The sequence below is a fragment of the Podarcis erhardii genome (assembly GCF_964252035.2).
Source record: "Podarcis erhardii genome assembly, chromosome: 1".
Lineage (NCBI taxonomy): Eukaryota > Metazoa > Chordata > Lepidosauria > Squamata > Lacertidae > Podarcis > Podarcis erhardii.
In genome coordinates, this window is record NC_138497.1 from 85,020,100 (window position 1) to 85,293,205 (window position 273,106).

At 45.2% G+C, this 273,106-nt stretch overlaps 13 protein-coding genes and 2 long non-coding RNA genes across 27 annotated transcripts; 11 read left to right on the plus strand and 4 right to left on the minus strand.

Annotated features, from left to right (window-relative positions):
• Positions 1-2,922: 2,922 nt before the first annotated feature.
• SSH3 (slingshot protein phosphatase 3) lies at positions 2,923-24,021 on the plus strand. The gene is made up of 14 exons (XM_081876901.1): positions 2,923-3,246; positions 8,378-8,415; positions 10,729-10,918; positions 13,425-13,543; positions 14,741-14,812; positions 17,639-17,704; positions 17,929-18,123; positions 18,809-18,902; positions 19,176-19,304; positions 20,078-20,124; positions 20,417-20,563; positions 21,327-21,527; positions 22,157-22,592; positions 22,817-24,021. The coding sequence occupies exons 1-14, from the start codon at positions 3,181-3,183 to the stop codon at positions 23,318-23,320; spliced, it is 2,304 nt and encodes a 767-aa protein (XP_081733027.1). The 5' UTR covers positions 2,923-3,180; the 3' UTR covers positions 23,321-24,021.
• Positions 24,022-25,070: 1,049 nt separating this feature from the next.
• On the plus strand, positions 25,071-40,452 carry LOC309349171 (MLX-interacting protein-like). Its single transcript, XM_081874931.1, has 17 exons — positions 25,071-25,920; positions 30,337-30,443; positions 30,855-30,937; positions 31,038-31,127; positions 31,739-31,780; positions 31,955-32,108; positions 32,350-32,442; positions 33,673-33,710; positions 33,955-34,399; positions 37,054-37,097; positions 37,250-37,349; positions 37,508-37,584; positions 37,724-37,840; positions 37,999-38,126; positions 38,233-38,356; positions 38,519-38,648; positions 39,154-40,452. Exons 1-17 carry the CDS (start codon positions 25,535-25,537, stop codon positions 39,273-39,275), a joined length of 2,280 nt encoding a protein of 759 aa, XP_081731057.1. The 5' UTR covers positions 25,071-25,534; the 3' UTR covers positions 39,276-40,452.
• A 1,301-nt stretch (positions 40,453-41,753) lies between these two features.
• Positions 41,754-47,188, minus strand: POLD4 (DNA polymerase delta 4, accessory subunit). Of its 2 annotated transcripts, none has more exons than XM_081874998.1 (5): positions 47,003-47,188; positions 45,428-45,577; positions 43,634-43,732; positions 43,227-43,338; positions 41,754-42,181 (listed from the first exon to the last, which is right to left on the minus strand). In XM_081874998.1, exons 2-5 carry the CDS (start codon positions 45,522-45,524, stop codon positions 42,157-42,159), a joined length of 333 nt encoding a protein of 110 aa, XP_081731124.1. In that variant the 5' UTR covers positions 45,525-45,577; positions 47,003-47,188; the 3' UTR covers positions 41,754-42,156. The 2 variants fall into 2 exon arrangements, with proteins under 2 accessions (XP_081731124.1, XP_081731123.1); XM_081874997.1 differs by lacking the exon at positions 47,003-47,188 and adding an exon at positions 46,377-46,538.
• A 4,849-nt stretch (positions 47,189-52,037) lies between these two features.
• LOC309349243 (glycine N-acyltransferase-like protein 3) lies at positions 52,038-56,570 on the plus strand. The gene is made up of 5 exons (XM_081874988.1): positions 52,038-52,250; positions 52,536-52,673; positions 54,001-54,127; positions 54,745-54,865; positions 55,246-56,570. The coding sequence occupies exons 2-5, from the start codon at positions 52,596-52,598 to the stop codon at positions 55,646-55,648; spliced, it is 729 nt and encodes a 242-aa protein (XP_081731114.1). The 5' UTR covers positions 52,038-52,250; positions 52,536-52,595; the 3' UTR covers positions 55,649-56,570.
• Positions 56,571-58,769: 2,199 nt separating this feature from the next.
• Positions 58,770-104,883, minus strand: LOC309349264. Of its 3 annotated transcripts, XR_014159820.1 has the most exons (7): positions 104,569-104,883; positions 99,867-100,037; positions 93,704-93,874; positions 69,014-69,081; positions 66,409-66,502; positions 61,338-61,518; positions 58,770-58,816 (listed from the first exon to the last, which is right to left on the minus strand). It is a non-coding gene; the product is annotated as an uncharacterized lncRNA (long non-coding RNA). The 3 variants fall into 3 exon arrangements; XR_014159821.1 differs by lacking the exons at positions 58,770-58,816; positions 61,338-61,518; positions 66,409-66,502; positions 69,014-69,081 and adding an exon at positions 86,205-87,735 and having other exon boundaries at positions 104,569-104,879; XR_014159822.1 differs by lacking the exons at positions 58,770-58,816; positions 61,338-61,518; positions 66,409-66,502; positions 69,014-69,081 and adding an exon at positions 92,451-92,588 and having other exon boundaries at positions 104,569-104,879.
• LOC309349199 (glycine N-acyltransferase-like protein 3) lies at positions 58,961-62,695 on the plus strand (the record flags this gene model as incomplete). Its single annotated transcript, XM_081874939.1, has 5 exons — positions 58,961-60,250; positions 60,375-60,482; positions 60,689-60,815; positions 61,372-61,492; positions 62,275-62,695. Exons 1-5 carry the CDS (start codon positions 60,173-60,175, stop codon positions 62,693-62,695), a joined length of 855 nt encoding a protein of 284 aa, XP_081731065.1. The 5' UTR covers positions 58,961-60,172.
• Positions 62,655-76,060, plus strand: LOC309349187 (glycine N-acyltransferase-like protein 3; the record flags this gene model as incomplete). Its single annotated transcript, XM_081874932.1, has 6 exons — positions 62,655-62,735; positions 69,504-69,641; positions 70,227-70,334; positions 71,901-72,027; positions 74,623-74,743; positions 75,133-76,060. 6 exons carry the CDS (start codon positions 62,655-62,657, stop codon positions 75,533-75,535), a joined length of 978 nt encoding a protein of 325 aa, XP_081731058.1. The 3' UTR covers positions 75,536-76,060.
• Positions 76,375-84,824, plus strand: LOC309351758 (glycine N-acyltransferase-like protein 3; the record flags this gene model as incomplete). The annotated part of the gene is made up of 4 exons (XM_081879618.1): positions 76,375-76,403; positions 76,722-76,871; positions 77,561-77,723; positions 84,220-84,824. 4 exons carry the CDS (start codon positions 76,375-76,377, stop codon positions 84,478-84,480), a joined length of 603 nt encoding a protein of 200 aa, XP_081735744.1. The 3' UTR covers positions 84,481-84,824.
• On the plus strand, positions 92,389-96,529 carry LOC309349259 (glycine N-acyltransferase-like protein 3; the record flags this gene model as incomplete). The annotated part of the gene is made up of 5 exons (XM_081875027.1): positions 92,389-92,556; positions 93,386-93,493; positions 93,731-93,857; positions 95,137-95,257; positions 95,886-96,529. The coding sequence occupies 5 exons, from the start codon at positions 92,389-92,391 to the stop codon at positions 96,292-96,294; spliced, it is 933 nt and encodes a 310-aa protein (XP_081731153.1). The 3' UTR covers positions 96,295-96,529.
• LOC309349206 (glycine N-acyltransferase-like protein 3) lies at positions 97,532-102,095 on the plus strand. Of its 5 annotated transcripts, none has more exons than XM_081874951.1 (6): positions 97,532-97,612; positions 98,437-98,572; positions 99,410-99,517; positions 99,894-100,020; positions 100,546-100,666; positions 101,403-102,095. In XM_081874951.1, exons 2-6 carry the CDS (start codon positions 98,495-98,497, stop codon positions 101,809-101,811), a joined length of 843 nt encoding a protein of 280 aa, XP_081731077.1. In that variant the 5' UTR covers positions 97,532-97,612; positions 98,437-98,494; the 3' UTR covers positions 101,812-102,095. The 5 variants fall into 5 exon arrangements, with proteins under 5 accessions (XP_081731077.1, XP_081731078.1, XP_081731080.1 ...); XM_081874952.1 differs by having other exon boundaries at positions 99,410-99,460; XM_081874954.1 differs by lacking the exon at positions 99,410-99,517.
• A 10,784-nt stretch (positions 104,884-115,667) lies between the features above and the next one.
• Positions 115,668-166,566, minus strand: CLCF1 (cardiotrophin like cytokine factor 1). 3 transcript variants are annotated; one of them, XR_014160871.1, is made up of 4 exons: positions 165,234-165,677; positions 122,970-123,139; positions 117,032-117,717; positions 115,668-116,053 (listed from the first exon to the last, which is right to left on the minus strand). XR_014160871.1 is itself a non-coding variant. In XM_081879247.1 (3 exons), exons 1-3 carry the CDS (start codon positions 166,235-166,237, stop codon positions 117,235-117,237), a joined length of 669 nt encoding a protein of 222 aa, XP_081735373.1. In that variant the 5' UTR covers positions 166,238-166,566; the 3' UTR covers positions 115,668-117,234. The 3 variants fall into 3 exon arrangements, 2 of the variants coding, with proteins under 2 accessions (XP_081735373.1, XP_081735372.1); XM_081879247.1 differs by lacking the exon at positions 165,234-165,677 and adding an exon at positions 166,222-166,566 and having other exon boundaries at positions 115,668-117,717; XM_081879246.1 differs by having other exon boundaries at positions 115,668-117,717.
• Positions 151,703-186,676, plus strand: LOC309351525. Of its 2 annotated transcripts, none has more exons than XR_014160890.1 (3): positions 151,703-152,563; positions 155,070-155,239; positions 186,148-186,676. It is a non-coding gene; the product is annotated as an uncharacterized lncRNA (long non-coding RNA). The 2 variants fall into 2 exon arrangements; XR_014160891.1 differs by lacking the exon at positions 186,148-186,676 and adding an exon at positions 174,857-175,719.
• A 733-nt stretch (positions 186,677-187,409) lies between these two features.
• On the plus strand, positions 187,410-200,210 carry RAD9A (RAD9 checkpoint clamp component A). 3 transcript variants are annotated; one of them, XM_081879218.1, is made up of 12 exons: positions 187,410-187,573; positions 189,394-189,565; positions 190,184-190,254; positions 190,762-190,902; positions 194,953-195,067; positions 196,391-196,490; positions 196,807-196,916; positions 197,188-197,294; positions 197,379-197,443; positions 197,864-197,959; positions 198,534-198,732; positions 199,753-200,210. In XM_081879218.1, exons 2-12 carry the CDS (start codon positions 189,532-189,534, stop codon positions 199,855-199,857), a joined length of 1,143 nt encoding a protein of 380 aa, XP_081735344.1. In that variant the 5' UTR covers positions 187,410-187,573; positions 189,394-189,531; the 3' UTR covers positions 199,858-200,210. The 3 variants fall into 3 exon arrangements, with proteins under 3 accessions (XP_081735344.1, XP_081735346.1, XP_081735345.1); XM_081879220.1 differs by having other exon boundaries at positions 197,864-197,953; positions 198,531-198,732; XM_081879219.1 differs by lacking the exon at positions 187,410-187,573 and adding an exon at positions 187,661-188,046.
• Positions 200,211-202,090: 1,880 nt separating this feature from the next.
• Positions 202,091-210,174, minus strand: PPP1CA (protein phosphatase 1 catalytic subunit alpha). The gene is made up of 7 exons (XM_081879245.1): positions 209,897-210,174; positions 207,100-207,231; positions 205,924-206,154; positions 205,561-205,665; positions 203,837-204,060; positions 203,485-203,619; positions 202,091-202,492 (listed from the first exon to the last, which is right to left on the minus strand). The coding sequence occupies exons 1-7, from the start codon at positions 209,949-209,951 to the stop codon at positions 202,382-202,384; spliced, it is 993 nt and encodes a 330-aa protein (XP_081735371.1). The 5' UTR covers positions 209,952-210,174; the 3' UTR covers positions 202,091-202,381.
• Positions 210,175-213,829: 3,655 nt separating this feature from the next.
• On the plus strand, positions 213,830-232,740 carry TBC1D10C (TBC1 domain family member 10C). The gene is made up of 9 exons (XM_081855132.1): positions 213,830-214,264; positions 219,087-219,186; positions 220,123-220,230; positions 221,077-221,183; positions 227,345-227,459; positions 227,838-227,903; positions 228,587-228,776; positions 229,319-229,473; positions 230,631-232,740. The coding sequence occupies exons 1-9, from the start codon at positions 214,074-214,076 to the stop codon at positions 231,051-231,053; spliced, it is 1,455 nt and encodes a 484-aa protein (XP_081711258.1). The 5' UTR covers positions 213,830-214,073; the 3' UTR covers positions 231,054-232,740.
• The last annotated feature ends 40,366 nt before the right edge of the window (positions 232,741-273,106 follow it).

Below are 273,106 nucleotides of genomic sequence, written 5' to 3' on the forward strand. Positions count from 1 at the left end.
TTTTGGAACTCCTTGCAATCCCTTGTTTTGTTTTGACAACCCAGAACAATTTAGTATCATGAGCAAACTTTGCTCCCTCAGTACACTAATGGGACTCCATATGTTGGTGATAGTCTGTGTCCATTTTGGTAAACGATAAGGTTTACAAGCTGCTTTAGGTTCTTCAACAGGCTACGCTGCTATTAATTCCCAATTTGGTGGAAGCAATAGCAGAGAGGGCAGGTGGGGGGTGAGAGAGGGAGGGAGGATAATACGATCTTGAAGTTGTAGAGTAGTACCATCCTTTTTCTTACAACTGTACTCAGAAAGTGTTCAGTTTAAATCATTAAGTGAAATCTAGACACTTCCTTTGCCCTCATTGCCCTGTTAGTCCAATGCCCCAGTGACAGTAAAGCAACAACTAGCTTAGTTCCTTGGCAGAGTCTAGCAATCCTCTACCCTCCACCTTTGCTTCCTCCCTTGCTGCCAATAGTACACAGCCCTTGCACCATCTAGACCATGTGCATCATTTTGCACCAATACTCTTCCCCATTGGTCTTCGTCAACACATCTCTGCCACTCCTTGTCCCTACATGTCCTTTCTTAACTTTAATCAAACCGGCAGCTTCCATCTTGCCTCAAAGAAACCAGTGGATTTGTTCTCTGAACCACTGAAATTATATGTCTGCTCAGCCAACATAGCATCATAGTTTTGGACTGCCCAAGTGCAAATATATACATACGCTGCGCTTTGTATAAATCCCTGTTGGCCTTGCCTGACACAATGCATATCCCCATCTAGTGTGCATACATAGAACTGCAATTTGTCTCTCTCTCTCTCTCCCTCCCCCGCACCCCTTTTGCTCAATCTTCTGCATGGTGCAATTTAGGAAGCCAGGCACGATGATTGTACACTGAAGAACCATGGCTGCCTCGTGATAGCACAGTGACCTTAAACAGAGCACGTGGCAATGGTACTGTTAAAATTGCTTTGGCTGGTTTCAGTTGCCAAGTCTCCCCTGCCAGTTCGGAAGGTGTGCAAGGGGCTCCCGAGAGCTGCTCTGCCTTAACCAGCTGCATTTTGGGGGAAGAGCTGTACCCAGTGGTAGTGCAGCACATGCTCTGCAACCAAAGATCCCGGGTTCAACCCCTGGTGTCTCCAGCTGGGGCTGGGAAACGGCTTCCCAATCTGAAACCCTTAAGGAGGTGCTGCCAGAGAGTGCAAGCCATACAACTGACCTAGACATGCCAATAGCCCGATTTGCTATAAAACAGCTTCATAACGGCCTGCAGTTATTTTGGGTCCAAATTGCAGCACTGTGTCATATAGGCTGTATTGTAACTGTGTGCCTGGGGCTGGCTGGCTGGCTTGAGGGGGTGGGTAGGCTGAGTGTGCCGAGATTAAGGCTGCCTGCAGTGAACCTGGAAATGCTGCCTACTCCTTTCAAAAGCTCCAAAGCAACAAGAGATGCTGCTGCCTTTCACACCGCTGACCCACCTGCCCACGCTCCTTTCCACCTGCTGGGTCTTGGGCAGGTAGGAAAGTGAAGTGGTTGTCCGCCCTTTCATTGGTTCTGTGTGTTTAAAGATCAGATGCAAAGCAAACAATTCCATTATGTTCACGAAGCAGCTTACATTAAGCATCAACAACAAAAAGCCCCAGGAATTAGCTGCAGTTCCTGCTATGTCTTCTACACTTAACAAATCTCTCAGTCGGTAGAGCATGAGACTCTTCATCTCAAGGGTGTGGGCAGAAGATTCCTGCATTGCAGGGGGTTGGACTAGATGACCCTTGTGGCCCCTTCCAATTCTATGGTTCTTGGAGGTTTAACTGTGGAAACTAGTGTGCACTATGCAACTTGCACTTTAATGTTTTAAAATATATGATCATTTCCTTTATTTATTTTTTAAAGCATTCCCCTTACAAATGGTTAGTTGCTTGAAATGCTTTGGATCAAAACTGCTTCCAATGAGAACTGGTTAGCAATTTGAGCTTTTAGGGGGAAGGGCTGGGTGTCTATCTAGGTCGTCTGCTGGCAGCCTTCCGCAATATCCGAAGCGTTTAGAATTTCAGCACTGCTGAGTTCTGAACAATTTTACTTTTACCTTCGATAGCCTGGCCCGGCGGTATCAGCAGCTGGCGATGTTTGCAGGGCTGTGCTTGTGGGTAGCTGTGCTATGGATTAGGAAGGCTGCTTTTTGGATCCCGATATGCAGCGGGGGTGGCAGTGGGCTCCATGCGGCCGTCGTGACTGATGGGGGGGGGGCGCTGTGCTGCTTCTCCAGCCTCTGATGTTCGGCTTTTCGCTCGACCACCTGCTGAGTCATTGTAGCAATATGCGGGGGGGGGGGGCTGGCAGCAGCGGCAAGGCGTTAGGTTTCCATTTTAAGCTCCGACTCTGGTGTTACCTGAGATTTTAACTCTGCATGCATGAAAACAAACGAACAAACACGGTGCCCGCCGCCCTCCCTAATGTTCAGACCACAACGGGAAGAGAGCCTCCTCCGTTTCACACGGCTGCACCAACACTCACAGCAGCTGCAGCAACCTCTGCACATCCTCAGAAGCATAAGAGCCAACTCCTAGGGGCCGCTGTGGTCCCTTCGCCGCCCCCCTTTTATAAAATATTTGAGCGCCCCCTCCCAAAAAAAGAAGTTGATGGGCTTTGCCATTCAAATACTGTGCGTGCCATGTGATCGATTATGTGGGTCGGGGCTTACCCCCCATATTTCTGCTCTGCTCAGAGGCGCTTGTTACCCCGCTTCCCACCATACGCAAGCCTAGCAGCACTCCGAATAGGTGCCGGGGCTGAGCCTTGGCCCCTGTGATGGAAGGGTGCCATTGCGGCTTGGGGAAGCGAGCCCTGAGCAGCCCGACGCTCCTCCCACCTCCGCTCCCGGCTGGGGAAAACCCTCCCGCGTCTTGGGGCTGGTTCCTTTAAGAGCCTCCCGCCAAGGACGTGCGCGATTCCGCCGCGCAGCATCCTTGAGCTTCCTGGTTAAGGCGGCCGGGTGCAGGAGAAGAAAGTTTACGGCCGGCAGGTCCCACCCTGGCGTGACCCAGGGAGTGCGCGGAAGGCTGGGCACGCCCGCCCCCTGGAGGCTGTCTGCAGCGGCGGCGGCAGCGGCGCCGAGTGGCACGATCTTTCCCCGTCGGCTCCCCGCGCGCTGCGAGCGGAGGAAGGGCGCAGCAAGCCGCGCATGGCGCTGGTGACCGTCTGTCGCTCCCCGTCGGGGAGCGGCCACTCGACACCCACCGGCAGCAAGGTGAGCTCGCACGCCGCTTCTAGCCCAGCCTCAAGCCGCCCCAAGAGAACCCCACCCTGATCCCCCGACGGGACCCACACAGCAGCGGCTCTTCTTTCAGGCACGGCTGCGATCCATCATCCCCTTTCTGGGGCTGGCGGGGGGTGCTGTTTCGACGGCTGCGCCATCGTGTGCCCCGTTCTCGCCACCTCTCTCTCCCATTGCAAGCCGTATGCTGAGCTGTGCAAGCGACTGCACCTTGCACCATTTTGGCCCCGAAGGATCTGGCCGTTTGTTCTCGCACCTCCCTGCAGGGGCGCTGTCGGAAGGAGGACTGGCTTGCGCGGGGTGGGGGGGCGGTATTGCGCAGAGAAGGGGGCCCAAGCGCCAAAGATCAGGCAACAGATTTCCCCGTGTCTCTAGTCTCTTCTTCCCAGTAGAGGGAGCTCCCTGGGGTGAAGCAGTAGCAGGAGTGGGATAGGGAAAGAAAACGACGGTCTTCCACTATTATATGTAGGATTTCTTTACCTGCTGCATCAGGGACTCGTGTTTCCCGCCTTTGCCACTCAAGGTGGGCCAGTCTCAACCTGAAACACGAACTCCACTTAGCTGTTCTGTCATATTTGCATTCAGTGTAAGTCACAGAGTGTCAAAAGGATGGGGTTTTTTGGGGTTTTTTAAGCCATCATTTGTAGGGGAAGGCCTGTAGATCCTCATGATGGCTCTGTTCTGCCTCCATCCTTCTGAATACCAGTTGCTGGAAACCTCAGCTGCTCTTGTTGTCCTGCCCCGATTGGAGGCTTTCTGCAGGCATCTGGTTTGGCCACTGAGAACAGGATGCTGGATTAAATGGGCCTTGGACCTGATCCAGCAGGCTCTTCTTATGTTCTAGACTGCATCTGCTCCGCCTGTAGGTTCGATTCCCAGAGTTTCCAGGCAGGACTGGGAATGTCCCCTGCCTGACACCCTGAAGAGGCACTGCCAGACCACGTAGAGATAATATTGAACTAGGTGGGCCAATGGTCTAATTTGGTCTAAGGCAGCTTCCTATGTTAACACCTCTTATGGAGCAGTATTAAAATGTCCAAGCAGAAGCAACTACCTCTGTGCTGGTAGCTGTGGCTACAGAACTAAGGTTACCAGATTTTTTTCAATGAATCCAGGGACACGTTTCAACTTCAGTCAAATTCAGTGGATTTTGTCAAGGGACTGATTTGTAAATCTGAAACGGGGACATCTGGTAACCTTACTGTAAACCGTTCTGGGTTGCCTGTATGCAGGAGAGGCATACAAAGGCATGATCTTGAGTATGTGGCATCCACAGAAAGGTATGCTGGAGGCATTTTACCAGCATCTTCCTTGGGCTGGGTGCTTGCACAACTCGTAGCCTTCCTGGGTGGGTGGGTGGAATGTGGGGTTCATATAGAGTGGAATAATCTGGCTGCGTGAAGCCAGAATGTTGGAGCTTCACAGTCCCTCCTCATTGCGACTGCTGTAGAGAGCAGGGGCCAGCTGGTAAACGCCCCTTCATCTCCTTTGGCCTGAGCCTCTCTGCCCCACACAGGATGCCTTATTGTGGGATTCCTTCCCTCCCTGATCAACTCTCTCAATTCTCCATGTAAGGAAGCCTGTCAAACGCATGCCACAGTGGTCAATTGCCTTTCCTTGCTTGGGTCCCCACAGATCTGCTTTCCCCAGTCCTTACTCCTTCCCCCTTTCTTCCTCTAATCAGCTCTTGACAGCTCAGGATCCTGTGTAGGAGAACTGGGCATTAATAAGTGACTTGTCAGGGAGTTTCGCAACTTGCTACTTCCTGCCGGTTCCTTGCAGATTGCAACGTCAGGGGCCGTGGAAGGCAGCAAAAAATATCCCTTGCATAATAGCCTCAGAAAAGCAAGATTTCCCCACCCCGGAACATCAACCCTGGGATACTTCTGTGTCCCTTTGCACTGGGGTGCCTAGCGCCAGAGTTCTCACACCCCAAGCTTGGCAGTTTGCTGGGCTGATTGCGTTTCAAGCGTAATTAGATATTGTGCAAGGAGCTGGCAATTAGGAAGTGGCAGGGATAAGGTTTGTGTTTTTTTCCATGCTTAAAAATGTCACAGGAAATTGCCAACAGACTGGGAATCACATAGATAAGGTTATGCAAGAGCCTGAATTCAAGGCCGCTCCAGGAAAATATTTGCAACCATTCCAAGGAGACGGGAGTCTAGCAGTGTCCTAAAATGGAACCACACTGTGTATTTCTAAGCTGGATTCCCACCCACCCACCAGCCCTCAGCTGTGAAACTGTGACATTGTGCAGGTCTGCGCAGCTTGTGATCCACCAGGGCAAACACAGACCACCAATCGCAGATTGTAAAACACACAAGGCTTGATTAATCTTCTAGTTTCTTGCTTATATGGGATATGGACCTACAAAAAAACATGGTGGAGAGCACCTCTCAGCCCATAGATGTGGTCCGCAGGGAACACTCAGCTTAGTGGGACATAAGATGTCCAGGCTTGGCGCAGAATGCTAAGAATTAGTGTAGTAGCTAACGGCTTGAGCTGCAAAGTCCTTGGTTTGACCCTTGCCTTAGCAGGGAACTCATTTTGTAGCTTTGGAGAAGCCACTCTCTTTTGGCCTCAGCCCCACCATCTACAGTGCAGGGATAATAATACTGGCGACTAGATGATCCTCAGGGTCCCTTCCGACTCTACAATCCTATGATTGTTATTAATTGGTCACCTTTGTCTTCAGCAAGTGTTCTAGCTTCTTATATAGGCCAAGAACCAGCAGGTTTACAAAAGCATCCCTTTTATGGCAGAATCCCATATTCACTGTAGAGCCAGCCCTGGTTTTCCACCTGAAGTGAAAATCAATATGGTGACCTTCTGTTCAGTTCTGAAGTGTTTTTTGTAATGACACGAAGACAAGAAATTGGAGGTAGGAAAATGGCATTCTTCTGGAATCTGTTGCCCATAGGTCCCAGATCCAGCCCTGACTTGTAGGCAGTGGCGTAGCGTGGGGGGTGCAGGGGGGGCCGGCTGCACCAGGCGCAACATCTGGGGGGGGCGCTCGCCGCCTCCGGAGTCGCCAAAGAGCCTCGGGCGCAGGCTGTAGCAGAGCCCCATGGCAGCAGCCCAGGCAGCAGCAAGAAGAAGCTGGCAGCGGCGGCAGGTTAGGGGTTAGGGGCGCAAATTACTTGCCTTGCCCCAGGTTAGGGGGCGCAAATTACTTGCCTTGCCCCGGATGCTGACAACCCACGCTACGCCGCTGCTTGTAGGCCCATAATGAAAGGCTAGCTACTTCAACATCTCTTTCAAATAAGGTTGAGAACCAAGCCAGCTTCTGTGAAGGGGGATGATTCTCATTCTGTGTCTAATTGTAGCATGCAACCTTAGTATTTGATTAGCTGCATGATGAGACATTTGGGGTTCTTTCTTTTACTCCCCCCCCCATAAAAAGAGAACATCTCTAGCCCTTTTGGTGCTGAGATAAACTGGGAACCTGCTTGTGAAATTGCAGAATTCAGAAGGCTGAGCAAGGCTTCCAAGACCTTAGGCTTCAGTGCTTAGACTCGGTTCTTCTCTCTTCTGAAATAATAAAAAATGATCCAAAACAAACACCAATGCACAAAGTCAGGCTGTCGGTTGGGGCCTGTAAAATACAGAGCCCTGTATGGAAGTCCTGTTGATGTTCGGGATCAGAGGTGGCATGACAGTTCTGTGCTTGTGGCAATTATGTCATGCTGGGTTTTTCCATGGCAGAGCCAACAGCGCAAACACAATTGTGAGGTGGTTTGGTTCTTCTGGTATAAAGGAATCGCTCTGAAGTTACTATGGAAGACGCCAGCCACCTGCCCCAGCCATGGGTGTAGCCCGCCAGAACTTGGGCCTTCTCCACTCTTACCTTTTGCCCCACTCTTTCCAGGCACAAGTCTGTGCTTCAAAGCTCTGTGTCCAAGTGTGTTTCTTTTTTTTCTTTCTTGCTACGGAGCTTTCCCTCTGAAATCAGAGCAAATGTCAATTCTGGTTTTCTGCAGATTGACATGTGCTCTGACTGAATACTAAAGAGCAGGTTTTGCAGGGAAAGCTCTGGAACAAAAAAAAAAAGTTGCTTGGACAGGTATTTTGGAAGCACTGACTGTCCCTGGAAAAGAGCAGGGGGAAGACAAGTGTGGAGAAGCCCTTAAACCTGTGCTCGCCAGCAGTACGTTCTTTGTATGCCTTTTTGTGTTGGCAAGCGTGAGCTTAAAACATTTCAGCTGTGCATGAGGTAGATGATTTTAATAATAAATGGTAGAATATTTTATGGTTTTACAGCCTGCATTTACAATGTTTGTGTATTGCTGTATGTTATGGCTTTGTGGTCTAGACAAATAAACTTATTCATCACTTAAAAGAAAGGCAGCCTGTTATCACTCCCAAGTCCCACCAAGGTAAAAGCCTCAGTGATTTAATTGGGTCAAACTGTTTTATCCCCAGGCCCATGCAGAGCTTGTCTGAGGCCTGGGGTGGGAGTCCCCAGTTGGCTAGAGGCATGACAGTGCAAGTCTGGCAGTTTCCCAGCCAGCTTAGCCCTCTGAGGAGTCAGTGCCATTTTTCTAGAAAAAGAGGTTCTGGAACTCTCCACAAACACCTCCCTCATTCTCTTAGAATGGCAATTGTGCCCACCTGAGAGGTGCCGGGACTGAGTTCCGGAGAGTTCCGGCTGGAAAAAAAGCCCTCTGAGGGCCCCCTTCTTTGCTTACCTCTGGAAGACCTTGGTGGCAGGGCCACCTCTACCGTTAGGCAAAATAAGATGGGCAGCATTTGCTGAGCAGTGCAGAGCAAACAGAGCTGAGTGTGCCATGCGATCTGCCTTGCAGCTCTCAAACTAGCCTGCTGCCCTCAGATCCAAGGGAGGATGCTGTCACGTCTCCACTGTTCAGGTGATATTCAAGGGCCTGCCTGGTTGGCTTCTGCATATGGAATAAGGGGAGCGGCATCTTGCCCCTTTGGCTTAGGAAGCAAAATGCCTTGGGACAGCCCTTGGTAGAAATGACCGTGTCTAGGAGATTGGTGCCACATGTGCGGAAGCTTAGAACATTGTTTAATCTGGAGCAGGAGATTTCTTCTTCTTTGCTCTGGATCAGCAGTGACTGATCTACCTGGAATTCCCTTGCAGGATGAAGATGTTCCTCGGAAGAGACAGCTGCAGCGACGGTAAGGAGCTAGCCTTTGTAATCCTGTCCCTTCACACATACATACAAAGAAAAAGACCAGGGTCCTCCCAAACCAGCTTCTGGGCTTTTTCACACAATTTATTTAAAAAAAAAAAATGGATTTAGTGTGTTACTCCCAGTAGCAGGAACCCAGCACCATAGTATCCCCCCCTTAAAGCATTAGGGTGGGGGGAAGCTGCACTTTGCAACTTATTTTTTAAAAGATGGTTCCAATGCTGGAGCTACATTGTGAAGAAATGCAGAAGGAAGAGAGTATAAATATTCCAAAACAGTGCAGTGGGTAGTGGCGGTGCAGGAAGGTGGAGCATTGCTTCTTCTTCTAACTTTAAAAAAACAACTAGTGCTGCACCAAGAGCCCCTGTACTAGAAAAATATAGTGTAGGAGTTCAAACAGGAAAAAAATAGTTGATTAATTTTTACCCTGTTTTTCATGAAGTATCCAAAGTGGTGTACTACAAAAGATGTCACAACAAACTAAATGTTAAAAAAGCTACAAGTTAAAAAGACAACAGTGACCCAGAATATATTTAAATTGTGATACCATACTCTGGAATCAGAAAGCAGCAAACATTTAGGAGCATATTCTGGTGCCTTTTTAAACTGAAAGAAGAGAGGGTGCCTGCACAGAGAAGAGTCTTCTTGGTTACTGCCAAACACACATAAAAAGTGTGCCATAGCTGATTGTAATGAGCAAGAAGGAGAAGGGGATCCTTCAGGTCCCAAACTGTTAAGGCAGTATAGGTCAAAAGCAAAACCTTAAACCTGGGTCAGTGGCTAATGCAGCTCCTTTAGGAGTGGTATAATATGCATGTGATAAGGCACCCCGGTGAGCTGTCTAATTGCTGCATTTTGCACCAGTTGCAGCTTGCAGGGCAAGCTAAGGGCAGCCCCACATAAAGCACACTGCAGTAATCCAAACTCAAGGTTATCAATGTCTGAGCCACAGCAACCAACTGATGTGGGTGTTTGGCGGTGAGGAGGAGGAGAGACTTGTGTTCCTCATTAATATCCCATGACATTTGCAAAACCAAATTGTATACCGCAGTCCCAGTTGCATTGGAGGGAAGAATTACATTTCCCCAAGAGAAGTGCAATCTTGAGACAAGATTGTGTGCAGCAAAAGCATAACAACTGCATGTTTGTTGCTCTGAAAAGAGGAAAAAACCTTGCAAAGAAGAGTGGGGAACAGGATAAATTATCTTGCAATGGAAAATGTGCACCAAATGAATACATGGGAGGATACTGTGCATTAAATATAAATGTACAGTATACTAGAAAGATCTCTAATTCTGGTGAACTGGAAGGATCCAATTCCATCGTCCTCTGTAATGGAACTTGCCATCTTTTCAAACACCTTTGAACTCTGCACTGAGGTGGGGCAGGGGGGGTGAGGTGAACAGAGAAATAATGGCTGGGGGAACGGCTACTGCCCACTTCCCCTACTGCTCCTCCATTCTAAATCGCTTCCCCTAGATAATCTCTGCTTTTTAAAAAATGATGGGAGCACTGTTAAACACGCTAGTGTGTAGCATGTAGGGAGTGTCATAGCCTTTCTGTCTAATTTGTCAGGGGTTGGTGGTAATTTTTAGAGCACACATCTCTGATTAAAAAGCAGAGATTTGGCAAATAGTTTTAAAAATATATTTTGAAAAGGCTAAGGGCAGTCTTGGGGGGAATGCCTTACACTTTTTTATATATAAAAGTAGGTAATAAATCAATGTTGACATTTTTTAAAAAAAGAGATTGCAATTTCTAAAATGCTTGCTTGTATTCCAGCTGAGTATAGCTAATATTGGTTATCTATTCCTTAGAGTCAACGTTTTTCAACATTTTATTTTAAAATCTGATGTGATTTTTCAATATTCTGCCACCTCTGTATACATTTAATAGGCCTTAAGACTTCTAGCTAGCACAGCCTACTTAGTTTGCCTTGATGGCTAGGCCTGCCTCTCTTGGACTACTTCAGATTTTGTGACTGTTCTGTAATTGCAAATTGCTCCCAAGCGTTCATGGGGAAGGGCCGTAATTCAGTGGTAGAGCACCTCCTTTTATACAGAAGGTCTCGGGTTCAGTCCCAGGCGTCTCCAGGTAGGACTGGGAGAGATTCCCAGCCTGAAACTCTAGAGAGCTGCTGCTGCTGAACAGTGTAGAAAATGCTCAATTCAATGAATCATTGTCAGGGTAAGGCAGCTTCTTACATTCCCCCTTGGAATGAGGAAGGATTTAATGGGGCAAGCTCTCCTTCTGGAGCAAGAGGGTTTCTCTACCTATCTCCATTTCTTTCCCTTTTCAGCCACAGCTTCGTCATGGTCAAAGGAGCTGCTTTGCTCCTGCAGGAAGAAGAAAAGCTGGAGTCTGTGCAGGAAGGCCCAGCCACCCCCCTGGACCACAAGCCTAAGAGTGAGAATGCCGCAGCTGAACAACAGGAGCTGCACTTACAGCAAATGGTGGGGTTGATGCGGCCAGAAGACAGCATCCGGCTGGTGAGACTGTGAGGGCAGGGAGATACGGCAGAGTGTGGATGACAAGAGACAGGAAAGCAATTGGCCTGACCACAAAATGTGCCTCTTCGGATAAAGAGTCTGGAGCAGGCAGTTATGGAGTTCAGTGTTTTTACTGCCTTGTAAAAGAGCATGCTTGGGGCAGGGTCTTTGCCCTTTCCCCTCCTCCTGTTCTGGAATCAGCACGGTCTCCATTTCCACCCACTCAACCCTGCCAAGGCCCAACACTCAGGGCAAATTCCCTTCCCTGCCTGGCTCAGCATTGCTTACTATTGGAACAAAAAATATTCCAGCTTTCTGCTGCCAAGCCAGGCCAGTTTAAGGTTCATTCTGTTCATCAAATGATCTTATCTACCAGAGTTGACCTTCTGTAGTAACACCCACAGATTACAATTAAAGCACATGGCTTCACCCACCCCAAAGAGCCCTGTAGGTTGGTGCTGTTTACTATAGGTCTGTGATTGGTAAACTATTTGTTTATTACTTATTAAATTTCTATACCACCCCCCATCCGAGGATCACAGAGTGATTTACAATATAAAAACACAAAAAATACACAGCACAGTAACAAACAAATACAATAACAACCTCATCACCACAGAGCATTTGTTTTATTTATTGCAGCTTCCATGGGAAGTTGTGACTATTAAGATGGTATAGCTGTGCTTTAAATGTATGTTAGTGGGATTCCTTTCCTTAATGGCATAAGTGCTTTCCTGCCCTCCTATCCAGAATCACCAGCTGTACCCAGTGTGCCTTGCTGCTGTCCTACAGGCCTGGTTAGGCAAGCCGTGCCACAAGAGACAACTGTTCTGAAATGAAAGAGGGCTATTTTCTGCAGACAATATTTCAGAAAAGGGAGGTGTGTGCCCTCAGGCTCCGGCCTAGTTCTAAGAGGCAGTAAACCTGTGTCTAGACAGTATCACTTCAGGCTGTGGGTGGGATTCACACGACTGAATCCTTCCATCGTGGGATCGCACCTGAAGCCTGAAAGGGCACAAGTTTACTGCCTCAGTGAGAACGCCTTAGTGACCCAGATTTCTCCCAGGCTAGTTCAGCTGGTCTGTGGAGTGCACACCCGACTATTAACTCCTTCCTCTTGACCTTGATCTTCACCTTTCTCCTCCTCTTGGTGCGATTCTAGAATCTGTGTTGCCTGTTGCCTGGGAGTCCTGTGATAAACTGATTCCGCTTTGCCTTCCTGCTGCAAAACTCTGTGCTGGAGAGCCCTGGCTTCTGAGGGCCTCATTGTCCACGCTTCTGGAGGCTCAGAGCAGGGCGGCAAGGGATTCCTCTCCTTGAGGAATGTGGTTTTCAGGCAGACATTCAGCCGGGAGCTGCAGCCACTTCCCCATTTATGGCCTGCGGGGCTTTTGCTCTCTTGGGCAGACAGCCAGAGCTGGCGTCTCTGCCGAGTCTGATCCCGGCTTTGGCTTTGGGGACTCTGCTGGGAGATTTCCAAAGTAGCATGTGCTGGGTTTTCTTTCTTTTCTAGAGAGTGAGTCACAACAGCCTCCAAGTACCTGGGCAGCTCCTGAAGGCAGCGGTTCTCATGCTGCTTTCTGGTAGCTGCTGATGTTCTCGGGAGCTTAGCAGACGTGGCTCATTCGGAAGTTCAGTAGCAGCAGACAAGCTGCCCTAAAAGATAGCTTGCTCCCCACTGCGGATCTTCCCTTGCAGTGTGGAAAATGGAGAATTAAATAAATAAACGTGCATCTGTCCAGTATACTCTCAGTTCAAGCAAGTCAATACTGAGGTCTCATATGCTTGTCTAGTGGTCCACAATAACACTCCCTGCTCCCTCTCTGTGTGTGTCTTCCTAGAACATGCCCCAAACCCCTTGGCAAAACTACTATGGCATTTGCCAATGTGGAAAGTGTGCAGAAAAATATGAAAAACACTCCCATAACACTTAGGTCCAGAGGCTCTTCCCTCTGATCCTACCACACGATGCCAAACTGCATTCACTTAATCTAGGGGTGGGGGGCCTTTTTCTGAAACTCCCATTCTATTTTCCTAATGATTTTGTGCTAAAAGCCTTGTATAATATGATTTTCAGTGGATGATTTAATAGCTTTGAGAACCTCAGTGCCAGGGCTCTTGGGCTCAGAGATGAAAATGTGACGCACTTATTTCTGGATAAATGTAAATGGAGTTTCTCCTCAAAACCTTTTTTCTTGTACTGAAAAGTGCACAAATGACTACTGACAAGAAACAAGGGGCACTCCTTAGGCCTACTTGGATTATCCCAAGTTGCTATCTTATGTTATTTCCACGCAAGTAACAATATGACACTTAGCTATGGCACTGGTCTCAGGAATCATGGAATATTTTTTCAGAAGTTGCTGGTGGTGCTAAACAAAGAACTATCCCTGCATCTGCCAAATGCACCACCAACAGTTGTGGTGGAATCTTACTGTCATATGTGTGGAGGTGACACACACAAGGACAGTCTTGCAAGGACTGTATGTTTGTTTCCCTCCTCCAGGCTGTGAGGCTGGAGTCGGCTCGAGCTCACCGGATCCGGTACTTGCTGGTTGTGTCAGCAGCAGAGGTGGAGAGCAAGAATGAGATGGTGCTGCTGGGAGTTGACTTCCCTGAAGAAGGGTGAGAGGACAAGGGAAGGAGCAAGAAGATGCAGAAGGGGTGGGGCCCAGGCACTTCTAAGCTAGAAAGCTTCCAGCAGTCTATACTGTCCTGCCTTGTATCTTCTGTATGATGTCTTTCACCAAGGCTTGGACCAAAATGAGATACCCAATAAGGCTGCTATTCTTGACCCACTTGCCTGAGAATAGGCCCCATTTAATTATATAGGACTTTCGTTCTGAGTAGACATGACTAGGTTTGTGCTGGAAGTCTCTTAGACTACAGGCTGATGCACACTACTTCCTTGAAAGTAAGCCCCATTGAACGCAGTGGATCTTACTTCTGAACAAACATGCATAGGGAACAGGCAACATTCTCTGCTTCAATAACCAAGGTTGTGTTCCAAATTACCATTAGCTGAAGGCAAGTTCCGCTGAAATTAATGGGGCATGCTTCCAAGAAAATGCACTTGGAAGAACACAGCCCCTTTTCTCTCTACATTATGTTTATTCAAAACCCTTATCAAAAGCATCTTTGCTTCAGAGTGCTTTCTTTCTGTCCTTCTCTGTCTGTGTGTATCTAAACTCCTTAATGTATTTTACTCCCTGGTCGAACTGGTTTGGCAACCCTTCACCCAGTCTTTCCTCTCCACCCCATTCCCAATGTCTGTGCTCCAGAAGAACCTTTGTTTATGTATTCAGTAAGGGCACAGGCACTCGAGCATGCCGCAGGAAGATGTCCAAATCAAGGAGCTGAATGGAAGATAGCAGTGCAGTTCGCCAAGCACCTCTGTCACAGCTCTGGAATGCTTGCTTGGCTTTGCTATCAGTGATTTTTACAATGCTGATCAAGCTATTGAAAAAGCAGGTTAAGAGGCGAGTGCAGATGGGGTGAATGGGGAAGGTTTGTAGGACAAGCACAGGGACTATAACAGCGGTCAGCAAACTTCTTCAGCGGGGGGGGGGGGACCAGTCCACTGTCTCACACCTTGTGGGGGGCTGGACTATATTGGGGTGGTGGTGAACGAATTCCTATGCCCCACAAATAACCCAGAGATGCATTTTACTTATGTAAAAACACACTGATTCCAGGACCATCCGCAAGCCGGTTTGAGAAGGCAATTGGGCCAGATCCAGCCCCTGGGCCTTAGTTTGCCTACCCATGGACTATAGTAACCACTTCAGTAGCTACCTGATCTCTTCTCTCTTTGCCTCCCAGCTCGGCTGCCTGCACGCTGGGGATGGTGCTTCCGCTGTGGAGTGACACTCAGGTCTTCCTTGATGGCGATGGGTAAGAGACAGACCTAACCCCACCAGGCACCCACAATGCTCCATGTAATAGTAATCCTCATATAAGCTTTGTGCTTTGCAAACAAACTAGGATACTCAAACAGACTGAGATAGTGAGAGGCCATTTTTTTGGTGTGTGTTTATTTTTCTCCTCACCCAGTTTCACCAACACTGCCTGCTCTCTCATCTGACTTGAAAATGGTCTCCACAGACTACAAAGCACTTACATCCTGAATAGCTACGGGAGGGTTTGGTTTTTTTGCTGTCTCTCCCTCCTGTATTAAGTGGAAACCAACCATTCTTTACTGCATGGTCTCTTTTTCTTAAAAAGGCTCCTTGAGAGCCTGCCCCATGCTGTGTCTCATTTTATGGTTGTTGTTGTTAATAATAGCTATGTAGCACCAGTAATGTGCACAGCTTTATTTCAGTGAGTCATTCTTGTGTTTGGTTCCATGATGGAAGAGGACTAGGGTATGTGTGTTCATGCCAAACTTTTCACAGGAAAGGTATGTTTTGAAGGAAATCCAAGAAGGTCTACTTCACACAGGTTTCCTGGAGAACAGTTCTAGGCATAAGGGGCAAAAGGGGGTAAAGGGCAGAGTCATCTGAGTTAGCAGGAGAGCTTCAGGCAGTTGAAGGTGGTTGAGCTTGAGGCACAAAGGCCTTGAGTGGCCATATTTTGGGATAAAAGAGCAAAGAGATGGACCCCTGGGCCTTAATTAGCCGTGTTTAGGGAAGTTTTTAATGTTTGATGTTTTATTCTGTTTTTAATTTGATGGGAGCCGCCCAGATTGGCTGGGGAAACGCAGCCGGATGGGCGGGGTATAAATAAATTATGATGGTGATGATCATGATGATAACAAAATAAAAAAATTCCTTCCAGTAGTACCAGTAGCACCTTAGAGACCAGTAGCACCTTCAGATACATTGAGTGTATCTGCAGAAGTGTGCATGCACACAAAAGCTCATACCAATAACAAACTTAGTTGGTTTCTAAGGTGCTACTGGAAGAAAAAAATTTTATTTTGTTTCCACTACGGCAGATCAACACGGCTACCTACCTGTAACTAGATGATGATGATGGAGGGCTAACTAGGGTTTATACAATGTATTTTGGGGGTTCAGGCAAAAAAAATACATAAATCCAAATTGTACCTTCCAAAGAAAAAATAGATAAATAAAAAGCAGACTCTTTGCCACCCTTCAGTGCCAATCTAAGTCTGCTGCCTGAGGCAATCCACCGCCCTGGCTAATGGTATGGCCAACTGTTCACAACCCACCGCAAGCTTAAGCCACTTAACTCTTCACTGGAGCATGCCCACAGACTTCATATTCACTGTGTCTGACCAGGATTTATTAAAGTCAGGGTTATGGGATCAAATCTGCCATGAATATTATGCACCGGTCACATTTCTCAGCAGGCAACTCAAAGAGAACTCCTTTGACTAGGGCCAGCCTGGATGTCCAACAGCCAGTCCTACTGACTGTGTTCCATCTTCAGTAGTGGCTGTATTGTAGGTCATTTTCAGGTGAACAAGGTTTTAGAAAGTATTTATCCTCACACCTCCCTTGCAAAATGTGCCTGTCCCACAGTGATGCAGACCTAAGCACTACAATCCAGGGACACAGACCTAGGCTTTAACTGAAAACCTTCAACTTTGTAGTTAAAGCTTTAGCTTAGTGTTTCCCAAACTTGGGTCTCCAGCGGTTTTTAGACTACAGTTCCCATCGTCTCTGACCACTGGTCCTTCTAGGTAGGAATGATGGGAGTTGTAGTCCAAAAACAGTTGGCAACCCAAATTTGGGAAACACTGCTGTAGATTGTCATTCTCACAATTAGGACCTCACTGGAGCAAACAGAATAGCTATCAGTGCCAAGAGCTGTTACCCATGGGTGTAGCCAGGATTTTTTTGGGGCGGCAGAACCAATGTGATTGGTCAGTTAAGTATTTCTATTGTTTTGCTTGATCTAGAGGGGAAGCTGCCCCCCTTGGCTATGCCCATGCTGTTGTTTCAGTCCCCACGCACCCCAGTCATGTTAGACAATGCATTTGCCATTTCAAAAAAACCAGAACTCCTCAAACAGGACACTGGCCAGTCACTAAACCACAACTGCAAGCAATTAGACTTTCAGGTTTCCTTGTCCAGAAGGGAAATCAATAGCTCCCTGAAACTCCACACTAGTTTACACTGCATAGTCAGGAAAGTCACAGGAGCATTCCAACAGCTGAAGGGCAAACCCACAATACAGGCCTCATTGTAATACCGCACATAAAATACAATTGTCTGTTTAACTTCCAGAGTTACACAGATATTGCTTTGCAACTTACTTTTCTGGCTCCCCGCCCCCTCCTGAGGAAAAGTAATCACAGACTAAATCAGTGGGGCCTGACAACTGGCCTGGTTTCAGTAGAGTTGTTAGAATTTTCCATATTTAACTTGTCCCCTGCAGAAAACTTTATGGTTAGAATGAGAGAAGAATAATTTATTTGCTAAGGCTGAGAATTTTTAGAAGGATTAAGCAGTGCAGATGAAGCGTACCTAAAATATTGACTTCAGCTGGCGCCATCCTTTCTAGAATGCGTAGATTAAGGTTGTTGCCATTGCACAAGGCAAGAAGCAACATCATCCTGACTTTTAGATCTCAAGAGCAGAAAAGGATCAGATTCTCTTTTTTGCTTACAAATGGAACCTGGCACCATGGAAGATCTCAAACTAGTTTCACAACCGTGCCAAGTACTGCATTGTTATTTGCCTCTTTCCGTATATCTGCATCTCAGGTGGAGCATTCCCAAGTTACCACTGCTCTCCCCTTCTCTTTCCCCAGGGGCTTCAGTGTGACGTCTGGGGGGCAGACCCGTATCTTTAAGCCCATTTCAGTCCAGACCATGTGGTAAGCAAGGTTGTCAGGTAGGGTGAAAAGTGCAAGGACATGTGTGGGAAAGGATGAATGTGGGGAACAAGGATATAGTTGCCACTCTTGCTTTTGGTAGGCTGGGAGAGGGGCATTATGGAGGCAAATGGGAAGAGAGATGTGCATTTCTCTGATGGCAGGGGTAGCCTTCAGAGGATTTTTTTAGTGCATCTCTGATGTCTGATTGTCATCTCTGCTCTCAGGTCAGCGCTGCAAGTGCTGCACAAGGCATGCAGCGAAGCCATCTGCAACAACCATTTCCCAGGAGGCAGTGCGTTGAGCTGGACCGAGTGGTATCAGAAGGCTGTGAACTCTGAGCAGAGCTGCATTAATGAATGGCTAGCCATGTCCGACTTGGAATCTGTGCGGCCCACTTCTCCTGCAGCCTTCTCTGACCAGTCAGTGATGGCCCTTCCCCTCCTAGGGCTGGTTATAGGCTGTGAATGATGTAGTCAGCAGAGCTGCAGTGGTTCCAAGGTGGAACTCGATACCATGCAGTAGTCCAAAGCACAAACATTTCAGGTGGCCCTGCTAGCCAGTTTTAGGGACTACTGTGCAGAAAGTTCTTCTTCTGTAGGTCATGAAAGGGAAGGGTCCTTGGTTTTGTTTTTTTGTAATAATAAGGGAGGGAGGGAGATGCTGATCAGAGCAGAAGCCCACCCCCAGTTCAGGGTACGTAGCATCACCTTTTGTGGTGCACTGGAGTGGAGTGGTTTGGGTACCAAACTAGTACTTGAGAGAGACCCAGGTTAACATTCTCACCCAGCCATTGAGTTCACAGGGTGATATTGGGTCAGTCAGAGCCTAACCTACCTCACAGCAACTTGTGAGGATAAAATTGAGGTGTGTGGGGGGAGTAATCCTTAAGGCCCCCCAGAGGAAGCTCAGGATATACATGCAATAAATGAACGAGCACATTTACAAATGCGTAAAAGCTATCTAGGGAAATGCAAAGCTTTGGCACGGTGTCAAGATTTGTAACCCTACTGCCAATGGGGGAGGGATGCTCTAGGCATGCCATGGTGTCTGGGGCAGAGTCTGGCGAGCCAAGAGCTTTGCCGACCCTCCGTCTCTGTGCCTCAGGCCGACAGCACAGGAGATGACAGAGCGGATGATCCGGGCCAAGCTGCGTGAGGTGATGGCCACCACTGACCTGGAGAACATCACCTCCAAGGAGGTGGGATGTTGGGCCAAGGGGGTGAGGGAGGAGGGGGCGGGGGAGAGAGAATGTGAGCGAATGGAGACGTGTGTGAGGGTGTGTGTGTGAGAGAGAGAGGGTATGGGAGCAAGGTATGTAAAACAGGGACTGGGAAGGGAATGTGGGAAAGCAGGGGTATGTATAGGGGTTGGAGTGATGGGTGAGGGACAGGGAATGGGCGTGTCATTAAAAAGCAGCCAGGCTCAAAAGCGACCACAGGCACCCACAAGCTCCCTCCCTCTCTTCCTGCAGATCCGTACAGAACTGGAGCGGAGAGCCGGTCGGAGCCTGAACGACTATAAGGAGTTTATTGACAATGAAATGCTTCTCATTATGGCTCAGATGGATCGGCCCTCCAGGATTTTTGATTATCTCTACTTGGTGAGGAAGTACAGGAGAGGGATCCATGATGCCAGCAGACTGGAGCTCCAAGCCCCTAAAAATGGCAGTCCCTCCTCTCAACTTAAGAGTCCTCAAAATTCTTTCCTGGAATGGCAGGAAGATGGAAGCCTTGCTGTTATTTTGAGGCCTCCAGGCTTTGCCTTCCCTTCCACCATAAGAGGAAGCAAAGCCCCCTGTAAAGCCTCTCCCTTATACTACCTACAGGGCCTTCTTGAGAGATAGCATAGGGCAGCAGATTTATATTCTTTACTTCATACAAAGTTGAAGATCACAGCAAGGAGCTAAGGCTGCAATCCTAAACGTATGGTTTGCACTGAAAAGGCTCCATCTTTGGTGGCCATCAGTCTAGCCTCAACAGGTGGTGGAACGTACAGAACAGCCTTGGAAGCTGACCTAAGAAACTGGACAGGTGCTATTAAATTAGTATACCACCCTATACCTGTAGGTCTCAGGGCGGTTCACAGTTGCTCCCTCACATAAAAATCACAACCAAGCACATCAGAAAGATGACTCTCTGCTGTCTTTCTACATGCTGGCAATTTTTCCTGTTGGGTGCATATTCAAAACCTCAGTTCCTTCACCTGCCCAGTCTGCAATGGTATAAGCTAGGAGGGACTCTACCACATGATTTGGATAAACGTATTCGGTTTTGCGTATTTAATGAGCAATTGCAGGATGGCTGAATGTTTGTGAACTATTTGCACTCGCCTGGGACTGAGCTCTGTGCATGGTGTTGTTCCTTTTTGTCCCAGGGATCTGAATGGAATGCAGCCAACTTTGAGGAGCTTCAAAGGAACAGGTATGTCACCAAAAGATGCTGCTCAGAGAGCAAGAGTAGTACCTTCGGGAACTTCATCTGATCTGGATTCCTTGGACACTGAGATGACCATTTGCCACACCTCTCCATGTAAACTTGCCTTCTAGTCAGAAGGGATTTCTACTATGCATTCCAACCCGACTCTGAGATACTGAGCAACTGCAGTGGGGGATGTTTAGGAAATGGGACATGGTTTAGTTAGTTGTGGCCATGCTTAAAACATGGTGAAAAAGAGCTGCTCACATTCTTGATTACTCCTTGCCTTGCCTTACAGGGTCAGCCACATCCTTAATGTCACCCGTGAGATCGACAACTTCTTCCCAGAGCACTTTACGTACATGAATGTCCGGCTCTACGATGAGGAAACCTCACAGCTGCTGCCACACTGGAAGGAAACCTACAACTTCATTTCAGCTGCCTGGTGAGAAGTGGACACCAAGATGGTAGCTGTGATTTCAGCTGCAGCACTCGTGTATTGCAAGCTAGGCTTACCAACATGGTCCCCAGCTAGTCAACGGGATTGCAGGCACAGAAATGGGCTTTTCAGTGGGAATCCAAGGGCTGAGGTAGAAGAGAAGGGCTCTTGCCACAAAAAGCCCCCACCTCCCTGAATGAAATGTCAGCTGTTGTTTGAGAGGGCCTGTGATACCAGGTAGGACTGTCAACCCATTCTCTCCTTTCACCCCAGAATATTTTGTAGGTGAGAATTTGGCACAGCCCTTGGTAATAATAATAATAATAATAATAATAATAATAATAATAATAATAATCCCATCAGACTGGGTTGCCCCAATACACCCCCTACTTCATTAAGAAGTACGATGCCATCAGTTCCTAGCTTTTGATCTCTGTCAGATTTGACACACCCAGTTACTCGTTTGGAAGAGCAAGCAGCTGAATTCATCCATCTCCTCCCAGCACTCTAACCACTACACCACACTGGCTGTTGAACAACCATAATGTTTTCCAAGCAGCAATGATAGTCACTCACTTGGATTCATCATGATCACAGCAGAGTGGCCTCAGCATAATATAGCTAATCTGTGCCTTGGCAAGTGTTGAGTTAGGCCAGGAAGCTGGGGTATCCTACTCTTGGGTGAGGGTACAGCAACTGGATGCTGAATTTCATGACTGTCCTGTGTGATGCTGTAGCCCTGCTTATAGCAAATATTCATTCCCCACAGGGCACAAGGCTCTCGGGTGTTGGTGCACTGCAAGATGGGCGTGAGCCGCTCTGGCTCCACAGTGATTGCATATGCCATGAAGGAGTACGGGTGGTCACTTGAGCAGGCCCTTTCCCATGTACGGGAACGACGCCCAATTGTCCACCCCAATCCAGGATTCATGAGACAGCTGGAGCTTTACCAGGGCATTCTGGACGCAAGGTAAATCCAAGGGGAGGGAGAGCAGGTCTGATCACTGTGTATGTATGTGGGGAGGGCAAGGGAGACTGATGGGAGCTGCAGCTGACCAGCCTGATCAGACCACAGCAGAAGACTTTGTTGTTATTGTCCAAGGGCCAAACTGCATGTTACATGCAACAGCATGATGATCCTCTTAGACTGGAAAATCTACTTTCAGTGGGGCTATTGGGATCAGAGAAGATCTCCCCTTCCTGGGATTCTAAGCACCTGTGTGAAAAGGCAAACAGGAAAGATTCTGTGTGGAAAAAAATGATGGGGGTGCCAAAGAGTGGCAAGGAAAAGATCCGGCATCCATGCAAACTGCTCCATTTCCAACTTCCACTCCAAAGCACTTCTTCCAGTTAAAAAGGGCTGTTTCGTATTGTTAGGCACACAATATTTAATCTTAAACAGGGAGACACTGATAGCAAAATTGTCCCACACTAACAGTGCAGCAAAAATTAAATAGACATTGTGATTATCTTTAATATGTGTAATTAATGCTTCTCACTGTAACTTACTGGATTCAAAGTCCATTCTTTATTTGGCTCTTTATTTAGCATTCCTTGCTGAATAATCTCTTACATTGTTCACCTCATGTTACTACGCAGCCGACACAGCAGCCTATGGGAACAAAAGGCAGGAGATGCCCACTCAGAAGATTCTCCAGATATAAGTGATGCCAGCAGTGATCCTTCAGGAAGCCCATACTACGAGACTTTAAGCTCAGAAGAAGAACCAGAGGAGCCAGTGACAACCCCCCAGTATTGCTTTCGTCCTTTGCGGGAACCTCCTGAAGAACCTCACCATCCTGTGGACCCTCCTGATAGTCCCAGGCTCAGTCTTCAGGCCACAGAAGAACCTGGGGCATCGGATGACTCAGGAGCTGAGGAAGTGCGAAGACACCTGGCTACAATGAGAGTGCCAGAGAAGCCAGCCACGCTCAGACGGGAACGCATCAATCTCTATGCTGTCATGCGCAGCATCAGTGAAATGGACAGCCCAGAACGCCACATCTCTGTACCAGAGTGCGCTGCTGAGGAAGAGGTAAGAGGGTCATGTAAGGGCATGCTTCCAGAGAGAGGCAAGTGGAAAGAGTAAGGGAACTTATAATGGAGCCTCAAGGCATACAAGGGAAACAAAAATGGCAATGCATAAATCAGTGGATCTGAAACCTCAGCTAATGCGAAGATGAATGGTAGAGGCAGGATGAAGAAAAATCCTTTGTAATTGCTGGCCCTCATTCAATCTACCTCTTCTTCCTCCAACAGGTATTTCTTCATGATGAAAAGAAGAAGACTGTGACCTTTGAGCCATTTCCCCAAAATGAAGAGAATTCTGTGTCAGGAACAGACTCTACAGCAAAGGTGCCACTGCCAGAGGAAGAGGAGGCTCAGGGTCGCAGGGCCAGGCGACGCGGGCGGAGGGCTCACCGGGGACGTCGCCATGTCTGCAAGCAGCTTTCGTACTACCCAGCACCAGGCAGGGTGCGCAAAGTTGTCCAGCGCATGGAGGGCCCTGTCCCATTTGGCCGCAGGCCCGCCTTACAACACCGGCTCTCTGTGGCTCAGCTGGCTGATGCTGCCCTGGTGGTGAGCCGGGCCAAGGAGTTTGAGGGACACACAGATCCCGAAGGACCAGACAAGCTCCGGTCCCCTTCTCCTCAGGAATCCAAACCTGAGGAAAGCACTGCCCTCTGTTCTTCCTTGCCCTGCTCCCGGTCCCGGCGGATGGTTCGCCAGGCCAGCGTAGACATGGACCCCAACTCAGGGTGAAACCTTTGCTGTGGCATTTCCTCCTTTCTTCTGTTCATAAGTGGAGTGATAAATGGAGCCCTGAAGGGCAAACAGGTTCACTTCCTATTGTTGGGGGCTTCTTTCCTCTGCCTGAAGCACTATTGGCAGCTGGTGTGGGAAGTGGCAATTTAAAGCTGCCTGGGAGAAGGGCAGGAAAGAGGAGGAAGGGAGACCATCCCTTTAAGAGACTATAGTGCTTCACAGGCTCTCCATCTCTTTCCATAGCTATGGAACTGCACTGGGGGGCAACCAGCGCTCTTATGGGGCTCTGTCCCATCCACTTATTTCAGACCTCTAAATGGCCTTGAAGACTGCACAGCTCCAAGATTTATACTGCAGGGCACTTCTGCTTCTTCTTTCAACTCACTTTTGATGACACTACCCTTTGTTAAAGCCGTGGGGGTCCCTGTGGCCTCCCAAGATGTCGCTGGGCTCTTAACTCTCTCCAGCCCTGCCAGCATGGTGAATGGTCAGAGATGATGAGAGTAGTCCAGCACATGAGGAGGGCTCTGGGCTCCTCACATCCCTGCTTTATGAGGTGGGGCCAGGGAAGTAGTATCTCACTGTGATCCTAACCGGGGAAGAAATGCCCCCTGTTTACTTTTGCACACACATACGCAACCACTGTGCCATTGCCAGCTTCACTCTGCTTGGGAATAAAAGAGTTGGTTAACTTTCCACTTGCTGGAACTCTGGTCTTGTCCTTTTCTTTGAAATGTGTGCCCTAATGCTTGGGACCTAATCTGTGACCACAAACTCGCCTACCTGAGGGAGGGAAATGGGGGACAGTATTTTCCTCTGGCTAGGCTACTCAGTATCCACACAGCTGTGGGGCTCTGTTAAAGACAGTGTGGCTGCGTGGTAATAGCTGGCCATTTGCGTTAGGTGGAACAACGGGTCAGTAAAGAATCCCACAACATCTGGCTGTTTGCAGAATCAGTTTTCTGTGAGCTCCTCAATCATGCCGTGAGCTGAGTTTTACCTATGCAGAATGAGGGCGCAGCTCACCATGTGACCAGTAGAGTGTGCAGACAGCAAAGCACATAGTCACACTCGCCCCAACTTCTCCGAGTGGTGACGAATCCCAGGGAGAATTGGCGAGCCTGGTTTCATTACACGTAAGCATCAGAACCTCTAGCGGAGGGTGGGGAGAAACTACAGTTACCAGCACCCCTTTCGGTCCGCTTCCTGCTTGCGCCATTGCGTTGTTGCGTAATTTTACGTCGCCGCCATCTCATGCCTGCTAAAAAGAACAGAGGTAGGAACGTAATAGAGTAGCTTGTCTCATTGTCAGATATGAGGAAGCTGGATGTACATTTTTTTTGGTCTCCAGCTGAAAGCGAGAGCTGCCCTTGGTAATTGACTGTGAGATTCAAGATTTCAGCGTAGTTATTTACTGAGAAGCAGAACCAGAAAATATTCAGAGAGACAGCAGCTGATTCAGGCCTTACTTCGCGTGGAAATGAGTGCCCTGCCAGTGCTAGTACAGTCCAATATTACAGAGGAGCATGGCTTTCAGCAGCCTTGCAATGTAGAGTCACTGAATGAAGGGTGGAAGCAGGGCTGAGGCTGCCTTAAATTTCCAGGCCAAAGTCCAATCGGGTTCATAGCGGTCAATGTTTCCCTTTTTTTAAGGGATATTCCCTTATTCTGAATAGGATTCCTCGCAAGAAAAGGGAAAAGTTGACGTCTATGATCGGGTTTCAGTATGAGTGGCACGTTAAGTGGATTGTGCCCCTATCAGCTGCACTTCAGAAAAGTTGCGCACAGAAGCCCTGCGTTTACTAACTTGTAGGCAGAAGAGTTGCACTGTTAAATGTTAAAGCAAGTCTAAAATACCGGAATTAGATCCCTGTATGTCACTCTACCTAGTGAAGTCTATGCTACCTAGCGAGTAACTGTCTCGTTCTCGCCGCTAGATGGATGTTGAAACAAAACCACCGTGACCATCATGCCCTGCGGCCACGGCAAAGGGGCGGGGACTAGGACACATGCGCAGAACGCTCTTTCCTTGTTGCTATGGGAGCCTACGGCAGGGCAGCTGCTGGGAAGAGGTAGAATCCGCGTTCTCTTTTGTTCCTCCGCTGCGACGGGGGCATTTTGGCACCTGTCGCGACTCTTTCCCGGCTGGAGTTTGCGCCGGCGGCGGCCCCTCGTTGCCATGGCGGCGGCGTTGCCTCTCGCGTGCTAAAGATGCCCCGGGAGACGGCGAGGGAGGCAGCGAGGCCTCCGCCCGGGAGGATGTCGCGTCCGCAGATCATCCACAGCGGCCACTTCATGGTGTCGGAGCCCCACGCCGACCCGGAGCCGGACCCCGAGGCGGCCCTGAGCCAGCCAGGCCGAGGCGCCCCGCCGAGCGCGGCCGAGCGAGCCAGAAGGGCCGGCTCCGCGCGGAAGACCGCGGCCGGGAAGGCCGGTGACGGGGCCCAGCTGACCGCCGCCGCCGCCGCCGCTTACGACTTCGACACGGTGGACGAGGCCGCGTGCCTGTGCTACCGCTACGGGCCTCGAAGCAGCGGAGCCCTCAGCATCGACCCTTCGCTCACGAAGCTCTTTGAATGCATGACGCTCGCCTACAGGTAAGGGCGGGGCGGGCGGGGCACAGCGGACCGTGTGTGTCTGGGGGGAAATGTGGAGAGACACAGCAGGAAGGGCTAGAGAAGGGCCCGCCCGGTGGCTTCCTTTCTCTCTTCCGGCCCTTGCCTCTCGGGATGCATGCAGGGAACCAGACTATGCCTTGGGGTTACAGAGTGCCTGCTGTGGGAACTGCAGCACGACCAATTAGCCTGCCATTCATACGCAAGATATACTAGTATGCATGCAGATAAACGATACTCATAAGAGAATCCATCTGCAGGTAACTTGGCATCGTTAAGTAAAAGCCTCGGATTCCTTGTAACTACAGACATAAAGGGCATTTTCACAGCTTGCCTTTGTCGCGTCTGCCAGGCCAAGTTAAAATCTAAATGAGTGTATAAATCTAGATTTGTAGCTGCCAGTTAAGAAGTGCTTCCCTACAACCTTTCCTTCCACTTTAAGAACTTTCACTTATGGGAGGCAGGTGTGAGAACAGAGTAGTCAAGGAAGGAAACTGACATTTTAGAGTCAGAAACGCATACATCTGTTGAAACCAACAAATCCAGTTTTGTAGTTAAAAAAAAAAAAAGCAGGGGACCTAGATATGACATAGAGTTGTGCCTGGTTCTCCAGCATTCTACTACCACTTGCTTTCTGGCATAGTATTCTTTATTTATTTATTTATTTATTTACTCACTCACTCTGGTTGCAGTTCTACACACAAGGGATTAGAATCAATGAATAAGTCTCATTGAACTCCATAGGAGTTACTTCTGAGATAAGGTGCAGAGGATTGCACTGCTGCTTATTTTACTGTATTTGCAAGGTACCCAATAGCGTCTCTAGTGGCATATGGGAATATGTTCATATAAGCACAGCATAGTAAGGTAAAGGTAAAGGTACCCCTGCCCGTATGGGCCAGTCGTGTCCAACTCTAGGGTTGCGTGCTCATCTCGCTCTAGAGGCCGTGAGCCGGCGCTGTCCGAAGACACTTCCAGGTCACGTGGCCAGCGTGACAAAGCTGCAGCTGGTGAGCCAGCACCAGCGCAGCACACGGAAACGCCGTTTACCTTCCCGCTATAAAGCGGTCCCTATTTATCTACTTGCACTTAAGAGTGCTTTCGAACTGCTAGGTGGGCAGGAACTGGGACCGAACGACGGGAGCTCACCCCGCCACGGGGATTCGAACCGCCGACCATGCAATCGGCAAGTCCTAGGCGCTGAGGTTTTACCCGCAGTGCCACCCGCGCAGCACAGCATAGAGGAGGGGAAGTCACACTTAACTTTAGTCTTCCCAGAAAATCATATCAGAAAAGCACATCTTGCTGCTTAGACAGTGCTTCTGACCCATACATATTACTTTGGTTTTTATCTACCCCATTTTCAGTGTATCTCATACCCCAGTTGACTTATTCAGCAGTCAAGTCCTTTAATCTTTAATCAGCTCTCAGGTCAGACTCCTTTAATGTGTGGAAGGGAGAGACAGTCTTAAATAATAGAAATTTCTATTTGACAGAGTGTAGTGGATAGATAGTTATCATGAGTATTAAAGTGAGAAATGGACCATGACCCAAGTTGTCCCTACCAGATGCTAGAGACATAATATCAAAAAGCTGTATGGGTTATGTGGGATTAAATATCAGAAAGTATATCTGCTTTGGTAAAGGTCTGTTTTGTCCCCTTTCTGATAGTAGTGTTGCTAAAGCATAAAAACTTGGCAAATTATATAAACAGGAAGTTTTCACAGGACAAGTATTTCTTCCTGTGCTCCCTTTAGCTTCCTAATAGAATTTTAATGTGAACTCTTGTGTACAATTTTAATGATTTATGTTAAGGAACTAATTGGCTCGTTTTGCACAGTCTAGTTTTAATTATTGTTACCTGTGCTGTACTATGTTGAAAATTAATACACGCCCTGAATTTTCTGAATTGGCTGTCCCCCTCCCCACAACATTTCTGAGAAGTAGGAGAGAAACTTGAGCAATGAAACAAGCTGCTTAGAGAGGTAATGAAATTTGCTTCCTTGGAAACTTTCAAAGAAAGGCTGGGTGGGCAACTCTCTGGAATGTTTTACATTACTGTGCTTCAGGGCATAACTTGGACTAGATTAGGGATCAAAAACTTTCAGTCTGCTCGCTGCATATGGCACCCAGAACACTTGATTGCTGGCTGTGTGCCTCTTAAAAGTTTAGAAATTCTAGTGTTTCTTTTTTAAAGTAACATTTGACATGATTGCATAGACCATTTTGGATATGTGATGGTAAAACAACGACTCTCTTTTCTGGTTCTTGATGCCAAACAGCCTATCCTGCACTGATCTTGACCTTTGGGATTTCTCCTAGTTCTAAAAATAATTAAAATAAAAAGTACCACACTGGAACAGACAGCATTTGTTTTAACCAGTATCCTGTTCCCAGGAATGTCTGGCCTTGATGTTAGCATATAGAGTTTTGAATTAAATAGCTGTAGTCCTTTCATATAAAAGTTGTATTCTTACCTGAGTTGCACATTCAGCGGATGCTACAGCAGTATGTTGCAGACTAGCTTCCCAATCAATATACTTGCTGCAAAATTACTGCTTCTGCCATTTTTTATGTAACTGCATGCATTTTTCCTACATTGAGATCATCTCCTTGTAAATATATATCTATGAAGCAGCTTTAAATCAAGAAAAAAAGTGTTCCGGCATTTTCAGCAACCTAGTGAACTGGAATAGATCCTCAGAACTGGGATTTTTGGGTCTGTTCTTTGAATTCCAGCATTACGACATTTCAAACATTGACTCCTTTAGGTATTTTCTAGTTAATCTCCCACAACATTATGAGATGTCATCTTGGACTAAGCAAAAGGACAAAGGTAGTATGAGGAGTTTGAATGCCTGAAGAAATCCCCTCAACAGAGTCCTTTTTGACATTAACTTTGTCAAAAGCTCAATTTACCATATACCTGAGCCCACTGGTTTCAGTGGCAGTGCAAGCCTCTGCCCCCAGCCAGTGAAATAGACATTATATTTTGCTCAATAGTAACATAGAATCATATATTGAATCTTTGCACAGCTATGCATTAGAACTGTGACTGATCTATCTGCCTGGGATTATTCTTATTCATTCTGTCTCAAGCAGGTGCAGTTTTGAATAAGAAGCTGTTGTGGCAGAACAGCAAAGGGGCATGGGTTCTGAACAGTATCTTGTTTGTTCTTTTACACAACTGTTCAGTGAAACAGCTGCCAGGTTTGAAATGTAATGGGGCAGAGTGCAATAGGGTGGCCTGAGAATGTGGTCCAATACACTTAGTGTGAGGATTTTCATGTGGGATGTTTGTGCACCTTCACGTGAACTTCTGAAGGGCAAAATATAAGTGTGTGTTGCTACTGATTAAAAAGGGTGCTTGAGTGGAATGCAAGCTGCCAGTATCTGTCTGTATTCCTAAGGAGATGCTGGCTCATTATAATTTCTTCTCCTTCGTAAGAACATACAGATGAGGCACAGTTTTATTTTAACAGTGGAAGAAATAAACCACTGAATTAACCTTCCAAGATGTTTTTAATCATTTGGATTACTCAAGTCAATACTGTATTTTTCTGTTGTAGACAGATACACGCACTAACAAATTGGTTATTAACAGCAAAACACAAATCATTTAACTGGATGTGTTTTAAATTATGCTGCAGTTCTTCAGAATAATTGAATTACCATAGGTTCTGTCCAGGAAATAGTTGTCCAGCACTCACTGACTCTTCGTAGATGGAGTTCTGCAACAATAATGAATGGGGAAGACCCCTTATAGTAAGGCTGGGAGTGGGGGGTATTTCCGGATCTGCCACCTAAAGCCAGGGCTATTTTTTCTTATGTCATAATTGCCACATGGAATTCCACCCCAAGGCTGGTATCTACAGCATACTTTTTAAAAGCAAGATTTTGTCCTTTGTTGAGGAGCTTCATCAGAAAAGCAGGAAGGCAAGTATACATAGAGAGCCATGTAGTTCTGTGGGCAGAGCTTCTGTAATCAACACAGCTTCTTATCCCTATATATGGTCTATAATTATGTTCTACACTTATCAGCATATGCTACTTCTAACCTGTTCATTTTTCTCCTTCTCCCACAGTTTGCTCTAAAAAGTTGAGGAGGAATCAACATCCAGTGAGAGGTTTAGAATAAAGCAGGCATATTGGGTCAATCTGTGCAAAAGGTGAACATTTGTAGACATCTGAGTAGTTTACAGTTTATAGTTTTGAGTGCAGAATTTAGTTTTTTTGGCACAGATTAGTAATAAAGTGTGGCTATAGAATAATCAAGCTTATTAAAGAGATGTTCCTGTTCAGTGTGTTCTTCTTCTTCGGGTTGTTGTCTGGCCCTGTTTCCCCTTGAAAGCCAGATATACTTGGTATTACAAGAGGTGGTTTTTTTTGGCTTTGTAGTGAGAAACTTGTCTCTCCCAAATGGAAAACCTTCAAAGGGCTGAAACTGCTACAGCGTGACAAGATTCGACTCAATAATGCCATCTGGAGGGCCTGGTATCTGCAGTGTAAGTAGCCTGGAAGAAGGTATTTAAAAACAACAACAACAAAAAAAAAAACCAACCAACCATATAAAAGGTCATCCAATATGGGCAGATTAGGTGGGAACCACCAAATTCTGTGTATAAATCCACAAAAAAATGGGTTCTTCCTCCATCCCTACACGTGTTTTCCATGACTTCCTCAACCAAGGAGACTGTTTTACACAGAATTATGTATTGCAAGTTTGCAAAGCTTTATGCTAGCAAAAGTCACATATTAATTGCTTATGGATTTAAAGCTCTTCAGCTCTACTGCCCTATTTAGTGGATGCTGAAATGGGAACGACTGCCAGCCAGCCAGCATTTTCTCTGTTTGGTCCTGCTTGAAGCTGTACTGCGGATTACAGCCCCTTTTCTTTTATTTCATTCTGGATGCAGATGTGGAGAAGCGGCAGAACCCAGTGTGCAGTTTTGTGACCCCACTAGAGTGCAGTGATGTAGATGTGCACCGCAAGCCTGAGGTGAGCAAAGGTTACTTGGGCCTTTCTTACTTAAGAACATACAAAGAAGACAGATTATGCATTTCTGTAAGTGACCCCTGGCTGCACCTTTATTTGGCAGGCTGTCATCATGGAAGGAAAGTACTGGAAACGTCAAATTGGGGTTGTCATCAGGGAATATCACAAATGGAGGTTGTTTTCCTATACCCAGGTAAGTGTCTTCTCCAGCAAGATGTGTTGTACTTCATATAGCTCCCCTTCATCCCTAGATGACATGTTCCACCCAAGCTCATACGGTCCTTTTTAGTGTCAACCAAGGAAATCAGGTAGCTCCATCCAGAAGCACCTTGGAACTCCATTGTAAGAAGGTGGATTTTCTAGATGCTTCTTGCCAGGCTATCATAGTCTGGATCTGGTGGTTATGAGGTGATCTGGAACTAGACTGGCGAGGCTACATTTCTGTCTTACTCTGATGGGTGCCTTAGCCTATAGACTCCTTTCCACAGCTGCCAAAGGCTCTCATTCTCTTGCCCTCTCTCTTACTTCCACAAAGACGCACACTGGTCACCCAGCTATCCCTGTGTGATTATTGTGGTCTGCAATGGCTTGCTGAGGCCTCAGGTGTTCATTGTTGTTGTAGCAGTAGTAGTAATAATAATAATAATAGTACATTATACCTAGCCCTTCCTCCCAAATGTGTCCAGGGCAGCAATAAGCCAGATAGGATTTTATTTAGCTACCTATGGTTTTCCTCTAGCTAAGTATTGTAATTGTAGTACTTTCAGTGGCCTAATCCTAAACATTCTGTGCATTTTGTTATAGGCTTCAAAGAAGATGGATAAACCCGTCTATGGTTCTTCTCAGGTGCTATTTTAATGCCTTGTTCCTATACTGCACCCTCCAGATTCCCCTTTCCCCATGGCAGAGGGTGGAATTAAAAAAGCTTGGGGGTTCTCTGCAGCCATTCAGTATTCCAGCCCCTCATTTGAGTTTGCCTAAAGTTGGAGTTCACAGCTCTTTCTCTCCCATTCTGGACAGGAAGTAGCTGATGATGTTCCAAGGGCAGAGCTGAAAACGGATGGAACAGATGCAAGCCCCATGGACCTTGACCCCTTGCATGACCTGGATGCACTTCTGGACACCTTCATTTCTAGCCGCAACCCTTATGGTGGCCCCAACCTCCGTGGCCTTGGTGAGAGGCCTTGCTTTGTGCTCATTCCATCTATCCCTGGATCTGTCCCTTTCTACCAAGAAACCCTTTAAGTTTTCTCCACTGTCCCCAGAGGCTAGTACAGATGCCTCTAGAGGGTGGAGAGAGCTTTTGAAGTATCTCCATGTGAGAGCCAGTCCCTTGCTTGTGCACCAGAGAACAGTTCTTTGCTATGGAACAAAGTAGTGAGCGAGTGATATTATTTCTCATTTTGTGTCTTCAGCTCACCAGGGAAATGCAGATATGATCCAGCCCACCCTGACCCAACTGCACCCCATCTTTGGGGAGGAGTTTATGGACTTGGACCCCATTCAAGGTAACAGCAGAGGTTTATATGCCTGTACTTAGTGGTAAGGTGGCGCATCTCAAAGCTGAAAGACATCCTCTGAAGCACTTTGTATGGCTTCTTAAGACCACTTCAGACTGTGTTTAAATTATGTATCCATACTGTACACACTTAAAAGAATTCCGTTTGTTTATAAATGCTACTGGGTACATGCTGCTAGGATCTCCTGATCAGCTGCAATTCTCTGCAGTGCTTATCTGTAAAAGAGCCCTTGGATTCCTCAGAATTGCAGCTTGCATATTTACTAAACTCACTGTTAGGGAAAAAACTGAACAAAATATGAAAAGTGTGTCATTAAAGCCCAAAAATCAAATAGAAACATGTATTATTATTATTATTTTAAGCCCACAAGTTAATCACCAGTTTTGAAATATTAACTTGTGACCTCAAGAGTAAATAACATCTGAGTCTGGGTCACCATAGTGGGCTGAAAGCTATCACTGGTGAGAGGAGACTATTTCCAACCAGGCATTGATGAAATTCTAGTTCACCCAAGGCCAGAGCAGAATGCTGCTGAGCAAACATGATACGTCCTGGTAAGGCTAGACATTATTTAAATCAGTCAGCATGCACATAAAAATCCTCTTTTGGGCGTCCAATGCTCTAATAGACGACTCATTCTCCATATAATCACATGCATACTGTACTTTATATATTGTTTGTCCCCTATCCCATTTTCTGAATCAGCCAGGACAAATTCTTCAGGGCCACTGTATATCCCCTTTTCACAGGAAGAAAAAAGTAGGCAAATTAATCTTGTATGAATTCTTAATTTGAAAATCTTAAAACTTACGCATTTGTCATCTCAAAGTTTCTACTTGCAAGTATAGCATCTACATATTGAGCCTATTTCAGTCTCATTCCTGCCACTCTGTCACATAACTCTGAAATTAGCAGTCCCCACCTGCATATTGCTCGAGTTCTTGACTTGAGTTTCTCTACCAACTGGTTCAGTTGACATATCCTGGATTTTAGGTCTCATTGTTCTTCGAAACCACCAATTGATGTCTTCTTGTATGGTGGATGTGAATGAATGAATGTTTATTATTAAGGCCAAACAGCCAGCATACTACCTGTGTGGTGAAATCCTGATGATTCTTTGCTTAATTGATTCAGACACACAAGCCATTTATCTTCTACCAGTTGCTCTTCATCTCCTCCCAGCCATGTACCTTTTAAATCTTTGCTTTCTTTTCACAGAATTCATCACTTCCTGTCGTTCTCAGCCCATGAGCCAGGTAAGGAGAATAATTTTATCTGATAGCTTACAAACTCCTTGGGCTTCTGCAGCCCCTGATGCTTACTGCAGATACTGGTCTGTGCTTGATTTTGATTTTGGAAAGGCAATAGCCTTTTTCAGCATTGCAAAAAAACAACAACTGAGCAGTGGGAGTTCCCCACTTGTATGATTTTCAGTGCAGCCATCTCCAGCCTGGACTCAGGAGTTGTGTTTGATTTGCACTCTCTTCTCCCCCCTCTTAGGCTCCTGCAGTAACGGATGCTAGTGCTTTGAACCAGTGCAACTCAGATACACCTCTCATTGCCCCTGGGACCAAGGATCTCCCACCGCCTGGAGACTCTCTCAACCCCATTCCCATCTCACTGGATGTGGAGCCGCCTGTACCTTTGAATGGACAGCAGACCTTCCTGCCATTCTTCCCCACCTCCCCACTGAGGATCAGCCCGCCGCCTGTCTCTCCCATCTTGCGCATGCAGCCTCAAACCACTTTGGTCTTCTCTGTCATCACGCACACAGGATCAGAAACAAATTCTCCGTCTGTATTTCGGGACACTTTTGCTGTGCCAGTCTCTGCTCCTCCACCCAAGGATGGGAAATGCAGACACCTGCAACGGATTGCTCCAGCACCCTCCTCTAGCCAGCAGCCAGCCCTTCCCGGTGCTCCGCTCCCCTGCCTGCTTGCAACTGGTATGTCCCTGCAAGGACAGGCTCTCCGTAGGGGAAATTGAGGTATTGCTGACCTAGACTACAATGCTTCTCTAGGTCCATTTGGAGTTTTAAGTCATACTGCAGAATTCTCCTTTCTTTTTGGTTGTTGTTTTCTGAAGCAAATCTCACCAGGATCAACTTTTGGAATCCCTAATTTAAACAACTGCATGCATTATTAGTGTTTATTTTGATATAATTATCTGAAGCTGGAGTTTAGCTTCATACTTGGGAATCACTGGAAGCAAAAGCATTTTTCTGTACTGGAAAAATAAAATATGTGGTCCAGGGAGATAGTTTTTTGTGTTACTGCAGAATTTTAAAATTATATACAGCGGTACCTCGATTTTCGAATGTAATCTGTTCCAGAAGACCATTCGAGTTCTGAAACATTCGAAAACCGAAAACTCAGTATAGAATTTTTTTGATGTGGTTTATTTATTGTTTATGACTTTTGTAATTACCGTATTTTTCGCCCTATAGGACACAATTTTCCCCTTCCAAAAATGAAGGGGAAATGCGTGTGCGTCCTATGGGGCGAATGCAGGCTTTCGCTGAAGCCTGGAGAGCGAGAGGGGTCGGTGCGCACCGACCCCTCTCGCTCTCCAGGCTTCAAGAGAGCCGCAGCGCCAGTCCCACAAGGTCAGGGGACAGCGGGGAGGCAGAACGCCGCCATCCTGCTGTCTCCCGATGTGGTTTGGAGGCTGACGGCGGGGAGATGCGTGCTTCTCCCGGCCGCCAGCCCCGCAAGCTCCGGGGACAGCGGGGAGGCGCAGCGCGTCCTCCCGCTGTCCCCGGACCTGATCTGCAGGCGGGCGGCGGGGAGAAGAGCGCTTCTCCCCGCTGCCGGCCCCACAAGCGCCTGGGGGGGAAATAATTTTTTTTTCTTTATTTCCCCCCCAAAAAACTTGGCGCGTCCTATGGGCCGGTGCGTCCTATGGGGCGAAAAATACGGTATGTAAATCTTGTTATGCTGTAAGCCGCCTTGAGCATTGTTTTTTTAACTGTGGAAAGGCGGCATACAAATAAAAAAAAATGATGATGAAGAACTGAGTATGGAAAACTCAATACGGAAGCCGTGTGGCATGTTCGACTTCTGAGGCATATTTGAAAACCGAAGCATTTATTTTTGGGTTTCTGGCATTCAAAAACTGAAATGTCTGTCAATGGAGATGTTCAAAAACCAAGGTACCACTGTATCTGACTTGAGCTGATAGGCATTACGTAACAGTGCCTGTATCTCCTTCAGTGGATTTAGGGTTTAGCCTTGCAGAAATTGTGTGTCAAAACTATGTACTGACTAGTCTGTAGAATAGTAAAATGGTTAGTCCACAGGTATTGGAGACGGATTTAAGGTGGCAATCTTACTTGCAACTATACATATGTGTAAAGATGTCTGGGAGCTGCTGTTTGGAAAGGGAAAGAAAAAGTCCTCTATGCCCAGATTCCTGCTTTGATCCCCTTCTTGCTTCTCTGGAGTGTAGTTAAGCTTTTCGTTTCGATGCAGCCAGCAGTTTGAGCCAGGTAAATCAAGCAGAACTACAAATGTCAACATTCGTCCAAATGCTTCATAGTTAAACAGAAAACCTTCAACTCATTAGTAGAAGTGAAATGACAGCTCATTAATATAACTATGCATATTTACTAGCTTTTTAAAGTTATATTTTAATTTTTCTTAGATCTACAAGTGAGCACAGATTTTCTTGACCCATTTCAGAACAAGGCTCTTGTGCCTTGTAGCTTTTTTGAATGGGGAAATTTGTCAAGAGCTGTAGAGTCTTCTAATGTGCAAGCATTATGAAGAGAGAATCTGTAACTATGAAACTTTCCTCTCTACTCCATTTAAAACTCACACATAAAGGTCCAGAATTCCTATGTGTGTCTGATGGCAAAGTGGGTACCAAACAGTTGGTGTCAGATTGGCTGGTACATGCAGGAATTTTATGACACTAATGGTTATGGGGAAACCAGGCCTAGGTATGTTTTGGAAGGGATCCCTGAGGCAAGGATGCTCATTGGCCTCTCTGTTGGGTAGGGTGCCATGCATTTAAGTAGAGATTATTGGCCTGAATTGTATTTTCAGTTGTGGTGGGTGGGATTTCATAAAGCAGCAGACTCCTTTTTGTGGGAAAATGATTGCTTGTACATGAGAGCATGAGCAAAGTTCTTATTGTTACAGGGTGATTTCATAGCTAGAAGCATCCTTGGAGCATGAACAGCGCGTGAACAGCTCGTGCTGTCCTATATGATTGGCTAACGTGGCATGGCCTGATGCTCGCATGGTCTAGTGCGAAGGTCCTTATCTGCTTGCTAGAACAAATTGCTTGGCTTGTACTTTGTATCTTTCTGATTTCACACAATAAAAGCTGTGCTGCATGAGCCCTAGAGGCAGCTATATTTCGGAACCTATTATGGTGTGAGACTGATTTTTCCTTGGATGCCGAGCTGCAACTCGACACCTTTTCATTAAATAAATTCTGCCACATTCAAAAACTTGGTCTACTGGTGAGCAGCTAAACTGAAGCTGTGTAGTTACAGGGAGTGAGTGATGCTGCTTCAGCCAGCCAAGTTTTGTACATGCATTGGGGGTTAATACATAGAGGCTGGGAAAATAAGAACATCTCTTTCATCTCTAGGTCCTGCCCCACTGCCCCTCACTCCAGTCATGAACTCTGTGCAGGTAAGGATGCTCTCCTCTGCCACCTTCCTTCTGCGAGGCCTTCTATCTCTGTTCTGCTTTTTGCCTCCTTGGAGTTGACAGGCAGCGTATTTTTCTATCTTTCTTTTTAGCTGCTCTTTCTTTCTCTCAACCCTGCTTTTCCTCTCCCACAGGTGTGTGGGGTCCCAAAGCCCCCTGTGAATATGCTGAACTCATTCTCGGCAACGGTGAAGTCTCCTCCACTTGCCTCTGCTGCTGCTTCCCCTGACACTGGTAAGCTGGCTCAGGAGGGTGCAAAGTCACTCGGCCTCTCTTCTTAGCAATATCTCATCCGCTTTCACTGGATTGGTCTATATGCCGTGCCAAAGTAGAAATTGAATACACACCTTAAGAGGAACTCACCTACCCCAGTATTTTTTGGATTATTTCAGGTGCCAAAACCAAGGAGAGAGCTGAGGACAACGCTCTCTGCAAACCCCAGGAAGTGGACAAATGCTGTACTGCCAAGGTAATAAGAATACCCACACCACTGTACCCCATCTTGTTGGCTTGAGCGTTGTGGGAGAAGACATCTTTTCTCAAAGATGATAGCCAAAGGGGTAGTTGCCTGGCAGTGTCTCAAATCATGGCTTGATTGGCTCTTGCAGGGAAGTCGCAGATCAACACTTACCTCGGCTGACTATGCCCGCCGTAGGGTCATCAGCTCCGGCTTCAATACCCTTGCCACTCTGGTGTTGACAGGACCTGATCAAAGCAGCACTAAGGTACGCATCCCCCACTGTACCAGAGGATGGAAGGGCACATATTCTTTGCTGTTTGTCCAGTCCTCCCAATTTGCTTTGTGTACCTGCTGGAGCCATTCTTGTGGTCTTTGCCCTCCCAATCCATTTTACACCTTTACTCCACCCCCTCACCTCCCCAGTTCAGCAAAGCAATGCTCCTGCAGAAAAGTGCGGCACATGTGGAAAGACTGCAGCAAGAGCGCCGACAAGCTCAGGAGACAGTTGAAAGACTACGTGGGGAAATCAAAGAGCTGAGCACTGCCATTGAGTGAGTTGCGGGGCTGGCTTAAGGGGTTTTCATTGGATCAGGGATACAAGTTAAAAGGTGAGAGGGGAACTCTGTCAACAAGTTGTGGCTTTTCTCTTCCCTCCAGTGACTTTCAGCGCCAGCTTCCACCTACGGGAGCTCCTGTGCTGCCACCACAGTCAGGTCAGGCTTCTCAACTCTATGAAGAGTATGTCCGCAAGCGCACCCTGCAGGACTGGCGCTTCTGGCTTGTATCCACCACTGAGCATGTGGGGTGGGGTGGGATGGGACAGGTTAGGGTGCAAGAAAGCAGCAAGGGGAGGTATTTGGCATGGCATCAGTGGCTTGCTGGGTGCTTAAGGGGAGCAGGGAGACTTGGCTGCATAGGCTCCTTAACCTCTTCCAACCTGCAGTTCAGCATGGTGATTAAACCACTCTTTGAGAGCTACACCAGGACAGTGAGCACAGGCAATGTCAAGGAATTCTGCGACTCAGTGTTGAGCTGGTTGGAGCAGCACTGCACCCTGCCCATCTTGCGCCCTGGTATGGATCAACAAGGAAATCTAGAAATGTCTTTCCCTTCACTGACCCATCTCTTTCCCCCCCTATGGCTTTCAATGATCCTTGCCTACCTTCTAGTACGTGCTTGTGTATCATTCACCTATCTTACTCCTGCTTGAAGTACTCTTACGTTCACACATAACTAAGAGAGTGGAGCAGAACCATGGCTTACCAATTATACTCCACATTCCCGATTCCCTTTTCATGCCTTGCTAAGTTACTAGACACAATTGCCCATCACTATGATCCTTTCCTTGCCCTGAAGCAAGATTATTGGACAGTGCCTTAAAGCAAGGCCCAGATGTGACCTTAGGAGTTACCTGGCTTTGTGGTGTTTAGGAAAAAATCTAGCTGGAGATGCCAGCTGTTCTCACAAGTCTTCTATTCCTGATACTTCCAGAAGACTTGAAAGGATTCTCTTTCTAGGAATTAGGAGAAAGTGTCTGCATTGAGTTCACTGTTACTGTTTTGGTTTTTTGTCCCACAGCTATCTCTGGCTCCCTCCTGCAGCTAAGCAAGATCACATCCATACTGACTCGGCCAACCCAGTTGCGTGAACAAGCCCTGCAAGCAGTAGCTGGCCCTCCACACTACAAGAGCAACAGCTAGGATGAAGACCAGGTCCAGTGCTATATGGACATCCTCACACACTACCAGGAAAGCCAGCAGCAGGGACGTCTATCTCAGGAATTCATTTGCCATGCAACAAAGAAGCTTATGTTAGACAGTATTGGGGTTTAGATTGCCAGAGCAGAGAATCTCTGAGTATTCATTTTGGTGCTGGACACCTCTTAATACTCTCTCTCTCTCTTTTTGCAGAACTTCAGGTAGTAGAGTGGGGGATGTGGGGGATAAGGCAAGACACAGAGCCAGAATGCAGATTTAATTGCCAGATATAGGATGCCAGCCATGGCTTTAGCCTCTTTCAGAACTGGGGTGAAAGATTAGCCACATAAGAATTAGTGTGGCCTCCATTTCCTGTGTTTTCCCACCAGAGGGCAGTGAGAGTGATTCTTGCAGGCCTTCTCAATACGTATGATTCGTGGCTTTGTTCCTCACTAAATTTGAGTGTTTGTGGCTAAGTGTCCCGCCCCCTCATATGCAGTATATGTTGATGGCAGATTTTACCTATTCAACCATACCCATGACTCCTTTCTGGGGTGTAGAGGATCAATTTCTCCCATCTTTCATTTTAGCTCAGAGACCTTTTGTAGGACACTGTATTTTCTGTAGATCTGCTGAATTTTTACAGGGGGTGGAATCTGACTTCAGCTCAGTATTTGATGGTGTGATGATACTCTTTGCTCTGAGGATTGTACCTTCAGTGTACTGCATAGACTATGCCTGCCATTCTCCATCTCCTATGCTCATGTTTCTTTTCTCAAGTTACATATTAGCTTGGCGTGGAATCTGGAGTTTATTTATGCACAACACATCCTGTACTATGTTTGCCAAACTTTGTTCTAGGCTCCCAGCTAATGTACAACTCTTGACATCTGACCACAAGGAGGTTGTGTGATGGGGAAGACACCACCTTACCACTGATAGGCAACCTGTTCTGTCTCGATTGCATAACCTTCTGCAAATGGCAATACCTCATTCCAAACTCCCAAGTTAGTCATAAAGCTAATGTCTACAGGAACAGGAGTCTAGCTGACTAAACTAGGGAAAAGGTTTTTTTTACCTTTTCCAGAGTTTTGAGTAGTATCTGAAGTAGCTCTGGACATTTTGGCACCTGATAAGAGAGAATCCAAATGTCAGACCTCTATCCCCCCACCCCACCCCACCCTCCCCCAGTTAACAGGTACAACCATTGAAACAAGCAGGAACTGTGGCGGTGCATAGATCCTTTTCATTCCTGATGGGTAAACTCTATAGCTTTATCTTTCATTACCAGATGAAAGCCTTTGATGATCGGAAATTGTTCTAACTGCTTGTGTACAAGATATTCTAATACTTATGTGTCCAGAAATACACGAGAGAAAGAGTTGGAAGGGACCACGAGGATCATCTAGTCCAACCCCTTGCAATGCAGGAATCTCTCACCCAACGTGGGGCTCCTTGTTGAGATCTGGCCTAGGTGTGCGTGGTTTTCTTTTCTTTTTACTGATTTATTACTTCTTTATTCTGCTACAGGCCCAAAACTTTCAGCAACAAAACCAAAAAAGCTATTCTATTATCCTATAGGAATATAGTAATAGTATGGCAGTTTTCCATCAGCCACTTTAACCAAGGAATGGGCAACTGATTGATTCCCATGGGAGACTCACCTCAATATACAAAATCTACTTCAAGCCCATGTGTGCTTTCAGTCTGTGGGATGTTATATGTCCCTTTTCTGTATCTCTTTTACTCATGAATGATGGTGGTGCTTTTTAAGAGTCTGCATTAGCTGAAGTTAATGCACAATACAGCTGACCCTTTCACTGTTCAGCATGGGAGGTTTACTGCAGAAAAGACTTCCAGTGCTTGCTCACCTAGATGTAATTACTGATAGCACTTTACTTCCTCCAGTCCTGTAGGATTTCTTCAGTTAACGTGTATTCAAAAACGAATGAGAGCACACATGAACTATGAATTCTATCTTGAAAAATATTCAGTGGACCATTTGAGATTTCTTGTGTTTCTATATCATTTTGTAATTTTAGCACTATTTCTGTATGTTCCACATATGTCACTAAAATACATTTGAGTAATCTTTAAGCGTTGTTTTCCTTTTTCACAATTCAGAAACTCCACTCTTTTCATACATGTAGGCAGCTGCCAGCCTTTGGCCAAACTGCAAAAGCACCTGCTGAGCTTTGCAGTTCCATCTTTCAAAAGCACCCCACATCCAACCTCTGCCCAGCCATCCCCACTTCTAAGGCCTAGGAATAGCCAAACAGCACTTCAGTTGTGGGGGGGGGGGAGGGCACACTATTCAGTTATTCATAGTACTACTCAGCTGGGCAGCAGGCAGGGAAGTATGCAGTAGTGGTGCTTTGTGTGGTGGTGGGGTTGAAGAGTCTGTACATCTTCCTTGAGCAGGGTGGGGAGAATAATGTGTCACAAACTATTCAGATGTGGCCCCATTGACACATGTAGCTGTTAGATGTGCAAGTGTTTTATTTCTCAGTCAATTAACTTGAAAGCCAATTCAACAAACCAAGCAAGTTTGCAAAGGGCACACAACAGTAAAATAAACAGGATGCAGTGCCATACTAAGCTTGGCTTCCAAGAACTAGTCACCTAGTTTTTGGGATTCTTTTCCCCAGCACAGCATATTGATCCAAATCAATCCTCACCTTCATTTGACCTCAGCCATCTAAGTACTCCCTAAGAAGCTTTGATTAGGGCCAGAGCCCATAAGCGGAGACCAGCTGGTAGACCTTGGCATCTTTTTAGGGTTCTTACATCCAAACACAGAATCTCCATGATAGGAATGAAGGAGTTATCCAATAATGTCAAAACTCAGGGACTTCTCAGGCTGAGATACCATCACATTTTCCTCTCAGAGGCAATATCCATGCCACAGGCTGCAAGGGAAGCATATGGAACATGGTTACTGCCTGAAAGAATCCTGACTTGGCATCTTACATGCCTCCTCCACCTACTGTGCCAAACAGCAGGCATGGGCAGCACAACAGCAGCAATGGTGCATGTTTTACAGTCAGTAAAAGCAAATGATCTGTGCGGAGGCCGCAGCTCTCAGCTTTCAATTCTAGGAAGTCATTGGCCAGAGAGAAGGTGGCGAGTAGGAAAAGGAATACATAGGAAGGAAGTGGCGGAAAGGATAAGTGGGAATACCTGCTACTGAATGTGTCCATATTTCTTACATGTAAGCCTTTTTAACCCTTTAAAATTTTCATTGGGCCCTGAGCTGCTTTCAGAGACTCTAGTGAGCATAAGAATGATGGACCAAAGTCATGTCTGGATGTGAGACAATGAGGCCCCATGTAAGCTACTCGGTGCTTCCTAAAGCAAGTAAACTGTAAATACATACTAAGGCTTCAGTGCTCAATGCTTCAAATGGAGTCATAGTAAATGCTGTGGGTTGGAAGTACAGCAAAGGTGAAGCAAAAATCTCATTCTTCGGCAAGGTTCTCACACAACATGCAAGCTGACTGCCAAATGTCAACTTCGTAAGCGCCTCTGCTTCATGAAAATCTTGGCCACTAGGACTTCCTACCATGAAATGGCCAGGACAGTCTACCAAACACCCTGGCGGAAGCTGCAAATAAAGGCGAACTGCTTGTTCTTGGCTATTGATCCCTTTCCTATTCTAATCCCCAATAGGTGAGTTATGGATTTTACTTGACCTTTGCTGAGCTCATACTTCCATTTGCCCAGTTCATTTTGTGTATTACCTCTTGCAATAGAGTTACTCCTCATTCATACAGTTGTGAATAAAAGATGCCCAGAGCTTAGCCAAATTATCATGTGACCTGCTTAACACTGCCATGGCCTTGCATCACCAAGCCCAACCTCAATAGTCTTCCTCTTCCAGATAGATCTCATTACCTTAGAATAGATGCTTCCATCCAGTGCCTAAGAAGGACAGAGCAGCTTTTCCACACTAACCTGTATGTAACGAGAGGGTCCTTGTTGTGCTTCTCTAGCAATTCCCTCACCATAGCAGGGGGGTTGAGACCCAGTAACTCTGCCCTCTCCCAGCGCTGCAAACGGGTGATTCCTGTTAGGGGGGAAAAAAGGTCTCTCAAAGTGGCCTCTTCAACACCAGCGATCTTGAACCATCTTCCTTGCAAGTCTATTTCTGCTGGATGAACTTGAGAATTAACTAGGAGTCCCCTTTTCCTGGTATGCTGCCACTAATTACAATGTAACACTTTAACAGAGCATAGGGAGACTGGTCCCTGCCCCCATCAAAGTATATCTAAAATTGTGCATGGAGGGAGGCAGGGAAAACCTATGCTTTCATTGCAGTGATTCAGCTCAGTTGTAGTAGCAGCATGATTGGAAGTTCTTACCTGTACAGGGGCCGTACTGCCAGCTGAGGTCAAATTGCTTTAGTGTCTCCAGCTGGTCTGGACGTGCAGCATCTTGGACTTCCTGGACTGTCACTGCGTCTGATCAGAGAGAAATGGATGATTATCACCGCATTATGGAGAGCCCTTGTATGAAATGAGTGTGCAGGAAAGGCTTAACATAATTCATTAGCCAACACCATTACATTAGTTATCTCTGGTTTGCTCTACAACCAGTATAACTCTTCCTGTGTTTTCTTTAGCATCTCTTCACCCACACTTCAATCTCATGTAAATATGAACACACACAACATGTGCTGACTGAAGAAAACAACACTAACATAATTAATCCATTGCTCATTGAGAATGCTCCTCTTCTGTGGAGGGTTCCCCACCTTTTGGGAGTATATGTTTCATATAATTTTACTTCCTGCTAAATGATTTTTCAGATACTTTACTTTCACAGCAATCCTGTGAAAGCTAAGCAAGTGGCAAGCCTATTACTGATTAACCCTCACTTGCATAACCGTGGTATTGAGTTATGTGCAGATCCAACAAACAACCTAGGAGACGACCAAAGCAAGACCATGCAGGGAAAGAGTTTGCAAGAACTGATGTCTTGCAAATCTCAAGGCCAACTCCATTGGGCATCCATCTACTCCCCACCTAAAGCTGCTGGATTTTCACACTTTCCCCCAGTTCAGATTATCTACCTATTGGTAGCAGAGGTATCACCTTGCCGTGGTGAGTGGGCTTGCACATGCCTATGACCCATATGAGCAAAGCCGACAGGAGTCTCGTACTCCCAACAGAGTCACCCAAGGTGGCAAGGTCAAAGGGAAGGAGCTAGACAAAGAAAGATCCAAGAAGTCCTCAACAACAGAGCAGGCGGCAGATAACAAGTGACATGTTACATCGGCTGTGAAGGCAGATGAAGGCTGCAGCAGATAAGATAGAGCCTTACTGCGAAGACTGCTTTGGTCAGCGTGCACTGATCTACACACATGAAACAAATTCACACACAAGCATCTTCCAAAAACCCATACCAAACCCAAACCCATAAAACTCCCATGGTGATTGGCAAATGGTAACGGTATCTCCAAAAACTTTTACACATCACTTGGGAAGACAGGTGAACTAATGCTGGTGTACTGGTAGACGCAAAGATCACCAGTGTTGAAGCAATGATTCTTCAGCATCAACTACATTGGACTGGTCATGTGCGGATGCCTGATTATCGTCTTCCAAAGCAACTACCCTATTCCAAACTTAAAAATGGAAAGCGTAATGCTGGTGGTCAACCAAAGAGGTTTAAAGACTCCCTTAAGGCAAATTTTTAAAAACGTAGTATAAAAACTGACAATTGGGAAACACTGGTCTGTGAGCGCTCCAACTGGAGAACAGCCTATACCAAAGGTGTCATGGACTTTGAAGATGCTTGAACTCACATTAAGAAGAAGACACATTTGGCAAACCCTCACCATGATCAAATCCCGCCTAGAAACCTATGTTTCCACTGTGGAAGGATGTGTGGATCCAGAATTGGCCTCACAGTCACTTACAGACTCACTGTTAAGATTGTGTTCATGGAAGACAATCTTACTCGGCTACGAGAGATCACCAAAGAAGAAAAAGGATTTACGGGAGCACGACCAAATCGGTTGCACTGGGCACGGAACCTTGGGGGTGCCGCAGGGAATGCTGAAAGTATGATTTAGAATGAAGTTAGGGGTGCTAAATTTTGGTGTCGCAACAGGTGCTGCTGAAATTCACGCATCCCTTCCTAGCAATACTCACCATGGAGCGGGCTCTGAGCCTTCTTTGTTTCCTTACTGTCTCTTTTCCTCTTCTTCACCACTTGGAAGGAGTCTGTGATTAGCCGTTTCCTGCCCATGGTTCCATGTGGCAACGCTCACAGAGCATTAACAGGTTGCTCTAAACAAGGAGCTGAGGAGAAGCAGAGACTGTTAGACAAGCTGCTGACTAGGACCTTCAATCTCCAAACCTACTGTCCTAACACCAGCTACCAGTCAAAACGACTTTATTTCTGGGAGAAAAAACTCCGCAAAAAGGTGTCTGGACTCTCCTAGCTGATGGCCTTCTCCCATGTGGAAGTTCTTTGCTTCCAAACACATTAAAGAGCCTAAGTTTATGTAAAGGAGAAGGAAGTATATTTTGTGCACGGTCAGAGACCCTACACTCTTTATAAATGCCTTTGCATTTTCCAGGACTGTGTGTCGATACTGAAAAATTCTCAGCCCGATTCCAAGGCAGGGCAAAGTCTTTTCCCTGAGCTCAGGCTATACAGTATAAGCTATTTCTGTCAAGAAGTGCGACAGAATCCCTTGCGGTCCCCATCCTGGACTCTGCTTCCTTCTGAAGCCATCAAAGCAATGCACGACTCGACCCTCTCCTCATCCAGACCTCGAGAACAGACTCCCCGGTTCCTGCTCTAACCACTGGTTACTCTCCCCCACACCCAAGAATCCAAGAGGCCTGGGGATCAAAACGATCCCCTCCCTCTCACCCCCCTGAACAGATAGATCCCTCTTGTTCCTTCTATAGCAGCCGCGTTCCAGTTTTTGGACCCTTCCCTTCCAGACGCCCCCCCCCCGCAGCCTTTTCGAGTCGCCCCCTCGAGTTCCCTCCACTAATGCCCAAACGCGGAAGGGTAGGAGAGTCTCTCTCCTCCTGTCACGCCGGAAAAAAGGCTCCGCGACATCTCTAGAAGCAGCTGAGTCCTTACCAGTAGCTGCGCCGGGGGCTGTCGGTGCTCCCCCCCCCCCAATGTCTCTTGGGGGCGATGCGAGGACTGCGGGGTGGGAGCTGCTGGCACAAACCGCTCCCGATTCTCTCCCCCTCCCCCCCGAGCCGTTCTGGGTCTCCCCGAAGCAGCCGCTTGTTGTTTTTGCACGGATCGGCCAATGGCAGCGCTGCTTTCGCTTTGTGTTCAAGGCGGCTGCAGCGGAGGAAGCGCCCCTGGCGGCCGACCCGGGGAAGGACGGCGGCTTAAGGCGTCGCAGGTGGCGCCTCTTGCTCTTCGGGGCCCCGCTATTCTCCCGGCTGTTTCCTCGCTCCCCGCACTCCATCCCCCAGTCCCGCATCTATGCGCTCTCTTCCTTTTGCTCGAGAGATTTTGCCGCGATCAGAGGAGCAGAAGCCACAGAACCGCCAGAGGTAGCAACGAGACGCCTGCCGATTAATAGTAAGACGCGGGACATGTCCGGGCCAAAACGCTGATCCGGAGACGGACCAAGAAAGGAGCGGAGCGTCCAAACGAGGAAACGCCGCCATAGCAACTTGCCTGCTGCGCTAGCTTAGCCGCTGTTTGGGCAAGGAGTGGGGAACCGGAGCAGAAAATAAATGCTTTACCTGGAGACAGTTTTTCCCAAAATCACTGAACTAGAGAGCAGCTTCCAGCAGCAGTGGTCCTCTCCCTCTCCCTCGATCCCTGCTCCTCCGCGATCTCCTTCAGCACCACCTGGTGGGAGAGGCTTGCAGCCGGCAGAAACTTCCCCTGAAGCAAGCACTCATCTCCCGTTCTATGGAAGCAGACTCGCCTCTTTTTCATTCGGAGAATCGGCCAATTAATCTGGATCATCCAGATCACATCCCACTGGGATGTGTGTATCTGAAGAAGTGTGCATGCACACGAAAGCTCATACCAAGAACTGACTTAGTTGGTCTTTAAGGTGCTACTGGAAGGAATTTGTTTTGTTTTGACTATGGCAGACCAACACGGCTACCTATCTGTAACATCCCACTGGGACAGCTTTCAGAGATAAGGAAGCTTCTCTTGGCTTCTTTCAAAATCAATTGCATTATGAGAAGGATGAGTTCAGGAGTCACAACTGGGAAGCGTCAACTCCCCCCCCCCCACACACACACACGTTAGCTGCAACCTATTGAAATTTTTCTCCATGCTGCTAGGCTTCAAAAAAGTGTCTGTTGGCTGCAGTGGAAGGTGTGAGGATTTTAAGATCCTGTGCCAAGGTTTGGAATTTGTGTTTCAAATGTGAATGCGGGTTCTGGGTCAAATTCTGGTTCATTTAAAAATCTTGGACTAAGGGGTACAGCCTGGAGCAGGAGTTCATTTCTACAGAAAAATATAGTGACTGTTTCACAGAACAACAATTACAAACAGCATACAGGTGTCTTTTATTATTTTTATGTTTCCTTAAATTATTATTATTATTATTATTTCTGAATTTCTTAGTCACTTTATCTTACACAGGGCAACCCAAAGCAACTTAAAAAGAAAAGAACAAGAGTGAGAACTAGTGCTTTAATGAAAAATTATACTGCATTCTTTTTACCATTCTCCATTAATGAAAAAAGAAATTGCATTCAAAAATTGCAAAAAAAGAGAGAAAAAATTCAGAGAAATCCTCATGGGTTGGATGCATTGTTTTTCTCTCCAATTGTTTTTTACATTTCGTTTACTCTCTGTAGACCTTTCCTAATAAATATAAGAATTCTCTCATTATTCTCCTTCTCTGAATGAAAAAGAAACAAACCCATCACTACCCCAATCCTGGAGTTTGCTGTCCCTCTCTTAAACTTATTGGTTTTAAAAAATATTTCACATAAGGCACTTTAAGCCATAAATCAAGAATGGTCAACCAGCCAAGCAATGGTCTAATGATATAATAGTGAAACATTAGCTTTTCCAATACATTGGGGGGGGGGTTGGTTTGTGTGTTTGTGTTTTGTTTGTTTGTTCTTGCTTTTATTATGTATTTTGTGTTTTTATGTTGTTGTTTTTATGTTGTGAGACGCCCTGAGATCTATGGAAGAAGGGTGGGGTATACAAATTTAAGAAATAATACATAAAGCATTTAGTAGCCTGTTCTAGACATATTTAAAATTAAATTGAAATACATAGCAAAGCAGCTATTGCGGCTACTTTTCATATCCGCTAAGAATTAAGGTTAAAGTTAGTCCTGATGGATATTCAGTTAGTCTAAAACACATTTTCCCTTCTGTCTCTTTTACGTCAATCATAAGTGTCTCTTTTTTCAGTCTCTTTGAGACAACACTTTGGACACAAATATATCTTGTTTGGATGCCATCACGATCTAAGCATACCTACAGAGGCACCTGTAGGCAGGGCTCGTCATAGTTATCTCTCCCACACGGTGCCCAGTTTCACCAAACACATACAATGTATTTGAGACAGACATATATCAGTGACGCAAATGCTGGTTGAGTTGCCTGTCGCCCCCTGCCCAATACTGCAGATATTATTATTTACTAAAGCATCACATCCATTTAATCATTCATTCACTTGCCTCACGTAAAGAGGGTAAATACCTTGTAAAGCATTGTAACATTACTAGGGATCTTTCATTCGGAGAATCAGCCGATTATTCTGTATCATCTGAATTACATCCGACTCCGATCAGAGGAATTCCGCCATTGCCGGAGGCGCTAACCCGGAAGTCTGTATCATCTGAATTACATCCCACTGGGCCTGCGGCTGCAACCCAAGAAATAATTCTGTGGAGTGAATGAACCATTTAGTATAACATATACATAGCACTACCATCACTCGTGCCCCAAAGCAAAGCCCCCCTTAGACAGACCAAGCTGGAGAAGAGACACACAGTAGGTGGGTGTTCAGCTTTGGTTTCTTATTCCTAATCTGCTTTTACCAACAGGAAGACCACAACACAGTAGCTGAAAGCATGGTGGAGCATCAGTAGCTCATATAAGACCATGTTTTTGGTCTATCGTGAGCACTGAGCTGTTACACCTTCTTGCACCTGTGTTAAATACAGTAAATCCCTAATTTCAGGCTGTGTACACACACCAACATTTAAAGTATATTCACACATACCAAGAATCCTGGGAACTGTAGTTTACCCATTGTAAATTTTGCTCAATATATTGTTGTGCATAGCATACAACTTTTGAGCAGAATAATAAAATACAAAGCTGATTGGAAAACAGAAGAATGCATAGCTTTGCAAACTGCTGTGCCTAAACAACAGTTTAAATTGCCAAATATGTTTTGTCCGGTTCTTAAACAGTGGCAAATACTGATAAAAACAAAATAAAAAATAAAAAATAAAAAAATTCCTTCCAGTAGCACCTTAAAGACCAACTGAGTTAGTTCTAGGTATGAGCTTTCGTGTGCATGCACACTTCTTCAGATACTGTTATCTGAAGAAGTGTGCATGCACACGAAAGCTCATACCTAGAACTAACTCAGTTGGTCTTTAAGGTGCTACTGGAAGGAATTTTTTTATTTTTTATTTTTTATTTTGTTTTGACCATGGCAGACCAACACGGCTACCTATCTGTAACAAATACTGATAAATTAATGCAGAATACACAGTGAACTGGTTCACACATAACTTTAAACCATAGTTATGGTTCCTACGACTGGAAGCAGACTTGAGTAATAGCTTTCAGAGATGAGGAAGCTTCTATTGGCTTCAGGAGTCACAACTGGGGAGGGTTAACTCCATACAAACATGCACACTAGCTGCAACCTACTGAAAATTTCTTCCATGCTGCTAGGTTTGAAAAAAGTGTTCTATTGGTTGCAGTAGAATGTGTGAGTATTTTAAGATCCTGTGCCAGGGTCTGGAACTGTGTTTCAAACCTGAGTGGGGATTGTGGGTAAAATTCTGGTTCATTTAAAAAGCTTGGACTTAGGGGGACAGCCTGGAGCAGGACTTCATTTCTACAGATAAATGTAGTGACTGTTTCACCGAACAACACTTAAATACAGGGGTCTTTTATTATTTTTATGTTTCCTTAAATTGGAAATTATTATTTACTGAATTTGTTAGTCACTTTATCTTACATAGGGCAACCCAAAGCAACTTACAAAGAAAAGAACAAGAGTGAGAACTGGTGCTTTAATGAAAAATTACAGTGGTGCCCCGCAAGACGGAACGCCTCGCAAGACGGAAAACCCGCTAGACGAAAGGGTTTTCCATTTTTGAGGCGTTTCGCAAAACGAATTTCCCTATGGGCTTGCTTCGCAAGACGAAATGTCTTGCAAGTTCCTGCGGGTTTCCCCCCCTTCCCCCCCCTTTTCCTAAACTGCCAAGCCGCTTATCAGTTGATCCGCTGATAAGCCGCTTATCAGCTGATCCGCTAAAAGCCGCTAAACCGCTAATAGCGCTAATCCGCTAAGCTGTCAATGGGCTTGCTTCGCAAGACGAAAAAACCGCTAGACGAAGAGCCTCATGGAACGGATTAATTTCGTCTTGCGAGGCACCACTGTATACTGCATTTTTTCCCCATTCTCCATTAGTGATAAATCAAATTGCATTCAAATATTGCAAAAAAAGAAAAAAAGTCAGAGAAATCCTCATGGGTTGGATGCATTGTTTTTCTCTCCAATTGGTTTTTTCCGTTTAGTTTACTCTCTGAAGACCTTTCCTAATAAATATAAGAATTCTCTCATTATTCACCTTTACCACATTTTAAAATTTATCCCTCCAGAAATTGGAAGATCAATAAAGATATCTAGTTTAATTATGCTTCACATAGAAACTAGAACAGAAGAGCCCGCTGGATTGGTCAGTCAAGTCCAGCACCCTGTTCTCATCCTGGCCAACCAGATTATTTATATACATTTACCAAACAAAATATCTAAGATAATTCATTCTATGTCAATATGTAAGTACAAGTCCATCCAATTTATCCAAATATATTTCCTCACAAAATATCTTAGATACATCCTACAGACATAAGAATGAATTATTTCTCCAAGACAAAAAGGCAGCCCAACATTGCCATTTGCTGGTCATTTCGCAATTGTTGGGTGTAGCCCCAATATTCTTCAAACCTGGTACAAGTACAGTTTTTCCCCCTGGCTAGCCCGAAGTTGATTTATTTAAAATTTGACATATGCTTAGAGTGTCAGTATCAGATTTGCTTTCCAAAACGTTATGGAAACAATTCTAGCTGCCAATTCTAGCTGATGGAAGAGAAATGTATCTTTATCAGAGATGCAAGTTGCTGGAAGTTTTGTAGCCATGGAGGGAAAACCAGCTTACTTCAGTCCCAACCCCTACCAATACCCTCCCCAATGGTTCACTAATTGTAATTGACAACAGACCTATTTAAATAATCCCTGTACTTCTGTTAGACTTGTTACAGAATGATTAAGCCAATGACTGAACCCTCTTCTGAGTCCAACCTTCATACCCACGCACAAGCACGTTAATACTCAAGATCAGTTTTACGGATCATTTGAACAGCATGACAGGGACTGTCAGTAAATCATATATTGCTCAGGTGATCATTAACTGTTTACAGTGGACCCTCTGGTTATGAATTTAATTTGTTTCGGGGGTCTGTGTGGACCCCAAAAATTCCGCAACCAGAAGCGCTGCTTCTATGGACGCACATGGCACGATAGAGCTGCAGCAAACCCACCTCATTCTTATCCAGGAACACAGCCAATTCCTCTGCATCCGTGGGATCCAATTCCACAAGGCCTGTGGCTACTGTCGCAAGGAACGATTATGTTAATGGTTCACTCACTCTAGTATAAATTTATGTAAATTACCCCTCCTAATTGAAGGAATCCCTAAAGTTACCAAGCTTGAAAGAGGACTCCAACTGCAAAGGTCCGTGTTGCTGTTTTGGACAGCAGGTGAGCAGTATAAGAGAGCTTCTTGCCTGTAGTTCACAAGAGAAGATTTTTGTTTATCAGAATTGAGCTGGAAGGAAGGCGAGGGCTTTCCCGTTAGAAGCTCAGGGGGAGCTGTGCCATCTGACACTGGGGTGTAGACATAGGGGTTAAATAAGTAATAATAAAAATAATTTTATTATTTGTACCCTGCCCATCTGACTGGGTTGCCCCAGCCACTTCAATGGCATAGAAGACTTCTCAGTTTGGGGATTCTGGTGAGCAACAAAGAACTGATCTCTCTCCCAGGTGCTCATCACAGGCATTGTTTCTGCTGGTACCAGCCCATCGGCTTTTACCTCCCAAGCTATGTTGATCCTATCCTGTGCATCCAAGTTGCAGTTGCTGGAGACGCTGCTGAAGAGAAACCTCCCTCAGACAGTTGCGGTAATCTTGAGCTTTGTAATCTGGTTTAAGAGCTAGGAATGGGGCAGGTTCCTGTCAAAATCTCTTGATCTTTCCAAAACTCCACATTTTGAATCTGAGAACATCATTACATGTTACATTTTTGGGTGCATGCCTTAAGTTTTTAAGTTCAACAAGCAGGTGCTTGAAAATGTGTGTATCATGTTGATATGCTCAGCAGAGAGCTAGGATTCGTGAGAAATATGTGTAATATGAGACACGGCCTTGTGGGCTCCTAGATTTTGTTAATCAGCTGGTTAACAGGAAGTCCTCAGTCAAGGTAATACCATTCAAGGGCTAGTAACTAACAGTGGGGATTCATGCAGCAAATCAAAATCTGAATTAGGGGCCACACCACCGATTCTCTCCTCAAACGTTTGTCTTAGGCTGCCTCTTTCAGCTGTAACACCAAAGGAAATCGACAGATTCTCCTGTCCCTTGTGCTCGCTCAGATCAGGACACCCCACTCAAGGCATGCAGCAGATACAAGCCTGACACACCAGACCCCACACATTTCTCCCAGGCTGCCTCCTTCAACTGCAGCACCAACTCTGACATCCTATGACTTTTGACAGGTCTATGGTGCAGTCGTGAATATAAACCGTGGGAACCCAGTGGGCCATGAGGTGATTGTGGATTCTTGGCCAGATTGCAAAGCAGTCCTGACTCATCCACGGACAGAGGTAGTAGCCGTTGGGGATTTTGTGGGAGGTGCTTTGTGGGATGTCAGCAGGAAATGCTGCGTGTTCTGTGCTGGGACTTCCTCTAAGCCAGGCTCAAAATGAAAGTGGATGTTGGCTTTTGTTTAGGAGGCAGAGCTGCCTTTCACCTTAGTGGTGCATTGCGCCAGGGCGCCGGCCTCTAAGGGCCGCCCCAGCAAGTGGGGGAGCTGCGTGGTTTTGCCGGAGGCCTCCCCTTTCCCTGCACGCCAGTCAGCTGTGCCCGCAGAGGCTTGGGATTGAAGCTGTGCCCCGCCAACTATATGGCTGGCGGGTGCGCAGCCTCTGTGGGGATTGCTCTCCCGCAGCAGCATGTGGGAGAGTTAGGCCCCCCCCCCATCCGTGGGAGGATATTTGCACCCTGGTGCTGCATCTGCTAAAGACGACCCTGTTAGGAGGGCATCTTTGGCATTAGAGCAGGTCAAAGTTCACCCATCACTTCATCTCAACATCAGGAAAAGCTTTACCTGTTAAAGTGTCAGGAAGCATAGGAATTTTACCAGAATAAAGTTGGCAGCCTGAGAAGAACTGGTTAGAGAAGGAGATGGCAGGGAGGCTAACCTAATGAGTTCCATCTCTCTCTCTTTTAGGCCGAAACAGACAATACAGATTTGTATAAAAACATATATGCAGCCTTTTACTGGGATCTTGATGTGTACCGGAAACTGTTGCTGGACACAGATGCTGTCAACTGGAAGCAAACATTTCGTCTCTTTGGTAGAAGGCAGTTCTTTCAAAGGGAAAAGTTATGAGATGAGAGAGTCCTGTCCCCCCCTTTTAAATGACATTACTGTTATTAATGTAAATTGTGGTGGCTAGTTCTCATTGGAACTAGTAGGGCAGAAGGCAGGGAGACCAACATAGGTGGATCCAGAACCCATAATAAGCAGCATTTGCCTTCTACAAGAGGAAAAACTGAGACTAAGGAGGAGGAAGCTGATAGAAGTCCCCCCCCCCCACAGATTGGATGAAAATAAAAAGCAGGTGGGAGGAGCTGGCTGTGGGCAGATAGCGCTTGATGAAACAGGCCCCATTCACCCTGAAAGACCAGCCTCCACTGAATATAAAGTGCCGGACCAGCACAGCCATCAGGCGGAGTGAGGCAGTGGATGCTCGAAGGTGGTACCCTCGCTTGGCCCAATAATAATAGTAATAATAATAATATGAATGCTTTTAACATGTCAATATCAGGTGTCAAATTGGAAGATGGGTAGGGGGCTTTAACATTTTGCCCCCTACTGTGGTCCTGATGCACTGAACAACTTCTTGCCCTGTCCTCAAAACATGCACACAATATCTTTCTCTTCATTGTTGAATATTTTACTATTCTACAGGGAACCAGAATGGGATCTATGACGTCTCTAAAGATGCTGCTGCCGCTAAGAAAATTCATCTGACTGCAACTCCCCACTTCACCTACCTGAACCCTAACCCAGACAAAATGCCTCAGCGCCAGTAAGTGTCCACCTTGCTCCCCCCTTTCATCCTTTCTGCTTGAGGCACTGGTTAACCTGTGGTGCTTCTAGTTGGAGAATCTCCATAGCCAAAATACTATGGTCAAACCTTGCATTCACTCTTTCCAAGTCTGCCTTCTCCTGGCTGGCACAGCAAAGCACCAAAGGTGGCACTACAAGTTTCCTAAAGATGTTTTGTCTATTAATGGCTATGTTGATACCATAAAGCAGCCCATGTGTGCAAAAGCAAACTGGTTTCCTGCTTGCGACTTGCTGGCCAGTGTTAACATGTGTTGGGCTAGATGATCTGAGCCAAAAAGGTGGTTCTTGGGCTCTTCCAACATCTCTGTCTATATTGTTCTTGTCTGTCTTTTCTTCTAGGCTAGATCCTGCCTTCACAATTTCCACCTTGAAAAGCTCCCATGTTGACATCCTAAATGAAACATGGCACTACGGGGGCAATGAACAAAGCCGACGGTTCCTGGACAACATAGTGAAATGCTTCCCCAATATCTGCATCCTGGATAGCAATGGTCATCCTATCAGCTGGGGCATCACAGATCCTCTTAGTGCACAAATACATGGCTACACCCTTCCATCCCACCGCCGAAGGGGCTACTTAGCTATAGTGTTGAGGGCACTGTCCATGAAAAGCCATGTGGCAGGGTGCCCTGTATATGGCCATGTTGCCCTGAATAATGTCCAAATGCAGAGGTTGCTGGAATATCTGGGCTTCCAGAGATTATCTGAATTGTGTCATCTCTGCATATATTCTTCAGTTTAGTAAAGGGAGGAGGAGAGTCCCAAAGTATCTCCTCTCTTTGACTTCAGTAGCTCTCTGAATGAAAGAGAAACAAACCCATCACTATCCCAATCCTGGAGTTTGCTGTCCCTCTCTTATACATATTGGTTTTAAAAAATATTTCACATAAGGTACCTTAAGCCATATATCAAGAATGGTCAACCAGCCAAGCAATGGTCTAATGATATAATAGTGAAATATTAGCATTTCCAATACTTTTTTGGGGGGGGGTGGTTGGTTTGTGTGTGTTTTGTTTGTTCTTGCTTTTATTGTGTATTTTCTGTTTTTATGTTGTTGTTTTATGTTGTGAGCCGCCCTGAGATCTATGGATGAAGGGTGGGGTATACAAATTTAATAAATAATACATAAATAAATACCATTAGGCCAGCGGTGTCCTAAATTTTCAAAGAGGGCCAGATTTGATTAAGTGAAGATCCATAAGGGCCAACCAAAGTTGTTGATGGTGGGGACGCAAGGTGGTAAGACAATTTTGGAATGAGATAAATGAGGAGATCCTCAGGAGCTCTATTTCAAAAAAAAAGCAGTCATACTTATTGTGTCTATTAACAAACAACAGCCCCAAGGACAAAAGGAACATATTTTTGTATATAACTACAGCCGCAAGAATACTTACGGCAAAATATAGGAAAACAGAAAAAGTACCACAAATGACAGAATGGCAAATTAAAATTTGTGAGTTTGCCGAGATGGCAAAAATGACTGCATCAATCAGGGGCTGCTCCAATCAAAAATTCTATACAGAATGGGAATGCATAGGGGAATACATGAAGAAATATGGTGTTAAAGCAGCACTCTTCATAGGCAATTGTTAAGCGTGTAAGGACAAAAGAAGTAATTATAATTTTACAGTTTTCATGTTATTCTATCTTATTAAAGCAACTGGGGGGGGAGGAGGGGAGGAGGGGAGGGTTAGATTGAATTCAGGAAGTAAAATAATATATGGGACAGCAAAGGATATAATAGATTCTTATAGAACAGTAATACATGGTAACCAGAATAGAAATTTAAAAGGGGAAGTAAATGAATTTTTAGTATTTTTATTAATGTAATAGTTATTATTATTTCTTATTGGTAGGAGGCAATGTTTATTTAGGCTTCTTCGTTTTGCTGTCTGTATAATTTTCTTAAGACAATAAAAAAAGATATACAAAGTTGTTGACCTTTTCTTAGGATTGACGTTGCTGAGCTTTTTAAAGGGTGGAAGTGTGAAAGTTGCTAAGCTTTTTTGAGGATTTTACCCCAGGAGATAAACTGCCACAGGGGCCGGATTAAACCGACTGGTGGGCCAGATTAGACCATGAAGCAGACTTTGGATATGCCTGCATTAGGCCAACCAAAATATCACAATATATTGTGCATGTTTTTGAGTTCTCCCAAAAGTCACAGGTTGGCAATGGTGGCCAATCTTTTTTGGGACCATGGGCATATTTGCAAACCTGATAAAATGTCATTGACAACCGCTCACATTTGCACTGGAGCCACACACTCACTCTAAACCCTACCCACCCGCAGTCCCACCAGCAATTACACTTGAAAAAGGCATTTTCCGTTTTTTTTAAATGTAACACCAGGGGTGCTCTTTGTGGAGAGCGCACCAGTGGAAGAGTTAACCTTTCATCTTCCTGCAATTTCCAGGAAGATCATCCCACAGCAATTACATTAGAGCCAGGAGTATGCTTTGTTTCCAAATCTAGTTGTAACAGAAGAGGGGTGCTATAAGAATTTTAAGGATATATATATATATATATATAAATTCTCCACAAGGTCAAAGTGGGAAACTTCCCCATTGTCTCTTTCCTTTTTTTTTTCCCAAATACATTTTTATTAAGGTTATGCACATAACAAACATACAACCAAATACAAAAGAAAAAATTGTAACAAAAAAAAAAGTCAAGATATACAAGCCAACTTTTTCCTCTCTCTAACTATACAAAGATAGATTAATCTGGCTATTTCACAAAACAGTAAAAGATTAAAAAAAAAAACAAAAACACCCACAGAAACCGCCTCCTGGACTTCCTTCCATCCTTTTGGTAAGTATCGAATATCTGCTTCCATTACGTATTTGATTTTTAATCTATAGACCTAAATTCACACGCTGGTAGTATTTGTTCTGACCCCGCCAATCACATTAAGCATTTATTCCAATATAGTTCCAGTATTTACTCCAATTTTTCAGAGATTTCTGTTCATCGTGGTCTCTTAGTTTACCTGTTAATTTATCAAGCTCAGCATATTTTATCAGTTTTATTTGCCAATCATTTTAATTTGCCATTGTCTCTTTCCTTACAAATCCTGTCCTCAAAATTCCTGTCTTAAGGGCACATTCAAGATATGAACAGGGTGTGAGCCTGTGACCTAGATTCAGGAATTAAGTAGTTATAATAACAAAAGAGTGGCCAAAACCCAGATAATGCAATCAGGTAACTTGCCAGACAGGAGATAAACAACACACTCAGATTTCTGTTGTAGACCGCCTTTTCTGTGATGTAGATATGATGTACCTGGGGGGTGGTCTTGGGCTACACCCCTTCTGTGATGTATGCATGATGTTTCTGGGATTGGTCCTGGACTCCAGGGCGGGCCATTTAAAATGTCTATATAAGGGCTTGCGCACATGGCTTGGGTTCCTCCTCCTCTCTTCTGCATGTTGGGGAACACCCTGTTGCAACAGTTAATAAAGATCAGGCTTACTAGCTGCTTTACTTCTCAATATTCTCTGGTCTCTGTTATTTTCTCCTACCGATAGAGAACCAACAAAAGGACTCTATATGGGTTCTTGGGTACCCCATAAGGGAAAAGGAGCAGGTTTTTTTGCTTATATCAAGGGGCAATTTTGGAAATCACACCCGGAGAGGGAAGAGATAACCCTTTCTTCCTCAGCTATGCCCCCCATCACCTCTTCCCATACCAGGTCAGCTTAATCACCTACTATAGAAGGCTTTCTCATCTCTAAAAAGGAAGGACTGGTCATTACTCAGGTCTGCTTCCATCCTTTGTTGTTTTTTAGTCGTTTGGTCGTGTCCGACTCCGTGACCCCATGGACCAGAGCGCGCCAGGCAGTCCTGTCTTCCACTCCTCCAATACTTTGGTCACCTCATGAGAAGAGAAGACTCCCTGGAAAAGACCCTGATGTTGGGAAAGATGGAGGGCACAAGGAGAAGGGGACGACAGAAGACGAGATGGTTGGACAGTGTTCTCGAAGTCCTAGGCTCTGTGGTTTAACCCACAGTGCCACCCGCATCCCTTGCTTCCATCCTTAGGTGAACATTAAATCATAGTTGAGTTTTAACTGTGGTTTAAAGTTATGTATGAACCAGAACAATGTGTACTCTGGATCGACTTATCAAAATTTGGCACCAAGACAGAAGATATATATATACCCCTGGTGTATAACTTGGAGTGCATTTTCTTGGATTCTTACTGCAACAGATTGAAAGGGAGCTTCTACCCCACTGAGGCAGTTGGGCATCCTGACTTTTGCATGTTGTCAGAGTTCATCCCATTACCACATTGCAGTGAAATGAGAAAGGGACCCTGGTGAATGAATACCTAGCTGTCCTGCTCTGAACTTGAAACAAAGTAGATCTGTGCAGGGTTGAGAAGACTTGGCCAGGTGTAAGCAGGGGCGTACCTAGGGATTGGTTAGATTGGACCCCGCTCCCAGGGGGGCATAAATATCACGCCCCTCGACTCTGGCTTGGAGGGGTGGAGCGCCCAGCAGGGCGACTTCAGAGTTGATGATACAGCTCCTTGCCAAGGGCGCATGGAAGCCTGGACATAAGTCATAGTATATGCCAAATCTCTCATGTTCTCTGGATTTGTGACCATCTGAGTCAAGCAAAAGCATTTTGCAGCCAAACTTCCTTCTCTGTTGAGACACTGGGAAAAAGGCCAAGGCACCAGCCTGTTAATGGCTTATTGCTTCAGGATTTTTTTTAAAAAAATATGCTTAAGTGGATAAATTGTCTCAGCAAGGATGGCATTCCATATCATGCCAGTGGCCCAGCAATAGGCTGCTACCTTCTTCTCAAAGGCAGACGTGTCCCTTCAGGTAAGCACTGCAGCTGTCATTGTGGACCTCTGAAGGGGGCAACCTAATCCCCCTAAATAAGTGGGACTCAAATCTTCTTGCCTACCAATTCAGCTCTGCCTCAGCGCTAGAAAAATGAGGAAATGGTTTGACTAGCTGCAAAGGGGAGTTGGGGACTGTCTGAATGAGGGGCAGCCAGTGTCGATCTCCTCAGCCAGAATAGGAATCAACTCCATATATCCCTGATCTACAGACATAATTAGTGAAGTAATTTGAGTACTAGAGATTTCATGAGAAATGGCAAGTCATTCTGGTTGTGGATTGTCCGGTAGCCCTGAGTGTAAGGGTCTGATGCATTTCTTTCTGCGTTTCGTCCCCTTCAAGCGCTTCCTTCCCACCCACGTTATCTTGACTGGATCCTGACGTAGCCCCCAGCCCCTCTTTGGCCAGCCATGCAGATCCTGACCTGCCCCTCCAAGTTGAAGCTGCTTGAGACTGTGCTGCAACGGCACCTGCCCCAGGCTCTTCCGGTAATTCTCGCTCCTCTACTGCCGTCCCCTTTCCCCATCAATTTTACAAATGGCATTTCCTACCATTTTCTCATGGAGCAACATGGATTTTTGCTCTAGCTAACTCCCCTCCTTTCCTTGGCAGGCCAACGGAGCTGTGATGCACATCAACCGTAGAAATCCAGCTCAGCACGAAGTGGTGGTGGACTCTTGGCCGGCGTTTAAAGTTGTCCTTACCCGCCCACGTAAGGAGGTGAGAATTCTCCCATAAAAAAAAGCCCAAGAGATGGTAGCTTCTGAGGCTGGGAAGCCATTGGAGATGCACTCCGTGGTGGTGCTGGGCCTGTTCCTGCCTCCTTTGCCTTTCTCTTGCTCCTGCTCTCCGTCCTTAAGAAGACCCACCCAACCCCCACTACCTGCGTCCTGTCAATAGCCAAATGACTGTGCCACGTTCTGCAGGTGGTGAAAGACAAGCAGGATTGCTACTCCAACCTTCATACTGCTTTCTACTGGGATGTAGACGCCTGGCGAACCCTCTTGGAAAATGCAGAAGCCATTGACTGGGGAAAGGCCTTTCAGCTTCAAGGTAAGGCTCCTCATGCTCTACTTATTCCATTCCTGGAATAGCAAAGCTAGTATCCTGGTAAGATGATGAGACTTTGAGAGGTACAACGGAAGTGGCTCTGTGTGAGATGGGAAATGGGTGGGTAGTTAGAAAATGGGTGGGCAAAGGCTGAGTTGAGAGCAGAGAGTTGGAGTGATGTGAGCACATTAGCAAGCTGGAGAGAGAGAGAGAGCGCGCGAGAGAGCGAGAGCGCGTGCAGTGTTTGATTTCTGTTTGAATAGAAGGCTGTGACCATGGGGGAAGCAAGTCCCTTTTGGGGTGTTAATACTGCTCAGTTTGTGTATATGTGTAAATAAACCACATGACACAGAGGCACCACAGTCTCTGCTGTACCTCATTCCAAAGGAAACACCAACCCTGGGTAAGCGCCTGGAACCCCTGGAATCTCACACAGCTCAAATACTGGGCTGGCACACCACACTATAATCATACAATACCAAGAGAGGTGCAGACACAGAGCATTAGAAAAATATAATTCCTCACCCCCAGGTTGACATCTCATTTTCATTGTGTGTAGGGCTCCAAGATGGCTTATATGAAACTGCCAGAGAGATTGCAGAGTCCAGACGTGTCAATCTTAAGCCATACTTCTACCGGATATTCCTGCATCCTGACCCATCTGCCTACTGTCAGAGCCGGTTAGTGAGTGCATATTATTTGTGGACTGAAAATAACAACAGCAAATATTCAGTATTCATTGGACTGTTTTCTGTTCTGGAAAAGGGCTGACTAGGTGAACACCAGCAATTTCTGCTTCTATTTTCATCAGAATTCTCAAACATTCCTCCTCATAATCAGTAAGCAGTGAATTGTAACCCAACACAAAGTTCCACATCTGATTGCTATGTCCTGGGTTAGTCCCGCCCACAAAACAGGAGGAGAAAGTCACAGAGTCACTTCCTGAGCTTTCTCTTGCAACTTCCTGATCCTTTGTTCCAGTTGATGGTGATGAAATACTTTTTAAGCCTACGGGATGCTTTCAGTCTGCTCAACCGCCATCACATAGCAGAGTCTTCTTTATAAACAGAATAAAACTTTACTGAAGAAAATAAACTTATTCAGAAACCGCATAGTTAAAGAGCATACACAGAGTGCTCATAGCAGCTATCTGACTCTTCACAGAGGTCCTGGAGCCACTCTGTCTGCCTTAGCTTTACATGGCAACAACAACAGCACTGTTCCACAGACTACTCCATACAAAATCCATACAGCTCTCTGACTGAGGCCCATAGAGAGGCTGGCTACTTTTACAGAGAGAATGAGTCTTCACCCAAGATGAGTCACGAGTCACAGTGACTTAGCAGTTTGCTGTTAGCAGGCTTAGGCTTGAATGATTGTGTAGGCCTTGTAGGCCTTACTGCTTCTTCTGCTCTCAAGAACCTTTCTCTCATGACAATCACTGCCTCTCTTTGTATTTCAGGTACAGAAGTGGCCACTTCCACTTGGGCAGCCTAAACTCCTCTCATTCAGCTCTGCTCAATGAAAACTGGAGTGTTGGGCGCAATGATCAGAGCCTGCGCTATCTGGACAGCCTGATCCACAACTTCCCTAGTGCTTGCCTCCTGGACAAAGAAGACCAGCTGGTTTCCTGGTGCCTTACTGATCAAATGGGTTGTTTGACGCATGGCTACACCCTCCCTCAGTACCGAGGTCAAGGCTGTGTGGCAGCTGTGACAAGGGCAACAGCTGTGAAGTTGCACGCATGTGGGTTCCCCCTGTATGGTGGGGTTTTGGCAGACAACCAGCCTAGCAAACAGACATTGAAGCGTCAAGGATTCCACATCTTGCCCTTGACGAAGTATGCACTTTTCTTTACACCAAGCCTCCAGCCCACAAGATAGCACACTGCAACCTTTCGCTCCCAGAACTGTGCACTTCAGGGTTAGTTAACATAATGGCCAGATTTAGTAGCCTGCTCTGGACATATTTAAAATTAAATTGAAATACATAGCAAAGCAGATATTGCGGCTACTTTTCATACCCGATAAGAATTAAGGTTAAAAGTGGTTCCAAGGTGGCAATAAAAAGAAGTGGGGAGAGAGGGCACCCCTGTCTTGTCCCCCTTTCGATTCTCAACTCTTTGGTGATCTCGTTATTTATTAGCAATTTTGCTTTTTGGTTATCATATATCGCCCTAATTCCATTAATTATTTTCTCCCCACTGTACAGACCTTTGAAAGTTTCCAATAGGAAATTCCATGATACTCTATCAAAAGCTTTTTCTGCATCAACCAATAACATGGCCATTTTTTTTCTTGGTTTCATTTCCACATATTCCAACAGGTCAATTATTATTCTTGTATTGTCTTTTATATGTCTATCCGGTAAAAAGCCTGCCTGGTCTCTGCTGATTATTTTGTTTAGAGTCTTTTTTAATCTATTAGCCATCACCCCAGCATAGATTTTATAGTCTGTATTCAACAGGGAGATTGGTCTATAATTTTTCATGTCTGTCAACTCCACTCCCTGTTTCGGGATTAGAGTGATCAGTGCTTCTTTCCATGATTGTGGTATATCTTTCCCTCCCAGTATATTATTCATTATTCTTTGTAATATAGGGAGGATTACTTCTTCCAGGTTCTTATAGTACATTAGTGTGATTCCGTCAAGACCTGGCGATTTGCCACTCTTCATTTTTTTATTACTTGTGCTATTTCATCTATTACTTTTAATAGCAATAAGAAAGGATAAAAATATAAGAGGAATTAACCTAGGAACTCGATACTACAAAATCAAAGCCTTTGCTGATGATGTAATCGTAACCACTGAAAACCCAGTGGAAAGTATCCAAAAAACGCTTGCACAACTGGAAGAATTTGGGAACGTCTCTGGGTTCAAACTGAATAAAGGAAAATCCAAATTATTAACGAAAAATTTGCGTAAGTTGGAACAAGAGGAACTGGAAAATGCAACAGGTTTAAAAGTAGCCAATAAGGTAAATTATTTGGGGGTTTGGATCACCAATAATAATAATAATAATAATAATAATAATTTATTATTTGTACCCCGCCCATCTGGCTGGGTTTCCCCAGCCACTCTGGGCGGCTTCCAACAGAGATAAAAAATACACTAAAATGTCACATATTAAAAACTTCCCTGAACAGGGCTGCCTTCAGATGTCTTCTGAATGTCAGGTAGTTGTCCATCGCCTTGACATCTGATGGGAGGGCATTCCACAGGGCGGGCGCCACCACCGAGAAGGCCCTCTGCCTGGTTCCCTGCAACTTGGCCTCTCGCAGTGAGGGAACCGCCAGAAGGCCCTCGGAGCTGGACCTCAGTGTCCGGGCAGAACGATGGGGGAGGAGACGCTCCTTCAGATATACAGATAAGGATATAAACTTATATAAGGACAATTATGAGAAGAAGTGGAAGGAAATAAAAAAAGAATTAGAGACTTGGTGAAAATTGAATTTGTCCCGGTGGGGGAGAATATCCACAGTTAAAATGATGGTATTGCCAAAATGATTTTTATGTTCCAAACAATACCTATAATTAGAGGCGTAAAGCTTTTTAAAGGAATGGCAGTAAGACCTTGCCAAGTTTATTTGGCAAGGGAAAAAACCACGCACAAAATTTAAGCTACTAACAGAGTTGAAGGAAAAAAGAGGCTTTACGGTCCCTGACCTTAAACTGTACTTTGAGGCAGCATGCTGGACATGGATTAAGGACTGGATATTAATTAAAAACACAGAAGTCCTAGATCTGGAGGGATGGGATATTGTGTACGGGTGGCATGGCTACATAGGCTATGACAAGGTTAAATCCCACAAAGGATTTTTAAATCATATTGTGAGAAGGGCATTATATGAAGTATGGGAGAGGAGTAAAAAATCAGTAGTAACCAAAACACCATGGTGGCTGTCACCAATGGAATCTATGTCGGTTCACAGAATAAATATGAACAGCGATTGGCTAACATATAAGGATTTAGTAGAGGAAACAAGTAGTGATCCGAAAATAAAGGACCTAAGCGAATTGAAACAGAAGGGAATAACCTGGCTGGAGTACTATCAATTAAAAGCCGCCCTTGAAAAGGATAAAAGAACCAAAGGATTTGACAAAAAAAATACCCTATCTGGAGAAGGATATTTTATATAATAATCAAAAGATACTTTCTAAAATGTACAAACTACTTTTGAATTGGCAAACAAAAGAGGAAGATATCAAAGAAATTACAGTAAAATGGGAGAGGGACCTGGGACATACTACCAATCCCAATATTTGGAATGAATTATGGACTAAAAATATAAAATTCACGGCTTGTTTCCTTATAAGGGAAAATCTTATGAAAATGTACTATAGGTGGTACCTGCCCCATGTAAAACTTGCAAAAATAAATAAATCAAACAATAACAAGTGTTGGCGATGTAAGGAACAGATAGGAACATACTACCATATGTGGTGGTCCTGTCTAGAGATACAAAGATTTTGGAACATGATTTATGAAGAGATAAAGAGATTGATAAAAACTACATTTAGCAAGAAACCGGAAGAATTTTTACTAGGAATGGTTTCAGATAATATTCCCAAAAACAAAACTAGGCTATTTATGTATGCAATGTCAGCAGCAAGGGTTATAGTGGCAAAACACTGGAAAGATAAAAATACACCCACTAAAGAGGAATGGGTAGTCAAATTGTGCGAGTACTTGGAGCTCGCAAAGCTGACAGATGCAATAAGAGATAAACCTTAAAAATTGGTGAAAGAAGAATGGGAATGTTTAAATAATTTTTTAGGGGACAAGGGCTCAGCAAGAAAGATCTGGCTATGTTTAGAATGATACCGCATAGAGAAATGTTCCCTGATACCAAGATGAGGGATTCCTTTGGAATGCAGATAGAGATAATTGATAAGAATAATGATCTGTTGTGAGCTTGACGGAAGTGTACAATAGATGAGCTTTCCTGCTTTGGCTCATCTTCCTTTTTCTTTTTCTTTTTTCTATTTTTCTATTTTCTTTTCTTTTCTCTTTTCCATAGTTGCTTATGTTCTGTTTCATGTACTTCGATATTTTTTGTAGTTTTTAAAGTCCCCCCCCCCATTACTATTAAGGAATTTTCCTTTTTAATTTTGGTTGTCTATATTTATATGTACCTGTTTAAAGCAAAATAAAAGTTTTTTAAAAAATTAAGGTTAAAGTTAGTCCTGATGGATATTCAGTTAGTCTAATACACATTTTCCCTTCTGTCTCTTTTAAGTCAATCTTAAGTCTCTTTTTAGTCTCCTTCAGACAATCCGACTCATATTCTGTACCATAGAATGTCAGGCAGAGCCCAACACTTTGGACACAAATATATCTTGTTTGGATGCCATCACGATCTAAGCATACCTACAGAGGCACCTTTAGGCAGGGCTCGTCATATTTATCTCTCCCACATGGTGCCCAGTTTCACCAAACACATACAGTGCATTTGAGACAGACATATATCAGTGACGCAAATGCTGGTTGAGTTGCCTGTCGCCCCCTGCCCAATACAGCAGATATTATTATTTACTAAAGCATCACATCCATTTAATCATTCATTCACTTGCCTCACGTAAAGAGGGTAAATACCTTGTAAAGCATTGTAACATTACTAGGGATCTTTCATTCGGAGAATCAGCCGATTATTCTGTATCATCTGAATTACATCCCACTGGGCCTGCGGCTGCAACCCAAGAAATAATTCTGTGGAGTGAATGAACCATTTAGTATAACATATACATAACACTACCATTACTTGTGCCCCAAAGCCAAGCCCCCCTTAGACAGACCAAGCTGGAGAAGAGACACACAGTAGGTGGGTGTTCAGCTTTGGTTTCTCATTCCTAATCTGCTTTTACCAACAGGAAGACCACAACACAGTAGCTGAAAGCATGGTGGAGCATCAGTACCTCATATAAGACCATGTTTTTGGTCTATCGTGAGCACTGAGCTGTTACACCTTCTTGCACCTGTGTTAAATACGGTAAATCCCTAATTTCAGGCTGTGTACACACACCAACATTTAAAGCCTATTCACACGTACCAATAATCCTGGGAACTTTAGTTTACCCATTGCAAATTTTGCTGAATATATTGTTGTGCATAACATACAACTTTTGAGCAGAATAATAAAATACAAAGTTGATTGGAAAACAGAAGAATGCATAGCTTTGCAAACTGCTATGCCTAAACAACAGTTTAAATTGCCAAATATGTTTTGTCCGGTTCTTCATCAGTGGCAAATACTGATAAATCAATGTAGAGTACACATAACTTTAAACCATAGTTATGGTTCCTAAGACTGGAAGCAGACCTGAGTAACAGCTTTCAGAGATAAGGAAGCTTCTCTTGGCTTCTTTCAAAATCAATTGCATTAAGAGAAGGATGAGTTCAGGAGTCACAACTGGGAAGCGTTAACCCCCCCCCCCACGTTAGCTGCAACCTATTGAAAATTTACTCCATGCTGCTACACTTCAAAAAAGTGTCTATTCGTTGCAGTAGAAGGTGTGAGGATTTTACGATCCTGTGCCAGGGTTTGGAAGTTGTGTTTCAAACCTAAGTGCAGGTTGGACTTAGGGGTACAGCCTGGAGCAGGAGTTCATTTCTACAGATAAATGTAGTGAGTGTTTCACCAAACAACACTTACATACAGGAGTCTTTTATTATTTCTATGTTTCATTAAATTGAAAATTATTATTATTACTTACTGAATTTGTTAGTCACTTTCTCGTACGCAGGGCAACCCAAAGCAACTTACAAAGAAAAGAACAAGAGTGAGAACTAGTTCTTTAATGAAAAATTATACTGCATTTTTTCCCCATTCTCCATTAGTGATAAAACAAATTGCATTCAAAAATTGCAAAAAAAGAGAAAAAAGTCAGAGAAATCCTCATGGGTTGGATGCATTGTTTTTCTCTCCAATTGTTTTTTCCATTTAGTTTACTCTCTGAAGACCTTTCGTAATAAATATTAAGAATTCTCTCATTATAAATTTTTAAATGAGGTAAAGGGGAATCCTTCCAATTTCTGGAGGATCAATAAAGATATCTAGTTTAATTATGCTTCACATAGAAACTAGAACATAAGAGCCCGCTGGATTGGTCAGTCAAGTCCAGCACCCTGTTCTCATCAGGGCCAACCAGATTATTTATATACATGTACCAAACAAAATATCTAAGATAATTCATTCTATGTCAATATGTAAGTACAAGTCCATCCAATTTATCCAAATATATTTCCTCACAAAATATCTATCTTAGATATATCCTACAGACATAAGAATGAATTATTTCTCCAAGACAAAAAGGCAGCCCAACATTGCCATTTGCTGGTCATCTCGCAATTGTTGGGTGTAGCCCCAATATTCTTCAAACCTGGTACAAGTACAGTTTTTTCCCCTGGCTAGCCCAAAGTTGCTTTATTTAAAATTTGACATATTCTTAGAGTGTCAGAATCAGATTTGCTTTCCAATACTTTATGGAAACAATTCTAGCTGCCAATTCTAGCTGATGGAAGAGAAATGTATCTTTATTAGAGGTGCAAGTTGCTGGAAGTTTTGTAGCCATGGAGGGAAAACCAGCTTACTTCAATCCCAACCCCTACCAATACCCTCTCCAATGGTTCACTAATTGTAATTGACAACAGACCTATTTAAATAAGCCCTGTAGTTCTGTTAGACTTGTTACAGAATGATTAAACCAATGACTGAACCCTCTTCTGAGTCCAACCTTCATGCCAACGCACAAGCACGCTAATAGTCAAGATCAGTTTTACGGATCATTTGAACAGCATGACAGGGACTGTAAATCAGTAAATCATATATTGCTAAGGTGATCATTAACTGTTTACAGTGGACCCTCTGGTTACGAATTTAATTTGTTGCGGGGGTCCATGCAGACCCTAAAGAATCCGTAACCAGAGGTGCCACTTCCACGAATGCAGAAAGCACGATAGAGCGTATACACTCAGCGTGCAGAGTGCTTCTGCACATGCGCAAGCAGCAAAAACTGGAAGAATACACTTCCGAGTTTGCTGCTTTCGGAACCCAAAGATTACATATTCAGAGTGATATGTAACCGAAGGGTCTACTGTAGTTTAAGTTGCCATTCTTCTTTAGCTGGGACTTTGCTTGCTTTCCAAATCCTCCATTATTTCCTTCAACTCATCCTGGTGAAAGAAGCTGCAGCAAACCCACCTCATTCTTATCCAGGAACACAGCCAATTCCTCTGCATCCGTGGGATCCAATTCCACAAGGCCTGTGGCTACAATCACAAGGAACCATTATGTTAATGGTTCACTCACTTTAGTATAAATTCCCCCTCCTAATCATAGCAGTCCCTAAAGTTACCAAGCTGGAAATCGGACTCCAATTGAAAAGGTCTGTGTTACTGTTTTGGACAGCAGGAGAGCAGTATAAGAGAGCTTCTTGCCTGTAGTTCACAAGAGAAGGTTTTTGTTTATCAGAATTGAGCTGGAAGGAAGGTGAGGGCTTTCCTGTTATAGTTAGAAGCTCAGGGGGAGCTGTGCCATCTGACACTGGGGTGTAGACATAGGGGCTAAATAAGTAATAATAAAAATAATTTTATTATTTGTACCCTGCCCATCTGACTGGGTTGCCCCAGTGACAAAAGACTTCTCAGGTTGGGGATTCTGGTGAGCAACAAAGAACTGATTTCTCTCCCAGGTGCTCATCACAGGCATTGTTTCTGCTGGTACCAGCCCATCGGCTTTTACCTCCCAAGCTATGTTGATCCTATCCTGTGCATCCAAGTTGCAGTTGCTGGAGACGCTGCTGAAGAGAAACCTCCCTCAGACAGTTGCGGTAATCTTGAGCTTTGTAATCTGGTTTAAGAGCTAGGAATGGGGGCAGGTTCCTGTCAACATCTCTTGATCTTTCTAAAACTCCACATTTTGAATCTGAGAACACCATTATATGTTACATTTTTAGGTGCATGCCTTAAGTTCAACAAGCAGGTGCTTGAAAATGTGTGTATCATGTTGATATGCTCAGCAGAGAGCTAGGATTTGTGAGAAATATGTGTAATATGTGACATGGCCTTGTGGGCTCCTAGATTTTGTTAATCACTGGTTAACAGGAAGTCCTCAGTCAAGGTAATACCATTCAAGGGCTAGTAACTAACAGTGGGGATTCATGCAGCAGATCAAAATCTGAATTAGGGGCCACACCACCGATTCTCTCCTCAAACGTTTTTCTTAGGCTGCTTCTTTCAGCTGTAACACCAAAGGAAATCGACAGATCCTCCTGTCCCTTGTGCTCACTCAGATCAGGACACCCCACTCAAGGCATGCAGCAGATACAAGCCTGACACACCAGACCCCACACATTTCTCCCAGGCTGCCTCCTTCAACTGCAGCACCAACTCTGACATCCTATGACTTTTGACAGGTCTATGGTGCAGTCGTGAATATAAACCGGGGGAACCCAGTGGGCCATGAGGTGATTGTGGATTCTTGGCCAGATTGCAAAGCGGTCCTGACTCGTCCACGGACAGAGGTTTGGGGTCTTTGGGGATTTTGTGGGAGGTGCATTGTGGGGTGTCAGCAGGAAATGCTGCATGTTCTGTGCTGGGACTTCCTCTAAGCCAGGCTCAAACCGAAGGGGATGTTGGCTTTTGTTTAGGAGGGCACCTTTGGCAGGGGTCATTCCACATCAAATCCACGCAAAAAACAAGGGTTTCATCACCCACTGTCTTGGATTTTGATGAAACTTGGTGTACACCCTTCCCTTATGGTTGAAAGAAACCCCCTTAAATTTTTCCCCTCTATCTCAAACGGTTTTAATTTTATAGCACTTCAAAGTTTTGTGAAATCTGCGCTGTCTGTCCCTCTTGAGACCCTCGGCACATGTACATGTACATGTTGGCTTTTGTTTAGGAGGGCACCTTTGGCAGGGGTCATTCCACATCAAATCCACGCAAAAAACAAGGGTTTCATCACCCACTGTCTTGGATTTTGATGAAACTTGGTGTACACCCTTCCCTTATGGTTGAAAGAAACCCCCTTAAATTTTTCCCCTCTATCTCAAACGGTTTTAATTTTATAGCACTTCAAAGTTTTGTGAAATCTGCGCTGTCTGTCCCTCTTGAGACCCTCGGCACATGTACATTTTATTTTTTCTTCATAACCAATGATCAGATCAGTTTTTCTAGTGTTTAAGTGGTTTTGATCAAGTGTGTTTGATCTGTGCAAATCCATTGTGAAAATTCAATGGGATTACTTCCTGATAGCCAATTTTCATAATTTCATATTCAAATATCCCCAAATTAAAACAAGTATGCACTTTACTTTTGGGGGGAAACTTATTATAACCAATATCATGTTAATTTTTATAATGAAGACCTTTCTTTCATTAATTTTTTCTATTACAGCTATGGATTGTAGGAAAGTTGTACCCAGTAGCCATTTCCACCTCCCACGATGTCCAAAAAACGTAAAATTTTCATTACGTGGAATAAAAAACCCATTAATTTCATTCTTTGTTGAGAAAGAGCATGTCTTTGCAATAATTTTCAACATCACAAACTTTGAGTTCCAATATATTGATATATTGGCATTTATAAAATCTTTTGAGTGCTGGTGTGTTTTTTCCTGAAATCATCATCCTCTTATTGAGCTCTGTGTAAGATTTCATAGAGATCTGATCTGATCATTGGTTATGGAGAAAAAAAATTAAGTGTACATGTCCCGGGGTCTCAAGAGCGACAGACAATGCAGATTTCATGAAACTTTGAAGTGCTATAAAATCAAAACCGTTTAAGATAGAGGGGAAAAATTTAAGGGGGTTTCTTTCAACCATAAGGGAAGGATGTACACCAAGTTTCATCAAAGTCCAAGACAGTGGTGACATGACTGCATTGACATGACATGGAATGACCCACAGGTGAAAGTTCACTCATCATTTCATCTCAACATCAGGAAAAGCTTTATCTGATAAAGTGTCAGGAGGCAGTTAAAAGCGCAGGAATTTTACCAGAATAAAGTTGGCAACCTGAGAAGAACTGGTTAGAGAAGGGCATGGCAGGGAGCCTATCCTAATGAGTTCCATCTCCCTCTCTTTCAGCCCGATACAGACAATACAGATTTGTATAAAAACATATATGCAGCCTTTTACTGGGATCTTGATGTGTACCGGAGACTGTTGCTGGACACAGATGCTGTCAACTGGAAGCAAAGCTTTCGTCTCTATGGTAAAAGGCAGTTCTTTCTAAGGGAAAAGTTATGAGATGAGAGAGTCCCCCCCCCCTTTAAAATGACATTACTGTCATTAATGTAAACTGGTGGCTGGTTCTCATTGGAACTGGTAGGGCAGAAGGCAGGGAGACCAACATAGGTGGATCCAGAACCCATAATAGGCAGCATGTGCCTTCTACAAGAGGAAAAACTGAGACTAAGGAGGAGGAAGCTGATAGAAGTGCCCCCCCCCAGATTGGATGAAAATAAAAAGCAGGTGGGAGGAGCTGGCTGTGGGCAGATAGCGCTTGATGAAACAGGCCCCATTCACCCTGAAAGACCAGCCTCCACTGAATATAAAGTGCCGGACCAGCACAGCCATCAGGCGGAGTGAGACAGTGGATGCTTGAAGGTGGTACCCTCGCTTGCCCCAGTGCTGATTTCCAGTGAGATGTTGTCAAAATTGCATGAAATCTTGTGGAGTGAGATCTCACCCCCATCAGCATGCTCTCACCCAAATTCAGTATCAATACCTGTGCCTCTTCTCTGCTAGTGGATGGTGGTGGCAGTGGCAAAGTGACACTTCCGGTTTCACCTCAGATGGCAAAACGAGATGTGATGCCCCGATAAAGTGTCTCACACACTTAAGTGCTGTTGAGAAATGAAGTAAAAAAGCGGAAGCCCATTGAGAAGGAGGGAGGGGCTCAAAAGGAACGTGAAGAGGATAGAGAAAGTAGTGGTTAAAGATTTGGGAAGAGGGAGGCATTTTCACCTGCTACTTCAACATTTGCAAGGAAAGAGCAATGTGAATATTGGGAGGCCATGATGGTTTCCGGAGAAAATGCGAAGCAAAAGAGAGAAAAGCTGGAACTGTGAAATCAAGGAGTACGTGGAGTTTAGCCAGGAGGTGAAGAATATCAGTGAGTGGAAATGAGAGGAAGGCAAAGGAAGAAAAGAGAAAGAGCTAAAGAGTGAAAATACTTTATGTGATCACTTCAAAGAGATCCTTTAACGAAAAGGAAGTCACTGGAGTGTAACCAAAAGGAAATGTAGGTAAACCAAAACATGGAAGGAAACCACACAGGCAGCTGAATTAAGAATAGAAATCTGGGTGAACAGGACAACAGGCAAAATAGAAAGAAGAGAACTGCAATAGTCAAGCATAGAAAAAATAAAATAATAAACTTGGGATAGCTCAGTCGGTAGAGCATGAAACTCTTAATCTCAGGGTCATAAGTTCAAAGCTCCACGTTGGGCAAAAGATCCCTGCATTGTAGGCAGTTGGACTAGATTACCTATGTGGTCCCTTCTAACTGTCTTTTTGCACCTTGGCTGTGAATTTTTAAATGGCAAATAAAAGGTAGCTAAGCAGTGTGGTAACATTTGAATATATTTTTATTTGATTTCTAGGGCTATACCCTGGATTAGACTGAAGCCAACCCAATCCACAATTAACATGTGCTCATTATGGCTATTCCAATCCCTTTTCATCATATCTATCCCACATACAGACTGCGGGATGGGGAAATGGTCAGTATTCCTTGCTCCTTGTTGTTCAGGACTGCAGAGGCAGAGAGGGTGTAACTACACCTTAGGCCCAAACTAGGCATGAGTGACATTCACACAAATCAGCAATGGCATCACATGGCAACACGAGAACGGGCCTTCTTTGTAGTGGCTCCCTATCTATGGAATTGTCTCCCCAGGGAAGTTCGCCTGGCACCATCATTATACACCTTTAGGCATAAGGCAAAAACGTTCCTTTTTAACCAGGGCTTTAGTTGATCTTATTGATATCCAACACCCTTTTACAATGTGTCTTTTTTTGGGGGGGGGGTTACTGGGTTACTGCTTTTGGTTTGATTTTATATGTTGTGGTCTTGTTGTGAACTGCCCTGAGACCTCCGGGTACAGGGTGGTGTATAAGTTGAATAATAATAATAATAATAATAATAATAATAATAATAATAATAATAATTAGAAGGACTTTTAAAATGTCAATATCAGGTGTCAAATTGAAAGATGGATAGTGTCAGGGGACTGCCATCGGAAAGGGGGAGGGAGGCAGGGGGGTACAGGGAGCCTCCGGCGCTTCTAAGAAGCAGCTCCTCGTCTGGCAGTGGAGAAAGCCACACCTCCAGGGAAGCAGGGGGGAAGGGGGAAGCAGGGGAAAGGGAAGGCTCAAAGATGCTACGGGGAGCCCAAGCGCCTCACCTAGCCCGGCCGGCCAGTAGGCAAACATGCCGTTTCCATCGCCCTGCTTGCGCAGAGGGGTGAAACGTAAGGAGGAGAGGCGGAGATTTGGGGTGTCTAAGTTCCTATGCTGGTGGAGAAACCGGAAAGGGCCACTCCCGGAATCTGCAAGTGACTAAGACGGACATGAACTTTGGAGTTATGCACCGTAAATAGTTTGCACCAATAAAACCTGAAAAAGAAAGGTCGAAGTCTTGCCTGGTTACTCACGAGCATCCACCTGCACACCTGACAGGTAGGGGGCTTTAACATTTTGCCCCCTACTGTGGTCCTGATGCACTGAACAACTTCTTGCCCTGTCCTCAAAACACACACACAATATCTTTCTCTTCATTGTTGAATATTTTACTATTCTACAGGGAACCAGAATGGGATCTATGACGTCTCTAAAGATGCTGCTGCCGCCAAGAAAATTCATCTGACTGCAACTCCCCACTTCACCTACCTGAACCCTAACCCAGACAAAATGCCTCAGCGCCAGTAAGTGTCCACCTTGCTCCCCCCTTTCTTCCTTTCTGCTTGAGGCACTGGTTAACCTGTGGTGCTTCTAGTTGGAGAATCTCCATAGCCAAAATACTATGGTCAAACCTTTCATTCCCCCTTTCCAAGTCTGCCTTCTCCTGGTTGGCACAGCAAAGCACCAAAGGCGGCACTACAAGTTTCCTAAAGATGTTTTGTCTATTAACAGCTATGTTGACACCATAAAGCAGCCCATGTGTGCAAAAGCAAAATGGTTTCCTGCTTGCAACTTACTCAGGTTGCTGGCCGGTGTTAACATGTGTTGGACTAGATGATCTGAGCCAAAAAGGTGGTTCCTGGGTTCTTCCAACATCTCTGTCTATATTGTTCTTGCCTGTCATTTCTTCCAGGCTAGATCCCAGCTTCACAATTTCCACCTTGAAAAGCTCCCATGTTGACATCCTAAATGAAACATGGCCCCATGGAGGCAACGAACAAAGCCGACGGTTCCTGGACAACATGGTGAAGTGCTTCCCCAATATCTGCATCCTGGACAGCAATGGTCATCCTATCAGCTGGAGCATCATGGATCCTCTTGGTGCACAAATACATGGCTACACCCTTCCATCCCACCGCCGAAGGGGCTACTTAGCTATAGTGTTGAGGGCACTGTCCATGAAAAGCCATGCGGCAGGGTGCCCTGTATATGGCCATACTGCCTTGAATAATGTCCAAACGCAGAATTTGCTGGACTATATGGGCTCCCAGAGATTATCTGAATTGTGTCATCTCTGCATATATTCTTCAACTTAGTAAAGGGAGGAGGAGAGAGTCCCAAAGTATCTCCTCTCTTTGACTTCAGTAGCTCTCTGAATGAAAGAGAAACAAACCCATCACTATCCCAATCCTGGAGTTTCCTGTTCCTCTCTTATACATATTGGTTTTAAAAAATATTTCACATAAGGTACCTTAAGCCATATATCAAGAATGGTCAACCAGCCAAGCAATGGTCTAATGATATAATAGTAAAATACTAGCATTTCGAATACTTTGGGGGGGGGGTATTGGTTTGTGTGTTTGTGTTTTGTTTGTTTGTTCTTGATTTTATTATGTATTTTGTGTTTTTATGTTGTATTTTTATGTTGTGAGCTGCCCTGAGATCTATGGATGAAGGGCAGGGTATACAAATGTAATAAAAAATACATAAATAAATACCATTAGGCCAACCAAAATATCACAATATACTGTGCATGTTTTTGAGTTCTCCCAAAAGTCACAGGTTGGCAATGGTGACCAATCTTTTTTGGGACCATGTGCATATTTGCAAACCTGATAAACTGTTATTGTATTGACAACCGCTCACATTTGACCTGCAGCCACACACTCACTCTAAATCCCACCTACCCACAGTCCCACCAGCAATTACACTTGTAAAAGGCATTTTCTGTTTTTTAAAACGTAATACCAGGGGTGCTCTTTGTGGAGAGCACACCAGCAGAAGAGTTAATCTTTCATCTTCCAGGAAGATCATCCCACAACAATTACATTGGAGCCAGTAGTATGCTTTGTTTCCAAACCTAGATGTAACAGAAGAGGGGCAATTTTGGAAATCGCATCTGGAAAGGGAAGAGTTAACCTTTTCTTCCTCAGCTATGCCCCCCATCACCTCTTCCCATACCAGGTCAGCTTAATCACCTTCTACTATGGAAGGCTTTCTCATCTCTAAAAAGGAAGAACTAGTTGTTACTCAGGTCTGCTTCAATCCTTAAAAAGTAAAGGTAAAGGGACCCCTGACCATTAGGTCCAGTCATGACTGGCGTTGCGGCGCTCATCTCGCTTTATTGGCCGAGGGAGCCGGCGTACAGCTTCCAGGTCATGTGGCCAGCATGACTAAGCCACTTCTGGCGAACCAGAGCAGCGCACGGAAACGCTGTTTACCTTCCTGCCGGAGCGGTTCCTATTTATCTACTTGCACTTTGACATGCTTTCAAGCTGCTAGGTTGGCAGGAGCAGGGACTAAGCAACGGGAGCTCCAATATGGTTTATATGAAGCTGTCAGAGATATTGCAGAATCCAGACGTGTCAGTCTTAAGCCATACTTCTACCAGACAATCCTGCATCCTGACCCATCTGCCTACTGTCAGAGCCGGTTAGTGAGTGCACTCTTACCCTGGGGTATCTAACTGATGGGAGTCTGTTGACTGGAGAGGGAGAGAAATTAAATTTAGTTCCCATTTAAAGGCAAACTTATTTAACTTGCACTTTCCTTAAATACAACCATCCTTTGAAATTTAGTTGAGAGAGGGGGGCCCTACGCATTTACCATCTCACACCAAGCCTCTTAATCCTTTGTTCTCTTAATGGCCAGGTGATCACGTCAGCACAGGAAGCTAGCCTGACTTATATTTTAACACTTCCTGGGTCCAGGGGAAAGGAGGGCCTCAGCTCTCCTCTGCAACTCTTAACAATATCATTACATATTATTTGTGGACTGAAAATAACATCAGCAAATATCCAGTATTCATTGGGCTGTATTCTGTTCTGGAAAAGGGCTGACTAGGTGAACACCAGCAATTTCTGCTTCTATTTTCATCAGAATTCTCAAACATTCCTCCTCATAATCAGTAAGCAGTGATTGTAACCCAACACAAAGTTCCACATCTGATTGCTATGTCCTGGGTTAGTCCCGCCCACAAAACAGGAGGAGAAAGTCACAGAGTCACTTCCTGAGCTTTCTCTTGCAATTTCCTGTTCCTTTGTTCTGGTTGATAGTGACAAAATACTAAGGGATGCTTTCAGTCTGCTCAACTGCCATCACTGCCTCTCTTTGTATTTCAGGTACAGAAATGGCCACTTCCACTTGGGCAGCCTAAACTCATCTCATTCAGCTCTGCTCAATGAAAACTGGAGTGCTGGGCGCAATGATCAGAGCCTGCATTATCTGGACAGCCTGATCCACAACTTCCCTAGTGCTTGCCTCCTGGACAAAGAAGACCAGCTGGTTTCCTGGTGTAGCACCCTGCTTGTGGTTAACGCTTAGCTGGAATGAAATATTCAACGCAGCAATAGAGAAATTAAAATAGTAATTTATTTGTCAGACAAATAAATGAGAGGCTCAGTGGTACATGGTTACCAAGCTCTGGCCTGGCCTCCTGCCATTCTGGCCAGCACTTATATTTCCTTAATCCAGCCCCCTTGCTCCTCCTGTGGCTGCCTCTGTCCAATCAGCCTGGTTGAAATTCCTATTGGCTGTTTGCTAGACCCAATCACAAAAGATACACCCATTTCCTCGCCCTTTTATGGAACACAAAGAGCTATATATTGTTACATCTGTAAATGACAAATAAGTAGTAATATATCTTACATATGTCTCAACAAGGAATCTTAATTACCAGCTCACCTCTTGCCCTATTGCCTTCTAAAACAGATGGTTAATCTTAAATTTTTATCTTCAACAGATGTCAAGGATCTTGAGTTCACATCAACATTGAAAGATCTCCTTCATTTGATGGTTTCTAAACAAAAAGGCCTGACAGCTATATATCAGGAGTGCTCGATGGCGTCTCCTGTCTGGCAGGAGGCTGGGCTCATTTGCCCCTCTGGTCTCCTATTGCAATATGACTCTATGAAATAAGAATCTAACATTTCTTAAATCCTTTGCATAATTACATTTAAGCCAATATATTTAAGCTAATATATTTCATACATTATCATAGGTAGCCTTTTAAAAGGAATAAGGCCTTTGTAAAGTAAAAAAAGAAACTCAGTAAAAAAACAGCTTCAAAAGAAGCCTCTTCAGTTTACACCCCTCCTTTCACAGCCAGCTAGATGCTTCTCCATTGCTCCTGGCCTTAGGAAAATACGGCTCAAGTTTTAATGGGAGGCCCATGGTGTTATTTTACCCATTTCCTAATTGTGTTTATCTCTGCTTTTTTTATCTTCTGTAACATGTAGGATCAGTGTCCTCGCTCTCAGCCTGTAATTTCCTTTTTTTTTTTACGACTTTGAGAATTGTTTTCTGCTATAAATCAGGGGGCCCCTTGTTCAGGAGGAAAACATTGCCAAGGCCTTTTAAGCAGCTGGTCTTTTGCCTGGCATGAAACATTTGAAAATCTTTAAGCTTATTTTAAAATGCAAGCCCTGATTAAACATATAGAAGCTTTGATAAAAATTCAGGCTTATGATTAGATGCCTCATTCCCCCCTTTCAAGCTCAAGGACCTTCATCCCAGGTGTCCTTGATAGCTTGACCTTCATCATATTCCTGAGGTAAAGCTCTGTATAGGGCCATGATATGAGGTAAAGTTTCATTTGAAACCATCTTGCTAATTGTACTTCTAAAACACGAAATGATACATGGCACCATACATAAAACCATTACTACTACTGTCAAGAAAAACAAGCAAGACAATAGTATCCCTTTGAGTCCTGCGACATTAGGTAACCAATTGGTGAGCCATCCCATATCCCATCCTTCCCATGTTTGTACTGGGACATGTGCTATATTCTCCATCTTTGTGGCCAACACACGGATTGCCTCACCATTATCAGAAATGTTAAAGCAACAGGCATTCCCTGTCAAGTTCAAGACTCCACATAGGCCTCCCTGCCTGGCAAGTACATAATCCATTCCCATTTTCAGCTGCAAAATGGCGGCTCTACTTTCATCCAACTGTTGTGCAATAAGTCTCAAACTCTGGGCCGTTGCATTGGTTACAAGTTCCACTACTGCTTGCAATCGAATTATTCTGTTTAGATTATAAATAGGATCCCGTGCCCCTTGTATGAGCTCACCAGGATTCCAGGAGGCAGGATCATAATAGGCTATAATGCGCTCTGGTGGCCAATCATCAGTATCGCTCCAACTTTGGGTACTTCCTCCTGCTATTTGAGAAATATCAGCGTTTCTTCGTGTACGCTCGGCCGAACTAGTGGGCATAATCCACATTGGTGGTAATACCCATCCCAAGAAACAAGTCCCACTCCATTTGGAAGGGAGTTTCTTGTATGCCCATTCTCCACATATCCACCACAACCATCGGGTCTGAGGTTTTTGGTACGTGGAGTGCAAAAGGCGAAATATCAAAAGGGGTAGAGAGTTCACAGTGCAGTATGTTAGATTGCCTTTTTCTGTCACAGTTATGTTCCATACCACTTTCCATGCATGAATAAAAGGAGGTGCACAGGGCAAGGTATTCCGAGTTCGATAGGTAGTACCGTTTGCCCAGGTTTGACTATTCTTAATATAATCCCAAGTATAGTGGCAATGGGAGGAGCCTATCATGGTAGGATCAGCTGCATCTGATGATTTATGCACACAGATTTCCCCTTGCACAGGTATAACTCGTATTGGTTTAGTTGAGTTCCATCCGGGGAAATTCTGTACTTCTGTTTGGTGTGGCATTTCGCTTACCATACCAATGGCACTTAATGGTATTGGTAATAAGGGCATACCTCCCTCTGAATCACCTGGCCCAAGAGAGCAAACAAGGCAATTAGTCCTATTTGCAACATTGGCTACCATCTCAGCTAAGCCTACCCACATATTGTGGTCATGGCGGAATCCATATTTAGCAAATTTGGTCAGATTCAAGGACCCTTCCCCTTCCCAAGGGATCAGGATTAATAATAAAATCATGTTGATGTCTAGCATATGCATTCCTTCCACAAAAGATTACCTTATTGTGATAGCAAATAAATATTAGTCCCAATATGATTCCCCCAGTGACAGAAATGGGGAACCACCAAGACCAAAACATATATCCCTAGGATCCCCAATGAGTAATATCCCTTATAATTGTTCCACAAGGGGGCAGTCAATCAATTGTATAAGAGAATCTTCCCGTTCACAGTCGCTGGTTCAGACGCTCCTCAAGCTTCAGGCGTGCGCAGGTCAGCCAGCTTCCAGGTTGTGGCTGCAGCAGGCCGGTCGTCTAAATGTTGCCCGTGACCTAGCCCGCTCCCGGTAGGGCTAGATACAGGGGTTTTTGGAGAGAGTCAGTTTTAAAGGATTAGAGGGGTCACCTTTTCACGTCCAACTGCCTTCAGACTTCTTCAAACGGGAGTGATGAATCCAGGGGGTCACCTCAGCTACCTTCACCGCTGTTGGAGTAGAGAGCAAGACGGTGTAAGGTCCACGCCACTTAGGTGCAAGTGGATCGCGTTTCCACTCTTTCACCCATACGCTATCGCCAGCCTGGAACTGATGAATCGGCTCGGCAATGCTGCACGGCGTGCGCTCGAGGGCCCACCTGTTAAGAGAAACAAAAACACGGGAGAGAGATTGCACTTGTTCCTGTGTCACATGGTCTCCTATTTGTTTAAGGTCAGCTGGAATATCCTGAACAAAGGAGGGCGGCCTCCCATACAGGAGCTCAAAAGGTGACAACTTAAGTCTTTTTGTGGGTGCACACCGAACACGAAACAGTGTTACGGGTAACACATCTACCCTTCTGAGACTTTAGACATATTAGTGGGCTTCTGGCATGCCCTGCGGATACCTTGCACAAGTGTCTGGCGGTAGGTGGTAAGTCTGGCCAGGTGAATTGCATTGTTTGGATCCCAATTAGGATCTTCCAAGGGAAAGTTGTCCTGAAGATGACGATCAATATTAAAAATATTTCCCACTCTGGCCTGCTCACGCAAATATATCTGTGCCTTTTCAATTATGTCTCTCCTTTCCTCAGTGGTGAAAAGAGTATTTAGGAGCTGGCGACAATCTGTCCAAGTAGGACTATGAGTATTTACTATTGAAGTCACCAAGTCCATCATAGCCTGAGGTTTTTCTGCGAAAGATGGGGTGTGTGTTTTCCAATTCATCAGATCCGTAGTCGTGAATGGAATATATTGCAGGGTCGAAGTTCGAGGTGGCCGTGGTCCGGGTTGCCCATTAACCAGCACAGGCTCCTCAAGTGCATCAAATACTCTTCTAAGAGGGGCTACTACGTGACCTTTCTCTTCACTTTGCTCTAGGGGCCTCAAATCATAGGGGATGGTATCTGTTCTAAGGCGTTCTTTTAGCAGCTTTATACGCCTGGCTGTATTGCTTGCTGACCGATCAAGGTCTCCCTGTAACTTCTGTAATATTTCTCTAGGACTTGGATGTACAGGGGTTTGGGGTGGGCAATCAGTTGTTCCACTAAAGGAGACTGTAGATGGAGGTCTATTAGGAGTCACAGGTGGAATAACCACTTCTGCTTGGGCTTTATTATAGGACTCCAATGCCTCCTGAAGATACTTATCATAATCTATCAAGGAATCAAGCTCTGTGACTCCACCCCCATTATTCATTCCACTTTCTTGCCTTGGGGTTACAACTGGTGGAGTGTTTGGATTAGGCTCCCTTCGATGTGGAGCATAGGGTGGAGGTGGAAGCACCTCTTCCTCTGGCCCCTCAAAAATGGGTTTGAGTTTATTTGGCAAGATTCCTTTCCTAGCTTCGGCTTTTACATCCAATAATTTGCATCGTTTGACTTTGCATTTCCTTATCCATGGAGGATTTTTATTTAATGTGCTCAGCCAGGAATCTATATATGAAAATTGTTCTGGGCACCCTCCAGTTTCTTTGGCGATATCAGTCCAAAGTTTGCTTACTAAATTTATATCAAAGGTTCCCTGAGATGGTCATCCAGTATTTTGTTTTGGCCATTCTAGTTCACATAACGTTCTCAAGCGTTCTGGCGTCATTTTGACTCCATATGCCCCTGAGAAGGCTTTCTTAAAATTATTTAACATACAATCAAGAGGTGTATTTCCCCCCTTTGAACCCCCAACTCCCATTGTATGGCCCTGTGAAGTATCCACTCAGTCACTCACAGACGCGCTTTGTGGGTTTCCTTGCCTAGTGAAGTCGCCTTACTAGGAACCGAAGTACTGCCCACTCCACACTCAGGTCAGCTACAGATTGCTCTGTACTTTCTCACACATACAATGCGCTGGATACTTCACCACACTCTACCTCCCAATTTTTCCCTTTTCCTCCACCAGACCAACATCTGATGTACCCAACCACCTAGCGTACTCAGTTCCCCTTTACTGAGACGCAGAAGTTTGATCAAGACTTCTCTTCCTCCCAATTAATTGGAGGGCCAAAAATCCCTTTGTGCACTTACCCTTGGTTGGTTCCCTGTTTCCCCCCGGTCCGTAGCCGCCAGTGAGCAGGGTATGAGACAGACGAGACTTCTGCGTTCCCCCTGGAAAAATTTACCAGTGCGCGCTCGGGTAAGCAGTTTAGAGATCCTCTCTCTTGTACCCTGCCCAGTAGGGCGAAGGGGCTGCGTTCCAGCAGACCACTTATCCGAGTCACAGGGGCACCATAAAATGTAGCACCCTGCTTGTGGTTAACGCTTAGCTGGAATGAAATATTCAACGCAGCAATAGAGAAATTAAAATAGTAATTTATTTGTCAGACAAATAAATGAGAGGCTCAGTGGTACATGGTTACCAAGCTCTGGCCTGGCCTCCTGCCATTCTGGCCAGCACTTATATTTCCTTAATCCAGCCCCCTTGCTCCTCCTGTGGCTGCCTCTGTCCAATCAGCCTGGTTGAAATTCCTATTGGCTGTTTGCTAGACCCAATCACAAAAGATACACCCATTTCCTCGCCCTTTTATGGAACACAAAGAGCTATATATTGTTACATCTGTAAATGACAAATAAGTAGTAATATATCTTACATATGTCTCAACAAGGAATCTTAATTACCAGCTCACCTCTTGCCCTATTGCCTTCTAAAACAGATGGTTAATCTTAAATTTTTATCTTCAACAGATGTCAAGGATCTTGAGTTCACATCAACATTGAAAGATCTCCTTCATTTGATGGTTTCTAAACAAAAAGGCCTGACAACTATATATCAGGAGTGCTCGATGGCGTCTCCTGTCTGGCAGGAGGCTGGGCTCATTTGCCCCTCTGGTCTCCTATTGCAATATGACTCTATGAAATAAGAATCTAGCATTTCTTAAATCCTTTGCATAATTACATTTAAGCCAATATATTTAAGCTAATATATTTCATACATTATCATAGGTAGCCTTTTAAAAGGAATAAGGCCTTTGTAAAGTAAAAAAAGAAACTCAGTAAAAAAACAGCTTCAAAAGAAGCCTCTTCAGTTTACACCCCTCCTTTCACAGCCAGCTAGATGCTTCTCCATTGCTCCTGGCCTTAGGAAAATACGGCTCAAGTTTTAATGGGAGGCCCATGGTGTTATTTTACCCATTTCCTAATTGTGTTTATCTCTGCTTTTTTTATCTTCTGTAACATGTAGGATCAGTGTCCTCGCTCTCAGCCTGTAATTTCCTTTTTTTTTTTACGACTTTGAGAATTGTTTTCTGCTATAAATCAGGGGGCCCCTTGTTCAGGAGGAAAACATTGCCAAGGCCTTTTAAGCAGCTGGTCTTTTGCCTGGCATGAAACATTTGAAAATCTTTAAGCTTATTTTAAAATGCAAGCCCTGATTAAACATATAGAAGCTTTGATAAAAATTCAGGCTTATGATTAGATGCCTCACTGGTGCCTTACTGATCAAATGGGTTGTTTGACGCATGGCTACACCCTCCCTCAGTACCGAGGTCAAGGCTGTGTGGCAGCTGTGACAAGGGCAACAGCTGTGAAGTTGCACGCATGTGGGTTCCCCCTGTATACTACGGTTTTGGCAGACAACCAGCCTAGCAAACAGACATTGAAGCGTCAAGGATTCCACATCTTGCCCTTGACGAATTATGCACTTTTCTTTACACCAAGCCTCCAGTCCACAAGATAATACACTGCAACCTTTCGCTCCCAGAACTGTGCACTTCAGGGTTAGTTAACATAATGGCCAGATTTAGTAGCCTGCTCTGGACATATTTAAAATTAAATTGAAATACATAGCAAAGCAGATATTGCGGCTACTTTTCATACCCAATAAGAATTAAGGTTAAAGTTATTCCCAATGGATATTCAGTTAGTCTAAAACACATTTTCCCTTCTGTCTCTTTGAAGTCAATCTTATGTGTTTCTTTAAGTTTCTTTGAGACAATCCAACTCATATTCTGTACAACAGAACGTCAGGCAGAGCCCAACACTTTGGACACAAATATATCTTGTTTAGATGCCATCGCCATCTAAGCATACCTACAGAGGCACCTGTAGGCAGGGCTCGTCATAGTTATCTCTCCCACACGGTGCCCAATTTCAACAAACACATACAATGCGTTTGAGATAGACATATATCAGTGACGCAAATGCTGGTTGAGTTGCCTGTCACCCCCTGCCCAATACTGCAGGTATTATTATTTACTAAAGCACCACATCCATTTAATCATTCATTCACTTGCCTCACGTAAAGAGGGTAAATACCTTGTTAAGCATTGTAACATTACTAGGGGTGTGTGATGGAGGTCTCCTTCTGACACAATAGGCAACAGTTTGTTTCTAGAGTCAGAATATTAAAATTGTATCTGGGAACGGACCCTGGGGGTCATCAAGTCCAACCCCCTGCATTACAGGGATCTCAACTAGATCATACATGAGAGATTGCCATCCAACCTCTGCTTAAAAGCCTCCAAGGAAGAAAATCAAGATCAATGCTCAGTACATAGGTCATCAGGGGGATCCCTAAATATATATACAGCCAATATGTCACCATTTAATTAAAGGACCAAATCATTACAAAGACAAACAAAACCAAAAAAAAGATGAAACCACAACAATCTGTGTAGTGCTACTAGATGTAAGACTTCTCACATTGTTCCCTTTTACCACTTTTTCGATTTACTTCTCCATAAGCTGTTGATCAAGGTTTCTAGCCTTATACTTCTTTACACAGGAACTCTATCTAACTATCTATATATATGCCTGCCTACCATGGGGGTTGTATCCAATGTTATTCAAAGACCAATTGAAGTAGTTTTGGAGTAGACCAACTGAAATGAGTGGATCTGACTAGCTAGGTCCATTCATTTCTACTGGTCTACTCTGAGTAGAAATAAGTTGTCTACAACACAAAATATCTAAGTAATTCTTTCTGGGCCTATATTGGTGTTGTTTTACAAGACTATCTGATTTATTTTACAGCATTTCTTTTATGAAAAAAGAGATTTCCAAGCACTTTAGTTTGTTTGTCATTTCCAGATTGTTTGAGCTAGTTCCAAGCTTGTTTAAATCTAGCATGAGTATACTTTCCCTGGCTAAAATGGCCATGTTAATCTGAGGCCAATTTGAATAAAGGTTTTCACCTGCTACTGTAGCCTGTGAGTTCCACACACACCTCATGAAACATTAGCTAATCTATATGCCTCTGACAATTTCTGCCTTTTTATCCTCTGTATTTTCAAAGTTGTTTTACATTATGGGTTTTGTTTTTGTTATTCAGCTGTCCATGTGCAAGTACTCATGGCATGCTGTAGCATCATGCTGTCTAAGCAGGGGGGAAACTTAGTTTTCAACTTATTTGCCCCACCTCCACTTTAAACTTTGAGTGGTGCTGGAAGTAGCCTTCTGGGCAGGAAATTATTATCCAGAACTTTCATTCCAGATCCTCTGTTTAGTGGCGTCTGGCAAGCAGTGAAGAAGGTAAAGCTCTTGGAATATCTCCTTTAACATCATTCTTAATTGAGAGAACCCCAGCAGAGATTTAAAATCACAAAACACATAGCAGAGTAAAGCATGGAAATATAGGTATGGTAGTTAGACCTTTAAAACTGAAGTTCCTTCCAAAGTTTCCCTCTTCCCCTAGCATAGAAAAAGACCACGTTGGGTAAGTTAAGAATGGTTTACTTACAAACTCTTCAAAGGTCAGATTTGTGTGCTTCAGAAAGTTGCACAGGCAATAAAACTTGGCTTAGTTGCAAAGTGGTGAAAGTTCCAAAATTACTGATATAGGAACATAAGAGTGGCTTGTGAGAGCCATGCAGTCTGAACTGAAGCAACCAGTTCAAACCTCTTCACTCACTGAGCTTCTCAAGTAGACTAGGAGAGAACAAAGGCTTGATTACATAGTTCCTCCCAAGGTGAGAGGAAGTGGACATAGCTAAGTTTGGTAGGATAGTTTATGGTATTAACCCCTTCATGCATTAATTAGACATAAGTGTTGCTGGTTATATGAGCCTGGTTATCCCACAACATTATCTCTTATGCTCAAGCACTAACTCCAGTGAATCAAAAAATGTCCTCAGTTTAGTTTATGGTTTTTTCAACTAAGACACATAATCAAACTATTATTAATAAAACATAGAACACCATGCCTTGAAACTCCATTTGAAAACTCCATTTGTTACAAATCAACCAGAAATAAACAATACAAAATATATCTAATTCTGTCTGCACTGAAAAGAGAACAATTACAACCAACATATAAAAGGAAATGGGGAAGGGAGCTGATAAAATATAATCTTACAATGCAGCAAACTGAGTAGGAATAGTTGTTCAAATCTATACCATCAGCACCAATTAGGGCTAATTTGAAGGGAAATTTATTCAATGCAACCTATCAATGGTACCTTCTCCTACATAGACTGAGTAAAATACACCACCTAAATATGTTTTGTTGGAGGCACAAGTGAAGTAAAACTGTGTTCTTGATGCCATCTAGGGATCAACTTTAAATAATAACTACTTTCCTTTGCCTTGGGGGATTTAATAAACTGGTCCAACTTCAGGTCAAGAAACACCCATCATTTGGTTTTCCCCGTCTGGTCTTTCCCCGTCTGGTCTTGGACCATTCTGTAGTACATCCACAACAACAGTAAACAAAGCAGACATTTAGCTGCTGAAATAGCTAAAGGACACAGATAGCTCACAATTTTCACATGTTGTTTATATAACAGGCTGCATCTCCAGCTCTAGTTGGGGCCAAGGGGGATGATGTACTCCCTAGGTGCAGGCAGAGAGGACCACTTCAGTTGTATTAACTCAGTCCTGAGCTAGCTCACTTGACGGTGGTACATGTTTCTCCTGTGAGGTGGGTTATTCTAAGAGACAGTGTCTGGTTCATGGGCACCAAATGAACTTCATGGCTGAGTAGGGATTTCAAATCCTGTTTGCTCAAAAAAAGAAATAAAAATTTGGGGTGTAGTTATTAATAAATAACCACAACAAATTAATACTCTGCTTGCTTTCCCCCCTATTTAAATCTTGCTATTCGGTCATGAGCATCTGAACAGAATTGCTTAAATCTTAAATCGCTTTTGACTCCCTCCATCCACAATACTTTTTTTTTTTTTATATAAATATTTATTAAAGTTTTTAAATATAAATGCACAAATAATAAACAGTCTTACTTCTATCACAGACATAATTTCATCACTTCTTTGGACTTCCTCACGTCTCCCGCTCCCATTTACATCGTTAAAAGTTTTTTCCAAACAAATTATCAACTTGTTTACAATCTCATGTCCACTCATTCAAATATAATCTAGCACTTCTTCCAAAAAATTTTATATTTTCTTTAGTCTCACTTATCATCAAATTTCAAATCTAATTTAGTGGTGGCCAGTTTTTTATAATCTAGCATCCTTCTTAGCATTCAACCAAATTACAATGTTTTTGTAGATACTTCTTGAATTTCTCCCAGTCTTCCTCCATCTTCTCTTCTCCCAGGTTACGGATTCTGCCTGTCATCTCGGCCAGTTGCATATAGTCCATCAGTTGCATCTGCCACTCTTCCAGTGTGGGTAGATCTTGAGTTTTCCAGTTTTTTGCGATGAGTATCCTTGCTGCCGTTGTTGCATACATAAAGAATGTTCGGTCCTTCTTTAACACCTCCATCCACAATACTAGGTTGAGCTTGCACTGAATGCAGTTTTGCTATCCTAAAATCAGCAGACAAAGACCTACAGTGAGATAACTAGTTTACAACTCATGAAACTTGATTTATTTGCATGGTTTGGGGCTGGCTGTGGAGGAGAGCAGTTCTTTCATGTCTTTACCAGCTATGTTGCAGAGGAATATTAAACAGAGCAAACTTTTACTGGTATGGAACTACAGTTATAGGAAAAGCTTCCCCTATGGATATTTTGTCCGTCAGACCTCTTATTTCTGTGTGTGATCCCTGATATGTTTCAGACCTACCTGCAAAAAAGGGTACAAATCTGCATATGATATACACTATATGCAAATTATGTTCACATATGTGTCTTCTTTTGCTTGTGCAGCAGAGGGCAGTATACTGGCCCCAGAAAATCCCGTTGGCATCCCTGTTCAGTAGTAAATCATCCCTTGGACTATGCAATTAATCAATTTACTTTATCGCCAATAGCCATTGCAAAACCAAACAAGTTTTAAAGGCGCATACAGTTCAAAAATAAACAGAATGGAATGCCACATAAAGCCTGGCTTTAAGAACTATTTATCCTGGTTGGTTGGTTTTGCAAAGCAAATTGGCACAAAGCAACTACCATGTTAACTGGGGCTAGACCACCTTGGTGCTCTAAACAAGCATTTATTCTTCCATCCAACTTGCAGAAGCTGTTTCTAGGAGAAGCCCTGGGCAGACTGCAGACAAACTGGGGCCGGAACTGCAAGTGGGGACCAGCTGGTAGGCCTTGGCCTCTGTCCAGAGTTCTTGCCTCCCACCACAGAACAACGTCCACTATATGAATGAAGGAATTCTCCAAACGGCAATGATGTCAAAGCAGCAGGGACTCCTCTTCAGTTGCTCTTCTCAGAGGCAATATTCATGCCACAGACTGAAAGGGAGGCATTTGAACCATGCCTACCCTCTAGGGAGTCCTAACTTGGCATCCTGCATGCCCTCTCTACCCACCGTGCCAAACAGCTGGAATGGGCTAGGCTCCCTCCAGCGCCACTATGGCGGCACTGGAGCAGACACAATTTTACGGTCAACTTAAGCAAATGATCCATCTGGAGGCGAGTCTGTCCCACGGCTCTCAGCTTTCAAGGACAGCACGTTCTCGGCCAGAAGGAAGGAAGCAAGGAAGAAGAAAATGAACACAGAGAAAGGAAACGGGGATAGGATAAATGGGAATAACTGTTACTGAATTTATCTGCATTTCTTCTACACAGACCTTTTCTCTCTCTCTCTCTCTCATTGCTTTGGAAGGACCTAACTGAGCATGGGAATGATGGATCAAAGCAGTGTCTGGAAGTAAGACCACTGGGATTCCCCCAAGGAAGCTACTCTGAACTTGCTAAAGGAAGAGCAGTATAAGGAAATATAAGAATTTGTTATATAATAAATGAAATTATATAATATTTAATGAAATATATATTAATTGATAAGACTCCAGTGATCAGTGATTCTTCAATCATGGCTGCAGTAAATGCACTGTACAAGAGTGGGGGCAGTCATCCAAAGAAAGGAGAACTGACTGTATTCATTTGCTAAGTAGAGTTGGACACGTTACTGTCTCTTAATTTAATGTACCGGTACCTCACAGGGTTGTTATGGAAAAGAGAGAGAGAGGCTGGGTGGGCTTCCAGGTCACCTCAGAGGAAGTGTGAATTCATGTGGGGTTGGGGGATTGATAGTGGCACCCGGCAGCTAAAGCCTCTGCTTCTCCTCAGGCTCTTATTTGAAACATCCTATTAATTCTCCCTGAGAATCAAGCTACAGATGCAGTCATGGGCAAGTGGTGAAGAGCTACTCGCTTCTGGATAACCCTATGTGACAAATACTATTTCTATTTATCCAGAACACTGAATACCCAAGGATTCCAAATCTCTCTCTCTCCAGACAGTCTGGGGGCAGGAAATTGCATTCTTCCTCAACTCAGTTCAAACTGCCAGCTTTATTCAATTTGCTCCAGCAACTTTGACTTCATCTAGTTCACCATAATAACCGTGACTGAAATAACTTTTGATATAGCTTGTGGAGAGATTAATGGTGTGTCTGGTTCAACCAATTCACAGGCTTTGTCAAATGTTACCTAAGAAAGAATTCACACATACTAAATTCTGGATGTGAATTGGAGCCCATAGTCAGTTAATAGGGAAACACCTCCAGGTGAAGTTTGCAACAGGCCTATTTGCATGTTGCAAAATAAGGTTGATTCAGTCACCACTTCTTCCGCCAAAAGGAAAGAAAACAAGATAGGGGACTGACTGAATACTGTTGGTCAGAATCAGGGATGGAGGGAAAATTTGATTCAGACTGCATTTTGCACTTCCAAAACCAAAGATGAACTAAAACACAGCTGTGCATTGAAATTTACCCTTTTCCAAATTTTTGCAATGAAGTTTTCCAACCAATGTTTACAAAAGTGCATATAACTGTGAATAAATGAAGATATTAGTGAAAATAATATACAAAAATCCATTATAGGAAGGGAAATTGACTTGAGAAAATGGAACAATACCAACTTCACCATCTCAGACAATATAGCCATGTTCAAAAATGAACACCCTCCTAAAATTAATGTACTGTACCTATTTCCAAAACCTCCCAATCTGGATTCCCTCAAACCAACTTACTCCACAGGAAAAAACTACTCTTGTTTATTTTCTCACACAAGTCTTCTCCTTAAGCACTTCTTTCTCTTCCATCACTTTTCCAACAAAAAAGACACTGGGACTCTTACACTTGGCTTTAAGAACAGAAAAGACGCTCCAATGGATTAGAGAGAGAGAAAAATCTAGTCCAGTATCCAGTTCTCACAGTGGCCAGCTAGATGTCTATGAGAAGCCCACAAGCAGGACATGAGTTCAGAGTACCAGTACTCTTCCCACTCATGTTCCCCAGCAACTGGTGTTCAGAAGCATACTGCTTCTGCTACTAGAGTAGTACACACCGAGCCACCATGCTCAGTAGCCATTAACAGCAAAATGTTAGGTGTGTATATGTGGATGGGGAGGGAGACCAAGGGTGCACATGCAAGCTTCATCCCCAACAGCCACGGACACATGCTCCTCTATCAGTCCATGTCTTCCCCAGTGTTGAGTAGGCAAGATCTGTGTTGGGTTGTTCTTGCATTCACTTAAATATGAGTAGGACACCTCATGTGATTGAGGACCCTAATATAGCAGTGTTCCTAATCACATGCAGAGTGTCTGCTCAGTTTTATTCCAGTCACTATGACGGTGCTGTGATTTAAGTGGTTTCATCATGTGGAACTACATATGGTCATAATTTATTTTTATTTTTAATCAAGGGTAGAAAACTCTTCTTTATGTCCTGCCCTGACACAGCATTTGGAAAATGTGAAATGGCAGTGGAAGGGGGAGATAAATATTAATTGTGCTTTTACACAACAGACATCACATGGTCATCTAAAGAGAGGGGTCTAGTCCATTAAGTCCAAAGTCTAACTATATGTAGAAGCACCACTGAATATTGGGAAGATGTATGTTAATGGTTCACTCATTCTAGTAAATTTGCACATTCCCCCCACCTTGAAACAAAGCAGTCCAAAGATCTAGCTGGGTGGGCAAGACATTGAGTGAGTAGGTTTGTGTTGCTGCTTTGGTTCATGGAGGACCGTAAGTGAGCAGTTGACAATGTGACAACGCACCAGAAGTTAATAAGAGAATCTGTAACTTTCAACAGGACCACAGGTGAGCAGGTGACAGTGTAACAGATCATCAGCGGCTCAAAAGAGAGTACAGTATTTTTTTTCTTTGTCCGTTGAGCGGGAAGGAGGGGAAAGGATTCCTGTTACAATTAGAAGCTCAGTTGTATTAGCGCGGGGCTTTAAAAAATCTGTAATTTCACTCACATAGGAAGCTTTACAGAATGGGGATTACAATGAGGTACAGAGAAATGGTCTCTCTCTTTCTCTCTCAGGTGCTGTTTCTTCTGCTACCTGCATCAGTCTCCCACGCTATGTCGATCCTATCCTGCTCTTGCAAGTTGCAGATCCTAGAGGGACTGCTGAAGAAAAGCCTCCCTCAGACACTTCAGGTGATCTTGAGCAATGTATTCTGGATTATTAGCTAGGAATATGGGACCAAATTCCTGTCAAAATCTTGCATCTTCCGAAAGATCCACATTTGGAGTCTGATAAGTTTGTTTAATTCAGTAAACAGGTGCTTGAAAATATGGGTATTATACAGATACACTGCCCAGAGAGTTAAGATTGGCCGCAGCTCCTTGTTGAGGGCACAGCTGATGTGAACTGAGTGTGTGAAATGGCCCTGTGAATTCCTACACTTGGTTTGTCAGGTGGGAGGTAGAATGCCCTCACTAGGGACGAGGGAGAAATTCAATTCAGTTTGCGCAACCTAATTTGTGCTTCCTGAAACAATACATTACAAAACACATTCTACGTTTTTCTGAATCTTGCAGTGTTGTTCTTCACACAGTGACGTAGCAACCACTGCCGGCACTATTGTCTCCATCCAAGTTACAATCACAAAATGCATATAGTAAAGCATTCATAAAAAGGCACTGTATTGGAGAAATTGCTTTCTAAAAATATGTAAATTAGTTATAATCGTGCATATTAGATGAAATTAACACCAAAAAGTGCCATTATTTTTTATGAGGACTTTTTATTTAATCCACACTAATGTGGAAATGAGGTGGACTGAAGATGGGAAAAATGGGGGGGACTGAGAGAAATGAAAAATCAACAGATTTTCCTATCCCTAGTGCTCACTCAGGACACCCCAATCAAGGCATGCAGCAGATACAAGCCTGACACAAACCACTCTCTCCGACCCCACACATTTCTCCCAGGCGGCCTCCTTCAACTGCAGCACCAACTCTGACATCATGTGACTCTTGACAGGTCTATGGTGCAGTCATGAACATAAACCGCGGGAACCCAGTGGGCCACGAGGTGATTGTGGATTCTTGGCCAGATTTCAAGGCGGTCCTGACTCGTCCACAGAGAGAGGTACTAGCCCTTGGGGATTTTGCAGGATACATTTTGTGGGATGTCAGCAGGAAACACTGCATGTTCTGTGCTGGGGCCTCCTCTAAGCTAGGCTCAAACTGAGGGGATGTTGGCTTTGGTCTAGGAGCGCACCTTTGGCATTAACAGCTGCCAAAGGCAGCAGGTGAAACTTCATCCATCATTTCATCTCAACATCAGGAAAAAGTTTACCTGTTCAATTGTATGTCTCTCTTTTAGGCTGTTTCAGACAAGGCGGATTTCTTGAGCAACATATATGCAGCATTTTATCGGGATCTTGATGTGTACCGGAAACTGTTGCTAGACACAGATGCCATCAACTGGGACCAAACCTTTGCTCTCTGCGGTAGCAGGCTGTTATTTCTAAGGGAAGAGTTACGAAATGAGGAGACACGGTTTAGTTACTTAATATGAATTTGATGAGGAAGTGACTGAAGTGAATGTAATAGAGAAATATGAGCAAAATAAAATACAAAACAATACATTGGGGAAGTAACATATGAGCTACATTCCAGGTTTTACTACTGGTGTATAATGCTCTACACAGGTCTGGTGGTAAAGCATGCTGTGATGTGAGCATGGGCTTTCTAGTATAGTAGAACCAGAATTTTCTGAAGTTTACTCGTCTTCAAAGCAAAGCAAGCCCCAACACTGATATGTTTTTGATGGTTATTGAAAGTTTTGTTTTCTCCCAAGCATTCCTAAATGAGTCCATTCTATTTGTGCTCTTTCAAATTCTGGTTGATTTTTATTTCTTAATGCTGTGTTGATAACTTATATAATGTTTAGTATACTGTTTCTCCACACCTTTATTTGTACAGTATTTTGCATTTTTATAGCTAAATATTCAAGTGCAGTTGGTTTTTTATTGGAGACTTTGTGGAGGAAGCTCCTCAAAGAGTTGAGAATACATTTTAAAAGAAAACCAGTCAATAAATATCTACAGTAAAGAGAGACAACAATACAGTGGTACCTCGGGTTACATACGCTTCAGGTTACATACGCTTCAGGTTACAGACTCCACTAACCCAGAAATAGTACCTCAGGTTAAGAACTTTGCTTCAGGATGAGAACAGAAATCATGCTCTGGTGGCGCGGGGGCAGCAGGCCCCATTAGCTAAAGTGGTGCTTCAGGTTAAGAACAGTTTCAGGTTAAGAACGGACCTCCGGAACGAATTAAGTACACTGTAATGGGTTTTAGCAATACTGTACTTAGAGTAAGTGATAGGGTATTTTGTGATGCAGTTCTCCAGCCAAGTAATGCGATGCACATACTAAAGTGTGCATTAAGATGCATATATTAGTGAAAACAATGTGTATGTGAGAGAAGAAATTTGCACTTAAAATGTGGATGAATTTTCATCAAATGTGGAGAATTGAACAAGGTTGAAAAAATAAGAAACTGAGGGAAATCAAAACTGATAGATTCACCCTTCCTTACCAGCTGCATATGTATTCCTTCCACAGCCTCCAAGGACAATGGGACTTTTCATTGTCCAAGGGCAGAAAGGGAGCAATGAACCTTGGATGACCTGAGTGATGGCAGTTTAGTATATGTGCAGCTAAAAATTTCTTGTCCTACATGACAATACCACTCTCTTGGTGACATATACTGCTTTGTATAGGGAACCATGATGGGATATATGAGGTCTCTAAAGAGGCTGTTGCTGCCAAGGAAGTCCAGTTGACTGCAACCCCCTACTTTACCTACCTGAACCTCAACCCAGATAAACAGCCTGAGCCCCGGTGAGTGTCCATTGTGCTCCCTACTTCCTTCCTGGCTGAGGAACTGGCTAACCTATGGTTCTTCAGTAGGAGAATCTCCATAGTCAAAATGCGTATGGACAATCCTGGCGTTTACTCCTTAGTTTGCCTTCATGTAGCTGGGACAGCAAGGCACCAAAGGGGGTGGCACTCCCCACTCAAGGAAGGGAAGAAGAATACCACACAAAAGCAGGTTTACATCAGAGGTCAAGTTTAGAAAAGGAATCCCAACAGCAGAGCGAGCAGTTCTTCATGTAACAGGAACCATCTTAGAAAAGGCATGCTCTGCTGGGTGTGTGTGAATCACTTCCAAACTGGTGCCCGCCATCTGTTATTTTTCCACATAATAGTGTTTGATTAATAGGATGCATTTTCAATCACTTTTAATGGGGTTCTTTTTTATCTATTCAACTAAACAATTAATTGGTCATTAGTTTAAACTCCTGGGTGTTAGGGCAAACAACAGGGAATCGGTATCATTTTCATGCCAGCTTGCTGGTGGTTTTGTTAAGACTGTTGAACTAAGGAGACTTTGAGGATGAGCCAGGAAGATAATTCTGCATTCTTATGTTCAGCTCTCTCCTCATTTCTCATCTCTTTGCTCTCCTAGGCTAGATCCAGGCTTCACTTTTTCCTCCTTAAATAGCTCCCACATTGACCTGCTGAATGAAACGTGGCACTTTGGGGGCAGTGAACACAGCCGGAGGTATCTGGCCAACATGGTGCAATGCTTCCCCAGTACCTGCATCCTGGACTCCAATGGTCATCCTATCAGCTGGATCATCATGGAATCTCTGGGTACACTGAGACATGGCTACACCCTTCCATCCCACCGCCGAAGGGGCTATTCATCTATGGTGCAGAGGGCACAGGCCAGGCGTGTCCATGCAGCTGGCTTCCCTGTATATGGCCTTGTTGCCCTAGATAATACCCCCCAGCAGAAACTGCTGGTCTCCCTTGGCTTCCAAAGATTATCTGAACTGTGTCATTACTGCATCCATTCTCCAGCTTCTCAGTGAGAGGAGGAGAGTGCAACAGTCGTTTTCCAGGATCCTGTTCAATCCTTTCACTTACCAGTCCTCTGAATGGGAGAGAGGGAGATTATCACACCCTTTCAAGAACCATTCCCCGTTACTCTATTTTCCATTTAAATGCTACCTCAATTCCTGTTGATTAAAAACTTTGGTGCTGGGTTTGGACTGAATCAGACGACATTGGGTTTTTGGGTGAATACCCATGACCCCCATTTTGAGTGTCTATTGCTCCGTTTGTGGGGTGCTGCAAAATGCAGTGTTTTCTCTGCAAAACACTGCTGCCAAATTTTTCTCAAAGTTTGGCCCCTGTTTAGAGCGAATCAGACAATGTTTGGTTTTTGGGTGACCCCTGAGTTTGAGTGCCCATTGCTCTGTTTATGGGGCATTGCAAAACCCTGCAAAACTTTTGCCAAAGTTTGGCTCCAGTTTGGGCCATCACCACCCAGTAGGCCTGAATCGACTATATATTTGATGTAAAAAAAATTTGTTTTAGTATTTTAAAGTTGTAAACCACCTTCGGTAACTTGGCAAGAAGGCAATATATATATCCAATGAATAAAATGTTTTCTGTCCTGGTAGCAGGGTTGTCTGTTTTTTTCCCATTTGTTGCTGGTCATGAAACAATGCCAATATGCCAAAATGAGAGGTTTTAAATGCCATCTCTTTGGATGCTGACATATTCATTCATTGGTGTTTTAATTTATTGACTGGAACTCCCTGTCTACTGACATTAAGGAGGCACCATAACTGTTCTCTTTCTGGGACCTGCTTAAAACGTTTTTGCTTAGGCACTCCTACCCATATAGGTAGCAGTTACATGGGCTTATTCCTGCATTCACTTTAATATGAGTAGGATACCCCATGTGATGGGGGACTCTGATAAAGCAGCGTTCCTAAACATGACAGCAATGTCTGCTCAAGTTTATTCCTGTAGCCAGGACGGTACTGTAATTTAAGTGTTTTTATTATGCAGAACTGTGCGTGTTCATAATGCTCTGACACAGCAGTTGTAAAGGATGAAATGGCAGTCAGAGGGAGAAGAGCAATGTTAATTATGTGCTTCACAACTGAAATCACATGGCCATCTAAAGAGAAAGGCCTAAAGTCCATTAAGTCCAGGGTCTTAATGTATGTAGATGCACCACTGAACATCAGGGAGATGGCTGTTAATAGTTCATTCATTCTGGTAAACTTACACATTCCCTCCCCCCTCACTGAAATAAAGCAGCCAACACAAAGAGCTTGCTGAAGGAGACTCTGACTGAGCAGTTTGACAGCACACCAGAGGCTCTTAAGAGAATCTGTAAGTTACGGAAATTATGGGGGTGGGGCACATCTTTAAAGTTGTTAAATGTTACAAATGTTATGCATAAATGTATCCTTTAGACTTGACAGCTCAGGGAAGCTACCTAGCTTTAAAAAACATATAAATCTACTCCTTTGCCAGTTTCCTTCATTCCACTGTCAATCTGCTTCATTGGCCAAGGACTTGGAAACCATTCAGTCCCCGCCATAATCCCTCAAGCGGGGGTCACGTACTCACAGGAAGGTACTCATAGGTGTCAATCGCTGGGCAAAGGCACTCCTCCGGACTTGCCCAGGTGGCAGACTATGCAAATCAAACTTCTATTGTCCCTTTGTAGTACGTGCTTAGAATGTACTTCCCAATACATATCCTGTATCCACCTGTTGCCCCAACACATTCCTCCTATGTTAATCATGTATAACCCACCCCTTTTCTGATGTAGCAATGATGTAGTGATGATGCTTAATGAACTGTATGCTGGGATAAGATAGAAACTTTTAAAAGTCCTTGTCACCCCATCCTCAGGGGTTCAAAATTCCTCTTTGAACCTGTTGCGCAATATACCACTCAACACTGTACCACTCAACAAGAAGACACGGAGGACTACAGGTGAGCAAATGACAGTGTGGGAGAACACCAGTTGCTCATAAGAGAATGTTTTATTCTCTATTTATTGAGGAAGGGATTCCTGTTACATTTAGAAACTCAGTTGTGGCACCATTGTTGGTTAAGTAAGTCCATCATTTCAGTGAAAAAGAAGGCATCTCAGTTTGGGGATTACACTGAGGTACAGAGAACTAGTCTCTCTCTTTCTCTCTCAGGTGCTTACAACCCACACTGTTTCTGCTGGTACCTGCTTCAACCTCTGCCTCCCAAGCTATGTTGATCCTATCCTGCTCTTCCAAGTTGCAGATCCTGGAAGGACTGCTGAAGAAAAGCCTCCCTCAGACACTTCAGGTGATATTGAGCCATGTATTCTGGGTTATTAGCTAGGAATATGGGACCAGATTCTTGCATCTTCCCAAAGATCCAAATTTGGAATCTGAGAAGATTTTTTAAATCCAATAAATAGGTGCTTGAATAGGGTACCATACAGATATACTCCACAGAGAGCTAATATTGGCTGCAGCTCCATACTGAGGGTACAGTTGGTGTGAAATGTGTATATAGTATGTGAAATGGCCATGTGAATTCCTACAATTAGTTCATTGGGTGACAGGTACTAAGTCCTCACTACGGAAGAGGGAGGAAATGTGATTCAGTTTGCATTTATAGGTGAACTTACCTAATTTGCACATTCTGAAGCAATGCATGACAAAACTCAGCTGCCCTTTGAAATCTACATTTCTCTTAATTTTGCTATGAAGTTCTCCAGCCAAGTAACATTCACAAAACTGAGAGGGTAAACTGTGTGTTAAAAATGCACATGTAAGTAAAATGACATTGTATTGCGGAAATTGCATTCTAAAAATATGTGAATTAGTAATAATCATGCATATTAAGCGAAATTAACACAAAAATGCCAATGAACTTTTTTTTAAAAAAAAAATGCAAACTGATGTAGAAATGTGGAGGACTGAGCTAAAAGACGAGAAAAATGATAAACTGAGAGAAACAGAAAATCAACTGATTCTTCTATCCCTGTTCATCACTCAGGACACCCCAATCAAGGCATGCAGCAGATACAATCCTGACACACCACACCACAGATGGCCTCCCCAGATCCCACACATTTCTCCCAGGCTGCCTCCTTCAACTGCAGCACCAACTCTGACATCCTATGACTTTTGACAGGTCTATGGTGAAGTCATGAACATAAACCGTGGGAATCCAGTGGGCCATGAGGTGATTGTGGATTCTTGGCCAGATTTCAAGGCGGTCCTGACTCGTCCACAGAGAGGGGTAATAGCCTTTGTGCAAAGGGTAGCTCAATGGGTAGAGCATGAGCCTCTTAATGTCAGGGTCATGGTTTGGAGTCCCAGGTTGGGCAAAGAGATTCCTGCATTGCAGGGGGTGAACTAGGTGGCCCTCGTGGTCCCTTCCAGCTCTGTGATCCTCTGATTTTGTGGGAGGTGCTTGGTGGGATGTCAGCAGGAAATGCTGCGTGTTCTGTGCTGGGGCCTCCTCTAAGCCAGGCTCAAACTGAAAGGGGATGTTGGCTTTGGTCTAGGAGACACCTTTGGCATTAACAGCTGCCAAAGGGAGCAGGTGAAACTTCATCATTTCATCTCAACATCTGGAAAAGCTTTACCTGTTAAACTGTATGTCTCTCTTTTAGACTGTTTCTGACAGTTCGGATTCCTTTAACAATATATATGCAGCATTTTATCGGGATCTTGATGCATACCGGAGACTGTTGCTTGACACAGATGCCATCAACTGGGACCAAGCCTTTTCTCTCTGTGGTAACAAGCTGTTCTTTCTAAGGAAGGAGTTATGAGATAAGGAGACTCAGTTTAGTTACTTAATCTAAATTTGATGAGGAAATGGAAGTGACAAAAGTGAATGTAATGGAGAAACATGAGCAAAATAAATACAAAACAATACATGAGGTGGCAGGCGGACACATGAATTAGATTCCAGGTTTTTCTGCATCTGGGTATCTGAGAAGCTGTCTCGCCTCCTACAGCCCACTCCAGCCTCATGAGGATTTTTTTTTTTAAATGAAAGCTGATATGAAATGTAGAGAACTGAACTGAGAAATTGAGAGAAATTAAAAGTGACAGATTTGCTCTTCCCTACAGACTGCACATGTATTTTCTCCACAGCACCACAAGGACAATAGAACTTTTCACTGTCCAAGGGCAGAAAGAGAGCAACACACCTTGGATGACCATCTGAGTGATAGCAGTTCATGTGTACCTAACAATATATGTGTTGCGTCACCCAGCAACACCATTGTCTTTCTGACTTTTTACTGCTTTGTATAGGGAACCATGATGGGATACATGAGGTCTCTAAAGATGCTGTTGTTCTCAAGAAAGTCCAGTTGACTGCAATTCCCTACTTCATCTACCTGAACGCCAAGCCAGATAAACAGCCTCAGCCCCGGTGAGTGTCCATTGTGCTCCCTACTTCCTGGTTGAGGCACTGGCTAACCTGTGTGCTTCCAATAGGAGAATCTCCATAGTCAAAGTTGAATGGCAGTCTGCCATGGATACTTTAGTTGAAATTCCTGCATTTCAGGGTCCCTTCCAACTCTACAATTCTATGATTCTGCCTATGGACCAACCTGGCATTCATTCCTTCTTGTAGATGGGATAACAAAGCACCAAAGGCGGCACTCCAAAGGGGTAGCGTTGCCCACTCTAGAAAGGAAGGAGGAATGCCACACAAAAGGCGATTTGCATCAGGGGTCAAGTTTAGAAAAGGCATCCTAAGAGCAGAATGAGCAGTTCTTTTTGTGACAAGCACCATCTTAGATGAGGCATGCTCTGCTGGGGTGAGATTGAAGGAAGGGGAACACAACTAATCAAACAGTCCCTGATATCTGTCATTTACACACACACACACACACACACACACACACACACACACACACACAATCAGTTGGAGGGATGCATTATTGTTTACTTCTAACAGGTATCAATTGGTCATTAGTCCAAACTGCTGGATGTTAGGGCAAACAACATGGAATCAGCATCATTTTCACGCCAGCTTGCTGGTGGTTTTACCAGGGTATCTGTCTGGAGTGTTGAACTAGGGAGACTTTGAGGATGAGCCAAGAAGATAATTTCTGCATTCATGTTCAGCTCCCTCCTCATTGCTCATCTTTCTGCTCTCCTAGGCTAGATCCAGGCTTCACTTTTTCTTCCTTAAATAGCTCCCACATTGACCTGCTGGATGAAACGTGGCCCTATGGGGGCAGTGAACACAGCCGGAAATACTTGGCCAACATGGTGCAATGTTTCCCCAGTACCTGCATCCTGGACTCCAATGGTCATCCTATCAGCTGGATCATCATGGAATCTTGGGGCACAAGTGCACACAGCTATACCCTTCCATCCCACCGCCAAAGGGGCTATTCATCTATGGTGCAGAGGGCACATGGCATGCGTGTCCATGCAGCTGGCTTCCCTGTATATGGCCATGTTGCCCTAGATAATACCCCCCAGCAGAAACTGCTGGTCTCCCTGGGCTTCCAAAGATTATCTGAACTGTGTCATTACTGCATCCATTCTCCAGCTTCTCAGTGAGAGGAGGAGAGAGCAACAGTCGTTTTCTAGGATCCTGCCCAGTCCTTCCACTCACCAGTCCTCTGAATGAGAGAGACCTATCCACTATTCAATTTTGACCACTCTTCCTCTTTGCATTCCACAGTGTCTTTCTCTCTTCCTTTTGCCTTATTGTATTTTCCTGAATTTTCCTGGCCCCCCCTTATACATTTGACTTTTGATGCTTCAGTTCACGTACATTATACAGGAAGATCACACCTGACGCTTATTTAACTTGAAATATTAAAAAATAAAATAAAATATATTTTTAAAAATTGTCCAGTAGCACCTTAGAGACCAACTAAGTTTGTTCTTGGTATCTGAATAAGTGTGCGTGCACACGAAAGCTCATACCAAGTACAAATTTAGTTGGTCTCTAAGGTGCTACTAAGGGACGCGGGTGGCGCTGTGGGTTAAACCACAGAGACTAGGACTTGCTGATCAGAGGGTTGTCGGTTCGAATCCCCGCGACGGGGTGAGCTCCCATTGCTCGGTCCCTGCTCCTGCCAACCTAGCAGTTCGAAAGCACGTCAAAGTGCAAGTAGATAAATAGGTACCGCTCCGGCAGGAAGGTAAACGGTGTTTCCATTTGCTGCTCTGGTTCGCCAGAAGTGGCTTAGTCATGCTGGCCACATGACCCGGAAGCTGTACACCGGCTCCCTCGGCCAATAAAGCGAGATGAGCACAGCAACCCCAGAGTTGGTCACGGGGTCCCTTTACCTTTACCTAAGGTGCTACTGGACAATTTTTTTATTTTTTTATATATTTCTACTGCATCAAACCAACAACCTTCCTGAATCATTTGCCGTATTTTTCGCTCTATAAGACGCACCAGACCATAAGACGCACCTAGTTTTTGGAGGAGGAAAACAAGAAAAAAAATATTCCAAATCTCAAAAGCCAGAACAGCAAGAGGGATCGCTGTGCAGCAAAAGCAGCGATCCCTCTTCCTGTTCTGGCTTCTGGGATGGCTGTGCAGCCTGCATTCGCTCCATAAGACGCACACACATTTCCCCTTACTTTTTAGAAGGGAAAAAGTGAGTCTTATAGAGCAAAAAATACGGTAACTTGCATGATATCAAACATACGTGACTGAAAGCCACTCGTTGAAATCCTGCAACTTAAATGTAGGCAAGGTATACTCTCTGCCTTACTTGGGAAGCAAGGCTCTCTCTATGAGCCAGCTCTGGAAGCCCTGGGAGGCACCCACAGGGGTATTTCCAAGGTTTCTGTATACACATTTTTGTATATAAGCAGAACGCTTGGAACCAAACCCACACATAAGATGAAATTGTACTGTACCTCAGATCCTAAATGGTCAATGACCAAAGCAGGAACCTAAGGATGTAATAAAATCACTTTTCTGTGACATGTTGTGTTGTTCATCTCAAAGTTGAAGCCTTGATCCCCAGATGATTGGAAAAACCTTTGCAGGAGGAGGAAGAGGAAGAAGATAACAATGACAAAGTACTTTGTGGTACACGTTTTAAAAGGTGTCAAACATCAAAAAGGTGGACCATTCACAGCCATGGAGTAGATGAGACTGTGAAGGTTCATTTCTTCCTGACCCCAAGGATTCACATTTGTCAGTGATGCCTGGTACCCATTGGGATCGGCAAGGTGGAAAGCAAGGAGCCCAATGCTAGGTGGGCCTAGAGCCAATTTCAGGCACAGCCAACTCATTCTAGCTTTGTTCCAATCCTCCTCCTCATTGAATTCTGCAAAGATCACAGCCACACCTTATATTTAAAACACTCTTATATCCCTTTAGCAGTCATGGCTTCCCCCAAAGAACCCTGGGAAATGTAGTTTCTTGAGGGTCCTGACCTCACTCACAGAGCTGCGGTTTCCAGTATCCTTAACAAACTGCAATTTCCCCACACTCTCCAAGACAGTTAAAATGTTGGAAGAGGGCTTTAAAGATATGGGGAGGAAGTGACCTTCAGATGAGGGAGCTGACAGCCAGCACCCCCTACCCCACCCCCAGGCAGGTTGCAAGTAAGGAGACAGGCACGTGGGCACTGGCTGAGGTTGCTTGGCTTTTGCCCCATTTGCTCTAAGAGACCACCTTCCACAGATGTTTACACACGCAAGACCAGTCATGGCTGCACTGGTGGCTGAAGCGAAAGAGTGAGGGCCTATGTCTATTTCCAGCTTCCTAGCAGCAGTTTAGTCATGCTGGCCACCTGACCTGGAAAGCTGTGGACAAACGCCGGTTCCCTTGGCCTGAAGCGAGATGAGCATCACAACCCCATAGTCACCTTTGACTAGACTTAACAGTCCAGGGGTCCTTTACCTTACCACTTAGTAAACTGAGTATCAGATCAGAATTCAAAAAGTAAAGGCATGATAGCGCTTTGCAATGATGGAAGGGAGCACAGATGCGCACCATCGGCCTGTGACAAAATCAGCAGCAGCCCAAGAGAGATGTTGGGACATCCTCTCCCCCATCTTCCCAGGGCCTGCTCAGGAAAGACCTGTGTGAAGTGGGGTAAAGCAGAAGGGAGGCCGCTCAGACCCAAGCACTTGGGCCATCACCTCCCTGTAGGCCTGAATGTACTCCTTCACTCTACATTTTATGTCATTTATTTCTTTTAGGATTGCATTCTGCAGTAAAATTGGTGGGAAGAGTTTAGTAATGAGGGGGACTTCCTATCTTACTCCTATGAAATAGGATTTTAAGATTATGCAGCTAAAATAATTTAACCAAGTCCATATTCTCCGGCTCTTGTCACTCACCTGAGGGAAGGTCTCTGTGGAGAGAGCATGTGACCTGCGACTGAGGCCTTGAATGGTTTTCAGAATCCCCACAGTTCTCAGCCCCCTACTTAGGGGGGAAACTGCAATTTCTGGCAGGGGAAAAGGATTGCAAGGGTGGTTCAGTGAAATTACATATCCACTCTCCATTTTCATTAAAACTAGAGTCAGATTACAGCAAGTAGTTGGCAAGACAAATTTATAATGTGGGGCCTGAAGAGGGAAGGGTCTCTGCTCCAGCAAAAAAAGAAAAGGTTAACAGAGTACTTAAGTCAAACAAGCATTTGCTTCCTCTATCCTTACCCCTCATGAAGCTACTATTCTGAGCACCCTTTAAAAAACTACATTTCCCAGGATTCTTTTGGAGGGGGGAGATGCTTAAAATGTGTAATGTGTGCACAGCCTTTCTCCTGGAAGCTTAATTTCCCAGATTTAAGATTATGATAAAAAATCTCTTTTATATAGTTGGTTTCTAACTTTATTGAAGTCAAGGATAACAGGCTGCAAACTGAGTCTGAGGCTCTAACTCAGGGCAACTGAACATAACTCTCCCGTATGTTGTAGCAGTTGCTACCAGAGTGCAGGATGAGGACCTGGGAGATGACCAGGGTTCAAATCCCCACTCTGTCATGAAAGTTGCTGTCTGACCCATGGTCAGTCACTGTCTCTCAGCCTGATCTACCTCACTGTGTGGTTGTGAGGATAAAAAGGGGAGAAGGAAAGCCATGTTTGCCACCTTGTGCTCCTCATTGGAAGATGGGATATAAATGAAATCCAACAATCAAGGGGGGATGGAACTTTGACCCTTTAATCCTGCAGAGAGAGTGAAAGAATACAAGCTTCCATTGTCCGAAACCTGGGGACGGAATGTCAGGACAGAAAATTGTCGGTGATGCCTAATAACTGGAAACGGAAAAACCATTGACAGACAGAACTTAAAGAGAAATAAAATAATTCTAATGCTCCTTTCTGCTTGTTTGCTTTATATCGAAAGGAAACAAAGTATTTGAAAATCGAAAGTAAATTTCCCCTTGCTGGTTACATTTTAAAGATGGATGTTAAACAGTAATTGTATCCTCCAGAGGGAACTAGCTAGCATGTTTGTTGCAACTTACAGGGAAGGAATAAGGGAAAATTAGACCATGGGACCAGCTATTTGACCTTGACAGAAATGATTAGGGAGGAAGCCTTTCTTGATGCCCTTGGCAAAATAAATGCTGTACTGCTGCAGCTGGATGAGAAAGTGACCTTGATGAACCAAAAGTTGGATTTGATATCTGCTGCAGCAAGTAAAGATGAATTGACAGAAAACGAAGTTAAAGAGACCTTACAACAACCAACTCAGGAAACTGGTCTAACAAGGCAAGTTCAAGGGCAGAGGAAAATGGAAGAGGTTGCGATTGCACCTCAAAAGATACAGAGACTCAAAATCCCGCATGACCAAAAGATGCAACATTGGAAGATTGAATTTGGAGAACATTTGCTAAACTTTGGAGTTAAAGAAGCCTTTAGCTCTGGTGGGACTGTGAAACAAGTTGATGATTACTTTTGGATCAACTGTCTTTTGGAATATAAATCAAACATTGGGGAGTGGATTACCAGGGATTGGGACAGTCTGATAAAAGAAAATGGAGAAAATTACTGTATGGACTTCCCCGGAGATCCGCTCCCCAAGGAGAAAGGGAAAAAAAGATGCAAGAATCCAACAAGGGACAAGGATATGTGCAAGCATAAATGGGAACAAGAAAACCTGCAGAGGGGGCATAGAAAGGACCTCAGAGCCTCAGATATTAGAACACCGGATTGATGGACAGGATACAATGGTGTAAGGACTGACATTATCCGAAACCAGGAAGAAGGGACGTTGGATAAAACTAGAATGAGAATTTCTTTTTTATAAATCATTTTATTTTTGGAATTAGTGTAATACTAATGAAATATTAAAATGCGCTCGAAAGGAACCAATTGGCTTTAGCAGAAAGGTTGGAAGGAGTAAAGTTTAAATATGGTTTAAATTTTGAAATTTTAATCCTTTGAAGGTGAGATAAGGTTAAATAAATTATTGGTAAATGGAACTAAAATTTTCAATGTTAATGATCCTGAAATGAAATGAAGTTCGAGTAATAAGGTAAAATAAGAACTTGCAAGAATGGATTGACATTAGATGAAAATCTGAAGTTAGAACATATGACGATGAACTTAAGGATAAATTAAGAGGGTATGAATTTGCTGAACTAACTTTTAAATGGAATACAAAAAAGGGAGTTGAGAGGAAGTCAGGAAAATAAGTAAATGAATCGTAAGAAATTGAAAAAAGGGATTTTTATTTTTTCTCTTTTTTTTCTTTTCTTCTTTTTTATGTTAAATTTTTGGTTTTTTGTATTTTTCTGGTGTCTTTTTTCTGTCAATTGTTATGTAACTTTTTTCTTGTTAAAATCTAATAAAATATCATTAAAAAAAAATGAAATCCAACAATCAATCAATCAAATACAAGACTTTTGTGTATAATAATGTTCCCTACATGGAAAAACAGTCACCTGGCTGCTTCCTCACTATCTCTGCTTTTGTCCACCCTGCATATTGGTTATACCAGGAAGGAAAATCCAGCTTTATCTGCTCTTGTCTCAGCAGAATGATCAGCAAATGAAGGGGTATTGTTCCATTTTTTAAAACAACCATATGAAGTTAAGCCTTTTCACCTGCCAGGGGTGCCATCTAAAGGGGGGGCTGAGGGATCTCCTCCCCCCCCCAAAAAAAAATCAAGTAGGGGGCCAGGCTCCCTCAGTATGTATTGGGAAAGCAGAAAAAAAAATTCAAACCCTTCCTTGTTTTCAGGAAGGTGTGTCAAATCTTCACCACCAAAAAAACACAACTTGAGGTGTTTTACCATACGCATCCTAGAGATCTATGAGCAGACATTAATTGCATTTTATAGGAAAGTTATTATGGGGAAAGGTTTTCCTTATGTTCTGCAACAGGTTCAATGATGCCTTCCATTTCAAAATATGATTGAGAAAAAATATTTCTGGAAAGAAGAAAAGAATGATAGAAAGCCTGTGTGCCCCCCCCCCAAACAAAGCAATAAAGGTGTTTTGTGGAACTAGAGCACATAGTGTTAATTTGTAATCTCCATTCCACAGTGTAGGATAAAGAGGGGCCTGTGATAACCATAAGTGAACTGTTTTCAATTCCATATTTATTAATAAAATAAATGATGGTGCTTAGATACCCACAATTGCAAGTGGTGGTGGTATCCTTGATTTGCCTCCCATGATATGATAAATGGTTGGGCCATCCATTATTTGCCGTTAGACTGTGGCAATCATAACGGGACAGCATGCACATGGGACTCTTGTGCTAGATCACCCCAGGATTATAAAAAATTTAACATTTTTAAAAATAAACTATTAATTCAGCAACACAAAAAACATAGTTTTATCCAACTTGCCATGGATTTAAGGGACCAGTTTTTGCACACTCTTGTGAATCAACAAACACATCAAAATGTGGGGAAATAACTGTTGTGGACGTCTAGCGATTGATGTGATGTGTGATGTGGCGAAAACATTTTCATAGACTCAAAGGTTTAATGAAGTGCGCTTCTGGCCACCAGGTGTCGCTTTTGCCCCCATAAAATGCCACAGCCAGGCTCTATTTAAGCGGGCCATGAAAAATATTAAAAACTAGAAGCTAGCTGTTTAATTCGTCTTCATCAACCAACATGAGGAGGGAAACTGTAAAGCTCAGATTACAGCTATACCTTAGGGTTTTCATAATAAATCTAAGGCAAATCTCCTGCTTAATGGAGAGATGAGCTCTAAAATCCCCACTGTTAAAAAGTAAGTATCTGATTCTTAGGGCTGCCAACATGGGTAAGGACACTGGTTATTTTGCTTGTCATATCCGCTTTGAAAATAAATATCAATGTCTAAGTCCTATACTCAAGGCAGATGCTGTTGGTTTTCAGCTCCTATCAACCCCAGTCAGCATGGCCAATTGTCAAGGATAATGGGACTTAGGGTCCAGGAACATCTGAAGGGTGACAGGTTAGCCATTCCTGCTTAATTTTTTTTTAAGGAGCATTAGTAGTCAGCTTTCCCATGATGCAACTAGTACCCATCTTTATATCACCATCACAATAATCACCTTAATATCCAGCTCATTCTAATACATCAATGAGGCGAATGTGTAATCTGAATATTAATTTTCCAGCTCCGACACGGGCAGGTACAGTTAGCTATAAAACTAAGATCTTGCCAAAATCTCATGAGAGCTCACAGCGTTTATGAGATCTTGTTAGAATGTGCCGCTATGCAACTCAGGTGAGGAGGTGAGGGGGGTGGCATGTTCACATTTCGCCTCAGGCAGTGAAACGGAATGTGCTGCCCCTGAAAACAAGGAGCTCTGATCCCCCAGAGGCAAAACCAACTGCTTCTAGATTTGTCCCCATCCTTCTCCATGCTGAATATAACAATGGCAATGCTGAAACTAAGGTGCCACCACCTCTAGACAGGTTGCAAGAAGGCAGGCAGGCAGCTGGGAACTAGCTGGGGGCAGGCTGAGGCTGGTGGTGTGGCGCTCCATTTGCCCCAATACACCAGGCTTCACAGGATGAAAGAGGAACTAAATACTGTTTGGAGATTTCCTACTTCTGCCTTGATAGGATGGTACACTTCAGCCCTATTCATGGTGCAGCTCAGCACACAGTTTATCTGAGCCTATGTCCATATCTCCCCCCACTCCCTGAGGTCACATCTAGATAGATGACACAATAGGAAATGTACAATTGGACATCCCATGGGTTTTTTGAAAGGCCATTGCTGCTGCACGGCTGCCAGGTTCTGCAGCAGTGGAGGAAATTGGGCTCCCCCACCCTAACACACACAGAGTGGGGCTTGCACCCATGCCTCTGAGATTAAGAGTCTAATGCTCTACCAACTGAGCTATCCATCCATCCAATGCAATTTTCCCAGTTGAAGTCCTCCTAAAGTTGCTACTTGCCCTGCCACTTTGTCTAGTCACTCCTTTACTCACAGGGGCAAAACGATGCTGGGTTGACTCCAAAGAGTCTTTGATCAAACATAGGTTCCTGAATAATGCCCTCCCCAGAGCCCAATAAGTTTCTCACAAAGCACTGAAAATGGAGGATAAGGGGGCTGCCACTACAGCCATATAAAAATGCCTGTGGTTAGTACAGCTGCCGTGGAGACTGCCATTGACCAGGCCTTCGGTTAGCATTACAGCCTGCCTGGCTGGTGGACAAGTCCAGGGCAGACGACTGAGGGCAAGGGGTGGCTGTGGTTAGCTCAAGGTTGTTTCCTGGCCTCCTTTGTGGAGGCTTTGTCCCCTGCTGGGAATCAAGACTGAGTCAGTTTCTTTCCAGGGCAAGAAACTCCAGGAGACAAAGGCAAAGCAGGAGATGCTGACCCCAGATGCTGCCCCAGACTCACCCCAGGGACTTAGGAATCCACTAGGGCATGAATCATCAGGCTCCCCCCCTACCCCACAAGGAGCAAGCAGGGTCTGGGAGAAAGGAGACCTGAAAAAGTAGGACAGGGATCAATGCAGCCTCTTTAGCCCTCTCTCCCCCTTCACCCTCAGCCTTTCTCCAGCCTTCCTTTTATCCTTACGCTATGCAATGACTAATGTATTTTACTAGGCTCAGCTCCAGCTATGGGCTTCATTTTATGGAACTACGGTGGAGGCCTGACCTGCTTTTATGAACCAAAATCCACATCCTTAGCTCTTGACTCAGAAAAAGAATAATGCAATCCATTGGTTTCAGGGAAGACTGGCAAAGACCATTCTCAACACCCACTGATGTCCCTCAGGCTCTCTTGGCCCATTTGCTATGGCCCAGGGCTTAAATCCTCTTAGCAGATGCAAATTTTGCCCAGCAGGGATGCATCATTTTCATTTGTACATCTTCATTAGGTGTAGCATCTCCTTTAAATGCTCTCTATTAACAGGTTGCCCCGTGCACCCCAAAAACATTTTGACATCTGAGGCAAACCGCAAAATGGCACCCCCATCCCCACTGGAGAAGAAGGGGTGAGTCAAGATCTAAATCAGGAACAGGGGGGAATAAAGATCTACATTGGGGTCTGCTGCTCTTATGGATCCTGCCACCCAAGGGGGTTGCCTCATCTTGCCTTATCCAGCCCAGTTTGCCCTTCATTTTAGAGCACATATTCCAGCTGTAACAATATGTCTTATAGAGCACCAACTGTCTTGCTTTGATATTGGATCGAACAAACTTGCTCACTGACAGTGGTAGCATTCGGGAACCAGATTTGAATATCACAGGTTGATTCCCATCAAAGTAGGGTTCGGCTGTTTTATTAGTGTATCCCAGTACCTTGACTCAACGCCAAGCACTATTTGTCAAGAAACTACAGGATCAGTATGGGTTGTGGCTAACGTCGTGTGAAAGCAGCTACAAAAATTAGCAAGGGGTAGTGTTATATACTTGAGCTGAATCCTAGATCAATAGGATCCAGAATGCAGCAGTCTAATTGGTCCGCAGGAGCCACCCAATCCAGCACCAGGTGGAAGTGAATCAGCGACCTGATTGGCCTACAGGAGCAGCCCGGAATTAGCCAATGTGGGGCCCATTGTGTAAATAATGTATATACATCTAGACCTTTTGGGGAAAGTTTCATTCATTGCTACTATGAGCTGAATAAAGAGTATATTTCAGGGAGGGCACTGTGTGAGGAGTTAAGCAATAATGTAAACAGATCCTCAATGTTCCCTTAGGTTTCTTCCTCTGCTATCATTGCACCTTTCTGGCTATAACAGTCCTGATCAAAGCAGCTAGAACTGAAGTAGACCATGAGGCCTCCCACCTCAAAAGGGTGCCTGAGTGGCCAGTAGGAAGGGGCATCTGAAGAAACCTCTTGGAAGTGAAGAAGTTGGGGTGGTTAACTTTTAGGGATGGGATTCTTGGTGGGAGCAGAGCCCTGTAGGTACAGAATGAGAAACTAGAGTAGGTGTTTGGGGAGGGGGAGAGGAAGAGAGGGATTGTAGATCTGGATAACTTTCTATCTGCCCCAACCCAAGGTGCAGAGCTAAACAAGAAAACCATCCAAGGGGAAATGAATTCTTAACTCAAGAAGAAGGCAGCTGCCACAAAAAAAAGTTCCTGCACCATGAAGCAGGTGATAAGGAAGACTTGTGCATAACTACCCCAGGGAGGAAATCTGGAAGGAGGACTGGAGCAGGGTTGTTGTCATGCAGCAGCCTTAAAGAGGGAGATGCAATGAAAATCATGTGGAGAGTTGCACAAGAGGAGCAGAGGCGCTATAGCCCAGCTCCTTTGACTGTCACAAGCAATGCATGTGATGGATGGAGAGAGTGGGGGGTAGACAGGGGACGAGCCAGAAGGTTGGGCTCTGTTCTCTCCCTTTTGAATGCAGCAGTGATCTCACCACAGCTGGAAAGGGGCCAAGCAGCCAACCTGGATGCTGAGACCCTCAAGTTATCTATCTCCGGGGGCTATGGCTGGCTTCTCACAGTCTGTATTGTGCGGCACATTTTAAGAGGTGAGGCGTGGGAGGCCCTGCTAGTGACAGCAGGCGGGGGGTGGGCTTGGAGCAAGGATCTTTCTGCCGTATTCCTGGCTCAGAGATGAGAGTAAGATCTACGGCGGCTGAGTAGGAGAGCAAGAAGGATGGAGCTGGAATCTGGAATCTGCAGTCCACCCTGGTTGTTGGTTCTTCTGGGGTTTTTTGTCAGCTGCTGAGACTGTCTCTTTCTCTGTTTATGGATTCCAGCAGCGTTTTATCGCCTTCATAGTGTGGCTCGGGAATAAGCTACCTTCCAACTAGTTGACATTCTCCCTGTTCTCTTGGTACTTCGGGGAAGAACAGTTTACCAAAAAGCAGCTGCTGGATGTTAGAAGTGCCCTCTGCACAGTTACCTTAGGACCACCACCACCCCAAGTTACAGAGAAAGGAAATGGGCACATATATATATATATATATGTATGCCATATATATGTGACATAACCTTGAGACCCACTGCTACTCTTTCTCTTGAAATGGGCTGAGAGCAGAAGCTGCTTTCACCTTTGGTCCCTGTGTAGAGTTAGGTAGCCAGGCTGCATTCAAGAGAAGTTATGGTGAATCAGGCAAAGGGAGCCATAATCTCCTGCCTGTTCCTCTTTGCCATCATCCCAGTTTCTTCTGCAATGCATATTCCTCTCCATCACACTCTGACAGCATCTGACCAGGAAGCCATGGCAGGCTGTTGTTGGTTTTTGCTCCTCCTGTCTCTTGTGGAGGCCCCAGGTTCAGAATTAATTGTGTACTGCGAAGAGCCTTGGATTATCTTTGGTGTCTTTCACTTATCCCTTTTTGAACATTCAATCTGATTTGTTTTCTGGGAGGTTTGGTGATAGCGGCATACACATCACACATTTAGAGCAAATAGCTTTCCCCCAAGAATCCTGGGAACTGTCATTTACCCAGCACAGAGCTATAATTCCCAGCACCCTTAGCAATCTACAATTCCCAGGATTCTTGGGCGGGGGTGTCATGTCCCATCTTCATGTGCCTCTCCATGAGAGGTCCAGAGAGTGGCAACACCTTTTCTGCACTAGTTCTCTGTTTGTGGAATGCTCTCCCCAGGGAGTTTCAGCTGGCTCCTTAATTATATTATTATTTATTATTATTTATTAAATCTGTTTACCACCCTTCATCACAAGATCTCAGGGCAGTTCAAAGAATAATATACAAGATAAAAAAACAAGTAAATAATTTAAATAAAAATAACATTATTTTGTTCCCACAGACACATTTAAAAGGCTGTGGAATATTAAACAGCTACCTCTGGTTGAAGAGGAATGTTTTCACCTGGCGCCTAAAATATATATAATGAAAGTGCCAGGCGAACCTCTCTGGGGAAACCATTCCATAAATGGGGAGCCACTACAGAAAAGGCCCATTCTCGTGTTGCCACCCTCACATGGAGGAGGCACACAAAGAAGGGCCTCAGATGATGAATGCAAAGTCTGAGACAGTTTATATACCTTTAGGGGCCAGGTGAAAATGTTCCTCTTCAACCAGGCCTTTGGCTAATTGACATCTGATGCCCTTATAAATGTGTTGTGGGAAGGGGAGATTATTTGTTTTTTGTTCCTATTTTCATGATATATGTTGTGGGGTTTTTTATATTGTAATTTTATGTTGTGAACCATCCTAAAATCTACAGATTAAGAGCAGTATACAAATTTAATTAATTTATTAACAATGTGCTTTATATGTATAGCATGTACACAGGCAAAGTTATGTCAAAGCAACTGTTCTCCAATGCTTTCCAGTGCATTTTCCTATATTTTTCCTTATCACAAAAAGTCTGATCGTTTGAGGAAGCCAGCTTGCTGCCACAACTTCTCAATAAACCGTAATTGCACCGTCTGAGTTTGCTGGCACGTCATTGAATCCCACCCAAAAACAGAGGTGGACATTAGGGCTCGCTCTTGCCTCGTTTTCTCAGCTGGAAATGGCCAAGATTGATTCTACAAGGATAGATGGCCAACAACTCTTATGCACAGAGACAGGATATCCTGGTTGTACTGCAATGGATGGAAAGCTACTACTGTGGTTCAAATTAGGAGGTGAACTTTCCCCCATCGCTGTGGTTCTGGAATCAGCAACGTGATGCCCATGGGACCCCAGAGGGCTGTTGTGGCACCTGCTAGGCCACCTGCTCTGCTCCCCACCCCCCCAAGATTAACACACATCCAAAACAGAATTAAAATTGTGTCCCTGTGTTGCTGCTCCAGCTGCTTGTGGCTCCTTGCTAGGTTTTTGTTGCACCTGTTCACTTCTGTTCTGCTTTAGAGGGCAGGTGGCCTTTGGATTGGTTGGAGGAAGAAAGATAAGGACCTGTGATGGTGGCGGTGGTAGCTGAAGTGTGTCTGAGGAAGGAAAGGTAGCAAGGGGAGGTGAGACAGAAAAGAGGTGGGGATGTTGGGGGTGAAAAAAGAAGCCATGGGAAGGCAATAAAGGGGTAAGCCAGAGCGATGGATGAAGGGTGGGTGGAGCCTCAGGGGAGTAAAAAGACAGCAGATGGGGCCTGGGATGTAGGCAAAAGGAGGAATGTGTGTGTTGGGATGAATTTGGTGAATGCTTATAAATGAGTGGATGGTGTGCGGAATGTGTGTACAGGGGGAAGGGATTCACAAAAAGAGAGTTTTGTCATTAGTCACTATCCCATGGCAGCCATTTTGGGGTGTGGAGCCCACAGGTTTTTTAAAAAGAACACCACCACAATGTACCCACAAATCCAGGCTACAGCTTCCACTGTCTTTGTGCTGGAGCCCATGTTCTCCTTTTCATTTATTTTAGGACATAAAATGGGAAGGGAGATGGATAGGTTCTGGGGCCAATGCAATAATCCTGTAAATTGAGCTTCTCCCATCTACATCATCGCTTTGCGGGGCAAAGTGAGTAACCCAGGATTTGTTTGGCTTATAATCTATAATCCATAAAAAATTGGCCACCACTAAATTAGATTTAAATTTGATGATAAGTGAGACTAAAGAAAATATAATTTTTTTTGGAAGAAGTGCTAGATTATATTTGAATGAGTGGACATGAGATTGTAAACAAGTTGATAATTTGTTTGGAAAAAACTTTTAACGATGTAAATGGGAGCGGGAGACGCGAGGGAGTCCAAAGAAGTGATGAAATTATGTCTGTGATAGAAGTAAGATTGTTTATTATTTGTGCATTTATATTTAAAAACTTTAATAAATATTTATAAAAAAAAAAAGGATTTGTTTGGCTTAAAGGAGATGGCACACTGTGTGTTTCATGACCCCGGCCTTCTTGTTGCAGGGGTGGGGAACCTGTGGCTCTCTGGAGGTTGTTGGACTCCAGCTCCCATTAGTCCCCAGATCACAAGCCCAATGAATGATGGGAATTGTAGTCCTACAACTGGGGGCACTGGGTACAAAACCCAGTTGAATGAAGGTATTTGAATGCACACACAAAGTTTGTTTACTGCGTATAAAAGAAGATCTGCTCAGAGAATGCTCTGCAGAGAAACAAATAAGGCCAGCATAGCTCCTGGAGAAAGCCTTTTATTTGTTAATACAAGAATAGAAATTCTGCAATAAATACAATCTAATAAATAACATCTGAAAATAAATAAATATTAATACAGACAAACTGAGAATAACACAACCTGACAGTGGGGAGGGGGGGCAGAAGGAGAGGGGAGGGGGGAGAGAGAGAGAGACCTATGGACTGGGCCACCTATGGGAAACTCCTCCCCTTGTCCTTTGCTGGTGACAGTAAACCGCACAGCCTCACTAGGCCCGCCTGCCACAGTGGGGAGGGAGAGGTACAGGCAGGCGGAGACCACTGCTGGGGCTGGCTAAGAAGATGTCCCTGTCGTGGGCAACTCTGCTGCAGCTTTTGGCTTTGATGAATGATAGGGGAGCCTCTTGAGTTGACCACTGCAAAAGAGAGAGAAAAAGGCTGAAAGCTTGCCAGTGCCTGCATTAAACCATATCCCTTATGTTTCATGCCTCATTGCAACGCCTATTCAGAGTCCCATTTTGCCCTTGCGGGGTGAGGTTGCCTCTAGAGCAGGGGCAGGGAACTGCCAGCCTGCAATCTTCCAGCCCCACCTGCTGCCTAGCTGATCAGGAATCAAGGGAGCAGGCCTGGGACACTGCTCTCTTTCTTGTTGCTCATCTGTTCCTCAGTCAGGAGGAGGCTGCAGGGAGGGGAGGTTGTGCGTGTTTGCAGCGCAATGTGCATGCATGTGTTTGAGAAAGTGTGGGGCAGCCCCCTTTGGAGCCTACCACTCATCTGCCACCCAATCTCCTGAGCAGCTGGTGGATAGAGATGAGACTGCAGAGAGGGAAGTTCTCTGCATGCATGTCTGTGCACATGTGTGTGGGGGGGTGAAAGACGGCATAAGGTATCTCCACCTGCTGCAAGCTCTGGCTCTGTCTGATTTGCTTTTGGCGCCTGGAAGAATTAACCAGGTGAGGATGTGACCCCCAGCTTCAGGAAGGTTCCCCACCCCTGCTGCAGAGTTCATGGCCCGAAAGGAAGGCCAGAGCTGGGCATCATCTTGAGCCAGCGGATTTGATCAGAGGCAGGTTTGTGGGAAGTAAACCCCCTTCGTAAGCACCTAATTGGCACAATCCTCTATGAGAAAGAGAGAGAGAGAGCACAAGCAGGAACTCAGGCTCTGGGGGAGCTCCATTTAAGGAGAGCAGAGTGCCAGAGGTGGAGGCTGCCAGATGTTCGCTGCCCTGCAGCCAGGGCTTTATTGCTCATCACTGGGGTGGGAGGGAGCAGGGCTTTTCCTCTGATCCTGGAAAATTAATGGCCCCCTCTGGGAAGAACAAGAGAAAGGCAGGCCACTGAGAAGGCGGAGGAAGGAAGGGAAGGAAGAAACAGATAGGTGTGGGTTTGCTCACCTAGAGGCACGGCTTCATAATAGAGAGCAGTGCAGCACCATGAAGGTGTGGCAGCAGGAGTCAGGTTGGAGGTGGGTTGGAGGTGGAGAGGGGCAGGCAGGCTGTGGGTTCGGGGGGGGGGCTCTGGAAAGCCCTTGGCCTTGAGGGGCAGGTATGACGTCAGTGGACGAGGCGAAGGCAGAGAGGCTGGTGAAGGGCAGGGCTCAGAAGCCCCTGCTCTCGAGGTGCAGCATAACAGCAGAAGGGGGCACCCTCTTGCGCAGCCTGTTGAAGTCCTTGGCCGAGCGCCACAGCCAGGTCTGCAGCTCCTTGAGCAGCCAAAAGTCGTCCATCTTGCGCAGGAACTGGCTGCGGAGCGGAGGCGTACCATCTGTCGGTGTGGGCGGAAGCTGGTAGCCCAGGGAAGCCATGATGCCGGCGATGGAGCCCAGCAGCCCTTGCAGGCTGGCGCGGAAGTGTGCGAGGCTGTGGCGCAGGGTGGGCATGGCGACTGGGGATTTCCCATCCATGGTGCTCAGGTAGCACAGCAGGTGGCTGTAGGCCTGGTAGTTGGCTGCCAGCCGGGCATTGTCATTCAGGCTGTGCCATTCCTGAAAGTCCACGGTGGCGCTGGGCACAGCCTCTGCCCCGATTAGCCGGGGAGGATCAAAGTCTGGCTCATTGAAAGGTGGCCCCAGGTAGCTGAGCTGAGGGTGGAAAGACAAGCGGGTGGTTAGACATGCTTATTATACGGGAGTAGTGCAGTTGCACATACCATTCCACTCATCCTTTCCACAAGCTCTTCCTCCTGCTCCCACTCAGTGAGGCGGTGAGGTATGGCAGTATGAGAGTGAGCAATTTTAATTCCTTAGCGATATGCACAACAACACCAGGCATGAGCGCACACTGACATCCTTCATTAGTCTGAACAGCTGCATTGTGTATGTGTGCCTGGTGCATGCAAATATTATGGGATCCACTGACATGCTGATTATCTCCTTTTTACCCGGTGACATATTGCGACTGCAGCACGGTCAGATAGGCACTTAGTGAGATATCCCTGCTTTGCCCTGAATATTCTGGTAGACACACGCAAACACACACACACACATTTATTCACACCCGCTTGCCCTGCTAAGCTGCGTTCCTGGGATTCCCCGCCCCACCCCCCTCTGCCAGCATTGGTGCCCTGAGGGGCAGCAGGATTGCCCAGGCAGCGGGGTGAGCGGGTGGGGTGAAGCACAGAGCGGAAGGGAGGTGTGTCAAAGCCCGCGGCTGTGTGAACAATCTGACAAGCTCAGGAGACAAATTAATTTCCTCTGTGTCGCCCGGGGGCAAGTAGGGACGGGTTCTCCCCAAACAAAACGCCAGCAGAAACCAACTCACAGAGCAGGCTGGGACGTGGCCAACGCCATGAGACCAGCGGGGGGGGGGCGGGGGGAGGAAAGCTGAAGCGTGACTTCTCTAATACTTAAAGGGCCTGGACTTCAAGATCAAAGAAAGGAAGTGGGTTTTTTCTTTTCTTTTAGACAGCCAGTGTGGTGTAGTGATGAGAGCACTGGGCTGGGACCTGGGAGACCAAGGTTCAAATTCTGACTCAGCCAGGAAGCTCCTAGGGTGACCTTGGGGCCAGTCACTCACTCTCAGCTGAGCCTACCACACAGGGTTGTTGGGAGGATGAAATAGGGAAGTGGTGAACTATGCATGCCGCCTTGTGCTCCTGTGAGGAAAGGCAGAATTTAAATGCAATAAGTAAATAAGAATAAGCAAAGAAGATGGCGTGAGGCAGCCAGATGGGAAGCTAATTGGGAGACGTGTTACTGAAGAATCTAAAGAGGGTTTGTGTGGGCCTTCAGCACACAGGCTTGCCTTTCCCATTTTGCCTTTTCTTGAAGGGCTTAATACAGACAGTGGCCCTCAGGCAAACCAAGGACCTTGGGCCAGCATGTGCACTGCCTGTAGCCATGCTGTTGTCCTTAAGTGGTCAAAAGGAATGAATTCTATCCTCACACTCACCCCATCCCACCAGTGAATCTCAAAAAGATTTCAAAATGATATTTTGGGTTCTTTTAATTTGGGTGCGTTTTTTTGTTTATTTGTTTGTTTTGCTTCTGAGCCTTCATTCATTTGTTTATTACATTCTTATCCTGCTTTTCAGACAATGATGGTCTCTGAAAGCAGCTCACATCAATAAGAGAGAGAGAGAGAGAGAGGGAGAGAGAGAGAGAGAGAGAGAGAGAGAGAGAGAGAAGTCCCGCCAATAGTAAAAACACAAATTTTAAAAGACAAGACTTCAAAGCGCAGGTTGCAGTCAAGCTTTTCTTACAAACAAGTTGTTTCTATGGGCAAAGGAAGGACCGGTCTCTTGAAGGAGAGTGCATTGGCTCTCAGGCTTCCCTGAGCATCAGTACAGAACTGCTAAAAGTGAGCCACAAGGTAAGCTTTGCTGAAAGTGTTGGGTGGGAGCAAGGAGAAGGGAATACAATGCAACTGAAATTTGGGCAGCAACAGCAGCAGTGCTCAAAAGGATTCTGCCTGAATGCTCTCTTCTGGACACTAGAGTTTTGCTCTGTATTAAATTTTAAGATGGGTAGGTACCAAAATTATGTTTCAAGGTTATTAAAAAAAATATGCCAGGAAACACTAAGGCCAGGTTCCTGTAGAAATTATGGGGTGGGGGATTGTTTGCTTTTTACCATTTATTCTGTTTCATCTACTCTTGAGAAGGATCAAAAAGTGACTATGGGAATCTCTTAGTTTTCTGAGATTTTATCAGGCGTTGTTGATATATATATATATTCGAACTTATCTTTGAAGCTGTATGGGCTAGAAAATTGGTTTTCTGTTGTTGTTGTTGTTTTAAAAGATTAGAAAGCAGAGAATTCTCAGGAACTGCAAATCATATATTTGCACAGAGCTGCTGAAATTCACACCACCCTTGTTGTAAGGTCTGGCCTAGACAGTGGTTGTCCATGGTCCCAGCTAGAGATGCCACTGGACTTAGTGCTGGGAGCATAGAAAGGAAAGGCAGGCACTTCCCCCCCTTGCATGTGCTCATGCCCACCACAGCAGATGATGGCCAAATCCTGCAATCCTCCCTATTGACCCAGCAAACAAGCAGGCAAGGACCACTGCAGGTTGAAAACACCTTGGGCCTTCCTACTTTGGAGATTTGATGCACTTGAACGGCACATCCAATCCCCCAAATAAGACCCATGCAGCTGTGACCCCAGTGTTCCTCAGCTGTCAAGATGTTTTATTTCATTTTCCCCCAGCTGTTTGAATAGCCTCCTCTGTCCACAGCTTACATCGCCACATATGGGAGCAGCTTTGCTTCAGTAGAAATCCCTTGGCAGAAATTTCACAACATCCCTCAAGAAGCAGCCAACAAGACAGCACAATTGACTGGTTTCCTTTTTCTATACTGATACAGAAGCCCCGGGGCTATGCAGCAGTGCGCATGCAGGCACATGGGTGTGCATTTCCTGTCCTGCTGAGTCAGATTGCCAATTATTTTGCACCAGTGAATGCCAACCTACTTACGGGAACACTGAAGGTAAGGAGGCAACCATCAGGACGTACAGAGAATATGGGAATCATAATGAAATGCAATGGTTGCATATGCTATTATATTAGGCCTACGCAGTGCTAAATTTTAAGCTGGAGCTCTGATAGTGAAGGCCTGATTTCTTCTGGAAATAGCATAACCTCCAATGGTAGCCGATGCAGTCCTCCCTAGCCTTAATCTCCTTAAGCCATGAGAAGATTCCTTTTATTACTGCCCCAGTTCCTCTCCCGGCATCTCTATGGAATAGCCTCTCCCTGTTAACCTCTGGCTCCCTCCAAAGATAGGCAACTTCTTAACAGTAACTTCTTATTTCAACAAAAGGGCTCAACAATTCCAACCCCTGTCTTGCTCCAAAAAATGTTTGCAAGGAGATTTGTGTTCTTTACACATTCTGGATCTTTGAGCACATGAGCCCGGTGAAAAGAAAAGTATGGGCCTTTCAAGCCTGCATGAAGGGACACATTTTTGTCCGTCAAATGGAAATGGGATGGGCTCCTAAAAACCATAACCTCAAGAGGTAGGACTGTTCTATCCAAAGGAACCACAAATGTTCCAAAGCATCACAAATCTGCAGTGATATCTCATGAAGGGTTAGATTATTGCCTCTATAGGAATTCACCCTTACTGTCCTCATAGGAAGGTGAAGACAGATGAAACACTGACCTGGTCCAAACCATGACTTAGCACATAAGTGTGAGCATGCTGGCTCTTGGAGAGGAGATTGTGGCTCCTTTGCTCTTCCTCTCATCCTGCTGCCGCCAGCTAAGTCATGGTTTGGCTTAGCAAGTTGTCCAAAGCCAGGGTTATGGTTTATCTTCCTCCAGATGAACCATGAGCTTTAACATGCTAATTGTGCATTTAGGCCCCCACCTAGTGGCCTGGGTGTAGCAAGGATTTTTTTTGGTGGGGGGAGTTGTTGAGCTTTTTGGGGGAGATCACGGGTAAAAAAACCAAAAACACCCCAAAAAGAGGGCATTATGGTGGGCAGGCTGTTGTTAGAGGGGCAGGCTTCTGCTTGATGGACGGAACTTTAGTTAATTACCAGTAAGTATTTTTAATGCTTTTCAATACAGTGGCTCATTATGGGAATTATGTGTTATAACTGGGGGCCCCTGTTAGAGAATGTTGTTCCAGTTGATGTTGTGGCACACAGGAAGGCAACAAATAAGATGGACCCCTGACCATTAGATCCAGTCGTGACCGACTCTGGGGTTGTGGCGCTCATCTCGCTTTATTGGCCGAGGGAGCCAGCATACAGCTTCCAGGTTATGTGGCCAGCATGACTAAGCCGCTTCTGGCGAACCAGAGCAGCACACGGAAAACACCGTCTACCTTCCCACCAGAGCGCTACCTATTCATCTACTTGCACTTTGACGTGCTTTCGAACTGCTAGGTTGGCAGGAGCTGGGACCGAGCATCGGGAGCTCACCCTGTCGCAGGGATTTGAACTACCGACCTTCTGATCGGCAAGCCCTAGGCTCTGTGGTTTAGACCACAGCATGGGTCCACTTCTTATTTTACCTATGGGGATCCAGGCTTCTCAATTTTGTGTTTAAAAAAGGAAGCTTCTTAAACCCAGATATGCTGGAAAATATGAGCCTCTACACTTTCCCATACCCAAACCAAATCAATACCTTGGTTTCACTCTTGTGACTGCTCTTGATGAATGCTCAGTGCCAGGGAACGCAGCCAAGGGGTAGGGCTTGGAATGCCAGGTAGGCCAGGGAGCAGGGATGCCATGCAGATAGATGAGGGTCTGCCCCCAGTCTCTGCTCTCCACGCAGCCGGGCGTTTCCCTGGCGAGTTCTGACAGACAAGGCCTCACCTCACCCCAGCAAGAGATGCACAACAGATTGTAAACAGGGAGACTCCACCGGTGCCTGAAGGCAGGGAGGGGGAAGCATGTCAGATATTCTGCCAAGTGAGGGCCATGGCTGGGGAAAGAGCCGTATTTTAGCTATTCACCATGCAGAAGGAAATTTCGGGGTGGGGGTGGCGTGTTTTGCAGATGGTGTTGTTAAGAGGGTGTTGCAGGCAGTTTAAAGTCTTAGAATGTCTGCCTGTATGAATCCCTTCCCCACATACTGAGCGGAGGCAGATGCTGTCGCCTGTTGATACACTCCTCTTTGCATTGAGCTTTTGGGATTAAAGTTATGCATGTGCCTGCAATCCACTGGATTCTCAACTCGGTAGAGAAAGAAACGCAGCCTGACCTCACCTAGCGACAGAGACATCAGAGATGAAAGAGACAGTGAAGCACAGTTTACAGAGAGGGAATAGAGTCTGGGCAGGAAGAGGAAGAAGAAAGGGCACGCAAGGGAAGGGAGAGCTGTTTCCTACTAGGTTGCTCAACTCAGTAGTCCCCAACCCTCTCCAAGCTTCTACACTCACATAAGTAGCCGCAAGCGAGTGCAGCTGGTGTTCCAGGTAGCGAGTAAGGTCGTACGTCTGCTGGATGGACTGTCTGGTGGTAGTCACTTGGTCCGTGCTGTTCAGTGCAGGCACCACAGGCAGGTTCCAGAGCGTGGCACACAGGAAGGCAAGGATCCCCCACGAATCTCCTGCAGGGAGCACACTTGTAAGGAGCTGTGGGCGAAGGGAGCACTGTGACAGGGGGAGCAAAGCCTGCATCGCCCATTCCCACCTCACACCACCATTCCCAGGAGAAGACACAGGGACAAAGTGCTCAACGCAGCCTGCTTCTATAGCCCAGTTCATATAAAAATATATACCCCAACATTTATTGCATAGTCCAAAGACGGCAGTTCAGACCTCCAAAGAACTTGGCTGAGAGTTGTCCAGGGTTTTGATGCTGGCCCCACCTTGGATAACAACAGGGACAAAGAGAAGGAGCAAACTACAAAAAGGACTTTGCCATTATCCCCACCACCACACCCTTTGCCCAGAGCCAGAGCAGCCTTGTTCTCTTCATGTAAACAAGATGGTTCCAACTGCCCTCTAACCACTACCAACTCATCAGAAACTTTTGTTGTTTTCCAATGCACAGTCTGATCCCATTCATCATGCCAGTAGAAATAAGACAAACTTTCATCATGACCGTGGCAGGGCAGAAAGGGTTAACTTCTCTCCCTCCCCACCATCCAAATGGCTTCTATTAGCATTTACATTACAGAAAGTGTGCGTGTTAACTGCATTCACACAACTGATGCTATATCTAGGTTGGGCCCCAAGGAACGATGGGAACTGGAGACAAGGGTCATCAACCTGGTTCAAGGCAAATAGGCCACACATAATACAGTCGTACCTTGGTTTTCGAACAGCTTCGTTCTCAAATGTTTTGGCTCCCGAACACCGCAAACCTGGTAGTTACTGTTCTGGTTTGCTAACAGCTTTTAGAAGCCAAATGTCTGACAGGGCTTCTGCTGCTTCCGATTGGCTGCAGGAGCTTCCTGCAGCCAATCAGAAGTTGCACTTTGGTTTCCGAATGTTTTGGAAGTAGAATGGACTTCCAGAACGGATTCCATTCAACTTCCAAGGTATGACTGTACCTGTTTTTCCACAGGCCCCTTCCCACCAGCATTCACTGCTGTAGATGCATAATGCAGGACCCTGGATGGCAATGGGTCAATCTAAGGACCTTTACTAACCACACCTTGAAAATTTAGATTTGAGGCAAGAGACTGTTTTTGTGGCAGGACATGGCCAATGCTTTAGGTCAGGGATGGAGAGTCTGTTGCCTTCCAGGTGTCATTAGCCTACAACTCCCATCAGGGAATGATGGGAATTGTGGTCCAACAACATCTGGAGGGCATCAGGAGCCATATCCATGCTATAGGCAAGTAGAGCAGGCTGGTGGGAGAGTTTAGGTTGGCGATCAAGTTCATTGCTACATGTGTAATATCTAACTGCACCTGCTTAGTAAATACAGAATCTGTTTTCACATTATGTGTACAGGTTAGGGGACTGCACTGAGTACATAAACAGAATATCAACCCAAGCTGGAGTTTTTCTCCCTAACTTTTAATTTTTTTAGGCCAAAACAATGCTGTTTGAATTTTGTAATTCTGAATATAATAGCATTTTGAGAGTGAGATGCTGGGTTACAATAGATGAGGAGAAATATATGGCGGTGAGGACATGTATGTGGCTGAATATGCTCAGAAACTGAAGACATGGGAAAAAACCCCATGGATTTCCACATTTCTTTTGTGGGAACTAAGTATGGCTTCTTCGTTTGACTTCCCCAGTCTGTCAGATGCTGAAGCTTCTGTGTCTGTCTTCTGATTCCAGCAGGCCAAGGCTGGGAACGTGGTTGTGCCTGCATAGCCACCACGGAAGCCTACCCCATAACTCATGCCAAGGCCTCCCACTTGTGATGATTCACCCATGAAACACGCAGCCCGGCCCTGGCCACTTGCGCTTCATTAAAGACTATCCCGCGGCATTTTCCTGCTTGCACCACGCCCAGCCCCAGCCCAGACGATTCCATCCTGCTTCAGTGCTTCCGCTGTTCTTCCCACTGGGGATGAGGCCCGCCCATTCCCTCTCCTACGCACTTTGCACAATTCAACCCTTTTCTTCCCTACAGATTCCTTTACGGTCAACAACAAGAGCCTAAAGGGCAGGTGCTCCCAACCAGCAGGGGGCTCTAGTGAATGCGTCTTCATGGGGAAGCTATTAAACAACCTATGGCCTTTTAAACGTGCTTTAAAAAAATAATAATAATGTGATGCTTGTGTGTTTTTATGTTGTAAACATATGTGAACTTTGGATGAAGGACAATAGATAAATTTATTATATAATACAGTTGTAGCTCGGAAGACGAATTGAATCCATTCCGGAAGTCCGTTTGACTTCCAAAACATTCAGAAACCAAGGCACAGCTTCCGATTGGCTGCAGGAAGCTCCTGCAGCCAATCGGAAGCTGCGCCGGACATTCCGGTTCCAAAGAATGTTCGCAAACCGGAACACTCACTTCCGGGTGTGAGGCATTCGGGAGCCAAAACGTCCGAGTTCCAGGGCATTTGGCTTACAAGGTACGACTGTACAATATATAATACAGTATCTTCAAACTGGTTGTCCTTCCCACTTGCTCCACTAGGCAGGAACATGCAAATGGAGCTGTTGTTAATTTCTAAATCACAATAGTAGTTATAACTTTTAAAATCATAATAGTGGTTGTACTTCCTTAAAATGCATGATTCTATAGTTTGTGCTAGGGTGCTCTATACTGCATACAGTCTATACTTCATATTGTTCCTGTCAAGATAATATGAGATAAGGAAACAGTGTAGAGGACTCCACTGCTGTTTTCATCCAGGATCCAAAGAGTTCATAGAACCATAGAGTTTTAGAGTTGAAAGGGACCCCAAGAGTCATCTAATCCAACGCTTAGCAATGCCTAAATCTCAACTAAAGCATCATAGTTGTCCATCTAGCCCTGTTTAAACTGTGATCCCAATCCTGTCTGGTCCTCTGCATACAAGGCAGAGCAATCCAAACACTAGTTGGATTGCTGCAGATTCACGAGAGAGAGCCGTGAGACCTTCTCCCGCTGACTCACACACAATCTACTACAATCTCACGTAGGCAGTCCCTGAGGCTAGTACCCTCATGGTTAAGGATTTGTATTTATTTCCAAGTTTAGTCTAAATATGTCTAGTTCTAGCCTTTAATTATCCTGATATGTGTCTGCTGTCTGCAAAACTACAGAACCATCAAAAATCTTCTTCCTTCAGATATCATATCTAGCATACTTCCCCCACTATATATATGCAGATTGAAAAATAATGGGATGTGCTAAAAAAACAAACTATGGGACTATTGTCAGAGAACCACTTAGCATTCTTAATAATTCTTTCTGAAAGCTTTGCATTGATAAGGAACAGACCAGACACTTACAAGCAGCTGCCTGAACTTCGATTGCAAGGAACAGGAAAAAAGGAGCGGCACCCCCATACAATTACTAAGTGTTCCTAAAAATCTGAAAAAACACTAGTAATGGAAAAGGTGACCCATCGAGCCTAATGCCCAGACGACTGAAAGAAAACAACATCTCTTTAGAGTTGTGGTGGAAATAGCTGGAATCTGCTAAGTATCTTGTCCTCTTGAAAGCTGCTTTGAATATTTTAATTCTGAAAAACATCCAATCTGCACTTGTAACAGTTTATATGTTACAAGTGCAAGTCAGATTCCCCCCCCCCCAATGTTTTGATATATCAGAATGAAACTGTTAATAAATAAGTTTTTGTAAAAAAATAAAATAAAAGTTATCCTTAGGTCATTCTCTATGCACATGACTAAATTACTTTTTAATCTCCCATTGCATAACCTAAACAGAGAAGTGCATCTTAAATTCCCACGGTGAAACGTCATAGCATTTTGGATAGTTGCTCTGCAGTTTTCAGCAAAGCTCCTTCCAGAAATCCTCTCAGTTTTTTACCAAACAAGAAATGCGTAATAGAAATGTTTTGAAATGGATAACAGCAGCATGGTATAGCATTCTAATACTGGTTATCTCCTAGCAAAGGGAAAACCATACTTTTTGCTTTATATCTCATTATGTACACAGCCAAGAATCGCATGTGCTCTATAAACCACAGCATCTCTGTTAAGGTTAATTGCTTGTATTACTACTAGCAGCCTTATATTTGTTTATATCCCACCTTTTCCCCAGATAGGGTCTCAAGGCAGCTTACAAAAATCAAAGCAAATTGGAATAAAATGTAAAAGGCTAAAAACATAGGAAACATGAAACTTAAAAAGTAACGGAATTTACACAATATTTAAAAAATCTATTAAAATACAGATAATGAAAATGGTACAGCACTCTTAAAAGCCCTTTCCTTAAAAATCATAGATTCTATGAAAAACAGTTAGTTTTTCCCAGGTTATTTCTCCCTGACATCTATGGGCACCTTCATATGGGGAGTGCTGGCCATGCTGGGCCAGAGCACTTAGTGCTTGCAAACCACAGGAGGACTATGCTAAGTAGTCCATAACAGACCAAAGATTAGCAGAATCAGAATATGTGGCATGGACCAAGTGCAGCATAAAATCCCCAGAACAGGTGCTACTTCTTCCTTGAGATAGCTTCCCCGACTTCTGGTTTAGTGTTCTGCAGCATTAAATCAGCTGTGGTGAAAGCTGCCATCTGGACACAGCCTAAGAGTGTGACCTATAGTCTTCACTCCTCGACAAATGATTTTACAACAGGTCCTCTGGTTCTAATGACCCCATTCTAAGAATTGATCACTGCCACCACATATAACTGACTCCGACCTTGTTATTTATCACTACACAGATTTTCTATGTTTCTGACTATAGCATTTTCCAGGCCTTTTGGCGGTCATATGGTCACAATTGCCCATTATGGGCTTTAAATCGGAGAATATTTAAGGATTATATGGGATCCCCATGGCACAGTTTATTGACAAGAATTACTAGTGTCGGTAGGAAACTGCAATGAACGTGAGATGCTCTGCATGATCTAATGAGCAAAATGAATGTAGAACATTGTGAAATGGTATTTCTGCAATGGGAGGTCACATACTAAAGCATTTCACATACACATCAGATTCCGACTCTTGAATTCCTAAAAACGTAATGGAGAAGCTATTTTTCAGAAGAAAATTCATTAGCAAATTGACAGTGCATCCCATTGTTTAAATAAAAATACCAAAGGTACTTGTGCTTCATTTGCTGTTATAGCAGGAATCTAGTACAGAAATCAACAACTGGAGGCCTCAGGGTCAAATCCACCCCTCCCCTCCAAGTAACATCAGTGTACACACACACACACACACACACACACACACACACACTTTCCAAGCCAGAAACAAGAGAGGAGTGATGGGAGTGGCAGCTGTGTCAATGCAACATTTTGGTACATAGTCCACATTTGGGGAATGGTGGTTGGGTTGGTCTGGTTGAATAACACTCCACTCCATTCCCTTCTCATAACACTCACCTAGGTCAGCTGGTAAAGCCCATGCTTTGCTTACAAAACATTTCAAGCTAAGTCCCTGGAATCCCTATTTAAGACAATCACAGGGAGCAAGGCTGAGAAGGCTGGTAGCAGTCGGAATAGACAAGGCTGGGCTAGATGGAGCAATGGTCTAACTCAGAATAAAGCCTATTCATAGGAAACGTATGCTCTTACCAGGGGATTTGTTATTTTTGCTTTGGTGTTCCAGCAGATACACCTTTATGTTTAAATTGTGAAATATAGTTCCCATCCCAGGTAACAGAATAGATACGCTTTACATTTCTGCTGCTCTAAGTCCTCCGCTTGGCTTTTAACTCCACTGTACCTTCACTCAAGTTTTTAGACGTCTCATCAACTTTTCATTCCACTTCATGCATCTGATGAAATATATTATCGCCTAAACTTAAAGAATGGATTTTAGATTTAGTTCATATTGGATTGGAGAGAAGGCAAATGCTCTATATTATACCTGACACAAGAAAAATACTGTATTCTGTATTATAGAAGGCTTTTTCAAGCCTAAACATGGCACCGGAGAGGGGTTATTTTTTGGTGTGAAGGTTGCAGCACGTGGGGAAGGGTTAAACCTCCCTCCCCAGCTGCAACCCTCCTCCCTCTGAAATTGTCCCCCACAATGCAATTAGACCAGTATGTGTGTGTAGCCTTTTATTGGCTGCAACAAGAGGCTTTTTCCAAGCCTAATTGCAGCTGAGGATGGGCGAGGCAAGGCCTCTGAGGACCAGACAGGGAAGCCCCAGGGGCCACATCTGGCCTGCGGGTGAGCCTCTACCATCACCTCTGTGAGCTCAATGTACTCTAAATGGACAGCCAAGGCCTTATTAGTTGGGCAAGTACTGTAGATGCCAAATGAGTTTGAGCTAGAATCTGATAGGAAAAGAACAGCTCAGAACTTTGGATGTATTTAAGTCATGTTCGACTAAAGTGCGGAGGAGGGAATACATTTACTCCATAAAAGCAGATCCAATATTTTACAGAGTACCTTAAGATCCACAAGGGAGGGACACAGGGAAGCAAACTGCCTGTGAAAAACAGGAGGTTGCTCCTCTGGTCATCAGCACCAAACATTCAACACTACAGTATGCAGCCAACACAATAGGGGTGTACTTTAAAAAAAAACAAATAGCAGTCAGCTCTGGAAGTGTCATCACAGCATTCAGCCCAAAGGTACCTTTCGTCTCAAGGGGCAGCAGAGTGCAGGAGTGGGCTGTTCTGTAGGTTTGAATCAGCAGCTGGCTGTGCCAGGAGCTGACTGGCTGGCACCCACAAGGCAAAATTTGCTCCCTAAGCTGGGAGTAGCTTTGCACTTTTAAAAGCTTCTTTTTAAAAAACGAATGCCAACAATAAATGCATGAACATTCACGTTGTGCTTTAAAAATCTATTGAAAGGCAGACACGGTGCCTGAAGCATAGGGGGGTGGAGGACAGTAGTTAAGAGCTGAGTCAGCATTTGATTCACCTGTGTGTGCAAGTCTTCCTTTTCAAATATGAAGCTAGGAGGGGACCAGACTTATCCTGCAGCTGAGGGATGCACCATGAGCCCTCTTTTTGTATTACATCTCTCTTCATCATAAGCACACGGTTTTCGTCTCCTAGCCTGATAAAAGCACATTGAGGGGGATCAAGGAATGGTGCACACAGCTCAAAGCGGTTGGGCAGCTTGCCCCAAACTTTGAGAGTCATCTGACAATTCATACAACACAACCAAACAACCTAAAATGTTCAGCTTTGGGCAGGTTAAAAAGTAGAGGTTTCCATGTCCTCTAAGTGTTTGTAGTAAATATAGAAATACAGTGCCATTTCTACATACACACAGCAAAAATGGTTTTTAAATGACTTGGGAGTGGGGAACAAAATTATAAATATATAGATACACATCTCAGAGTTGTAATTTTAAGTACTTGTCACTACAGTGGTACTTTGGGTTACATACGCTTCAGGTTACACACTCCGCTAACCCAGAAATAGTGCTTCAGGTTAAGAACTTTGCTTCAGGATGAGAACAGAAATTGTGCTCCGGCAGCACGGCAGCAGCAGGAGGCCCCATTAGCTAAAGTGGTGCTTCAGGTTAAGAACAGTTTCAGGTTAAGAACGGACCTCCGGAACAAATTAAGTATTTAACCTGAGGTACCACTGTAATTCCTGCAGATCTCTATAGTATTTCTACCGTACTACACAAGCACATTGTTCTATTCTCCCATGTTTAGGCAAGCCTATAAAAATGTAAAAGTTACATGTGTTTTATTTCTTTTTAGCTACTGTTCATTTTAATTATCTTTTGACTATTTTTAAATCCCTGTTTTTAATGTTTTTTATTATTTTTTATAAACAGCTTAAAGGTTTTCAAGCAGTATATAAATGTTGTTAAATAATATCACACCACATCACAATTCTTAGAATCTACCTTTTTCTGCATTGTGATTGAAAATTTCCACATTATTAGCTGATAGGGGATCTATAACATTGTTACAGCTATGTTTTATGTATGACTATAGTGCAGTCATACATAAAAAAGCAAAGGTAGTCATGTTAGTCCATAAGAAAAAATGTACAGTAGTTGTTGTAGTAGTAGTGGTAGTAGTAGTAGTAATAATAACAATAATTTTATATGCCACCTATCTGACTGGGTTACCCCAGCCACTGTGGGCAGCTTCCAATGAATTAAAACACAGTAAGACATCAAACATTAAAAATACTGCACATAGCTGCCTCTTTTCACCAATATTACTTAGCTTGCCCCATTATTTTTATCATGTCTTTTTATAAATATGCAATTGAAGGACTATTGATATTCCATTAAGCTTTTAATGGAATTATGAGCAACTAAGCAGACACAACCCCTACCCTCTTCACATTTTAAAATCAGTTTCTTTCTTTCTTTTTAATTTTATTTATGATTTTCATTTATATACATTTCAGTCGTAATTTAACAATAATTCAGACATTTCAAATCTTGTCTTCTTTCCTCTTCTTTCTGCAGTTCGTTAATTTTTTTATCATCATTCCCTACATATTCTAAGTTATATATATATATTTTAATCATCATTCTTTTATTTATCTATTTTCATATATCTGTATTTTAAAAACTGCAGGTTATTACAATAGCCCTGCCAGTGCTTTTATCTGTTTGCAATTTGTTTGTAAATATTCAATATACCATTTCCATTCCTTTATAAAAAGTTTGTTATCCTGATTTCTTATTCTTCCAATAAGTTTTGCCATTTCTGCATAGTCCATAAGTTTTTGTAGCCTTTATTCTTTCATCTGAATTCCTTCATCTTTCCATTTTTGGGCAAATAACATTCTTGTAGCTGTGGTTGCATACATAAATAAATTTCTATACTGTCTAGGTAAATCCGCACCTATAATTCCCAAAAGAAAAGCTTCTGGTTTGCTTGTTTTTTACAAATGTTAGCTTAAACATCTTTTTCAATTCATTATATATCATTTCCCAGTATGCTTTTACCTTATTACAAGACCACCACATATGATAAAAGGTGCCTTCTTTCTCTTTACATTTCCAGCTTACTCGATTTTGATTTATACATTTTTGCCAATCTAGTAGGTTTCTTTCTTCTCTTTCTTTCTGTTATTACAAAATGATCCTCTTGAATTAGGCATACTACTGATAAAACTATCTTCTTTTTGCAAAACAAATGCAATTAGCTTGCGAACATTTACCTGTAGTCAGCCACCAGTATTTAGTTTCATGATCAGTCTTATCTTTAGCTGTCCAAAATCTAATATAGATTTTAGAGCACAGCAACTTTTAATATGAGTCTTAAGCATACTAAACTTTTTTTTCTTTTTCTTTCCCAAGCTATAACAAGCCAGGAAGTAGAGAGGTCAGGCTCCATTCTGATGCTGTCATACATTTGGCAAACGTATGTGGTATGCTACACTGCTACCTGTATTCATTAGCTAGCCCAACTTTGCTCTAGATAAGCAGATTCCAAAACCAACTTTTTTAAAAAGAGGAAAAGCAAAGCAAAACGAGTCAGCCTATATGAAGCGTTGTAGTAAAAAGACAGGTTAATACAAAGCACTTGGAATGAGATGGAATTAATGCATGAATAGTTTTGTATACCCAACCCCTAGAATGAGTTAAATCAACTCCTTGTCTTTCTCCTTCCCTTTCCCTTTGCGTCTTCTTGGGTTTCGGAATGTATCTTGATGGTGGAGGTGGGAATGATTAGTGATAAAGAGTAGTAGGGTCTTAGTTCAGAATACCATAGAACTGTGTGCCAGATGTAAGACAACATCAGCGTGAACCTCAACCGCAGATTTCCTGTCTTGTTCTACATCAGGAAAGGACAGATGCAGGAGACAGGAATCGTAACTCATGTTCGGCGTGTTTTGCAACGATGGATGTGCGCTGGATTTTTTCTGGCATCTTTACGCTGCTGACAAAGGAATGGGGAGAGTGGCTTTTCGCAAAGCATCACATCCTTTTGTGAGCTTGTGTTGCAGAGGGAAAACTGTTTCCTGAAACACGCAGGCGCTCTGTGCAAAGCCACTGCTGCAGCATGCCGTTGTATGAGCCTGTAGCAAGGCGCCAAAGGTGTGCTTTGCTTAGCAACCTGGAATCACAAGCCGGCAAGCGGTTGATGCTTGCTGGAGCTTGCAGAGCTGCTGCTGTGCAATCTGTGGGACTATCAGTGGGACTTTCTGGGGAAGCCCCCACAAAACCCCAGTAAATTTGGTATCTCAAATCAGAATTTAATTGTACCTGCTACCACTTTAATTAAAAGCTACATCCACATAGGTCCTTTGCCTCTGCTGCTGTTAACATTTCTGTTACATAATTGCCCCTTGCAGCTTTCTCAGAAACATAGCTCAGTTGGGTGAGCACTAAATTCTCAATCTCAGGGTCGTGGATTCGAGCCTCATGTTGGGCAAAAGATTCCTGCATTGCAGGGGGTTGGACTATATGACCCTTGAGGGCCCTTCCAACCCTACAATTAGATGATTCTATGTGAAAGTTGTGCTGTATTTGGGCCATGTTTTTGTACTGAGATTTTATGAATTTAAAGCACATGGAGCCTAGGAGGAGGAGGAGGTGGAGAAGACGAAGACGACGAAGACGACGAAGAAGAAGAAGAAGAAGAAGAAGAAACATTTTAGTAGGAATAATAGTAGTAATCAGTGCTTTCCCCCCCTAGAAAACTCACTATGAAGTTGTTACAATAAATGTCACAGTTTTTAACAACAACAAAAAAGAGGTTCTGGTACTGTGTACCCTTGAATACCCTACCGGGGGGGGGGGGGGGGACACTGGCAGTAGTTGGTTTTCCTACAAAGAAGTCAGCATGCAGTTTCCCTTTGAAGTGTGTTTCATTGCCATGTACAGGGAAATATTCTAGCTGTATCTATTGTCAGTTAGTTAATTACCGGTACTTTGATTGATCACATTTGCAGTAGCCCCTGTTCTTCCCCTGGGAGATTAGGGACAGCCTACATGGGAATATCCTATAGCCTTCCTTTGTTACGATTTTAATTCAGCACATTAATTATGGTGACACTTATTAGAAACATTTTTATCCCACCTTTCCATAGAAATAGCCAAGGTTGCTAACAACATCAAAACAATCAAATAGTGATCAATCATTATCATTTACAACCCTTTCTCTGTTGGCCTTTTGGACGGGGGGGGGGGGTCCTCTCTGTGCCTCCAGAGCATATTCTAAGCTTAGAGAGAAGAAAGTCAGTTTTACGGAACAGAGAGAAGGAAAACATGTAGTCTTAACAGGGAGAACTGTTCAGAAAGGCCTGTGGAGTGAGATGGGACGCTGAGAGTCACAGAGGAATGAACAGAAAACGGGTTAAACAGAAGGCACTGAATTAAAATTCTAACAAAAAGTTTTTCCACAGTTAATGTGGAATATGTGTGCCACCACTACTGTTCTCTTTGTCTTCCTAGCTCTATTTTTTCTACTCCCTTTTCTCTGTTTCCCCCCTCCACAGATCTCTCTGTATCCCCTTCTTGCAGTTCTCCTGGTCGTTCACTTTTTACCCACTATAGGAATCAGGTGCTGAGTACACCTCTTTCCAGAAACTCCTGCAACCAAACACATTGCTCTGCTTTCCTTTGGACCACTTCAATGAGATGGGGGGGGGCGGTCTTGTCTGGGCAGCTCAGGATCTCCATACATACTCCCCAGGCTTGTGCACTTAAGAAGTCACTTCAGTGCACCTCCTTTTCTCTCGAGACACTGCCAACATTAAAGAACCTCCATAGCTCAGCTAACTCCCCCCCCCCCGCCCGCTTCCAGGCCCACTATGCAGGAAACTCTCTCCTTTCTCATTTCCCAATATCCTCTTTTTCTTCCTTCCATTTTTCCCTTTCCCCTCTCTTCCTCCTCATCGGGAAGTTCAGCAGCAACAAGTCAAAAAGCTTTCACTCCCAGAAATCTGTCTTGTTTATTAGTGCGTATTGTTCATTAGTGTGCATACATTAGTACTGTATTGTTAATTTTTTGATTATTTCTATTGTGTTTCTATTGTTTTTAATTTGTGTATTTTGTGCTTTGTATACTGTAACTTTGTGTTGTGGACCACCATGAGACCTATGGATATAGGGTGGTATATAAATTCAATAAATAAATAATTAATAAATATTTCTGGGAGAGTCGCCTGAGCTGTGTGTAGAATGACTGGCTGCAACAGGCAGTGGCGGAACTTCATGCTCGGCACTGGGGGAGCGGAGAGCAGGCAGGAGCAGGGCTGGCACATGTCCCGGGGGCGTGGTGTGCATCCTGGGGGTGTGGTGTGGCGCCTGAGGGGGCGTGGTGCCCAGCACGAGTGGGGGGGGGCAGCTGCGATGGCACCCCACCAGGATCGTGCTGCCGGGGCAGTGAATTCCCCCCCCCACTCCTCTTCCTCCGCCAGTGACAGCAAGCAATAGAGAGGGCAGGTTGTTGGCTTTCCCTCTCACACCTCCACCCTCACTTTATGGCGCTGGCAGCAGATTCAGTTATGTAAATATAAATCTGCTCCAGTGACACAGAAAAAAAGGGATGCTGAAATCTATATACCAGCCAGCATGGTGTAGTGCTTACAAGTATTGGACTAGGACTTAGGAGTCCAGAATTCAAACTCTCATTTATCAATGACGCTCACTGGGTGACCTTGGCCAGTCACTGTTTCTCAACCTAAACTATCTCATAGGTTTGTTCTGAGGATAAAAGAGGAAGGGAGAGAAGCTTACACACCGTCTTGCGCTCCTTGGAGAAAAAGTGACGTATAAATGTAATAATAAATGAAGAAAACAAAATATTTAGCAGCAAAAGGTGAACTTGGGTAAGGACAGCCAAATCGTTGTGTTGCCCATTGGTTAAATTTTATGTTTTTCCCCAAGTTGAACATAATCCCAGTATTGGAGCTCGGCTGAGGAGGTATGCACCTGGAAGGCACAGAGAGCAGGGAGGTAAGCAGCAAGCGGAAAAGGGCTCTGTACTTAACAAGCTATGTGCCCCCTTAGTTTTTAAAAACAGACAGTCACATTATCTTTCCATGCGAATGGCACATATCTGTGTGGCTCTTAGATGACTCCATACAGAAAATGGAAATGGCCACAGGCCATAGGAATTACTTCACAAGGGCACAAATGGAGAAGGGGGAACAGTGGGCCAACAGGAGTTGTGCTGTGCAAACCTGAAGTTCACTAAGAAATCAGCTGAACGTGTGAATCGACAGCTCACTTCACTATAGCACAGAGCCAGTGTCGTAAATAACCATAACCATGACTGACAGCTCACTTCACTATAGCACAGAGCCAGTGTCGTAACTAACCATAACCATGACTGGCGGAAACCATATACAGTATTGTGTGTTGCTATCACTCTCTCTTTAAATTAGAGCCTGAAATTTAGAATTAGAATTAAATGAGAAAAGTTCTATTCGGTGGCACCTATTATCCACCATTTATAATGATTTTATTAATTACATGTAGGTAATTTTGATTTGCTGATAACTAAATAAATGTGAAGATGATCTCTGAATGTGTGAAACTATTATAAACTACATGCCATTGGCAGCACCCAATCTTCTGCCCTCCTAGATCATGTGTCTGGTGTTGGGATACCTCTCCCAACATCCTAGTTACACTACTGTCCAGAGCACAGATGCAAAGGAGTGTTGGTGTGCTTTTTCTGCTTTGTTTAATGCGCCCTTCATTGTTAGTTACATCCCTTGACAAAGACTTATCCTAACACTAAACCCACTTTTGAATATGCCTGTCACTGTGCATAAATGCTGTTATGATGTCCTGAAACCTTAAGGCATTTCCCAGACCCTCCAAGTGTCCCTATTTTCCAGGGACATTTAGAGAAGCTGTCCTGGTTTCTGATTTCATCCCAGAATGTCCCACGTTTCCTTAGGATGTCTTTTTTTCATTGGAGAAATGTTGGAGGGTATGGAGTTTTCTGGCCTCCCGAGCCGTCTGAAGGCAATCTTGTACAGGGAAGTTTTTAAATGTTTAATATTTTATTATGTTTTAATATATATTGGAGGCTGCAAAGAGTGCCTGCGGCAACCCAGTAAGATGTGTGGAGTATAATAGTTTAATGATCATTATGGAAAGGGACGGCCCTATTTTCATCAGAGAAATGTTGGAGGGTATGCATTTCCTATACTAAAATAATATTCTCCCAACCCTCAATAGATTCAGTCAGTCAATGAACTGAGAGGCTGACTCAGTCAGGGTAAAACAAGATAGACTACAGTAAAGATTCAGTAATGTCACACAGAATCTTAGAAAGTTGAGGCAATAATTGCAGCTATTAGGTTGGGTGTAAAGTTTATTCCAGTTTGTAAACTGATAGGGGCCTGGAAGCATCAACAAATACATATAGGTGCTTGTGTATATGGCTACACCCACCCACCCACATGTAAACAGGTAAGAACTCTAGTATCTCATCCACAATTCGGAGCACTTCCAGACTGTTGCTCTTTTCAGATGAGATGCAAGCAATCGCATGCTGGCAAATTCAGCTTGCTCTATTATATTATTATATAACAAACCGCTTCCCACAAAGACCTGACTTTTTGTGATCAGGAAAATGACAAGAAAATGAAACACTTGCTTTGATGTAGGTTCACCAGAGCTCCCCACAAACAAATCTGAATGAATGCTCATTTAAAAAGCCCAATGCTAATCTCCCTGCAAGCAAATCTGAATGAATGCTCCACGAACAAATCACCAGGAAGTACCTTCGGGAGCAACTGGGGGAAAGGTATCTCTGTTTAACAACTAGCTGTGGTGCTCTTAAGATGTGCCTGAACTGTATTGGTATGGGAAGTGACTTCTATGTATATGTTAGTGAAATCATGAACATCTGGAATCCATCAGGGTAGCAGCCGTGATCAAACTCAATCTCTCTTGCTTCTCCAAAATTCAGGCCCCGTTGCCACTGAGCTATAGAAGGAACCATAGTAGTAGCTGGAAGTGAGAGGCATGTGATATATAGGGCAGCAATCACAGGCATATAAACATACACACAGTTCTGCTCAGTGCTATACGAACAAGGTTTTTGCCAATGGCAGATTAAATAGTCATTGGGTCTGAAACATGGTCCAAGGCTCCTTTCTCCAATTGCTCAGAGGGCTCCAAGTTTACAAACAACTGTAATTCCCATTTGGCTTGTTTTTCACCATCTAGCTTTGCTCCACACCCTCCCAATCTCACGGAATAAGTAGGCAGGAACACACAGGTACAGAGCTATCAACAGAAAGCAATTCTACATGCATCATTAGAGTGTTATGGGCGTAGGATCAATTCTCATAGCATCACCACTCTTGCTCAACTTAAGAACATATGAAGAGCCTGCAGCAGCAGACCAATGGCGCATCCAGTCCAGCATCCTGTAAAATTGCGTAATTGCAAATTAATTGACATATGAGCAACGGGCTGGCCTTCTCCCCCTCCAGAAGAGGTGGCAACTCTAAAACAACTGAGTCAGAGGAAACTTGGATCTGGGCCCCCTAGTTCCCCAGGGCTAGGCTTGATACCACTGCGTGGGCTTGATGGATGATCCTCATTGCTAACTCAATGTTTTTTTATGGGGCTCCCAGATGCCTGGGGAAGAGCTCACTGGAACGTGTTCAGTGATTATTGGAAAATGGGTCTTACGGGCCCATCCTGCAAAGATTGGAACGTGGCATATGCGTCAAGACTGAGAAAGCAGCTGCTGGAAAATGGGGGCGTTTTCTTTTTCGCAGCACTTCTTAGCTGGGTGACTTTTCTTCGGCTTTTATATTTTCATACGAAAATATTGTATATTTTCTTTGTCCCTGGAGCCCTTGGTGCATCCTGAAATTGCACTTTACCGTAATTAGACCTGGATGTTATTAACCCTTCCACCATCTTATGACTATCTTAAGAGTACTGTATTAGAAACCGCAGAAGGGAGGGGTCTCTATGCAACTGTTGTTAGCGGGATAATTGGTGGTGTGAGTGACAGCAGGAATCGGGGCAAGCAAGCTGAAGGGAGAACAACAAGGGGCGTTTCTAGGCACTTAAAGGACTTACAGGCACAGGCCCGTGGCATAAATTTCCCAGGGTCCTCAATGGCACTGTGCTTTGTTGTATGCTCAGCAGACCACACTCAGTCTAAGCAGGGTAAAAATATATGATGGTTTTAAAAGGAGGGGTACAAAAACCCCCATGGGTGGCCGCTCCCAGTGCTCTTGGATAACACACCTCTTTACCTGAATGCTGAATTTGTATCATGATGTTCTATTTGAAATGGTTTTTACAAGTTTTATCACTGTAAAGGTTTTATCTGTTTTTGTAAGGCTGCATATATTTAAAGAACATCCCCCCCAAACCCCAATAATCCAGGAAACTATAGTTTGTTGAAAATACTGGGAATTGTAGCTTCATGAGGGGTAAACTACAATTATTTGCGTTGGTGTGCCTTTAAAGTATGGTGCGTACACAGTCTAATTTTATATTTTATTTTTGTAACCTGATGGTGAAAGAAATCTTAGAAATAAATAGAAATGAATAATTATGTAAACACCTTGCAGAATATTGCACTTTAGAAAGAAGAAGAAGGCCTATTTCCTAAAGAGCCTCACAACTTCATCTTAACCCCATTTCCTAAAGACCCTCACAACTTCATCTTAACATATGATCAAACAGACAATGAAATGTACCCAACTTTTTGTACCCAAAGAAATTTCTGGTATATGTTATATGTGCTTCCACAGAAATAGCTCTTTAGCCCCAGGCAGGGTTGCCACCTTTTATTTTTATTTTTTTGCTGGCTCTGCTTTTAAGTCTTTTATCATCATCTTAGCTCACAGAAAACCATCACTCCATGTCACCTGTTAAATTTATGTTTCAGGTTGCTGCTAAAGATACGGGGCTGGTGGGATTGGGGTTTTTTTGTTTTTTAAGTGGTAACAGTATCCCAAGCCAATCTGAATGGCACAGATAAGCACTGGGGTACAGTTTCTTTACACAATGATCCCTAACTATGTTAACACAGTAGTTTTTTATAGAAAGCAGCTGACTCGGATCAGTTCCATGTCAGCAAGCATAATGCAGTGCCATCTTTCTGGGGTTATTGGTCCTGGTTGAACTATTAAGAGGGATCCCAAAACAATGCAGCGCGCAGCTTAGTAGACTGACTTGCTGAGACTGCAATTTACATGCACGTTTACCTGGGAGTAAATCTCAAAAGGATGTACTCCACCTTCCAAGAAAACACATACAGGACTGCACGAGGAGAACAGTCTTGTTAGGCAACTCCGACCGCTAAAAAGGATGCTGAAAGTTATTTGGTATGTGTGGCTATTAGGGAAGGACCGGGCAGCATGCTAAAAAATAAAAAATAAAATAAAAAATAAAAAGTCTGCTGGTTACCCTGTTGGATTTTACGCTCCTTGCTTCTTTACCCAAAGGGGTGAGACTTTGCCCACCGATCTTGCCCGCTTCTGCTACGCGGCCAGTAGGAGGGAAACATGCAAATTACACTACGGCACTTTGAGGGTCGATTGGCCAAGAAAGCTCTGATGTCACAAACCCCTTACAATAATTAACACTAGAATGGGTGGGCGAGATGGGGGTGCGGAGGGGGGAGGTTGTATGTACTGGATCTACAGCAACGGGAGTGGAAGGAGGCGAAGAAGAGAAGAGGAGGGGAGGGGAGGGGGGTTTCTCCCTGCGTAGCCTTGCCAGCTCTTAATGGAAAGAGCGTGTCCAGCTGGCAGGAGTGCACTGGGAGAGCGAGGGGGAAACGGATCGGGGCGGCGGGGGGCTTCCTCCTTCCTCCTCCTCGCCCCATTCCCACTCCCTCCCCACCGCCTCTTCTTCTCCATCCTTCCACCACCGCTGTGGCTCTCCCGTGTCTCCGCTCCTCGGCCTCCCCCTGCGGTGAGCCTTCTGGTGACCCCTCCCTGCCGGCTTGGCCGGGGGCCGGAGTGCAGCTGGCCCTGGTTCAGCGGAGGAAGCCGGCAGCCCATTAAAGCAGGTGTCACATGTTCCTTCACCTGGGTCACTTGGCATGTGCAGGCGCCACGATTTCCCTTTAAGAGCCCAGCCTGGAGAGGCGAGGGGGACCCTGGGGGCAGGATCCAAGGAGCAGTGAGCCATGGTTCCCACTGCAGTCCTGGACCGCTCCTTCTCCCCCACACCCGTCTCTCTCTCTCTCTCTCTCTCTCTCTCTCTCTCACACACACACACACACACACACACAGGGGCCCATGCAGCCCTAGTATGTCAGATCTATTACAATCCCACCCACCTCTTTTCCTCGCCACAAAAACTGCAATATATACTGTGAGACACACACACACAGAGAGAGAGAGAGAGAGAAAACTACTGTTCCCCATGCTATACACCTCCTGACTTGCAGATCAAACCAACAGAACTGAAAGGGGTTGAAGATGCCAAGCCATCAACAAAAACACGCATCACTGAAATAAGCAAATGATGGCCAAGATGGGCCTGCTTTGTATGTCTCCCTTCACACAAGCATTGTTTTAAGTCATGGTAGGTTGCAAAGGGGGTGTGCGAATCCTTTAGGAGGCCCCCCGGCTGCCAGAACTTACAATATAGCACAAGAAGTTGGAACCAATATTGGAGCTGTGAGCAATGACCATATTTTGTTGGTGTCTCCCCCTTAACATTTGGGAAGCAGCAGAGTGCCTGACCTCACCTCAATGACACTGGCAAAACGAAGGCTGCAATCCTAAGTAGGCTAGCTAGGGAGCAAATCTGCATTGCAAGCTGATGAGTAGAAATAACAACAGTAATAATAATAATATGTATTATATTATATAATACACACTCTGGGCAGCTTACAGCATATATAAAACATAGTAAAATATCAAACATAAAAACTTCCTGATACTGAGCTGCCTTCAGATGTCTTCTAAAAGTTATGTAGTTCTTTATGTCCTTGACATCTGAAGGGAGCGCGTTCCACAGGGAGGGTTCCACTACCATATAGAAGCCGCGGCCATAAACTAGAAGTGGGAAATGTGAATCATAAAACAGTCCAGACCTTCGCGGAACAACGGTGCTCCGACATTGCTAAGAGGTTGTATCAAAGCTGACTAGAACATACGTTCAATTAAAAACACCCTCTCTTCTATTAGCAGTATTCAAAAGTGACGCATCCCAGACAGGAAGGCTTTTATAGCATTACATGCGAAAGTACACTAAAACAGGGGAGATGATTTCAATCTCTAGTGCCCCAAGGTGGTGCGTGCAAACATACAGAGCAATACTTTCTCCAGATCCACATCTTGAGTTGTGGCTGCAATGGACAGCAGTGAAAGGAGGACTTTAAGGGAGAAGTTGAGGGCCTCATTCAGCAGAAGGGCTCCCAAACACGGAAGGGTTGACTTACCAGGTTTTGAATACAGGTAAGGAATACAGGTTTTGAAGCAAGTGGAAAAAATACACATCAGCAAAGGAATCCCAAACCCTTTAAAGCCAGCAACAACTGCACTAATGGAGACCAGCCTAGTGCCAGAAAAGTCCTTGGCTGCTTTCTGAACTCAAGCATATCTTTTTCGCCTGTGCTAGACTTAAAAGAAACTAACAATGTTCTGTGATACCACACAGGACAAAAAATGCCTACTACCCACCACACTTGTGCCTCGGAAATGTTTCCCCTCCAAACATTTCAGGGCCTCTCCTAAATTTTTATATCCAAATACCGTAATTTTTTGGCGGGGCCCCTTTCATAGCGCCACAGGCCCTCCAGACAGCAATAATGTGTTAGCATTGGGGATGCATCCCAGGAAGAATAAAGCAAAATAAATCCACCACAAAATGCACTGTTTCTGTGTCAAGAACATGTTGCAGAATACACCCATAACTGAACACCAGCTTGGAGGAACCCTTTGAGATATTATGCCTGGAGGACAAATCTACCTGCTCATATCTTTTGCCCCATGACAAACTGCTGTAGAAGAAGAATTTGGAACATCTAATATCTGCAGCAGAGGTATAAAGCGGTAAGGAAAAAAAGGGATATCTGCAGACCAATACCTGCAATCAGCACTTGTAGCATTTCAGGAGTGCTCTTTCCTGAAGTAACTAAGTTTCTTGAATGGATAAAGTCATAGAGAGATGTCATGTTATTTTAAGATAGGCTGCCGTATATATGACACACAAAGGAAGTAAATTCACTAGAAATGTAGACTTAACAACTGTGCTTTTCCAATCAGATCATTATATTATGCCCCCTAAACAATACACACCACTGGCTTCTGGTCGGTTTCTAGGCTCAATTCAAAGTGGGTTTTTTTTAAACTTTAAAGCTCTTCATAGTATCTATATGCTAAGATTTTCAACAGAGGTCCTTCTCTGGGTTCCCCCACTGTTAAGGAAAAAATCCTGAGGTACAGGACTTACTCCACAACCCAGCTTGTTGGGGTGCCACTCCCCACGGGTCCCTCTGGTCAGCAGAAAAGGAGTCTCCAGCCAAGTTACAGAAGCAAATCAGTGGTCAGTGGACCTGATCTTTATTTGTTGCAACCAAGGTTCAGACGCAAAAAGAGAAAGAACCCAGAGCATGGGGCTGCACAGACTTCTGAAACTTTCCCAGCTTTCCCATAATACGTCACTCACATGATCATCAAAATGTCATGAAAGAGGAGTGGTTGGCATGCAGAAACATGAAACGGTCACCCACCCCTGTCAATCATTCCAGTTCCCAACAACTTTTAACTACCCTCTTCTGCAAAGAACAATAAAAGTATTTACACATCCTGCACTTCTCCTTTGAAAGTATCAGGATTCAATCCACCATCCCAATGGGATTCTGCCCTTGATTGCCTCTTGCCTCCTATTGTAAGGCTAAGTTCACACCTTACGGAGAGGCAAGGAATAAGTGACCATATGTTTAAGGAATTATGGAAGCAGGGTGAGCCCTGGATTCCCCTCTTCCGGAGGAGTCATTAGCCATTGGAACCAAGGAAACCAGTCAAACCGTTGAATTTTGGTGATTATTTGAAGTTCCTACAATTTTCTATATTGGATAGTCAGAGGAAACAGTACAATATATTGTACAATTTATTGCTACAATTTTATAGACTGCTTTTCTGAGCCGCTTTGCTGTTGTGCATGGATGGTGCTTATGTAAATGGTGAAGGAGATTAGTCTGGCTCATTGTCCTGGCCTTAGTTCGGGGCTGTGGTGGGGACTTGGGATTTTGGGGGAGTCGTTTAACTGCCCCCTATCCCTGGTTTTAATACCCACTATCTGAGGGAGGGTGCTTTGAAGGGAGGGCCTTCTTAGTGGTGGCGCCATGACTGGAATGCTCTCCCCAAGTATCCTTGCACGAAGTCATTTTGGCAACTTTTAATTTTTTTCTCAGGTTTTAATATAGTTTGATGTGATTTATATTGGCTGGGTTTTCTATTTTTATACTGCTCCTAGTGATTTTCGTTTGTTTAATGTTTTGATTTGTATGTTTTTAATTTATTTAACTGGGCTTTGAAATTTGTAAAGTTGCTATGGAAATGTTAATGAAGAGTTGGGTAATAATCCCCAAAAGAGAAGTAATTAAATAAACACAGTGCAATATTGGCAAGTAAGCTGGCCACTGGGTAGGTGAAAAATTATGGTCCCTTAACATGAGCTCATGTAAGACTGTGTGCAAAGTTGTTCAGCATGAGGGCAAACTCACTGGTTGAGGGCTGTGGAAGAGGTAGCAGAAAAGACACTCACATGATTAACTATCAAACCAAGATGTGGTATGAAGGGCAGCAAATGGTGGCGGTGGTGGGGGAATTGTGAGTATAAAGGAAAGAAGTTTATAAGAAAGAAAGAAAGGGGGGGAAGGGTAATAAACGTGTACAAGCCTTTGTGACTTTCCAGGAAAGACTGAAGGGTAGGCAAATCTTAGGCATAGAGTGTGAGGCTGAAGCAGTCTCATCCTATGCATGTCTATTAAGATGCAAGTGCCATTGATGGGGCTTACTTCCAGATAGGTGTGTGCATAGGATTATAGCCCAATTACAAATATACACCTTTTTGCGTTTCTTATTACCTGGGTGCAGCGTGGTCCCTTGTGTTAAAGCAGAGCAAGTAGAAAAATCAGATGAGGATGAAGAAGTATGAGACAGGGTGTTACTACGTTTGTTTGTTTGTGTATGTATGTGAGAAAGAGAGAATGCGCCAAGGGGCCATGCCCACTGACAAGCAGTCCTTGAGTGTCTAGTCACCACCACATGTGACTCTCAGCTTGCCCACTTCTGCTGTAAAGAAAGACGATGGGGCCAGGTAGAAAGATCCAGAAGGTAGCTAGGCCTGAAAGGTTTCTGTTTCTTATGAAACATAACAGCACAGGGGAACTCAGATGGAAGAAGTGATGGCAAGAGAGAGAAAGAGATGGAGTAGCAGAAGAGGAGTGAATTCAGTGCTCATGTCAGTAGGTGGAGATATGTGAGCCATGATGTGTTCTAGGAGAGCAAATTTCAAGGTCATACATGTGCACTATAACACTTCACCGCCTTCAGAGCTTTAGGAGACCGACATTCTGCCTTGTTTAGTGTTCTAGAAGGACATGTGTCAAACAGTAACTTTTGTACAACTTCTGTTATATGATCTTGCTTTCCATTTAAACCCCACTCCTCCTTAGCAACAGGTCTTCTCCAATGCATTCAAACTGAGTGAAAAATAATGGTGGTAAATCATTCAGTGCAAAAGCACAATAAAAATGATGTATAATAATGACAGCAAAAGCTGAGGAGGTCTTATCGTACAGCCATTAACTCCAGAACCCCCAAAAGAATAAGCAACCCAGTCACCACAAGAGAGACTAGATCACTGTTCCTGATGTGTTTTGATAAGATGGGGGGGGGGATCTGCAGGTCTCCCCTGCATGACAGAATCCCTGATGTGTATTGGGGATGGCTTCGTTTGGAACTCAGCAAAGTAAAAGGACTGGCCATTTAGCTCTGCTCTGTGTTCAGAACCTCTGGGAGACAAATTCACCGTCTTATCGGTTCCTGGCATCCCGCTATTTGGGCGGCTGCGCCTCCCTCAGTTGTGTCTGCCAGGCCTGTACTGTACTGGGCTTCGTTCCCCAGCACAGCAGGCACTGTGACCTGACCCCGCTGGGCGACTCCAAGCTCAGTCCACAACAGCTTTCCCTTACTCTGTAGCAAGTTGGGAAACAATCCTTTATATGGTCTGCAAGCTGCTGGCTCACTGGACACCACAAGGATATTTGGCCGGTTGAAGTCATTGACTATTAATGTTCTAGTGAGGAAAAATGGGCCGTCTCCCTCCTCCAGCACTGCGTACAGCCCTTGCCCACGCACACCCTCTCTCCCCTTGCAGATGAGCATTGACCCCAACTTGCTGACCAACTTCTCTATTCCAGTTCAGTGCTTCCCATAAAAATAGTTCTGACTCCATTCTGTGATTCCACCCTCATCCTGCTAGTCTAATCCTCAGATCCCTGTAAATAGCTCCCTTTGTGCCCCATGATTCCTGCAAACCTGTCCCTGGGATTACAGATGCAAATAACTCTACTTAAACTCCCCCCCCCAATTCTCAAGCTACAGACCAGCCCTCAGCAATGTCCCCAGAATGGGCTCAGCCCACATTCCAGTGTTTTAGCTATAGCAAATGGAAATGTCAGTGCTTTATTTCTAAAATGTAAAATGTGGGAGCCCAGGCCTTTTTGAAAGTCCTGTTTTCTTCTTGAAACCCTTCCTCATAAAACCAGGATATGTGGTGTATTAACTTACATGTTGCATTTTAGTTACTGTTGAGTGAAGGAAATGCACTCTGCATATGCTCAAATTCCTTTTCTCTACTATGCTGTACCACCATGAACAGGCTGCAGGGCTAACTCTTATGTTATAAAAAAGATCACATGAACCTCCAATAGCCCCTGTCTGACTGCTGATACTGCCTGCTGGTTTTGATAGCATCTAAAATGAGTTTACTAATGTGTATCCATTCTTTAAAATTAGTATTTGGGAGAGAAAGCTGGCGAGAGAGATTGTGAAGAATGTGCCAGTGATTTGTGGTATCTAAATGTAAACATCTGCTTTGTAAGTTGCAGGAAATTGCATATTTTGTAGTTACAAAGTAGGTAAGGTGATACCTTCTCCTGCCAGTATAGGAGTTTGCAAGCTTTTGAGTTACACAGAACCTGCCATTAGGCAGAACGGAAAGGTACCGTCTATGCCAAAATATTCTACAGCCAGCATTTCAAAAAACCTTCAAGAGGGGGGCAGGCCTCATTCACTCAATAGCTTTGATTGCTCACTACCACACCATGACTCACTGGCTCACATAACAAGGGTGTACTTATGTTCGTTCTTCCATTGTTAGGAGGGTACACTGATGTCTTATCCCATAACCTGAAAAGGAACAGAAAGAAGTGTGTACCCCACTTTCCTCTCACCAGCTCCTGAGCAAATGGATCCTGGGATTTATTGTCTGTGCGCGGTGCAGGATGAGGGGGAAGGGAGGGAAGAGGAGAGGGGGAGGGGGCAAAGGAAGCTATGCCTGGCAAGGCCCTGGGATAGATTGACCCTGACAGATGTTTACAGTGGTGCTGAGGAAGGGGGGTTATTATAGAGCCGCAGACTAAACAGACCTTGATGCAGGGAGGGGCAGATAGCACTGCCCCCAGCCCCACCAAATCTCCAATCTAAAGTGAGGGGGGCAGGTTCTAGGATGGGGTCCCACGGAGGAAGCAGCATAGGAGAGGGGAACTTGTGGCAAAATTATCCTATCCTCTGCCGCTGAATTTTGCCCAGATGGTTTCCAAAGTCAGGCAGCTACTGAAGAACTAAACAGTGAGGTTTAAATGTGGTGAGATTAGAGGGAGAGATGTCCAAAGGAATATATATACGCAGGAGGCTGCAGTGAGCAGCTCAGGGGAAGAGGCTGATCGTTGGAGGGAATTCCTTGTGAAGGAAGAGAGGGAGCCAGGCCAGAACAATACAGTGACCTTTCTGGCCTCGCAAGAAACCACGGAGGCTCCTGACGTCAGAGGCCCATTACGAAAGTGCCTGTTCCCAACACAGGGAAAGGTCATGTCTGGTTCCAACACATTTTCATCCAACTGGCATCTTTCTCGGCATGTAGTGGTGTGCATGCGTGTGTATGTAATGGGAGAAAATGGGGGCGGTGGAGGAAATCCCGTCACTTCCCAGAACTGGGAGATCCTGCCATGGTTCTGCCAACAATTGTCCATCAATCTGATTTGATAATCCAGAGCTGGTGAGAGAATTCCAGCGTTCAGTTCCAAAGACAGGCTTTAAGCTCAGCCTGCAGGCCTCAGGCTTCCTTTGCATGTGCACACACATACACGCTCAAATTTCACGTATAATTGCACAGGAAACTTATTCACATCAATTTTTGCAGTCAAACATGCATTTAGAGATTTGTGAAGAAACCCTACACCCATTTTATTTCTATATATCTTTAAATGTACACACGCGCGCGCGCACACACACACACACACAGCCGTTTTGGCTCTCTGAGGGCCCTCAATAGTATACTTCACAGCATTCTCTCATCTGAAGCTGTTCCCAAAGTCAGAGCTGGCCCAATATATTTTTCTGCCTGAAGCAGAAGACAAGCTGGACACCCACACAGACACCCACAAATTCCACATACTGGACTGGCAGGTGAAACTTACTGTAATACAGAGCTGGCCCAAGACATTTTGCTGCCTGAGGCAGAATGGCAAACAGCATTCACTCCTCTCGCCAAGTCCTGGTCACATTAATGATAGGCTGGCCAAGTTATTTTGGCACCTGAGGTAGAGAATCCCACAAGTACCTTTTCCTGAGAGTAAAAATTAACAGCAGCATTCAACTAGATCCGTGTGTGGAAGGAACAACTTCCACTTGTGAAATAGGACTCCCCCACCACCACCATTCACATCCCCAAATCTGCTCCTGAGGGTTGGAAGAAGCCCCAGAATGAATTTAAAGGGCTTGTTGGTCAAGCGGATTTCCACTTGCACAAAAATTTACATAGCGCTACGGTTGAATAAAACCCAATGTTTTCAGCCCCTTTGTGACATTCAAACCCAGCTGCCTGACGCAGCCACCTCACCTGACAACTGGAAAGCATCCTCCACCGTGCCCGAGGACAGCAGGCAGTTTTGTGGGGGCACAGGGCAGGCCCTGTGGCACACATTGCCTTTTCCTCTGACTAAGTGGAACACTCAAGGGAAAACAGCCAAGCATGGCTAACACTGCTGACCAGCACCTGCCACCTGAGGTGGTTGCCTCACTCTGCCTTTTGCAATTTCTGAAGGCCAAATAATGGCTGAGGGCAGCTACTCAAGCCCTGCTAGTGGGCCTCACAAAGCATCTGTCCAGCTGCTGCTAGGAATTGAATGCTGGGCTACATCAATCTTTCACACGTTCCAGAGCTCTTCTTATGTTCTTAAACCTTATTGGGCTCTTGTCTAGTAATCTGGAATACTGCCCCCACTTTCATTTTAATGGAAATGTAGGCAAATTGGACAAAGCACATTTTATTGAGAAAGGTGGAAGGATCTGGTTATGTTCAGCCTGGAGAAAAGAAGGCCGAGGAGGTAAATGAAGCACTCTTCAAATACCTGAAGGGATGTCACCAGAAGGGCTTCCTTCTGTCTGCTCCAGAAGGAAGGACTAGATCTAATAGGCTTGAAGTAGGAGACACCTCTTGATGGTGACAACAGTTTAACAATGGCAGTGATTATATAGGAGTGGGAAAAGACTCCTCCTCATTGGAGGTTGTCAAGCAAGAGGCTGGAAGGCATCTTGATCTCTGGCTTCCCTGAGAATTTTGCTGCCTGAGGTGAAGGACAAGATAACGTTTGATTTCCTGTATAGAAGCTGACTGGACTGGTAGTTTAACCTGGTGAGTGATGATGGGATAGTGTCCTCTACTACATCTGAGGCAGCAGGCTAGTTTAGCAGGGGAGGGCCAAATTGGGTAGCATACACAGCTCTGTCTTCCAACAGAGGGAAATAGCCTGGGGGCTTCAGAGGATGAACTGCTGCTTGATGTCCTAATGGTAGGACTGGCCCTGGCTGAACATGACTGGCTACAAGGCCCTCTCCAATTCTATGACTGGTAGAGTTAATGCATGGTGATTCCTGCCTCAACTGACCGGAGTGAAGAAGAAATATGAGAAAACAACTTCCACTTATCAGAGACTGTACATACATTAATTCCCATAAAAAAGTAATGAGGAAAATCTGCTCTTAAAAAAACACACCACAGACTGGACAGTAATATGCCACTAAGTAATATGGGCACTAAGGAACACTGAACAAAAGGGCCTTTGACATAAGGAATGCGTGGCGGGAAGATCCCTGGTTCTTATTTTCTGGCCCTGTCTTTTCCATATACTTTGACAATACATGCCATGTCTATAAAAGCAACCCTGCCTTTTGAGTGCCCTGTTCCAGAATGTCAGTTTTTTAAAGCACAAAACTCAATGAGAAAATAAGCAAACAGTCCAACAATCCAAAACAGGGTGAAAATGCCTGAACAGAAAAAATCAACAAGTTGTTCAAGATAACATATCAACCTTTGTGAACCTTACAGACCAGCACTGTGGAAGTTGACTGAGAGGTAAGTCCCACAGAGTTCAATGCAAATACCCATAAGATTGCAGCCTTAAATGCGATGCCCACTTAAGGGTTTATAGGTCTCCTATGATTCCCTATCACAGCAAAAAAATAAGGCAACGGTACTTGACAGCAAGCATGACTGGATTTTGAGTGTTCTTTGCTTTTTGGTGCATGAGTTATCCTAACCATATGTGGTTGTGCTTATCCATGATTTTTTGCCACTGAATAAGCACTCATTACAAGGCACTAAGGATGCAGCCTAGGTATAAGCTCATTGGGTGGACCAACTTCTCCTATCCAAGTACTAACCAGGCCTGACCCTGCTTTGCTTCAGGGAAGACTTAATTCTGAGCAAGCATACACTGGACTGTTCTGCACCCCTGAGTCTCCCTCACCCTATTTATGTGCACGTTTGAATGTTGTAAATGCAGTCTAGAAGGCAGATGAGAACAATAAAGATGCATTTTGTAGTAGCCAGTGTTGGTTCTGCATTCACATTACTGATGCAGCAAACACAAGAGTCTTTTATGCCGCAGTCCTCTGCATGTTTACTCAGAAGTAAGCCCCTTTGTGTTCAATGAGGCATACTCCCTTGTGTGTTTAGGACCTCAGCCTCATAAGGCAATCCTATACACAGAAACAAGTTCTATCAAGTTCCAGTGGGTCTTTCTCCCAGGACTGGAGAATACAGGACTGTACCTTTGCATAGCAATCCTATACATGTTTACCCAGAAGAAGCAAGTCCTGCTATGGGCCTTACTCCTGGCTATGAGTGCAAAGGGTTGCAGTGCTCTGCATGACAGGATCCTTTAAACGGCAAAGGAGTTCAAAACTCCTGTGTTGCCTGGATGAATAAATCAGAGAAAGAACAACAACTCTTCACCTAGGAATCCAAGAGGTTTGCTTATATATTTCAAAAAAAATTCTTCCTTCTGTTCTCCAAAAGCCTGATTTCCAGAAGATAGCAACGTAGAGTATGTCCTCACCAGTCAAGTGAGGAAGCGGGGATACAGTAGATCAACCTTAGGGAATCGGGATCGACTTTATGGGGTGTGGATTGAAAACAGCCCTAAGAGCATTTACCTGATTGTACACCTCTCGGCCAGAGAGTGAGGCATCATTGAGCTGAACTGAAAACGGACGGTGATTGGGGTGGGGGGTGTTGCTCGCTTGTGACTCACTCCCTTTTCTGTTTGGGTTGGCTGAGCCCCGCGGTGCCGGGAGCCCCCACGTAGGTTGTTTTTTGTGGTTTTTTTAACAGCTCAGCCCCACATGTTACGGTGTGAGAGGCTGGGCGGGGCGGGGGCGAGAGGAGAAGGAGGAGGGTCGAGTTTCCAGAGTTGCAGGCGATGTTGGTTCCAAAACAAACAACAAAGCTGTCCGTAGACTTTTACGTGGCGTGGTGGGGGGAGGCTGAAGGGGTCGAGGGGTGTGGACGACGGCAAGCTGGGCACAGATTAGGGTGGCCCTGAGGCGAGAATGGGAAGAAGCAATCGAAGCATGGCGAAAAGGGGCCGCAGCGCATTTTTGCAACTTTTTAGAATGCGATCCGAAGAAAAGAGCTTCTTCACCGGGGGAGGGGTGCATTTACTTTTTCTCCCTCACGTACAAAAGAGAAGTTGGATCAGGCTAGATAAGGTGGTAGATACGGGAGAGGGAGGTGGTAGATACGGGAGAGGGAGGAAGGGAACTGATTTGTGGGGCGCTGAATTTCCGCGGCCATTGCAGTCAACGAGCTGTATTCATTTATTTTAAGATTTGTATCCCGCTTTGTCACCGGAACTTCGAAAGCGGCCGCCAGTATAAAAAGCCCTCTAAAAACCAGACCAGAAGAGGGTTGTTTAATGGCGGCTGGAGTTACGGGGAATGCGTATGGTGAGCCCAGAAAGCTCACCGTGGAAGATTCTCGCAGCATTTCTCCAGACGTTTTATTTTATGGATTCTAAGCGAATAGGTATATGGAAAAGATAATAGACTAGTCCCAGCAGATTTATCTTGGGAGGAAGGTCCCGTCTATGATTTACGTGATAAGGAAGTTTTATTTTTGCCTTCGCAAATATTTTTTGATACTCGAGGCTGAAAGTCAGAGCAGCAGGCCAAGAAAATACGCGCCCTGTCTTTAGGAGTCAGTACAAGAGAGCACTCTGCCCACCTCACCCTCGAAAAAAATTAAAGGAGCAACTGATTGCCCTTATGTTTAGCGGGGAGGGCTTAATCTAAATCTAAATCTCCAGAGTGAAAGCGACTACTGGGAGAGGAAAGGGTGTAAAGAGAGCAATTGCTTTTCACCTTGCAGGTATGCATAATACTTTGAAAGGAAGCCTTTGATGCAGTGAACTGGGGTAGACACCAGTCCTCTCCTGGTTCACACACAAAGGGAAGGACTAAGACAGGCATGTCCAAAGTCCATTTTGGGGACCTAATCCGGCCTGCCGGTCAATTTTATCCGCCCCCCGTGGCAGTATATGTCCTGGGGTAAAACCCTTAAAAAAGTTCAACAACTTTGGTCAGCCCTTGCATATGTTCACTTCATCAAATCTGGCCCTCTCTGAAAAAAGTTTGGGCACCCCTAGACTAAGAGGAATTAGCAAATGGAAGGTGAGGTAGGGAAGAGGCAGAAACCAATTTAATGTAATATGGAGGGGGAAATGAGTTCATTAATGGGCCAGAGGCACATTGGAGTTGACCCAGGATTGAAGTGGAGCAGAAGCATGTTGGAGAGTGGATTTGTACTTCTTAGGGTGAAGGTAAAGGGACCCCTGACCATTAGGTCCAGTCTCGGACGACTCTGGGGTTGCGGCGCTCATCTTGCTTTATTGGCCGAGGGAGCTGGCGTACAGCTAATGGGGTCATGTGGCAGCATGACTAAGCCTCTTCTGGCAAACCAGAGCAGTGCACGGAAACGCCGTTTACCTTCCCACCGGAGCGGTACCTATTTATCTACTTGCACTTTGACATGCTTTCGAACTGCTAGATTGGCAGGAGCAGGGACCAAGCAACGGGAGCTCACCCCGTTGCGGGGTTTTGAACAGCCGACCTTCTGATTGGCAAGCCCTAGGCTCTGTGGTTTAACCCACAACGCTACCCGCGTCCCATCACTACTTAGGGTACGTAAGATTATATATGTACCCTTAGCACCTTTAACCTTGCTTCTGTGCAAAATCAGAGTGGTTATGAAATGTTGAAAGCATTCTGTATATTCAGAAAGGTTGAAGGAGGAGTCTTACATATGTGTTCAGAACTAGGCTGCAGTAGAAACTCTGGATAACTTAATACTGTATGACATTTAAAGTGCTACCCTGAAACTGAGAGGGCACCCCCTTTGCCATAAACTATCTCAATGACTTAGCTAAGTACCATGGTACCTAAGGGAGCGGTGATGCTGTGGTCTAAACCACTATCAGCAGTTTGAATGTGTGAGGCAGGATAAGCTCTAGTTACTGTGTCCCAGCTTCTGCCAGCCTAGCAGTTTGAAAGCACACCAGTGCAAATAGATAAATATGTACCACTGTGGCAGGAAGGTAAACAGCGTTTCCAGGTGTTCTGTTGCACCAGGAGTGGTTTAGTCACACTGGCCACATGACCTGGAAAGCTGTCTGTGGGCAAACGCCAGCTCCCTCGGTCTGAAGCAAGATGAGTGCCGCACCGCACTCCTTTGACAGGACTTAACTGTCCAGGGGTCCTTTACCTTTCTCTCTTTCTTTTTTACTAACATAAAAAAGTTTCACATAAGAAAACCCGATGTCTGACACCTATCATTTTCTCTGCTTGATTTAAAGTTTGTTTTTAATATGCTGCAGTTGCAGGAAGCCTCAAAAGTGTGTGTGCATGCACAGGGGTGTCTGTAGGAAGCTTAAGTCTGCAGTGGTCCTGGACATGTGAACTTCCCATTCTGCTCAGACAAACAGTGAACTGCCCCATTGCACACATCTAAAATTTAGATGCCCACATTATCAACTTTCTTCTTCATTGTCCTATGAGAAGGTCCAAGAAAGTAGAACATATATTAGTATATCTTTGAGCATTGTTACAATGTGGTACAATGTTGAAAATTTCAGCTAGTAATCCAAGGTCTTATAACTCTGCTGGTTCTACTGAGTAGAATATCAACCTTTGTGAATTATATAGTGTCTCCTATAGTGGGCTATGAATGACTTGACACCTGACGTTGGTGTGTGGAGCATGGCAAAGAACCAGCACCACTTTTAGAGAGCCAGATGCCTCTATCACCATTTCTGCTTTTAGTCTGGAAACAACCTATGAGTTGGGCTGTTCATTAAATCCATTTTACAGAACAGAGGCTGAGCAAAATAAAATACATTGTTTAGGCTTTCTGATGAATCTTCAGCTGACGGGATTGGAACAAAGTTCCCCCATGTCTTCAGTAAGTAGGGGCTGGGTGGGCTGGAGTGATGTTGGTTGTGTACCCTGCTTGTCCTTACATCTGTGTATTCCCTTAGGCATACTCCGGGCTGAGCAAATGGAGGAGTCTGCTGATGACACTGGGGAGCCCCAAACAGCCGGCAGACTTGTTTGCATCAATAATGACAGAGTCAAGGCCGTGCAAGAAAGCGGACAATGAAATTAACCAGACAGTGGCTGTGCTTTGTAAGGATTTTTCCATTCTGAGGTAAGCTGCATCACTCCGGGAGAGAGAAGTGTAGGGTGAAGTAGGAAGTGACAGGGAACAGAAAAAGTGTGAAAATGAATGAGGCACAGAAGGAGATTCCTAGATGGATGGGAGACTCTGCAGGTTATATAGCCCACGAAGGAACTTGCAGCTGTTTACAAATGGGCACACAACAGAGCATGTGCTAGAATACTGTACATAAGAAACTTTACTGGGTCCTCCAACACATTTTTAACCATTTATTGTCAAACTTAGAGCCTGATCTTAATCACATTTACTTGGAACCAAACACTACTGATTTCACTGAGACTTGTTTCCTGGCAAGTATACTTAGAAGTTCAACAACAGTTTGTGAACAGCTCCTAAAGTTAAATACCTGTAGCAAAAGAACAGGCAGAGGATAGTCGGTGACCACCCACACTTATAGGCAGCAGCAAACAAGGGCAGAATGGGGAATTGAGGCAAAGGATGTGAGAACAGATGAGGTCAAGTGAGAAGGGAAGACAGCTGAATGGACAGCTGAGTTGGAAGCTTAGGGGTTGAAGAATAAAACACAAGGGGTGCAATACAGGGGTTAGGTGCACACATTCCATGCAAATCACTTAGCTGTGTGCTTAGTTCCTACAGATTTGCCTACAAAGCACCATGCAGAAACCATAAGCAGAAACTTTGACAAGCTGTTTAGTGAACCTGGATGCACTAAGGCTATAAAAGTTAGAAGGCCAGATTGGGGGAGTCACTGAGGTCCGTAAGACATCTATGCAGCTTGCCAGAATACCCCATAGTCTTGGAATAGGTCTTGGAAATCTGTACCTGTAGTTGAGTCAGTGGAAGAGATTAGGGATGCTGTTGGTTAAGTGCCCACCCTGTTGCCCAATGGCTGTCTATGGTAGTCTCAAGTCCAGTGTTGGGGGACCCCAGGACAGTGGTTCTGCATGACATCGACATTCATGCCAAGGTTGCTTTGTCTGGTCCAGTTTGGGCCTTCATGGCCTTCATGGGCCTGTCCCAAATTGTCAATGGACCAATACACAGGGTAGGACACACATTAGCTTTAGGCTTCACTTCAGGGTGAGTGGCTGGTGGTTTGCATATTGATCCCTTTGTTGTGGGGAGGGGCCAATTTGGACAGCATGCGCTTTGAGACCTATGAAATCTGATTGATTCCTGAGTGCTCTGGAAGATTTTCGAGTAGCCAGTTTTGGTGATTTTGTTGAGGCTGTTTCCTAATTGTAGAACATTAGGGTGAGGAGGCCTGTTGACACAGTCGCTTCAGTGTGTCTGGTCTGACACTGCAGAGCTCATTCTGCTCCTCAGTTCTCTTCATAGCTATGAGCCACAGAAGAGGCCAGATAACAGCTGTAGCAGGCTGAACAGTGGTTAGAATGCATATCTGCAAGTATCACATAGCGATGATGGCAGTGAAAAAGGTCCACCATTCCACTTCCATCAAGCAGAGCTCTTTCTAGTTAAAATGTTGTTACAACCTGCCTCAGTAACCACCACAAGCCTGCTGTTTAGACACACCTGTTTAGGCAAGCATTCCCTGGAAGTGAACTTGTGATTTTATTGTTTCAATAGGGGCTTTTGTTTTGCTTTTTCAAATGCTACAATGGAATACTTATTGTGTATTTTAATTATGTATTGATTTTATATTTGACATGTAAGTGGTACATAAATTAGATGACAATGAGGATGATAATAATATTGCTACATCAAGCCTCCTTTGTGTGAGGGAATCAGAAGTGGCATCAGACCAAATGGTAAAATGAGATGCTTTTTGGGATAGGAGCCTGGCCTCTGTCATAAAAACCAAACCAGCTGAGTGTTTGCCTAGGCCCAAAAGTTGTGAGCAGGGCCACCAAGTGTGCATAGTGCCCCTGGAGGACAGTTGAGGAGAGCATGTCTAGACTGCACAATGCAAAAATAATTTCAGATTTGGGTGCAAGCCAAGGAGTTTGGCAGTTCAACTCAACACAGAAAGTGCCAAACTCTGCACCTTTAACTTCCCTCTTTTTAGATCTGTGCTTAAAGGATTTCGGTGTGGGATAGTAAATGCCTGAGATTACAAGAACATCACTGCTTGGACCACTCAGAATTCATGAGATGGCAACGTGTGCTTAGTCAAGTCTATTGCATGCTTACTCAGAAGCAAGTCCTCCTTAGTTCAGTGGAACTTGCACCACAAACTTTATAAATGTTTATTTGGGGTGAATGTGCATAGGATTGCAGCCCTACACTTAATAGATGAATTTAGGATTGCAATCTTAGCATAACAAAGAGGCTTCCTGCAGGATGATGTGTAATAAGATTTCCACTGAGGGAAAAGCAACTGTATCAGTGGAAAGACCTTGGGCGTGCAGAGAACAAGGGGAGTGTGGAAATGCTTTATTTCAGTTGCTGCATATGGTGAGGTGTTAGTTGGCATCAGGTTTTATAGCAAGACATTCTTAGGAGGGAAGTATTGATTGGGAAAACTGGCTGATAGCAAAAGAATAGTCCATTTCAGGGATAGGATTGGTAAGAGGAAAGCTTTTGAGAATAGACAGATGTTTCTCTGAAACAATCCTGAAATTGCAGCCTTAGGTGTCACTCCTATGCATGCATTAACTAGGAACTAAGCACCATTGGGGGACGCGGGTGGCGCTGTGGGTTAAACCACAGAGACTAGGACTTGCCGATCAGAAGGTTGGCGGTTCGAATCCCTGCGACGGGGTGAGCTCCCGTTGCTGGGTCCCTGCCAACCTAGCAGTTCGAAAGCACGTCAAAGTGCAAGTAGATAAATAGGTACCGCTCCAGCGGGAAGGTAAACGGCGTTTCTGTGCACTGCTCTGGTTCGCCAGAAGTGGCTTAGTCATGCTGGCCACATGACCTGGAAGCTGTACGCTGGCTCCCTCGGCCAGTAAAGCGAGATGAGAGCCACAACCCCAGAGTCGGCCACGACTGGGCTTAATGGTCAGGGGTCATTTACCTTTTTTAAGCACCATTGAGCTCAGTTGGATTTATTTCTGGGTAAACATGAAATATTATTGGCTGCATGACCTCAAAACTGTCCTGAGCCTGTAAGATATACATGGATATGGTTGTTGACAAGAGTTTTTCTGACACAGGCTTCTTAGGTGTTTGACGCTACTGTTGAATATGGGAACATGTGAAGCCAAAGTATATATTGAGCTAAGCTGCATTGAAACCAGTCTGGCCTGGTTCAAAACTGTGATGTGAGCTTACAAGAGTATCAAGACTGAAAGGAAGGCAGTAGGAAAAGCCCAAAGTCAGAGCAGAAAGTCATATTGAGAGCACCTTACTGCATGCATTGGGGTTCTGTACAAAAGCCATCATGTGTTAATGCTATGCAGAATGGAGATTAGTAACACTAAGTATAATTCCTAGTGCCCATCTGGTTATTGAGACAGGTAAGAACATAGTCTGTGGTGTCCTATCCTGACCAGGCATGAATAGCATTTAGCCATGCTCAAATACCCAGCTGTGAAATTTAGAGCCAATGCAAGAAACAGAAGACAAAACCCCCTGAAATGATTCACATTTAGGGGTGCAGCATATTCTTTGAACTACAGAGGTGCCTTGTGGATTTTCATGACCATGGAAATGCTCCAAGATTGCTGGTCATCCTAATGATACAAGTTTAAAGCAGGCTGATCACTTTTCAAGTTTGTGAGCTTTTCTTTTTCTAGCTGGCTTCTCCTGGAAGAATTAAGCTGTTGGCAAGAGCTTATGACAGGTTGTTCCCCCTTGAGATTTCAAAGCATTCGTGGCAGGGAATGGCTTAGTGGTCTGTGAGCGCTTCATTTAAAGAAATCTTAATATGGGAAGCCTTAATTTGAGTCCTTCCTATATTAGACACAGGGATTGGCAGAGAATCTGGTGTTCCTGGGGCTATTAATGGGGAGACACGGTTAAATTTCCAAGAGGGCTCTCAAGAGTCTTGTGGGCAGAATAATGAAGAACTGGCATGTCAGCACTGTGCAATTTAGCCAGCGTCAATTATACCAAAGAGCTTTTATGCCAGAGCACAAAAAAATGCACTTGGGACACTTGCAGTATATAGCACTCCACTGAGATTCCTAGAATCTAAATGAGAAATCACTGCACAGGAACTGTCCATACTAAGAAAATAGCAATCACTGTGCAGTAGCCATGAGGAGACTGCTATCCACACAGACTAGACCTCGGCACCTTTTTCAAACGGTTCTTGTAAGCAGGGTTCAGATGCTGTAGATCATGGATTGAGAAACATTTGGTCCTCCTGATGGTTTTGGACTCCCAGTGCCCATCAGTCCCATCCAGCATAGGCAGTGGCCAAGGATGATGGGAGTTGTAGTCCCATGACATGTGGAGGGCCACGTTTCCTATCCCTGTTGCAGATAAAGATTCCACAAGAAAGCTTTGATTCACTTTCTTATATTCCTCCACTCATTATTCATTCATACAGACTGCAGCCAGAGTTTTCCCCGAAACAGCTGATGTAACATCTAAAAACACCTCCTACTGGTCTAAACTCAGAAACACTACTTTGCCCTCATCTCCCTTGAACATCCTTTCAGATCAGTTTCCCTTGAAGGTCTGCCATCTCCTGAATGACTCCATTGCCAGCACACCCATCTGTCAGGTCACACCTTTAGAACTACACTTGATAGCTTCCTCTCCTTTCATGTGAGGAATGTTAGAGCTCCATCTCAGGCTCCTCTGTGCCCCAGTACTGGACGAACTTGCCACTCACACCAGGTTTTTCTTTTCTGCTGTTGACTGTATAGCTTTGCAATCATGAGCGACCTGAAAACCAGTGTGGTCAGAATGGAGTTTGATTTTCCCATATATAGTCAGGGTACCATGATGCATTTTGCTCAGCCTCCTTTCAAGACCTCAAGCATCCCTCTGCGATTACGTTCTAGTGACTAAGTCATCCACAGCATCTGGGCTAGAATCCAAAGTTCTTGCTTGTGGCCCAGATTATTACAGTATTGCCTTCTCTACCTGTGTGATACTTTCCTTGCTCTATCCATGGCCCCATCCTTGCCTCTGTACTACTGTTTAGCATGCTGATTCAAGACCCAGTCTTCTGACTCCTTTGCCATGCTTCTCTCTTGCCTTTACACCAGGGCTGACTACACTCAACTCCCATCACCCTCAACCATCATAGCCTATAGTTAGGGTTGATGGGAGTTGCAGTCCAATAGCATCTGGGGGACCACAGGTTAGCCATCCCTGGCTTACATGATCAGTCTATTTATATTCTCATTCTGAGGCTGATTCTATTCCTAATATTTCCCACTTTCTTCCTAGGCTGCAACACAATAGGCCACCTGTCCTGTTGTTTGTTGAAAGTCCTCCTTTTTGTGACTGTGCTTAAATGCTTTGTTTCCTGCATCTATCCCAACAACAAACACCTGAAGTTTGGGAGGTAAATGTCTAAAGAAGGAATAGATTGCTACCTCTTTCACAAGCCAGGGGAAATTGTCACCACAACTCCTGGTTATTTTATTACTTCTGTGATCTTGGGGGTGTGTGTGTGTGTGTGTAGGGTGTCTTAACAGCAGGAAGACCTGAACCTGGACTTGGCCTTAGTAGTTCTGAGAATAGAGTTACTAACTGGCAGTGGGTGTCTGTGTTTGGACTGAAATCACCATGACTGACTTGGGGATTGCAGGGGGGTGGGAAGGTTGCAGTTTTTATAAGGTTCTTTTTGAATTTGTACGACCTTCCAGTTTTTTAGTGTGTCTTCAGTTCACATAGTATAACGGAACATCTGGCTGGATCTAATTTAGTGGCTGGACAGGCTTTCCCCCTGTATGTTGGGATGGGGAACCTGTAGCCCAGCAGACATTGCTGAATTGCAGCTCCAGTCACCCCTGACTATTGAACATGCTGGCTGGGGCTGATGGGAGCTAGAGTCCCAACATCATCTGGAGGGCCACAGCTTTCCCCATCCGTACTGTATCTAAATCCCACCATAGCATTTCTGCCCCTGTTGGTCTACACAACTGACTGCAACCTGCATGGGATCAGGACCTTCTCACAGAAAGCATGTGGGTGGCCTGGCGTGGATCCATGGGGGAGAAAGCATTTGCTCCATTGGATGTCAGACCTGGCCCGTGAAACAGTTTTATCAGGCTCTTGGCAGCCCTGCCAAATGCTAACCATGTGGTATGCATTTTGCCCATGGTTTCATATGCAAGGAGAGGAAATTTGTTTGCAAATGTTGCGAGATATGTGAGTTATTCCATACTTTAAATGTGATTATTGGGAGGGGGTGTCATAAACAGTGCCCTGTCTGATAGCTACGCAGAGGCTGAATTGCAAAGCCTGGCCACCTGTGAGGAGGTTGGGCTGTGCATCAAACTATACTTCCGGTTTCCGGACTACTGCCTGGAGAATAGAGTGGTCCCTGAGAACACAGAACTTGGCCATCCCTGTGCTACAGCACTGAGCCAGGAGTGTGGGAAACGGCTGTCTATATGTGCCCCTAAAACTGAAGCCTGTCTCTCAAAATGTCCTACTCGAGCCTCATTTGTGCCGCTTTCCGTATATAAGCCTGTTACTGTCTTGTCGCAATAGCACACAGAACCTTCAAACCATTCCCTATAACTTTTCCCTTTCCCCTCTTTAATTTCCTGGCTGCAGGCTTAAGATCAGCAAACCTAAACCAGCAGCAAACTTAATGAGGAGCATCTGTACAGAAAGGGCATGCACGTGGAAGTGTGTGTGCGCGCACGCGGGTGCGCTTACACACACAGATGTGTGCGAACCCACGGGGCTGGACAGCAGGAGGTCTACCTGTCAGAACTCTGAGGCTGCCTTGAACTCATCTTATTGTGGGAAAGAAGCCAGTGCTGATATAAGGCACAGTGCAGGCCCAGACTGAGACAGTGGCAAGATTTCCTCTGTTGCCTATTTACTGGGCAAGTTGTACTGTACAATGTAGTGCTCACAGTCAAGGTTTATGTTATATCCCACTTTTCTTCCATCATGGAACCCAAGGCAGTTGACATGGGATTCCCAGGTGGTCTCTCATCCAGGCACTGACCAGACCCAAACCTGCTTAGCTTCAGCAGGACGTGGTCCAATGTGCCTTCTGACCACAGCCAGACCTAGTCTCATTTCTATCTAGTGTGCCATTTTCCCTAGATGAAAGTTGTGTGGGGCAACCCCAGTAGCTTGTGGCAGCACTCAAATGGGTGAAGGTGTGCTTGTACACCAACTCAAGACTGGCTTTCCAGTCCTCAGGTGTGAAACCTATGAAGTAGCCGTCAGGAAGACAGTGGCTTAGATTGCATGCTAGGGTATATTGTCCTCAAAGGGCTCCAGGCACCCTTCATTTTAGGTATTAAGCAACGTGGCTGTTAAAAGTATTATGCTTCTGAATAGGACTGTTACATGCATGAATTTAGTGCCCATCCTGTCTCATACCTTACTATCCTCTGTCTGTTTACTAGTTATATATAGCCACACTGTTATACTAAGCAAGCCCCATCTCACACAGATTTCTACCCTTCTCACACACTGAAATTAATTCCATCCCCCACTTTTGTTCTGAGCAGGGCAAGAGCTTACTCAGATGCTGCCATTCGCAAGAGGGGACATCCTTATGCACACAACCATGCGTGTGCTTTTTCAAAAGCGCATCCCAAGGTGTCCCACTAAGCCACCGGACAGTACAATAAAACACTTTGACTCCTAAGAAGAGAAGGACAAGAGTAGTTGGCCTTTCCACACGCAGTTCACAGCAATGATTTTGCTATGCATCAACACCAGGAACAAAACTCATTCAAAGCTGACACTTTTGGGGGCTCTTAATGTCTTTGCCAACTTGGGATGGACAGTTGGAAATGGAAAATAAGCCAATAGTAAAGGCTCCCAGCCCCATTACCTCTGAGCAGCAAATTTAATGAGGAGCATCTGTAGGGAAAGGAGATGCATTGGTGTGGCCATGGACATGCATATGGATGTACATGGCTGTTTTGAGCATGAGGAGTATGTATGGTCCTTAACTAGGGAGTGTATTCCAATCTACATGTGGCTCCATAACATGCCTGTATACTTTCCCTGGGATAGTCCCAGCCTCTCTTTTGAGATGCTCCCTCCATAACAGTGATCTTGTGTTCCAGCCACCTTTTTATCCCTGCACATATAAGCTAAGGTTGACCTTCCTATGAGTACAGTGGACCTGCAGCCATGGTATTCCACAGCATAGAGCCTTTTCAGGCGTGACGGTTGGCTGTCTGTTTGGAGGACGGGCTCCCACATCCCCTCTTGCACACAACAGGGGGCCGTGTTGCATGCTGCTTGCCAGCCTGCCCTGGTGCCCAACTATGCAGCAGGCAAACAGGGTTCAATTCGTTTCCAAAGACATCATCCCTCTAGATAATCTCACATGCATGCACAAGTAAAGAAGACGTGTGTTTTGTGGGATCTGTGCCATTTCCCAGCACACCATTGCCCTTTCTAGTCACACCTACCCCATTCAGTTCCCTCCTGCGCAGCATCCTTCCCCCCCCACCCACACTACCCAACTCTAAGCAGCTTTCTGCCTTAAAGCAAAAAGAGCCAACAAATGGCACTTTGACAGCCTATCAGCCCAATGTATTGCTGGGTAGGATCCCTCTCTAATTTGGGCTGTTCTGGAGAGAAATCCCTTAAAAAGATGCCTAGTCTCAAGCTGATAGCTGCAGCTGCTGGATGGGAGTGATAGAACCATTTGCGTCTATCAGTTTTAGCTCTGTTCTCTCCCTCCCTGCCTGCGCTGCCCCCCTCCCATGCCTTTTCACTTTTCCTGGCTATCTCAGCCAAGGAGCAGAACTGACCGGCAGTAAAGAGACCCAAGCCGATAGACAGCATCTTTCCCCAACAGACCTAGCAGTGAGAATTTGGGCTGTTGTTCATTTGAGACATGAAAGAGCAAGTTATGCGTATGCCTGTCTACTGGACTCCTCGGCCTCACATTTTCCGGCATATCCCCCTCCACATTCCCTGCTTTGCCTTTTCCAGCATCCAGGCAAGGGAGAAAAAATCCCAAAGATTTTTCTGTTTTTGTTTTGCTTTGTTTGTTTGCTCTTTCTTTTTAAAATAGCTGACTCTGTGGGAGCAAGAGACTCCCCTCTCCCCCAAACAGCGTGATTGTCAAAAGAGCCAGTCCAGGAAACAAACCACTTTTGACCTTTTAAGGCTTGTTTTTACATTTTTATTTTATTTTAAACACAAGCCCTCTCCCAGAAAGCCTGGGGTGTTGTCTGCAAAACACAAAACCCCCATTGCTTATAAAAATTACACCCTGCAGGAAAAAGTTCTCTCATTCCAAGTAATCGCGCCCCCCTCCGCAACTCCTTTCCAACCTTTTCAAAGTAACAGCAAGAAAAGTTTTGTTAACCGGCTGCAAATGTTAAAACTCTAAGGATTAACAACAACAGCAACAAAAACCCCTAACATTATTTAGGAAGACTGGACACTTCCTAGGGTTTTGTGCCCCCCCCCCTCCATCCGCCGGAGCAAAGGACGTTTCCTCGTTCTTTGCAGAAAAAACTTGTTTCAGGGTGGTTCCCCCCTCCCCTTTCACTTCTCCTGTTCTTTGTTTAAAAACAAACAAACAAACCTTTATTTTGGTAACCAAACATACTTTCTTTCTGTGCTGGGGCAGCACTTAAAGCACGACAAGGGGGGTGGTAACCCTTTATAGCCCTTGTCTAAAATGCTGGTGACTTTGATTTTCCTCTGTCAGTTTTGGATGTTATTCCCTTACTAAGCAGCGTCTCTCTCTCTCCCCTTCTCCCCCCCCCCCCAGTAATCACAAACATGCATGAAAAAGAGAGAAGGGGGGGGCAAAGGGAAAGTCTTAAATCAGTCCCAAAGCCAGACAGACGTTTTAATCAAATCAAATTAGAATCAGCAGCGGTTTTGGGGTGGGGGGAAGATGAGGCGCATGGCAAGAACCCCCCGCCGCCCCATCCCCCCTCTCAAAACTGAATGAGATGCGAGCCCTTACCTGGACCCCCCCCAGCAACACATAGCATAGTAGACTCAGAGTTTGGGCTGGGGGCGACGCTGCGGGTTAGCAGGCAAACGGTTTTGTTCCGAAGCTCCTGGCGCAGAGTGAAAAAATTGCCTTTCTCCCCGGCTGGCTCTGCCCCCGGTTCCGTTCCTTTTTCTCCCTCCCCCCTTTTCCCTATTTGTTTTGGTTTGTGTTTGCTGGGTGTTAGGTGGGAAAAGTTGTCTGTACGCTTTTTTTTTTTTGGTATGTGTGCAAAGTTTTCACCACTCTCTGTCTCTCTCTCTCACTCTCTCTCTCTCTCCTCTTCCACCTCCCGTGATTTGCTCTTTTGATTGGTGTCCAGGAATGTAAGAATATAAAAAAGAAAAAGGGAGAAAAAGTGCATACACCCTCTCTCGAAGCGGCTGCCTTTCCTTTTTCCCTCCCTTCCTTTTTTTTAAATCAAGTGTTAAGCAGAACCAGGTTGCTTTCAAGAATGTATTTGATGCAGTTGTATACAAGCGGAGGGTCATTCATTTCTTTCTCCTTCTCTCTCTCCCCCCCCCCCACCTCTCCACCCCACATTTGCCACCCACCTCAACATACCCCACTGCAGCTCTTCAAACTTTGGGGTGGGGAGGGGCAAGAGAAAGGTAAAGGAGCCAGCAGTATGCATTTCCCTCAAAGTAAAGAAGGAAGCGGGAGAAAACTTTTGTTTTGTTTTGTTAAAGAACTATCCAGAGGAAATGCCAGCCCACCATACCCCACCCTAACCCCCTCCCAACCCCGCTCTCTAGATCTCTGGATGCTGCCAAGATTTGCTAGTGGCATTTTTTAACAAAAAAAAAGAAGAAGAAGAAAAAGAAGAAGGGGGGTCTTCCAGTAAATGCTGGAGAAATTGAATGTGTTTGTGAGGGCTCAGTTGAGGTTCTCAGTGGGGAGAGGTGGGCTGGCTTCCCTGCTCAGGAGGGGAGGCCTGCAGAAAGGTACCCGGGACTCCTACCTGCTCTGAACTCCATCTGGTTAAAGCCCCAGTCCGGCGCAGCCCTTGAAGGTAGGTGTGTGGCTGGATGCTTCCTTTCGCCGAGGGGTCTGCATGGAGTCTGCTGCCTCCTTTATTCTGGGCCAGGATTAATAATCCCATTTGCCAATCCCACTCACTAGGGTTTGGTTGTGGGTTTGGTTTTTGTGTGTGTGTGTGGTTTGTTGTTGTTTTTTAATTTGGTGAAGATATTCACGAAACCTTCCCTTCTACCCCCCCTTTCTTCCTTTCTGACGTGTAAAGCTTTAACCACAAAGCAAAGCCCAGTCCCAGAGGGTGGGAGTATGTGGGGGGGCATGGGGGGAGGAGGAGAGGCACCGCAGATTGGCTCCTCTCCCCTACAGAGAGACAAGGCGAGGTGAGTGTGTGAAGCCACCCTGTCTCGGGCTGAAATGCCAGATTTGGAAAAGGGAGGTGGAGGGAGATGTGGGGGGGGGAGGAAGATGGGGGGGAAGGGGTGGGGATAGACGGGAGAAACTGACCCATTCTCTTTCTCCACTTCTTTCGCCTTTCCTCATGCTTCCCGTTCTGACTCCCTGCAGTACTTGCCTGTCTAAGAATCCCCTTGGCCCAGACTTTTGGCCCGGTCTGCGGCAGGCTTTTTGACATCCGCGCCCCAGCCAAGTGCCAAGCAACTGGGGCCGGCGGCTGCCTTCCCACTGCCCTTTTGCAGGAAACAAAACACAATGGCTTGCCAGTGGGTTGTTGTCGGATGCTTGTCCCATTCTCACAATCGGAGTGGTGGCGTTTAGTCACCAGCAGGTGACTAAACCTCCAGGCGACAGATGTCATGAAAGGCTGATGTAGGAGTGAGTACCGAGAGATAGTTTGCTCAGCAGGCAGGCAGTCAAGGGCATTGGTAAGGGGGCCTTTTGTATCTTTCTCTTCGCCCAGAAAAAAAAAATTCATACACATTTGTCTCTCATTCATCCCAGTGTTCTTCCTTCCGTTCCTTTGTGTGTTTGTGTGTAATATATACATATATAGGTTCTGATCGTAATTCATTAATCAGCAAAAGACTTGTCAGTCTTATTTCAACACAAGGCTTGTGACTCAGCACTCTGCTTTCCAACTTTAGGGGCAACCTCCCTTACGCTGGATGGACTCATTGGAAAGGGGCTCTGATGAGGAAACAGGGGAGGCTGCAAAAGCGTTCAGGGGGTTGTTTGAAGGGGGGCATTAGGTTTGCTGCAGAGGAAGTATTCCTTTAAAAATAGCCATGCAAGTGATATGTATGGGAATGGAAATGTTAATACTGAAGTGATAGCAGCACCCTACTTAATGAAAGATAGTGTTGTATCTCGGATAGAACCCTTACAACTTAGCATAGCTTTCCCCACCCCACCAGTTCTGAGCACTGGTTTGGTTCTTCATATTTGTCCACTTAGTATACACTGATATGCCCCATTCATCGGGGTTTGCACACATGTAACCATGCAAGCAAGCAATTTTTTTGACAGGCCCCAGTTCTGCAGACATTGCAGATGCAACATCTCCGTTAGCAAATTCTCAACATAAGTGGTTCTGATCCAGCAAACCTCCACTGCATTAGTTTGGGTGTTTGCATTCCGTCCCTTCTGCTACCCAGTTGCTGAGCTCTGGGATCCGTGTAGAAGTTGTTTTTCGTTGGGGCTTTTGAGCTGTGTTGAAATGTATTTTTCCCCACCCCATGTTGCTTAAAAAAGTTATCTGACAAAAGAAATTCTCTCTTTGAATTTAAATGGCTAAGAAATTGTTTATTTTCAATTACCCTTCCTTTGATTAGGACTGACTTTGCTGATGGGAGTCTTTCTAACTAGATGAGGACTTTGGAAATAAACTTCACATTTAAAATAAACTATCAAATGTTATTAAAGCTGGCATGTCAGGTATATAGCAAAAATGAAGGAAAAAAGGAACCAAAGCTTGTTTATTCACATTACTAAATATTTACATATTTTGCAAACAAGAAAAGCAAGGGAGAGAAGGGCTTTGTGCTGTACAAGGAAATCCAATCACTTCATCCAAAATTAATTGCGTTCGTGAATATATATGTTTTTTCATTGTTAAAACCTGACTCGTTATTTACATGGAAAAACTATTATAGGGCTTTGAACTTTAGGAAAGAGGGGTTGGGGGACGTATTCCTTTTTTCCCCTTGCAGGCTTTCGCGCAGTGCTTTGTGTAAAAACAAAGGCACTCACAGACACAACTAATTTTAGCATTTCCAGCCCTCCAAGAGCCTTGTGCCTTCAAAAGGTGAAATTTAGCATTTTTCTCAAATGTAGTCCGAGTTTGAACCACTCAGCATTTTAAGTCTTATAAAATGTTTTAAGCTGTGAATTCATGGGCTTTCCATTCTTTATTTAAAGTAACTATTCACTTAACTGTTTCACACACCCATTTATTTCTTAGTCATTGGAGATTTATGTACCTCCAATAAGGGCCAAGGTGAACTGATATTTCTTTTGTGTACAGAATAAATAAATCTAAGGTAAGCAGCAGCAGTCCAATTTATATATTTACAAGAAACTGAGTCCTGCACAAAGCGCTGCCTTTTCTTTTTGTCTAGACACAAGTTTACATGTTTGTAAAATGCGTAGAAGTTTTCAGGCACATCGTTGCCTAGTCCTTGTTCCATGCTGTGTTTTCTTGAGCCTGCTGCAAAAGAGTGCAAAATTAGTTGAAATGGGCTTTGAGGGTTGTATGAGGGAAGGTGCAGTGTGGGACCCAGAAAGGCATATCCCAAGTTGTGAGTTTTTGGTTCTTGAGCTAAAGAAGAGATGCTTCTATTTGAAGATAAATTTCTTTTCTAGCAGATAAACTCTGAACCTTGAACTTCTAGATTTGATTTGATTTTTATTTTATTTACAAAGGGGCATTTGGGAAGCTTGGAGCGTAAAAGACACCCATCATGTGCCAAGGACGTGTGAAAAATATGTGACCTGTGTTTTGTCCTCCTGTATTAAAAATGCTCTAGAGCAACAGCCAGCCCTTGAAATCAGAAGGATCCTATAAAACAAATTGTGACTGCCAGTCTTAGCTAGAAGTGACCACATGCCGTGAAAATGCTAATATGCAGTAGCAGCCAAGGAAATTTCAAAAAAAGGTTTGAAAATTAATAGTAAAGGGGTTCACAACATGCTTGTTTCCCAGTACATATAAGCATATTCCTTTACAACAGGGCTGGGAGACCCTGTGGTCCTTCAGATGTTGCTGGACTACAACTCTCATCATCCTTGGCCATTGGCCATGCTGGCTGGGGCTGGTGGGAGTTGGAGTCCAGCAGCATCTGGAGGGCCAAGGGTCCCCCAGCCCTACTTTTACAATATAGTTTTTTCACATTCCATGAAACATGGTGGAATAGAGACCCGGATCTAGATCACAGCTCATCAACTTCCCGTCCTGAATAAGCAGTAGTTGGGTCCAGAAATGTAGACGAGAGGCATGCCCAAAGCACAAAGTGGGAATTTACAGTCTGAAAGAGCAGCAGACGTGTCATATGACCAGATTACAAAACTTGCGAAGACAATTTGCATCCTTTGGGTTGTTATGGGTTATGTGAGTTGTACTTTGGTACATCAGAACCTGGGGCAGAGCCACTCTGAATAGGAGAAAGGGCACACGTACCTTAAGAGATTTGCATTCCAGATTAACAGCCAGGCCTGTTTGGTGACTGCATCTGACCCAAAGTGGACATTATTTTGCCTTACAAGACTAAGGGCTCATCCACATTTTGCTTATCCCGGGTTTGAGTGGTTTTCTGCTTGTCTCGTGCTTTCTAGGCACGGCACAGGTATGAGCAGTTTACCATTTGCCCCTTTGCTTTCCCCGGGAACACCAGTTCTTTACAGCTGAATTGGAGCAAATGTCAGTCCTTGGGAAACCTAATTGACATTTACTCTGATTCGGTGATAAAGAGAGGGTTTTCCTCGGGGGGCGGGGGCGGGGAGCAGTGGAACAAGGGCAAGTGTGGATGAGCCCTAACACATTTGACCGTAGGTACTAATTCTAACCATTGTGGAAGCCAAAAGACAAGGGGAGCCCCTTTTGCTCTCCAAAAAAATACTTGCTTCTCACAGGCAGCTTCCTTCTTAAGGCTTAAAATAATACAAATTTCTCCTCTGCCAAAAGATGTATATTCAAGTGTTCCAGGAATTGTACTTTAAAAAAGCAACCTAACCCTAACTGTGTGGTTGGGAAATACATATTAGTGTATATTTTGTGAGCTTTGTTCTCGTAAGTTTTCTTTTTCAGAACTATTGGTGAGGAATGACATATACAGGACACTGAGAATGTGGGGGAGCATTGGCTGGAGTTTGAGGAGTTATACAGAATGAAGCTCCACTTCCTGGCCACTTTAACCCACCCACAGATTACCCTGGTTTTACAACAGATTCTGCCTTCACCTTTTAAGTGTCGTTCTACAACCGTGAGGTCTCAAAACATACTTTTTTAAAAGTGAGATTTTTAGGGTTCTGACTGGAACACAGATGTTTCCCTGAAGCCAGAGCCGCTTCAGATGTTATAAAACTGGGGGAATAGACAGACAGGAAGCATGAGAGTGATGCTTTTTTTGCTCCTGCAGTTCTCTGTTGTCATCTCAAATAGAACTTTTAAATTTCACCCTCTTGGGGAGTTGCAGAAATGCCCACGGTTCCATTTCAGCTTATTCATTTCATTGCAGCAAGTGTGCATGTGTGAAAAGTCTACTTTGGATAATATGGGGGGGCGGGACATTAGGAAGCAGGCACGTAAACCCTAACCGTAGAAGCCTCTCTATGTTATGTAGATGGTTATATGCCTTGACAAAAGGACTACTCCTGCAGCATTGTCAGTGTGCTCTTTAATTGATATATGCTCCCTTGCTAATTAATGTGGAGTAAATACCATCCTTGCTTGTTGTTTTTTATTATCCCAGCCATTAAAAAGACTAATCAAGATTGCTTCATGTGGCAACTCTTAAAAGATTTGAAAAACAAGCTTGAGTAAAGATAAAGTGCTTTAACGCTTTGCCTTTCTGCATTAAGTGATCTTGTGAATGTCTCGTTAGGTCTGCTAAATTGATCCAGCTTGGATCTGACAGCCAGATACATATAAATTCTGTTCGCTCTTTGCCTTTGCCTCAGGCAGTCTTCCATCTCCTCAGCATTCCTGGACCACATTCACACAGTTACTTTAACCAGCCATTTGCTGTGCTTAATGCTTCCTAACTCCTGTACTATTCACACTTTGAACTCAGCAGTAGGAAGAGTACGGATCCCACTTTTAATACCATACTTCTTGTTCCTTACATCTGCAGGAATATTGTGGAAATAAAACTTTCTTTCCCCCCTTTCCAGGGTGCCTCTTGACAACTGCAGAAATTACAGCTTAATTGCCCTCTAGGAAGTAGAGTTAAGAGGAATTCTGGGATACCTGCACATGACATCACTGAATGGGATCTCCTGGGGCATTAGGTAGTCTATTTCTTAAAATGCATATTAATTGTACAGAAATCAAAGTACGGTTTTTAGAACTCAGAAGTACCTAACATTGCTTTTGTGGTACTCTTGTAAATGCCACCAAAAGCAGTTCCGACTCTCTTTCCTCCCACAGCAATGAATTGTGGCCGACTCCAGTTTGCATGTCCAAGCACCCCTTTAATGAGGAGGTGATCAGTTAAAGGCTTTCTTCTCTTTTCAATCTCAATTAAATAACCACCAAGCATCCTGCCATCTTCAGCGCTTTCGTGAACTCCTTTCTATTCCTTCCCGCTGCCCATTTTTAAAATCTCTTCAGCCATTTTCTTGAAGTATTGGTACTTTGTGCCATGGAATGCACTTTGCCTCCTTACCAGAAAAGTGAGATATCCTCATTTCAGATTGAGATGTAGGTCAGAAAGGGACTTGCCCAAATCTGCCAGGGACGTGTCAGAGTGAAGATTCCCCATATGTCAGGCGGGTGCTCTGGCCTTTTGAGATGTCCTTCCAGAGAGCGGCAGGAAGTCCCTCAACCCCATAGTCACCCTTCTGATCGCTCCTGGCAGACCAGAGATTCTTCCATGGACTGTTAAAGTTTTAGAAGTTTTGAAGGCTTCTTCTTCTCTGGCCTTCTCATGAAGATGTCAGCCTTTGCGGGTCGTGTCCTTGCTCGACACTTAGCCCAATCCCTGGCATGAGGCCGAGCCATTCCTTACATGGAAGCATAGGGTACCACCTGGTTCACAAAGTCCTGGCAGGCTGCCTAGCTCTACCATTGGCAGCCCTGCCTCTCTCACCTCCCTCCCCCTACCCTGCTGCATCACAGGAAGCACTGTGGGTGGTTTTGAGCTCACCAGAGAGGGGTGAGTCCTTCCCCCAATCTCTAGAGGCGCCAGCACTAGCCAAACCTCCCACTGCCAATGTTTGATTGAGCTCCTTCCCAGCCTCTCTCCCCCCTCCCCCACTTCCCCAAAGCTATTCTTATTGAGTGGTTTGTTGTTTTGGCAAAGGTTTAAATAAGGGCAGTGGGACAGGAGAATCATATAACATTTCTGGCTCTTCCGTCAGCCTGCAGTGATATCACTAGGAAGATCCCACAGGCATCAGGCTGAAATCCTAGCTGTTAGTACTGTAAACCAGCCTTCCCCAACCTGGTGCCCTCCAGATGTTTTGGACTACAACTCCCATCAGCCTGTGCCTGATGCTCTCCAGCACACACAGGCTGTGGCTGATGGGAGTTTTAGTCTGAAATGTCTGGGGAGCTCCAGGTTGGCGAAAGTTGCTGCAAACCCTAGCAATGGCTGCTGGTTCTATTCGCCATGCTATAAATATATGCTGATGTCACAGAAAGATGCTGCTCTCTTCTCTTCCAGCCCTTCCCCTCTTGCCTTTCATTCATTCCTTGCTCCCGCTCCACCACATGCCTGTGCTGTCTTCCCACAGCTGCTCTTTTCAAGTTCATAACCCTCTCGCTCGAGGTTCCCCTCTTACCTGTTTCCTATCCATCCACTAAAGGGATTGGCAAAGGAGTTGACTCTGTGACAGGGAAATGACGTCATGGGATTTTATAAGCTGACATTCCAAAGTGATTAATGGGGTTGGGTGCTCCACAGACTTATCATTTCATGTTCTTTTGGCAATCCTGGACAGGAACCACCATTGGTCACATTTGTGATGTGCTGGGAGCTTTGCTCTACCTACAGCCACAAGTAAAGTGAATACAGTGAATGCTAAAAAGAAACAACAAGATAATATACCTTTGTCATGGTGTTAAGACTTTTACTTGTAACACACAGTGAGCACTATGATCATGGGAAGCTGCCTTATACAAAGTCAGACCATTGGCTCATTCAGTTCAGTACTGTCAACACAGACCAGCAGTAGGTCTCCGGGATTTCATGCAGGAGTCTCTCCCAGCCGTACCTGGAGATAACCAGGGATTGAACATGGGACCTTTCGTATGCAAACCATGTGCTATGCCATTGAGCTATGGCACTCAATGTTAAATGAACCAGAGGGGGAATAGCATGCTCCATTGCGTAGTGGGACCTGAGGCACAGTAGTAGCATCTCATCAGTGTCTGCAAGCCATAGAATAATGATGTGTTTGGCCCTACATACTCCTCATTCCCCGCCCCATGGCAGGCCCAAAATGTGTTGTTTTTTTCTGGCTTAAGGGTGTTTAGGTCCTAAATTGGGAGTCTGGAAAGACAATGTGCTATACAGATGGAAAGCAGCATTAGGTACTTATGTGAGAGTTACATGTAAATGTTATTGGCCATTCTGTAGCAACATTATTACTCCATGTAAATATTATCAAAGCGATGGAAGTTTGGGGAGTTTCTTTACGGCTGAGAGTGAAAACCTTTGTTTTCAGTGAGATTTCTCCTGTCACCCAAATACAACAATAACATGTTTCAGGTTAAGATAAGACATTTCAGAGAGATATATCTACATTGGTCTCTTGCAGCAAAAACAAATAAGAGTCCTGTGGCACTTTGGGGACTAACAAATGGCCTAAGCTTTGTGGACTAAAAAGAAGATTGTGTACAGTCTTTCATTTTGAGTTGTTGTTGTTTTTTTTAAGTTGAGTAGTAGTTTAAGATGGATTAGAAAATGTTTTTCTAACTCATAATACTATAACTCAGGGACATCTGCTAAAGCTGAATATTCGAAGATTCAGGAAGGACAAAATAGAATCCGTCTTAGTTAAATCTATGAAATTTGCTCCCATGAGATGTAGTGATGGACACCAATTTAGATGGACAAACTCATGAAGGCTAAAGCTATCAATGGCTTCTAGCTTTGACGGCTGTGTACTGCTTTCAGTATTAGAAGCAGTATTGCTTTGAAATACCTGTTTCTGGGGAGCACCAGTGAGGAAAGTACTGTTCTACTTAAGTCCTGCTTGTGGACTTCCTGTGGGCATATGGTTGGCTACTGTGAGAACAGGATGCTGGACTTTTGGCTCGTTCCCGTTCTTATAAGAGGCAGGGGATCAGTTACAGGATCATCTTAAAGCATCTTAAAACACAACTAGCCATGCATCCCCATCTTGTCCATTAAAATCTCTTCATCGGTACCTCTGCAATCTCTGAACAAGTTCTGAAAACCCCTTTAGCTCTGACCTGCTTGCCAGAAAATTTCCCTTTTCAGCTACTGCTGCTTACCCTCCTCTGTGAGAACAGGATGCTGGCCTAAATGGGCATTTGGCCTGATCCAGCAGGGCTCTTCTTGTGTTCTTAAGCTGAAAGAAATCTGGGGGAAACACAGGTAATGTGACAATAATTTCCATAACATATGCACAAAAGTGCCTTCATTTTCAACTCATGTATCCCATCTGAAGCAGATTTAGGTAAGCTTTTTAAAAAACAAAAACCTTAGGCTGCTGCGTTTTGTTTTGTTTTTTAAACCAAAGACTATTTGAGGAGAAGGGGGTTTTGTCAGTAGTTGTTCACTCCATGTTGGTAACTTCCCTATTTCAGTGTTACTCTCATCACTCATTTTATAGCCCTTGGCTCTGTTTACAGCAACCGTTAAATGCTGCCCTAACTAGAGAATTACTCATTCCCCCACAGGGTGTCCTACATCACTCCTTCCTTTATCAACAAGTGTCATTTATCTTCACAACATCTCATCTTGATTAGCTAATACGTTATAATGATGAAAATGCTCCTTTAATTTGGGGTCCCCTCCTTAAGATTCATGCCCTGATTAGTAGTAGTTCTTACACAGCATTGTCTTGTGTTCAGCACTTGGAATTCCCTTACTACACCCTAGGATCTCAAACAGTGGAGCAAATGTCTTCAGGATTTATGCAGGAAGCCTGTGAAGAGGAGGGCAAGAGTTCCCTCACTACTTACATACACAGATGCACAACCTTTAACATTCTTGTGTCCCATTTTGCAGACCCTCCTTTGTAGCTTTCTATACAGTAGTACCTCAGTTTAAGAACAGTCCTGTTTAAGAAAGAGTCGGTTTACAAACTCCACAAAACCGGAAATAGTGTCTCGGTTTGCAAACTTACCTCGGTCTAAGAACGGAATCCGAATGATGGAAGGGCACTGGCAGTGGGAGGCCTCATTACGGAAACGATTTTGGTTTAAGAACGGACTTCCAGAATGGATTAAGTTTGTAAACCGAGGTACCACTGTATGTACATTTGTGTGCCCAAGGATTCCTATGAACAAGTTGTGAGCAAATTGTTGATAACTTGCTTGGAACCTTGCACGTCTTAACATATAAAGCGTCTGTGAGCCGTGAGTTATGCATCAGTGGGGAACAAACAGTTAGTCATCACAAAACTTCGCAGTCATGTGGGTTATGCACCTAGCAAGATAATTTGACTAGTCTTTCATTTCAACTACGGCCAAGGCAAGTTCCATTTTTGCATACAAACAAGGCAGGTGTTCTTAAAAGGTAACAGCCTCAGCTCCTGCAACAAAAAATATTTGCTCTGAGTACAATATTGATGTGGAATGAACAAACTACATCATGGAAAAGCTAGCATGAAATTACATAACGAAAACTAGGTGTGTGCAGACACACCTCAAAACAGGAGTGGGCGGGTGCGTTTTTATCTCCTGCCAGGCTTACTTCCACATTCATCTTGCAATTTAGGATGTGTTTGCTTCCTTTTCCAGTGCTGATTTAGGCTTCATGTCCTACTCTTTCTTTCTTTCCTCCCCCCCCCCCAATGTTAGCAGGGCTGTCCTTTTTTATGTTTTAAAGAACAACTTGTACAGTTATGCAATTAAAAGCTCACTTGGTGCTTAAAATAAATAAATTAAAATCTGCTCTCATGAAAGGCGGTTGTTTCTTGGTGATAACATAGATACTAGCCTATCAGCCCCAGCCACCAAACACTTCTAAAGGAAACTCCTTGGATCTTGATCTTGAAGAAAGGCTTGTGTGCCTGATCAAAATAGTGTGAGTGCCCTTCTTTGGACTCCACTTGTTCTTAGGCACACCTGTTTACACCTGGCGTCATCTTAGTATATATTGACAAAGAGACAGAGGTAAATTGCACCAAATCTCTGCCATTGCCATTGAAGGTCTGAGCAGGCAAACGTATTTCAGAAGAAGGGTGCTTTTTATTAGATTTTTAAATGACATTTTGTGAGATCATGGGGATTCACAACTGTTATTGGTTTGGCCCCAAAACAGTATTTCAGTTCTTTGAAAGGTGAATTTTAATCCCACTCTAGGAAGGCAGGTTCATTCCTCCAGAGAAGCCATAGCTCATCTGTAGAACACAGGGCACGTATCCCAGCTCACTGTCTGGCACAGCAAGTTCCGAGTAGCAGGCCTTGGACAGGCATTGCAGTAAGGTGAGCTGCTTGAGCCAATGGCATGATGAGACTGTGGTGAAGCAGCCATGAGATTTCTTCAGAATACTGTACAAGTTGCTTGCAGCCGCTCATTTTATTATGCCATTGCAAAAACTCCCCAAAGTGGACTGAGCAGCAGCACAGTAAGTGTGAAGAAAGCTGGATGGGGAACACATGCGTGACTGTTGAATCCACTACATGGATTCATCCGACCTACACAAATGCCAAATTAATCACGGAAATTAACATATAGGCAATTTTTCAATGGGTTTCTCAGTGTGATGGGAATCTAGAATTCCCTTTTGTATCCCAGGGTTGCTTCCATACTAGAGTGCTGCCAAGGTATTGCTTTTCCATAGTTAATTGGAAGGCAGCAGAATTAAATTAGCAGTTCTACACAAGGATTATATTATCCAGCAGTGCCCTTTTCCATGGCCAAGATCTTGCTGTAATGTTTACTTAGAATTAAAGGTTCCCAGCAACATTAATTATAAGTGCAACCCTATGCTCAGAAGCCCCATTGAGTTTGATGGAACTTCTCAGATAAGTATTAGAGTTTTGCAATCCAGGTTTCCTGTTTGAAGGTTTTGCTTGTTCCATGACTTTCTGAGGACTGGTAATAAATGACCCTTCAGTAGCCAAGTTCTGTTTCTGTATGGAGTGAGAAGCATTATTTACTTAAGCCATCATTCTTTTGCTTCCATATATGCAAAATACTATTTCAATTAAAGATTGGGAGGGGAAGTATTTTAGTAACTCTTGTTACCTTCTAAACTCCTGAAATGGAAGAAGTAAAAGGAAATTTAGTGCTAATTGCCCATCTTCAATCAACAGGAAGCCATAAAACAGGTAGAACTTTCAAACAGAAAATTTTAATGAAAAGTACAGAAGCTCATTTTTTAAAAAACTGCCACATGTCATCCTCCCCCCGGCCATCCATGAACTGACAACAGAAAATACTGAAATGCAGTGAGCTAATAAAAGATGTATGGATGCTCCATAAAAAATCTAATGAAAAGGTTAAGTGGGGAAGTAGTCTCTGATCTGTGGTGGTTTTAGAACCTTAATCTATATAGTGACCATTGCTTTTTCCTTAACCTTGCATTCTTCTCATTGATCCTATCAACTTAGCATATCAAAATATCATGTATTCCTACTGTGGCTAAAGAAATAAGACAGTGCCTTTATTAATCTATTTATTGTTACCCATGTGTTTTAACCTTTCTTGGAAATAATTATACATACCAGACAAGATGTTGAATTCCTAGAGACCACCTACTCCACTGGATACCATCTTCATTTATAATGTACAATAGAGATTGAGAACTTGTGACCCGCCCTCCAAGGTGTTGTGGGACTCACCCCCAGGCAGCATGGCCAAAAAGATGGGAGTTGTGATCTATAGGAGGGTCACAGGCTCCCCATCCCTGATATACAACGAGAATGGTAACCAACCTCCATAGAGACATTTTGGCAAAGGAGTTGCTGCAGTCAGTCCTAAGTTAATTGGGAATCGGTCAGTTGTGATGAAACCAACATAAGGATAGGACAATGGCAGTACGGCATTTGCAACCAGCCACTTATTTCAACTGGAAACAGCCATTAAAAAAGGGACAGTTTTTCATCATGATGTGATCTGCCTACACAAACCTCTTCTTCACATTGTTGCCAGTCAGATTTTAGCTGACACTGTCTAGGATACAATTTGGATAAGACAGTTTCAGCCATCTTAGCCTAATAACAACAGTACCTAGAATTTATAGGGTGTGTCTCAAGCACTTTACATCTCAACAGTTTTTACAGCCATCTGATAAAGCAGTTCAGTAGTATGATATCGCTGAGGAAAGAGACACAGTGGCTTGCAACTTTGGGTGGGTGCTCCCCCTAAAAAAAAGTTCAAGTTCCGGCACCTCTTTTTCTAGGGAAAAAAAGCCCTGGATTCTACCCTTCACAGCCAGCAGGAGGAATCCTGCAAACAGCAAGATGCTCCCTGCTTGTTGGCACTGCAGCACCCCCTGGCGGTCAGGAAACACACCTCTGTGTGGATTTCCCTCAGACTTCCCATCCGATTGCTGGCTCGCTCAGAGTGCAGACAACTTGGCAATCTCTTCTGCCAAGTTCTTAAAAGTCTCTGCTAAGCATGCATAAGCTGCAATGTTTTGGAGGCTTCCAATCTGGCCAAATGTGGGCAGATTTTCCTGAGGCCGACAAAAGCAAGGCTCTTGCGTAACACCAAAGTGAGACCTGTCTGTTGCCAAATTTCAAGTCCTTGCTCCAAAGCACAGAGGTGCTGGAATTTCTCAATGAAAACGTCGGAAGAACTAGGCTTGGGGTTTTTTAAAAAACAAAAACACACACACAAGTATTTTGTGCCTCGGGCCCATTATTCCCATTATGACTGCAACTTTTTCTTTTTAAAAAATCAGCCCAAGGGAAACACTGGTGACTGCACAGCTTTTGCATTGATGGTTATAATTGGGCAAAGATATGAGGAACTGGAAATGGTCTTATAGCGGAAAGTTAAGCAACCTCAATAGACGTCATTGGCAGCTTCAGTTTGAATGAAAGCCGAGTTGGAACATCTAATGTTACAGTTTTCCAAACTTTTTTTTAATGGTTTGCCCCCTCATTTCTATGGTTACTATATACAAATTCCTCAAATCTTGGCAACATAACATCTGTATGGTGTAAATCAAGTTTGTATACTCTGTGTATCAAGTTTACCACCTAGTTAACCTGTCTGAATAACTTCCAGCAGGTTATCTCTTGCTCTCTTTCATATTGCCAGAAGGAGCAAAGGAAAGGGCAGTGTGGAGTGATAGCTAGTGAACTAGCTTTGGAATGTTCTTATCCCTACTTGGCTTTAAAGCTTTGAGCAACATGTTCTCATCACTGACAGGATGGTTGTTAGAGAAAGCAAAGGAATAAGAAAGCATGTAATAAATCCATTAATTATAAGAAAAAGCGGAATGAAATAGCTTACCTAATTTTCACTGACAAAGAAAAGGAACTTCTCACATCAGTCCTAATTCTTTTCTTCAAAATTCTCATTACCCCCATCCTTTCTCCCTGTGCATTTAAAAGTATGAAGGACTCATCCACACGGGAGCTTAGATATGAAGCTGCTTGTGCATCTTTTTGTGGCATCCACACAACATCCTCCTCACCCTGCTAAATTCAGATTTTCTGATCTGCAGATAATCTAATAAGAGAAGAAAATCCAGTAAGAAATTGCAAGTTGTCCAACTGTGGACACACAAAAACATGTTATGTGAGCAGGTTTTTTTACAGGTGTGCTGGCATTTTGCTGTGTGTCAACCCTGTTGTTTTTTTGCCTACTATGCAAATTTTTCAATGTGTTCAGTTCTACAATTATTAATATTTATGACTGTACAGAATAGCATTGACATTGGCTTTCCATCTCATCAATAAATGCTATTTTGCCCAGTAACCACTACTCCTGGAAAAAAATTGGATACTTATTACTTACAGTGGTACCTCAGGTTAAGTACTTAATTCGTTCTGGAGGTCCGTTCTTAACCTGAAACTGTTCTTAACCTGAAGCACCACTTTCGCTAATGGGGCCTCCTGCTGCTGCCGCGCCACCAGAGCCCGATTTCTGTTCTTATCCTGAAGCAAAGTTCTTAACCTGAAGCACTATTTCTGGGTTAGCAGAGTGTGTAACCTGAAGTGTATGTAACCTGAGGTACCACTGTACAGACTTTTACTCAGAAAAAGTTGCACTTTCTTCAGTGGGATTTGGTTCTGAATTAGAGTACAATCCTTAGTATTTAAATAAGTGATCCTGCTCTTTTCCTTGCATGTATATATGCTCACCTATAAGCAGACATAATTCTACAGCACAAAAGGTATGTGAGTTGCACAGTCAAAGATTTTGACTATCTCTCTTGGCCTCTCTTTTCCCAAGTTGATCCTAAGTACTCAGAGGAAGTACAAAGTTTTAAAGTAATGGGTGCAGATTGCCCCCTACTGTCCAAGGAAAGCGGGGAAAACAACAGAAACTTCATACCAAAAAGCCTTCCAATTAAGAAGTAGCCAATAATGGATGCTTCCAGACTGTCACTATTTTGGGGTGGAATTCAGTCACATACCAGCAAATTCAGACTGGACTTTGCAATAAAGAAAGTGATGGTGAAATGCAATGGAAAGTGTGGAATAATGCTTGATACAAAATTATCTAACCTCCCTGCAAACAAATCAATATGAATGCTCATTAAATAGCCCCTGTGGTCAAATCTCCCCACAAACAAATCAGGATAAATAATAAACAGGTCATCAGAAGCACCCCAATATGTTTTTAAATAAGAATAGAATGGACAATCATTTTGATCTGAAAGCGGTATAGTAGCATATACCTTGTAGCCAATCAAATTGACAAAAGTAATTACAGTCGTACCTTGGAAGTCAAACAGCCTAGTTCTCGAACATTTTGGCTCCCGAACTATCAAAACCCAGAAGTGACTGTTCCGGTTTTTGAACCTGCTTTTGGAAGCTGAACATCCGATGGGGCTTCCACAGCTTCCAATTGGCTGAAGGAGCTTCCTGAAGCCAATCAAAAGCCGTGCTTTGGTTTTGGAAGTCGAACGGACTTCCAAAACAGATTCCATTTGACTTCCAAGATACGACTGTATTTATAGCCTGTTCTACAATTGCACTCGGAGCAGCCCTCATTAAAAAATATCATGCAAGTGCATTTTGAAACAATTAAAAATTAAAAGAAGAAAATACAAACCAACTTTAAAAACAAAACAAAACCCTAAGTTAGTTTTAATCATAGGAATATTTTTATTGTGTGCAACCAATGACCATTACAATGAAACTCACAAAAAGCAAACAATCCTATCTAAGAGTAAGTTCTTAAAACATACAGTTCTCATAATCATTTAGATTAAAACAATCACCTTGGCAGTTAAGATTGTGTTGGGTCAAAAATGTAGCCCATAAGTTTCTCATTGCTAGTAAATGAAAAGCTGTAGTAGAAAACAAAATGAACTACTCAGCCAGCAACCATCTAATTTTGCAGAGAAGTTTTTAATTGGTTGATTACAAGCTACCTTTTCAGCTCCTGTCTAAAGGAGCTTAGAGAAGAGACCAAGCAGATCTCAACTGCAAGGGCATTCTGGAGCCAATCCCTTTATTTATGCCATGACTATAGAATAAGTTCAGATGGACACACACACCTATTCACAGTATATATACTCATCTGAAAATGTATTTGAGTGTTTGATGGGGTTATAACATTTCAATCGGACATTTGCCAAATTTACAATAAATTGTTGATGTCTTTACAAGTCTTCAGGTCATCTCTTGAAGTGGGTCAAATCACAAATAAGGAACGCAGAGCCCTCCAGTTTTGCTGGACTACAATTCCCATCATCCTTGGCCACTGACCTTGGTGGCTGAAGCTGGAGTGCTACAGGTTCACAATCCTTGTTCTAAAGGATATGTTTGTTTTGTGCTGTAGTTAATAAAGATGTATTCGTTTTCTTTTAGAGGAGGGATTGGGAACCTGAAGCCCTCCAGAAATTGTCGGACTCCCAACAGCCCCATTGCACAAGCTGGTCTCACATGATGTTGGATATCTCCCATTATTCAGAACTTTAAACTATGACACTCAGGCTGTGTACACACTAAGCCATTTCTAGCAAAATAATAATAATAATAATAATAATAATAATAATAATAATATAGATTTTCTCTCTAGAATTGTTCATGATCATCCTCAACATGTTGCTACAATCTAGATTGATTCTAGATCCTGCCATCCAGAAGAGTCAGTGTGGTTACCTGAAAAATCCTCCCCTTGATTATTCCCTGCACATACCCCACATGAATGAAGAAAGAAATGGTGATTGTGATCTTTGTATACCCCCCCCCCAAAAAAAGCATCATTGGACAAGTGTAGATACACCTCTGCATTTCTGGGACCACCTACATCTGTTTTCAAGTGGACACATATCTGCAGTGAGCTTTTATTTTCAAAATGAAAACAGTTTCCCAAGAAGGGCTTTTTCTGAGGCAGAAAAATATATAGACCTGGACTGTGTGTGAACTATGTAAAAAAACAACAAGGTACTCAGTTTCCACTGATTCTAGAAGTAAAGTGTCATGTGTATGCAAACCTCAGACAACCAAGTTAAGTAAAGATCTGTGTGACAGACCTTGACTATTCCAAACAATTTATGCAGAAAGCATAGTTGACAGCTACAAAAGAACAGAAGACACAGTTACTTGAGCATGGACAGAGAAGGATAAGAAAAATAAAACCTAACATTCAACATAAATATCTTTTTAACATGTATACATAAATATTGGCACCACCTATATGATGTACCAGCTAGCCAGAACAAACAGACTGTAGCATATAAGAGAATGAAAAACAGAGACTTTTTCGACTGTAATACTTCCTTAAGTAAACAAAATGAAGGACCAAATGTTTTTTTTTTTAGGACTGATCCCCCCTCCAAAGTGTTTTCCTTTGTAAATACTGTGGATTTTGCCTACCTATGTACCACTGTAACTTGTCCCCCACTTCCCAAGTAAGGCTGAAAGAACAGCTTCAGGGGAAGCCATTTCTATTGTGGCACAAAGTGGCAGGGGGAGGTTAACCCCCCCTTCATCTAGTACCATTGCCTAAATCTAGTCCTCGCCCCAAAGAGCTGCTTGTAAAGAAAGATTAAGGAGAGGGGAAAGAGCCAATCATGGATTTCCCATGTCAAGTCTGTTTTGGCACTCACAAGAATTACTTTGGGCGCTCCCAGCAGACTTCTGATTTGTTTCGAGAAACCAAAAATCATCAACCACAAATTTCTTTTAAAGCTCCCCTGAGTTTCGGAAAGTGTTTGCTATGCAGTATTGGGAGCAGCTGCTGGAGAAACACAAGACCAAAGCCCCCACTGGGCAACCAGAGTTATTCACAGGGTTCCCTGGACTGTGGCCAACTCAGTTTAACAGCCTGATTCATAATGCATTTATTTAAGACAAAATACTTGGATTTCTTAATCCCATTGTGTAACTGAGACTTGGTCAGGTTAAATCCAAAGAATTCAGCTTGCCTTGATTGTGGACTACTGTTAGTATTAGGGGGCAATTAAGTTTCAGGTACTTTAGAGATATTCCTGGCCTTGATTATTGTAGACCACTAATTGTCCAGGCTGAGCAGTCGAGAGAGTTGGATTTTTGCAACTGGTTTTTATTGAAGAGGTTTATTTTTACTAATGTATATACCCTGTAGTTGATTAAATTGGGCCTGGATGCAATGAGGTCATAGGTTTACCTTTCAGTTCTGTTTTGCAGTATCCGGGTGCCAAGTTTATCCCCAGGTGCTCACTTAAAGCAGGCAAATATTGCCCTCTTCTGTTTTTTAAAATATATATATATGTCAGTTTCTGCTGCCAAGAGATTTTTGTTTCAGAAAGGAAATCTATTTGAATTTTATGGATTTTTAGGTATGGGTTCAGGGATGCTATTTTTTGTTTCTAGGGAGTGAAAAGGGGGAGGAAAGGGTCAGTTTTCAGCAAAGACTGAAGGTGCTGCTTTTGAGGTTGTTTAAAGCTAAAATGTAAAATGTGTTTGTTTTTAGGGGTTTTTTCTTCCCATGTTTTATAGCACATGTTAATTACTGTAAAAGTAACAAGAAACAGGCAACCACTGAAGCAAAGCAAATTTACATCTTTTAGCATGCAGATGCAGTACTGGACACAATACAATTCAGAATACAAAAAATAAAGTTACAGCAATTTCCTAAACAGCAGTGTCATGCAATGAAGCTAATAAAGTGGTACCTCGGGTTAAGAACTTAATTCGTTCTGGAGGTCCGTTCTTAACCTGAAACTGTTCTTAACCTGAGGTACCACTTTAGCTAATGGGGCCTCCCGCTGCTGCTGCGTCACCGCCACGTGATTTCTGTTCTCATCCTGAAGCAAAGTTCTTAACCCGAGGTACTATTTCTGGGTTAGCAGAGTCTGTAACCTGAAGCGTCTGTAACCCAAGGTACCACTGTATTGAAATGTTGAATACTGCTGCTAATACTTCAGCTAAGAAAAAAAAAGCTTAATGCAATCCTTTGTATGCCTTTAGAAGGGACTTTCTGCCAAAGAAATGTTCATAGGATTGCAACCTTAATCTCTCTCTCAGGCCCACTTGTCCTCATAAATCTTATTTGAACAAAACACTCTCAGTTTCAAGTTCAGATATATGTTAATTTCAGGTGGTCACATGGCTTTCCTTGTAACTTTGTACATGGTGGTCCTTACACATCTTATTCACTTAAGGGTTGTATAATGAGAACTAATGTGAAGATGTGGTTATAATGTTGGACTAAGGCCTGGGAAATCAGGGTTCTAGTCTTCACCTTGTGCCAGTCACTGTACCTCAGTCTAACATACCTCACAGAGTTGGTTGTGATGATAAAATGGGTAGAGGGAAAAGCAAGTACGCCACTTTTTGCTCCTTGGAGGAAAGGTGGGATATAAATGTAGTAAATAACAGAACTAAGCAGAGCGCTTCAGGACAGAAAGGAAATGAAATGTTGGGACGGTGGGGGTGGTACGGGGCCTCCATGCTCTCCCTGCAGTTTGCCCAGGGCAAAGTGGTGTGTGAGCTCATGCAATGTAATGAACTCAATGTAAGATCTTGCCTCTAATTTAGAGCCACCTAGTGCTTTGTCTTTATGAAACTAGGGATAATGTCAATAAATAAGCAACTGTATGAGGAAGTATGGGTGCCTCCAGACTGTATTTTATAGGCAGGCTGCAAGTGCATGCCACAATATCAAGCTTACGTGTTTAAATAGGATTTAAGCACTTGCTTGCCCTTACACAATCAATGCACCTAAAAAAAAAATCAAGTTCTTGATGTTTAGAAAACGATAGGGAAATGCAGAGTGTGAGATGAACAAATTACAGGAAGACGTCTAAACGCCCCACAAGCAAATGAGTATATGAATGTGGATTGTCATGTAGTAGCCCCACAAACAAATCAGAATGGATGCTCAATTAAGACTGGATATAATAGAACCCCCACATTGGCTTTGTGTAAAGCAAATCAGGATGAATGCTCAGTCATCTCCAGGGGTCGTTTTGTTATTTATTCCAGATTTCTTCAGCAGCTGTGTTAGAGATGAAATAGTTCTACCTATGCTACCCTTTCTACGTGACATTTCATCGAAGTGTACTAGCATACAAATAGCTGGGACCCAAATACCTAAAGAAAGATGTGCATCCTTTCTGATGCTGGAGGCCCAGACCATGCAAAACATTATAGGTCAGAATCACCCCCTGGATTCATGCATGCAACAACGGCCGTGAGAGTTCTAATAGCACAAGGATGGAAGACTGAAGAAACCCCAACTAAAGAATCATGGCAAGAAAAATTGATGGACTATGCGGAACTGGCAAAATTGACATATAAGCTATGGGACAAGGATAACTGTGACTTTAAAGATGAATGGGAACCCTTTACAAAGTATTTGAAGATGCAACAAAGCAAACTGGACTCCTTGGCTGGCTTTGAATAAACATTCACAAACTTTTATATTGATGACAATCAGCTAAATAGTTTGAGGATCTATACAACTGTGTAACGTGCAGAAAACAGCATTCTTAGAGAAATCAAAGACTGGAACTAAGGGAAGCCAGTGGGTGGGTTTTGTGTGGGAGGAAAAATGGGGGGAAAATAAGGATGATATGTTTCTGGATATGTTTTAATTTTGAATAAAAAAGTTTTTTTTTAAAAAAAAAAATCAGCCTCTGGAACTGGGCTTGGAAGCCCAAGCGCAAACGGCAGGCGAGAGTCGAGGGCGCAATAGTTCCCGAAGAGTTCGCACTGTCAAGCACAGCCTAAGAATGCTCGGCTGTCTTAAAGGCCCTCCCGGTCCAACGTGGCAGGAAAACACAACCACGAAGGGCAAGAACAACTGCTAGCTCTGGGAGCTTAGCGGTGTGGCCTCTCCTGTCCTGGCAAACCAGGTCCCTGACGTCGTCTGCCACGTTAAGAACGTAAGCTCGACGGGTGACAAAAGAGCGAGAAGAACAACTCGGTGCAGCGCGGCAGGAAGGCGACAGAAACGCATTTGGACCGCAAGGAAAGATCCGTATGTAAGCCGCCTCCTCACACCAAGCGCCCCCACCCGGCTGCATTAACTGATGCAGGAGCGCATCGTTGCTCCGGCATAGCCTTAACATAGCGCGTGCGCAGTTGCGCTCGTCTCCATTCCTCCCGCCTTCCTAGAAGAAGGCGGTGCGAGAGGCTGAAGCGGGGGCGGGGCTTCCAGAGGATCCTGCGCGAGAGCCCAGCCCCACCTTCGCCGACTGGGAGGGGCGTGAGCTTGCTTCCTCCGCTCTTGTTGGATCACGTGAACGGAAGTAGGGATCGATCATTTGCCCCGGCACGTCCGTGCTTTGCGTTCTGCTCTCCTGGAAGATGACAGCTACGCTGTCCAATGAGAAGGCAGCGTGGGGCGCGCGGAGGTGGGCGGCCTGAGAGCGCGAGTTCGGAACTTTGGTTTGGCTTTGGTGGGGAGGTAAGAGGAGCCTCCTGCAGGGGGGGGGGGGCGGCTGTAGCCCGGCCGCTAGTTCCTTAAAGCAACCGACCGCGTATCTAAGGGCGCTTGAGGTCGCCGTAGGGGGTTGGGAATCAAGCGTTAAAGACGTGCTTCTGTCGGTATCCCAAGGCGTTCTTGGGAACTCCGATGAGGCATTTCCTTCCTCCAACTTTGGGTTGCCAACGTCGGCCCTTCTGGAATGCGCCTGTGCCTCTGGAACGCGCCGTGTGGCAAGGTCACCAGCTGCAGCTTCTGTCCTGAGGCGCTCTTATTTTGTCCAGGGACAAGAACCCTTCCCCTCTTGCACGCGCTCTTCAAACTGTTACCCTCTTTCTGGACGCCCGCACCCCCAGGGCCAAATCAGTCTGCCTAGGGAACACTGTTTGTTCCCATGCACAGTTGCCAACGCAGAGATGAGAAAGGTTTCTCGAAAGTGTTAAGCCAGTTGCTAGGTGAATGGACTGACAAACCTACTTCTCAGTATCTTTTCTAGGCATTTTGCTGCATCAATGAAAAGCACTCAAGCTTGGAGTGCTCCAACTCTGTCATAGAATTGTAGAGGTGGAAGGGACCCTGAGGGTCATCTAGTCCAACCCCCTGTCATTGGGGGGCTCAGTGGCTAGGAGTGCCTTTTGCAAACTTTGGACAGTTCAGTGGTGGGCTGAGTTCAAGATGCTGTTCTTGGTATATAAAGCCCATAAGTCCTTCTGATCAGTTTACTTAGCCAGTATGTGTGAACTGCATTCCTTTGATCTTCAGAATCGGCACTTCTAATGCACAGGTGCTGCCATGCAAAAGGAATGACTCCTTGCAAAGTCCGCATGGGCATAGCCAGGATTTTTTTGGGTGGGGGACAGCTGTTCCCCTGTCCCTCCTTGGCCCCCAAAGCTTTTAGCATGCAATAAAATTGTAAGACTGTCATGATGCTGGCAGTGGGATGGGGAGCAAAGGAGAACACTGGCTGCTGATCTGGGAAGGAGAGAAAACAGCAGCCAAGATCTCTCTGTCATCATCATCATCATCATTATCATCACCACCACTGGTGGTGCTGGGCGGGGAGGGGAGGAAGTCTGAAGTGCAAGGTGTGAGGGGATGGGGCCTGGGTGAACTGTAAAGGAAGAAGGAGGGACAGGGTGAGTTGTAAAGAGGAGGGGTTAATTGGGATGGTGAGCAACACAAGCAGGGGCATAGGTAAGAAAAGATTAAACAAGGGGTCACCAACCAAAGGCCCATGGGCCAGAAGCGGTAGGTGGAGGTTGTTTGACCAGCCCACGAGCTGCCCCCGAACTGAGCTGCCCGCTTGTGCGCTGCGCTAAGGGTGTATATTTTCCCTCATAGGGCGAATAGCACCTTCTGGGGGAGATGGTTTTAATTTTCAGAATGGCATAGTGCAATCCAAATCCTCCAGCCTTGCAATTTAAATTCTACCTATAGTTCCTATAAACCCTTTAAAAGTATGCCTCATTTAGCTTTTATGTTAATGGGGTAGAGGAGGAATGAATTTTTAACCTATTGGGGATCTTACAATACGTCTGTGTCAGAAAATGATAAATTTATTTATTTATTTTATTTTTTTACAAACTGTTAGATTAGAACTTTGCTTTGGAAGGCAACTGGAAAAAATAGGAAATAAAAACTCCAGTCGCAATGGGTTATACTTGATTTCAAAGTATTCTGATGATCGCAATACTAGTGGAGCTTATCCTTGGTCTGTAGAAGCAGTCTAAGAAATGGTTAGTTGTAACAATGTATGTGTGATGTATGTGTACATATACATTCTCTTTCTCCTCACCCCTCAGCATCTACTTGGAGTTCTGGGGAGTTCCTGCCATTAGAAAACAGAGCTGGCCACAGTGTACTTGGTGAATACATCGGATGTTTAGTTCCCCCCACCTTGTGTCTGGTGTGGGGGAACTTTGAGGCTTCTCTGCCTTGGCATGAAGTGCACAATTACTGGGGGCAATGTGAAAGGTGAGGAAAGATTAACTATTTGGATTTGGGGTATTCAGCGGTGGGCAAAGTTGACTATTGCTTGATGTTTGACCGGGAAAGGGGCTTGTGTATGGTTACAGGAAGAAGGGAAGCCTCCTGAAATGAGCTTCTAAACCTGTGAAGGCAGGAGTAGGGAACCTGTCATTCTCTAGTTGGATTTCAGTTCCCATCAGAACCAGCAAGGTCATCTGTCAGGGATGATGGGAGTTGTAGTCCAGCAGCGCATGGACTACAGCTTCTCTACCCCTGTTATAAGGGGACTTTCCTGATGAGACGATAGTAAGAGTAGCAAGTGAGAATGTGTGTGTGTGCATGCACACATTTGTGTGTGTGTGCACACGCACATTTGTGTGTGTGGAGGGTGGGGTTATGATACCTGGATGGGAGTGTGACATGAGAAGAATGACGCATGTTTTGGCATGTCTGGGGCTTCTGAGTAAATAATAGGCCCAGGTGGTTATTTAATAGAAGAGGGATTCTGCAGGGGATGGTCTCAGCCTGCACAAAGAGGCAGGCTGAGGTGGAATGCAAGATCAGACATCAGAAGAGGCTTATGTTGATCCATACCTGCTCAGTGTTCTTTTGTCTCTTGTGCAGCCCTGGGGAAAGCGGTGCACTCTCTTTCCCGTGTCGGAGATGAAATCTACATTGAGCCTCTTCAAGAAGGGGTAAGATGGCAGGCTGGGAGGAGTAGGGAGGGTCTGTCTAGTGTGTTTATTGCTTATAACTCTCATAATGGAATGTTTAGCAGTGAGACATGATCTGTGAGCTAAGTGAAGGGAGTCTCTGTTGCAGAACAGCAACACTATCCTGGTATTGCAATCACTCTGCATGGCTGGGGATGGGGTATGCGGCCTTGGACTTGGACTGCCAGCTCCCACTTGTCCTGGCCAGCACATCCAGGGGTCAGGGAAGATGGGGGTTGTAGTCCCTCAGCATCCAGAGAGCCACAGGTTCCTCTGGCCTAAGCCATTGCAGCTGTCTCATTGATCAGCATGTTGTATGTGCTGGGAGCTGTTTGATCATGCAAGTTTGTCCTGTTTTGGAGGCAGCAATGCTATGTCTCTAGAAAGCAGGATTTCAACTACTTAGGACAAGGAAGCTAAGAGGGGTGTGGGGAATCTTCTCTGTGACAATGATGGAGTTAATGACACTTCCCATCCTTGTTTCCCCAGCTCTCCTTGCGTACGGTCAATGCGTCCCGCTCGGCCTACGCCTGCTTCCTGTTTGCCCCGCTCTTCTTCCAGCTCTACCAGCCAGGAGAATCGGAATCTGACTTGGATGCAGGTGGTTTCCGGTGCAAAGTGCTCATGAAGGTGAGGGGCCCATATGGGGCTGTTGAAAGGTCAGGATGGGGCAATGCAGGCTTTTATCAGAAGACCAATGAACTCCAACCTGATACTTGTTGCCTATAGTTCTCTTTGCAAGCACCAATGATGGCCTGGTCTGCACAAAACCCCATTTGAACCACTTTGTACTGCAGGTGATAGTGATGAAAAATCACTGCATAGTTGCAAAAATGGCATGTCAGAGAATAGGCTTGGCTAAGGAATTCTCTGACATTTAGTTATTTTTTTCGCATGCACTATTGTTTTTTTAAGCAAAGCAGCAGGCACTCAGTGGGTTGAGTGGTTGAAATGTGTTCCATATTGTGCTGCATAGATCCTTCCAAGTCAAGGATTTTCTGTCTCCCTGAGTTCTGTTCTGATAAGATGGTGAAGTAATAGGTGTCTCAGTAAGTATTAGACATGATACTGAATGGAACTTCCAGGTTGAGGAGCAATATACCTCTGAGTAACAATGCTAAGGGGGAAAAACTAAAGGACATTGCCTTAATGCCCTGCTTGCTAGCTTCTCAGAAGCATCTAGATCAGTGTTTCCCAACCGGTGTTCTGCGGCACACTAGTGTGCCGCGAGACGTTGCCTGGTGTGCCGTGGGAGGGAGGCGGGCGAGTCGGGCGGCGAGAGGCGGGGCGGCGGCGGCCAGCACACGCGGGGCGGGGAGCGAGCTCCCTCCCACATCCCATCGCCCCGTGCTCCGCGCTGTTGTAGGCCAGCCCTGCGCACCCGGGGGACCTCCCCCCGAGAGCGCAAGGCTTGCGGGCGTCAGCTGGCAGCGCGGAGCACGGGGCGCCCTTCGGAGGACGCCCTGTGCTCCGCGCTGGTGTCGGCCAGCCTTGCGCACCCGGGGGATCTCCCCCCGGGAGCGCAAGGCTTGCGGGCGTCAGCTGGCAGCGCGGAGCACGGGGCGCCCTTCGGAGGACGCCCCGTGCTCCGCGCTGGTGTCGGCCAGCCTTGCGCACCCGGGGGATCTCCCCCCGGGAGCGCAAGGCTTGCGGGCAGCAGCCTGCAGCGCGGAGCACGGGGCGCCCTCCAGAGGACGCCCCGTGCTCCAGGCAGGTGTCCGCAAGCCTTGTGCACCCGGGGGATCTCCCCCCGGGAGCGCAAGTCTTGCGGGCGTCAGCTGGCAGCGCGGAGCACGGGGCGCCCTTCGGAGGACGCCCCGTGCTCCACGCAGGTGTCCGCAAGCCTTGCGCACCCGGGGGATCTCCCCCCGGGAGCGCAAGGCTTGCGGGCGTCAGCTGGCAGCACGGGGCGCCCTTCGGAGGACGCCCCGTGCTCCGCGCTGGTGTCGGCCAGCCTTGCGCACCCGGGGGATCTCCCCCCGGGAGCGCAAGGCTTGCGGGCAGCAGCCTGGAGCACGGGGCGCCCTTCGGAGGACGCCCCGTGCTCCACGCAGGTGTCCGCAAGCCTTGCGCACCCGGGGGATCTCCCCCCGGGAGCGCAAGGCTTGCGGGCGTCAGCTGGCAGCGCGGAGCACGGGGCGCCCTCCAGAGGACGCCCCGTGCTCCAGGCAGGTGTCCGCAAGCCTTGCGCACCCGGGGGATCTCCCCCCGGGAGCGCAAGGCTTGCGGGCGTCAGCTGGCAGCGCGGAGCACGGGGCGCCCTTCGGAGGACGCCCCGTGCTCCAGGCAGGTGTCCGCAAGCCTTGCGCACCCGGGGGATCTCCCCCCGGGAGCGCAAGGCTTGCGGGCGTCAGCTGGCAGCGCGGAGCACGGGGCGCCCTTCGGAGGACGCCCCGTGCTCCGCGCTGGTGTCGGCCAGCCTTGCGCACCCGGGGGATCTCCCCCCGGGAGCGCAAGGCTTGCGGGCAGCAGCCTGCAGCGCGGAGCACGGGGCGCCCTCCAGAGGACGCCCCGTGCTCCAGGCAGGTGTCCGCAAGCCTTGTGCACCCGGGGGATCTCCCCCCGGGAGCGCAAGTCTTGCGGGCGTCAGCTGGCAGCGCGGAGCACGGGGCGCCCTTCGGAGGACGCCCCGTGCTCCACGCAGGTGTCCGCAAGCCTTGCGCACCCGGGGGATCTCCCCCCGGGAGCGCAAGGCTTGCGGGCGTCAGCTGGCAGCGCGGAGCACGGGGCGCCCTTCGGAGGACGTCCCGTGCTCCGCGCTGGTGTCGGCCAGCCTTGCGCACCCGGGGGATCTCCCCCCGGGAGCGCAAGGCTTGCGGGCAGCAGCCTGGAGCACGGGGCGCCCTTCGGAGGACGCCCCGTGCTCCACGCAGGTGTCCGCAAGCCTTGCGCACCCGGGGGATCTCCCCCCGGGAGCGCAAGGCTTGCGGGCGTCAGCTGGCAGCGCGGAGCACGGGGCGCCCTTCGGAGGACGCCCCGTGCTCCGCGCTGGTGTCGGCCAGCCTTGCGCACCCGGGGGATCTCCCCCCGGGAGCGCAAGGCTTGCGGGCAGCAGCCTGCAGCGCGGAGCACGGGGCGCCCTCCAGAGGACGCCCCGTGCTCCACGCAGGTGTCCGCAAGCCTTGCGCACCGGGGGATCTCCCCCCGGGAGCGCAAGGCTTGCGGGCGGCAGCTGGCAGCGCGGAACACGGGGCGCCCTTCGGAGGCCACCCCGTGCTCCGCGCTGGTGTTGGCAAGTCTTGCGCACCAGGGGATCTCCCCCCGGGAGCGCAAGGCTTGCGGGCAGCAGCCTGCAGCGCGGAGCACGGGGCGCCCTCCAGAGGACGCCCCGTGCTCCGCGCTGGTGTTGGCCAGCCTTGCGCACCCGGGGGATCTCCCCCCGGGAGCGCAAGGCTTGCGGGTGGCAGCTGGCAGCGCGGAGCACGGGGCACCCTTCGGAGGACGCCCCGTGCTCCGCGCTGGTGTTGGCCAGCCTTGCGCACCTGGGGGATCTCCCCCCAGGAGCGCAAGGCTTGCGGGCGGCAGCTGGCAGCGCGGAGCACGGGGCGCCCCTCGGAGGACGCCCCGTGCTCCGCGCTCGTGTTGGCAAGCCTTGCGCACCCGGGGGGCGCATGGGGCGCCCTGAAACAGAGGGTTCCCCATGCTGCGGACTGTAGCCGGACGCGCAGGGCGCCCTGAAGCAGAGCGCCCCTCGTGCCAGGCAGACATGGGCCAGCCCCACAAGCTCGGGGGACAGCGGGGAGGCGCAGCACCGCCATCCCACTGTTCCCCGACCTGGTTTTTTGGGGGGGAAATAAAGGGAAAAAAATTTTCCTTTATTTCCCCCCTCAAAAAAGTAGGTGCGTCCTATGGGACGGAGCGTCCTATGGGACGAAAAATACGGTACTTACTATTTCATAATAAAGTACTTATAAAATACTTTCTTTGTGTTTATTTGATTCCTATTAAAGAGAGTTACTTTATATATAGTCAATATAGGCACAGAGTTAATTTTTTAAACATTTTCTAATGGTGGTGTGCCTCGAGATTTTTTTCATGAAACAAGTGTGCCTTTGCCCAAAAAAGGTTGGGAAACACTGATCTAGATGACCATGGTCATTGGAACGCTGCTTTAGATGGATGCTTGGCCTGATTCAGCAGTGCAAGGATAGGTAGAAAAATGTTTTTGGTGTTTGTGTGTTCAGGGTGGAGGAGAGCTTTCAATATACAGGTTATTTTTATAAGCCACTGTGATTTTTCACCCTCTGTGCACCCTCTGTTGATTGCCACAAATACTTTCCAAGGCTGAATTGTTTTTACTCCTCCTGGAAGTAACTCTGCCAGAATGAGAGCACCCCAGCTCAGTTCTCTGAGACAAAGTTAGTGGCTTCAGCAGTAGAGTGTTTCTCTCCCCCCCCCCATTACATTCATTATATCCCATCTTTCCTCTCTGTGGCATAGGTGGTCTCTGTTTCCCCTCAGTTTTATCCTCATGACAAACCTGTGAGGTAGAACAAGCCTAGAGATAGTGTCTGGCCCAAGATGACACATTGAAGCTAAGTGGAGATATGAACCTGAGTCTTCTTAGGCCTAGTCAGACACTAACCACTGCCCCACACGGGTTCTGACTTTCCCTTTTGAGGAGGGTCTTTGAGGAAAACACATGCACAGAACTCTGGCTTTCCTTCTCGTTCCCTCCAGTCTTTCCTGGCTATCTTCCGCTCACTCCCCTCATTGGAGAAGACGGTGGAGAAATGCCTCATCTCGCTCAGTTCCCACGCTAGCCGGTTCCGTGTGAAGCTGTACTGCAAATATGGTGAGCGTTGGGGGTGGGGAAGAGGAGGAACCCTACTTGGGTGTGCAGAGTGATACCCTGGAAGAGTAGAATCCTTGAAATGTAGTCTGGGAAGGGACCCAAAGGGTTCTTTAGTCTAACCCCCAGCAGTGCAGGAATCACAGCTAATATGGTAGGAATAAATATGGCTGAAAGTGTGGCCTTTAGTGCCATCTCCAGTGCAGTCCATCAGGCTGCCGGTACTGAGTTAGGAGACAGGGCCATGAGATGGGGAGAAAATAATACAACCAAAAAAGGGAGAATCCAGTGAAAATCAGTTTTGTGAGTCATGAGCCCTCTGCCTTGCTTAATCCTGAGGAGCAAAGAGATACAGAGAATCCACAACCCTGAGTAAGGATCCTAGCTGGTTTCTGCAAAAAAGCATAATTGAAGATCATGGTCCTGTTCTAATGCGGGCAGAGGGTAGGGACACAGCGGTGACGGATGTCTCCCAAAGGTGAGGGTTTTCACCAGTAGTGGCTAGTGCCCGTTGAGACTGGCAGGCCAAAAGGCAGAGAGGCCAGCAGGAGGAGAAGCCAGAGCCAATGGTAGGCAAAGCCCACTAATTATAGCTTTATTTGTGCTTCTTTTATTGTATCTGCTTTTATCTTTCTCTATCCCAGTGAACAGCATTTCCATTGAAAACGCTAGCATAAGCTTATTTCATTTAATCAGAATCCTCATTTGAAATCCCTCTGCACTTTTGCTTTAAACTTCATGGGAAAAAGAAAGGTTCGTATGAATAGAAACAAGCTTCTCAGTTCTTTCACACAGCAATTTGGTGGTTCAACCACTGGTCAGCCCGTTTCACTTAATGCAGAAGATGGAGGAATCTTGAGATGCATGAGAAGCAAGAGGAGATGGAGGCTGTGCTGTGTGAAAGCTTTGCTTCCACCCTACAGGAGCAGTGTGCCTGGCAGACTTCCAGATTGGGACATTTAACCTGAAGGTGTCTTGGCATTCTGCAACAATCAAAAGGACTTTTCCAGCGACAGCTGTTGCTCGTGCAGTAATCCAGTCACTATCTATGCATCTTGAATCTAAAGATTTGTAGCAACATGAACTGGCTGTAAAACAAGGCTTTAAAAAGTATTTCGAAAGAAAGAAAGAAAATACTTCATTAGAGTTTTTCCTCCATCCCCTATATCTTGTGGCGGCTGTTCTTTTCCATTTTAGGCCTTGGGTGGAGTAGACCATTGCTGCCTTCTCCTTATGTCTGCTCCTTGCGTTGCTCAGAGTCTTCCGGGAGACAGAATGCCCTGGAGCCATTTCCCACTGTGACACTCTTTATCTATGTCTCTGCAGGTGTCATCAAGACCCATGACTTGTCATTCCAGGACTGTGAATCCCTGCAGGCAGTCTTTGACACAGGGCAGTGTGCTCATGCTCTTCATGCCCCTCCCAGGTGGGACCATGGTATGGTTGAGAGAGATTGCAGTATAGGGAGAAGGGAATGGGATGGATGAAGGTTCTTGCAATTGATGTGCATAGACCAGTCTACTTATACTAAAGATGCATCAACTGCAGCGTGGAAGGAATGAGGAGCATGGGTTGCTATTGGGTCTGGGAATCAACGGATGCTTTGTGTGGGCTGATGCTGTGCCATGGTTCTTTAATTAGGGCAAAGAGTATTATATGCAGAAGGAAAGTGGGGATGTTCAGCCATGAAAGCCACTTCCCCCTCTCAGCCCCTTTCTCTGCCACTCTTTCATCTATTTCAGGTTATTGGTGGATGCTGTGGTGCATTTTCCATTGACACAGGCTGAGGTGACCCTGGGTGCCAGCCCTTCTGGGAAGGTGACCTTGCGCAGCTACCTGGAAGAAGAGACAGGTGAGTTGTCCGCCGTGACCCGGCTTCCATCTTATCCCCAGAGCCCATCAAAGGAGGTGATACTTAATTTGCCCATCTCAAGAACCTTTAGATCACATATGAGGGCATCCTATATGTGCAACTGGGGATGATAGGAGGTGGAGAGTTCCTGCAGGGTCCCTGGCCTGCCTTTATGTGGCTAGCAGTTTCTCCTTAGCAATTTTCTTGTGGGAAGCGTTGACCGTGGTAGCTGTCAAATGAGGGCCTTCTTTGATCCCCACCTCTCCCTCAGAGCCCAGCCGGATGATGGTGACTGAGCTCTGTTTGAGCGAGGACGAGTTCCAGGCCTTCCATGTCAAGGAAGAGACGCAAGTCACTTTCTGCCTCAAGGAATTCCGCGTGAGTTTGCTTCCCCTCTCCTTGCCCTCATTTGAAATGGGTGGCCTTGTGCTCTTTCCAACCCGTTTCACCTCTCTCTAACAGGGCCTCCTGAGCTTTGCTGAGTCCTCAAATCTCCCCCTCAACATCCACTTTGACATCCCTGGCAGGTAGGCCTTCACGAGGGACGTTCTGGGGGGGGGGGGGAGCACCTTTGTGGCTAAGTGAAACTCCCTTCTGCAGGAGGCAGGAGGCCACTGAATGCCAGCTGCTGGGACACATCTGCATGGGAGGGTTAGTTGCCATCATGCTTGTGAGCTTCCTAGGAGGACCTGGTTGGCCACTGCGGAAGCAAGAGTGCTGGACCAGATGGTCTTTTGGTCTGATCTTGTAAGGTTGTCCAGAAGAGCAGCCCTGGTTTGTTGCCAGTCCTGTAACAGCCAGCAGCCAGACTTCGTTTGCTTCATTGCAAGAGTAGGGTCCTTGGCTCCATTAGCTGCAGCTTTCTCTGCCGCCACCCCCCTTGATTCCCCTTTAGCCCCCAAGCCTGTGCCTTGAGAATCCTGCTCTCACCAGTTCTCTCCTCACAGGCCAGCTATCTTCACCCTGGAGGACCCTGTGCTCAACGTGCACCTGGTCTTGGCCACTCTGGCTGAGAGAGAGAGTTCACAGAAGAACAACAACAGGTAAGCAGGGTTGAAGCTCCTGCACCACAAAATCTGGCACGCCCTGAAGTGGAGCAGGGTGCAGGGAGGATCCGAGAGGACAATGACATATTTGGTAGGAGCACCGTCTCTGCTTGGCACATAGAAAGGATTAATTCTGTGTTCTTGGCATCATTTTGTCATAGGTGTTTTTATAGCATAGTGAACAGATCTGCCTGTCCTGACCTGACCTGAGGTACCATCTTAGCAGCTATATACAGTTGCCTTGGTTACTCTTGGAACAGCTCAGTGTCTCAGCTTTCTGTTAAGGATTTTGTGATTTTTAGCCTTTTAAACTTAGGTAGTTTGTGTCAGTGTGTTTGGAACTGGGGCTTGCTTAAATGGATAAGGATGTGAGAGATGAAGGCCTTATGAAGTCCCTTCCAACCTTATGATTTTCTTCTAGCTTATTGAATTTCTCTCTTGGAACTCTCTTGTCAATAAAACAAACACCTTAGTCATGAATCCCCCAAAAGAAACCATTTCCATTTGTTGGGGTGTCTCTTCACAGAAAGTGCTTCCTCACAGCTCTGCTTCTTTATCTCTCTCATGCCAGCACATCCAAGCCTGCTTACGATTTCGCCGGTGATGACATCGATGCCTACATGATAGCCATGGAAACCACCTGCGATGGCACAGAGGGGGCAGAAGCCCCTCCCAGCCCCACCTTCCCCTCAAGACGCACCTTTTCTGATACAAGGGAGTTGGAAAGCGATCCTGAGGGAACTGTGCCTGGCACACCGCCACAAAAAAGGGTACGTGCAGAGGGATCAGAGCATGAATGTGTAGTGGAAAGTGTGAGGCATTGTGGCCCTGCAGATCTCTTGACCACTTTACAGTTCTAGTGGGTGCGCATTCAGTGGGTCAGAACGTACCCATAATGCAGGAGGCAAAAAAAGGTGGAATCTGTTTCAGTACAGGAAGGCATGATAGGCATAGTCTGTTTCGGCAGTATGCATCCACACAGTACAGGTCACAAGAGGGTGCATATTGAGCCTTGGAATATGTACCTGCTAGCGCTGTAATATGTTGCACATCCCTTACTTGATTCAGTTAAAGTTCATTGAAACTAGACTTCCATGGAAAGCAAAGAGGCTGCAGTCACTTAACAGCTTGGTTGTTCATTGGCTATATGTAGCTGGAGCACAGCCATAGAATTCCAGTGGCAGCAGTCAAGCTTTGGTAATGGCATGATTGCAAAATCTGGGTTTTTTAAGACAGTGGAAGGGAATCGGTAGGGTGTGGTAGAAACTAGACACTTAAGAGATGCTGTTAGCTTGGGAGTGGTTTGGAGGAACATGGAAACTAGCTGAACACTCAGGTCATGACCACAACATGCCCCCCACTGAATGTCATATGCTTATTTTCAAGTATCGTATTTTTTGCTCTATAAGACTTCACTTTTTCCCTCCTAAAAAGTAAGGGGAAATGTGTGTGCGTCTTATGGAGCAAATGCAGGCTGCGCAACTATCCCAGAAGCCAGAACAGCAAGAGGGATCGCTGCTTTCACTGCGCAGCGATCCCTCTTGCTGTTCTTGCTTCTGGGATTCAGAATATTTTTTTTCTTGTTTTCCTCCTCCAAAAACTATGGTCTTATGGTCTGGTGCGTCTTATAGAGCGAAAAATACGGTATATTTCTATGGCTTTCTTAACCTAATACATTTTTAATATTATCAACCTTGCAAGATTCTGGTATATCAACAGCGTACTATTTCTAGATCTCTTGCAAACCTGCACCAAGACATGTCTTTGCCCTGCTTTTGTTTCATTTGCAGTTCCGCTCCTTGTTCTTTGGGTCGGTCCTCAGCCCATCACAGCCCTTGGTCCACTCATGTACAAGCCAAGAGGTGTTGGCAGAAGACAGTGAGGGAGAAACGTGAGAGGTCCCCCAGCTACTGGTGCATGATACCTCTACTGCTAGAAATGAGATGTTTCAAGCTAAGCAGCTTGAGCCCTCTTTTGGGCTGGATCCCAGGCTGCCCCTCTTCAGCTCTCCTGCTGCTCCCCAGAGAATCAGCACTGAATTGTGTGGTTCTTCCATCATGGAGAAAAAAACCTTCTGTAGATAGAACCACACTGAGACAGATACATAGATCCACCTTCTTTGCTAAAGTATTACTGCACATCTTTGAAAGGGAGGCAGCTGCGAGAGATTAGACCTTCCTCCAGTGGGTTTGTGGCTAACATCCATAGACGTAGAATACTTATTTTCTAATAAATTTTTTAAAGATGTTTTGACTGTGGTGTGAATTGTTGCTGTGGTTATCCATCAGTTGCTGTAGCCTTCTTTTTACTGCCTTCCATTCCACACCTCTTGAGCCAGCCTTCTCTTCCTCCCTTGTAATTAACCTGTTTCATTGCTAAACCTATAATTTAGCTGTCGGGCAGATGGGAATTGAAGGCTGATTACAGGAAAGGGATCTGTAGCAGTCAGGGTGGTATTAGTAAACTGCAGGAGGTAGCAAAGGAGAGCATTGCTATTTCCTCTTTCCTTCTGCAGGCAGGTGAATATATTTCAGCCCTAACTACAAGCATCAGAATCATTGGCAAACGTACTTTGTTATCCCCTGTTGCCACAATATAAAGGCACTTTAAGAAGTCCGTCCCTCTGGTAAAACAACAGTGCCCATCCACAGTGCAGGCCTGATGTCTTTTCCAGATGGACTCCAGGGGAGGAAGTCAGCATTGTGCTCTTACCGCATTTTGGCTTGCCAGGTAGAACAATCCTCATCCTGTGCTGCTCTAGGGGTTCTCTTAACACGTCCCAGAGCTTATTTTGCAATGGGGGAACCGTGTTGTGCAAGCGGAAAACCTTGTGCAATTTCCACTGGTGGGATTCATCAGCTGAATCCCACTCCTAATGCAGAATCAATCCCCACCCTGTCAGTGTAGCTCAAAATGCTGTTAGCTATCTAATAAGAACTCTTGCCTTTCCTAGCCCAAAATATCTGTCCTTAGTAGGCCTCTAGTTCTATTCTACTGGCTAGGCACAGCTTCCTGTGTCCTGCCTTGCTTTTTGCTTAAGTCCCGCAGGATTGCCTTTGGCTGAAGACCACAGCTAATTCCTACAAACTGCTGATAACTGTGCTGTGGCTTGGGATTTAACTAGAGATTAAGCAAGCAACAACGGACCAATTCACATTAAGAAGGCAGGGGGAAAGGCTCCATTAAACAGCTTACGGTGAGGAGGTGGTGTTACATAACCCTGTTAGGAGTATCATGTGTTAAAAGTATCATAGGAGCTTTCAGGACAGCCCTACTGGAATCTAAACTGGGTGCATTAGTACACAGTATTTTACCGATTCCCAATCCACTGGTCTGTGTGAGCTAATGGATATAGAAGAATCTAAAATAAGGACCTTGTCTGCATCTTTAGGGTCCCTTGCGCAGCTCATGCTATTCATGCCACATACACTTATGCTCTTCAGAGCTAGGAAGCCTTCATGCCTCTACGAAAGGGGCTGTCTTACCACATAGTGCCCCTGCATAGCTCAGCTTCTCTATTCCATTTAAAGCTTGCAGGCAATGCAGGTAGGTGAGGAGAGTAAGATGGACTACAGAGATACCGAAGCAAGCCAGTTTTTCAACATGAAAGTCTTAAAACTGGTAAGCAGAGGAACCTGCAAAGGTAGTCACAAATGGCTCCATGTCAGCCAAAGTACAAAGGGATTTTAGCAGGCGAAATGTGGAAAGGTAATTGGGGACAGAGGGAAAGATGTCTTTTAAGATGCTTCGTCTTGATCGTGTAACTTGCTCCCATTTCTAAGAATGTGTGTGCAGCCTTGCTGCACCAAAGCCCCATCTGGCCCAGCATCCCATAACTGCACTCTCTCCCTACTTTAAGATTCCCAACAGCTGGTATTGCTGTCAGGCCCTACCCTCCATGAATTTGCCTAATCCCATTTTCAAGCCATCAAAGCTGTTGGCCATCACTACATCTAATGGAAGCAAGCTCCACCGTTTAGCTAGGCACTGTCGAAGGAGGACTTCATTTTATCTGTCCTGAATCTTCCAACATCCTCTCCTCCACACCTCCTAAGGAGAGCTCCAAGCTGCATCATGCAGCCCCATTCATTTTATTCTCCCCAAACAGTCGACAAAGGAGCAGCTACATAAGAATCTTACATGTTTATTCAAAAAGATGTAGTAACCCCCCATGGGGGAAAGGGGGAGCACACATCAGGACAAAGTTGGCAAAAAAGTCAATCAAAAATACCCCCAAAAATAAAGACATCCCCAATCCCAGGGGAGCAGAATTTTTGGTATTGAATTCTTATTCAGCCGCTTTCTTTAAAAAAATTACATGGCTGGGCCCTGGGGAGGTAAGCAGCCGCTGTACAGTGTAACCGCTACGCAAGACAGCCTGGGCCCCACACCTACATCTAGGGGGGCAGGCAGGGCTAGTTACTTCTTGGCTTTGGCAGAGTTGCGTGGCGGAGTGATTGGGCGCCCACCAGGGTTCAATCCACTGAACTGGCCATATTTGCCCTTATTCTTGTCAGCCGGTTTCAAGATCTGTAGAATTCAAGAAATGAGGGGTGGGGAAGGGGATAGGAGAGAAAAGATTAGTTTCAGGGTAAAAGTTTAGTGTCTCATTGCAACCCACAACCCCATTTTACCTCTCGTTCAGATGCTAAATAATGAAAACAACAAAACAAGGACTGAAACCCTCTAAGTCAGATTTTTAACACTTAAATCCAGGTCTTTAAACAGGCCTTAAGACCTAATCTATTTCAATACATGTTTTCTTTCTTGGTAGCTTTTTGATACTGCTAATTCTGGCATAATTTTTAAATCTTTTAAGCTAAAATACAGTGTTAATTCTTCTATTTATTGTTCTTTTAATTGTTTCATGATCACTTTTATACTTTCATTTTAAGGTAATTGTATTTCATGTACATAAATAAATAAAATGTACTGTAAAAGCTGCCTCAGCGGTGTTTTTATATCCCATTTTCCCTTCTCCCCTCAATACAGCTCCTAGGGGTGTTTGTGTTGATGGAATGATCAGAAGAGTGCAACACTGAATTTCTTCCATACATATTATCACCCTGTGGCTTTGGGATTTTTGTCCTAGTTAAAAATAGCACAGAGCTCTAGATGAGCACTGGGCAAAAGCTAACTGGAAGAGCTCCCAATGGAAGAATGTAAACAAGTTTCACATTTTTTTAAAAAAATTACTGTAGCCCCAGAAGGCTGGTTATTTGGGCATCTCAGTTCACGTTTGTACAGAAACATATCCTGTTAAACGATTTAGCATACAGAAAACCATTTTGAAATAGGACAGATAATTTATATGATACATTTAAAATCAAAAGAGGAATGTTCATATCCTGAGATCCCACACATCTTATGTGGCATCCAGCATCAGGAGAGTGGATCACCAAAAAATCTGCCTCTATTTTTTTTTTAAGGCTTCTATCCTCCTTTACAACCTACACACTATCAGAAAGGGTAGAGTACTGGCAACAGGAAAAGAGGAAACTGCTATGCTCAATAGTCTTTACCTGGAAGGAGCACATAAGAGTCTCATCAACACTCATCATTGCACCTGCATTATCAAACTCCCCACAGTAGTTTGGGGCAGAAAAGAGGGTCACCAGCTGCCGTTTGGCAAAAAACTCATAGCCGTCTTCTACCACCTATTGGAGGGGGAAGGCAAAGAGAAACAGAGGGAGGGGACAGAGAATTAACCGTGAAGCAGGCATAAATATGTACATATTCCCCACGTCCTGCTTGTGGGCTTCCCCTTGGCCAGGCTAGATGGGCCCTTGATTGACGCAGCAGGGCTCTTCTCCTGTTCCCACTCCCACAGCCCAGACACCCTCCCCTCTTCCAGGGTGGCCTCAGTGCCCCAACCTGGTGCGCTCGGCAGATCAAGTCCAGATCATGCTTGTGAAGGAATTTGGCGACAACTTCTGAGCCAAAGGTGAAGGAGACCCCGCGGTCATTCTCGCCCCAGCCCTGCACGTCTTTGTCAGGATCGGACCAGAGCAAGTCACAGAGCAGGCCCTGGTCAGGGACATCCGTGGGCCTCATGATCCGCCGAATCTGTTCCATGGACTGGAGGTCAGGCGAGAGCCCTGGAAAACAAGGTATACATACCGTCAATGCTGCCTAGGGACAGTAGGCGGAGAGGGGAGTTGTGCCAAATTTGCACCCTCTGCCAGGGTCAGCTCAAGCCATTGTGCTGCCTGAGGCAGAGCAGCGAATGGCACCCACCCCCTCCTTGAGTCAAGGCATATAGTACCCAAGGCCAGCCAAGTTATTCTGGCGCCCAAGGCAGAAAAATTACACAAACCTCTCCTACAGTTAAAAATATTAATAAAGCAAAACAGCCATTTGCTGCCCTTTTACATCACCCAGTATCATCTCCCCATGGCAGCCTCCTGACTCCGCCTAATGGTAGGGCTGGGCCTGCCCCTCTACGCATACTCTTTCCTTAACTAACCCCAACTGCTACTTTATGTCTTGACACATTGCAAGAAGGAAAAAAAAGAAGCAGTATCAGGAAATTACAGAGAAAGAAAAGCTAAATGGAATTAAGTATTCTACAGCATGAGTGCGCAGAAGGTAGCCTGATAAATTTTTGGATGATTTGTAAGAATCAATGGTGGTTTCCGATTCCTCATTATTTACAAACAGCACCAAAAAAGAGAGAGAGAGAGAGGCTGCAGCCATTTGCAAACCTACATGCCTGATCCATGGACAAGTTGTAAATATTTCAGCTGCGGCAATCCTTAGCTCAGTGGTAGGTAGAGCACCAGGTTCAATCCTTGGCATCCTATTTCCCTAAATATGCTTAGGATTGCACACAGTTCCTTAAAGCTGCAAGTTCTTTTTAAAAGTCTCCTCCGTGCCTGGCCTTCTACTAATTGCTAGTCTCTCAGCCTCCGTGCTCCTCACCTATAAAATATAAGTAATAACTGGTTGCCATCAACCAGGTGTGTGCAGCTCTGTTGGATGGTTTTAAACTTGTGTGTTGGACTCCCTTATCTGGAGCAACCCAGCTGCAAATGTGTACTTGTCTACGCAGGTCACAGAACGTGGAGCTTGCTGGGTGGAAGAGGCAGCTGCCTCTGCCAGCGGCCACTATTGTCCACCTGCCTCCAGTTACTGAATTTTATGGTGCCGATAAACAAACAAAACAAATCCTGCAAGCCCAAATCCAGTCCACCCCTGCCAAACACGCACTGAGCTGATGCACTCCCAGTGAGCCAAAAGAGACCTGGGGAAAGCCTTCGCTCCAAACTCCGCAGTAAAAACAAATGAATAAATGATGAAACCCTTGTAAAAAGTCTTGACCTTCTTCCCATTCATGTAAACATTTCCCTGGGCTTTTATTCTGCCCACCCCCCGAGGAAGAGCGCCAGCTCAGCATGCGCCAAGGCACCTAATTCCAAGGTAGGTTGTTCCCACGGCCTGTGGCTGCAGCATCTTTTGTTCTTTGCCAGAGGCAATGCTGGTTGCAAACCACCTGGGACAGGCCATGCAAACACAGTCGCCAGTGCCTGCCACCAGGCAGCAGGAGCAGCATTTTCTCCCCTCCAACCCAATCCCCATCTTTTCTGGGGCTGGCCCACCTCCATGGCAGCAGAAGATCTTCTCATCGACGATGGCAGCAATAGGCAGGCAGTTGAAGCAGTCCGTGAAGGTCTTCCACAGTTTGATGTTATAGCGCCTTTTACCTGCAAAAAGTGGGGGAATCGGGAAACATTAGCAAGGAAAGAGAGAGAAAGCAGGGGGTCTATTTTGAGAAGCCATGCTCCTGCAATGTAGGGGGCCAGGGTCAGCGGGAAGGGAGAAAAAGAAGAGCATCCAAGTAAGGACAGACAGATGCTGGGGGGCCAGAGTGACAGGTTAGGAGGGCCACATTTAGACCCCGGTCCTCTCTCCACCCTCCACACTTGCACACCCACAGTTCTAAATAGGAGCCTTGCACTCACATTCATCATAAAAGCCATAGATGCGGTTGATGCTGGCACACTCGTGGTTCCCCCGCAGCAGGAAGAAGTTCTCAGGGTATTTAATCTTGTAGGCCAAGAGCAGGCAGATTGTCTCCAGCGACTGCTTCCCTCGGTCCACGTAGTCACCCAAGAAGAGGTAGTTGCTCTCTGGGGGGAAGCCCCCGTATTCAAAGAGTCGGAGCAGGTCATAGTACTGCCCGTGGATGTCACCTGGAAAAGGGGAGGGGGCAGTTGATAACAGAAGAGGAGCGCTGATGGAACTGTTGGAAATGTATGACGGATCATAACACAGCTCTCTCTTGTTCTAAGCATGGGAGAGAGCAAGAGACCAAGAAGAGTACAAATGCAGATGATCCTCTCTCCTCCTCTCAGCTGCAAGGGTCTGATGTGCTTCTAAGGAAGAGGCGGTGGCACAGGTCCAGGTCCAGGTCACTGAGGTCTTATGCACAGGGTACCAGTGAACCCCTTTGTCCTCTCATGTCCTCATGCTCCACCCCTTCTCCGCTCTTGGCCCCACCCCTTACCTCTTCCTCTCTGCTTCTTTACGTTCTCAAATATTATTGTCCTCTTTTCTTCATCTTCTCCCCTCCTTCTACTTCCTTTCACCTGCTGATATTGCCTGTCTCCCTCTCCCTCTCCTTTTCATTTTGCTCACTTTCTTCTGCCACCTTCTCTGCCACTTTTAATTTGCTCCTCCCTGTGACTTCTGCCCCTTCCTAATGTCAACTTGCCTGAAACCAAAATGAACAGGGAATCAGATGAAGGTTCATCACTGGCAGACAGTGGCGAGGTTAAGTGACCTACAGAGTGAGCAGGCAGATTGCAGTCTTAGAGGGGAGGTCTGTGGGCGTCTCAAACCACCTGGGCCATGGGCCAGTGCCCCACTAGCATAGGACCTTGGCTGAGGCAGCAACAATAGCATTAACTTACCACCCATCTCCAAAAACAGTACAGATGTAGCAGAACTTAACGAATACATTCATACATGAATGTAAACGCCACAGATTGAATAAAAGTATGATGAACAAAAGCCGCTCGTGGGGAGGGGGATATAGGTATTCCCAGTTTACCAAAATATTGAGATGCATTTCAGATTTATCCCGCTTGAGCAATTATGGGCTGACGGCTGTACTAAACAGTAGGTTGGAAACTTACCGCAAATCTTAAGCGGGGCTTCCAGCTCCAACAGGATGGGCTGGCTCAAGAAGATTTCTCGCGACTTCAGGCACAGGCCCCGAATCTCGTTTTCGGTCAGCTGCACATTCTTGCCCGGGCGCGAGCCTTGCACTGGAAAACCAAAAGATGCCAGCTGACATCTGCAACACATGCCGCCCCATCCTTCGTAAACGCCAGTCTTCCCCACTCGCACCACATTCCCAGTGATCTCCTCTCTGGAAACAGTCCTGGTGCCCTGTCCAAATTTACTTCCTCTCCATGCCATGGAGATTGTCACATCACCAGAGGCAGAGCTGCATTCTTGACTTTGGGATGGCGAGGAGAGTTGGGCAGGACATGCGAAGCCAGCTCCCTTGAAGTCCACCAATGTGTAAGTGCCTCAAGAGGCTAGTACTGGAAATCTTCGCTTATCACATTAGAAGTCCTAAAGCTGCACCACACCTGCATTATTTACTTTAGCGCGACTTCTGTTCCAGCACCTACGTTACTCATTGCCAGACATGAGGCTGGTAGTTTTCCTGCCCCCCCCCCCGGCAAGTCTGTTGCCAGTCTGACCTATACCCTCTGCTGGCACAGAAGCATTACAAGATGCTACGAGGAGTCCAAAAATCTCAAAAATGCAGGTGGCTACTTCTGTTTAAAGGAATTCACCACCTTTAGCCATGCTCATGGGGACAAGAGCAGCAGAGCAAAACAAGCAGGATCAGTACACGGCGCTGGCATGTGAAAACCTAGAGCTTTGGAATTGCAGCTATGCTACCAGGAAGCCCCACCACCATTTGGAATAGGCTGGTGCAGAGAACTCAATTTTATAATAGTTACAAAGGAACTTTCATAAGGCCACCAGTAACAAGGACTGGATCCCAAATATTAGGCAGACTTGGGAGGTTTTTGTTTTTAAATACTTCTGTTTACTAAATGCAAGTAAATAAACATGCTGTTTAAAGGCATCTAGAAATGTCCTGATGCGGTTTTTCCTAATATGCACAGTGTGTGCGCAATATTTTTAATTTTATTTTTCTCATTAAACCCACATCGCAAGCAGAGCATCAGCTTTGATTGCAAAAGATCCCATGTTCAACTCCTGGCATCTCCAGGGAACCCAAAAGAGCTGCTTCCAGTGGGTGGAGACAATCTGAGAGCTAGATGAACTGATGGTCTGACTCCATACAAAGCAGTTTCTTGTGTTCCTATGAGTAACCAATGCTGACTAATACTAGTATGCCAGGTGAAGGCCTGATGGGCAAACCCAAGCAAGCTTAACTCTGACTGCCTGTTCTTGTGTACACTGCTGCTTTCTTTCAGCTTCTATCCTCTAGTTGGGCAATAGGAACAGAAGCGTCCTACCTTACAAGGCAGTGGTTCAGCATAGTCCCAGCCAAACTGAAATCTCATCGCACCAGCACAGGTGTACGTCTAGCTGGTCCGGAAAAACACAGCACCTTCCCTGGACTGGTTACAACCCGTCTTCCCCAACGGCCCTACTCTCAAGTAAACATGCTGAGGCTTGCGGCCCTTAGTTTCTTCCTGGGGGGGGGGGGTTGCCAGCGCAATGCCCCGTCTAGATTCTTGGCCAGATCCACCCGCGAAGAAGTGGAGAGGTTTGCTAGGGACAAGGCCCTTTCGGGGGCCTCTGGTCGTGGATCCAAGGCTACAAAGGGGACAGGAATCCGCCCCGCCCCGCCGGGCTCCGCTCCCAGGTCCTGACCGTCGCCCAGGCGGAGGTGGGCCGACACCTGCGCTCCACCCCGCCCACAAAGCCGAGCCAAAAAGCAACGCTATTTCCCCGTAAAGGGGAACAGCGCCTCCCTCTCTCCGCGCCGGCGCCTGCGGAGCATCGGGGCGGCTCGGTTCCCACGCTCGCCATGCTTGCCCAAGCGCTCAATAGGGTTCCATCGCCGTCATTGTTCGCATTACGTCGCGAGGGGCGCTACCCCGCCCGAAAGGCGGGCGCAAGGAAATCCCACGGGCGTCGACACGCCCTTCTGGAGGCGCCGCCGCCCCCAATTCCCCTTGCCGAGCCTCCATCCTGCTAGTTGCCCCCTTCGGATTCAGAAATCCGCCGTCCTTATCCAGGCCTCGCCTAGCGGGATGCCGCGAGGAGGGAGCCGCACCCGGAAAAAGAGGACAACAGCGCTTCCGCGGAGCGGGGAAGCTCCGAGTTGAGTCCGAGGGCGCCCACGCGAGATCACGGCTGTCTTACTGCATTTAGTTCTAGTAACCCAACCCTCCCTGCGGCGCGTTAACAGCGCCGCTTCCTCCACGGAAGTTCACGCCAGAGCCTCACTTTATTGGGGGGGGGGGGGAGCAGCTTGAGTCGCGAGTTTCACAGGAGTGGACTGGGGGGGAGGAAGCGTGAGGAGCACTGAATCCACGCAAAACTTACCCTGGTGATATACCTAATGGGAACCTCCCCCCCCCCAAAAAAAAGACAATGGAGAATGGTTCAGCTCACACACTCACACCAGCCATCTCCCCCCCCCTCCCCCGCAAAAGTGACTGTTGCGTGCGTGGGTGCAAAGCTAGTGCAGGGGTCTGCACGGATTTCTCGCCGCCGCGCGCGTTCGTGGTGGAGGCTGAAGCAGCAGCGTGAGCGGGGGCGCCTCCCCCGCCGGACATTCCAGCGCGGGGAGGGGAGCAGGGGGGCGATCGGGAATCTCCAGCAGCCCAGTCCAGCCCCGCGCGCAACTCTCCTCGCGGGGCGGCGGCGCCGCAGCCAATGGCAAGGGTCCCCCCCCAGCCCCGCTGCGCGCCCGGCCCCCCCCCCCCGGCTCACCTTCCAGGAGGCGCCCGATGATGGAATCCAAATTGAGCTTCTCGCCGTCCGACATGTCGGCCCGCTTGGAGAGAGGAAGCTGCGCTGCCTGGGCTCCGCTCTCTCTCCCTCCGCCGCTCTCTCTTTCCGCGCCCCCTCCCGCCGGCCCGACTCGGTGGTCCCAGCGCAGGCGAAGAGCAAGGGGCAGCGCCGGCTTGGCTCTGCTTCTACCTCTTCGCCGAGGAGCCTCCGCCGAAAGAAGCAGCGAGCAGGAAGGGCAGACGCGAGCGCACAGGCCCCGGCGGCCGCCCTCGCCGCCACCACCACCTACAGGCTGGAGGGATCAGCGCGCGCCCCGGAGCCGGCGAGCTGCGACTGCGCGGGCCGTGGCCTCTCCCCACAAAGAGGGAGGCGGCGGCCTTTCTCGCTTGCAGCCCCAGAGCCTTCCCTAAGGCGACTGAGGAAACGGCGTCCCAAGTGCCCAGAACGCTGAGCTTCCCCAAAGTACTTATTTCCAAGAGAATACGTATACTGTATCTATGTAAAAGAAAACATGAGCGACGCTTTAACGTGTTCACTTCCACGACTAACCTGTGAGGTCAGTCCCCATCTCCCACCCCACCCCACCCATTTTACAGATAGGAAGATTAACCCTCCAACATTCCTCAGAAAATAGGGACATTCTACTGATGTAGAATAGTGTCCCTGTTCTCTGAGGATTGGAGTCAAGAGACGCAACATTGATGTGGTGCACCACTGTAGTAGGATATAAACCCACTAAAGTAGAAATTTGCATTTGGCCTCTCTCCAGCTGCTTTTTCTGAGAATCTGCTAGAGTGGAAATTTCCGTTCCACTTCCAGGTTGTAGTTTCCCCAATTCTGAGGAACGGAAAGTAGCTGGAGCCATATGCCAAGAGAGGAGGGCAAACCTGAGTCTATACTTCTTAATAGCTTTCCTTGAGTATAGGCCAGGCTGCAGCTTCACAGATTACAAAATAAGCACATGGAAGGCATTTATTTGTTTAGCCGTTTATGTGTACATGTGACATTTATACCTTTTTCATTCTGTATTCACTAGATTGAGGAGCTATGATGCATGCTGCATGAAAAAATACACCCAAATTTGTGATCCTTTGATCTACATGTGCCTATACAGTGGTACCTGTATCGAGGCGGGTCGGGGCTGCTGATTCTTCTAGACCTGTCAGCAGCCTTTGACATGGTCGATCACGAACTCCTGGACCACCGCCTTGCCGACGTGGGGATCCAGGGCACAGTCCTTCAATGGCTGCGCTCGTTTCTCTCCGGTCGGGGACAGAGGGTGGCGCTTGGGGGGGAATTGTCATCCCGCCACTCCTTGGTGTGTGGTGTGCCCCAGGGTGCAATACTCTCCCCAATGCTTTTTAACATCTTTATGCGCCCCCTCGCCCAGCTTGTCCGGAGTTTTGGGCTGGGCTGCCATCAGTATGCTGATGACACCCAACTCTATCTGTTGATGGACGGCCACCCGGACTCTGCCCCAGACACACTGATCAGATGCTTGGAGGCTGTGGCTGGATGGTTACGTGGGAGCCGGCTGAAGTTAAATCCTTCGAAGACAGAGGTCCTCTGGCTGGGACGGGACGACAGGGGGCTGAGGGGGCAACTCCCATCTCTTGCGGGGGTGCAATTAGTGCCAGCACCGTCCGTTAAGAGTTTGGGTGTAATCTTCGATACCTCCCTCTCCATGGAGGCGCAGATTGCAGCTATAACAAAGGCGGCATTCTTTCATCTCCGCCAAGCTAAGCAGTTGGCTCCTTACCTCTCACGCCCTGACCTAGCCACTGTGATCCACGCGACGGTCACCTCCAGACTGGATTATTGTAACTCGCTCTACGTGGGGCTGCCCTTGAGACTGACCCAGAAACTCCAGCGGGTGCAAAATGCTGCAGCGAGACTCCTTACGGGGTCTTCGCTTAGAGATCACATTCATCCGGTGCTATACCAGCTGCACTGGCTCCCGGTGGAGTACAGGATCAGGTTTAAGGTGCTGGTTTTAACCTTCAAAGCCCTATACGGCCTAGGGCCCTCGTACCTACGGGACCGCCTCTCCTGGTATGCCCCACAGAGGAACTTACGATCTTCAAATAAAAACATCTTGAAGGTCCCAAGCCACAGAGAGGTTAGGCTGGCCTCAACTAGAGCCAGGGCTTTTTCGGCTGCGGCTCCAACCTGGTGGAACGCTCTCTCACAAGAGACAAGGGCCCTGCAGGACTTGACATCTTTCCGCAGGGCCTGCAAGACAGAGCTGTTCCACCTGGCCTTTGGTCAGGGCGCAGCCTGACTCCCTCCTCTGGCAATCTTTACAAAACTTTAGTTTATGGTTGCCATCAATTTTGATTTTAATTCATTTTAATCCATTTTTATAATGTTTTATAATGTTGTACTGTTTTAGTGTTGTTAGCCGCCCTGAGCCCGGCTTCGGCTGGGGAGGGCGGGATATAAATAAAATTTATTATTATTATTATTATTATTACCTCGGGTTAAGTACTTAATTCGCTCCGGAGGCCCGTACTTAACCTGAAACTGTTCTTAACCTGAAGCACCACTTTAGCTAATGGGGCCTCCTGCTGCTGCCGCGCCGCCAGAGCACGATTTCTGTTCTCATCCTGAAGCAAAGTTCTTAACCTGAAGCACTATTTCTGGGTTAGTGAAGTCTGTAACCTGAAGCGTATGTAACCCGAGGTACCACTGTAGATAACTGCCTTCCATTTGGAAATGTGTGAAGCTGGCATAGGAGGGCTTTTCCAAGTCCAGTTGAAATATATACCGTAACCCCCAGATTCAGTAAGTATTACAGGGAAATCATGGCTCCTAGAGAGCAGTGCCTATGCTGCTGCAGCACTAAACAGGGCAGTAACTCTGTGGTTTCCAGATGCTGGACTCCCAACTCCCTTCATTCTTGACCACTGGCTATGTTGACAGGCTGATGGGAGTTGTAGTCTAACAATATCTGGAGGGCACCACATTGACTAGCCCTGGTATGGAAGAAGAACTCTTAACCCTCTTAACCAAAGCGGGTGGGGTGAGGGAGGCTTGGTCAGAGAACTTGAAGCTATTGTTTTCAGCATCTTCTAGCCAATAACGTTGTGCTGGGTGGTTGTTTATGCAGTCAGTGACTCAAGCCAGTGACTTTCCAAATCATGACGCCACACGCACACCACTGGGAACTATGTCTGTAAACACAGCCTTCCCCAGAGATTGCAGCCTCATTCGTTTGGCTGAGTGGTTGCAGCTAAGGCAGGAGTAGCACACAATTGCTTCTGACTGATCTCTAAATGATCCAGACCAGCTGGATTCTTTCACGTGCCCCACTGGATCCATTTTGTATACCAACCAGTGGTTTTGTCATAAATTCAGTGGAAGCTGGTCCTTTTGGGTGCAACCTCAGCCACCTCAGTCTGTCCTCACCCTACCTGCCTCCTTACACCCAGCCCAGGGAGGGTAGGAATATCTGTCAGCTTCCTCTTCTTTATCATCAGTGTTGCTCTTATAGAACTCAGCAGGAATGAATATGGGAGCAAAACTAGATTCAATTAGCTCCACCCGACATTGACTCTGGCTCCACCTACTGTTGGGCTCCCAGCCTTCTGCCCTACCAGTCTCAATGAGCATCAGCCACCACTGCATATATAGGTGTTCACTTTAACCACACATTTTTCAACATAGTGGTATAGTGACTGCAGTGCCAGACCTAGGATTGGGAAAACCCAGGCTGAGAACACATTGAACTCAGTTGCCAGTCAGTTTAGAGTGTACTAAGTAACATGGCCAACAGCCTGACTTGGAGTAAGGCTATGTTTGTACATGGGGAGCAGGTGAAAGAAGGTAAGGCCATTCGCTGGGGGTGTTGGCTACCTTCCAAGTCTCCCTGTAGGAAGCTGTTTAGCTTCCCACATATTTTCAGATCCCCACATTTCTCTCTCTCCCCGCCCCCTTTGCCCTGTTCACTTTGCAAAGCTCTGGGTGCTGTCAGTTGCATCAGGAAATGGTTGTGGGAGGAAATAGCTTACAGAGCTTTGTGGGGAACTAGAGTCACAGGAGTACTGAGAAGGGGCCCAATCATAGACGCAGCTCCGTGTTTCTCATTATTCAGATGTGAAGTCAAGGGTGTAGTAGCAACTAGCCTGAGATAAGTGTGCTGTTCTCGGACAGAAGGATGTCGGACCTCACTCTTTCCAAAGAGCTCCCTGATGTGAGCCAAGCTGCGGCTGAATTGCCAGATGCCTTTGATTTATCCCTGAACGATGATGCCAGCTCTCTGGGCTCCGACTCCGAGCTGAATGGGATGCCTCCATATCGCCAAGCTGATCGCTATGGCTTCATCGGGGGCAGTAGCCTCCAGAATGGGTAAGGCAGGCCTTCTGTTGCAAAGACCATGGGGAAAAGGGGGAGGAAGCTTTGGGAGAGGGTGAAGCAGCACTTTTTGGAAGATGACATTGAATACCTCTGCATGGTAGCAATTTTCAAGATGGTGGGACACATTATGCCCCAGAATTATCATTTCTAGATCCTTGCTTGCTGGTCCAGTTTGTAAAGGCAGGTACAGGTTTCTGGAATGTGATGAGCATCATCCTTCTGAAGGATACTCTCATTCTCATCTGGGTCCACAGATCCCAGAATAATAATCCTTAATTTCATTAGCAAGAAATGTGATTTAAAACCAAGGAGAAGAAACATATAATTATTGCTTCCAGTTTTGTTTAGGTAGCTCTAAAACACATATTGATAACTGTGAAATGAAAAAGAAGAAGAAGAATGGATCAGGGAATGTGATCCACTCTCATATTTAATTTAAGTGAATTGTGGCTGTTTGGGATACTAGGAATGGGTTTTATTTATGGAGAAGATGAAAAGGGGTCAAGATCCCTGGTACTTAGTTCTAAACCTTCCTTCATCTTTCCATTCCTAGTCTTCCCTTTTCTACAGAAAGAAATTCACAACACATAATAGATGACGATGACAATAATAATTACAACAACAACAACAACAACAACAACAACAACAACAATAATAAGCCACCCATCTGACTGGGTTGCTCCAGCCACTCTGGGTGGCTCCCAACAAAATATTAAAGACACAATAAACCTATAGTGTGGTCCCAGGTTTATTACGTAGGAACATGTGGCTCTCCAGATGCTGTTGACTCCAATCCTACTAGCCCCAACCATGAGTGCCAATGGTTAGGGTTGGATTCCAGCAACATCTGGAGGGCCATAAGCTTCCTGTCCCTGATGTAGGAGGACAGAAATCTTGGCTCAGCTCAAACAATCCATAGAACTAGCAAAAATGCATCCAGTCAGATCAGTGGGGCTTCCCTAACCATTGTTACAGACATGCTCTTCTCATCTGCATCTTTGCTAACTGGGAACATGGAGGCCTGTTTCCATATGTATATCTCATTTGCTGGAGCAGGACAGTGGCTATCGCCTTGCCTGGGGAAACAGATAATTATCACAGATTCAAAAATTGATACCTGTTAACACTTCTACAATTCAGCATATTTACATGAATAACGTATTGGCCAATTGTACAATTGGTGTCATCAATTCGTCTCATTATCTAGTTATTTCTTTATGAATTTTTCTTGTTATATAATTACATACGATCCTCCTGGCTCTCTGCTGCAGACATTGGTCATAGCCCAACGTATTCGAAGTATTATATGACCCTGTATCACCCCAAATAATTTTTTCCCAAACTTTATTCAGCATTCTGTGTGTTATTTTGACCTTCCTTGGTGAAGCTATACAAACTGCGACAGACTGGAGATGTACCTGCTTCATGTGTACTCTAATGGCAATCTTGAGGCAATCTGAAATCTCATTTCTTGCAAAAACTCCCTTCTTGTGTTGAAATTGATAAGGTCTTATTCACTAGTTAACTTATTCAAGGTTGAATTCTTCATAGGCGTAATGCTTAACAGGAAAACCCCAGGGGATGGTTGGGAAACTAAAGAATTCTGGGCACTGTAAATAGCTAAGTGGTTCTGGGAATTGTAACTCTGTAAAGGGTAAACTATAGTGCCCAGAATTCTTTGAGGGAAAGAATGTGCTTCAAATGTGCTTTAAATACGGTATATAATTTGTTTGCAGTCATATAGAAACAAGCCCATGTGTTGTTGTTTTCCGCCTGGTCAGTTGCCTTCCTTAAATCACCATCAAAACCCTATCTTTATTTTATTACAGTTATTTGCAATGGGGAAATGGCTGCAGTAGGTAAGGTTGATAGATGCTGTTGATTGGGATGGTATAATTTGAAACAAGGACTTCTAAGATGTAGAGGGGATGCAGTCCATAAGCTTCATTTGTCAAGCTTCAATACTCCAGGAATATTTTCAGTGCAGGGTTTAAACTGCTTAGCAAAGTGGTTGCATGTATTGGAAAAGACAGAAAGCGGTGCAGGGGAAATTAAAAAGCAATCCAGATTGACTTTTTGCATAATGGAACTCAAGAGAAATTGACCCAATCATTGTTGCTTGCAGTCTAGAATTTAGGTAGCTAGTAGAGAGTGGGGAGATTAAGTCTTGGTGGAAACAGATTGCCCACCTCCCTCCCTTACTTCTACATAGCTCACCCTTTAATGTTTGTCCCATTTTCTGTGGTTTGTTTTAAGGTACACCACTTAGATACGTAAATGATTACGTGGTATACAAGTGTGATAAATAGATAAATGAAACAATGCAATGCAAAGTCGAACTCTCTGCGATATTACTCATGTATGCATATTAATACTAGATAGATTCTCTAGCTGGCTTGAAGTCCAACTTGTAACAGGGCTATAAAGACTGGGCTGGAATGAGCAATGGACCGAATGTTAAGATTTACTGTAAGGTAGAAGAAGAAGCCTCCATAGGAAAATGTCTCTGCCTACCTATGAACTAACACTTCCTGTTATAGCAATCATGAGTGGCCACATCCTCTCACTGTGTCCATGACAACTTGTGCGCCATGGCAACAGGAGTGGTTACAGTGGTTAGTGACAAGGTTTCTTCAACTTGCCTGCGTGCAAGGCGTACTGCACAGGAGATTCAGAAGCCCTGCAAATCTACATCAGTTTGACACCTACACTGCAAATCTGCATCAGTTTCAATGCAGCTTAATACAACTTTAGCTTTTATAACTTCCCCCAAGTATCATAGAAAACTGGAGTTTAGTGAGATGCTGAGACTTACCTGTTAAAGATAAAAAGTTTTTCCCTTCTTCCTGGCCAATGTACAATCTTCTTCCTGGGAAAGAGAACATGAAAGTCAAATTTATGAAAAGGCTGCTCCTGACCATCTATATTTATTGAACATTCATCCTGATTTGCCTGCACAAAGCTTACGCGGGAGTTAGATAATATCCAGCCTTTATTTAACATTCTTTCTGATTTGTTTAAGTTACAATGACAGTGATGCTTCATCCTGATTTGCTTGCAGGATGCTAACATGTCTTCCCGTTTTTCATTCCACAATTTTCAGTGCATTTCTCTGTCACTCAAGGAACATGACACATAAAAACAGGAATGTAAGGAGCCATGCTGTGTTTCTGGATCTACAGAACTGAATATTTCTCTAGAGGGGTGGGGGAGAAACCAAGTAGCCAACCCCCCAAACGTATTTTAAGATTTATTCAGTGTTTACGTGCTGATTACACCATTTGTTTAGGGCTGCTCTGTATTTGCTTACTAATTACAGTTAGAACTTAAACTGAGAGGGCAGAAAGTAGATCGGGATCAACTGGTAGATCTCTGGCTAATCTGCAGTAGATCAGCAACAGCTGTCAACAACAGAAAAGCTTTCTCCTTTCTGATTAGGCTGCTGAAAAAGAAAAGCAGGGGAAGGAAATGGGAACAGCTTTTTGTGCAAAGGGATATGTGAAGTTGGTTCTACTACTGCTCACAAGTTCCTATGCTGAGCATGTGCTCAGAAACATCCTGCTTCTTAATTCTTAGCATATACCTGCCTGCCTGAGTCACTATTTGGCACCGAGTTCCAGCTGATGGGCCTCGGGGTTCTAAGAGAAAAACCCAAACTGGATCCCACAGACCTGAAGTGCATGGGGCTGCCTTTGACTGTTTGGAAATCACAAACAGAGCAGAGCATGGTGGCTAGATCCATAACTGGGACAAGAAGATGTGAATATATAGCACTGGCAGAGCCGTCTTTCCCATTGGTCTTAGTGGTTCGTTGTGCCAGGGCGCAGCCTCTCAGGGGTGCCCAAACGAGTGGGGGAGCTGTGCAGCTTTGCTGGCAGCCTCCCCTTTCCCTGCACGCCTGCCATTTGCACCCCACCAACTATATGGCTGGCATGCATGCAGCTTCCTTCCCAAGCCTCCGCTGGAGGAGAGCAATCCCCACAGAGGCTTAGGATGGAAGCTGCGCACGGCTTCCCTCCCAAGCCTCTGCATCTGTTAAAGATGGCCCTGCTTCCAAATGTTGTCCTCCTCCTGCTTCCTGGTGAAAGGCGGTGTGCAGCCTTCCTGGGCTGCCTTCTCTGGTGCCCCAACGCCGGAGAGCATGTCCGCCAGCATGTTTTCCTGCTTGATCGCTGCCACCATGCCGGGGATCAGGGCAGTGGGGGAGGCAGAGGACATTTTCCACCGCCCCCTCCCTTGTTTTGGAGTTGCTGGGGGGGGGCGCCAAAGGGATCTTTGCACCACGGCGCTGGATATGCTTAAGACGACCCTGAGCACTGGTTCTGACATTACTATGTTAGCTGCTGATTTGTTTCCAGGCCCAGTTTTTTTACTTTTAAGGTCTTATATCACTCAGGACTGCTAAATCCATAGGAAGCTGCCCAGAGCCCAAGATCATCAACATCCTGAGGCCTGTGGGTGGCAATGAGTGTGCTTTTTCTGAAGTAGCTCCCTGTAGTAGTGGCCATTTTTGCATTTGCACCTCAAAGGAAAGTGGTTCTGAGGTGGATCTGAAGGAATGACAACTTGCCTCATTTTTACATTAGTATTATTTGATTCGTTTGTTGCCTAATACATAGCAGCCTCTAGATTAATTGCAAATAATTTTAAAATGCACTAAAAAACATTTAAGCAGCCCTCAATAAATTAAACATTGTAAGATTGGCTAGGTGCATCTAAAGAGACATGATGGATGCGTTAAAAAAGAAAGTGGCCAATAAGTGAGGGAAGAGGAAGATGTCCTCAGCCTTGTTCTTGTTTCTCCCACATATAGCCTAGGGCAGCCCACAGTTGAGCTCATCCGGCACCGTGAGACCAAGTGGCTGGAGATGACAAGTCATTGGGAGAAAACCATGGCCCGGCGTTACAGAAAGGTAAGAGGAAATTGGAGATAATTTGCTTTATTGTTGATACTGCTATCCTCTTTAAATGGAGCATTTGATGAGTCCCATTAGGATCAGAAAATAACGTTCACAAGGAGTTTCTCTCACTGACTCATAGACAAAGAACAACAGCCCATATTCTGCCTACACAATGAGAATTTGCTCCATGTTTTTGGAGACATGCTCCTCCCCTAGCAAGGATATTCACCAGCATTTTTAAATCCACCCTCCCTGATCTTCCTCCAAATACTAGCACAGTGAGAAGAGATCATGGCAGAACCATGGTTCAGCTTGGTGGAAGTTGTAGTCTAGCAACATCTGGAGGACCATAGGTTAACCATTCCTGTTTAGGGAAAGAGTTCAACCCCATTCAGACCAGGTTGAATATCACCTCCTCTGATTGATAAACCACATATCCACAGTACCTCCATCTTGTCAAGGAGACTGAGTTTTAGTTTATTGATCTCCTAACATATGCAATTTTTTTTTACTGATTTCATTGTGGTTTATATTTTATTGTATATATTGTTGTACACTACCATGTTATATGTTGTATGAAATGACAATATATACTCTCAAAATAAATGAATCCAATATATACTCTCAAAATAAATGATTCCAGTCCATTACCGGTCCCAGACGCCAATCTAGCATTTATGCAGCCTCAACAAAATGAAATGCAAAGGAGAAACAGAGCTGGGAATCATCATCAACCACATACCGTTGACACCTTGCCCTAAATCTGCACTTGACCCTCATTCAGGGGTTTCGTGTGGATGTTAAAAGGCATGGGAAACAAGATGGACACCTGCCAGCTATCTCTGGCCCCAGCCTTGAATGGCTCTATGATGGGCCTGCATTTGGGTCCACCTTATGATGGAGCATTGTACAGGATCACTGTTTTGCTGATGAGGTCTGTTGGCTCAGGTAAAGCTGCTATGCCGGAAGGGGATCCCTTCATCCTTACGTGTCCGCTGTTGGCCTCTGCTGTGTGGAGGACAAGCCAAAATGATGAGGAACCCCGGAAAGTACCAGGTAAGGTCACATCTCGTGCAGCTGTACTTGCACTCTGACATTCCTGTAGGTCTCTGCTTGTTGCAGTTTCTGCCATTACTCACCTCCTCATCCTCTTCTTCCATGTCCTCTTCCTGTAAACCCGCATTTCATTTCATGGTTCGTTGGGCAACCCATCACCTTGTTCTTACTGGCTGAGATTGCTGATTTGGATATTTTACATTATCATCTGGTGGCTGCCCAGACATAGTTATGGCTAGAGCAGTTCTCATAGCAAGTAAGGAATGCTGTGCAGTGCAGTATAATGCTACAAACAATTACCTTGAAGTAAGTCTCCTTTAAGATAATGGGATTTAAGTCAACATTCATAGGATTCGGCTGTTAAACTTGCTGTTCTTCATTCTGGCTGGAAGGAAACCTTGACCTTGCCATTGTTTATTCCTTTGCATGTTTCCACTTATTTAATCAACTCATATACTGCCTTTCAGGGCAAAGCTTTCTCAAGGCAGCTCACAAACAATCTATGGAAAAACAATCTGAAACAATGTTTAAATACATCCAAAACCACCCAATTACAAAACTAAAACAGCAGCAGATGAAAAGCCCAGCAATTTTGGTAAAATGTAGTTTGAAACAACAACAAAAGTTTTCTAGGTCTGTTTGCGGCTAAAAAAGTTGGAACCATATATACTTCCTTCAGGAATAGTCTGTGTCTTCAGCATCTGTGTGTATATCTCTCTCTCTCTCTCTCTCTCTCTCTCTCTCTCTCTCTCTCTCTCTTTATGTGTGTCTGTGCGTGTGTGTGATCTCTCCTGAATCTAGTAACCCTTCTATCCAGGTCATTCTGAAAGTAGTTTGTTGTTGTAGGAGCTGCAGGAGATACCTGGTGATCCTCAATGGGTGGAGACCATCAGAAAGGACATTCATCGCCAGTTCCCTTTCCATGAGATGTTTCTGTCCCCTGAAGGGCCTGGGTAAGTGAAGGGCTAATAATGTGAACAGGAGAGGCAGATTAATTTCTGAATAGACAACCACAGGGTTTAAAAGGTGTGGAGTTGAATGGAGGGTCTTTCAGCAAGTCAAGTTTCCTGAATGCTGCGTAAGAAACACTTTTAAAATAAAATGTAAACATGCTTCTTCTGTAAGCCATATGAAAGTGAAAGAAGGCTAGGCTGGCTGTGCTTCTTCACTTAATGTGGAGGTTTCATGGAATCTTGCTGTAGAACTTGAACAGGGGAGCACACATCCAAACTTTAAATGAAAACAAAACTCGACAAATACTAGTAAATGGGCTTCTGACACTCATTCCCACAACAAAACAGTTTTGGTGTTCCTTTTCCTTTTATATTTAAACAGAATTATTGAATGGGTGTACTCTACCATTCTCCAGTTGCCTAGGTGCAGACATGGGGTTGTATTCAACGTAACACTCAAGTGAATTTCTCCATGTGCAAAGGGACATTCTTGCCCCTTTGGTCCCTCTGTGCACTCCCTAAGTCTATTCTAGGGCTTCCTCCAACCCTTCAGAGCAGATCTGGAGATGGCCGGGGGCAGGGGGAGGAGGAATCCCTTTGTACTTAGTGGTCATCCCTGTGCGCACTCCCTGTCAGACTAACAGTGCAATCCTATACATGTCTACGCAGAAGCAAGCCTCACTGAGTCCAAATAGGATTTCAGCCTCAGAGTACCTAATCTGTACTGCACTGCTATCTGTGCTAGCATAGCGCTCTCTCTCTCTCTCCCTCTCCTCCTCACAGGTAACATGAACTTGTTTCCTTTTGTTTTTTGTTTTTTTTAATATATTTTTATTAAGTTTTGCATAAATATATTTCGCAGACATACAAAAGACAAAAATAAATAAAACAAACATAAAAAAGAAAAAGAAAGAAAAAGAAAAACATACAATACATACTACATAAACAACACAACTTAACATTAATTTTACAACAACATTGATCAACTTCCCTTTATCTCGATTTCGGATAATGTTATCTTAGTTATCTATCTGCTGTATCTATTCCAAAATGAAATTTATAACGTAGTAAGCGTTATCTCATGCCTACTGTGATTTTTTTTTTTGGATACATATATATTTCTGATTAACATTTTGATTTTCCCCTTGTCTCTATTTCCATATATGTTCTAAATTTATCCCATTCATTACTAAATTTTGTACGTTTTTGATTTCTTATTTTCTGTGTCAATTTTGCCAATTCTAAATAGTCCAATAATTTAAATTGCCACTCCTTTAATGTTGGGATTTTTGGTGTTTTCCAGTACTGTGCTATGAGGGTTCTAGCGGCCGCTGTTGCATATTGAAGAAAGGTCCTATCTTCTTCTTTAATATCCTTGCCAATTATCCCCAGCAGGAAGGCTTCAGGCTTTTTGACGAACGTATATTTAAGAATTTTTTTTAATTCATTATAAATAGATTCCCAGAATTTCTTGAGAATCTCGCACGTCCACCACATGTGGAAGAATTCGCCCTCCTTGTTCTTACATTTCCAACACAATTTATCACCTGTTCTATAAATTTTATGCAATTTTATCGGCGTTATGTACCATCTGTACATCATCTTGTACATATTTTCCTTGAGTGTCGTGCATGCTGAATAATTCATATCTTTACACTATAAAGCCTTCCATTTATCAAATTCTATATTGTACCCTAGATCAGTGTTTCCCAACCGGTGTTCCACGGCACACTAGTGTGCCGCGGGACGTCGGCTGGTGTGCCGTGGGAGGGAGGCGGGCAAGTCGGGCGGCGAGAGGCGGGGCGGCGGCGGCGAGCACACGCGGGGCGGGGAGCGAGCTCCCTCCCACATCCCATCGCCCCGTGCTCCGCGCTGGTGTCCGCAAGCCTTGCGCACCCGGGGGATCTCCCCCCGGGAGCGCAAGGCTTGCGGGCAGCAGCCTGCAGCGCGGAGCACGGGGCGCCCTCCGGAGGACGCCCCGTGCTCCACGCAGGTGTCCGCAAGCCTTGCGCACCCGGGGGATCTCCCCCCGGGAGCGCAAGGCTTGCGGGCAGCAGCCTGCAGCGCGGAGCACGGGGCGCCCTCCGGAGGACGCCCCGTGCTCCGCGCAGGTGTCCGCAAGCCTTGCGCACCCGGGGGATCTCCCCCCGGGAGCGCAAGGCTTGCGGGCGGCAGCCTGCAGCGCGGAGCACGGGGCGCCCTCCGGAGGACGCCCCGTGCTCCGCGCAGGTGTCCGCAAGCCTTGCGCACCCGGGGGATCTCCCCCCGGGAGCGCAAGGCTTGCGGGCGGCAGCCTGCAGCACGGAGCACGGGGCGCCCTCCGGAGGACGCCCCGTGCTCCGCGCTGGTGTCCGCAAGCCTTGCGCACCCGGGGGATCTCCCCCCGGGAGCGCAAGGCTTGCGGGCGGCAGCCTGCAGCGCGGAGCACGGGGCGCCCTCTGGAGGACGCCCCGTGCTCCGCGCTGGTGTTGGCCAGCCTTGCGCACCCGGGGGATCTCCCCCCAGGAGCGCAAGGCTTGCGGGCGGCAGCTGGCAGCGCGGAGCACTGGGCGCCCTTCGGAGGATGCCCCGTGCTCCGCGCTCGTGTTGGCAAGCCTTGCGCACCCGGGGGGCGCATGGGGCACCCTGAAACAGAGGGTTCCCCATGCTGCGGACTGTAGCCTGCCGCCGGACGCGCGGGGCGCCCTGAAGCAGAGCGCCCCTCGCGCCAGGCAGACATGGGCCAGCCCCACAAGCTCGGGGGACAGCGGGGAGGCGCAGCACCGCCATCCCACTGTTCCCCGACCTGGTTTTTTTGGGGGGAAATAAAGGAAAAAAAATTTTCCTTTATTTCCCCCCTCAAAAAAGTAGGTGCGTCCTATGGGACGGAGCGTCCTATGGGACGAAAAATACGGTACTTACTATTTCATAATAAAGTAATTATAAAATACTTTCTTTGTGTTTATTTGATTCCTATTAAAGAGAGTTACTTTATATATAGTCAATATAGGCACAGAGTTAATTTTTTAAACATTTTCTAATGGTGGTGTGCCTCGAGATTTTTTTCATGAAACAAGTGTGCCTTTGCCCAAAAAAGGTTGGGAAACACTGCCCTAGATCTACCGCCCACTTCACCATCACCTCCTTTACCTCCTCGTCCTTGGTGTCCCACTCAAGCAACTGGTTGTACATTTTTGATAGTAATTTTGTTTTACTTTCTATTATTTCAATCTGGAATCTGGATTTTTTCTCACTTATTCCAATCTTTTTATCTTCCGTCCACATTGAATTTATTTGATGATATTGAATCCAACCAGTCAACTTATTTTTTATTTCTTCATATGGTCTAATCCTCCACCCGGATTCTGTTTTGGTTAGTAGGTCCTCATATGTCCATCGTTCCCCCTCAAGGTTTGATTTTTTAATTGTTAAAATATCAATTGGTGATAGCCACCAGGGTGTTTTCTGCTCCAGCAATTTTTTATTCCTTTCCCAAACTTCCAGTAGTAGCCCTCTGAAGATATGGTTAGAAAAACCTTTATGGACCCTTCCCTTGTCTCGCCATAGATAGGCGTGCCAACCAAATCTTAAGTTAAACCCCTCTAGGTCTAACATCTCTTTATTTTTTATGACGATCCAATCTTTTACCCAACAAAGGCATGCGGCCTCATAATATAGCCTCAGATTTGGAACCGCAAAACCCCCCCTATCTCTTTGATCTGTAAGCAATTTAAATTTGATTCTGGGTCTTTTCCCCCGCCAAATAAATTTGGAAAGTAATCTCTGCCATTCTTTAAATATTGCAATTCCCCTAATTATTGGAATGTTCTGGAATAAGAAGAGTAATTTGGGTAATAAACTCATTTTAATCGCCGCCATTCTACCCATCCACGAAAGATGTAATCTGTTCCATGTATCTAAGTCCTTCATTATTTCTTTCCATGTTTTCTTATAATTATTTTCCATCAAATTTATATTTTTCATAGTTATCCAAATTCCAAGGTATTTAACTTTTTTAGCTATTTTAATTCCAGTTTGTCTTTCAAGCTCATTTTTGGTATCTTCTTTCATATTTTTAGTCATTATTTTTGTTTTTTCCTTGTTCAATTTAAATCCCGATAGTTTTCCAAATTCTTCCAGTAATTTTATAGCTTTGCCGATGCTCTCCTTTGGTTCTTCCAATGACAACATAAGATCGTCTGCATATGTTTTCAATTTGTATTCTTGCACGCCGATTTTTATGCCACGGATCTCTGGGGTTTTCCTTATCTTATTTGTAATTGTCTCTAAAACCGTGATAAACAACAGCGGTGATAGAGGGCACCCCTGTCGGGTACCTTTTGCTATTTCAAACTGTTCTGTCAGGTTATTATTTATTATTAATCTGGCTCTTTGTTGTGTGTATATTGCTCTAACTCCTTCTAGGAATGTGCCCTCTATCCCTGTTTTTGGATATATTGGCATGTGATCAGAGGCAGGGGGAAGTTTGCATATGGGAAGCCCTGTTTCATTGTCTTCTGAAACAGACTGAAGCTTTCTATGAAGTACAGGTTGCGATTTCCGCTTGGAACAAGGGGACGGTGTGACGCTATAGTAACCAACCCAAGGAAGCCCTGCTTTTCTTTTTGTTTCATTTCCTCTAGGGGGAGCCAAAGAGCCTTTATTCCTACATGCAGCTGACATAGTTCAACCCATACTAGTTCAAACTTCTTTTTACTTTTATTTTTTTGTTTCCTCTTTGTTTTTTGTTTCCTCTTACGTCATTTTGTTTCCTCTTGTCATTTTAGCTACCTTGTTTCATCATTATCATTTTAGTACTATCTAATGTACTAAGACTGGGTTCTTATTTTTCTCTGATGCTGCTGGCATAGAAAACTGCTTTAGTCAGATTCTTTGCCCCATCTAGCCCAGTGATTGCTAGTCTGGCTGTTGTGACAACAGAAGGACCCAGCTGTTGTGGAGGAATCTAAGGAATCATTCAAAATAGTTTTTTCAGACCTGGGACCCACCTTTAACCCAGGCACGCATTTGGGAACCCATTTCTTCTTGTGTTTTTACTATATATTTGCCTGGTGGCAGTGCTGCTGTTCCGACCCACCTCAGTTCAGGCTGGAACTCAGTAGTGGGTTCTGACCCAGCTCCCTTTGAAGACCAGTGATCCAAAACACTCTTCCTGCATTGCCAGAACACGGCCAAACAGACAATGTGCATGCCCTGGGACTATAATAAACAAATCAGTAATCCAGATTCTGCACACAGAACATCAGCTATATATGCATACACTTATTTCCTTTTCATAATTAATTTAGGCTTTAGTTTTTCAAACAAATTGGAATGATCTAGCAAGGATTGGGATGGAAGAGATTAGAAAACAAAGGTGTTTGGGGAGAAAAGGACATCAAATGTGGTAATAGGTGGGCAGAGGGACAAAAGAATAATAGCTGTGGCAGAAGGAGAGGAGTGGGGGGGAACCACTTTTAAAAACCATGAAAAACAAGGAGGAAATAGAGCAGGAAGGAAGGAAGATTGATGGGGTGGATGAACAGGGTAGCTTCAAAAGCTGTTGGTGTATACATGAAATGAGGTCAAGCTATGGGTTGTACTATTTCACTGACCACTTGGAAGAGACGCTTAACGCTGCATTCGTTTTTTCATTTCCCTCCTTCCCCCATCTCCTCCACAAGCATGAGAGCTGGCAATTGAGGGTTGCTTGTTTCTAAATGACATTCTTTAGGATGCCCAATTCCAAAGCAGCTGACTCTGTTTATTCATTTATTTATTGGCAGTATTTATAAGCTATTTAATATTCAAATGTCTAAAGCAGTTTGTACACATAGGGCTGTATCCAAAGGAAGGCTGAGTAATGTGTCTCATCAGTGCAAGTGATTCCCCCCTCTCCTACCCCGTGTATCTCCTAAATCTGCTCTAAGGGTTCCCCCAACCCTCCAGAGCAGATTTGGGGAGAGTGGAGGTGAGAAAGCCCTGCTGTGCTACTGGAAGTCCTTGCATGGGCTTCCACTAACAGGACCAGTTCATTGAATCTGGCCTGTGGTCTAATGTAGGACAACAGGAAAGTGGAGCAGGTTTGCTTTTTCTGTCTGGATTGATTGGATGGGTGTAACTTAATGTAAGGCTGTGTCTATGAATTCCGGTCTTTTCTCTAAGCCTCTGTTCCTTTACAGGCAGCAAGGACTCCTGCAACTACTGAAAGCCTACACAGTGTATCGGCCCCAGGAGGGTTACTGTCAGGCCCAGGGACCGCTGGGTGCTCTGCTGCTCATGCACATGCCTGCAGAGGTGAGTCTCATGCCAAGTTACACATACTGTCTGACTTTTTCTGACCCAAAACCAAGCTAGTGTGCCTTCTAGGGCATGCTCTCACCCCAAAAAAGCACGGAGGTGTGTGCAGCGTGAGAGCATGCAAGATCACAACACCCAAAATGGCCACCAAGATATTGCACAAAAAGAATGGGATGTCTGGGATTTTCCATGGCACTTGGAGGGGATGCCCTTTGTTCCTATTGGTATCATGATTCCTTCCTCTTCTTTATTAGCATCATTTCTCTCATTCTTCCCATCACACTCCTTTCCTTTTCCTCCTGCCTCCACCCTTGCCCCCCCCCCCCCCGCCATTTGCCTGACTGTTTCACTAATTCAGCCTACTTGTCCTTCCAGCAAGCCTTCTGGTGCCTGGTGCAGATCTGCGACTGCTACCTGCCTGGCTACTACAGCCCCAAGATGGTAATAGACTGGGGGAAGGAGGAGAGTCCTCCCTGGGGCAACAGGAAGTGGGCACTTGTGACGCTGAGTCAGGGACATTTCCCACTGAGGGCAGAGCTGTGTAGAAACCCCTAAACTTACCTTCTGAGAGCTGTTGTCAGATAATTTGGGGGAGGGTGGAGGTGCTGTTGGACTACAACTCCTATCAGCGCCACCCAACATGGCCACTTGTGAGGCGTCCAACAACATCTGAAATACACCAGGTTGGGGAAGATTGATCTAGGATTATTGTGGATGTGGGCTGACTTGGTGGGAGGAAAGAAAGGTCTGATTTGTAGGGCCTCAATCTCAAGTACTAGTAGGGTCACCACCATTTTGAAGATATGGCGTTTGCACATTTGAATAGCTGAATAAAAGACAGGGATTCAAGAGCTGCAGCTTTCAACAGTGATGACTGTGAGGGAACCTTCAGCAGTTGCTTTTTGGCCTGTCCCACAGCTGCTGAGGTGCAAGAGTTCTGCCAGATAAAATGAGCAACATAGACTCCGGAAACAGTTTCTGGCAAATTAGAAAGAGCCATTCATTTTGAAAGATGCGAAAGGTGGAGTTTGTGGGTTATGACGGGATGAAGTCCTTCGGGACAGAATCTGAGAACATGTGACCCACCATATATTTAACCACATTTTCTCTCCCTTCTCCTGCAGGAAGCGCTGTTGCTGGACAGCGAAGTGTTTGTTGCCCTTCTGCGCCGGGTGTGCCCCAAGGCGCTTAAGCACTTGCAGAAGCATGGCGTGGGCCCTCTGCTCTACATGCCAGAGTGGTTTCTGTGCCTCTTTACCCGCAGCCTGCCCTTTCCCACAGTGCTGAGGGTGTGGGATGCCTTTCTCAGTGAGGGTGAGTGGCTGTCATGGACTTAAGGAACTGTGGGCCTATTCAAAGGGTGGAGGAAGAGAGAATCTGTGGGCGAAACATCACAAGGCCTCAATGATGTGGTTAGAGTTGGCAGAGGCCTAGGTGGGGAATGTTTGTTTTGGAGCATAGAAACATAGGAACCTGCCTTTTACTGAGTCAGGTCATTCATCCATCTAGCTCAGTTTTGCCTACAATGGCTGACAATGGCCCTTCAGGGTTTCACACAGATGTCTCTCCCCAGCCCTACCTGGAGATGCCAGGGATTGAACTTGGGACCCTCTGTGTACAAGGCGGATTGTCTACCTCTAAGCTATGTGTTACACCAAAGGTCCCACCTCTAGCTGAAAAGGTCAGGTAGCCGGTGATGTAGAAGGTGTTCTCTGGCCAAGACTCTGCCAAGAAGAAGAGACATTTCTGAGACAGATAAACAAGTAGCCTGGCCTAGTATAAGGGAGTTTCTGACCATATCTGAGTGCCCTAAATCTGAGTGCCCTAAACTGAGTGCCCCAATTTTTCTTCTGCAGGGATCAAGGTGCTGTTTCGTGTGGGGATGCTGTTGATCCGCTTAGCCCTGGGCTCCTCAGAGAAACTACGTGACTGCGCAGGGGTGGTGGAGACCCTGGAGAAGCTGCGCAGTATCCCAGCTCACCTCCTGCAAGAAGACGCATTCATGGCTGAGGTAGAAACCACTGGAACTCCTCTTCCTGGGACTTTTACCCAGTCTACTGAATTGCCATCAGCAGCAACAGGAGATCATCCTGCACCTGGGGTCGGGGACCTGTGGCCCCTCAGATGTTGTTAGACTCCAACTCCCATTAACGCCCCCGCCCTGCCAGCATGGCCAGTGGCCAGGGGTGATGAGAGCTGTTGTCCAGCAACAATAGGAGAGCCCCAGATTCCTTATCCCTGCCCTACATTTAAATTACCTGCAGCTCCCTTTCTTGTTTCTGTCTGCATCAGATACAGCAGGCTCCCTCTGTGTGTGTTAGAATTGCCAAAAAACCTGCTCTTATGCCTTTCACAGAATCCTGATGTGCAAAAATAAGCAGGCAAAGCTTTTCATGACATAGAATCATTGAACTGTAGAGCTGGAAGACATGAAGAAGTGTGTTCACCTGTTAATGACTGCAGGTCCTGCCTAGGAGCAAGAGGTGATTAAGAAAATTGGCAGCCCCAGTGAGGGTAATCATGGGAAAGAGATAATTGTCAAGCTTCAGTTAAACTTTCATCTAGGCACCCCTCAACTGCATAGTCCATGGGACGATTGCCCTGTAGCTTATATGCTCACACCTTTTGAGTCCCCTTCCAACTCTGTGATCCTATGACAGGGAGCCATGGCCAAGCTTGGCTGCAAGATGAACATGCTACATGTGCTTGTGAATGTGTGTGCCATGCTCCCAAATTTTATTTTTATGTGTATGGTTACCTATAAAAATAACAGAATAATGGGGAAAGGGCCGTCTGAAAACAACCTTTCCCCAGCCAAGCTTTCTTGGGACCAACACCAGCTGAAGACATTGCCTTAAGGAGCTCTGCTCACAACCACTAGTCTGTGTACAAACACACACACACACACACACACACGTGTCAGTTGGCAGATCTGCTTGGCTCTGCTGTCTCAGACTGGGCAGCCTCTATCCAACAAGCTTTCAGTTTATCGGCTGCTATTCTTCTGCTTCTCCCTTCCTCACTTTCTATCTGTTGATAGATTCCTAACATTATGACAGCCATTCCAGATTGCCTTCTTGGGAATCCCCTTTCCTTAGGCAGAGGCCCCAAATCCCAAGTTACAGGTTTGAGGCCTCAGATCCTAAAAGCTTTCCTTGTATCTGGCAGGTACATGACGTGCCCATCTCAGACCGTGATCTGGAACGTGAATGCAGAGCCCAACTGAAGAAGCTGCGCGCATCTCGGCCTGACTTCCAGTACAGCCCAGAACTTCGGCTGTCTGGCTCAAAGGCCATCTTTGATGCACAGCAGCTGGAGTACGCGCGGAATGACGAGGAGGATCCTGGAAGCCGCACCCATACATTTACCATCCCCCAGATCACGGTTGATCCTCCTCCTCCATCCCCCAATGAGAAGAAGAAGCTGGAGAAGGCCTCTGAAGCACCAGGCCAGAAGAAAATGAAGACGAGAAAGAAGCCGGATACACGAGGGAAGACCTTTCACTTCATGCCTCGTCCTACCAGCAGAACAGAGGGAAGGCTGGAGCCAGACGTTGTAGGAAGGAAGTCTTCCTTCTATGTAGATACATGATTCTGAACGTGGATCTGAAGAGGTTCTGAACAGAGCTAGGCCTCTGCAGAGGAAACAAAATCCAAGCCTCTGTCACTGCTCTGGTTTCATTGTGCATGTGATCATCTGTAGCACATGATGCCTTGAAGCCTCTGCTCAGTTTTTAAAAAGAAAGACTCAACACTTCCTCATTCAGGAGCCCTGCTCCTTAAGCCCTTATGTGTGGCAGTGCATGGAGGGAGATTCCATTCTTCCTACCCTTGGCGGCAGACCTTTTACCTACAGATTTAGGAGGTGGGTATTATTTGGCCTAAAGGGGTAGGGGTTAGGGTTAGGGTAATGTGGATTTCATTGAGGGGTGCCCCTCTACCTTTCTCCTGGACGTGTGGAAACTGGCACTCACCATATAGCTAATGATAAATCTATGCCAGGTGAGACAACGGCACCTCATCAGTTCAGACCTCAAAATGATTGCAAAGCCACTGTGTGACAAGAGGGTGTTAAAAGTCAATGGAAAACAGCAGCTGGGAAAACCAGGACTGCTGGAAACAAGAGCCAGGAATGCCAGCTATGGAAATGGTTTGGGCCCATCATCATCTGCATTCTCAGGAACTGGGTGAGCAAATGGTGTTACTATCAGAGAAAAGGCCTGGTGTGCAAATGCATATACACACACATGTGTCATTCAGACTCATGCAGCCAGGTGGCCCCTGTTGCCAGTCAAGAGAAGAAGGTGGCAGTGTTATAACTAAAACAACACACACTATGTTTCCCCCAATCCTTAGTTTCTCATACTAATAAGATACACATCACTGCACACAAGGATTTCCCCACTCAGGCAGCAGGCATAAGAGCTAGTGGGGAGGGGAGGTTCTGGAAAACAGTGTCAAGTTTTATCAAGGCTAGCTCGCATGCAGAATGTAGCTTTAATAGAGTATCTCATTTTGTTTTTAAAAAGATGTAGCCCCCAACAGCATGGCAAAAATTCTTTTAGTTCCTCCTGTGAGCAGTAGTACACACACGCCTGAATAATGACACCACAGGGGAGAAACTTGCCATGGCCTGGGCAATTCCATCACCCCACCCGCACCCCAGATAAATGTTATCGTCCTTGCTAGTGGTAACTAGTTTAGTCCCTTGTCAGATTATGTGGAGAGAGACAGCAGAGCACCTGCAGGGATGTCTTCTCAGCTAATCCCCTCCTCAACCTGGCCTGACGCCTGCACCTGTTCGGCTCCCCCCAGCATTAGTGCTCAAACAGGATTAAGTCCACCCTGCAAATTGCATGAGGTTTGGAAGTCTCGCCCTATGACAAGGCATAGGCCTGAGAGTAGATGAATGTACTGAGCGAGCCACAGATGTGATCCGGTCCCAGGCCATTATGAGGAAAGGTTACAACATTGATATCTTTTAGACATTTTAAGTCAAAATGGAAGCTGGCCAGCTTGTGTGAGTCTACACTTTTTAAAAAGATATATGAGTCCTCCTAACTCCTAGCTATGGGGTGGGGCCAATTTGTATTTCTTGGTCTTCAATCTGTCTCCCGTGTAACGGTGGCAGGCTGTAAGCCTTCCAGCCAGGCCTCTACTGTTGCGCACACATGGGTTTGCGCGAGGGTCCTTCTAAGTTGCCCTAGTCACCCCCCTGAATCTTAAGAAAATGAGGGGGGCGGGGGCACATTTATTTGGCCTGCACCAGAACCAGGGACAACCCCTCCATCTTAGGCTGAGATTGTATATATGTGTAAATAAACCATACTATATATCATTGAGACACCACAGTCTCCACTGTCCCCCATTCCAAGGAAACTGAACCCGGGGCCTAGAACCCCTGAAATCTCGCACCACTCGCAGGGTCGGGTGGGATGCAATAATACAACTACTGGGGCCTAGGAGCATAAGGCCAAAAGCAAAGCACAAATGCAGATTCTAGCAGGGATAACGGGAAATAAATGTGGCATTTATAGGGGGAGAGGGCAATCAGGAACTAGCTCAGTATCAGCTGACTTGCCTAATCGGATGAGCAGGAATGGTTGGCAGAGCACGCTGCATGGAATGAATGTAGACAGTGAAACTTAGCTCATTATTTTACACTGAGTGACAAATTCCAGAGGGGTAAAAGCCGTGTTGGTTTGTTGCAGCAAAAACAACAGTGAAAAAACTTACTAATTGCCAGCCAGGGACATATGCAAGTTATTAAAAGTGGGAATATATAAATCGACCACAAGGTGTCTCTGTGTTGTGTAGAAATAGAGCAAGTTGTGGTTTAATTGGGCAGGGATCTGTTTGATTCCAGTCTGTAGCTCTTTACCTTACAAGGACTTTCTGCACCTTGCTGTGATCTCTATCCGCTCCTCTCCATTCTCAGTGGCGATGGCATGGCATTGTGCTGCCAAAGGAGAAATAGATAATTAGGATCCCAACTTGTGGCTCCCACTGTTGCTTGTTGAGGTACCCATTTCAGCTGTGAGACAAACAGGTTTCAGGTTACATACAAGGAATGAGGCTCTCCTTTGAACAGTGAAGCGGATCATGGATTGACATGTGTAGAACTTTCTGCATGTTTACAAATGCCTTGTAATAATACAGCTCACAACATCTTAACCATTTTTTAAATTTTACTATTATTTTTTGGCAGAAGGGAAAGAATAATCACCTGGTTGTCTGGAGTTCTACTCCACTATCTGTATAAGCTGATAAGAAGCAAAATCCTTTACCTAGAATACTGCCTCTAGTTCAGCTTACGCTTCTTCTAAGTTTTCCATCCTGACTTCTCAGGAATCCCAGAACTCTTATGGAATACCGAATGAAAACTGCCACTGTGGTCTTAGTTGAAGAGATTGAAAAAGAGAGCCTTTTCACCCCACTGCAGTTCTGGGGGGAGGTGTGCTTTTTTTCCTCTCCAGGGGAAGGGTCGCAACACACAGGCCCAACTACAGATTTATAGAAGCCTTCAGCAAAGTGCACCATGGTGGGGCCCCTTCTTAGTCAGAGCTCCCCACCCCAGCCATGGGATCACCTGGCAGTGGCGGCAGTGGACAGCCATTTAAATTCCCCACCCACCCCAAAATATAGCATTGCCCCAGGGCATTGTGGGAAATTAAAATGGTCACCTGCAACTGCCAAGTAAGCCAATAGCCAGGTGCCCAGGGTGGGGGATGTTACTTTGAAAACTCTGGAAATACAGGTGTGTTTTATTTATTTTGTTACATTTATACTAGTTGCAGAAAAGTTCAGGAAGGGAGAGTGCTGCTGCACTCAAGTCCTGCTTGTGGGCTTCCCATAAGCGTCTGGCCGGCCACTGTGACAACAGGACGTTGGACTAGAGGGCCATTATCCTGACCCAGAAGTGCTCTTCTTATGTTCTTATGGCCTGTGCTTTCTCTAAGGATCTCAAAGCAACGTACAGAATTTCACATACTCCTTCACACATACAACATATCCTTATAACAACCCTATGATGTAGGCTAGACTGAGGAAGAGCTGCTGGCCCAAGGTCAACCAGTGAGATTTGTGGTAGAGTGGGGATCTGAACTTGGGAATCTCTAGCCCCACCGTCTAACTACTGACACCACGCTTGGTGATGAAAGGAGAACTTTCATTGTCCCTAGTCACATGCATAATTTCAAGGGATGATGTGGCTATGTAAACTCCGAACTGGTGTAAGTAGGGAGTCAGATGTCCTCAGAGTGGACTGACTCAGCTGCTCTTCCCAACTGTCACAAATTCCTTGTGCAACCTTGGGGAGGTCACGTTCGTGTTAATGAGCATCAGGTTAGAGCTTCGTCTGTTGAGTAGGGATAATCCCTTGCCTGAACACCAGCTTGAAGTGCTCTGCCACTCTGATGAGAGATGCTACACTTCAGCAATGATGGGGGGCGGGGGCGTACTGGACATTTTTAAAAATTTGAGAGCATTCCATACCATATTGCAATGACATAAATAAAGCGGGATCTGATTTAGCATGCTTACTTGACTTAGTAACCAAAACATTGGAAAGTGCAGCCATGTTAATTTTACATGCCTACTTATTTATTTGTTTGTTTGAAAATGTATAATCTGCTCTTTCATAAAATATAACAAGGCGCTTACACTTGAAACACGATAAGATCAGTCTATATGTATAGACTTCTTTAGTCTATACTTCTTCTTTAGTCTATATGTATAGACTAAAGCTTAGCTTAAAACAGCAACAAAACATCCATAGATTCCAGTTTCAAGGAAAAATCATATTGTGGAGGCTATCTAAAGGGTGTTGTTTTCAGAAGACATTTGAAAGAAGGCAGGGAACCTCCACTGGTAGGAAATTCCACAGGGCAGGGCCTAGTAAACTAAAGACTCAGTCCCTAGTGAAGGCCAACCGAAACTCGGGCGAGGAGGGAGCCACCAGAAGTTTCCCATCAGAAGGACACTGACCAGCTGCTGACCAGCAGCACAGTGGCGTAGCGTGGGTTGTCAGCACCCGGGGCAAGGCAAGTAATTTGCGCCCCCTAACCCGTGGATTTGCGCCCCCTAACCCGTGGATTTGCGCCCCCTAACCCGTGGATTTGCCCTAACCCCAGATGTTGCGCCCGGTGCGGCCGGCCCCCCCTGCACCCCCCACGCTACGCCACTGCAGCAGCAATGACCAAGATGCTCTCAAGATGCCATATTTTCTTCTCTCCCCTGGACTAAATGCATATAAAATTCTAGCAAACAGTGATATTTCCCAGATCGAGCATGGATTGTGAAATACTATTTCAACTGAGAACATTCAAGTGCCTGTAAGTTGTTTGGGGCTAGCAACGTTAGATGTGCACTGCCCCATATGAAGTAAGCCCTAGATCTGTATGCAGCTCACCCATGTGAGGAGCCTTTTAATTGCAGGAGGCATCTTCTCAGTGAAGTACCTTCAGGCCCTGGGCTGACTATAGGCTGCCTACCCGGTAGTTCTACACAGGAAGGTGTACAATAAGGCTCAGTCCAACTACACATCCTGATTTGTGGAGTGGGGCCTGCTTTGCGCACTCAATCCTAGGACAGCATGCAGATTCTACCTCAAGGGTCTGGAATTTCTCTCTGTGGTGGATGGAAGTTGCCATCAAGGATCCTTGGGTCAACTTTCTGGTGACTTGGTGGCCATTGTCCATTAAGGTGGGGCTTCTACCCATTTTACATCCTACTTTGGTTATCACTCTTAGACCATACCCTAAAGCTGGGATGGGGAGTCCACCTTACTCTAAGCCAGGCTTCCCAGGCTAGTGCCATCCACTGTCTCAACCAGGGGTCAGCAAACTTTTTCAGCAGGGGGCTGGTCCACTGTCCCTCAGACCTTGTGGGGGGCCAGACTATATTTTGGAAAAAATAATAATGAACGAATTCCTATGCTCCACAAATAACCCAAATATGCATTTTAAATAAAAGGACACATTCTACTCATGTAAAAACATGCTTATTCCTTCCTGGACCATCCGCAGGCCAGATTTAGAAGGCTATTGGGACGGAGCCTGGTCTTAGTTTGCCTACCCATGGTCTCAACCATGCACTGAGGCTCCTCAGTTCTGCCTGTTTAGCTGGTCCTGTACATGGAACAGGTAGTATTTCAAATAGAAGTTACTTTGAATAAACAGGTAGAGCCTAGGTGAATGCAAATAGTTTAAAAACTCCAACGGACTGTGAAAGCACACTGTTCCCACACAAAAACTCCGGGGAGATAACCAACACCCAATGTTGTTTGCAGTGCCCACACCCACCCAGCTCCCCCTGTCTCTCTCTCATTCTCAAATTTCAGTCTATTCTTTGCACACACAGAAACACCTTGCACCGCCCCCCTAGTTAGCGGGAGGAGGGGAGTCTGGATAAGTACTCTCTTCTGATTGTCATCTGGTCATATTAGCTCCCATGGAGCAGTGGCGGAGGAACCCTCTCTGGCACCCAGGGCAGGACGCCGAAGGGCGGGGCAAACCGCCCGATGGTGCACATGCAACGTCTATACAGACTGTGCACATGCGGCACCCCATACGGTCTGCCGTGGTCTGCCATGCGTGCACACTCTGTACAGGATGCCGCACATGCGTAGTCCGTACGGGCTGCCACTCTTGCACCCTGTCTCTACGGGCTGCCGTGCAAGCGGCATCCCGTACGGACTGTGTATGTGCAGCATCCCGTATGGAGTGCGCATGCGCGGCAGCCTGTACAGTCACCATGCAAGAGGCAGCCCATACGGACGCTGCCCACCCTCGGCCACTCTGCAGCTGGGGGGAGGCAGGGGCCATCTTGTCACACACACCCCGAGAGTGGTATCCGGGACAGCCTGCCCCCTCTTCCCCTCATTTCGTACGCCCCTGCCAAGGAGATACGTATTATGTATTGCCTTACACTTGCTTACATTGAATAGCATTTGCCATTTGCCCATTCACCTGACAAAGTCCTCCTGGAGTTCCTCACAATCCTTTTTGCTGTTGTTTCAACCATCATCAGCAAACTTTGCCACCTCACTGCTCGCCAGTAGCTCTAGATAATTTACGGACAGAGATTTGCTTTTTTTCTTTTTCTCTCTGCAAAGGCTCGAGTCTTTCTTCTTCTTCTTTTAAGGAAGCCCACAGTCTGGAACTTCTGGCTAGCAGGCCTAGCAGGTTTGCTTATATGTAGTCCCCTCTTGAGCAGCTGATTTCCTCAGAGCAACACATGCTGGTAGCCACTTTCACAAAAAGGACTCCAGAGTTGCCAGAAATCAGGGCTCCTGAGTCCTTTTCCCCACCTCAAGGAGTGGTCTGCTGTCAGAACATGGCAATGTTTGGTGGTCTTGGGGCAGTGGTTTCACATCAGTGGACCTGGCTCCCTCAGCCGTGCCCTCCTTTAATCTAGAAGGGTGTGTGTGCAAAGTGAGACTTAACTCATCCTACCTCTGACCTTGGGTGCTCTTTGCAAAGTGAGAAAGGCATTGCTGTTTCAGCAGTGGTTTGTTTTTTAGTTTTTTACAGTGGTTTTATTGCACCATTTGCAACAAGTTTTTGCAAGGACACAAACACTTTCTCCCAATGTTTTTTTTATTATTTATTTCAGGAGTGTCACATTTTCCTATCACATGTGCTTTCTCTGTGTAATCTACCTTATGAAATGTGAGAGTACTAGCGCACAGAGCCCTAAATGGCTTGAGACAGAAGTACCTAAAAGAGTGCCTTTCTTAATATCAACCATCTTGGACCCTACAATTGGCAGGTGAGGCCTGGCTGGTGGTGCTGTAACTGTGGAATGCCTGCCTGGCGTTGACCCGTCTCAGGGCCTGCCTCCCTTATTGTATCTGCCTCCTTTATTACTGACTTTTAGGAGGAAGTTTAAAGCATTCCTGGTTACCCAGACATGTGATGACTGAAATATACTGTTCCTGGCAACCTTGAAATCATTGGTTGAATGTTTTTAGAATATTTTATAATTGTTTTTATTACTTATAGGTTTGCCACCCTGAGCTCCTTTGGAAAGAAGGGCAGGATAAATACTGGTTTCAGTGGTTCTCAACCTGTGGGTCCCCAGATGTTGTTGGACCACAACTCCCATCATCCCTGAGCTCTGGCCTTGCTAGCTAGGGGTGATGGGAGTTGTAGTTCAACAACATCTGGGGACCCACAGGTTGAGAAAGGCTGGACCGTTAAGTGCTCAGTGCTGAATCATTGGAGCACAGCAGAATTAATGTGGCCTGTAAAATTAAAAGACAGTCATCACTAGCAAGTCTTCCTCAGCCTTTACCTGCTTCCCTGTATCAATGTCTTGCTATTTTGTGAAGCTTTCTATCTTTGGCTGCCTGCAGCCCCTCTCCAGCACTACGTATCTTGCTTGTGAAAGGGAGGAGAAAATAACAAGCAGGCCGTTTCCTCCACAGCATAGCTCTCTCTTCTGCATCAAGCTTTCCCCACCCACACATCATGGTATGAGGTTGATGATGCAGGATTGGAGTGCAAACACCTGGGAAACTGCAGCCTGCAGTGACCCCTTTCCACCCTTCAGATACTTATCTGGAGTTGTTTCCACAGAGGTGTGAACTTAAAGGCCTCTCAGCTGGTGAATCATTGTTTACTTGAGGGATCTCTGCTGGCCTTGTGCTTGGTGCATTTCAATGAGAAGGACCATCTGCTTAGGATTCTTTACAGATATTTCTTCTGCTACAAGCATTTATGAGCACAGACGGTCCTACCCTTAGGCAGAGTGAGGTGGGTGCCTCAGGCAACAGATTATGGGGTGCGAGGTGGAGCAGTGCCATTCCTCCTGAGCATCCTAGCTTGTTCACTATGTTGGAGGACAGCCTATGTGCACGACACAGCCTGCTCTGTGCCCCACAAGTTAGCCTGCTCCCCTCAGGTGTGGTGGAAGGCAATGTTCTGTTGACACTGCTGAAGTAAGGAGTCAATTTCCAGGCCAGTCAGCTTCTGTGTCAGCGATTGGCAAGGCACTGAGGAGTGGGTGGCGGCAGTTGTGGGGCCAGAGACTGACCCAGGGGAAGGGAGCAGTGGGTTTGGGGGTTTTGCGCATCCTGCAAGGCAAGGCCGGAGCCAGAGCTGGAGGGAGGGGAAGAGTCTGAGCAAGAGGAGACAGGGGAGGGGGTGCAAGAGAGGAGTCATGCTGGAGAAAAGGCAGCATGTGCCAGGAGTGGAGGATGAGATGGTGCCTGAGGGGTGGTGGTGATAGAATCCCCTATATCCCCTCTTCTGCTGTCCCCCAGGGCCAGGAAGAGCTTGAAGAGACAGTCACCATGGCAATTTCTGTACAGGAGAAGTCTCAGGCTCCTTGCGGGTTTGCCATCAGACAAGGGTACTTAAGTTTGAGTGGAGGCATGGTTACGCTGTCGTTCTGACCGTCCGGCTCAGAGCACAAGCCTGGGGAGGGGATGCCAGCTACTTAGTTGTCTGAAGCATGCTACCGCGTGTGCTTTGTCAACTACCAGCCATTTGTCCTCCTTGGGCAGGGCATGCTTAGGCCATTCTGCATGTGGAATGGAGGGGGAGGCCATCTTGCCCTTTGCCTCAGGCAGCAGAATGTCTTGGACTGGCCCTGGTTAAATATGAGGAAGTACTGCAAATGCTTCTAGAGACCCAGACCTTCAGAGTGGAGAAATAATCTCTTGAATGCATGAGACGCCTCCCCCATTTTTTCACTTTTACTTGGCCCTCGCCCACTCCTTGAGGCTTTAACCTAAGAAGCCATGGTTCTTACCAGATAGGTGTACAGAATCTTTGGGATTGCACACCTGTTACTGAGTATATTCTTCTAACAGGTTGGAAAGGGCAGCTGAAAATTACTCAGTATTTCACGCTTATGGTATGACGACTAATGTAGTGGTACATTTAGCAGGACTAAATGTCAGATTTTATTGGAGTAGTGACCCAAGGCTCTTCTCAGATGACATAATCCATAATGCATTATAAAAGAAAGAAAGAGGCACTTACATGGGAGTGCTGGTTTGTATTTTTATTTTTTTGGCATCCCTCTCACGCCCCCCACCCACAACTGGCAGCCTCTCTGGAAAATCTTCTCCATTTCCAAAACGAAAGTGGATATTCAGAACTGACATTTACCAGCCCCAAACCTGGGAGTGCTTGTAGAGTCAGCTGAGATAGGTAAAGACAACCAGAAGACACGGTGATGGATGTTAGCAGGGGGCGGGGAGGGCAGTTCCAGTTCCAGGGAGGCCAGCTGAGCCAGGTTTTGAAAGGGGAAGAAGCCAGAGTCTGGGAAGATTGAGAGTGGTTAAAGTGTCAGCCCATCCATCCAGCTGGTGGGGAAACAACTGGGTGAGGAAAGATGATGAGGACACTCTGTAAAGGAGAGTTCCCTCCTGCGTGGTACTGTACATTCTTTTTTTATATACTGGTGGTGGCATGCATTGTGTCACACAGGAATGGAATACATTCTCCTATCTGTGCTGCTCCCTTTTTTACTTCCCCAGGATAAATCACCCCTGAGAAAGAAAGTAGGTCGAAGGGGAGAGGATGTGTGTTGAGAGAGAGCAAAGCAACTTACAGAGGAGTGTCAATAGTCTCTCTCCCACTCCCAGGGGTACTTTCAGATAACTCGAAATGGAGCAGGGTTAGGATGTAGGACCCTTATCACATGTCAGTCATGCTGAACTTGACCTGTTTATTCAGCATTCATCCTGAACTGCTTGCACAAAGCTTATGTGGTTTTTGGACTATATGCTCCTCCAGACGTCCTTTTTATTGAGCAGTCAGGATGATTTGCGCTCATGGTGGTATTTGAGTGATTATACACATTCAGGCTTTCAATACTGTCTGCACCTACAAAAATTTCAGTGAAAATGTTCCAGTTTGTTTCCATACAGTGAGTGTCAAGTAGTTTTCTGATGAAATCCTATAACTTTTCAAACCACAAATGTTCTTGGTTTGTTTACTTTTGTTTCTTCTCCAAATGCAGCAATGTGGGAAATGTGCAGCATATACCTACAAAACAAAACAAAACAAAACAAAAAACAGAACAAAACAAAACAAAACAAAACAAAACAAAACAAAACAACAGACACCAACCTGCAGAGGCCCTAAATCTAGATTTGTTTGTGAGGTGGTTTTTAATTAGATATTTTCTGTTGCTGAAGGGATGTTCGCTCACTACTGTTGATCCTAGCTTTGACACATGCAAGTGACTTAACAGTATTGGCTTCTACACTTGAAAACTAGCCACGGCCACATCTGCACATTAAAAATACTTGCACCCCAGGGCTAAATAGCTGCTCGCTTCATTGACTTCAGAAAAGTGTTTGACTCTGCCTGGCACTCAGCAGCTGCCCTTAAATAGATACAAAGTGGAACAGAGGGGAAATGTACGACCTTAAACTGAAAGTACCAAACCCTATTCAAGGCAGGATTTCAAAACAAATGCCATGCAAAATGAGTCCCATGAAAAAACAAAGAGGAGTAAAATTAGAACCTAATCTCTGTCTAACCATTTCCAACATACATTTCAATGACCTACCAGGTTGGCTGCAACAGTATTCCCCCTCCTCCAAAAGGCATACTTGGGGTTAAGCTTCTTTGAACTCACTGGGATTTTATTGCTAGGGAACATGTGTAAGGATGGACTACACAAAAGCAGAATGAGAAAGGCCTCTTAAGAAGGGGTGGAGAATGTAAGGATAGCAGGAACCAAAGTATTCCAGGTGCATGGAGGGAAGCAATTTTGTGGAACACCAGTGGAGAGCTGAAACCTATGGTAGAAGCTGTTTTGATTTTGGTTGTAGTAAAAGTAAGTCAATGTTTCTTCTTTCTACATCTCAGTCTCCTGTTGTATAATTTTACAAAGTTTGTACTAGCATATTACATTGAGTTTCCCACTGCCTAAAGCCCTGTGCCCCGCAAATGAATCTGAAAATTCAGATTGTAGGAAATGACATTTCTACTTAGGTAATCAATAATGCTTGAGTTACTGCTGGAAGAGTTCAACGTGATTGTTTTCAGGTGACCATGAAAACTGGCATGGCAAATTTTGTATACTGGTATAGTAACCAGAGTCCTATGCTTTTCCTTTGGCTGATATGACTTTAACTCTGTAAGATCAAATTCATAGATGAAGTGAAAAACAGCCAGGGCCAGAACTTGCTGTCTTGGGGCACCTGTGGGGACCCACTGCTGTTTGCCACCATTTTAATTTCCCTCAGCATCACCGAGGAATTGTGGGAAATGTAAGGACAGGGTAGACCTATCCCTCTAATTCTGTTCAAAGTCCTATCACCACAGCGAGATAAGCCCTGACAAAGAAGAGGCCTCACAACCCAGTATTTTGCTAGGGCCACCTCAAACTTGAACCTTGCTTTGTTGGAGGGTCTATTAATTTTGAACATGTCTTTGTTTCTTCAAGTTGTTTGGAAGGAGAAGAAACTACCCAGCCTGATTATAAATAATAAGTTCCAAAGAAGAGAGAGCGAGAGAGAAGTTTCAAATATGAAATGAATAACAATCAAATACCACCCCAACTATTTTGAGGTTGACAAACTCTGAACATCTCTACTATGGCATAATGCAAATCAAACACTTGTTTGCAAAGCTTGAGATTTATTGGGTCCCATGTGCATCTATGGGCTTGTCCAGCCCTAATGACTCATTTATTTGAGCCTCTGCCTTCGAAAATTTGTATTACATCATTCATGAAATTTTCAAACTTCTTGTTTTGCTTCTAGACTGTCGCTATTTTAGGGTGGGATTCAATCACATATAGGAAAATCCATGCTGCACAATTATAGATTGGGAAGTCATTTGCAATCATTCCACTTCTGCAAAATATCAGACTTTCTGTGATAAGCAACGTGATGGGGAAGTATACTGAAAAGGGTGGGAAAGCACTTACTTCCCATTAAATAGCCAAAGCAATCTAATCTCCCTGGAAATAAATCAGGATGATGCCCATAAAACATGTAGTCTAACTTTCTAGTGAAATTGGCAGACAAATCAATACATAACCTACTCTTTTAACAAGCTTGTTTCTGACTATTAATTCATTTAAGTAATAGTGCCACTGTATTCTGCTTTGCGCTGTATTAAGTAATCTGCACTGTATTCTGCACTGTATTAAGTAATAGTGCCACTGTATTCTGCTCTGGTCAGACCTCACCTGGAGTACTGTGTCCAGTTCTGGGCACCACAGTTCAAGAAGGACACTGACAAACTGGAACGTGTCCAGAGGAGGGCAACCAAAATGGTCAAAGGCCTGGAAACGATGCCTTATGAAGAACGGCTAAGGGAGCTGGGCATGTTTAGCCTGGAGAAGAGGTGGTTAAGGGGTGATATGATAGCCATGTTCAAATATATAAAAGGATGTCACATAGAGGAGGGAGAAAGGTTGTTTTCTGCTGCTCCAGAGAAGCGGACACGGAGCAATGGCTCCAAACTACAAGAAAGAAGATTCCACCTAAACATTAGGAAGAACTTCCTGACAGTAAGAGCTGTTCGACAGTGGAATTTGCTGCCAAGGAGTGTGGTGGAGTCTCCTTCTTTGGAGGTCTTTAAGCAGAGGCTTGACAACCATATGTCAGGAGTGCTCTGATGGTGTTTCCTGCTTGGCAGGGGGTTGGACTCGATGGCCCTTGTGGTCTCTTCCAACTCTATGATTCTATGATTCTATGATTTATTTATTTTTTTGTGATCCAGAGTGTGCCTAGAGAAAGGACCCACCCAGCTGAGATTTCAGCAGCAAAATATCCTTCGCTGATTCCAAATTCAAATGTAAAATTATGATGATGATTGCACCCAAGAGTTGATGGGATTAAATTGAGCCCAAATGAGGTAGAATCTTACTAAGGAAAAAAATCCGAGGCATTTGGGAAAGTCAGTAATATGCCTTAATCATCTTTTCTTTAAAAAGCGATGTTATGACAAAATTATGCCTATCACTTAAAACACATATTTCTATCCAGACACTAGATTTGAGTGTGAATCGGTGACTGTGTATGGTTGTGTGTATGTATGCTTTCTGATGCTGCCTTTGTGAGCATAAGGCCATTGTTTTTCCATTGTTTGTTGGTTGTAGAATGGCCTTGGACAATCCACACCATCCTGAACTGTTGCTGTTTGATTGTACTCTTTCCCTGTTCACAGCAGTGAGCACATCATGCTGGGATTTGTAATAAAAAGAGCTCTTCCACTGCCCTCCTCATCACTCTCACCACTCAGAACTATTTGTGGTTGCTGAGACGTAGGCAGGCATAGACCTGTGTGCACTTATTTTATTTCTATTTTAAATTCCACTAAAAACCTCAAAATTCTGATTTGCCGTGGTCGGTCGTCCCCTCCCCTTACCAACGGTTCTTTCTTTGTAATCATATTGGCTTGTGTTCCATGTTAGTCCTACTTAGAGTAGACCCATTAAAAAATAATAATTAGGCATGACTCATTTAGATCCATTTATTTAAGTGGTCCTACTTCGAGTATGCATGCAACCCACCGGCCCTAGCAAATTGCATAAGTCTTCATCTAACTTTGTACATGAAGAAAATGCCAACTAGAAGAGAAAGGCATAGGAAGATATCTAATGGAGAACTAAGGACATAGACAGGCTTTGTAATACAGGACCACCATTTGCTAGACTTTGCTGTGTTATGAAGGGAAGTGCTGCCCTACCCATCTGGTGTTGCCTTTTTGTATTTTGGAATTAAGGCATTTCAGCATTCTGTAAACCTTTCCTTTTTGTTGTAAAAAGGTTCCAGCTTGCCAAGAAAGAAGTTAAGTTTTCTGCTGGCACATGCTAATTAGCATTATATGAATGAAAAACATGGCCTAAGTGTTCCATATAAAGACACAGGTTAAATGTAATTGCCAGATACCACCTCACTTTAAGGTCAGAATCATTTATAGTGGTGGATTGTTATAAATAGATACCAGAATTATTGAAGACCTTCAATTTAATGTTTTAAAAAAATTAAGCAGCAAACTGTAGCAACATGTCCACATTCACTATTTGGAGGTTCTGGGCTTCGGAACTATTATTTGTACAAATACAGTAAAAGAAATGTCAGGCTGAAGCAAAATGGTTTGGGTGCAATCAAGTGAGGAGCAACCAGAAGAGGAAAGTTACCCAGAATGTCACTGCTCCCTAGGGATGGAGGAGAAATGCGATTCAGTTCACATTTAACGGTGAACCTGCCTAATTCCCACTTTCCAGAACAATACATGAACCGAAACAGAGCCATCCTTCAAAATGTGTGTATCTCTGAATTTTGTAAGGCAGTTCTCCGGACAAGTAATGTGCAAAAATTAAATTAGGGGAAATTGCTTTGCAAGAATGTGTACATTAGGAGAAATTTATGGTAAAATGCTGGTCAATTTTCATGAAGATTGTGGTTTTTTTTAATATTGTAAACTGATGTGAGAATGGAGAAGTGATGTCTGGAGAAATGAGATACTGAGAGAAACCAAAATTGACATACCAATTTCACCTATCCCTTCTGCCCATGTCAAAACCACACCCTCCTAAAGCTAAGGGATGAAAGTGCAAAGAAACATCTGCACCTTTTTCTGATGCTGTCCCAAACCTTTTACAAAATTTGGATTTTCCATGTTTGCTGAAGAAATGGGTGAAAGGAAGCAGGGACATGGGTTGATTGCAAAAGGCTGATGGTGTCATGAGCATGGCTGGGGGCGGGCGGGGGGGACTAAGAAACTTTGTGGAGACAATGTTATAAAACAGCCATCTGAAAACACCCTAGATCTCTGCACTGAAGAAAAGTTGAAATGCTTGTGGGGGGTGACTATGGCTACGTACACAGTATACCTTTAGAGCACATTGGAAGCACATTCTTTCCCTCAAATAATTATGGGGGATCTATCTGCCTCAGACCTCTGCTTATCCCTTCTCCCAAGTTTGTCCAGAAGTTGGACTGGACTGCTGCTAAAGCTGTTTCCCAGCACAGGTTTGGCAGGCTAAGGCCTTTGTATATCAGACCTGCTGGAAACGTGGTTCATAGACTCGTGGCCTGATCTGTGTTTTGTTGGCTCCTTCTTTTCTCCCCACTCCTGCTGTGGGCACAACTGCTTTGTCATTTAAGGCTTCTGTATTCCCTTAATCAAGCTCTGTGTTGTTAAACCTTTTATACTGTATTTGCTGAGGCAGAAGCAAGGGGTGGGGGTGGAATGGCAAGTTACACAACCAGTTTGGTTTTGTTTAACTCTATTGAAAAGCCTGAAATCGGATCAGAAGAATCAGATTGTGGCTTATAGACAAAGCTACTTTCTTTGGGCTTTTTCATTTGCTTCCTGGCGTGATTGTTCGCAATCTTTATAGAAAGAAAACAAAAGAAAATAAACCAGAAAAATGGATGAGAAATAATCTCCAGGATAGGCCTGTGACTGTTCTATGTGTAGAATTTATGATAATTTCAGATGGCTGGCATATAAATGAGTGGAGAAATGTTAATGTACACCTGTTGTGCCAGTTGTCTCCAGGTAAGGACTGGCTAATGACCTTGCCTAGCACCATGTGACCAGGCTGAGTCTTGCCTCACAATGTAATAGCATAGTCTGCCTTCAGACGCCATTCTCTGCGGCCCAGCCCACTGCATTCTCCCAGGGGGCAGGGGGCATGGATAAGCTCGTGGTCTCTTTCAGCTCTTTGGTTCCATGGTTATTACTTGCATTCTGCTTAAAGATGTTACCGTCATCATAATAGTTTTGGAAACATTTGCTCTGGCTGCTGGTCCAGCCCACTGCATTCTCCCAGGGGGCAGGGGGCATGGATAAGCTCGTGGTCTCTTTCAGCTCTTTGGTTCCATGGTTATTACTTGCATTCTGCTTAAAGATGTTACCGTCATCATAATAGTTTTGGAAACATTTGCTCTGGCTGCTGGTCCATTTCCAAAGACACTTCCCTTTGAAGCCCACAACTGCATGTGATGTGCGTACCTACAGGAAGGCTTTTTCCCACATATCCCTGCCCGTGCATTAAGATAATTGGAGGCAAGGTAGCCATGTGTGTTCTGCTGTGCAGAGGTAAGCCATCTTTTTGAAGGGCTGTCTGATCCAAGCCTGGTTTAAAAATGTGTAAGAAGGGAAAGCTGCCATCCACAGTTAGACTGCTGTCTGAGCAGGCACACAGCTCACCTGGCCAGAGCTTTCCCCACTATGGTGAGATGTACTTTATTTATATTTAAAAGGTAAAGGTAAAGGACCCCTGACACTTAAGTCCAGTCACGAACTACTCTGGGGTTGTGGCGCTCATCTCTCTTTACTGGCCGAGGGAGCTGATGTTTGTCTGCAGACAATTTTTCCGGGTCGTGTGGCCAGCATGACTAAGCCGCTTCTGGCGAAACCAGAGCAGTGCATGGAAACTGTTGTGTATTGAGTCAAAGGATTTTATATCTGTATTATTATTGTCTGTACAGTATTTGCATTAGGGTAAAGTGACTGCCTTTTGGTTCCAGAGGGTACAGCTACTATTGGTTCATTTAAGCTGCTGTATTTGGATCCTCTGTCTTATTGGTTGCCTCCAAAAGGCAGGACTGTGATTGCCTGATATTGTTCCCTCCAAAATGTATCCTTTCTAGCTAGTTCCCTGTCCCTATAAATGTAGCTCTCCCCTCCTCAAGTCTCAGTCTTGTTGCTTTAATAAAGAAGTGTTACTAGAGAACTGTCTCCAGCATATTATGTCAAGAGAGCTGAAATCACAAACCCCACGTCACAACAACTGGCGACGAAGGTGGGATCCGGAATGCTGAGGAGCGGTTAAACACAGCCCTGCCTCAGAGTCCGGATTGTAGCTAAGAACAAGACTCACTGGCCAGCTGAGAAGATGACCCTGCCCACAGGACAATGGAGAGTCCAAGGGTATTGGAGCCCTTCCAGCCATCAGAGCCCCACACGTGGGAAGACTACGTCAAACGCTTCGAGTTCTTCGCAGTGGCTCAAGGGATCACCGATGCCAGCAAAAGAAGGGCCACATTCCTGAGCTACTGTGGGCCTGAGACCTTCAAGCTGGTCAAGGCATTGCTTGCCCCAGCGAAGCTAAGTGAGACATCTCTCAAAGATATTCTTGCCTGCCTAACAAGCCATTTAGCGCCTACTGAGACCAAGATGGCCCGGCGGATGGAGTTTCATAAGAGGCAGCAGCATGCTGGGGAGTCTGTATCTGCATTTCTAGCTGAACTGCGGAAGCTCGCTCAGCACTGTGACTTCCAAGATCTGGAAGAGACTCTCCTGGATCGGTTTGTCGGTCGTCTGAGCAGCAAGAAAGCCAGAAGACGCATCGTGGCTAAAGAAGAGGTTACCCTTGCTTCAGCCTTGAAGGAGGCCACCGCCACGGAGAATTATGAAATAGAGGAGCTTGATGCCAGTCGCAGGGTCCCTAAGCCACAGATAGAAGTTGCGCATGCCATGGACGAGCTAGAGGCTACTCCGAGCCAGAGCCCAGTCCGTGGGGTCGAGTCAGTGCGTCAGGCCTGCACAGTGCACAAAGATCACTGAGGCAGGTGCCCTGGTTGTGGCGGAAACCATGAGCGGAAGAGTTGTCGTTTCCGGGATGCTATGTGCCGGACGTGTGGAAAGACAGGTCACATCACCAGGGTCTGTAGATCGGCGGCATTGGGAGTGACAGGAGCACCTAGACTGGAGCATCGCAGATCGGCCACAGCGAACCATGTTCTAAAGGACTGCCACTACGTAACGGAGATCAACGGGAGGGTCGTGCAGTTTCCAGCGCAAGGCAAGGCACACGTCAAGGTGAAAATTGAGGGTCAGCTGTGCGACATGGAGGTGGACTCCGGATCTGGATTCACTATCGTGTCGGACCAGACCGCGAGGACATTCTTCCCCAGGGGTAAGTTGCCCCCTCTGGAGCCCTTCCCGGCAACTTTGCAGTCATACTCAGCGGGCCGCATCCATGTCATGGGAATGTGTGCCGTGAGAGTACAGTTCCGGGACAAACAGGCGGTACTCAAACTGGTGCTTGCGAAGGGCAGTCACCCCAGTCTCCTGGGCACTGACTGGTTTCCCGCCCTGGGACTGAGTATATCAGGGCTTAATTCAATCCAAACCTGCCCTGAGATGAGCGAGGCATTATGCAAAGAATTTGCTGGTCTCTTTAATGGAAAACTGGGTTGTTATAAAGGGCCCCCAGTTGACTTCGAATTGGACCCTGGGGTGGCCCCAATCCGACTCAAACCAAGGCGAGTGCCATTTGCACTGCAACCCAAGATCGAAGCAGAGCTGGATAAATTGGTCAAGCAGGGAGTTCTCTCACCCATGGACTCCGCTAAGTGGGAGACTCCAATCGTCACGCCCCTTAAAGCAAATGGGGAAGTCAGGATCTGTGCTGATTACAAATGTACTATCAATAAGGCACTCAGGGGAAACTCATACCCCATTCCAGTCGTATCACATCTGTTGGCTAAACTGGCTGGGGGCAAGGTGTTCGCCAAACTTGACCTGGCACAAGCTTACCAACAGCTGCCAGTAACCCCACAATCAGCGGAAGCACAGACTATTGTCACACATAAAGGGGCGTTCAGAGTTAACAGATTACAATTTGGAGTTTGTGTGGCCCCAGGGATTTTTCAAGGGCTCATGGAACGCCTGTTAAGAGGTCTGCCGGGGGTCTTGCCATTTTTTGATGACGTTTTGATTGCTGGAAAAGACCCACAGGAACTGCTTGCGCGTGTCCGTGCAGTGTTGCTCAAGTTCAAGGAGGTGGGGTTGCAACTAAAAAAGGAAAAATGCAGTTTTGGGGTGCCAACTGTGGAATTCTTGGGGTTTAAAATTGATGCATCAGGCATCCACCCCACAGATGCTAAGGTTAAGGCCATCATCGAGGCACCACGACCACAGAACAAGACGGAGTTGCAGTCATTCCTGGGACTTATTAACTTTTATCATTCGTTCTTACCCCAGAAAGTTTCGGTAGCTGAACCATTACATAGACTGTTGCAGAAAAAGAATGTGTGGCGATGGGGGCAGGAGCAGCAGAAGGCTTTTGACTCCTTGCGAGGAATGCTGAGTAGCAAGAGCGTCCTTGCTCATTATGATGAATCGAAGCCGCTGGTCCTGGCATGTGATGCCTCTCAATACGGCCTGGGGGCGGTGCTGAGTCATAGGGAACCGGATGGGTCGGAAAAGCCCATCTCTTTCTATTCCCGTACGTTGTCGCCCACGGAGCGCAACTATGCTCAAATTGACAAAGAGGCGCTTGCAATTGTGGCAGGAATCAAAAAGTTCAATGATTATGTGTACGGTCGTCATTTCTCCATTGAAACGGACCACAAACCACTGTTGGGGTTGTTCAACCCGAACAAACAAACGCCACAAATTCTCTCCCCCCGAATGTTGCGTTGGTCTATATTCCTGAACGGGTTCCAGTACACCTTGACCCATGTGCCGGGGAAACGGTTGTGCCACGCTGATGCGCTGAGTCGATTGCCCCTTCCTGGCGGGAGCAATGAGGATCCTGCTCCAGCGGAGCACATAATGATGCTGGAAACACTTCCGGGGGCTCCTGTAACGGCTACTGATATTGCTGAGAAAACGAGGAAAGATGCTGTTCTCTCCCGTGTGCTCACTTGGGTGGGGAGGGGGTGGCCAGGTGGTCCACATGAAGACAAATTCAGGCCTTATGCGACAAGGCAGCACGAGTTATCCATGCATAAGGGTTGTCTCCTGTGGGGAGATAGGGTGATCATCCCAGCACCACTGAGAAACAGGGTTCTTGAGACGCTTCACATGGGACACCCGGGAATGGTCAGGATGAAGTCGCTAGCCCGATGTTATGTGTGGTGGCCTGGAATGGACCAGAACATAGAACAATGGGTACGAACATGCAAGGCATGCCAAGAGGTGCGGCCAGAAGTGGCCAGAGCACCAGTTCACTGGTGGGAGCAGTCCAGATCTCCCTGGAGCCGGCTGCACTTAGATTTTGCTGGGCCATTCCAGGGGAAGGTCTTTTTGGTTATTGTTGATGCATATTCCAAATGGTTAGAAGTGGCGATGGTCCCTAGCATGGCATCAGCTGCCGTAATCAAGGTGTTGAGGCAGCTGTTTGCAACCCACGGGTTACCTGAGACCATTGTATCAGATAATGGGGCAGCTTTTGTATGCCAAGAATTCAGGGCATTCTTGGCTGATAACTTCATAAGAGGGGTCACATCCGCGCCCTTTCACCCATCCTCCAATGGGCAGGCGGAGCGCATGGTAAGAACAGCCAAAGAATCCATTGCGCGCTTAATGGAGGGTAACTGGTCAGCTCGCATCGCGCGAATGTTATTTTTGCAGCATGCGACGCCGTGTACTGCGACGGGCAAGTCGCCAGCTGAGCTGCTCTTGGGTAGAAGATTGGTAACGGTGTTGGATTATGTCCACCCGGATAAAATGCCAAACCGTAATTCAAGAGCAAACCCCCAGGCTGAGACTGACACAACAAGGTATTTCATCCCTGAAGATCTGGTCTGGGTGAGGAACTATTCACGAGGTTCGCGGTGGGTGGCTGGTGTGGTCACCCGGGCTAGTGGACCCGTGTCCTATTATGTGACCTTGGAAAATGGACAAGTTTGGAAGAGACATATAGATCAGCTGAGGCGCCGGGCGCTCAGCAGGGAGGAGTCTGATAATTCATCCCTGGCTAACGACGCAGAGCTGCAAGACCAGAGTGAAAATGGCCCAGAGGTGCAATCACCAGGGGCTTCAGCAAATGAACCAGGGTCTGCTAGTCCTCAGGATGACGAGGTACAGGTAGGGGACCCTGAGATGTCTGGGACTCCATCTGTTCCTGATGAAACCCCTATAGCAGCCCCCCTACCACAGGTGACACCCAATCCAGAACCGGCAACACCTGTTGTCAGGAGATCAAGTAGAAGTTGTAGGACCCCACAGTACCTGAGAGATTACGTCTGCTGTGCTCACTAGGGGGGGAGGGGTGTTGTGTATTGAGTCAAAGGATTTTATATCTGTATTATTATTGTCTGTACAGTATTTGCATTAGGGTAAAGTGACTGCCTTTTGGTTCCAGAGGGTACAGCTACTATTGGTTCATTTAAGCTGCTGTATTTGGATCCTCTGTCTTATTGGTTGCCTCCAAAAGGCAGGACTGTGATTGCCTGATATTGTTCCCTCCAAAATGTATCCTTTCTAGCTAGTTCCCTGTCCCTATAAATGTAGCTCTCCCCTCCTCAAGTCTCAGTCTTGTTGCTTTAATAAAGAAGTGTTACTAGAGAACTGTCTCCAGCATATTATGTCAAGAGAGCTGAAATCACAAACCCCACGTCACAACAGAAACGCCGTTTACCTTCCCGCCAAAGCGGTACCTGTTTATCTACTTGCACTTTGATGTGCTTTCAAACTGCTAGGTTGGCAGGAGCAGGGACCGGGCAACGGGAGCTCACCCAGTCACAGGGATTTGAACCGCCGACCTTCTGATCGGCAAGCCCTAGGTTCAGTGGTTTAGACCACAGCGCCACCCATGTACCGTATTTCTATTTAAATGATAGCAATTATGCACCTATGATTTCACGCACACTTCATATGTGGATTTAATGCACATGTGTGCTCTCTTTTTGACCCCCATTTTGGCGACGTGATTCCTCCTTTCCTGAATGATGCATAAGCGCCCCCACCCCCGGATTGGAGGCCTTTCTGCAAATGCTCCCACTCTCTGAAATTAGGCGGGAAGGGTATTTGCACTCGTTTGGGAAGGCTCTCCCCAGAGAGTTCTTGTAAGGATTACTGAGGCAATGTTTTCAGGCTTGTTGAACATGCTTAAACCTCTATGTAAATGCTAAGTATTCGCTTGTTGTTGTTGTTGTCTGAAGATTTGGCCTGTTGTCTCCCAATGGGATTGTGCCAGTGGTCATGTGGACAGGGGCAGCCCAGTTCTGTTTCATTGGGTATGCTGTGCAGGGAAGACGGTGGGGCCATCCCCTGCAAGGGTTTCCTAATCCATTTACTTGTTTACAAAGTGAGAGTGGGGAGAGAGCACACAAAAGAAAGAAAGGAACACAGGCCGCCAGAGCAGGGCCTGGTGCGTGAAGAAACAAATGACAAGTGTTCCTCTAAACAAAGGATAAAGGCAATTCCCAGCCAATGGGGCCCACAGAGCTGCCTTTGTCTGCAGAGCCTCAGGTGCCCCCGCACCACCGCAGCGGCCGGGTGCCTGCATGCCAAGAAGGAGAGGCAATGAGAGGGGGAGGTGGTGGTCCAGGAGGAGCCTGGCCTGCGAAAGCCCCTGGGGATATTTAGGGAAAAAGCTCCACTCAGGAAGGCAGAAGCAGGGAGGACTGGTGTCAGGAAGAATCAGGAAGAATGGCTGGTTTGGAATGTATGGGGCCTGGAATGTATGGGGCATTAACGCTATTACCTATTAAAGGGAATGGATTAGCTGCATGTTTCACATATCGTGAGAGACAACTATTTCCACAATATGCTTCTACTTATATTGTTGTTGTTGCTCACCTACATAAAGTGATTTCCCCCCCTCAGAGTTGTAGAGATATTGAAAAAAAGGTAAGACTGTGTGCAGGCTCGCAATCTAATAGACACAATGAAAAAGCAATGGGGTGGGAACAGGAAATCAAGCCCTGGAACAGAATTATTTCAGGCAGGAAGCGGGAAAGCTGCTCATTTTCTGGCCAGTGGATGAGGCCAGACTGATCTTCCCCTGCTATGATGTTTTTAGTGGGTGGCAGCAGGAGTAGCCTCCCGGTGATCCATGGTCCCTTGACTGGTGGCATCGGCCAGAGTGTGTCCCTTATCTTTCTGCTTTGTAAGCCCAGGGCAACTGGCAGGAAGCAAACTGTGACTAGTTAAATATATAGTATTGTTGTGAGTTTGTGGGTGTTAAATTCCTGGGATCAGTAAATGTTAGAATTTAATTAAAGATTGTGTGTTAAAATTGTATCAGACCCTCAAGTGTTAGAATGTACTCAATTCCCATGTATATATGTGTTGGACACTTTTCATCCTCTGGAATTAATATTTTAATATCAATTTAAAAACTAATTAAGCCAGGCAACTTCCTAAACTGTGTATTTGACACTTCTAAATCTGAAGGACTCAACATGTGTTAAGACGCTAATAAAGTCAGACTAATTTCCTTGGGGGACGCGGGTGGCGCTGTGGGTTAAAGCTTCAGCGCCTAGGACTTGCCGGATCGAAAGGTCGGCGGTTCGAATCCCCGCGGCGGGGTATGCTCCCGTCGCTCGGTCCCAGCGCCTGCCAACCTAGCAGTTCGAAAGCACCCTCAGGTGCAAGTAGATAAATAGGGACCGCTTACTAGCGGGAAGGTAAACGGTGTTCTGTGTGCTGCGCTGGCTCACCAGATGCAGCTTGTCACGCTGGCCACGTGACCCGGAAGTGTCTGCGGACCGCGCTGGCTCCCGGCCTTTAGAGTGAGATGAGCACACAACCCTAGAGTCTGTCAAGACTGGCCCGTACGGGCAGGGGTACCTTTAATTTCCTTGGAGGTGATAGCAGGCGGGGCAGGGATGAACCATTCAGACAACACATAGGCTCAAAGTGCGAAAAAGCAATTGAATGGGGACCCCCTTGCTTTGCAGATAAAAGGCAGGAGTTTAAAATAGAGAGTTAGATGTAATGTATACAGAAGCTTAAAGACATGAGATATGTGACAAGGAGAAAGCAGAAGGCAGACAAATATCTGGGGGCTGTTTGCATCCAGGACTGTGGCTATGGAAGAAGCTAGATGAGTTTTGAAGCTGGGACTCCATTCTGTCAGTTGTGAGGGAATTTCTGACAGGCCCATGGGATTGACTTTATCCTCACTCTTCTAGATCAGTCACGTAGGTTTGCCACTGTGCACTGAGGTAACCCCATCCCTCGATGGAGGATTATTCTTATTTATCAGAAACACATAGCTCAGCCCAAGGGAATCTTGTTACCAAATCTCCATCCAGTGCATCTGCCCAATTTGTTCCCTTCCATGTATACTGTATATGCTGAAAGCAATCAACAATGGCAAACTGGTGGCTGTGGTGAATATGAATTAAACCAGGAGGAAAACATTGGGACCTTTTTTGTGACCGATCCAACAACCCTGCATCCTGTTCTCAGAGAGACAGTGTGGTTTGAGAGCCAGTGTGGTGTAGTGGTTAAGAGCACTAGACTCGTAATCTGGTGAACTGGGTTGGTGTCTCTGCTCCTCCACATGCTGGGTGACCTTGGGCCAGTCACACTTCTCTGAAGTCTCTCAGCCTCACTCACCTCACAGAGTGTTTGTTATGGGGGAGGAAGGGAAAGGAGAATGTTAGCTGCTTTGAGACTCCTTCGGGTAGTGATAAAGCGGGATATCAAATCCAAACTCTTCTTCTCCTTCTCACATTGGCAACCCCAAACACCTATAGGAAGCCCAAAGCAGGACCTGAATGAAAAAGCACTCTCCCCACTTGCTATTCCCAGCAAGTGGTATTCTGAGGCATCCTTCCTCTGCCAGTAGAGGTAGAACACAGACATCCTGGCTAGTAGTCAGCCGATAACCTTATCCTCCATTAATTTGTCTAATACTCTTTTAAAGAGATCCAAGTTGGTGGCTGTCCATACCTCTTGTGGAAGTGAGTTCCATAGTTCAAGTATGTACTGTATGAAGAAGTACTTCCTTTCGTCTGTCCTGAACCTTCCAACCTTAAGTTTCACTGGATGTCCATGAGTTCTGGCATTATAAGAGGAGAACAACTTTCCTGGTTCCACTTTCTCCGCACTGTGTATAAATTTATACACTTCAATCATGCCTCCTCTTGCTCACATTTTCTCTCAACTAAAAAGCCCCAAATGATGTAACCCTTCTTTCAAAGGGGAGTTGCTCTACCCTCTTTGTTCATTTTGGTTCCCTGTTTCCGAACTTTTCCCAGCTTCATGTCCCCCTCCTTTTTTTCCTCCCCATCTGCTTTTATTTTATTCAGCATCTTGCTTGATGAAGAGTTCTGGAGTACTCACAATTCTGTGATATTTAGTTGGTTCTATTAAGGAATTACAGTACCTGTGACTGTTGAGGGAGTTTTTCTTTTTTTTGTTGCTGTTAATTTTTTTTTTTTAAATTTTCAAAACAGAAACAAGCACAACAATACAATACAATACAATACAATACAATACAATACAATACAATACAAATCATAATAAATCAAGGCCATGAGTCCTATGTGTACAAGGGAGCAGGAGTGGGGAATGGCTAGTGGTCCAAACCAGCTGACTGTTAGACATTCAAGCAAATAGAACTGTATAAGGAGTCCAAATATTAGAGAATGTTCTATCTTTCTTATGTTTATGGAAAGTCACCTTATTTGTTGCCACCTGAGTCATGTCCTCTGTCCACTGCACAATTGCAGCATGGGGGGAAGACTTCTGCTTCCAGTACTGAAGCATTAAGACATTTAGCCATCTCAGGGAGTTATATCATGATGCGGTCGGTCTGACCTGGCTAAAAGAATGGATCAAATTAGATGACTCGGATGTATTGGATTTAGAGGGAGTAGAGACGAGATTTGGATGGCATGCCTATCTAATAGATGAAAAAGTCAAAGTGCATAAAGGCTTCCTAGGGCATATAGTTAGAAAGTCTATATATAAAATATGGGAGAAATATAAAAGACTTCTAGAACCGAAAACTCCTTGGTGGGCATCGCCAGCAGAAATTGTCACAGTGAAAAAATTAAATATGAAAGAAAACTGGGCTACCTATAAAATGGTATTAAAAGAAGAAAATGGAGAATTGGAATTAAAGGATTATACAGAAATTAAAGCTCATATTAGTGATTGGTTTCAATATATTCAAATTAAGTACAGATTAGCGAAAGACAAAAAGTTAGGATTTGAAAAAGAAATATCAAAATTCGATAAATATTTAATACAAGAAAAATCAAAAAATATATCTAAATTGTATAATTTGATCTTAGAGTGGGAAACAAAGGATGAATTGGTTAAAGCATCAATGATCAAATGGGCGCAAGATATTGGGGAAAATATTATGTTTGAACAATGGGAAAAATTGTGGAAGGAAGATATGAAATTCACTATGTGTTATATATTGAAAGAAAATTATCTCAAAATGCAACACAGATGGTATTTAACACCTGAAAGAATAGCAAAAATGAATAGAAATTGTAGCGATGTCTGCCGGCGATGCAACACTGGAAAAGGTACTATGATACATATATGGTGGAATTGTTTAAACATCAAACAATTTTGGGAAACAGCATATAACGAAATGAAAAAAATGTTCAGATATTCATTTAGGAAAACACCAGAAGGTTTTTTATTGGGAATAGTACCAGGAAGCCTAAAGGAAGAAGACAAGACCTTATATTTATACGCAACAGTAGCCGCAACAAAGACAGAGTGGCTTGCCAAATTATTGGAGTACTACAATATATCCAAAACAATGGGAGAAATTGGAAGGATCTCAAAAGAGAAGGCAGACAGGGACTGGAAGGTGTTTAAAAGATACTTGCAAAACTATATCGAAAAATCAGAACTCCTGTTAGAATAAACAAGTTTCGTTTCAAATATTGGAATACTAAATAAGATGGATAACAATGTGTAATAGAAAAAGAAGTATGAAATTAGGTTAAAGGTGTGTGAAAGAAAGTAATAGAAGTGGAAAGAAATTGCAATTGAGTAGATTGGAAGTCTAACACAAAGGGTGAGGGGTGGTGGATGGTGATGGGAATTATCTGTGGGATTGAGTGTAGGTATGTTGTATGTATGTAGGTATGTTGTATGAAATGTATGTTTGTATGTGTATTAATGTTGAATTATTTTAACAATAATAAAAAAAGACATTTAGCCATCATAAGTGTTCTTAGAAGCCAGTCAAATTGTCTGAACATTAGCATCTGTAAATCTCAAGGAGGTATCCAAAACCACATTTATGCAGCGGATGACCTCTCACCAAAAGGCTGTGACTCTAGTGCAGGACCAAATCATGTGACAGGGCACTGTGTGGGGGACACAACAAAGTCAGCACTAACATGGCTGTCTTGAATTTTTGATTGTACAGACTCTGATGGATCAGAACATGTCTAATGGGATTGGATCAACCACGTAGTTTTTGCCATGGGTTTCTGATGGGGCAGTACTTAGATCTTACTGGACTGGTCAAGCTCTTAACTAGCAAGGAAGCAAGGAATCCCAGTGGGTACATGGGGAATACAGTTTTTGGCGCAACCTCTACTTCCCAGTGACAAAGTTTCCTCCCTTGGTCCAGTACAGAAATGCCTATGGGAGCTCATTACATTTGCAGGCAAGCAGTGGGGATGAGGCTGCCGGTGGTTGCTGCTGCTTGCTTTGACACTGTTTCTATGGCTGCAGCATCTCTAGGGTTGCCATGTTTTTCTGGCAGAGCTCTTGGTGCCTTTACTAGCAGATTATTGTATTTATGATTTTAGTATGTTTTTGTTTTAAAGTTTCAAACTGCCCTGGAATTTGATAATGAAGGGTGGTACATCAAGGCTTTAAGTAACAGCTGTGGGACAGACAGAAGTTTGACAGTCTTTCCTGGCATGGTGCGTATGCTATGGCTGTTGAATTTTTGTCTCCCACGCAGCTCTTAAAGGCACAGGAGCCCTGCCACAGAAAAGCATGGCAACTTGAAACATGAAGCTCTTGCAGCCCAATCCTCAGCATGTAAAGTATGCTCACTGTGTGACTTCTTTCCAAGAGAAGAAATTACTTTGCTTGCAGAAGCCTATTTGGTTGTTGCTCCCCTTGAGTAAATTACTCGATACTATTTCACCCTGCTTGCAGTCCCTTTCATGAAACATGAACAAAAGTGTCATTACCCCATGGACCGCTGTGATGACTCATTAGCATGATGTTTGTGCACAGCTTAGAAGACAGTGCTGTGTTAATCATTCTTTAATAATTATTGCTTTTCCCCAAATAGGGAGAAGAGATGGTATGATGGTGCTGCAATCTTGATGCATTTGTGTTGTTGCTGTTGTTTATAAATGCTTTCTCTCCATTCTGGCAGTGAGTTAGAAAGAAAAAGAGTTAGAAAGAAAAAGAACAAAATGAGGTGCTTTAGAATCCTGGCTCCTGAATGGCTCCATTCAGTTTTACAGAAAACTGATAGCAATAAAGGGTTCGTAAAGGAAAAGTCAGTTCACAGTTTTCATGGCACAACTCCATCCCCAATTCCCAGAGAAAAACAGAGTTAGGTAGGACAATGACACTCACCAATTCTCCAGATACGTCTTATCTCCTTGAAATTGGAAATACCTAGCCAATCAGGATGCAGCTATTTGCTGAGGTTTGCATAAAGAGATCTTCTTCTTCTCTGGCCATCTCTCATAGTCGAGTAAGATTGTCTTCCATGAACATGGTCTTAACAGTGAGTCTGTAGGTGACTGTGGAGGCCAGTTCTGGATCCACATGTCCTTCCACAATGGGGACATAGGTTTCCAGGCAGGAGTTGATCATGGTGAGGGTTTGCCAAACCTCTTAGCACATTTCTCCCTTTCATCCTGAGTTCGAGCATCTTCAAAGTCCATGGCACCTTTGGTAAAGGCTGTTCTCCAGTTGGAGCACTCACAGGCCAGTGTTTCCCAATTGTTGGTGTTAAGCCTATATTTTTTAAAAATTTGCCTTGAGAGTCTTTAAACCTCTTTTGTTGACCACCAGCATCACGCTTTCCATTGTTAAGTTTGGAATAGAGTAGTTGCTTTGGAAGACGATAATCAGGCATCCGAACAACATGACCAGCCCAACGAAGTTGATGTTAAAGAATCATTGCTTCAACACTGGTGATCTTTGCTTCTCCAGTACACTGGCATTAGTTCGTCTGTCTTCCCAAGTGATATGTAGAATTTTTCGGAGACTCCATTGATGGAATCTTTCAAGGAGTTGGAGATGGTGTTTATAAGTGGCCCATGTTTCACAAGCATACAGTAAGGTTGGTAGTACAATAGCTTTGTAAATATGCGTTCAGTTTCCCTGTGAATGCCCCAGTCCCCAAACACTCTTCACTTCAATCAGGAGAAAGCTGCACTCGCAGAGCTCAGGCGATGCTGGATTTCGGCATCAATGTCAGCCCTTGTGGAAAGGTAACTGCTGAGGTAGGAGAAGTGATCAGCACTTTCCAACATTACATCATTGAGTTGGATTTGTAGCGTTGCAGAGGTGCAGCACTTTGTTTTTTGGATGTTGAACAATAGGCCAAGCTTTTTGTAAGCTTCTGCAAAGATATTTAGGATGGTTTGGAGGTCGTCCTCTGAGTGTACACATGCTACATTGACATCAGCAGACTGAAGCTTTATGACAGAAGTTATGGTAACCTTACTCTTTGCTTTCAGCCTACTCAGATTAAAGAGCTTTCCATCTGTTCTACTCTGATGGGAAGTTTCCCTTCAACAATGTGTAAGATCATGGCAATGAAAATAATAAATAGAGTTGGAGCGATAACACAACCCCTGATCCCACTGTGAATGGTTCACTTTGAGAACCATCATTATCTGTGATTGTTGCTGTCATATTATCATGGAGGAACCAAAGGATGTTCACAAATTTATCTGAGCAGCTGATTATCAGGAGGACAGTCCACAGGGCATTACAATTTAGTGTCGAAGGCCTTAGTCAGGTCAATAAATGTCAAATACAGGGGTTAGTTTTGCTCTCTGCATTTTTCTTGAAGCTGTGGAGCAGTGAAAATCATGTCTGCTGTCCCCCTAGAAAGTCAAAAACATTTTGAAATTTAGGAAGTGTAGCCTCGGATATAGTTAGGAGATAGTTTGCTGAGATCATTTCAAGAATTTTGCTGGCCGCAGCTACTAAATAGATGCCTAAATAGTTTATGCAATGCGTTCTTTCACCTTTTTTTTTAAGAGATTGATAATTTTGGCATCCCTAAAGTCTGCTGGGATCTTTCTCTCCCATCTTTTTTTGATGAGCTTTTGAAGTTGTTGTGTAAGTTCAATTCTGCCCACTTTGAAGACTTCATCAGGTATCTCATCAGGTCTGCTGGCTTTGTTGTTTTTCATTTGGTTAATAGTTGTACACAGCTCTCCCAGATCTGGAGATACTGCAAGCTCATCTCTAATTTGTTTTTGCAGAATTTGTGAGAGGAACTCAGCAGCTATGGGGGAGTTGAGGTTTAGGAGATGCTGGTAATATTCTTTCCAGCACAGTGCAATAGCTTCTTTATCTTTTAGAAGTGTGGCACCGTCTGTTGAGTGTAGGGAACATGTGCCATGATTTATTGACCCATAGATGGTCTTTGTGGCTTTAAAGAAACTCTGTGAATCATGAGTGTTGGCTAAGTGCTGGATCTCTTGAGCTTTTTTTAAATAAATAATAATAATAAATCCACCAGATGTTCTTTAGTTCTCTGATTCTTCTTTGAACCTCAGCCTTAGCATTGGCATAGGGATTTTTTCTTAGTGGCGCAGTTTCTATCTCTTTGCCAGATCTGAAAGGCCTTCCTTTTCTTGCCAATAATACATTCAATCTCACTATCATTCTTATCAAACCAGTTCTGGTGTTTCATGGTTTGGTATCCAATAGTTTGTTCACAGGCTGTAATAATGGATGTTTTTAGCTTGGTCCAGTGTTCCTTGATGTTATCAGGGAACTCTGAAACCAGATGGTCCTTAAGAGTCATTTGGAAGCAATCCCGCTTAATAGGATCTTGAAGGGCTTGAGTGTTCATTTTGTGCCTTGATTTCCTTCCTTGAAGCCTGTGTTGAGGTATAATCTTGATAACCATTGTGGACTGTATTAATCAGTGATCTGTCCAGCAGTTGTCGGCATTGATAAGGAGCACATCATAGCGATCTTCAGCTTGGACAATTCCATAATCTAAGACAGGCTTCCTCAACCTCGGCCTTCCAGATATTTTTGGCCTAGAACTCCTATCTAGCAGGACCAGTGATCAGGGATGCTGGGAATTGTAGTCTCAAAACATATGGAGTGCCGAGGTTGAGGAAGCCTGGTCTAAGAGGTGCCAGTGGCCTCCATGATGTTTTAAATTTATATTTTTGTCGAAAGAGTATATTGGTAACCCAATACTAAGAATCTGTCAAGAATGTATAATTTGCTGCTTAAGTGGAATACACAGGAGGAAACGGTGAAATCAGCCATGATTAAATGGGCACAGGATATCGGTCATGACATTATGTTTGCTGACTGGGAACAGTTATGGACCACTGGTGTTAAGTTCACGGCATGTAATGCCTTAAAAGAAAATATAATGAAAATGATTTACAGGTGGTACATGACCCCAGTCAAGCTTGCAAAAATTTACCATTTGCCCAATAATAAATGCTGGAAATGTAATGAGAATGAAGGTACCTTTTATCACCTATGGTGGACCTGCCCGAGGGTGAAAGCATTCTGGGAAATGATCTATAATGAAATTAAGAAAGTCCTTAAATGGACATTTACTAAGAAACCAGAGGCTTTTCTCCTGGCCATGGTTGGCCAATTGGTGCCAAAGAAGGATAGGATTTTCTTTATGTATGCTACTACTGCAGCAAGAATTCTTCTGGCAAAGTATTGGAAGATGCAAGAACTACCTACTCTTGAAGAATGGCAGACAAAGGTGATTGACTTCATGGGACTGGCAGAGATGACCGGCAGAATTCGTGACCAGGGGAAAGAGGCAGTGGAAGAAGATTGGAAGAAATTTAAAATATATCTTTAAAACTGTTGTAAAATTGATGAGTGTTAAGATGTCAAGGGGTAAGAAGCAGAGAATTACAGCTGGAATCAACAAATTTATGGGAATGTAATGAAGGGATTTAAATGGGTAATTTGACTAAAGGGTTGCTAAAAAATTCTTTTTAAAATAAGGATGCAGCGAAAGGGAGGTATGGGGAAGTCGATTGAAAGAAGTTACAGGAAAATAAGATTATGAAATTATATATGTTTAAATGTTTTGTATGTTTTTGTTTTGTGTTTTGTTTGTTATTATACGTTTGAAAAATGAATAAAAATTATTATAAAAAAAAAGAAAGAGTATATTGGTAATAACAAGGTTGTGCACTGCACATAGAGTCAAAAGTAAGATTCTGTTCTGGTTGCTGTTGCCAATTCCTTCTTTCCCAATAGTCCCAGGCCACAGATCGAAATCTTGTCCAACTTTTGCATTGAAATCACCCAGGAGAATAATTTTGTCCTCCTTAGGTATCTCTGATAGGATGGCATCCAGCTGAGAATAAAATTATTCTTCAATGTCTTCATTGGCATCCAGTATTGGTGCATAAGCACTTAGAATAGTAGCCTGTTGGTTTTTGGTGAGTTTTATTAGAAGGGTTAAAAGCCGCTCATTAAGTAGGGACTTCTGACAAGAGCTTCACAAGATGGTTTTTGATAGCAAAACCTACTCCATGTATTTGACGTTCTTGTTCAGGTAGACCTTTCCAGAAGAATGTGTAGCCTCCTTTTTCTTCCTTCAGTTGTCCTTCTCCGAGTTTCTTGAAGCGCTGCAATATTGATGTTAAAACATTGCAACTCTCTTGCAATGATGGCAGTTCTGCATTAGGGATGCTCTTTATCTGTGTTATCCAATAAAGTCTGTATATTCCATGTTCCAAAGTTCAATTGTCTTTTACAACCACTGGGTGGTGACCCCACTGGGTGCGGTAATCCAGTCAGGGGTAAAGGGAGGCAGACTATGTTTAGGGCACCTTTTCTAGCCCCTCCCCCTTTTCGGGGTGAGTAGAGTGGATTCTAAATAGGACTGCTCAGTCATGGATACAGCTGCCAAGCTACTCAACTGCCTCATTCCTTGAGTCAGAACGACTGAATCTGTATCCACCGCCCATGACTACGGGCTTCCAGATTTCACAGTCATGCCCCCTTTCAGTGCTTTTTTTCTAAAAAAAATGTTTAGGGGTACTCTCATTTTTATTCAAGAAAATCACCATTTTATAGTTCAAACTGGGAACAATAAATACAGTAAATGGACAAAAGTACAAAGAGTCACAAAACATTTAGGGGTATACATACCCCCTCTGAAAAAAGCACTGCCACTAGGGGGCGCATCGGAAGATGGCTGACAATAACATCTCTCCGACCCACATGAGGTAATTTGGAGGCTATGATGGGAGTAATTAGCCTCCCTACCCCCCCCCCAGGATGGGGGGGGACTGCCTTGCCTGCTGTGCCCTATACCACCCCCGAATTTGTGGGGATGGGGGCACTAGGCACAAAGCCCTCCTGTGGGATTCCGGTGCTCCTGGACGCCATCCCTGATCCGCGCCACTAGCTGCAAGAACTTCAAAATAAACAATTTGGATGAAGGAATGCACATATCTCAAGGAAGAATGGGGAGTAAAGACTGCTAACAGAAGAGATCTCTGATAAAATAAGACGAGTCGGAGGAACAAGAGAAATCATGAGAAGATACGCCAAGACTCGGTATGGCAAATGACTGATGGGGGAGGGGAAAAAAATTCCTTTCTTTCCTTATGTGATTAAACAAGAATCCCCTCCCCTCACGAGTCAGAAATGTCATTTTAAGGACTTAAGCTGTGGATTTAAGGCTGTGTGGAGATAAACTTTCAAACCAAAGCATGTTTTAAGAAGAGCGTGGAATGTATAAGAGCTTTGGAATGACGCAGTTAAAAATGCCGTCGCCATATTGGGAAGTTCTGTCGGAGGACTTAAGTCTGAGAGGAGAAATAGAGCTGATTTTATATTGTGGGTGAAACTCCTCAGTGGGACTTAAGAGCGACAGTTTTGCGAGATTAATGATGGAAAGAGCGATGTTATCTATGAAGGCGATGATATATGGAAACCATCTCGATTTGAGGATTGGAAGAACGGAAAAATTCACACAGATTTATTATTGGTGTTTATCGGCTTAAGGAGACTATCAGAAGAGATCATAAAGAAAAAAGAGAAAATATATGAACAAGATGTGATGTGGAAACAGCAAGATAAGACTGGATAGAATTATGAACTCTGTTTGGATTGATTTGGACTGATTTGGACATTAACGCAGTAGCAAGAAGATGATCAGAATCCCCCTTCGGATCTTGAAATAGGGGTCCCCCCAACAAAATTTAAAATTCGGCTTTGTAATTTGGAATTTATGTGATTTAATTTGATTTGATTGGCCGGTTAATAAAAATTATTTAAAAAAAGAAAAGAAAAAAGCACTGCCCCCATTACCATTTGCCAATCGCCATGGGACTTTTTTGGGTTTGGGTTGGGGTTTTGGAAGACACCTGTGCGTGAATTTGTTTTATGTGTCAGGACAAAGCGCTACCTTTCAGAAATCCCCCTCCTGTCAATTCTGTTTTGAAATCCCAGTAATGTCTGGGGAAATCCGGACATTTGGCATCCCTAGCTCATTCCTTAACACTTAGTTTTAATATAGTGTCTAGTTGTTGAGTTGCTTCTTACTCCTGTTTCATTAGGAAACCATTGAATAGAACTTGCTTCTACTCTTCAGTTAATCTAACCTGGGCATAAGTGTGGTGTTCCAGTGTGGTGTAGTGGTTGAAGTGTTATGACTAGCGCTGGGGAGATCCAGGTTCAAATCTTAACTCAGCCATTAAGCTCACTGAGGCGACCTTGGGCCAGTCACCATCTTTCAGCCTAACCTCTCTCAAAAGGGGATGCAAGAACCATGAAAGCTGACCTGAGCCCATTGGAGGAATGGCAGAGTCTCAGTTCTCACAGAAAGCTTAATGGTTGTGTGAACATTCCTCACCACGGTATCTTCATGCTGAAGAAAATCTGAATGCTGAATTTCTGCATGCCAGACAGCTGTTGAAGGCACAGGAGCCCTGCAGAATGGGCAGAGGTGGCAACCCTCTGACATCCCAGTCACATCCTTCCTAAACCTGCTTTCTACGTCTGTAGGCAATGGTAAAAGGAAGCTGTTTCTGTGTGCAGTTCAGGGCCTGCTGAATTTGGGGCAGTTTCCTTAAAGCTACAATAACCAACATGGTGCCCTTGAGATGTTGCAGACTACAGTTCCAATAATTAATGGCCATTAGCTATACTAGCTGGGGCTGATAAGAGTTGTAGTCTATTACAGTGGTACCTCAGGTTAAGTACTTAATTTGTTATGGAGGTCCGTTCTTAACCTGAAACTGTTCTTAACCTGAAGCACCACTTTAGCTAATGGGACCTCCTGCTTCTGCCGCGCTGCAGGAGCACGATTTCTGTTCTCATCCTGAAGCAAAGTTCTTAACCCGAGGTACTATTTCTGGGTTAAGAACCTGTAACCTGCAGCGTATATAACCCGAGGTACCACTGTATATCTGAAATACACCACATTGGTTAACCTTCCCTTAAGGATGGATTCTTGGTCTTTGATTTCTCTGTTTTGGCAAATGATTTATTTGTTTAGATTTGATCAGGAGCAACAAGATATGCCTGAGCCTTTTGACATGAAGGATCTTAACTCATAAAGTGTTTCCTGATCCTCGCCTTACATTTACAAGAACTGAACAGAGGGCATGTTCAAGGTTGTTGCACATGGAGACAGAAAAAGAGTCTAATCTCCTGAGCCGGATCCTGAAACGGAATTCCATTGCTTACAGAGCCAGACTCCACCACACCCCCTTATGCCAGGAATAGAGCAAAGGGAGCCTGATGCATAGCACCTCTGATATCATCCATCTGAAAGTGGAACCCTGTGCCCTTCATCTCTTAACCCCATTGACACCCCCCTCAACCACTGGGTCTTGTTTGGTCCTCAGAAGTATCACTTGCAGCACTAATGATTCTGGAACACCCAGATCTGTAACGGGAAGGCGTTGTGCTTTTCCTCTTTTCTGCATCCAAGGCCGCCACCCGATATCCAGCCTAGTTAAATTCCTGGTTTCCCAGCGCACCAGGGAGTCCTGGAGGACGTATCTTGCCAACATTCTGATCTGTGTGGATGCTGGCAATTTCCTATATGGCACCTGTCAATCTGCACCCCTCTGGCAATCATTCAGTACAGGAAGAAAATGTGCCCAAAATTGTCCTAATAACTTGCTACTTAGGCTCAAGAGTCATCTTATGCATGCAGTTGCAGCTGAGGCAGGCAGACAGTTTTATGGCAGATCTGGGCATGCTTCCTCTCTGCATAGTGCTGGCCCTCCATTCTCCCAGAGCAGGGGTCTGCAAACCTTTTTGCAGGGGGCCAGTCCACTCTCTCTCAGACTTTGTGGGGGGGCCGGGCTATATGCTTTTTTTTGGGGGGGGGAGAACGAATTCCTATGCCCCACAAATAACCCAGAGATGCATTTTAAATAAAAGGACACATTCTACTCATGTAAAAACATGCTGATTTAGAAGGCGATTGGGCCGGATCTGGGCCCCGGGCCTTAGTTTGCCTACCCATGTCCCAGAGTGTTTTCTCTCTACTCTTCCACGACCTGATGCAAATGATTAGAGCTGTTTGGGAAAGGGGTTGTGCAAACAGAGGCGGCATACACCACTATACATTCAAAGCACACCCACCCCACCCAAAAGAATCCTGGGAACTAGTTTACCTTTCACGGAGCTACAGTTCTCAGCACCCTTAACAAACTACAGTTTCCAGGATTCAGGGGGGTATGCTTTAAATGCATGGCAATTGTGGACATTGGGCTTTCCAATAGCAGTGGCACCCTTTGTGACTCCAAAATACAGCACCCCCTGCCTCTTGCCTTCCATTCTAAATCATTGCTGCAGTGCCTTCTCAGCTCAGCGCCCAGTGCGGATGAACCAGCCATGCTCCCCTAAATCTGCCTCTGTTGATCCTAAAATACAGGAAGCTTTGGTTACGATCCTATACAGGTAAATGCAGAGGCTAGGGAGAGGCAGGTGTACATGAAGTCTGAGGTATGAAGGCATTCACCACAGCTGATTGGGTAAGCTACTATTTCTTATCTTTTATCTGCTAATTTTGTCTGCCTCTAGTGAGTGTTAGAGTGGCCTTCCTGTGTGTGATTCCATTTTGCTCTCATAAACGAGTCTCTGTGGTAGGCTGGCATGCCAACTCCTAGGGGTGGAGGGGTATTTGGCCCCCTCAGTGTTGAGGGGGCCAAGTGTGAGAGGGTTCAATGGCTGGCATGAGAGCATGAGAGAGGAAGCCGCACTGTGCAGGACTCCCTGCTCGGCCTCCTCCCGACCATGCCCCCCCCAAATCTTGGGTGCAAGTTGGTTCCTCTTGTGGTAGGTGAGAGTGAGATGGACGATTAGCCAAAGATGACCCAGTGAGCTTCATGGCTGAACAAGGATTGGAACTCAGGTCTCTCCCCAGAATGGCTTCTTTAAAGCTGGCTTGCTTTTTCAACCGAGTGAGTGCTGGTACTACCTGAGCAATGGTATTTTCTCTCCAACAGTATACAGTCTCAGGACTTGACCATTTCTCAACACAAAGATGGAATTTTGTTGTCTTTCCTTCCTGGGGCTAAAAGTATGAAGTGAAATCATCCATTCATTTTCTGTTTTCAAGGGGATTCAGAGTCTTTTCCTACCCAGTCTGAAAAAGCAGTACAACTCCTCTTCATTCTGGCCAGACTTCCTTTATTATGGGTGCAAATCTGGCATTGGACAGACAAGCTCCTTTCCCAGGCCACGTGGCAGAAAGTCCCTGGTACAGCTTAGCAATTTCTGCTGGCTTCCCAAATCTACCTGTGTCTGACCCCCTCCATGTGGCTTACATAAGTAGGCCGTTGCTGAAGCTGAAGTCATTAGTACCATGGTTTTGCATGCATGTGTTTGCCTTCATGTGGATTATCTCCTGCCTTGAGAAAACACTGGCCCCTAAAATTTCCATTTCTTCACAAGGAGTCTCTTGTGATCTCTGTATTATTGGATGTTCAGACTCTTTTTGTTGTGCAGGAGCCCCAAAGCAAGTGCAGATGAATGTGGACTGGAGACGATCCAACTTTGTGCACAGGCAGAATGCAGCTTGTAAATCCCTAAGCCTTATTCCCATGGCCAAAATCTCTAGGGTGTTATATTAGGGTCATTTTTGGACAGTAATCCTTTGAACTCTGAGAGCTGCCCATACTGGCCCATCTACTCAGTATCGCATCTCTAGTCCTCCTGGCCAATAATGGGCATTACAGTAGAAGTGCTCAACAGCACAAGGTAACTGTGATACCATCCTGATTATGGTGTGATGAATACTGTAAATTAATCTGACTGGCAACTTTTGGGAACGAAAGAGGGCTGATTTGCTGAACCTGGTATTTTATTGTGCCCCTTTGCCATGTATACACTCCTGACAACATTAGTGGTTTGGTCTTGCAGTTATAATTCCCATTCAGCAAGGATTTTGTAGAAATGTGGAGATGGAAGGAAGCCTCAGGGGCCATCTGGACAACCCCCTGCAAGCACCCAACATGGGGCTTGAACCCAGGGCTCTGAGATTAAGAGTCTCTTGCTCTACCGAATGAGCTATTCACTATTGTCCTGGAATAATTGTTGGGTATATAAAAGTGGGCTACTGGTGTACAGGCCTCGGGAGAGGCTGCTGATCCTGCAAGCCATATCTGAGTCCTAGAATGGCATATTCCTGTTTCTGCAGGATATTTTTTTTCAAATGAAGCATACCGCTGGTTGCCCGGTTTGGGGGACGAAACCTAGAGGAAGGCTTCCTCCCTCATGCCCTGCCCCCGAGAGTGTCTAAAATGCACCTGGCTGGTTGATATTGGTGACAGAGGCCACAATCCAAAGTGTTACTCTGATGAGCTCACCATGCCTACGACAGGACTGCTGACAACTGGGGAGGGAGCAGTAGGACCCCCCACCCATCTGGCTCAGCCAATCACAAAGGTTTTTTGGATTTTGGCTAGCCTTCTGAAATAGACTTAGACCTTGATCCAGTGAAGCAGTTAAGTTATTATGAGGTCTACTTGTGTAAGAAGACAAGTTTGACCTTCAGCTATGCATTTCTTGGATTTTTTTTTATTCTGGCAAAGGTGGAGTACAGCAATTTTAGATGCTCTACGTAGGGTTTTTTTGGGTGTGTGTGGCATAATCCAGTGAAGGAATTTAGCTATGATTAAGCCTTGTATTCCACAGTATTTTACAAAATCCAAGTAAGGGAATAATGCTGGAAAGCTAGTAAGATACTTAGGAGGTAGAAACTATCCATCTGTTTGGATCTAACCATTGCAACTGTAGACTGAAAATCATTTTCAAATATTGGAACACAGGAAGCTCCCTTATCCTGAGTCAGATCATTGGTCCATCTGGTTCAGCACTATCTACCGTGACTGGCAGTGGCTTTCCAGGGTTCCAGGTGGAAGTCTCCCCCAGCCGTACCTGGAGGCATGGAATGTGGGGCCTTCTTCATGCAAGACAGCTGCTCTACCACTGAGTTATGGCTCTCCCCCAATGGTTTCATGGGATTTTGTTGTTTCAGAAGATAAAAATACTTCAGAACAATTTGCAAAAGTATATGTGGTAGGTATCCAGTCATAAACTAAAGTGTGGATCTGAGGTCGTATAATCATTAAGATCAGTGGTTCCCAATTGGACCACCTGTTTTTCAAAAGCCAAGCCATGGACCCCCTACTTTTGAAATTTTTTATGCCTTTAGGGTAGCTTTTGTTAACTGAATGGTGCCCCAGACCCCCTGGGTGGGTTATGCGGACCCCCAGTTGGGAACCACTGACCTTAGATAAACAGGAGCAGAGCAATGCCCTCACTAACCTGTACTTATTATGGACATCTGCTTATACTAAAAAAAAGCAGCCCCAAATTCTCATATATGGCCATGGTTAAAGCTATTGCTTATACTCTCTACCACTTGTTTTGTGCAGTTATATTTGATGCCAAACACATTAAAAAGAGGATTCAGGCTGTTCCTGAAGAAATATGGGAATTGCAGACTTATCTGGATGCTGAGAGCTGTTCGAATATCCCAAGCACGTTTAGAGAATTGCATTTCATTGAGTTATTTATGAACGTAGCGGATGTTGTAACAGTTAAAAGTGTTTAGGTTATAGCACAGAAATGTTGCCATTCTGTCTGCAGAAATCTAACCCATTATGCCTGCATATGAGAGATTACAATATTGACCATTGCCACATGCAGCCTAATCCTATGACTGTCTATTCAGAAATAAGGCTTACTGAATCCAGTGGGTTTTACTCCCAAGTAGGGATTGAGGGGGGATTCAATTTGCATTTGAAGGTGAACCTACCTAATCCACACTTTCTTAAATAGTATGGAGACTGAAAGGGAGCCATCCTTTCAAATTTGCATTTCTCTGAATTTTGCAATGCAGTTCCACAACCAAGCAATGTCTACAAAATAAAGTGCCCATATACAGGCATATATTAGTGAAAATAGACCGACAAAACACATTGCATTAGGGGAAATGACTTTGCATTAGGGGAAATGTGTATTGTCCAACAGTACTGTGCAACAGTACATGCACAAATGTGTATATTAGGACACATTTGCAACAAAAAGCTGATGCTTTTTCATGAGGACCTTTTATAAAAATCACAGACTGAAGTTGAGATGTTGAGAACTGAAATTCATTTAAAAATGAGAAACTGAAACAGACAGATTTGCCCACATGCATGGGTATGGTATAATTGCAGATTTGGCATTATATTGCATATGAAACTGTGTGTCAAGAAACAATGGAAAACAGAAAGGAAGGAAGGAGGGAAGGAAGAAGGAAAGAAAGAAAAGGAAGTTGTCTGTCATAATGTCATTACCAGTACACAGTGCTGATGATGTGAGTGATGTTCCTAGACTCTGGACAGACAGAAATTGGGAGTAAGCAGTGGAGTGAAATACTCCTTTACGATCCTCTTCTCTAACATCTAATCCTTGGCTACAATTCACATGAAGATGGGCAGATAATTTGAACACATCATCACCAACACCATCATTTTATTATTTATACCCTGCCCATCTGGCTGGATTGCCCCAGCCACATGTGATAGATAGGTCCATTCCATAGTTGGTAGCCTTTGGAGGTGGTTGGAAGATGAGTGACAAAGAATGGGAGCACAATGCCACGATTTATGCTTCCCCTCTAGGAGGCAAGAAGTAGGACTGAGATGGTGAGGCTTTCCTTGCTGAACAGCTATGGGGAGTTTGGTATGTGACCTGCAGGGCATTGTGATATGGAGCCTCTTGTCCCAGCCAACTCCAAGGAAGATTCCTCCAAATGCTGAAGATACACCTCTTTAGCCTAGCGTTTGGCACATGAGAAATATGCTTTCAGGGCTCACTCTTTTCCTGTGACTATAATTTGTTTTAACTGTTACCATTACTATTTATTAAATTTGTATACCACCCTTCATTTGAAGATCCCAAGGCAGTTCACACCACAAAAATACAAAATACATAATAAAACAAAAATGAAAACAAACTAATAACCCCACTCAATAAATAAATGCCCCCTTATCCCCAAACCCTTAAAATATGTATACTTCCATTGCTGCTCACAGTGCTAAACATACTCCTGCAGAAGATGAGCAGAAATAAAATTTTGCCAGCATTCTGAATACTCCACATGCATGGGAATTTGAAGCACCATGCAGGTACTAGAAAGATGGAGCAGCCTAGACTGGTCTTAGCAAAAATAATACCTGCTTTTTTCTCTCTAACCCAGGTTTCCCCAAACTAGTTTTGAATTTTAAATCGTTGTAATATGCACTGGCACCTGCTGCTGAAGGATGGGTAATAAATTCAGTCATCACCATCGTATGGGCATATGTTT

What these genes read in the sequence shown, in the direction of transcription:
- LOC309349206 (XM_081874951.1), top strand. Translation starts at nt 98,495, where the DNA reads ATGTTGATCCTATCCTGCTCTTCCAAGTTGCAGATCCTGGAAGGACTG. An exon ending in GCCTCCCTCAGACACTTCAG is followed by an intron (nt 98,573 to 99,409) that starts GTGATATTGAGC and finishes GACTTTTGACAG; the next exon opens with GTCTATGGTGAAGTCATGAA. An exon ending in CCAAGCCTTTTCTCTCTGTG is followed by an intron (nt 100,021 to 100,545) that starts GTAACAAGCTGT and finishes TGCTTTGTATAG; the next exon opens with GGAACCATGATGGGATACAT.
- RAD9A (XM_081879218.1), top strand. Translation starts at nt 189,532, where the DNA reads ATGAAGTGCACAATTACTGGGGGCAATGTGAAAG. An exon ending in TCTGCCTCAAGGAATTCCGC is followed by an intron (nt 197,295 to 197,378) that starts GTGAGTTTGCTT and finishes TCTCTCTAACAG; the next exon opens with GGCCTCCTGAGCTTTGCTGA. An exon ending in TCACAGAAGAACAACAACAG is followed by an intron (nt 197,960 to 198,533) that starts GTAAGCAGGGTT and finishes CTCTCATGCCAG; the next exon opens with CACATCCAAGCCTGCTTACG.
- LOC309349171 (XM_081874931.1), top strand. Translation starts at nt 25,535, where the DNA reads ATGCCCCGGGAGACGGCGAGGGAGGCAGCGAGGCCTCCGCCCGGGAGG. An exon ending in TGCATGACGCTCGCCTACAG is followed by an intron (nt 25,921 to 30,336) that starts GTAAGGGCGGGG and finishes TTGGCTTTGTAG; the next exon opens with TGAGAAACTTGTCTCTCCCA. An exon ending in ACAAATGCTGTACTGCCAAG is followed by an intron (nt 37,585 to 37,723) that starts GTAATAAGAATA and finishes TGGCTCTTGCAG; the next exon opens with GGAAGTCGCAGATCAACACT.
- SSH3 (XM_081876901.1), top strand. Translation starts at nt 3,181, where the DNA reads ATGGCGCTGGTGACCGTCTGTCGCTCCCCGTCGGGGAGCGGCCACTCG. An exon ending in CAGAAGACAGCATCCGGCTG is followed by an intron (nt 10,919 to 13,424) that starts GTGAGACTGTGA and finishes TCCCTCCTCCAG; the next exon opens with GCTGTGAGGCTGGAGTCGGC. An exon ending in AGAACATCACCTCCAAGGAG is followed by an intron (nt 18,903 to 19,175) that starts GTGGGATGTTGG and finishes CTCTTCCTGCAG; the next exon opens with ATCCGTACAGAACTGGAGCG.
- POLD4 (XM_081874998.1), bottom strand. Translation starts at nt 45,524, where the DNA reads ATGGGCAGGAAACGGCTAATCACAGACTCCTTCCAAGTGGTGAAGAAG. An exon ending in GCAGTACGGCCCCTGTACAG is followed by an intron (nt 43,339 to 43,633) that starts GTAAGAACTTCC and finishes CCCCCCTAACAG; the next exon opens with GAATCACCCGTTTGCAGCGC. An exon ending in GACCCTCTCGTTACATACAG is followed by an intron (nt 42,182 to 43,226) that starts GTTAGTGTGGAA and finishes CTTCCCTTGCAG; the next exon opens with CCTGTGGCATGGATATTGCC.
- LOC309349243 (XM_081874988.1), top strand. Translation starts at nt 52,596, where the DNA reads ATGTTGATCCTATCCTGTGCATCCAAGTTGCAGTTGCTGGAGACGCTG. An exon ending in ACCTCCCTCAGACAGTTGCG is followed by an intron (nt 52,674 to 54,000) that starts GTAATCTTGAGC and finishes TCTCTCTTTTAG; the next exon opens with GCCGAAACAGACAATACAGA. An exon ending in GCAAACATTTCGTCTCTTTG is followed by an intron (nt 54,128 to 54,744) that starts GTAGAAGGCAGT and finishes ACTATTCTACAG; the next exon opens with GGAACCAGAATGGGATCTAT.
- CLCF1 (XM_081879246.1), bottom strand. Translation starts at nt 165,261, where the DNA reads ATGCTATGTGTTGCTGGGGGGGGTCCAG. An exon ending in TGTTGCTGGGGGGGGTCCAG is followed by an intron (nt 123,140 to 165,233) that starts GTAAGGGCTCGC and finishes TGCTCCCTGCAG; the next exon opens with GAGATTCGTGGGGGATCCTT. An exon ending in ACTCGCTTGCGGCTACTTAT is followed by an intron (nt 117,718 to 122,969) that starts GTGAGTGTAGAA and finishes TTCCACCCTCAG; the next exon opens with CTCAGCTACCTGGGGCCACC.
- TBC1D10C (XM_081855132.1), top strand. Translation starts at nt 214,074, where the DNA reads ATGTCGGACCTCACTCTTTCCAAAGAGCTCCCTGATGTGAGCCAAGCT. An exon ending in TCATGCACATGCCTGCAGAG is followed by an intron (nt 227,460 to 227,837) that starts GTGAGTCTCATG and finishes TTGTCCTTCCAG; the next exon opens with CAAGCCTTCTGGTGCCTGGT. An exon ending in GGATGCCTTTCTCAGTGAGG is followed by an intron (nt 228,777 to 229,318) that starts GTGAGTGGCTGT and finishes TTTCTTCTGCAG; the next exon opens with GGATCAAGGTGCTGTTTCGT.
- PPP1CA (XM_081879245.1), bottom strand. Translation starts at nt 209,951, where the DNA reads ATGTCGGACGGCGAGAAGCTCAATTTGGATTCCATCATCGGGCGCCTC. An exon ending in GATCTTCTGCTGCCATGGAG is followed by an intron (nt 204,061 to 205,560) that starts GTGGGCCAGCCC and finishes CTTGTTTTCCAG; the next exon opens with GGCTCTCGCCTGACCTCCAG. An exon ending in TGATCTGCCGAGCGCACCAG is followed by an intron (nt 203,620 to 203,836) that starts GTTGGGGCACTG and finishes CCCCTCCAATAG; the next exon opens with GTGGTAGAAGACGGCTATGA.